The 269,077-nt window shown below is 46.5% G+C and overlaps 16 protein-coding genes and 2 non-coding genes across 21 annotated transcripts; 11 read left to right on the top strand and 7 right to left on the bottom strand.

The window, feature by feature from the left end:
* Nucleotides 1–43,882: 43,882 nt before the first annotated feature.
* On the top strand, nt 43,883–174,202 carry LOC6602179 (MOXD1 homolog 2). The gene is made up of 11 exons (XM_002027183.2): nt 43,883–44,726; nt 107,521–108,405; nt 134,581–134,736; nt 150,622–150,906; nt 151,253–151,438; nt 152,645–152,840; nt 158,473–158,642; nt 158,752–158,914; nt 160,792–160,927; nt 169,543–169,711; nt 173,318–174,202. The coding sequence occupies exons 2-11, from the start codon at nt 107,851–107,853 to the stop codon at nt 173,633–173,635; spliced, it is 2,334 nt and encodes a 777-aa protein (XP_002027219.2). The 5' UTR covers nt 43,883–44,726; nt 107,521–107,850; the 3' UTR covers nt 173,636–174,202.
* A 16,173-nt stretch (nt 174,203–190,375) lies between these two features.
* Nucleotides 190,376–195,104, bottom strand: LOC6602210 (guanine nucleotide exchange factor subunit Rich). Its single transcript, XM_026992199.1, has 2 exons — nt 195,028–195,104; nt 190,376–194,935 (listed from the first exon to the last, which is right to left on the bottom strand). The coding sequence occupies exon 2, from the start codon at nt 194,915–194,917 to the stop codon at nt 190,664–190,666; it is 4,254 nt and encodes a 1,417-aa protein (XP_026848000.1). The 5' UTR covers nt 194,918–194,935; nt 195,028–195,104; the 3' UTR covers nt 190,376–190,663.
* Nucleotides 195,105–195,506: 402 nt separating this feature from the next.
* Nucleotides 195,507–198,162, top strand: LOC6602209 (ATP-dependent RNA helicase Ddx1). Its single transcript, XM_002027181.2, has 4 exons — nt 195,507–195,553; nt 195,608–195,659; nt 195,715–197,387; nt 197,447–198,162. Exons 1-4 carry the CDS (start codon nt 195,538–195,540, stop codon nt 197,890–197,892), a joined length of 2,187 nt encoding a protein of 728 aa, XP_002027217.1. The 5' UTR covers nt 195,507–195,537; the 3' UTR covers nt 197,893–198,162.
* LOC6602208 (GSK3-beta interaction protein) lies at nt 197,845–198,765 on the bottom strand. The gene has a single exon (XM_002027180.2). The coding sequence runs from the start codon at nt 198,679–198,681 to the stop codon at nt 198,208–198,210; it is 474 nt and encodes a 157-aa protein (XP_002027216.1). The 5' UTR covers nt 198,682–198,765; the 3' UTR covers nt 197,845–198,207.
* A 453-nt stretch (nt 198,766–199,218) lies between these two features.
* LOC6602207 (jmjC domain-containing protein 7) lies at nt 199,219–200,223 on the top strand. Its single transcript, XM_002027179.2, has one exon. It carries the CDS (start codon nt 199,238–199,240, stop codon nt 200,201–200,203), a length of 966 nt encoding a protein of 321 aa, XP_002027215.1. The 5' UTR covers nt 199,219–199,237; the 3' UTR covers nt 200,204–200,223.
* A 69-nt stretch (nt 200,224–200,292) lies between these two features.
* Nucleotides 200,293–206,766, bottom strand: LOC6602206. Of its 2 annotated transcripts, none has more exons than XM_002027178.2 (8): nt 206,483–206,766; nt 205,908–206,064; nt 205,283–205,743; nt 203,683–205,207; nt 203,364–203,632; nt 202,710–203,302; nt 201,210–202,395; nt 200,293–201,148 (listed from the first exon to the last, which is right to left on the bottom strand). In XM_002027178.2, exons 1-8 carry the CDS (start codon nt 206,732–206,734, stop codon nt 200,510–200,512), a joined length of 5,082 nt encoding a protein of 1,693 aa, XP_002027214.1. In that variant the 5' UTR covers nt 206,735–206,766; the 3' UTR covers nt 200,293–200,509. The 2 variants fall into 2 exon arrangements, with proteins under 2 accessions (XP_002027214.1, XP_026848043.1); XM_026992242.1 differs by lacking the exon at nt 206,483–206,766 and adding an exon at nt 206,196–206,210.
* Nucleotides 206,767–207,232: 466 nt separating this feature from the next.
* LOC6602205 lies at nt 207,233–208,752 on the bottom strand. 2 transcript variants are annotated; one of them, XM_002027177.2, is made up of 3 exons: nt 208,671–208,752; nt 208,358–208,418; nt 207,233–208,299 (listed from the first exon to the last, which is right to left on the bottom strand). In XM_002027177.2, the coding sequence occupies exons 2-3, from the start codon at nt 208,409–208,411 to the stop codon at nt 207,610–207,612; spliced, it is 744 nt and encodes a 247-aa protein (XP_002027213.1). In that variant the 5' UTR covers nt 208,412–208,418; nt 208,671–208,752; the 3' UTR covers nt 207,233–207,609. The 2 variants fall into 2 exon arrangements, with proteins under 2 accessions (XP_002027213.1, XP_026847998.1); XM_026992197.1 differs by having other exon boundaries at nt 208,657–208,675.
* Nucleotides 208,753–209,078: 326 nt separating this feature from the next.
* Nucleotides 209,079–210,277, top strand: LOC6602204. The gene is made up of 4 exons (XM_002027176.2): nt 209,079–209,186; nt 209,244–209,450; nt 209,516–209,952; nt 210,015–210,277. The coding sequence occupies exons 1-4, from the start codon at nt 209,177–209,179 to the stop codon at nt 210,237–210,239; spliced, it is 879 nt and encodes a 292-aa protein (XP_002027212.1). The 5' UTR covers nt 209,079–209,176; the 3' UTR covers nt 210,240–210,277.
* Nucleotides 210,278–210,752: 475 nt separating this feature from the next.
* Nucleotides 210,753–211,715, bottom strand: LOC6602203 (protein obstructor-E). Its single transcript, XM_002027175.2, has 3 exons — nt 211,526–211,715; nt 211,038–211,474; nt 210,753–210,977 (listed from the first exon to the last, which is right to left on the bottom strand). The coding sequence occupies exons 1-3, from the start codon at nt 211,713–211,715 to the stop codon at nt 210,753–210,755; spliced, it is 852 nt and encodes a 283-aa protein (XP_002027211.2).
* Nucleotides 211,716–212,639: 924 nt separating this feature from the next.
* LOC6602202 (peritrophin-44) lies at nt 212,640–213,685 on the top strand. The gene is made up of 3 exons (XM_002027174.1): nt 212,640–212,865; nt 212,943–213,391; nt 213,461–213,685. The coding sequence occupies exons 1-3, from the start codon at nt 212,640–212,642 to the stop codon at nt 213,683–213,685; spliced, it is 900 nt and encodes a 299-aa protein (XP_002027210.1).
* A 487-nt stretch (nt 213,686–214,172) lies between these two features.
* Nucleotides 214,173–221,190, top strand: LOC6602199 (myb-like protein AA). 2 transcript variants are annotated; one of them, XM_002027173.2, is made up of 4 exons: nt 214,173–214,300; nt 218,498–218,944; nt 219,455–219,706; nt 219,769–221,190. In XM_002027173.2, exons 2-4 carry the CDS (start codon nt 218,565–218,567, stop codon nt 220,532–220,534), a joined length of 1,398 nt encoding a protein of 465 aa, XP_002027209.1. In that variant the 5' UTR covers nt 214,173–214,300; nt 218,498–218,564; the 3' UTR covers nt 220,535–221,190. The 2 variants fall into 2 exon arrangements, with proteins under 2 accessions (XP_002027209.1, XP_026848002.1); XM_026992201.1 differs by having other exon boundaries at nt 214,173–214,607.
* On the top strand, nt 215,544–215,616 carry Trnav-aac. Its single transcript has one exon. It is a non-coding gene; the product is annotated as a tRNA-Val (tRNA).
* Nucleotides 216,145–216,217, bottom strand: Trnav-aac. Its single transcript has one exon. It is a non-coding gene; the product is annotated as a tRNA-Val (tRNA).
* A 377-nt stretch (nt 221,191–221,567) lies between the features above and the next one.
* Nucleotides 221,568–222,158, top strand: LOC6602198. Its single transcript, XM_002027172.1, has one exon. It carries the CDS (start codon nt 221,568–221,570, stop codon nt 222,156–222,158), a length of 591 nt encoding a protein of 196 aa, XP_002027208.1.
* Nucleotides 222,159–225,919: 3,761 nt separating this feature from the next.
* Nucleotides 225,920–229,434, top strand: LOC6602197 (B-cell CLL/lymphoma 6 member B protein). The gene is made up of 4 exons (XM_002027171.2): nt 225,920–226,137; nt 226,962–227,285; nt 227,352–228,391; nt 228,889–229,434. The coding sequence occupies exons 1-4, from the start codon at nt 225,976–225,978 to the stop codon at nt 229,328–229,330; spliced, it is 1,968 nt and encodes a 655-aa protein (XP_002027207.1). The 5' UTR covers nt 225,920–225,975; the 3' UTR covers nt 229,331–229,434.
* Nucleotides 229,435–230,139: 705 nt separating this feature from the next.
* Nucleotides 230,140–233,473, bottom strand: LOC6602196 (actin-interacting protein 1). The gene is made up of 7 exons (XM_026992189.1): nt 233,393–233,473; nt 232,894–233,015; nt 232,366–232,456; nt 231,820–232,083; nt 230,704–231,758; nt 230,489–230,639; nt 230,140–230,429 (listed from the first exon to the last, which is right to left on the bottom strand). Exons 1-7 carry the CDS (start codon nt 233,424–233,426, stop codon nt 230,320–230,322), a joined length of 1,827 nt encoding a protein of 608 aa, XP_026847990.1. The 5' UTR covers nt 233,427–233,473; the 3' UTR covers nt 230,140–230,319.
* Nucleotides 233,474–234,456: 983 nt separating this feature from the next.
* LOC6602154 (GPN-loop GTPase 2) lies at nt 234,457–235,555 on the top strand. Its single transcript, XM_002027168.2, has one exon. The coding sequence runs from the start codon at nt 234,457–234,459 to the stop codon at nt 235,402–235,404; it is 948 nt and encodes a 315-aa protein (XP_002027204.2). The 3' UTR covers nt 235,405–235,555.
* Nucleotides 235,556–237,746: 2,191 nt separating this feature from the next.
* LOC6602157 (hemocytin) lies at nt 237,747–251,777 on the top strand. Its single transcript, XM_026992174.1, has 27 exons — nt 237,747–238,018; nt 238,267–238,362; nt 238,432–238,518; nt 238,577–238,618; nt 238,685–239,077; nt 239,130–239,257; nt 239,311–239,406; nt 239,476–239,673; nt 240,232–240,398; nt 240,452–240,609; nt 240,666–240,820; nt 240,876–241,478; nt 241,540–242,658; nt 242,719–243,612; nt 243,665–244,213; nt 244,276–245,607; nt 245,673–245,751; nt 245,809–246,058; nt 246,113–246,854; nt 246,918–247,412; nt 247,469–247,975; nt 248,041–248,524; nt 248,596–250,379; nt 250,454–250,669; nt 250,732–251,187; nt 251,252–251,508; nt 251,577–251,777. Exons 1-27 carry the CDS (start codon nt 237,912–237,914, stop codon nt 251,703–251,705), a joined length of 11,523 nt encoding a protein of 3,840 aa, XP_026847975.1. The 5' UTR covers nt 237,747–237,911; the 3' UTR covers nt 251,706–251,777.
* Nucleotides 251,778–269,077: the final 17,300 nt, after the last annotated feature.

Raw genomic sequence — 269,077 nt, 5'->3', positions numbered from 1 at the left:
GCGGCAGCGGCAGCGGAAGAGGCAACGGGGTAGCAGTATCAGTGAGGAGGGGGGGTAAGGAGGGTAAGTGGGTTTGATGGGGAAACAATGCAAAGTTTTAATGAATTTTGGTTTAAGTTTTCAGCGAACGGATTCGGGTGGGCCATGTCGACGAGCCCTTTGAGATTTCCTGTGAAATGTATTTGAAACGAGTAACGGAAATTGCATTATTTCAATTACAAATCCAATGAGAGGGAGAGGGACAGGGACAGGGACCCAGCACAACCCTAGGAGCCAGCCAGCCAGCCAGCCAGCCAGCCAGCCAGAGAGTTAAATCTGAGCAGACAGCAAACGCCGCAGGCAATTAGTCGTGTCAAAGCTTTCATTATTGTTTTGTCATATTTGCTTAGACCCTCTGCCCTGCCATGCCCTGCCCTGACCCCCGCCCCGTGCCCCGTGCCGCCCCTTTCTTTGCTGTCTTGCATGTGTCATCTGCACTGTAAAGTCTTAATTAATGTATAAATATATATGTATGATGGAGCGGAAGAATAGAATAGATTTTATTTAATTAGTGGCAAGGCGGACGACAGGGTGGGAGCGGGAGCGGGAGCGGGACGAGGAGAGTGTGCAAAACTTTTCGTTGACGCAAAATCGTCACCAATTGTTGTGGCAGCAACAAAGGCAAACAAATGAAGTCCCCGCCCACCCACTGAGAGATGGCCCCCGGGCCAGGAGTGGCCCATCAGGGGAGAATTTCTCCTCAGATGCTCGAAAAACTTCGCACAGTTGAAAGGAGAGAACCTGAAATGTCCTCGGGGCTTCAAGCGCAACAAAAAGGAAGAAAATAACAGCTGGCGCTTAGTGAGACGTTTCTATACCCTTAAAATCGGTCATTGCCTAACAAGTTTCATGAATATATCTTAAATAATGTCACAGGCAGTCAGAAATATCTTTTCAACTTTGCAGAAAAAAATGCACTAAAGTAGGCAATATGTACTTTTCGTCCTAGGACTGATAATATCATTGGCCTGATATGGTAATCTAATCTTGGTGGCATTCCGTCCCCCACGCATAGTTTTTGATACATGTGTACTTACCGGACACTTTATACAACCATCTTTTATTACTACTGATCATTTTGTTCCTCTGCCAACTTTTGCAATAACGAATATGACCCTCTGAAAGAGTATCACAAGTGTTGAAATGCAATCGGTTCTGTGCTTTTTTGTGTCAGGGGAATTATGTTGCCATAAGGCTCTTCTGGACATCTCTCAAAATGGAAATGCAATGAATTGATTTCCCAGATTTCTCATTCTTCTTTGGCATTGTTAGGGAAACTTTTGGCGATAAGTTTAAATGGAGTTAATGCCCCTCAGGGCTAAATTAGTCCAAGTTGAGAGTGCTAGGGAAATAGGAAATAATGACAGAATGTTGAGAGTGTCAAAGGGTGGAAGTGGAAGGAACACTTGCATCTCGCCAGGAGGCAGAGATGGAGTATGATTAGTACTGATAATGGATTGACTATTGAACTCTGCGCGGGGCCCTGATCTTTAATCAATCACAATATTGGCCCGGCTTTTAACCAATTTGCATTGTTATGATAGCAAAGTGCCTCCCCACCATTGTAGGCATGCATTTATAAATACAATTTCATCCGTGTACCAGTGTGTGTGTGTGTGTGTGTGTGTGTGCATTTTTGTTTGACATTTTTTATGTGCGGACATTCGGTTGGTCGTCGCTGGAAAAAACTCTGCCCAACATTATCATTGTTCAATTAAACTTTTCAACTGAAAATCGGCTTTTGTTTTATCGTTCCCGTCGCCATTGCCATCGCATGTCGAATGCCAAAAAAAGGGAAATTTCAAAAATGAAATCCCATCGAATGCGTGGCGCTGTCTGCCATTGTTGTACGCATAAACACACACACACACACACACACACACACACACACACACACACCCATACTCGTTTGTAGAATGGTGAGAAGAGAGAGGGGGTTTTTTTTATTGGGCAGTACGATTTTTAATCGCCATATCAACAGATTCACGCTTGCACGATCTACTACGCGCATTAAGTACACACAGGAAGGGGAACGGAACGGAACGGCACGGCACGGTACGGTACGGGGACAGGATAGGGGCCTACAATAACAATTACGGGAGGGGGGCCCAATCTCTGGATGCTGCTGCTGCTGTACGCACAATTGTGCAAATGTGACATCATCATTTTCATGTTTATGTCGAACAAGTCAAGTGCCACTTACACACACACATAAGCAGCTCATATATAATGCAGTACAGTGGGGAACCTAAATGAGAGACAAAGACGGATATACGACACCATCTGAGCATTAAGGCACAGCATTTCCCTCTCTATCTATCTGTATCTCTCTCTCCCTGCATATGTTGAAGATCTACTAACGAATTTCAGCAAAGAATTAGCTTAGAGATGATCATTTTAAGGAAGGTAAGCCGATCAAGAGAAATACCCTATGATATCTGGTTACGTACGCCCAGAAGAATACATTAACCAATCGCGCCGATATGACGACGACGATTTGTTGCGATTTTCACTCTCAGTGCAAATATATCGGTATACAGTGATGCCCACTGTAGTCATGTGTGGAGCATATAATGAATGTTCTCGAATCTGCTGTGGCTGTGGGGTCTTTTCTGTTGCCTGGGCTCTGCTCTGCTCTGCTCTGTTCTGTTCTGTTCTGTTGCTGACTGGCCTGAAAATGCAGCTTAATGAAGCAAGCGGAACGGCACAGGGCACAGGCCTATAAAATCCACTAACTGCACTGACTTGCTTACACGATTTGTCTGCCCCCCTCCACTCCAGTTGGAGTCACCACTAATTAGTGTTAAGTGGAAATTATTCCTTCAACTACATACGAATTTTGTGTATGGAAACTGTGGGAAAGTTCTACGGCTGTTGTTCCGTTTTGTTTCGTGTCGTTTCGTTTGATTCCATTTCGTTTCCCTGATTGCTGTAATTAGGCGCCCATAAACAGCAAACGATTGATGCAATAGGGTGGGTGGGATGCAGTGGGATGCGGTGGGGTGCGGTGGGGTGCTGTGGGCGCATACATATATTCGTTCATTAATGAATTTTGACAGGGCTGAAGAAATGCTATCGCTTAATTATCGTCGCAAAATTTATGGAAATTCATTAAGCTGATGATGCCGATGATTGCCTAATGGAATCGATGAATGGATGTGCTCAATCAGGCGAGTCCATGTGGGTGCATTAGCAGCAGGGATGGATGGATGCTGTGCGTCGGTGATACTCAGGCGGTACGGATTCATGCTGGCCCTCCAGGTAGGACTGTCATAAAAGCGAAAGAATAAGAATGCCGAAACCATTAAACAATTTATGCCTCGGGCCTGCCGTGTAAACCCCACCATTTCTGCAATTGTTCCACAAAAACTCACGCGCCATAACAAAGAGCCATAGTGTTGCTAGAGAGAGACAGAGAGAGAGAGAGATAGAGAGAGGGAGAGAGAAAGGAGAGACACGTTTACAGTTATTGTTTTTACGAGCTCATCTCTGGCCCAGCAGCTCACGAAAGCTCTCCGTTTGGCTAATTGAAAAATACTTTGTTGTCCAATTTTATTGCTCCTCAAACACACACACACACACACACCCATCCAGCGGCAGAGGGCGGCGAAGGGAGGCAGCCAGTTGGCACAGTTTTTTCGAATGGCTGGATGGTGGAAGGGGGAAGGGGGGGAGGGGTGGACAGACCGTGGGTAACCAAGTTTCAAATTCACTTTCCATACAAATTGCCCAGCCGAGCCAGCCACGCTGGCAGTGCTAATGAAAATTAACATAAAATGCTGCTGACAGCAGCCAATCGAGCGAGGGAGCGTCCCCCGCACTACCCCACCACCCCACCACCCCACTACTGCCCGATCCCCCCTCACTCTCTGCAGGAGAGTGGCATGCCGGTGTTGTCCTTGCCCCGAAAATTGCAGTCAGTGAAGATGCAGCAAACTGATTTTAATGCGATTCAACAGCTCTGCACGCGAGCCCAAAACGTTTTCCTAGTTTTCCCAACTCCAAAACCCCTCACAGCGCACAGTGGGACCCAGGCGATGGGAAAGTCGTGCATATTCAGTAAAGAGTGTGCCCCTTCGCCAGCTGCTCCTTGCCACACAGTGCCATATTGTCGACCGTTTTGCTGGTTAGCCTCTGGGCTCAGGCACTGGCTGAGGCAACCGACAACCGGCACGGCCAGGCGCTGCATTTTGATGATGTGGATGCGGATGGAGCCCGGTCCGGGCCCGGGCCCGGGCCCGGGCACGGGCTCGAGCTCGAGCTCGGGCTCGGTTCCTGACTGTGGATAGGGGTGGATCCTGGTGTCTGCCATGGCATGGAGCCATTGTTAAGTTTAACCAAGGTAATCTCTGTGCTTCCATCGCCTATCGTGACAAACTGACATAAATGCCCGACGGCAGCAGGCGGCCAGGCAGTCAGGCAGGCGCTGTGAGAGGGCTCCGAGAGAAAGTCCAATCAACGCCCAGCTACTTGCAGTCATGTCCTTCTCGTTCTCCTTCTCCTGGCTGTGTGTCTGCCCTGCGGTTGCCCTACTAACTATTATTATAGCAGAGAGTGCAGCACAATTTTCGGTTGTCAGCCTCGTTGGAAGCACTTGGCAAAGCGCCGGGCCGCCATTTCTGCAACCATTGCGTCCGATTTGCACTACTCCAACGAACCGCACTCCTTCCACTCCTTCCACTCCGCCACCCCCTCCGCCACTGCACTGTCTCTGTGCCTCCACGTCCCATCCTCTGTGCCGGCAATTGACGGAAGTTCATTGGTTAGAAAATGGCAGTTTTTGTACGCTCATTAGCATTATTTGTCAGTTCTGTGGCTTTTCGGCCCACTCTCCACTAAACTGAGTTAAGTGAGCCAGGCCAGGCCTGGCCCGACCAGCCGATGGGATCACTCTGATATATGTCAGGTCTGTCTGTGGGTGTGTTGCGTTTGCCAAAGGCAAAACTGATATGAAAACGGGTAGGGGGAAGGCAACCCGGAAGAATCAAGGCTAATGCTGGAGTGCACTTTTGGGGAAGGTGATTTGATTGGAGCTGACAGAACTGCTTAGAGGGTTTTTAGCATGTAGGTTAACAGCCAACTGCATCAATTATAGAGATTAGAGGCGGGTTCGGTTCCAAGCGATCTATTGACGAATTGAGCGGAGGGTAGGAGAACAGGGAGAGATGATAGCACACAGTATAACAGTTTTCCGTATAACAGAAACCATTGAAACTTTTTGCGGCTGTAGCTTTGTTACACTCGCCTACGAGCCAAATATTGAATATTCCGCTCATCTGAAAGTGCTGATTGGTGTTGATTACAAATGACATCAGGCGGGGCAATTGAAGTGCTGGACTTAGCAGGTATACTTATTTTTAAGTGTTTTATTCTAATAAATTTAACAATTTTGTAATTAAAATGGTTATGTTTTTTTTACTATGCAATTAATTGTAATGTAATTATTGTTGAGTCTCCTGCGTACCCGCTTCCAGCATACAAATACGCATTATAATAATCTCCTCACCAAATTTTCCAGCATAACATTTTCTGATCAAATCCACACTACTCCACTTAAAGTTTTCCATTTCCACATTGCTGCATTCATTCATTGTTCTTGTTGTTTAATCAGCTACCAAACTCATTAAGAAACTTTCATTGATGGAATCATCCCCAGTGAACCCGGTAAACTTTCCTTAATACCCATTACTCCAGATTCCCAAATGCCACCCAGCCCGAGTTCCAGCCCCATTTCCAGCTACAGTTCCAGCTCCTGGCCTAGTCCCAGTCCAAACCCCACTTTTAATACTGTTCCATAACTCTTTCAGCACTGACGCAAATTACAAAAGTGTACAGTGTACACCTTAAGCCCCATATCGTGAGCGTCATCATGATGGTTATCCTGGTTGATGATCGTTGCCTTCACCGTTATTGGTTATGACAACTTTTGTGTTACTTTGCCTGACGACGTTTGGCAAATGAGTTATTGATTTTTAATTTACGAGGTAGAGTATACCACAAACACACACACACACACACACACACACACATACACACGACATTCTCATTTCTCGAGATTCTCTGAAACTTTTCATTACTCTCTCTGCCTCTCTCTCTCTCTCGGTCTCGGTCTCGGTCTTACAAATTTTTCAAATTTTCAGCAAGAAATGCATGACTCCTCCTTGTGGTAAGCCTCCCTGCCCCCCCCCCCCCCCCCCCCCCCCCCTGTCGTTGTCTATCCATCTATCCGACTGACAGTCGCTCATTTTCGCATTAAAAAGCAGGAGAAGGAAGAAGCCCCAGCCAGCCCCCAAAAGAGGAAGAATGAAGACACTTGCATCATTTTTCAATATGCCGCTGCAAAAGTTGCAACTTTTGCTGGGGACATAACTTCACAGAACACCGAATACAGAATACAGGACTCGAGCGAGTATAGGAGAGGAGATGGAGATGATGATGGAGCCTCCACTCAAACTCAAACTCAAACTCAAACTGAAACTCAAACTCAAACTCTCGGCGGCAGCGAGCAACTCATTAATAAAACACACACCAGCACATACAGGCACACACGCATTAACACACACACAGACACACGCACACAGATAACGGCAACGGTAACGGTAACATGTAATTGCATTTCTTTGGCGCAGGTTTCTTCACATCACATCACATCACATCACATGTCATCATTTGTACGACTCTGTATGTGTATGTATAGGTATCTGTATGGGTGTGTGTGTGTATGTATGTGTGTGTGTGTGGGGGGGTGGGGACGGGAAGGTAATGGTAACGAGCGTCAACGACTTTTGCTTACGCCCCAAAAACTATGCTATGCCATGCCGTACGAAAATGCAATGCATTGGCAGGACCCAGTGGGACCCCCAGCCCCAGCCCAGCCGAGCTCAGCCCGAAACTCTTCAGGACCACCAACCACCAAAGCTAACCAATATAGCGACACAAAAGCGTGTTCTACATAATAGAGACGAGATGAGTGCTGGGCGGTGCGGGGCGGTGCGGGGCGGGCGATGCAAGCCTGCAAAGGGGGATGCGGATGCCCAGGGGTGGGATTGGGTATAGTTCTGGCTCAGGCTCAGGCTCTGGGTCTCGGTGTAAAGTGATTTTCAAGGAAATTTCACTGTTTGTAGATGGCAATCAGGACAGATTGGTACTGCCTTTGGGCGGTGTGGGTAGGTTGGATTATAGTGATACAAAAAATATATACCTAGATACCTAGATTCAGAAGAAGTTTGAAAGATCGCTTAAGAAATATTTTAGCATCGCCATAAATGTGATCCCTTCACAGGGTTCCACCTCTAGTTGCATCAGTTGCAAATGCACCACTACAAGAGCCCTACACAACACTGCTGGCAGCGCTATGCAACACTCTTACACTGCTGTACACTGTCGGGCTCTTTACCAATTACGTGCGCTTCATTGCTCCTGGAGCCATTAGTGTGATTACGTTTCATTGTCTGCTCGGGTCCTGAGTTCCTGCCCGAGGGGAAGAGGAGGGCCAGGAGTGTGTGCTGTGTGCTGTGTGTGTGCGTGTGTCCTCAGCGCCTTTCAATTGTGTGTCAAAATGTAGTCATGACGAGACCTGACAGTCCTCAGACGAGAGACAAGGAGTGCCACAGGGATAGCGATAGAGATGGAGCTGGAGATGGAGATGGATACTGGGGACTCGAGAATGGAGAATGGAGAGTACCAGCCACGTACATAATTGTATCTTAGTTACTTACGATTGCACAAATTTGAATTCAATTATGTTTTACTTATGTATTGCTGTGCTCTCTTCTGGCAAAAGAAATTGCATGTATTTCGTCTGGAATTGAATTATGTGACCGAGCAACAGAAGGACTAACAGCCAAACAGACAGAGAGACGGACGGACAGACAGACAGCTGTAAGAAGAGCCAAGGAAAGAAAAAGAGGGAGAAAGCGTGTGGTGTGTTTCTTGTTCTTAGTGCAGACAGACAAAGAGCAAGAACTGATTGTTGGGTACTGTACAGCACTGTACAACTGTCTCTCTCTCAGTCCTCAGTCCTCAGTGCTGCAGTTTAATTTGCAATTTTGTAATTTAAAAGGAAATTTTTCAGTTCGATAGCTCAAATGATGCCAGGCCATGGCTGACTGGCCAGCCACTTGGCTGACTGGCTGGCTGGCTGGCTGGCTGGCTGGCGGTTTTTAGATTCGTGTTTGAAATATTCAAATGCAAATTGCCAATGCAATTTATCAAAGTATCGTGTTGGGGAAAAAAAAAGAAAGTGCCCCCCGAACCGACCGACGGATGCCCAGTGAAACGAATGAATCAATCTATTGCATGGTTCAGAGTGAATATGTGCTCTAGGAATTGTTTAGGAATCGCTACCTAGATTCTGGAAAGCTGGAATAATTTCACTACCTTTGAAGTAGATGCGGAAATATTTTGAATAGTGTTTTCAGGCTTTCCAATGCTGATTTCATATTCAAAGTGGATTCAATAATTGCATCCGCTAAACATATTTTAAACATAAAATGTCACTTACCCTAATACATACATATATCCTCTGGTATCCTTTATCCCTTAACCCATGCCCATGTCCATATCCATCCCATGTCCGTCCGCAACACAATCTGCGGCATTTTATTTTCAATTTAATTTTGCGCTCTCTGTAATTAAAGCACGGACCAGGATTATTTATTTATTTATTAGAATGCGCAACTGATTTTGCGTTGATTATTATATGGTCACGCCCTCCGGCCCCCAGTCCAACATTCATCCAGTTCCTGGTAGCCTCTCTGGCCACCCCTCGATTGCATTAAATATTTACCATAATTGAAGTGACAAGCACAAATGCCACTACATCGAAATGGTTTGGAGTTCCCCTGGAGTGCTCTGCCCCGTGTCCGTGTCCGTGTGTCCCTTTTTGATGGCAGCAGGAGCCGTGAGCTGAGAGCCGGGAGCCGGGCGCCGGGAGCAGAATCAGCAGCAGCTGCTAATTGTGTGCAAGCTCATTAACATAACCGCAGGCCAGGCCCAAAATCTACGCCCTCGAGCCTGGCCCTAGCCCCTGCCCTTTTGGCCCTGGCTCTGGCTCTGGCTCTGGCAATTGCAATATGGTCAGAAGAACCCGGGAACAGCCTCCAACAAACAGCTGTTGGCCTAAGCGTTGGAGCGAGCTTGAGCGTGGTGTGAACGGAGTGAGAGAGAGAGAGAGAGGAAAGCATGGAAGGGTGCCAAGGTTCGGTTATCCTAGATGAGCCAAGCAGTGAGCAACAGTTGAGCTCTAATTGAATTTCAGTAAAGGAAATCCATTTGACTATAAGCCAATTTCATGCTGAATACATTCCCAAGTATATTATCAACTGGTAGCCATTCGATATTGAATTTCAACTTATGTTCTGCCCCACACATGTAATTTATTTTTTTAAATATCACATTCCCCTCTCGGTCAATATATTATACCAATAATCTCTTTGATCTGTCTCTTCCCATCGCCTGTCGTCCCAGGCGACAGCCTGCCAAACCCCCTCTTCCCACACACACAAATCTTGAGCTGCATTATCCCCATTGTAGCGCCTATAAATGTCGAACTGCATATGCATATCTTAATGCTCTACTCTGAAAGAGGGAGAGCACATCGCAACGCATCGCATCGCCAAAACCGACAAAATGAATTATGGCCGCTAAATTGTAAAATATACGCCAAATTCCTATAAATCAAATTCTGGACTCAAACACTCACAGCCACAGACGCACTCTCACGCACGCACTCACGACTGCACACACACATACATGAAACCGAAACTCGAAATGAGTTTTTTTCTTGTTGTGGTTATTGTTGTTGTATTCTTGCTGTGGGGTGGTGTATAAAAATATATACATACATATATATAAACGCGGCATGCATATGCATTATGTTGATAACAGTGTAGAGGGGGGGGTAGCGGGGTAGTTGGTGGGTAGGGAATTTATGTATATTTATGTATAAATCATGTTGGCAAGTTTTTATGCCTTTCTATTAGCCAAGGCGTCTCCTATAAAAGGCATCGCGATGCCTTCTCTTCGTGTGGCTCTTCTTCTTGCCTTCCCTCGGCTTCTCCTCTTGCCTCTTGCCTCTCGCCTCTCCCACGCCTACTTCTTCTTCTTTGTGAGTGCATGAATATTTATGACGCAACATTTGGCATAAGTGGCACTCATTTTCAATAATCATCTTAAGCAGATTAAGTTAAATGTCAACCATTAGTCATAATGGCCAGTTCTCCAGCACATATACATACACATACACATACACGTATGTATGTATGTGTGTACATATACTCGTGTGTCGCTTACATTTGGCATTCGCATTTCACATTTTATTGCCAAGTTCTATATATGATGGGGCCCCCTTGCCCCCTCTTGCTGGAGGAGGAACGCATAAAAATCAGAGAGAGGCGAACAACTCCTGAACCGAGTCGTGGCCATTTATTACAGGGAATTGTTAGGGCTCTGTTGTAAACGCTCAGTACTTCAGCTGTGCCTCTTACTTACTCTCTTTCTTTTCTTTCTTATGATACCCTTACAGAGGGTAGTTATAGCTATTACTTAATTGATCAGATATTAGAGAAAAATTGCATAGCCATATCTGAATGAAATATGAGGTTTTTAAAGTAAAAAAAAAAGTATGAAATTCACTTGAAAAGAATTTTTTCATTTTAATTTTAAATTTTAAAGCATTTTAAAATGTATATAACACATTCAATTTTGTGTGAAATATATTTAATCTAACTATGCAAATATTTAATTTATTTATGAAATCAGCGATAGATCGTTGGATTAAAAGGAAAAAGCTGGAGAAATTCAAGACATTCTTTTAAAGAATCTCGTTTAATCGATGCATTTCAGTTGAATCTTTATTCCCTAGACATTTAATGCCAATCCAATGGGGTTTCTTAATTGGCAAGGGTATCAAAACGTTTGGCCCTCGAATCTTATACTGTTGTTTTCTTCTTTGTGTGTGTGTGTGTGTGTGGGCTGCGGATTAGCTGAAAGAACGGCGGTAAGAAAATGTAACATTTTCATTTTGAGTGGTGGAAATGCGTACGAAAAACACCGCCAGAGGGGTGGGGAATGGTGGCTCTGGGTTGGTCAGGTGAAAAGTGGCTGGCTATTAATTTGAGCGCTGTGTCAAATGACATTAGGCATGTTAAGCATTCTGTTGAATCACTTGAGCGCTAACGAGATGCCATTTGAAAAGCTGAGGCTTTAAGCTGACTAGAGTCCCGTCCCGCCTGCACGTCCTTCCCTCTCTCTCTCTCTCTCTCTGTTCATTAAAGTGTACGGACTTGGGTTATTTTTTGCCCGAAATTCGACTTCTATTAATCTTTTGCTGCTGCTCGTTCTTTGTGCTTGCATATCTACATGGCTGCGCTTGCCACAAGAAACTTGCAACTTGCCAAATGCCAACAAAAAGCAGAGTTAAAACAACTAAGAATACCATGGCGGATCATACGACTATAAGATACCCGCTACAGAAGGTGTTTCCACCAACAGAATGTAATACTTCTATTGCATATCCTTTCGGGGGCACAGTATATGCTTTTACTCTACTGGGTAGCGGGGTATAATAACCAATTTCAGGGCGGGGGCCGAAAGCCTTTTATCAGGCTCTGCTCAATATGCAGCTCTGGCTGTGACTTTTGCTCCTTCAGGCAACTTCTTTACCAACTCGGCTCCTGCTGCTCCTCTTGTCTTCCTCTTGCGGTTTTTGGTTATCACAACTCTTAACTCTCTCTGGCCTCAGAGACTCCTTGCATCTGCTTTCTCCTTTCACCCCTTTCTCCGCCCATGCCTGGCAGGTATGCATCAATTCGTTGCCTAATCTATTTGCTGCTGACTTCACCTGGCAACTCTCTTGACACCCACCGCTCTTTCCCATTCTCTCTCTCTCGCTGGGTTTCAGCTCGCTCTTCCCTTTCACTGTCTTTGTGTGTGTGTGTGTGGGTGTGTGTGTACTTGTAATTTAGAACCCTCAGGTTGCTGACAGGCAGAGACGCGTCTGTGCGTGCTGGCTTATCGGGGAGATTCCCGTTCCCGTTCCCATTCCCACTCCCATTCCCGTTCCCGTTCACAGTAGTCATTCGATATGGGAGCGTATTACAAATCAACTCTGGAAAAACTATCGTCCATCGCTAGTCGTCATCTTCCCATTTCCCTGAGCATCTTCAAGTGCAATTCGAATGCACTCCCTCTCTGGGAAAAAGCACTCGGACAGGTTACAAACCCATACATAGACATCAATCAGAAGTGAAGCCCGGTGTAAGGAGAGAGGAAGGAACTGAGGAGGAACTGAGGAAGGAGCCAGCCACAACGGAAACCTGTTTGGCTATGCAAACCACAACGCTGACCGCCTGACCCAACAAATTACTCAATTTCATTGTGCCTCTTGCACGAATATCCTTGAATATCCCAGAGTGCCCGGGATACCCCCAGATACAGATACTCCCAGAGGACGGTGGGGCTTCGGACGGCAGGCAGCTGGAGGCAGTCATCAACAATCAACTTGATGACGAGCACAATAAAAATGGAAACCGAAACCCTCGACGACAACGTCGCAGCGTCACTTCGAGCCATCCTGCCATACCGCTCTCTCTCTCTCTCTCTCTGTCGCCCCTCCGCTCTGCCATGCTCCATCTCGCTCTGTCAAGTTATTTGCTAACTTTTATTAATGCCGAAACGTACGGCAACGATTTACAACGACAATAAAATGCGCGTCCGCCCGCTATCATATCGCACAATGTCGCTCATAGTCATAGTCATGGCACTTGCCGCCGCTATCGCTATCTAACCAAGCCATGCCAAGGCAAGTCGGTAGAAACCCAAGGAAAGCCACCAACTGCGGTGGCTCCAGCTCCAGCACCAGCTCCGGCTCCGGCTTCGGCTCCAAAGGAACCCAACCCAGAGGCTAAAGAAAAGGCAGTGGCATCCTCTGGTATCCTCTGGTATCCTGACAATGGCAGAGAAGGTGCGGATTTCGATTTATGTGCACTGCACGCAGCACCAACAGCAGCACCAGCAGCAGCAAAGAGGTTAAGCTTAAAAATTGATCGACTCTTTATTACCTGGGACTCTCACTGAGAGAACCATGTTAAAACACTTTGACAGGGACCTTTTTGTTTTGATCCGCATAATCTGGCACTTTTAAATTAAATTAAAAACATTTCCCAAAAAGTGTGATTGCCGCAAGAGGCAATAGAATAGAGCTTAAGTCAAGCAGAGCTTTTTTCTGCTCTCCCTATCTTCAAAATCATCCACATCCAAGGTAAGTCGCACGAAAGCTTTGTTTCGAGCTTTGACATCTCCCTTTTTCCACTATCTTTCTTCTGTGAGCGCAAGCTGGCCCTCGCTTAATTTCTGGTACTCTCTCTTTCTCTCCGATCTGCTGGTGCTCTACGATAACGGAATTTGATTGAGTTTTTGTGCTATGAGCATACCCCTCATTATTTACACTCTAGAGGGTATAGCAAATAAAAAAATGACTTGGGCTCCGTCCGATTTCCGTCCCTGGCAGACACACAATGCATGGAATGTGAAAATCTTAAAGACTTTTGAATTGCCAGCCATAAATGCGCATTTATTTCTATGCTCAAGTTACAGGCACTGCCGGAGTGGCGGAGGAGACAGTGAGAGAGAGTGAGAGAGAGAGATAGGAGCCCGGCAGCCTGCGTCACTTTGTCTCATTTTTGTGCTTCGCTGACAAATGCAGCCGTGCATATGCTGCTGCTGCTGTCGCTGCTGCTGCTCGCCCACACACTCACACACACCCACACATGCCCTCCCTCTGCTCTTTGCATTGAGTTATACGCTCATCCCAACTGCTGTTCTCTCCCTCTCCCACCCACTCTCTGCTGGCAGTCAACGCATATTGGTAGCTAAGTTATCGCATTTGCGACAACAATGCGCCGTCCGCAGTAGAAAGAGAGAGAGAGAAAGAGATATAGAGAGAGAAAGAGTGGGACAGCGAGAGTGAGAGATCTGCGATGGAGCAGTTGGACTCGGATTTGGAATCGGAATTGAAAGCCCGAGTGGAAGGAAGCTCCTGCAGTCACAGTCACACTAGAGCATCGGATCCCACTGTCCCAGATGACGGCTACACTAAGAGAAACTCAGTCACGTGAGATTTTACATTTTACAGATAATAAGCTTTAAGCAGTCTTTTCATGTCATTGCATACCAGTTCAATCTTTGCGATTATAGGGAGAAGGCTGAACGTTTAAGTTTTTGCTTAATTTTCGAAGGACTACGGATTTCTTTGAGGATTTTCTCGCAGTGCATGGCATCTCTTACACTTGCTTGCATATTTTTGCCATTTGAATTTGTAAAATCAACATCCATTAATCTGCACTCACACTCGTAACCCCCCCGCATGCCTTCACACCGCTTTGTAGCTCGCCCAGCGACTGCATCTTCTTCGTTGCCTCGTTTTGCATGCTCGGTTTCATTTTTGGAGTCGCGCGGAGCTGCTGCAGCAGCCAGAAAATATGAAAAATCTTCTACTTCTACTAGAAATACTAAAAAGAAGAATCTATCGCAGGGACTGCCAGGGACAGAGGTAGTGGCAGTGGCAGAGGCAGTGGCAGAGGCGGAGACAGAGGAAGAGAAGCCCAAGTGAAAAAGAAAAGCTGTGGCAGTCACTGCCAGTTGCCATCGTCAGTTAGCATCGTTTGCGATAGTCTGGGCGCCGTCATCCTGCCCGTACCGCTCTATGGAGGCACTACCGTCTCCACCCTGCCTGCTCCACCACTTCATCCTGCAACCAACTGTCGTTCCCCTCTCCTCTCGGCTCCACAACGTTTGCTGGTTGCATTATTTGCATTTTACGAGTTGCCTTTCGCTGAAGGAAGGTTGGAAGGTTGCCACGCTCCTCTGCCACGTTAAGGGGCTTGTAGTATGTGTATGGCAGAGTGATGAAAGTGTGTTAGCGTTCCGATTTTGGTTGAGGCTGAAACGACCGCTCTAATGAGCTTCAACTTTGATCGTAAGCTGTCCATCCATTCCCGGGGGATTCCAGGAAATTCCAGCACTCCCAATGATTGGTGTATTAAATTTGAAGCAAAGCTGTGCTCCCAGATTGAAAGGAACTCGATAAACGACTTAAGGATCATGTGCGGAACAATTAATATATCTGGTATCTTCCTTACATTTTTCAGCTTAAATGAAGAGGAAGGAGCACAAATATCTCCCATTAAATGGTTCATTTTGGGTACATATTTTCATATCATTCAATATGAAAGCACTGCCTGGGGTCTGACTTTCCCTTACCGCTTAACATGCCTCAATTATCGCCTGGCCGTAGGTGCTCCATTCTGTCCTCTGCTGCCAACGCTATCGTCCACGTCTCCACCTTTCAGCCATCTCCGGCAGGGGCGACGAGGCCGGCTGCTGATGCCCGCTGGCATCGTTCTCTGGCTGCCTCCTCCACACGGTCTCCTTCCCCATAGTTGCCCCCGGTTTCCCCCGTTGCCGAAGCTGCGCCGTTGCCATTCCCTAGCTGCCCCGCCTGCCGTTGTCAACATCGACGGAAGTGCATGTGTTTTTCCGTTGGAATAACTCCATTGTGTGTTTCAGTGCAGTCGGGCGAGCATCGGCGGGGGTGGTCTTGGTCTACCACCCGGCCAGACGACGTTCCATACTCTCCCCTGATCCCATTGCTATGGCCAAAATGGGGACAACTGATACGTATGCGTAACGTAAGCCAAAAACCGTTGACATAACGTAGCTCTCTAGCTTTTAGAAGAGCAGCAGACCGAAGCTGGATGCTCTCTCAACCCTCAACCCCTTCTTGTGTCTTCGTCTATAATCCTGAGAGGAATTGCTCTTAAAGGTCTTTTGAGGATAATCCTTTGGTTTGACAGAGGGATTGCTTTCTACCTCTTGCAGGTGTGACATTTGGCACATTTTGAAGCATATAGAAACAAACTGTTATTTAACAGCAATTTTCGAGGGTTACGCTGCCGCTTTAAGCTGCACCCACGACTCGACTCACTGACAAACTGTTGCCACTTGTGTTCTTGTCATGAATTATTGTTGACGCCGGCTCTGGCAGCGCGAGAACGAGCCCCGAAAGAACAAAAATGAGGCCGGCAAAACAGTCAAAAATAAACTCAGCCAGAGAAAACGAGAAAGAGACTGGGACAAGGGCAGGGGCAGGGGAAGACAGAGAGAGAGAGGGGGGCCTAGAGACAGAGAGAAAATCCAATTCCAAAGGCATAAATCATGGCCAAAAGTTGCAAGGCTTTTTAAGCGACATAAATACAATAACTAACCAGAGGGAAAAATATAATTGCAAATGGCCCAAAAGGCCACACACAGACCTCCGACAGCCCGGCACTCCGACTCCGGCCCCAAGAAGGGCAACTAAGCAGGATCCTTTGCTGTATGTAGTTGTTGCTGTTGTCCTTATTATTATTGTGGGCCCAGTTTCTAGTGTCAAGCTGTGGCTAAGCGATGGAGAGGGGGTTCGGGGCCAACATTCACATACCAAACATAAATTGCTGAAAAGTGTGAAGAGAACATAATTGTAACATTCCTTGTTTTGGCCCAAAGCAATGCACCACCAAACACCCATCCCACAGCACCCAGTAACCAGCAACCACCAAAGGCAGCCAGCACCAACGACCAAGTGGAGTCCTGAACACAGTCAGACATGGGGCCGGGACAGGCCAGGATGTTAGAAGGCCTGAATGCCTGCCTGCCAGCCTGTTGTTCTTGTTGTCGGCCTGCCTTTTTCAAGCATTCAATTATGTATGTCTGCGATCCCTGAGCCTGCCACAAGCGCACTCCTGCCACAGACACACACACACACACACAGAGAGTGGGACATACAGACAGACCGAAACGAGGCAAAAGTTTTGTAATGCCCGCCAAAAAAAAATTACGAAGAAAGGAATGAGGCCTAGAGGAAGGGCACCAAAAGGTGTGAAGGGTGTGTGCCACACTGAACGGAGATGACTGCCAAGCCAAAGGCGACTATTTGTTGTTGCTGCTCTACAGGGATTGTGGGGTATATTAGCTGTGTAATGAGCTGTACATAAGGATAAATGATGCCCAGGATGAGAGTTTTGTCTTAGAGGAATAATCTGATATTGGTGTTTGTGTGTCTGGTGACCCCGATCAGTTCAGGTCCTTCTTTTTTTGGCTCTAAAAGCTGGCAGGCAAAAATTACTGTCTTAAAATCATGAATTGTGGTTTATCTCAAGATTTTACAAAGTGGACTCTTTTAGGGGTTCCATTATGTTGTAGGGTCCTTTGATATTGTATGAATCGTAAAAGAAAGAATGTATATGTTCATCTGTATACTTCCCTTAGGTTTTAGGGTCTACGAGTGTAGGCTGTGTCATTTCTTCCCTGGGAGATAGTGGATTACATCTTAGAAAGTGTATCTGCTATTCGTTTTTTCATGCGGATCTCTTCAATTATTCTTGTAGATTATGCCGTTTGTTTTTGTTATTGTCGCTGGAGCGCCATAATGTAAATGTAGCACAAACCTTTTTTATAACATAACGACAGACAGGCAGACAGACAGCAGAAACAGGACAACACACACACATGGAGAAAGAGAGGGAAATAGATAAAGAGAGAGATAGTAGGACGAGTTATGTGCGAGCTTTCGCTTTTTGTTGTCCTGTTGTTCAGGACTCTTCAGAGCCAGGCCGGGCGGTCGGCGTTGGCGTTGGCGTCGGCGTCGGCAAAGGCAAAGGCACATAAAAAATAACAAGAAAAACTGGACCAAAAGGGTGCAAGAGAGACAGGGGCTGTAAGGGAGGTAGAAGAGTCAGTGTCAGCTGTTTGTTGGCCAAAATATGTGTGCGGAAAAACTTTGTTCTCTCTTTTGACTTTGCCATTTAATTTCCAGCCAGCTTTCGAGCAGCACTTCAACTGTGAAATCAGCAAATGGCATCACAAGTGCGATTATATGTAAATGTATATACATATATATGTATGAATATTGCATATGTGGGTGGGGGGGACAGTTCAAAGTTTGTGTACAATTTCGATATAGAAATATGCCTATAGGAGAAAAATCATAGCCGAACCAAATCGAAGAAACTGAATAATTTGTGAAAGACCAAAACCCAAAACTTATTTTCGGGTGAGTGGCTGACATTTGCTTTAAGTGCTTGATTTATAGCCATTTGAATTGCCAGATACATAAATATTTCAGCTCTGACAAATGGAATTAGGACAGTACGAGTGAAAGAAGGCCCAGACAAGCGGGGGGGATTATTATAAGCCATACAAGGGGGAATTAGAAGATAAATTGTGGCCACAAATGTAAGCTTACCAACATGGCTATGGCTATGGCTATGGCTGTATATATCCAATGGGAATGGGTTTTCATCTTTGAGATCATCTTTGAGATTTTGTAGGGGCTTTGGCAAGAAGCGTAGCAGTAGGTTTTTGGTCAATGGGTCATCTGAAAACCGATTTCTATAGCTCTTGAAAAGCTTTTGCCATCGAAAATGGCCACAAAGCGAGTCCGAAATATGGTCCCAGAGGGGCAACAAAGGTCTGGCTGGCTCTAAAAGAAACGAGGACCGAAATTCATGTCCCGTTCAAAGAAAACTGCAGCGGAAACCGGAATTTCCAGCGCAAGATGTCAACCCTGTTAACCCTTCGCAAAAAACTCCAACGAAAATTGAAAGAAGCTCAACCCCAGAAGGGGAACCAGCAGAGGAACCCTCATCAGGCAGGAGAAAAAAAAGCTGAAGCCTGGCTGGCCAACTGTGACCCACCTCCACCCACCCCCTTACCCACACTCTCGGTGGTACTAGCGGGAAAAAGTGGAAGGCATTTTCTTCTAATAACTGCGCAGGATAAAAAAAAAGAAGAAAAACGAGACGATGAAAATGAAAACGCAGAAAAACGAGACAGCGGCAATTTCGCTTACAGAATTGCCAAACCAAAAAGGACTTTGAATTCCAATTGCAAAGAGGGGTCGAGGCGGGACGGGGCGCGGAACAGACGAGGTTTTAGGGAGGATTCTGCTCGTCAGCCTTAAAAACGCAACCGCAGAACATGCACAGACGTGCCACGCCCCCACACACAACGGACCAACATAAATCATAGACAACAACAACAACAGCAACAACAACAACAAAAATGGTAGAGAAAAGTGCGCACCGACAACAAAAAACTTTCAATATCAGCAATGCAAATTTCGGTCGGCCAGAGGGGTGGATATAGAGGGGTAAGGGAACTGATGACGCAACGCCACCCAAAGGCAAATGTTGGACTATTGAAATCTATGCAGCAGAAGCCGTAGCTGCAGCAGCAGCAGCAGCAGCCGCCGGACGAGCCATCAACGATGAGTCAATAGGGTCAGAGTCCTGTCCCGTCTCGTCCCGTCCAGGACCCCTCGGGTCACAGTGGACAAAAGTTCATTGCGAAAAAGCAGCGAGGACGGAATTGCATTCTGCGAAAATCCGTGATGTAAAGAATTTTTTGGTTAAGGGAAATGAGTGAAAGTTTGTGTGTGGAAAAGTTGGTAAAGAGGAGCAAATGAAGTTCCAATACAGAATATGGGTAAGTTCTTCAAAAGGAAATTGGTAGAGAGCTGCGTAGCCTCTGGGAAAGCCGGGATCTCCACGCAAATTTCCCCCCAATTCGCATTTCAGTTGAAACCACTGTGCCGTGCCGATCGGCGGTTTTGGCCAAGGGGTAACTAGTAAGTTCCTGGCCGTCGAGGTCCTCCCTCTGGGCGCTCTCAATTTGAAGAGCTTTATGCAAACGTCTTTTGCATTGATGAGAATGCAAAAAGAGCGAACTGGCGGCGAGAGGGGGGAGGGGGGGAGCGTTGGCGAGCGAGAGAGGTCGAGCTTTTGTCGAAAGTAATTAAAAATGCTGCAGTTGATGCTTAACTAGTTTTTAATAAGTTTTTAATTAAAAATAAATATGCATTTGTGTGTAAAAAATGATGTACGGCAGATGCCCAAACGAAGGACCGACCCGGTGCCCGCCCCACCAGCACGTGACGTTGGATGGTCGGATGGTCGGGGGCAGATCCAGTCCCAGACTCCTGCCACGTGGCCATGCCGGTCCGCTCCGCTCCGCTCTGCTCCGCTCCAGGGTGGGAATTGTGAACACATCATCATCGCCATCATTATCTTTTTCCTCTACACTGTTTGTGCTTCTCATTACATTGCGTGTAGACAGGGCAAACAAAATTGAATTAGCATAGCAGCGAGTGAAGAAAAAATCACGCATACGCCACCACCACGTCTAGGGAGGGTTCGTCCTGGGGGATTCTCCTCGGGGATATGAGTTCCCCAGCTCCCTGCTCTTGCTTCTGGTGCTGGTCCTGGTCCTGGCCCTATCCAGCCTCGCCTGATGTCCTACAATTGCCCTCAACAATGGTAAGTGTTTGAAATGGCTAAAGATCTATGGCCAGGACATAGGTGGCTTATCGTATGCCTTATTCTATCGGTTTCTTATTTAGTGTAGAGAGAAGGATGCTTCCATTTGGTCCATTCCATTCAGAATTTTATTTTAAGCGAGTTTGTCGTTCTCTTGAGATCATTCGCTTTATGATCAATAGGGAAATCCCCCTCAATAGACTAGCCCTCCATTAGGCGTGTCTCTAACTAATCTCCGCATTATACTAGGAGGTGGCATATCCTTGTCACCTTTCTCTGGCCATACTTCAGTATGACAAACTGCCCGACTTAGCTGTAATTCCTTGGCCAAGTAAACAAAATATTGTAAATGCAGGCACCTTGGATTAGAGTGGTTCAAGTGAGTGGGTCTCCGTCTCCGTCTCCGTCTCCACACCCATCCCTAGGCCTTGGGCCATGATTCTAGCGGATGGCGGGGGGTGTGAGGTGAGGGTTGCCTTGGTATTTGCTTTCACTAACGAATGCAGGCGGTTCTCTGGAGGTCTCTCTGGAGGCATCTGGGTCGCTCCTCCTCACCTCAGGCCCTTCTCTAAGCGTGGCACGGCTCAGAGATGAATTCAAGCGCAAAATTATGTAGCCACACATAGATACACACGCACACAGGCATACAGCCATGGCTGTGCGAGTGCGTCTGTGTGTGTGTGTGTGTGTGTGTGTGTTTGTGGGACAATCAAGCAATGAAATTTCATGCGTTTGCACATGCGTTTGCCCTTGGACGTCGACGTCGACCCCCCGCATAGCTTAAGTTGGATTTGGGGTATGCCCCTCACACCTCCCCCCTCCCCCCCCCCCCCCGTCCAACCGCCATCCATTCATCCCCGCACCAGAAATACCATCCAGCCACCCACCCACCCACCTAACCTCTCGCTTCATAAACAAGCAACACATTTTCACTTCCTTTGAACCTGTTAGGAATTTTAAAATAATTTTTTATTTTATTTTTTTTTGTTTGGTAGATTATCCGCTTTTAGCCTGGGCCACGCCTACGTCCTGCACGCCTCAATGCCACACAATGCACAAAGAGCACGTAGCAAATAAACAGGAGGCGGGGTGCTGCGGGGTGCTGCGGGGAGTGGGGCTCTGGCCTGGCTAGTGATCCCATCGTCCGTTGTGTGCAAAAATATTACTTGACTGACATTTAAATTAACACAATCACAGTTATTGGGCGCTCAACTTCAGTGGTTCGGGGTCGGATTCGGATTCGGGCATGGACATGGGCATGGGAATGGGCTGGGATCTGTTGTTCTGAATTGGAATTCGTGTTCCATCTACAAAAGTCACTCCACCAAAAAGCAGAGAATGAAATCTCCACCAACAAAAAAATAAGAACAAAAAATTAGGTTACACAAAAACTTGATGAATCTTTTGTTTGGGCCTTGACTTCTATGCAGTAGGAGGCTTATCCTTGTACAAAACGGAGTACGTGGCAACTCCATGTATCTGCAATTGATATTCCTCTAATTGAATGGAAGGTAATCTACAAAAGGGAGCAGATAAAGAGAGCTGTTAGAGAAGGTCGTTCTGAGTATTTCTTTTTCAGTTATTATGTTCGTTCTTTGCTCAAGGCTGTTCTCACCAAAAGAAAGGTTTTGTATGGTATGAGGCTAGGAAAATACATTTCAAGAAGATATATTTCTGGGGCGTTTCTGTCTTATAAACTTTCATTCTTTGTATTTTTTTCAAAAATTAGTTTCCCTCAATTTGTTTACCCTCATCGGAATATTTCTTATTCTATAGTCCTTGCACATCTTCACCTAAGATAAGGTTGATAGAACTCATTTTCTTTCTCACTTCATTGCTACATTTCTCGATTGATTCATCTGCGGATGTTTGTCCTTGCATCTCGGGTCACAAGACAGTGTCACGATGTTGGATCGACATCCCACCGCCTTGCCCTACCGTACCATGTTAGGGATATATGTCTTCCCAATTGACTTGATAAATGTTCAATTAAAACTTCAAACTGCCGCCCAATTCCAACTTAACATTTTCTTTTTGTCTTTGACTGCACTATTGTGACATTTTTTTGGGTGGACCAAACATTTGACCCGGAGTCGGACCCGGACGGCCGTGCGGGTGTTCGCATTTGGTGATGGGCGGGGAGTACGGGAGTGTGTCGCTCTATCTATCCATCTCTATCCCCGTTCTCTGTCTCTATCCCCTTCACTGGTCGACTTATGCGCGTGGGCGTTTTTTAATCAAAATGTAACAAGCCAAAAGCAAACAAGGATGGTCCTGCCTGGTCTATACTGTCCTTTCCTGGCCAGTCCCCTCTCTCTACCCCCACCTCTTGCCCACTCACTGTGCGGGCCAGGACCGAGCTCATGGCCAGGATTAGTGGTGCAACAAAAAAGGAAAGGCCCGAAAACAGATAACGAGAGTTGGAAGCCATAGAAAAGATAGTTCTTGTTGCTTTTTCTTGCTGCACACTTTTTATTGGACTTTATGCGCTTTTGCCTCAGTCCTCCTCGGACCCTTCGGTGTTTGCTTTGTTCAAAGGGAAAAAGGACGGAGTGCGGCAGTTCTCCCAGAGAGGGAGAGCGGAAAGGTAGCAGCAGCATCATATAAAAACCCATGGCCCCGGGACAGGGCAACTCAATAAGCGGGGACCCCAAGAAATACACCGAAACGAAATCAAATGAAGGGGAAGTCTTACTAATTTCGCAGGCCTCCTTTGCCCCCAGGTTGATTAAATATGAAGCAAACCGATTGAGGATCTGTGTGGGTTCCCCGGGTTCGGTTCCGGGTTTGGGCTTGGGTTCGGTTACGACTCAATTGTTTACCTTATACGGCCAATTTGTGACTAAATCGAAGTCGGAGATGAGCAGCCAAAGGCGGGGCTAAGCTGCATGTAAGCTCTTGAAAGCGCCACTTCATCAGTCTCCGGTAATCGGAGGAGGGGGGAGCAGCGGGAGCGACAGCACTGCCCTGCAGAGTCCTAGCTTGAGTCCTTTGTTGGTCAGTTCAGAAATTAATTAACCAGGAACACACAGGGCATAGTTTCAATAGCTGCTTCATCTGCTGCTGCTGCTGCTGCTGCTGCTGCTGCAGGAGTAGAAGTCCACAGTCCAGCTCATCCTCGCCATACAATAAAACAATAACAGCCTCAGAGTTCTAGCTGCCAATGCTTCTGGCCACACACCACAGCATGCCCCGAACAGCCTAACAGCCCAACAGCCCAACAGCCCAACACCCCCACCACCATCCACTCCCCCTCATCAACACATTACAAGCCACTCAATAAGCTGCCATCGACGGCGCCTAAAGTGCCAAGAACACACACAAATGGAGGAGGACAACGATGCTGAGGATGCTGATGATGATGATGATGATGATGATGATGATGATGATGATGATGATGATGATGGGGCCGATGTTCGGGATGATGTAGCCCCAGTAGCTGTAATTTCCAGCGTTCAGTTTGGTTCAAAGGCGTCAGGCGCCCGTTCTAAGAGCTTCTGGGGATAGGTATGGGACAGGAAGGGAGAAACCTTTTGTTCTCTGACCTCATTGACTAACCAGGCTCTCCTAACAATGTGAAGGCTTCAAATGCCTTTTCTATGGAAGCATTCGTCCATGTGGCTAAGATTTTTGTGCTGGTCATCATCATCATCGTCGTCATCATCGTCAACACGATGACGAGACTGGACATTGGTCAGCACTGGGTTAAGGTAAGACAGAGGGTTGATTGAAGAGTTATCGTTGAGTTATCGTTATCGGTATAAGGATTACGACACCCGGAGAAAAAAGCACTGAAGTTTTTATTTATTTTATTTTATTTATTTATTTTCACTTAGACTAAACATTTTTCAGTAGGATATTCAAGAATAATTTTAGCTTTAAAGTTTCCATCCGTAGATGGAAGAAGAACCAACTATCATTTCATCGGGGGCAGAGAATATGTATATATATATAAGTCCACACTATCCAATCACTTTAAATGATCAACCAATCAACTAATTAGTTGTCCAGGAAGTAATCGTGTGGACAACTTTTCGTACCACTCACATTTCAAACTCACCACATCATTTCAAACGATATTGGCTCTGGCATTCGTTCCGAATGCAATCAACTTCCTTTATGCCTAACGATGTGTCTGCCCCTCCGTGTGACGTCTTTGTACCACTCCCGACTTGGTCAGAGGGTCCTCCTGGATAAAGTGTGTATTGGCAGTGGCATACTTTGTTCTGTTCGCTCCATGCGTGTGGTATTAAAAACAAAAGACCCATAAAGATTATGTCAAAAACAAACTATTCAATTAAGTAACTAAACTAACTGACATTGGCAACAAAAGGCACACTGGATGAAGACGATTTGGACGGCTTCTGGTGCTGCCTTCCACACATGCCACACATGCTTTCCATACGAGCAGCACTCCCACTCATCCACATGCCAACTGTTGGAGCAAACTTTTGGTCTTTGTCAAGTCAAACACACAACAGAAATTACAGAAACGTCTTGGCCTGGACCCTGCTTTCTGTTTTGCTTTATTTGCATAGCAGGGAAAGAGATGGTGATAGTTAAATAGAAAGGGACAGAGAGAGCAAGAGGGAGGTAGAGTAGGGTTCAACTTGAGTTGAGATGAGAAATGGCTGATTTCGTATCTTCTTTTCTCTTCAGTTGCATTGGGAATTTGTCTTAAGAAAATATAGCTAATATCTTTATCAGAGGGTACGAGTGGGGTGTATACATTTGTTGGAAGCTTCACCATTGCTCACGGATCTGCAGGATAACAGAAGGTTATTCCATGATCAGATCGCACTATGGAGAATATTATGAAGGAAATACTAAAAGAAAGCCAACAACTGGGGCTTTTAAGAGCATTGGAGCCCACTTGGAGTTTGTCTTTCCGGGGCATCCACTGAGTCGACTCCCGATTGGGCAGCAGTTTTACTGGGTTCTGGTCTTATAGCACAAAGGACTCATGTAGTCTGTCCAATCTCTGTCTGTGGAGTAGTCCAACGAGTGGACGGAGCCAGTTATTGGCATTATTAGCAAAAGGCTTAGGGCAGGACGCGTGTCAGGGCCTGTTGGCATGAGCCTGGCCAGAACGAAGGCTGAAGCCGAGCCGGAGTCACTGCCACGTGTCATAAAATAAACAATAATCCGAGGCAGCGCCTGCCATTCCACATTGCTGCACAATAAATTGTATCTAATAATGCGCGCCGTGCAATAGAACAAACAATCAATCAATAGACAATATTTTCTCCTCTTCAGGATTTTCGTTTTCGATTCCGATTGCCTTAAAACAAAAGGGCCAGAACAATGAACAGAACAGAGCACACACACAAAAAAAAAAAAAAGATAGAAAAAACGATAGAACTTGTGTAAGGAGTAGGAAAAAGATAAATATTTATACCCGGAGCGCAGTGCAGGCGACGCTCGACTTGTTTTTTCAGCTTCGTTGAGCGTATAGAACTAGATAGGAACATCGGTGGGGGGTCGGGGTCGAGGTCGGGGGTGGGGGTGGGCCGTCCGTCCAAAGGGGTTGGGTGGGGTCTAAGGTGGGTAAGAGCATTTGTAGATAATAAAAAACAAGTAGGTAAATACAATATAAATGCTGGTAGCTTCGCTTCAGCCTTCAGCCCTCAGCCCTTAGCCCGCTCTCAGCCTCAGTCGCTGTATCTTCTGCCTTTGCTCTGTGTATCTTACAGATACAATTCGGTTGCACCAGTGGCACTGGCGCTTCAGCCAGCACTTTTATTACATGCGACTTTTCTACAATTTGTGGAGCCATTGTCTTCTCCGACTCCGAGTTCAGCTCCAGCTCCGGCTCCAGCTTCAGCTCGGGCTGCTGCTCCTGCTCCTGCTCATGATGGCCGAGGGGCCAAAGTGTTTGAATTCACTGGCAAAGCGGAAAAGCAAAGAGAACGAAATGAACTACGACCCATCCAGTGCCCGGACGGGGTTCAGAGAAGGTTGCCCCTCCCACCTACTCAACCACCCAGAAAGGTTCACAGTTTTCCGTTTTCTGCTGCGATGGCATTCTTATTTATAAACCCCAAGGCAAAGCTGCGGAAAGGAAACTACCTTGGGATGGCGTTTCTCCTTATCCTGGCGGGCATAATAACAAGATGCTGATGGCCGACATGGCGACGTTCGATCAAATCGGTAAACAAATGTGAATGAAAGTTCGATTAAGATATGGGGAGATGCTCATTGGATGTGAAATGTGAAATCTCTAGGAATATGGAATCTGGCAAATGTTCTGTCAAATTTGAGTCCTTCTTTTCTTGAAAACCGATCCCAGCTTAGTATTAGTTCTGCGCATCGCCAAAGAATGTGTATATTGTTGTTGGATCCTGGGATCGACTCAGCTGGCTCAGAACCAAAATTGAAAATTGATTCAACTATATATCCTTTTAGTTGTTCTTCCCTTTCTCTGTATACATACTCGTGTGCATCTCCTGCTATGTTTCCTAATCAGTTCACCCAAGAGTATCTTCAAGTCCTTAAACAGCACCGTCTTTCTTCAGGGAATGCCCCATTTGCTCTGACTTAAGCCCTAGAAAGAGATAGCTTCAGTGCAGAGAAGGAGAAAGGAAGAGGAGGAGGTGGAGAGAGTGCCAGGGCTGGCCATTTCAGGACTGCTAAGTAGTGGGCAATTATTTTTACGACAACTAGTTAAGGGGTGCCCCAATGTGTGTATGGGAGGGGTGGCGGAGTTGCCACTTAAATTTGCTACTCACTTCTAATTGCGGGTTTTTCCTATCCCCAAAAGAGAGAGCAGCAGAAGCAGCAACAATGGTAAAAGGAAAACAATGTAAGAAGCAGTGGTAGTGCCACTGGCAGCAAAACGAAGAGCTGGGGCAAAATGTATGTGTTGATGGCTCAGATATGAAGTTGAAGTTTGCTTCACTTTTGTGGAGGGGCAAGCGAGTTTATTCGAAATAAATACATGAGGGCTTCCGCAACAAAGCAAAGTTAACTTGCTTAAAAACTTGCCAAAGATAATGAGTTCTTAAGATAGATGTATCCTAGTATACCACCACCACCACCCCTAGCCCTAGCCCTACCCCCACCATGACCCTGTGGCCGTGTGCAACATTCGTATAAAACATAACTCAAACTGTTTGTTTTTATGGCCAGGACTTTGGCTCCCAACTGTGATAATGATAACGAGAGAGCACAAAGAAGCATTCATCCAAGCTGCACCCAAGGGTCCTTTGAGGATGGCTGGATGGCTGGCTGGATGGATGGATGGATGCTAGGGATGGGGATGGGAATGGGGATCTGTCGGGTCAAGTATCAGATTTCTGTTTGAGACATTGTTGATGGCTCGAGGAGTCGTCGTCTGTGTCTCAAAAACTCTCAACGAGTGTATCCCAGAGATAAGCTGCCTCTCATTCTCCCTCTCCTTTTCTCTCTCTCTCTCTGTCTCTTCTCTTTGTCTCTGAATTTTCTGCCATAAGCTGAAGCAATCAAAGTTGAACATTCTGTCTATATTTTGGCAAGTCTTCCCCTGTAGAAAGTCCGCCAATCTTTCCTTTTTCGGTTCGAGTTCAAACAGAGACAGGAATTAATAATAGAAAATACTTAGAATTCGCTAACATTTGAATGAATACTACTAGCAGTCTTTAGCAGGCTGCCTATCATGTGATTGATCGCTGATCAGCGATAGGCAGACCTCTTTGCGGATATCCTGAAAGTGTAGGGATGTTTTGAGAGCTCTGCTTTTTAGGGATTTTAAAAGTTCAATATGTATATTTTAAATACTTTCCATTGAAATCAATTACCTTTCTAATTAGGTAGCAAAAAAAAAACTTAGAAATTTTAACCAGTTTCCAAATCTACAATCCAATTTGTTTCACTCGAAATCCACCGGAAATTGCCTTTGCCAAATAAAGAAGATTACAAAAAGGATTAATCTCCATTTAAATATTTATATGAAATTATTAAATTTCATTTATTCTGCACATTCTACACAGCCATACATAGTACATACTATACGATTATACATATATACATTATATGTATGTATGTAAATATAGTTGACCCATGCGGGTGTTACTGTTACTAATTGAAATGCTTTGATGACGTGGCCGTTGACATTTTTTAGATTTTTAATTAAATTGCTGTCAAGCATTTTTTTTTTACCAGATATTTTTCATTCACAGTTGGCTGGATTTCATGAGGGATTTTCAGCACCCGCCGCAACGGTGTCCCGTTTCCCTGCCCCATGCCCCTTTTCCCTTAAGAGCAAGTGTCAAATTATTACATGCTAACTAATTTTGTTTATGTTTGTTTGTTTTTATTTTTTAGTTTTTGGTGCGGTTTTGTTTTTGTGTCTAAAGCTTATTTTCGTTTTTGTGTTTGCTTTTTCTGAGAGTGTTCTTTTCAACCACAAAATTGAAATGTTTTAATTGAAACTAAATGTTGCCCCTGTGTATTGCTGGCAAATAAAACAAGGGCCAGAACAAGAGAAAGCACACAAAAGTTGGTCGAAAGCAATAACAGGGGCACACACACGAATAATAATTACATCGAATGCAGTTCCAGTCAGCCAGCCGGCCAGCCAGCCAGCCAGCCAGCCAGCCATCCATTCTCGACCATTTCTATGGGCGGGACTCCATCACAATACAGTATACGAGTATATTCCGGAAATCCGCTTAGCAACTCCTCCACTACCGCATTTATGGGGGCTGGTGCAGCCGCCGTCCCCTGCTTATCCCATTTGTTCCATTTTCCCTCCCATGCAGAACTGTATCGAATTGCAATCGAATGGCGATTAACAGCGAGTCCAAGGATATACCAAGACCCGGCCAGCCTGGGGGGTGGTGGCCCAACCGGCCATCTCCCACCTCCCACCACCCCGAAGGGAATGAAAAGCCTCGCCAAATTTAATTGCATATCTTCACGGCTCTTTTTGTGGCGTTATAATTTTGGTGTGGTCTTTTTTAGGAATTTCCCCATTGCAAAGCGTTTAAAAAAGGCCAAAAGCTTAAGCCCCCCGTGCGGTCAACAAAAAGCTGGCCGCAATGGGAAAAATAAATACGGGCTCAGGCTGTTGGATGAAACAGGACCACGACGGACAGACGGACGGGCCCGAATGCTGTCCTTTGGGTCCCTTTCAGACACACACACACACAAACAGAGCACATAAAAATGCATTAAATAAAATTTGTCATATAAATCTTGCAATTTATATGTTTGTGTTGGGCGGGTCGAGGGGCTGTGTGGTGGGGCTGATGGGAGAGCTGGCCTGCAGTTGCCCGAAAAATGTAATTTACAGAGCAAAAGCTTGAGGAAAGTAGAGGGTAGCAAGGATATGCTAGACTTGTGAAAATGCAAAATGTTTACAAAACAAATATTTTTTAAGATTTTTGGAATCTTAAGCCAATCATTTTCTTAGTATTTGTGTTAATAGAAAATTAAATTTTCCTGACCTTTTGATAAGTATATTACCTCTTTGTAGAACTGCCAATGATCTGTAATTCTAGGCACTCAAAAAATGGAATAGAGCAGCTTTTAATAGAGCTATTCGTTAGCTGTTATGCTGTTCACACGGATAATTTTGTGTTCAACTTTAAAAGTTTATTAAGTATAAAATTAAACAATTTAAGTGTAATTTTTACAATGCAGTCCCATCGTTTAAAGAGTATAAATTTGTGACGAAACCTAGTTGTATTCAATGGGTAACCAAAGGTGCCATCAGTGGCTTGTATTCACTCTTTTTTTGCTTTCGCATGTCATCTAGAGGCGAGTTGCCGTATAACTCATTAAGAGCGCTTGTCGCAGGTGCTAATTCGTTAAAATGGAAATCAGAATTTTCCAATTAAACTGCGGATAATAAATTGGCTCGAACCAAACCAAACCATATATACACACTCCAAGAGGGGGGATAGGAAAGGAAACTTTTTGGGGGTTGGCCAGCAGGAGCAGCAGGAGCAGCAGCAGCAGCTGCTGGGCGCTCGGCCCTCGGCTCTGTGTGGGCTCTGGGCAGAAAGGAAATAAATTATAAATACGCCGGAAGTTCCAAGTCAGCATGAAAGGGCGCAAATACACAGGGCAGGACGACGACACGACCCTCATGGCCCTCTCACCCACAGGTTTGTATTTCCCGTAAGCTAGCTAATTTGTAAAAAGCTGTTGACCAAAAGCAACAGCAACAGCAACAGCAACAGCAAAACTCGCTCGCAGCTGAGACTCTAACAAGAAGATAAACTATGCGTCGTCCATATAAGGAGATACTTTATCTAATGCCGGACGACGTGTGGAAATTTAGATGTACGAGCACGAGAACGAGTGTGGAGGAGGAAGAAGGCAGAGTGGAGGCTGCTGCCCGAACCGAACCGAACCGAAGCCAACCAAACCGAAAGTGAGGTTAGAAGTGCCGGAGAGAGCAATTAGATAAAACAAACGCAACGCTGAGCTGACAAAGGCAATGCAATTTTGCTTGGCAGCAGCATTGCCAACCGCAGCAAAAGTTGAGAATATCTCAAATATGGTGGAGCGGCTAGAAGAAGACGTGGAGGCAAGACAATGAAATAGCAGTTTGCTCTAGAGATGCACAAGTCGTGGACTATCGGGAATCTTCAAGCTATCGATGCCGTTGATGGAATGGTTGCGCATCGGCAAGTACCAGCTCTAGCTTTTGCCTCTATTCTTCGATCACTATCGCTTGAAGTGGCAGTGGCCCATCCCTAAGTGGGGAAGGACGGAGTGGATGTGGATGTGGATGCTGCCTTGCCCCAACTTCAAGTATGCAACCGCCGGGTCCAAAGCGAGTGGTGGGTGGGGCGGGGGGCGGCGGCTTTTGTGTGGCAGCAGCTGCAAGAGCAGCTCAACAATTCAATTTAAGATTCGTGCGCAATTTGTGCAATGCAAGTCGCTGTGGGGGCGTGGTACAGTGAGTGTATGCTTGTGCATGTGGCTGTGTTCGTTTGACTGTGTGTTAATTCATATAACAGACAGCTTGCCCCACTTCTACTTCTCCCCTCCCCCACGCCATAGACATCCACCATAGCATTTCATTTGCTGTTAAGCATTACGCAACCAGCAGGACCCATCCACACTCCATTCTTTCGGCGGAGTGTGTGTGAGTGTGAGTGTGAGTGTGTGTGTATTTTGGCACATCTTGCACAGCGTCGAGTGTGGTAAAATTGTCGCAACATTTTGTTAAGCTTTATTGTATAATATTAGTATACTATATTATACCCAATTTCACTCGCAGCCGACAGCATCTCTCAATTGCCTCTACCTCTAGGTGTGACGGTCTCGCTTGGTTAGCTGTTGGCTTTTAGTTTTCTTTTCATGTTCCTCACCACACATATGAAGCTTTTTGTACAGAACAAACCGCTGCAGCAGTCTCTGTGCTTCAGGCACATGCCCCTTTCAAAGGCGCATGAGTGACTGTCAGCGAACAGGAACAACAGCAAGAAGATCAGCATCGTAGTCCAACCGCACAACATGATGGCTGGATAGAAACAAGAATGAATAGGCGCCAAAAGCGTTACGTTACTGATATGGGGCATTGGTCATGCCATGCCCTTTTCACGCTCAATTTCTTTGTGCTAAGGTCATGTGCACTTGACTCTTACTCTTATGCGCATTCTTCAATGAGACAAAAAATGGCGAGAATTCGTTTTAATACGGTCCATGTAATGTAATTGTAAAACGCTTTAAAATACAAATAAATGTATACAATTTGTGGAAAACAAAAACAAAACAAACAAATATAATTCCAAAACTATCCTCAAATTCCTAGAAACCGCAAATTTCCTTCACAAAATATAACCGAGCTTATACTTATCCCAACATCTTTGTATATATGTATAAAAGCTGACCCAATTACCCTAGAGCTTAAGGCCTCAGTAGCTATAGCTCAAGCTTTTGTTAATATTTAGTTTTAACTAGCTATTAGCATTATTCTAAATATAAAATATTTTCAATTCAATTAAAGGTATAATAAAAGTACAAATAATGGGCTTCTTTCGCTGGTGTCAACTTAATTTTTGATTGTATTTATTTTCTAAAATACATAATCAATATACTTGAGTGATAATTGAGTCATGCCATAAGGGCTTACCAGCACTACCAATCGATCACCCAAAATTTGCCACATAGCCGCCTTGACTAAGAGTAGAGAACGCTGGTTATTTCCTGGTTTTTGAGGGTTGTTCTTGCTAAAGTTCTATGATCTAACGACTCCAGTCTTTTAGCTTGATTTCTGTTCTTAGCCCTGGCTACTGCCACATTCCTTGGCCAGTGTGTTGTTTCATTCCAGCCTAACCGTTTTGCTCGACTGCTCTCGCTACATGCTGCCACTCCACAGCAAACTAGAGTTATTTGGCTTTCCAATGGTTTAATTAAAACATTGTTACTTCATTGTGAAAATGCGCAAAGTGTAATTATATAAAATTTTCACAACCACACTTCCCCCGCACACACAGACACACGCATACACGCACTTAGTTGAACACCCAGTTAGAGCACTCGTAGTGCTCTAACAAACAAATAGAACAAACGAGACCGGGACCAGGACGAGGACGAGGACCAGGACCAGGACCAGCCAGAGACAGGGACGCGGACGCGGACAGGGACAGGGACGACAGTACCCAGTGTGTAGTACATGTGTCGACCAGGGGGCGGCGAAAGCGAGAAGGTGTTTTGTGAACATGAGAGCGGGAGAGCGGGAAGCCAAGAGAGACAGAGAGACAGAGAGAGAGCTGGTAAGTGAAGCCGCTTTGAGCTTTAACGCTTTGTACAGATTTCGACGTGCATGTGCGTGTCGTGTCGTGTCGTGTGTGGGCGCAAATCGCTTGGCTTCGAGAGTTGACACGCACACATATGCACAGTTATAATAGGTAGAAAATGAAATTAGACCCAAGCGCCGCACTGCGCCGCACTGCGCCGCGCCGCACTGCGCCGCGCCGCGCCGCGCCGCGTCGTCCCCTAAAAGTAAGCTACAATATTTGCACGCCAGGCCGCAGACACAAGCATGGAATAGAGAGAGACAGAAAGGAAAGGGAGAACGAGAGAAGGACAGAGGGACAGAAGGACAGAGGGAGAGCAACTATTAAAGGAATGCGCTAGGTTTGGCGATTGTTTCGGCTACGTGAAACGTGCTAGGGAGGTATCGGATGGGATGCCCTGCACTGATCGCTAAAGATCAGAGTTTCCTGAGAGAGGAGCAAGCCCTGCCCGATCACAATCAGCTGGCGATCAGCGATACTTTTGCCTGCCTCTTGCCTGCCCTGTATTATCCCGTTTACTTGCCCATCTCCATTAGCTGCATCAACCCTTTAATATCTTAATTGAGGCTGACGGCTTTAAGATGTTGGTTGGCTTAAGGATAAACATCAAATACTCGTACAAAGGAGAAGAAGATGGCTTCAGACACAAAAACACGCATGAACACAGCACTCGGAGCGAGAAGCCAAAATGCCAAAAGGTCTGGAAATAAATTAACTTTTTTGGTGATTTTATGTAAATCATAAAATGAAAAGCGCTCGCCCCCGGACAGGCGGCCAGATCCCGAGACCCACTTATATTTATTTAATGATGTGACCCAAATTTATTTCTCTATGTGGAGTGTTTAATTAGACAGGTTCCCCTTCCCCTTCCCCTTCCAGTTGTACGTTGTACGTTCTACGTTCCATATTCTCCTTCTGTTGTGTTCTCTGGCGACAGTCTGTGGTCTTTACGACTCGGCGAGTACGAAGGTCCCGTTTGGGTTGGTTTTTCGTCAAGGTCAAATGATATGCGCATATAAATTACCCCTCCAGGATAGGTTTTGGGCCCGCTCTGGGGCCGGGCTTATCTTTGAGGCGGGCCGTGCCAAAAATTTACGTACTGTTAAGTAAAGGATTTGTGGTTAATGACGGTCGTCGTCGTTGGTTTTTGGCCACCGCCAGATTATTTTTACTCCCTCTTCAGTCTACACACATACACACATAGGTTACACACGTACATATGTTGCGTAGGCTACGAAGTTTTGGGGCTTATGCGGTTCTGGGTTGTGCTGTTCAGGATGTGGACAATAAATTTGAGTTCTAATCAAATTTAAATTAAAGACAGTAGATGGAATGGTGAGGATGGGTATGACGGCAAGTTAACTTCTTCGATAAGCTATCTAGATGGCGGCACGTTTCGATTCCACTTCCGACTACATATCGATAACTTTTCAACTTTTTCTTTCCTGGCTTAGGAACTGCCTACAACCAGAGTCCCCACCCCCCCCACCGGGGGAAATAAATCAACAAAAATGCAAATTGTCACATAAGTGGACAGACAGCATCTCATGCTCGCAAATCCTTCGACCAAAAGCAGATATGAGAGTCTGACAAATCTTGGCAGGGACCTCAGACCTCAGCTGTCATGAATGCCAAACCTTATCCCCTCCTGAAGGTCCTGAAAACGCCCCAGCTAAGCCCTGGCTTAGATGTGTTAGATATGTTCAACAGCTGCGCTATTTCCATTTTTCTGTTCCGTTCTGGGGGGTTATTTTCTTTTTCTTTTTTTTTTCTGTTGCCGTTGCATAACAGCCATGACAACTTTCAATTTCCATGCCCGCCCCCCTCATTCGCAATTTCAATTTTCCATAGAACCACGCGCCGCGGCCCGGACACGCCCCCCAGCTTAGGGAGAGCACACAGCACAGGACATCAGGAAAACAGAAATATTCTAATCCAATCGAAGCATTTATCAGCGTAACCGATCGACAAAAGTCGAGAGTTATGCATCAAAGTCACGAGGCGATGAGCCAACCGAGATAGTCCTCCTCCTGCACCCTTCAGCAATTACCCCCCTCTTGACGGCAGAAGCGAAATTGATGAAATTTTGTTTTTTATGTAAATGCTGCACTAAATCAAAACACTCGCTTACTCACACAAACTCGCACACACGGACAGACAGACACAAGCCAACAATTTGATGCTGCATTGAGCAAAGTTGACAAAAGCCAAACGAATCACGAATAACGAATCCCGTATCCCGAATCCCGAGACCCGAGTCCCCAGCCCCGAACTCCGAACGGGTCGTCCTTCCATCTCCGTATCATAAAAATATCTCTAACAATTTTTGCAGTAATGGCCAAGCATAAAAAATACGCAACAAAAACAAGTGCAGATTCCGGGAGAGTTTAGGACGATGCCGATGATGATCGACTATGTGGTTACCCCTTGAGCAGATAGCTACAGAGATGTATTTTCCGGAAGGGTTTTACATAAGAAATCCGCCCATGGATGCGAATATACCCCGCTGCCACCCTTCCGACCATATCACGGGTATAATAATAATTTTTCACTTGCGTAACCAATCGATTCGCATGTCCTACCCCTAGCTAGAAATCGGTGCGGTGCAGAGCGGTACAGAGCGTTGCAGAGTGAAGCGGAGCGGAGTGTCAAAGATGAGGCCACACTGATAAAATCCAATCACTATGAAATTTACGCTCCTTTACAGGAAATGAAGCGGAAGAAATGTGCAAAATGTATTGACGACGCCCGCCCCCAGAGATATTTCTCTCTATCTATACATATATCTATTTGTGTGTGTTGTGTGTGCTGTGTGTGTGTGTGTGTGTGTGTGTGTGTGTGTGTCTCTCTCTGTGGATGTCTCTGGGTGGGTGTTAGTGGGTTGGTGGGTGGAATGAGAACTCCAAGTTATTGCCAGTGCAATTCATAAAACAAATTGATATTGCCCTGCTATTACTGGGAGACACAAACAGACACACGTCAAATGCCAAATGCCAAATGCCGAACGGTGAACGACGAACGATGAACGCCCCCGTGTGGAACCGCAGCGACCCCAAAAGGGGGCTGGAACCTGGCTAAATTAAATTAAATATTTACTCGCATTTGCGTGCGATTTCATTTCCATTTCTTTCCCTTCAGCGCCTCAGTGCTCGGTGCTCGGTGCTCAGTGCTCAGTGCTCAGCAATTTGCCAGGGACATGTTGTGTGCTTTGATTAGCTTTCGCCGATTGGGGTAATTTGTGTCACAGGCAACGTCAACGCCCCTCCCCCCCAAGGACGGTGGTGCAGAAAAATCTCAGTTCAGGCACAGAGCACCCATGGGTCGCTGTCCCTGTCCCTGTCCCTCCCTCCTAGTGGCCCTAATTATATGCAACAGGCTAAAGGCTGGGCACTGGGCACTGGGCACTGGGGACCCAAGCAAGCCCGGACCCAGGCGGTAGTTATACAAAAAATTGCATTCGAAATTAATAAATTGATGGCTGGCCACTGGAAGGGACATAAAAGCTCGCTTCTGTGGGCATGCAGTAGTCGAACTGGAGACATGTCCTTCAAGTGTGAGCCAAAGAGGCCTGCCTGTTGGTGTGCTGCCCAAGGCAGAGGCGTAGATTGATCGTAGGTTAACGGATAAGATGGGATTGGAAGAGCTATATGTATGCACATAGTATAAGTGCCATGGGATAACTTAATTATCCCCATAATCTGTTTCATTCGCACAACTAATTTGACCGAAATTTTCCCACATTTTACAGACACCAGAGAAGAGTTCTGGTGGATCATCAACAGAAAGCACCAAAAAAGTGGTTGGTTTTCGGAATTTTTTTTGGCGGGCGGGGGGTGTTTCTGCTGACGGGTGGTTCTTCAACTTGGGTCTAATCGTGAATCGAATTAATTAGTAGGGCAATTGTAACGGTTAAGTGAGTGAGTCACGATTGCCCGGGCAATCCAAATGCAATTCATTGACAATCGATTAGTCAAACACTTTCCGCCCCTGGATTCTATCATTAATTATCGTGCGCACCCTGCCACAAGGAAGCAAAAGTCAGCCGAGCAGCCAGCAAGTAGCAACCCCCAGAATGATCCCCGATCTGCGCCACTGCCAAAAAATGTACTTTAACACTTTGCACACTCCCTCCCCTCTTGTCTGGGTGCCCTTTAAAATGTTGCTGCCACAATGTTGTCGCAATGTCGCAGTCCGTTCCCATTGCACATCACACATGCCTGGGCCTGGGCCTGGGCCTGGGCCCCGGACGGGCCCTTCATCGAGGCTGCGGCGGAAGGACTCACACTCGGGCGAGACTTTGGCTTTTGGAGAGTCTCTAATAACAGGCATTGCCAACCCCTAATTTCCCCTAATTTCTTAACCAATTTCGACCATTACCAGGGCCAGAGACCAGAGAGGGAGAGAGAGAGTGGAAGAGGAGGGCCAAGGCAGGGACTGGTGTGCAATAAAAATTAAAATCCATGCCCAGGCCAAAGACATAACTCGTTCGACTCTCGGGCTCGGGCTCTGTGCTCTGGGCCAGGCTATACCTCTTCTTTCTCGCTCCCTCTCCCTCTTTCTTTCTCTAAAGCTGAGTGTCGTGTCTGCCATAATAAAACGCTGTCGCCTCCCTGGAGTGGAGTGCAGGAAGACGAGGATGATGGCCCGAGAGAAGAAGGCAGCGGGCACCGAAGTGCAGTGTCCGAGTCGGAGTGCGAGTGCGAGTGCGAGGGCAGGGGCAGAGTGGCAGAAGGAAGGGGGGGGAGGGTGTTTTAGAGAGGTAGCAGCAGCTGTGTGGATGGTTCGTCGTGTTTGTGGCGGATGATTGGCCACACAAACACGCAACTACTGTCAATTATTTGACTGTCATTGACGCACCGACCGACGGACAGGACAGAGACAGAGACAGACACAGAGACGGAGACAGGGTGAGAGCAGCAGTATCGTATCAGAAGGGGACCTATAGCTATTGCAGGACCCCGGCACAAAAGGGTTGAGCTATCTGCGTAGGTTGTCTTGTGGCCAACTCTCTTGACATTCGCATGTGTTGGCCCACAACACACGTCTGTCTATCGGGCAGGTCCTACTGTCTCCCCTCCCCTCCCTTCCCCTACCCCGTCTTCCTTTCCGTTCCGTTCCGTTCCGTTTCTGTCCTGCCAGTTTGCTTAACTTGCCTGACTGCCCATCAAGTCGCTGCTAACCGTCGACGTCGATGCCCTCGTTCTCGTTCTCGTTCTGGCCCAGGTCCTCGGACCCCCAGAGCTCTCGGACCCCTGAAACCCCTCTGCTGTGCAGGTATTCCATATTGACGCAATTGCGACAAATTTAAATGCGGTTTCTTCGTGGTTGCAGAGCGGCAAGGAATTATGAGGGGGAACGAAGAAGGGGAACTCAACGAAATTTGTACTCGTCAACGTTCTATGGTTGGATATCCTGCACGAAAGGCAGGGTATATTGAACAGAACGAAGACTTTGTTAAATGATGTTTGACGATGGAATTGGACCGAATTCAAAACTCCACAGAAATTAAAATAATAACAAGCGGATGCTAGAATAATACTGGAAGTAATCCTTCTGCCATCGTGAAACTAGCTGACATAGACTAGACATACCAAAAAAATACCAGACTGATACTGGAATAATACCAATAGTGGAATATCACTAGCAATCCTCTTCCCAAAATAAGAAAATAATTATATACATACCAAAATAATACTAGAAAAATACTCAAATATCGTGAATCCAAAAGTACAAGATAAAAACACTAGAAAAACTACTGGATATACTGAAATAAGTATACTAAAATACTAAAGAAAAATGTAGGAAAGCACCAGCCTAATACTTAACATCGTAGAATAGTACAGAAAGGGTACCCACAGTGCGACTCCCCTGCCAAAGAGGAGGGGGGCCATTCAAATTTTTCCTTTCCGTCTCTTTTGTTATTTGCTGTTGGTTTGCTGCACGCCGCTGCAATCATCATTAAAACTTATTCAATGGCACACTCCTTCGTCCTGTCCTGTCCTGTGGGGGGGTTGGGGGGGTGTAGGCCGCCTATGCTATGTTCTGCCAGGGATCCTGGGATCCCTGGCCGGGCCGTGTTGTCCCGGTCGGACGTTGCATGTGTAATTTCTGTTGGTTGCTTTGCTTTTGTGCACATAATGATTTTAATAAATTAAATTAAATTTGTACACGTCAAACATGTGTCGCCAACAATGCGACTTCAAATTGAGCGCCACGCCAGAGAAAAGGCAACAGAAAGGGAGAGAGAGAGATAGAGAGGGAGCGAGAAGGAGTCCGGGACTCATGGAGTGTCCTGTCAAGTCAATAAAAAATTGAGCCAGCCCTCCTCTGCCTTCTGCTTTCTGCCCTCCCCGAAGCTGGCGAACAAAAGTGACCCAAATATTTTGCAAGGACAATGCACTTGCCACACAATGCAAACAGTGGGCGGAGTGAAGAGAGATATGGAGCATGACCAGAACAGGACACACAACAGACCGCATCGGAGTGGTGCAGAGGGCGGGCTGGAGCGCTGTTCGGCTCGGCTCCGATCTGCTGGATGGGAGGGTGGCCCTCTGGTCAAGTAAATAAACAAAAGTAATTGCATAAATTTATATGAATTAATGGAAAGGCATCATGGAAATTGGACAATCGCCAAATGGAATGAAATTTAAGTGCAAAAGTTTCTCAGCTTTATATCCGCTATGGGAATGAATGGCTTTCGTTCTCGTTTCTCCACATCTCCCTGCCATCCACCAATGGTATCTGAGCAACTTGTTCCCCAAGCCCTGCATGAGTCAGCATTCACCGGAGAGCGGCTTGCTGATTGGTGGGCTCTATGCTGCCTGCAACAGGTACGTAGATCGTGCCACACATTTCGGCAGGCAGGGAGGCAGGGTAGTGCTAGACCGGCCCTCATCTGATGGATGACCCTCATGATTCCGAGAGTGAGATAGAGCTACAGAGAAGAGGATTGGAGAGGAGAGGAGGTGACTGACCCTAGCTAAAAGACGACACTTATGAGTGGTGATCTGTCAATATAGCTGTGAAGATGATACCAGTGGAAATTCAAGACAACTTTTGGTAAATAAAAGATACAAATCTATGTGGATTGTGATTTAGGGAACATACGGGAGGTTTCTTGACTAAAAGTTGATTCCATAAAGGGAATATTTTGTGATTAAGTACCTAATAGTTACATATAAGGAATATTTAATTTATTCGGCTGTTGCGTAAAAGTATACATATCACGAGTACCTCTATCGAATACAGGAAAGGATATTTTCGATTTTTAGAGATTTTCACAATACCCGAAAAGAGTAAAAATTATGTGAGATTCATAATTTTTTTTCGATGATTTAAATTTATTACGAATTCTTCCAAAAACATTAATCTGATGATTAGTGATTAATAAAAAATATTTAAATAATTTCAGACAAGCCCTTAAGGCCTTGGATTCTGTAAATTTATTTGTTATTTAATTTTAAATAATAAAATATACATGTACTACATGGAGGTAAGATACCCTCAAAATGGAACCCCAGATGCAAAATTTTTTCAGCCAATTACTTTGCATCTTTATCCATGCGTTAGTTCATTTCTTTCCAATGCAACACTCATCGATTACCCGGCATTAAGCCCCCATCGATGCATCGATGGACCATGGGGGGGACTGGACAAAAAACTGCGCTTTAAATCTATAGCAGGGATAGCTGGGAGCCCTGCGGCAATCGACTGATTGATTGACAAGCCATTTGCATTAACTTCGACCAGCGGATGATGGAACCAATTAAAGCCCGCCATAAACTGTCAACGTTTTTCTACGAGTGTGTCAAAGGTCAGCGGGAAAACAACAGCCACAGCCACAGCCATAGCCACAACGGCAACAAAAACAATCAAAACCGGCACCAGACCCAGAACCAGAGCAGCGGCCAAAGAAACAACGATTCTGTCAGCTAATTAAAAATGCACATAAAATGTAAAACAAACAGAAAGAGAGAGAGAGAGAAAACTAATGAGTGCAAAATCAATACGGGGAGAAATACAACAGAAAGTTGATAGTTTTGGGAAACAGAATCGGATATACCCTTACAGATCGCCACAGATGGTAGCTATACTATATAAGAAATATTTTGATCTATGTGGGGGTACCATGACCTTTAAAGTGGTATGATATATGGTACACACATATCTCAAACAAGGACAAAGTATTATTGGAAAATTATATCACTATTCGTTGTACCCTGATTATACCTCAAAAGATCTACTGGATTATATTTGACTTGAAGCAGATTGTTGGAATATTTTGTTAATGGTGGTTTTGTTTTTGTTTTAATTAATTTTAGAAAAAGCCTAATGCGTAGGGTCTTATAATGCTTTTAAAGAGATCTAATAAATATTGTTAACGGATACTACTTGAAGTCCCTTTTTTTCCTACCATCATTCCTACCCTACTATGGATCGGTTCTATGCACCGATTTCGCTCTGCCTGCACGTTCATCTTAAGAACTGATGGGATCTATTGGGTTGGAAGTTTGGGGAGGAAGAAATAGCGAACAATTAAGAACAATGAATGCAATATACTCACTCTTCCCTGTTATTACAGGGCATGTGTTGTATATACCAAAAAAGAAAACAAAACCGAAATAAACACAAATAAATAACTGAAAATATGTAATTAATAATTTAAATGCTCACCCAAGAAACATCACAAAAAAACAAAGAGGAGCAGAAAAAGTCGCATAAATAAATTAAGGCGAAATGAATACAAAATAAAGCGGGCAAATAAATAATAAATAATTTTAAATATACACAATTTAGTTAATATAAAACCCAATTAACGGGAAACGGGACACGAAAGATGGCCAGAAAAGAGAAAAAGCCATTTAGAAGACTCTCATTGAGAATGAGTGAGCGAGAGGAGAGGAGAGGAGAGGAGAGCAGCAGCCACCAACGATCCCATGAATGAATGAATGAATGAATGTCATGAAGTCAACTAGGACAAAGCGAATAACACTCATTTATTAATGTACCGTTTCGGCAACAACATAAGCCATGCTTCGCTCCTACCACCCACCACGTGCTGAAAGAGAGTCCACAGCGAGAGAGAGAGAAGCGAGCTGTGGAATGGCAGCGGCATGTAAAACGTTTTGAACTCTGTAATAAATTCTTTTGGATGCCAAATGCATTTTACATTCCATGCTCTGCTCTCTCGCTCTCTCTTTCTGCTCAGAGTGCGCTCTTTTCAATCTCTCTCTCTCTTCTTCTCAGTAATAATGACATTGAAATTACGTCTGTCAACAGAATTGGGGCCAAATGCCCGACGGCTGGCTGTTAAGAGTTCTTCGTTGAGCGAATGTTAAGCGAATCGGATGCTGTAAAACTGGCAGAGCGAGACAGCTATGTTAGCAGAAGAGCGGCAAAGCGCCAGAGCGCCAGAGAGAAACCGGTTTGAGAGAGCGACTCTCTCTCGCGCCCTGTTAACTAGCCGGCTTAGGAAAAAACTTGTTTTTATTAACAGAATCAAAAGGTCTGCGGTTTTCGATGGAATGCACAAGGTGGGGTGCATTTCTGGGGCTTCTCTTAAGCTGTTGCTGGTTGGCTAGAGTTACCTGGAAAGGTTGACAGTTGTAAAATAGTTTTCTATAAAGGATAAAAAGGGTTGCAGTTGTTACTTCGAGCGCAAGCAACCCATAAGCAAACATTTAACAGTACTGTCTCCCAGTTTAACAGATGCTTTGTTTACATGTTAACCTATCACAACATTCAGCGTGCTCTGTTAAATTTCCATCCCGAGAGAGAGTGAGATAAAAAGAGCGCGAGAGAGCGCGCCCATCAATCTAAATGTTATGGCATGTAAAAGCAGCTGCTGCTGCTGTTAATGGCCCGTTTGGCGCTCAGCGCCATGAATTTGAAATGTTAATGAGCCGTTGGATGCCACGTTAACAGACTGCTAAAAGCCACGGCGTGCAGTTTATGGGGCTCATGTGTGTGGCAGGGCCGTGCATGTCTGTGCATGTCCATGTTTCCGGGCTAACATACTCATTGGGTGATTCGGCCCTCCAAATGGGGCTGTTAACCGAACTTGAGTGTTATGGATGGTTAAGGTTGAGTAACGCTTGATGTCTCCATTATGTATTCAAATATTCCTCGCAGCCCATGCCTCATTTCCTGAATGACCTTTCATATCTTGAATGTTAAATGAGCACCGAAAAACTATCATTAATAAAAGCTCAAGCGCGGGCACTCCCCCTTTAATAAAGAAGCGCTGGGCTTCCTGTGTCCCATGTTAATTTGCATTATTTGCGGCACAAAAATTCTGTTAACATTGTCATAATTAGCCTACGTGCATGGCATTTGAACCTTTTAAATGGGCTCCACTCCCCCCATTCGGTCTGGCATTTCAATTGACGACCACTAACAGGGCCCTGCACCTGCTGTGCTGCTGGGGAAAGCCCTGTGGCTGCCGTTGCCACTGCTAACCATTCTCTCTCCCTTCCTCTCGCCGTCTGTCCGCTCTCACTCGCTCTCTGGCTATTTTGATGGCCTCTGTAATTGCTTAAGTACAGCCAAATTGAATTATGTTAACAGAAGCGCACGCGGCTCTTTGAGCATGAGCAACAGCGATCATTCTCTCTCCCTCTCTCTGCCTCGCTCTGTTAACCGTGGTAAACAAATGTTTCCCTCTCTTTCGCTGGCTCTGTTTGTGACCGAGGCGACCTCGCCAGGTGGCGACGAAAGCGAATCCAGTTATTTTCGAAATTTCCCAGCGAGTGGTTGTGCGCAGCGGATGAAAAAACTCAGCGATTTGCTTCTCAGAGCAAGAGCCAAACATTACGGAAAAATATGCGAATATAAAGCGAGTTTTAGCATCGAAAGTGCTTTGAAAACAGTCACGTGAAATACAGTACAGTACATTGAAACATCAGATTACAACAGTGAAACAGTACAGCAGTTCAGCATTAAATGTGTGCACAAAAAAACAAAAAATAAAAAACAGTTCAGTACAGTGAAACAGCGGAACCATCCGAAATATGTAAATGAAACATTATAATCATAAAACGCGGTTTCACAGCAAAGGGCATTCATATGCAAATCCGGTCGCACAGCCACAGCGCGGTCCCTAAAACAGCTCCGAATAACAGTTAAGACCCAGCAAATGCCGGAAAATAATTTACGTATTAAATCAAAACACACGTAGAATTCCAGGCGCTGCTCTTTCTCTCTCCGTTGGAGACGAGCCGGCTTTTGCAACCGGAAAACAACAATTTTTTTTGAGTGGACCCTGCGAGACGCCTGCCGTATTACGGTTACGCTTTACAGCTTACGTTGCGGAGAGAGTCTCAGTGTCTCAGTGCCTCAGTGTTTGTGTGTGCGGTTGTGCGGTTGTGCGGTTGTGTGTGTGTAAGGACACGTAATGTGTGCCGCAATTTAAATTTCAGTCCTATGCAAATACTCGTACAATTGGACGAACATCGTGTGTAGGAGTGTGGATAAACGTAAGCCCTAACAAAGGGACTTCACGTGCGATTTTTAGATCAGACGATAGTCGCCGCCGAGCGTTACCGATATAGCTCCAGATTCAGCTACAACTCCATCTCCCGAAAGCAGCTCCATTATCCAGGTAAGTTCTGTAAATGATGTATTACCTGTACTTTGGTGAGGAGAAGGAGGTTAGTGTGTCTGCATGTGTGTGTGCAGGGATCCTGTGGCGGCACTTGCGGTTGCTGTGTGTGGCATGTTAAGTGCAATCCATTATACAGATATGTGCCCTTCCCTGCACATGCAGGTTGCATGGCGCCCCTCCCCCCCGCTCCGACCATCGCTTTCTTGATGGTCTCTCCCCATCTTTGTCTTGTGTGTGTGTGTGTGTGTGTGTAGTGTGTGTTTTTGGTTACCACAAAGCTTGGTTCTCTCGCTCTCTCCCTCTCCCTTGAAGATACTATCGGCAGCTAGAAGGTGGGGAGGCAGCGGAGGAGATGCAACCTCTCTCTCTCTCTCTCTCTCTCTCTTAATGCATCCATCAACTTCAATGGAATGCCATTCAATCAGAATTTCCTTCCTTCCTTCGTCTATCTTTTTGCGCCGTTTTGCATTTTCGTGCAGTTTTGCCACAAAGGAAAATGAGAAAAATTCCTGCCACTAAAAGCGGGAAAAATTGCTGCAGGTGCCACAGAAAAGTTGCACACTCTTCCGTGCACCCGAAATTTCAACTTACGGAATATGGAAATTGTTAAGATAAAGTTTTTGTTGCAGGAACCGCACCGAATTGAACATATTTGTTAACCCAGTTCTGAGTTGTGGGGGCAGAGTGTCTGTGCTGAGCTCTGCTGTGCCTCAAGTTTTGATTCGGGGCAAGTTTTCCGAGACAAGAATATGATAGCTTAATTGGAATAGCCGGAGAGCCAGAGACCCAGCGCCAGAGCAACAGTAATTAAAAGTTTTGTTGGGGGATATTGTGGCGAAAAGTTGAAGAAAGGAACCCGCCCCGATAGAGCCCCTCACAGAAATGCACAATAGATTCGGGAGGGGTAAGAAGGGTTGCATGTGTCACCCCTATATGATCTTTTGCTAGCTAATAATATTTGTGTGCCCATTCCCTCCTTTCTTGATGCACCCCTATATGATCTTTCCCTATCCCTCGCCATTCGCTTTCCTTATGCATATGTTTTCTACCCCTATTTCGCCTGCCTATGATCTAATTTCGATCTCCTTTCCTGGCCGGCAATTGAATGCCGCAATTGATTGATTCGAATCGATTCGATTACATTCGATTCCATTCGAAGGCTAATGAACCGCAATAAAATTCATTTGGACTACTTACAATTTCGTCTTTTCCTCTGGGTTTCTCCTCTGCTTTTCCAACGCTTCCCCCACCCACCGCCTCCTTTCAATTGAATTTTTTGTTTAATTACAACAAAAACATTCAAGAAATTTCCATTTTCCTCTACCACTATTATATTGAAATATTTTACTCTCCCTCGCGCCTGTCATAAATATTTTAACAGGAGAGCAACGCAAATATTTTAACCATAAAAATTGGCAAGCAAACGGAGGCTGTGGGGCGGGGACGGGGGCGGAATCGACCAAAAAACGAAGAAATCCTTTTTTATTGCAAGCTATAGATAGATGTGGCAGCGGGGCAGCGGGGCAGCGGTGTGTATAAAAGATACAAAAGAAAACGCATTTTCCAAAATATTTACACAGAAAAAATGAACAACAGAACAAACGAGAAAGAAAATAAAACTAGAAAAAAACGGCGGGAAAAGCACAAATAAAGAACAAATAAAATATGAAAAAAAGGAGGCGTCAGGCGGCAGCACGAGGCACGAACAGGAGCTGGAGCTGGAGCAGGAGCAGGACCAGTAGCAGGAGATATATTTTATTTTTCGGCTACAATTTTTGTCGCCCTGCGATGTCCTGTGTGTATGTGTGTGTGTGCTTTTGTATCTGTGTGAGCTGCAGTAAATAAATATACGCGTATCTCTGATGGGGATTTATGGCAATGAGAGACAGTCCCCCACTGGCCCCCACTGGCCCCCCCTGGCCCCCTTGATGCTGGCCTAGGACTTAAATAAATGATAGATTGAAATTTATATAGCCTATGGCACCCCCCAGTCCCAGTCCTAGTCCCACTAGCCCCCCTCTATACTGCTCCGCTCCCCACTCGTCGCTCGCCTCTCGCCTCTCGCCGCTCACCGCTGGCCACTCATATTGCACATTTTTAAGGACCATTTCGATGGGTTCTGAGAGCGTTAGAAATAGGTAACAAAATCGTGCTAAAAATCCCATGATGTATCTATGATATGCATATTCCCATTCCAATTTAGTTGCTGTAAATGCCAGAGAATGCCAGAGGAAAAGTGAAATTTTCAAAAACATTATATCAGGGGTGAGTGGGTGAGTGGGGGATGGGGGATGGGGCTTTTGCGGCCCAGAGATACGAGTATGTATGATAATTCTTATTGAAATATTTCAACATTTCAACATATGAAATGTTTGTAAATTATTTGCATTGATTGAAAAATCACTTTCAAATGCCATTCCACCGCTCTACCGCTCCACCGCTCCAGTGCTCCACTGCTCCTCCACCACTTGCAGTTTAGATTGCATTTCCATTGATACATACATACAGATATTTACACAATTCTCCAACAACAATGTTTCATAATTAATTTTTGTGCTTTGCTTTCCTAAACCAAAGCCAGAGGCGGTGCAGGGGCGGCAGGCGCCTCCCCCTTTTACCGCAAATTCAAAATGCAATAACAAAAGTCCAGCAGTCCCACAGCAGCCAGCAGCCAGCAGGCAGGCAGCAGGCGGTCAGTCAGGCAGCATGGAATTATTCGTACTGGGCTTGTTGTTTTCCTCCAATAATAAAAGCAAAAATCCAATGCAATTTATATGAGCCAATTGGCCAGAGAGTGCGAATGAAAGAGAAAGAGAGAGAGAGAGAGAGAGAGAGAGAGAGCGCCTCTACAATGGGAATTTTTCGGCTGTGGAAATGCAATATCCCAGGTAAAATTATTATTAATTTTAATGAAAACGAAAAGCAGATTTCCAATACCAAACCAAACACAAAAGGATTGTTAATATGTAATTCTGGTAATGCTACACGCAACGATAGAGAATCGGGAATCGAGAATCGCAAAGGGCCAAAAAGTACCGAAACGGAACATAATTTGCAAAAATGTTGCAGCCCCACAATTTGGATCTGTTAAAACGATGCCGGGGATGGATGTGCTTTTCCTTGCAATACATTTTAAATATCCAGATTGTTGAAAATGTGCCAGTTGGGAGAGGGATCTGTGAAAAGTACCCAAAAGCTGCAGATACAATAGTTATCCTTAAAGTGACGGCATTTGGGAGGCTAGAAGAGATATTTTTCTTTGAATAAGCATCTGAAATGATTACGGAAGAGGTAGCCACAATGCATGGCCCCATAGATAAATTTCCCATCAAATTGTTTCTCTGGTTATTTGCACCACACACAAAAGCAGCCATGTGGCAGGAGGATGCTCTGTCTCTGTCTCTGTCTCTGTGGCTGCTGACTGTAAAATTAATTTCATATGGCAAATGGCTAAGAAAAATGTTTTGCCACACAATCTATGAGGATTATTTTCCATCAGACAGAGAGGCACACACACACACACACTGGAGAGGGGAAGAGATACAGATAGAATTCCAAAAATGCTAAATAAGATGCCTCCACACATATCCAACAAAAACCCCCAAGAACAGAGACGAACCAGAAGCTTCAATAAATAAATACTCCGGTACTCCTGGACTCCTGTGTGTGGCATGGGGGCATGGTGGGGGGGACCCCCAACGATCCTTTCGGATACTCTCGGAGTCGTCTCGTTTAATTTTCGGAAAGCGCACTCAAATGTTAATTTCATTTCCCGTTCGCCTTTTGTCTGCAATTCTCTTCACCTTCTCCGCCTCTGACGGTCTCTTTCTCTGCCTCTGCCTCTGCCTCTGATATGTATAAAAAAAAAGATGATATTCGTATTTAATTTCAATTTCAAAGGATTTTCCATGTATTTATTCAAGGACTTTATCTTAAGCATAAATTACGGGCCAACGAACGAGCGAGCGAGCGAGCGAGCGAGCGAACGGGTGCGGGCTCCATTTGGCTTTTCCGTGCCCGCCTCTGGCTTTCACCTACTTTCTCTCTAGGTAGCAGCGCCTCTTCTCCGGGTATCCCCAGTCCAGGCCAAACATTGTCTGAGTCTCTGTCTCCGGCGCCGTCGCCGTCGCTGAGTCCGACTCTGACTCTGGCATGGCTCTGTTTCTGCTGCTGCTGCACGGGGGGGCACGGTCTCGGGCTGGTGCTCCTGCTCCGGCTCCTGCTCCTGGTCCCGCCTGTGTTTGCCAAACTGTGGCTTCCAGGTTATCCTTCTGTGTCTCTCGCTGCTTCTCCTTCCCTCTGGCAGAGTCCTTGTCTCGTGCTGAACGTCGTGTGCATTTGGTTTTCATTTACATATGAAGCTCCTTAATAATCCTTTTGTGCACAGGGGACACAGTCGGGACACAGACACAGACAGAGCCACGGACACACACAGAGCGGAGTGCCGTGCCCGTGCCGCACACGTGCGTACAAGGAAATGTTTAAATATATGCAAATCTAGTTAAGTGTAATCATTTAGCACAAGCAAGAATAAAGAAAAAAGTGGCCCGGGTCCTTCAGCATCCTGCAAAAAGTTGCCACGCAAATTAGAATTTGAATGCATTTAACAGACGGGCACACACGCACACAAAAAGGACCTTATACCACAATGGCCAGGCGATAATAAAGTTATAAATGGTTCATTTCATGTCCTCTGTTCAGATCCACCTCCCCCTCCCCCCCCCTCAATACAAAAAAAGTGTCGTCTAGTAGGCGACAGATGAAGAGACATTCCGATCGGAGAGGGATCTTAGAGAGACTCTGTCAAATGTGAGTTCTACAATGGTTTGTTCTCCTATGAACATTAAATATCTCTACAAATCTTGAATTCATTCTTGAATTGCTCATTAATACCCTTAATGCCTTGAGTGCCCCTACTCGGGCGCAGCTCTGGCTCTGGCTCTGGCTCTGGCACTGCCTCTGGGTCTGCCTCTGGCTTCAGCAAACACAACACTCCAGACAGAACCACTCGTACGCATCCCATTACCAAGTGTAAATAATATAAAAAAATTGCTAAAGAATCCATTAACGCTTTGTGGCATTGCATTTAAGCCGTTGCATCGCCTCCTGCATATCCTGGAGCTGCCGCTGCCGCTGCTGCTGCTGCTCCTCCGACTAACGAGCGGCGGCGTTAGTTTAATTTCTAGAGCAACCCAACAACTGAAGGAATGGAAAAAATTCCATCCATAATGAATGCAAATGCTTTTGCGCTCATAATTTCATCATCATCATCACCCAAGCGGCATCCTCCTCATCATCATGATGATGATCATCAGCAGGGCGCTCCTCTCCTCTCCTCTCTCTCTGTCTCCCTCTCTGATTTCGCTGTGTGTGTGTTTGTGCGTTCCCTCTGTGGTTTGGCAGCCAGGACACAGTTTCGTGTGTCTGCAACGGATATGAGGCAAAGGCATCAGAAACAGAGGCCGACACCGAAGCGCACAGCATAGAGCGCATCAGAGCGGGAAAGAGGCTGGGCTGGCGGCTGGGAAAAGCGGAGTAGAGCAACGAAGTTGGTTGCCTATTTTCAAAAACACGGCATAAGGATAACAACCTCTTAACCCAGTTTTGTGCAATCCAACTGCAGGCAGAGGCAGAGGCAGTGGCAGTGGCAGACAGAGACAAAGAGAGAGAGGAGGTGAGAGGTGAGAGGCGGCAGTCTGCCACAGATACAGATACTCTCTGCTGCTGAGAGGCTCTAGCTCTAGCTCTAGCTTGGGCTCTGGCTCTGGCTGTGGCTCTGATTCTGATTCTGAGGGTCGGGTCCGACGGCGTAGAGGGGCGTATCCTTGTGCATTTGCTGGGTCCTGGGCTACCCATTTTAAATTGAACTGTGCGCATTTAAGCGTAAACTGACAGCTTGGAAAATCGAAAGCAAAAATAAATTGTCTAGTGAACTTGGTGGTCCATGGCCCAGGCGAAGGCACAGGCACTGGCACAGGCACAGGCACAGGACCAGGCCATGGCACGACACAGCTGAGCTGATTGTAGCCTTTGGGCTTAGTGTCAGCCGGCAGCAAGCGGCAAGCGGCAGGCAGCAGGCAACAGGAAGCAGCCGGGGTGCAAAGGACAGTGGCAGGAAATGGCTGGGCTGGCTCTCTCTCTCTCTCTCTCTCTTTCCCGGCCGCTGCTCAGAGTGGTGTCTGTCTGTCTTTGGCTATTAATTGAAATTCGTTGTGCTTACAGCCTCCCGCCGCCTCCCGCCGCTGCCCGCTCTGGCCAGAAAGTTTTAAAAGCTCAGAGACCCTGCTCCTCGGTGCGTAGTAGGCCTTGAAGGACATTACCAGCAGCAGGCAACAAAACTTGTCGCCTCAGACTCGGCCCACAGTCCCTATTCCGACCAGGAGCGACCCTCTCAAATAGCATTTGCATATATATCATCTCGTATATCCTTTTTGTCCGAGCCCTGGCACACGGTGTGTTAAAACTTTGTCCCTTTCTCTGCTCACGAGATTTGCATAGAGCGAGGGTTATGTGGTGTGTGTATGCGTGCGCGTGTGTGTGTGAGGGACCATATATCAGTCGTCCTTCAAGGGAAAAACTAACTCTCTCTCTCGGATAACCGGTTTTTGGGCCTGGGCCTGGGCCGCGTCACGCTTTGGGGTTACCCTCTGGACAGCCTCCTGGCTGCTTGTTAGAGAGAGGTAAACACAATCTGAAAGTAATCCTAACCAGCCAACTGGCAATTGTAAACGAATTCGGTTTGTTTGGCTTTGGATTGGAGCGCACCATATCCAGATTCGGATCCAGATACAGATGCAGATCCAGGGGCAAGGACTCGTTTTTAATTAAGAAATTTCGGGTGAAGAGTTAATGAAGCATGAATGAAGCCCGTTCCACGAAGGGTGAGAACTTGTTCTTGATCCTAAAAACAAACATTAATTGTATCTAACATTCACCCAATTTTGATCTGTGATTACGGATCAGTTTGGAGGACTTTGGAGGACTGATCCTAAGGGATCTTTTATATATTTCTATATTTGTGTTCTCCTAAAAAAAAGTGCGGTTTTCTGGGATTTTTTAAGATTCATCTTGCTTATTCATTAAAAATACCACACAAAAATACAAAAAATACCGGAAAACAACAATTAAATTATGTATAGAGTACAAATCAAAACAAAGTAAGTGAAAATGTTTGTTTTTTATTGCATTTCAAATAATTTATCTTCAAGTCTAACCTCAATTTCCGCCCACATAACCTCACTTTCCATACGTATTTAACCTCAAAGGCTTTCTGTCTGTCTTCGTCTTCGTTTTTGTGTTTGTTTTTATTCTTGTTTTGAGGCACGCACTGGCACTGGCACTGCTGCAAGTGCAATCGCTGATTCCTCCATAATACACGCTCAGCTCAGCCCAGAGACGGGCACTTGCCATGTCAGCAATGAAATCGAAAAGTTGCCAATGCGCTCACCTGCTGCTCCTTCTGCTGCTCCACCACCTGGTGCACCAGGACTTGTACAGGGGTTTTCACGGATAGTTTTTGGCCAAAGTTCTGTGTGCCCAGCAGGGGTGCCAGTGGGCGGCAGAAAAAAACTTTTTCACAATGCCTTTTTACATATTGGGACTCCCCACCCACTGCCACCCCACGCCCACTTCTGGCTCATTTCTTTTGCTACTTTTGCTACTTAAAGTTTGCTTTTTGTCTTTGGAGTTGAGAGATACGTACATATATATACCCACCCGCCTCCATCTGTGCTCCTTCCCTGCTCACTTCTCTTCTTTCTGCGGAGGAGTCTCAAAGGGAAAGCTCTGCTCCGGCTCCGGCTCCGGCTCCGGCTCTTGGGCTTGGGCTTGGGCTCTTTTGCTATCCAAATTGCGAGCAAATTAATTGAACGCAAAGAAATGCAGAAGGCAAACACAGAGACAGAGCAAAGCCAGGAGGAAAGGAAGGACTGAGATGACGTTGAAACTTCTTCTTCTTCTACTATATACCTGTCTGCAGGACCCTGTCCTCATCCTCGTCCTCGTCCTGGTCCTGGTCCTGGTCCTCTTCTTCTGGTTGATATCCCGACCAACTTGCTTGTTAAATTTAAAACGCTTACCAGTCTGGTCTGTGCTTTCCACCTGGGGGAAAACCCTAAGCGTAGCAAATAGAAAGAGCTGAATGGAGCGCTGGGAGCAAAGGTTACGACTAGGGGATGCTCTAGCCAAAGGTTGGGGACTTTTCGGATCTACAGAAAAAGAATGAGAGAAGGAAGACGGCAGACACGCTCGATAGCTCGTTAGCAACGTTTCGGTTAGATTTCTGCCTTTGGGCTAGAAGTGAAACATCCTTTCCTTGCCAACACCAATCGATTACGAGTGGTAAATGTTGTTCTAGTGTTACCTCAGCTCTGCAGCTAAACGCTCAGCCAATCGACTCTGTGTATTTGCTACCCTGCGGTTTAAACTACAGAAAAAATGCTCAAAGTTTTTGCCACTCATTTTTTAACACGCAGTCCTTGGGCTTCTGGTGCGAAGCTCCCACTTTTTTGGTCTCGTCTCTGGCTCTCCTTCCGTTTCCATCACTCTGGCTCAGGCCCAGGCCCAGGCCCAGGCCCCACTGCTAATCCAGGACAATAAGTGTTTGTCGTTGGGATTTAGACAATTATTCACGTTAAGTTGACGTCTGAGACGGGGAGCCCAGGCAACTGACAGTTGCGATTCGCCTGCCTCTCTCTCTGCCACGGGCACTGCCACTGGCACTGCCACTGCCTCTGACTCAGAGTCCTACCTCTGCCCCATTTCTGGATGGAGTCTCTGGCTCTACAGTTTTGTAATTTCTTCAACGTTTCAATTTGTCCCGGTCTGGATTTTGCTTCTCTCTTATTTTTGGTCTCGTTTATTTTTTGTATTTCCAGGTTATTTCTGAGGATTTCTGGCACTGGGGGCCGGCTGCGGTGGGGGTGGTGGTGGGCGTGGGCACACGCAACATTTTGTATTATAAGCGCATTTGGGTTTTAAGGTGTCAGCAGCCGAGGGACCCGGGACCCGGGACTCGGGACTCGACTCCGCGCGTTGATATGTCATCTGGAAATAATTTTTATTTATTCGTTCGTTCGTTCGTTGGCCCCGCGCCTCGAGCGCTAAGCCGTCTGGCAATTTTACGATGACATTCGAGGGATTTTCGTTTGCTAAATTTGCAATATACATTTTTCATACTGAAAGAAACGAAACGCCAGAAACGCAAGAAAGAAAGCTCTGCGCTTCCGCACCCACTCGAAGCGCTTTATATGATTTCGTCGCCTCAATAAAACAAAAAACCGAAAAAAACCGAAAAAAAAACCCCAAAGAGAACTCCATACTGAACTCTCTCGCTCTCTCTGTCTCCTTCTATCGCATGACCCCCACACGGGATGTGTGTGTCCGGGCACCCCCCTCGGTACTGGTCCTGGTCACGTACGGAACATAAAAGTATTTACAAATAATATTTCCATATGGTAAGACGTGACAAAGACTCAAATTAGCGATGGAACGTTTATCTTCCAATGAAGGGGGGTGGGGGGCACCCCCTACTCCGCCCCTCCCCACCCACCGCCACCTACCAGCAGCTGGCCATATATGTCGAAGTCTGGCCATAAACAAACATCGGGGAAATATCCTCGTAAACATCCAATATCGAAGTGGCCCATAGAAAATATATTTCCCTTATTTTTTCCCATAATTTTAATGCCACGGATTGAACCTTTTTTTTGTGTTTTTTTCTTTTTCTTTTTTTGTGTGTGTTTGTGCGAAACTTTCGGTCCGAGCCGAGATGGAGTGTTTAGGCCATTAATTTAATTTTATGTTTGATTTTGTGTACGTTTTTTTACCTTCCTTCCATTTTTTATATACATTTTTTTTTGGTTTTTTTGCTTGTTCGAAATTATTTTGTTTGGCACTTTTAATGGCCTGCATTTGGCGGCGGCGGCGGCAAAGTTATTTTTTTCGGGAACTTAGGAACTTTAATGACGACCCAAATTGGTGTCCGGGATTTTGTTCGGGCGGGTATATACTTATTGGAAGGACTGTGAGATTGAGGTTTGATTGAGGGAAAGTGAAGTTGCAAGGAAATACGTACATAATTTGAATGGAGTTCGGTTTATGGTCCTGGGATCCCGCTTTAGTTATCTTTTAACAAGAGATCTTCGGCTGAACAAAACTGAGGCCATTCGAGCGATCCTCGCCAAGAAGTAGTCAAAGTTGTGGCATCATTAAGCCGCATTTATGATCCTCACATCGTTAAGCCAACGCCAGGGAACACAACCTGCCTCTGGGCAACCACCGACCCCGCCCCTGCCACCACTCCACACAATTTTTTATGCGCCTATCAATGTCTACGACTAGCAGCAGTTTCTTTTCAGGCTCGGAGCTGCTCCTCCTGTGGGGCAACCTTTGGAAACACTTTTAATTGCTTGAACTTATTAAACAGCTGCCACTGCAGCACCAGCACCAGCCCCTGTCCCTGCCCCTACGCCTGTCCCAGCCCCTGGCCGCCAGCAAGAACTTTTAGTATTTGCTTCATATCCTTCAAGACAAAAAATACAACAACAACAAGAACAACAACAAAAAAATAGCAACAGCAACAGAAACAGAAGAAGGAAAACTCTTCTCCGGGCTGCATAGACAAAGACAAAGACCCAACGACTTGGCTTAAGGTCAGCAACTTTTATTTCTTGGCCAACACTTGCCGATCCCAAGGAGCCCCAGCCTCAGTCCCGTCTGAAGTGGCTAAAAGCAGCGCTCGCTGTCCCATCCTCTAAGCCCCATCCTCACTCCATCCATCGCTCGTCTCCGTCTCCGTCTCCGTCTGCTTATCTTTTCCTTTCCTCCCCCTCGCCCTGGCCCTCCTCCACGGTGCTTTTCCCCGTCTTTCGCGCTGTTGTTGCGCTCATTTTATTGTTCTTGGCCTGGCCAACACCAGAGTCCTCTCTACGGCTGCATTTTGGCATTTTGCAGCATTGGTTTTTTTTTTTTTAGTTTTTTGGTTTTTATGTTTTTTTTTTAGTTTGAAGTTTAATGCCAGAGTCGTGCCTCATATTTCGACGATGGAATACAATAGACGATGAAACAACAGCAACAACAGCGACAACAACAACGTTCAACTAAGGCGTGCCAGAGGGGCGGAGGTGTGTGTGTGTGTCTTTTTTTTTTGTTTTTCTATACCCTATTTAGTGGGTATTACGATCTTTCAGAGAAGAGATCGGATTTTTCCATCATTTAATTTGGAATAATACAATATTCGGGCAGGGAACCGTAAAGTTTTCAAGTTAGAAGCTTGATTGTATTATTTATTATGCCTTTTTTTATTATTTAATTAAATATTTATGGCATTTTATTAAATATTTAATTTAACAGCTGTTGGCATGCTGATTCAGGTTCCTTCCCACATTCAGACTCACTAAAAAATTTATTTAATTTTCATAAATATGTAAATATTATTATTCGGCTTTAGAGAATTTTTCTTTTAATTTTATTTTTATTTTTATTTAATATCCTCTTACTTTTCAAATTATTTTTGTTTTGTTGATATTTATTTTCATTTATTTATGGTCATTAATTATTTTTCGGTTATTTTAAATTTTTAAATTAAAAAATATATGTATTACTATTTTTTGTTTTAAATTTGTTTACCTTTGGTTATATTCTAGGTATTTTATGTGTCTTATGGGTCTCGTTTTAATAAATTTTCTTTTATATTAGATCCCCCTATATCATCGCTGGAAACCATTATCCTTGAACAAGCTCTCACGCCGAAAACTAAATCCTAAAACTAAATGTTGTCACATGTGCGATCCATTCTCAGAAGAGTCTTTTGTCCTCGAACAGATCGTTCTGTAAGGGCATCTAAGCCAGCGCCTTCGCCTAGCTGGCATTCCTTTCCTTTTTGTTTTTTTTTTTTTTTTTTTTGTTTTTTTTTTGGGTGCTGCACAAGTAGTCGACGAACGCTTTTGGTGGTGGCTACACGGCTACAGCTTCAGATACAGCTTCAGCTTCGGAGCTACAGCTCGGTCTTCGGTCTTGGGTTTTTGCTTTTGCTTTTGCTGGGTTGGTAATCCGCCTCACTTTAGCACTTGAGCGGCATCTCCTCACTCTCAGTTCCTGCCCGTGCCCGTGCCCCTGCCCCTGCCCCAGCCGCTGCCACAGCCGCTGCCGCTGCGTGCCTCCCCCATTGTCCGCTGCAGATTGAGCAAAAGTTGTTGCCGTTTCGTTCGTTCGTTGTTTGGCTGCCAGTTTGCCAGCCTCTGGGAAGTGTGAACATTTTGGGCAACACTCCACAGCGGCTGCCCCTGCCCCAGCCGCTGCCGGTGCCACGTACCCCTTGGTCCGAACCGTTTCCCATGATCTCCTGCCTGCTCTCAGCTCTCAGCTCTCGCGGCTCAAAAGGTGTTGGTAATGATGATTTTGAATTATTCATGATTCACGACGATTGAAATTATTTGCGCGCGTTCGTTCGTTCCTTCGTTCCTTCGTTCGCTCGTTCGTTCGTTGGTTGTTAAAGTTTTGCTGGCCGCCGCGTGTTGCAAGGAGTCGCACTTATAAGGCCGAAGAAGCAACAATAGCCGCGGCAGCGGCAGCGCCAGATTTGCGAGGGGTGTGTGTGTGTTCCTGTGTCTTGGTGCTCAGTTTTACCTTTTCGCTTTATGTTAAATCATTCAAATTGAACAAAAAGAGAGAAAAAAACACACACAGCACAACACAATAACAGAGCAACAAAGCAACAGGAACAGCTGAGGACCTGGTAGGACATGCACTGAGGGGACCACAGGGGTTAGAATGTTCTCAGGGGATGGGATGCGATGCGATGGGATGGGATGGGATAGATGGTTAGCTGCTAAGCTGGGTGCGATGAGTAGATGCTTCTTTGGATGTGCTCGGGAATGGGATTTGCCACATTCGGGCCGCACTGCTTTGCCGTTTTTCAGTGCGGAGCGCGTATAATGTGTGGCATTGACATGGGGCAAGGCAAGGCCTGACAAGGCCTATCAAAAGTAGTGCTCTCGGTTTTTGGTTTTGTTTTGTTTTGTTTTTTTTCGCAGCTGATTCCCTGAACAAACGAAATGTCATAAATGTTGATCTCTGTTCATTTGAACGTTTCAATTTGGCTTTGGATAATGCAGTTTTGGATTATCGGCAGAGAGAGAGGGAGAGAGTGGTAGAGAAGAGGGAGATAGGGTGCAGGGAGGGTTAATGTTAATCCGGGCTAGGAGTTAATTGGGAAATTCATGTAGATACTATATAGGGGGTATAGGATGAAAGAGATCTGGCTTGAAGGAGTAGATCTGTAGATCTATTGGGAAAGACCCCGCCAAACCCCCAAATACTCGACTCTCTCGCTTTATAGATGATTCATACAGAAGGCTGATTCGTAGCCCAAAAACTATTCCTATCCCCATGGAGTTTTTCCACCTTTCCGCCTTTTTCCTTGTTCCATTTTCTGCTCATTCAGCATTATCCCAGCCCCCCCCCCTTCTGCTGCCCTGATGGGTTGGTTGCCAATTGGCACTGGGGATTGGGGATTGGGGATTTGGTCAAAGTCATTTTGCGCATTTTCAATTTGGCCAAAAACTTTCGTTTCGTTTCGTTTCCATCTCTGGAGAGAGAGATAGAAAGAGAGGGAGGGAGAGGGAGAGAGAGAGCTTCTCGCTTTGGCTCTGGTGCAGGTTCTAGGGCTGCTTTTGTAGTCTTAGCGCATTCAGGCTGCTAATTAGGCGGCATTAAGATTGCTAGCCCCCCCACTACCCCACTACCCCTCTCCAGGCCGCTGTGGACCCCTCGTGGCTCCACTCCTGTAAGCGCATTAGATGCTTCAGTTGTGACGTTTTTCGTTTGGGGCACAAAGTCAAAACGAGAAAATAAATGCCAATAATTTGGGTTTCTCTCGCTCAAAACCAATCACCACACACAGACACAGACACACACAGTGACTGCCAGCAGTCTTTTGCCCTTTTTCGAATGGCCAAAAGCAGGGGGGGGTGGGGGGTTGGATGAGTGGGAGGTAGTTTTTCCTCTATTTTGGAAAGGCTAACGAACTATTTTCACAGAGCGACGAAGACGAAGTCGCACTCGAAGCCGAATGCTGTTTAAGGGGGCCAACAGGAAAAAAAAAGTGCAAGCCAGGCCAAAAAGAAATAGAAAATCAAAGGAGGAAAAAGGTTTACCCCCCTATCAGCCCCCTCCCCCCCCCTCTGTTGTTGTTGTTGTTGTTGTTGTTGTTGTTGTTGTTGGTGTGTTTGCTACGTGCACACAAACTTAATTTGAAGTTAAAATGTAGCGCCAAGTGGCAGAAGGATGAACCAGTGAGCAAGGGGGCAGGGGGCCGGGGGGCAGGGACGCCAAGTGCCTTCACAGAGAGGGCTCAAAACGGGTCTCATCTTGGCTTTTATGATCGAGTTAATTTGAATTTTCAACAAGCCATCAGCTGAGACAAAAAGATTTGCTTCCTGGCATTCAACAGGAGAGTCCCGCCCCCAGTCCTCTCAACCCTTTTTCCCCAGCCGCCCCACCGCCCTGCGTACTCGACTCTCTGTTGATTCCACTTTGAAAAGTATTTTCCAGCCGCATGTGTCTGGTATAACTTTTGGTTGCTCCTGTGGTTTCCGCCCCCTTCCCAGCCCCCCCCCCCCCCCCCCCACACCTTTTTGAGGTCTTTCGTTTTTTTTTTTCGGTGGATCCTGGAGAACGGTTTTCGTACGTGTCCCGTGTGTGTGTGCATAGGATTTTCAATGCCTCCCCCCACCCCTCCCCCCTCTCTGGCTATTGATTTTTTTTATACAATACATAAATTTCTGTGTGCTTCCTTCATTTTTTTCTTCTTTTTTTTCTGCTGCCTTTCGTGTCCATCTGATTGGTTGCTCCTGCGCCTGCATCCCAGGTCTTTGTCATCATCGACTCTATACATATATATAGTCGCACATATACGTAGCATCAGATTCGATTATGCGATTTAATCTGATTTCGCACAAACGAATGATTCAAATGCAAATAACACAAACACACATCCACATCCCCCCCACTCCCTGCAGGGGGAGGGATATAGAATTTTGAGTTTTCCTTGGTACTCCCGTTTTTTTTTTACCCCCTTTTTCTTTTTGTTCGTTTCGGTTAATAGCTTTCGATATATAACAGGCAGATGAAAGCAAAAAGATTTGCATTACAAAACAAGCGACAGGTAGGGCCAAAAAAGGGGTTAAGGATTCCTCTGCAAGGGGGGGGAGTGGCAGGTGGGCAGGGTGGGGGGGGAGGAAGGGTTGGCCTGAAATCGGTTTAGGGGTAAGCCTCGGGTAAAGTCAGGCCAGGACCAGGACCGAACCAGGACCGAACCAGGACATACAATTAGTGTGATGGGGTTGGGTTGGCAGATGCAAAGTTGATTGGGTTGCGGTTTGTCTGTCTGTTTGCCAAGGCAACTTGGGGGGAGGATGGGCAAAGGGGGGGGGCTCTAACAAAGCCGGGTTAAGCTCAATTATAATGGCTTACATATGGGGACTTTTAGTTAAACGCATTTCGGTGGAATTTCAATTTGAATTCAAAGCGAAACGTTCAATTTGGCAAAGGATAAAGGATAGCAGACGTGCGAGGAATACTGGAATACCGTTTGATTGAATATGAAAAAAGATCTGGCAATCTGAGGAGACTCCAATTAATGCCGCATTACACCACCATGCCCCATGCATCCACAGTACTACTAGATGTTGCAATCTTTTCATTATACCATAATCATAATTAAGTTGGTTATCAACACCTATGTACCTCGTCGTCGTCTGCTGGCAGCCGCTCCATTATATTCCATCTCGGAGCGCTCTGCTTGGGAACTCTTCCCACAATTGCTCTCCGGTCCGATTGCAATTGGAGTTCGGATTCTTTGGATTGTGCTTGTACTTCCCACAGATTATCACAAATTAGATGCAGTTCGAAGTCGGAGATGGAGATGGAGATGGAGACGGAGACGGAGCTGGAGTCTGTTGTGTGGCACACACATGGATCAATCCACATGCCTCGGCTCAAATTAAGTTTCGAACTTCAACACCATTCCGCCTTGCCCCGGCCTCCATCCATCCTCCCACCGTGGCAGCAGCTGCAGCATACCCCCCTCCCTCTTTTGATGGCACATAATTTTCGCACACTGTGGCATGACGATGTATCTTATGGATGCACAATGCCTTTTTCCTCATAACCAACACGTACGAACAATTCACGAGGCGGCGGCAGCGGCAGCGGCCTCCACCAGAGGTGCTAATGCTGATCAACAGTAACTGATACCAGCAGACACAGAGAGTACGAGTACGAGTACGAGTCCAGGCCAGGGCAGGCCAGGTCCATGTCCATGTCCATGTCCGTCCAGGAATAATGCAAAGAAGCCAGCAGCAGCAGCAGCAACAACAAACACAATGCAAAAGCAAGAAAACAACAAAATTAAGTCCAACTTTGGCTGGCGAACAATGCTGGATGGCTGGATGGCCGGGATGGCCGGGATGCTGGATCTATCTCTGGGATGCCGAATGCAACGATGGACCGACCGGTCGCAACGCCCGCTGGACGTGTATCTGATGCAGCGGCCCAGTCCTCCAGTCCCCCAGTCCCCCAGTCCCCCAGAGTCCCCCAGTCTCCAGTCCACGAGTCGGAGTTCAGTTTGGGTCCAGTGCCAGAAGAGAGCCAAAACACAAATCATCTTCCAGCGCTCACGAAATTGTTGCGCAAACTTTAAAAAGAAACCGAAAACAAAAGCAAAACCCAAACAAAGCAAAAAGCAACAGCCACAAGAAGAAAACTACTCTCTGTGCGGGAAACCGAAGAAGGAGTACCCTTAACAGATGAAAGCTATTGATTAGGGGTAGCCTTAGATTACGAGTGTGAAAAGGGTAGAATTTCTGGTTGATTTTCACCTAGATTTGGCCATTAATCTTATAATATATATCTCATATATGTATTTAATATTTAATAATAATTCTACATTAAATACGGACTTTGAGATACATTTATGCTTGCATAAATTGCTGTATTGCAAATCCTGCTGAAGAATCCTGCTCTGGTGCCGTCACAGCTTTCGGCTCTACTCGGTGATACCCTATCTAGAAAGGGTATTCAAATCAGAGTAAAAAGGCAGAGCGTGAGGAGGGGCTGGCTGGCTGGTCTCTCGAAAACAAAAGGAGGCGTTGGTGTTGGTGTTGGTGTTAGCTGATTGTTGTTGTTGCTGCTGTTACCTGCCTGCCTGCCTGCCTGCCGCCGCCTGTGGATCTGCGGATCTCTGCGAGGGAGTGCTGCGGCGTGCTTGGGGGGAGGGGGGAGTGCAGCGGGGGATGGGGGGGGACTGCGGAGTATGTGTGAACTCGCAAAACGTGACACATTTATATCACTTCGTTTGAATCGCAAAATAATAATAAATATAATAGCAACCAGCTCTCGCTCGGCTCGCTCTGTTCGTTGCTGGGGGTGACCGCCCCCCCACCCTCCCCTTCCACGCTGGCAGTCTGGAATCTCCTCCTTTTGGTCGGTCCGATGGCCGTGCCCAGGTCTGACCTGCCGACGCCTGGCTCTGGGAAGTTTTCATATTTATTTCACTCGCTTCTTTTCGCTTTTTTTTTTCTTTCTCAGTTTTTTTTTTCGTTGGTTCGACATTTTTGCGCTGCTGCTGGCGGCAATTGTTAAAAAAATTTAAACACAACCGAGAGATAAAGAGAATGTTATGCCTTGGGGGGGTCAGGGTTTGGTCTGGGCCATGCCAAGCCACGAATACCCTGTACGGAGAGGTGCGAATGGTGCCTGAAGAATGGGTGAAGCGAAGTTCTTTCCACCGTTCCAGCCTCCTTTCCGGAAATGTCGTGTACAGGGTACAGGGTACCGGGTACCGGGTACAGGGTGTACCCGCAAAAGATGAAATGTCACCGAAGATGACCGGCAGCGCTTCCAGGTAGTCAGAGGTCCGTCTCTTAGATCTCAGTTCGATTGCCTCCCCCCCCCCAACGGCTGCTTCCCAAAAGCAAAACCCAACTTTTTCCACCGAAAACTTTTGATAAAATTCCTTTGGTCCACCGCAGAGGAGCAAGAGTTTGCTTATTTTTTCGGGAGTCTGTTTTTTTTTTTGGTTGTTGTCGCTGCTGCTGCCTTGCCCCATTTGACAATATACGAAATATTGCACCCCTGGGCATGGACCCAGACCCAGACCCAGACTCAGACCCAGGCCGTCCGCTGGCAGGCAGCGGCAGCAAACGTCGGATGTATTTGTGGCGTATAATGTTACATCTGCTTAGCGGAAAGATAAATCAACGGAGAGAGCGAGGAGCAGGACCGTCGCTTGCATCAGCTACCACCAGTTCCTATTCGAGCATCCATCCCAGGTTCCACAGCTTCCACAGTTTTCCCATCCAGAGCTTCCATCCGGGCATCAGGCAGCAGCAGCAGCAGCAGCAGCAGCGCCAAACGTCGCACTCAAGTTGACAATGATAAATAGTGAAAAAGCGCCAGGCAAGCAGCCAGAGAGATGGAAAGATGGAGAGGGAGGGTGAGGGTGAGGGGTGGGTAGGGGAGGGAGAGGGGAGAGGGAGATCCATGAGGTGACAGACACTCCAGTCAGTCCCCAGGTTTGTGGCAAGTGGTGAAAGTTTTGCCCCCGTCATCATCACGGCAATGGCTCTCTCTCTCTCTCTCTCGCTCTGTGTCTCTCTCTGTCTCTATGTGTGTGTGCGAGAGTGTTGATTGAAGTAAAACATTTCGATTAAAGTTTATGAAATGGCAACCTCAACCTCAGAGAATCTTCACCCCAAGACCGCCCCCTGCTGGAGCACCCCTTGGTCAGAAATTAGTATCTACGGGATACAGGATGAATCTCGGTCTCTCTCTTTCCTTTTCTCTGTCTCTCTGTAGTTGATTAAAAGTTTTGTCCAACTTGGAACACTGAAGGGGGGGCTGGGGAGCGGGGAGCAGAAAGGATAGCCCCCTTCCGAATATCGAACAGGAAGTCTAGCCGAGGCTCGGGGCTGCGTGCGGTTTGGGGCACCTCTCGCGGTATCAGGTGCTGCCGTTGGCAATCTCCTTGGTTGGCAAGCAGCAGGTCCTGCCTCCCCCGGCAGGACAATATTTCTTGGGGCGAAAAAAGGGAGAGCCCGGGGGAAAATATGTTAAGCTCGAGGCGAAACTAAACACTCTTTGAGGTACAAATTTAAATATAAATAAAGTGCCAAACAAAGTCCCTTCCAAGGAAGAAGAAAGGCTGCGCCATGCGCCATGGCGGCTGGTCCTGGCCCTGGTCCTGGGACACAGGAGTCGTTGACGTTGCACCAACGTTGCAGCTGCAACAGCCGGGAGAGAGGGACCGGTGAGAGACAAGGGCAGAGGTAAACCCTAAAGGAGGCAACACTACGAGTATAATAAATAAATAAAAAATGCAACAAAATGACATTAAAGGTAAATTCAGCAGCTCCTTGGTAGATTTTTAGGTGCCACGAGTATGTCAAGGGACGAGGCGGTGCGGGGCGGGGGGAATTGGATGCTGGGCCGAGCAGTAAGCAAACTTGATGGGACACGACGGTGACTGGAGCAGTCCTTCCCCAGGCGGCACCCAGGTACCAGAGACAACTCACTGAAGCAGCCGGGTGGGAAGGGCGGGTTGCGGGACTCTAAGGTTTGCATACAAATAACGATGGGGGATGGGTTGCCAGAGGAAAGGACTCCCAGCCAGGGTCCTGCGAAGGTGTTGGCAGGGGCAGGGGCAGGGGCAGGGCCAGCCAAGTGAAAATAACCAACGAACTGAACAGAATTATGCTAGCGGAAAGTTTCAGTTGTAATTGGTTGGGTTTTTCGGGAGGATGGCTCTAGATGGAAATGGAACTCCATCGCTGGAGCGGATCTCTCATCGGGGCCAGATCTGACCCTGAGAGATCAGAGCATCCTGGCTTGCCACTGAACTCTCTTCTCTGTCTGGAGAGCGGTTGCCCTCAAGAGGAAGGTCAACAAAAATCGAAACCAGACGAAGTCCGGACTCTGGACTCTGGAGTTGGGTTTTCCCTGCACTCGCAGCAGGATAGTTTCGCTCTCAAGTGTGGTGCGGAGTGGAGTGGAGTGGAGTGGAGGAGTGGGGTGTGCTGTGGAGTACTAGAACTTGCAGCAGACGCTGTGTACATTGGGGGGCCATAAAGCAAAGTATAGTTCCGTTCTACTGGCAGCCAGCTCCTGGCAATATAAAATACCAAACATAACCCCACCCCCAACCCCCTCCCGCACATAAACAAAACAGAGAGAGGCATACATGAGCGTATGACCCGCATGAAGGGTCGTCCCTCCCACCAGGCCACCCCGCCACCCCCCTGTAAATGTTTTTATTTACACGATTCTGTACGCCCAGCTCTCTCGCTCTCTTCCTATATGTCTTTGGTTGACATGATATGGGGAGCGGAGCGGAGCGGATCGGAGAGGCAGAGGCAGAGCCGTTGACGAGTGGAGCAACAGCAACAGCAGCAGAAGCATCAGCATCAGCAGAAGGAGCTGAAAATTTTTGTGAACTAGTTTAAGTGCCCCATCATGAAGTCCCAAGTTTCTCGTTTTCACCAGGATTGTTTTACTTTATAAAATACACACATATCCTTGTGGAAGGAGTGCTCGCTTTCTCCTGCTGCCGCTTCTGCTGCTGCTATCGCTGCTGCATGGTTATGCAAAGTAATTTGGTTGTGTTTGCTGTGGGGAGGGTGAGAGCGGGCTGGGGATTCAGTCGGGGGCAAGGACAATACATAAAGCATTGGGGATGCTGCCTGCTGCCTCCTGCTTCACAGTTTACTTTTGTCTGGGGTCTTGTGGATGTGGAAGTGGATGTGGATGGTATAGGGACTGCGGGTTAGGTGCCTTGCTGGACTGTGCAAACAGCACTGAGAAGAGGAGCCGTAGTCCTAGCCCCATCGAGGAGCAGCAGCAGCAGCAGCAGCAGCAGCAGCCTTGTTTTTGCTCTCCTTTCATATTTTTAAATTTTTTTTATATAGCCCCACACACACAAATTGGCAGTGTGCGTGAGATGCCCCCAAAAGAGTAAACGCGGAGTGAAGGAGCACTGAAGGGGGAGTGGAATGGACGGCACATGACCCCCTTTTCCAACAGATGCACAGCAAACTGCAGCAGTCTCTGGCCCCACCTTGGACCCCCAAGTGCAGATAATTTCATTTGAAGTATGGCAAAATACATTTTTTTTTCCTCTTGGCTCTGCTTGGCTCAAGTTTTTCGCTCTACGTCGAGTAATTTCCAGTTGATGCTTCAAACGCTGTGGGGAGTCCTTGCTCTGGCCCCCTTTTTTCCGGGCGGGGGCTAGAAGGGTGTGTTGCATGGAGCAGGGTGGTGCAACAGCAACAGCAACAGCAGCAGCAGCTCATTTCCTTTCTGGCTAATGATGTGGGTCAATTATGGCAGCCAAAAGCGAGCTGAACTCCTTTCCGACTCCCTGGCACACTCTCCCTCTCTCTCTCCCTGCCTCTGCCCCTCTCTATTCAGATTTTGTCTACTGGAATTAATGGCATTAGTTTTGTGCATTTAGTTTTTGATTAAGGGAGGAATAGAGCGGGGCGGCAGGCAGGGCAGGGCCATTTCGTATGCCTTTTTTGCATTTGACTTTGCATTTGACTGAACTCTGGCCCCAAAAAACAGCTCTCTCTCTCTCTCTCTTTCTCAGTGAAATCAATGAATGGTTTTTGCCATTGATGGGAGCTCCTTTCGTTTTTTTCCTGGATGAAAAGTTCTGTCAGGGAATATCCGTTTATGGTTTAAGGAACTTTTGAAATGGCTCTCTCTGGAGTAGCAGGATATCAGTAATGGATTTCCCTCGTTCCCCGTCTTAACTGTTCAATAACTCGATACCTATTAATCTTCCTTTTGTGGCAAGTGCTTCCAAGCCCAGATTTGCATCATTTCTGGGCAAATATCTGTGCAATACCCCCGCCGTCCCGCCAACCGCAGGCACGTTCCACTCAACTAACCACCTGTTCCCGCCCCTCGAAGGGGCGCCCCATCATCAACCGTTGGCCTCTGCTTCTTCTTTTGCATATCCCTGCTCTACGCGTGCATAAAAATCAAATCTCCCTCTGTGTTTGTTATTTGCAACACACTCGTTGTTCACTTTTTCCGTACTCGAACCGATTTTTGTAATATTTTTTACCAAATGTCAACGGAAATCTGTGTGGCTGTGTGCCCTCTTGCTGCAACATGCAGACCCCCGACCCCCGACCCCCGACCCCGACCCAGGCACCGACTCCCCCCCTCCCCCCTTTTCATATTAATGCTGCTTCAATTGTACGCTGATTGGCAATCGAGAATGTGACTTGCATGCCAGAGAAGGAGGAGGAGGAGGCGGCGGCATGCCCCTCCATGAGGCAGGGGCGCCGGTAGGGACCGAAACAAAACCACGGTTGTGGGTAGGGGGTACGGGGAGTACGGAGTACGGGTATTTGAATATCGTGGGTGGATGCGGCACTTATTAAATTAAAAACACACAGACACGTACACGTACATGTGCAGGGAGTATTGCTTATACAATATATATATATATATATATATATATATACATTTATATATGTATATATATTTATGTATCTCCTCTTTTTTTTGTGCTATTTAACGTGTGCATGCTTCGGCAATTTGATTGTGGCCGAGCAGGCGTATGAAAATCAATTTCACGCTGAAACGCACCAAAAACTTTAATAATATTTGCGTCGCGGCACTTAACAGACAGCCCCGGACACGGACACGGACACAGACAGATCCAGAGCCAGAGCCAGAGCCAGGGACAACAGCGAAGAGGACACAGGACACGCAGGACACTGGCTGTGGCAGGAGGCAGGCACACACTCACACGCACACATGGAGGCTGGTGGGTGGTGGGTTGGTCCAGAGGGGCTGGCCGGAATGAGTGCACTGCTTGCAGTCCAAAAAAGTTTCTTTAACAACAAAAAAAAAAAAAAACGGAAATGCATTTCCAAACTGAAAATGAAAGCTCAAAAATTGAAGTATAGTTCAGAAATGCTTGGAACGACACTTGAGATGGAGTCAAAGCCTGGGAAAAGATATGCCGAAAGGTTAGACGAGGTTAGGGGGGCCCCCTAGAGATCTTGGTTCTTCTAGCTATCAGGATCGAAGAAGCATCCAGATTTTAGATACGATTCGGTCTGGGTCTCAGGGTCTATCTGCCTTCCAAAGTGAAGTCCCTGCTGGAGCTGTCTTCTCACCGAAAGTCCCCGAAGTGGCAGGCAGAGACAGTGGCAGACCTCCCCCCGAGACAGCCATTTCCTGGGTTAGCAGCTCGCAGAAGGAATTTATCACCTGGCCGAGAGCCTTGGAATCCGGCCGCCAGCTCAACGCTGACAGAGGCAGGCCGAGAGCCAGAGCCGGAGTCAGAGTCAGAGCCACAGCCAGACCAAGACCGAGACCGAGACCGAGACCCCTCGCTCTCTCTTTTGCTCTCTCTCTCTAGCCAGCGTCAGACACTTGGCATAGTTTTGTGGCCAGCAGAATGGGTAGGAAAAACAGTGCATAGAGTGGTCGGGGTGGTCGGAGTGGACGGGTTGGACGGGTTGGAGGAATGGAGGGGGGGTGGAGGATCCTACACGTAGCCCTAACTTTTGCTTCGAACATAAAGTGCGCGCTAAGAATTTACCGCATAAATTTTGAACAAGTAGCAAAAAGAGAGCCAAAGGTAAAAGCCAGCCAGAAGTTGCAGGTGCCAGTAGGCCAGACGAGGAGTACGTTCTAGGAAGGAGGAGGGGGCTGTGGTGGGCCAGGAGCGCTGGAGTGGAGTGGTGGGTGGGGAGGGGTGAAACTTACAAACCGCACTTTGGCACAAAACTCACAAGACACTCATAACTTTTTATGTTGGTTCGCTGCACACAGCACCACCCCAAACGAACCGAAAGAACCAAAGACCAAGACCAAGACCAAGACCAAGAAACTGAACCAGAACCAGAGCCCAGCAGTGCCAAGGACCAGGTCGGTGGAACGTGGACTACTGCTGCTGCAGCTTGACCAAAAAAGGGAGGGAGGGTTGAGGTGAGGTGAGGGTGAGGTGAGGTTGTGGGACGGCAGACCACCCCCCAAGATGCAGTCGAAGGGCCAGCACTTGGCCAATTCCCTTGGCCCTCAAGTTTTTTCTTCGGGGTTTCGTGTCTTTTTATACCCGATACTCAAAATGAGTATTGGGGTATATTAGATTTGTGGTAAAAGTGGATGTGTGTAACGTCCAGAAGGAATCGTTTCCGACCCCATAAAGTATATATATTCTTGATCAGCATCAATAGCCGAGTCGATTGAGCCCTGTCTGTCTGTCCGTCCGTCCGTCCGTCCGTCTGTCCGTCTGTCCGTCTGTCCGTCTGTCCGTCCCCTTCAGCGCCTAATGCTCAAAGACTATAAGAGCTAGAGCAACGATGTTTTGGATCCAGACTTCTGTGATATGTCACTGCTACAAAAATATTTCAAAACTTTGCCCCGCCCACTTCCGCCCCCACAAAGGGCGAAAATCTGTGGCGTCCACAATTTTAAAGATACGAGAAAACAAAAAACGCAGAATCGTAGAGAATGACCATATCTTTTAGACTGCAGAATCTGAATTGGATCGTATTACTATTATAGCCACCATCAAGAAAACAATTTCATTTTTTCTCGCCCTGTCTCTCTCTAACACACAGGTAGCATAGGCGGCTTTGCTTAGAGTAAAACATTAGCGCCTAGATCTCAGAGACTATAAAAGCTAGAGCAACCAAATTTGGTATCCACACTCCTAATATATCGGACCGAGACGAGTTTGTTTCAAAATTTCGCCACACCCCCTTCCGCCCCCGCAAAGGATGCAAATCTGGGGATATTCACAAATCTCAGAGACTATTAAAGCTAGAGTAACCAAATTTGGTATCCGCACTTCTGTTAGATCTCACTATAAAACCTTTATCTCAAAATTTCGCCCCACCCCCTTCCGCCCCCACAAAGGACGAAAATCTGTTGCATTCACAATATTGCAGATTTGAGAAAACTAAAAACGCAGAATCATAGATACCGACCATATCTATCAGATTGCTGAATCTGGATCAGATTAGATCATTTTTATAGCCAAAGGACACAAATCAATTTGCAGTGGCTACGCAGCGCGTGACGTCACGCTCAGACTGATTTTCTGTCTCTCTCGCACGCACTCTTTGTCGTGTCGTTTAATATTAGCGGCCTCTGCCGGAGGAGAGCCATACTGACTTAGTATCGGGTATAACTCTAGAGTTGCGGTGTCCGCAGCAACTCACAACGTTCCCCCTCGTTTTTTATGTGTTTTGCTTCCTGAATCCCTCTCTCTGGCTGCTCTGGCTGCTCTGGCCGCTCTGGCTGCTCTGCTGCTCATGTGTTTACAAAGTAATTACGTAGCTGAAATTAAATTCATAAGAAGAAGCCGAGTAGGAGGCGACTCAGAAGGCGGCAAGCATTTAAAAAACATTTCTGTTGTTTCTTCTCCTTTTTTTTTTGTTTTTTTTTGTTTTGCATTTGTGTGGCCTGGCATAGTTTTCTGTTTCGTTTCGGGTCTCCTCTCCAGTTAATGCACGCTAAAAGGTTTTTTCCCGCCACTCAAAAGTGGGCGGAGTGTGGCGGGGCTGGGGGTCCGGCTATGCAGATTAGTCAGGGGAGGGGTGGATATTACGGCAAGGTATTTAAACGCGGCTTAGTCCAAAGACGAAGCTGCAGCGCAGCTGCAGACCCACTTTGGGTGGGCAAAAAGTTGTGAACAAGCGGGACTTAGCAGCGGACGCTGCAGCAGTGCAAAGTTGAATTGAAACGAGGAGGCGGATGGGGATGGGGATGGGTATGGGGGCAAGTGGTTGGACAAGCGGTATTAAGTGGCATCAATACACTCAAGTTTTATGGAAATTTAAGAAGGGTTTAGTCGGTGCGCTCAAGCCAGACAAAAAGAGCCTCGTGGACGGCGGAACGGGAATCCGAAGTAATTTGAGCGGATTTCTCAATCTCAGTAGCTTTCGAAAACTAATCTCTCCAAAGAAATCCAATCAATTGGAAATTGTTGTGAAATAATAATAAAATTGAAACTTGCATCCAGGCTAGTGAGCGGGAGAGAGACAGAGCGATCCTTGAAGGAAATCAAAAAAGTTCAAGGGTAGATTTGGTTACAGTAGGTTTTTATTTTTATATTATATTTATTTAATTAATTAAATATTAATATAACGTAGGAAAAAACAGACAATTTTAAAAATTGAAGGAATTGTAGGGGACATTTCAGGGCATACCCAATTTTAGCGGCTTACCTGTTTCTCCTTGATTGAATCATTAAATGTATATCCAAGAGGTCAAAATTTTGTATGTCTTTAAAATTTAATTCAACTTTAAGAAACCTCTCCTGGCGGATTTCTGAATCATTTGGAATGCAGCAGGCGCTAGGTTCCAGCTCCTTGGGGGTTTCTTAGAAAACTAGAAACAATAAAATGAAGCACAATGGATCCAGCAGGAGACTCCCCAGCAAAAGAATGGCCCCTGCCCCTGCCTCTGCCTCTGCTTCTGCCCCGCACCCGCTCCCTCTTCGCCTGCTTCGTCCCTTGCATACATCAAAATTCCTTTTGCTCGCTCCGTTGCGCTTTCTGCCATTTCTGGCACGGCTCTGTTCTGTTTTTTATGGATGGCAAGGAGCCTTAAAGTCCTTTTTCGTATATTTTAAAGTAGATGCGGCACAGATTTTGCCCTGAAAGGCGGCAGGCCAAGCCATTTTACAGTTAGAAAGCCGCAGTGGGAGTCCCCGAATAGCACGTGCTCCCCTTAACGGTACAAATGTGTGTGTGTGTGTGTGTCTAGGATTTGAAGAAGGGAACGTATTAATTTTGAATATGTGGAAAATCTCGCACGCCAATGTCGAGAGAGAGAGAGAGAGACCCGAATCAGGAAATGCCAGCAATAATGGCTGCCAAAAGGGCGTGGGGGGGGGGGTTAAGAACTCCCTAGGCATGCGGCACGGGGATGTGGGGATAGAGGGTAGGGGGTAGCCCCAACAATGAAGATGCCAAGGCGATACGACAAGTACGTCAAGACGAGAGTGTCTGTCTCTGTGGCTGTGGCTGTTGCTGTCTCCATCTGTGGCTGTCTCTCTCTGACTCTCTGATGGCTCTGCTGCCTGCCTGCCTGCTGCCTGCTGGCTGCTGGTAGGCCTTTTATTGCTATTGTCAAACTATTGTGTCTGTGTGTATGTGTGTGCTGTCTCCATCTCTATCTCTGTCGTTCCACCGCTCCCTCCCCCTCTGTTCATCGTGTGCTTGAGTTGCTTTTTATGAAACATCAAAATGTCAGTCAATGTCATTAAATGACTTTTATATTACACCTAATACGATGACAAGGCCTCCAGTCTGTCTGCTGATGCTGCTGCCATGCCATGCCATGCCTTGCCCTCCCTTCCTTTTGGGTGGATATCTTTTTGAGTGTATCTTAAAGATTCTAAAATTAGACAATTGTGTGTGTGCGCTGCACAGCCTCTGCTCTGCTCTCCTCTTTCTCTCTCTCTCTCTCTCTCTCTCTCCTACTGGGACCCTGTGCGAACACATGTGATTGCTTTTTGTCTGCGGTGACAAATCGCGGACTGACTGGAAACTGGTTCGGAGGCACCGCCGCGGCAACTTCATGTCTCGTTGACAAAGTCAAACAATTTGTTGAAATAAGTTGGAAATTGAATGAAATTGTCAAAAGCATTTCGCACATTTTATTCGGCTTTTTTTCGGTTTTTTTTTTATATGATTTTTCCTAGCCAAGCAAAGTTTTTATTATTTTTTTTTCTTATATATTAGAGGGTATCAGAGATGGGTAGGGATTTGTGAAGCCTTGTTTTGTGTGGAGATCTCTTGGGTAGGAAATCTATGATTAAAGAACTACATACACTCAAAGAAAAAGGCAAGAGAAAAAGAAAACACATCCATATGGAATTAGGTATAAATTAAAATAGAACATAATTCATATTTAATCTATATAATTCAATTATTAAATCCAAATGCAAATGGGTGGAAAATTATATTATTTTCTTCTTTTGTGGGAAATACTTTTCTTACATAAAATATTAGGTATATTTCAAACAAATATTTTTATATTAATCGGAAAATTTAAGTGCAAAAAATTGAATTTCTTACGTATTCCAGCCTTGGGGCATTCACATTTCTAAATCTAAGTATAACTATTCGTTATTCAGGGCACAGGGCATCCCTGTGTTCTATATCTTTCCTGTCAAGCCAGATTACATCTCCTACAACTTCCTTTGCCCCCTATGCTCGGCCCCAGTTGTTTATTCGAGACTTTTGCATCCCAATTCTCGTGTTGTCTGCGGGAATATTTTTGCTGACTTAACTCTGGGCAAAAGTGAAATTTTTCTTCTGGACCCAGCCACAGCCACAGCCCCAGCCCCAGCCCCAGCCCAACCCCCCATTTTCGCTTTCTTATTTATGCATCATGTGTTCCATTGCGGGTGGGTGGGGGTAGTGGTGGGGGGAGGGCTTTAATAAAGCAAACGCAGAAATTGGTGTCGATGTGTAATGAAAACCATAAAATATTTAATAAAAATATTTACTATGTGTTCCCCGAACATCGCCTGGCGTCATAAATTAGTTGTTTTTAGTGTTTTGGCCAAAAGTTGGCCGGCGTTTGGAGACGGAGATGGAGATGGAGATGGAGTTGGTCTCCGTTTGAGCTTGAGTGAAGTCTGCAGAGAGCTCTGGCAGAACTCTTTGCGGTCTCCCCCACCTCTCTCTTTCTCTCTTTCTCCCTCTCTCTCTCTCTTGGAGTATTCGGGGGCGTGAGCTTGATTTATGTTCGAAACTTGATATCACGTTCGTTCAAGCGGATTTTTTTCCTCATCTCCCCATTGTGGTGCTCTCTTTCTTCATCTCCCGTCTCCCATCTCCCATCTCCCATCTTTCTTTCTCCGAGTCGAGTCTCTATGTGTGGTTTATTTTTATGTAAAGCGCATAAAGAAAAGTTTTTTAGAGTCCGCACATAAACTGATTTTTATTTATGGCATTAGCAAGGGGCCATGGAAATGGAAATGGAAATGCGACTGGGAATGGGGGAATGGGGAAATCGAGACGTCATCATATGATGAAATGAGAGCATTTCTCCAGCTCTCCTCCTTCCCCCATGGGGTGCCATGGTAGCGATGAGCAGGCCCCCATCACGCCTTTTAATTATGCCAGCTCTTTAGTTAATAGTTTTAGTAACGCAGCTGGAGCAGGAGATGGGCGATGGGCGATGGGCGATGGGAGATGGGAGATGGGGTGGATGGTAATATGAGGGCCCTCAGACGCGGGAGTGGAGCATTATGATATATGGTCTCGACTCGGATCTAGTTGTTGCCGGTCGGACGGTCGGTCGGTCGGTCGGTCGGTCGGTCGGATCGGTAGTGGAAATCAGCATTTGAATGGGAGTCCATAAGGCATTGAAATTTGACTTTTATGTTGATCTATTAATAAAGGCAGAGGGGATCGGGGCATACTAAGCGACTAAGCCAGTGGGAAACCATAACAAAGATGTCTCAAGTTTATGGAAGAGTTCTGTGGCGAAGTCAAAACATCGGTAGGAGCCCCCTGTTCGGTTCTTTTGTAGGAAATATATGAATACGACTCTATATCATTGTGGCTATGATTTCTTTCCGAAATGCCCAAGATCTTCTCTTAGTTCTTTAGTTGGAAGTTTCCTTACTTATATTTGTACTTAAATCCTTAAAGATGTCAGAAAGCTGTAGTCCGAGGACTAATCCCCGAGATCTTTGTTTGTTGCAACTTGCCCGGGCAGAAGGCGCAGTTGCTTTTCCAGCTTTTTTTCCGCAGCTTCTTCTTCTATTTCTCGGTAGAGTTCCTTTCATTTTTTTCACTTCTGGAGGAAGGCTCCTCCTTTCTGGCCACAGCCATTTTTTATGGCACTCTTTTTTTTTTGTGAAGCTCCTCTTTCGGAGCGTTTGTTTTTTTCCCAGCCAGCTCCTCTAGATTTCTTTTAATGAAAAATTTGTTTCAACGTTTTATATAACAAACAAAATGCAGGAGAGGCAATAACAACAACAACTTTGTTGCCACTCCGTCTGCCTGCCTGCCCGCCCGCCTGCCCGCCTGCCTCCCTCCTTCTGACTGGGGCTCCTCTTCATTACTGACTTTCATTTGCTTTTTGGCTTGGGCGGGGGCTGATTATTTTTAACTGGAAAACAGCTAATTAAGTATGGAGTAGCATTGTGCCTCGCTTCGCCTCCCCCCTCCCCCCACCATCTCTGCGTCCTCGTCGTCTGCTTCTTGCGTCGGACGCCTTTTGTTGCATACCAGAAGAAGGTGCAACTAAGTGCGTTTCAGTGCGGGAAGGCAGGGGCGGCAAAGACGGCAAAGGCAATGGCAAACAAAGTTGCAATAAATGACGTAAAATGTACAAAAGGTGGCCACCGACAGAGGGGGAGCAGTGGGGCGGGGTCTCTCCTTCTGCACTGAGCGAAACTGATTGGCAGATCTTTGGGGTTGTATTCTTGAAATTAATTCAGGAATTAATTCGGGAAATAATTACAAATCATATGATCCCCATTATCTTCCACCCAAGTGCCACCCATGTGGTGTATATTTGTTGCCATCTTCTCTGTTACTTTCCCCAAACATTTCGCTCTGTGTAATTTGTTGGCTGCTCCTGGTTCCTAGTCCTGCTGCCGCTACTCCTGCTCCTGCTGCTGCTCCTGCTGGCTGGTTAACTCAGTTTGACGTAGTTATGTCGTTTATAATAAAAACGTTCGCTGCAACTCAACGCGACTTTAATGGCTCCCCCGCTTGGCCACCCCTGCCCTCCCCTCCCACTGCCGGTGCTGCTGCTGCTGTTGCATCCTTTGCCTGCATCTTTTCAAATCAAAAGAGTGTGTGTGTGTGTGTATGTGTGTGCAGGAGGCAAAGGGAACAACAAAACAGAACAAAACGCACAAAAAAGTCTGCTGCTGCCTGCTTCTCATTGAAGTTTTCTCTTTTGCTTTCTCTCTCTACCGCTCTCCCGTTCTCCTGCTCTCCCGCTCTCTTCTATTCTGCGGTTGCAGCTGGGACTGTCGCTGGCTGCCTGCATGTAAGTGGCCTTCAGGATTCTCTTTCTGCTGTTGCTCCTTTTTCTCTCTTTCTGCTGCTGCTGCTGCTGCTGCTGGCGGCACCCTCTCGTTACTGAATTTGTTGCTGTGTATATGGCATATAACTACATTTAGCATTATATCGACATCTGTTCGGCAGAAAGTCATCAAAAGTACTAAAAAGCAAAACAAAGTTGCCCTCGCCCTGGCGCTGGCACTGGAATCAACCGAAGGAGCACCACCAGGAGGAGCACCCCGGAGCAGAAGCACAAGTAAAAGAAATAAAAACTTTCAGCCAACTTCAACTTGAAAGCTGCTCTGTGCTGCTCTCAAGTGCAAGTGGAAGCAGGAGAGCACCTCTGCCTCTGCCTCTGCCTCTGTCCGTCCCACTCTTACACACTCGTACATTGCATTCGGGAACAATCCACGGGGCCCCCATTCTATTTGGTATATTTATTATTTTTCCGCTTCTCAGTGGAAAGTGGAGTACAAAAGTCAAGAGATTTACTAAATAATGATGTAGAATTTATTTGCGATTGCAGAAATATGAATAAGCAGCAAATATGAACTTATGCAGGGCCCTATAGGATTTATACATTTCACAACGATTTTTCAATGACAATATTTTTAAAGTATTTCCTGATTAGAGACTCACCAAGTATGAATCATTTGCTGCTCTTCGCTGCTCTGCGGCTTTGTTAAACCTGGATGAGTAATTTTTTGTTGTCTTGCGTTGTGTTTTTTTTTTTTTTTGGCGGAATCATTCTTTGAAGTAAACAAAAAAACAAAAAAAGAATCAATGAATCACATAAATCGTAGATTTTGTTTCGATTTCGGGCTCTGTTCCGTGTTCCCGTTACCTGCTGAGAGCTCTGGCAGCCGCTTGATACCTCGTACTCTGCATTGTAAAAAGGGGAGTGATTTGTATGAGGGCCACAACAGACAGACACTCTTTTGGAGATAAGAATTAACGGAGGATCCGACGATCGAGACATAGCAAAAGAGTAGACTCGGATTCTAAAGTGCCGATCATCAACAGTAATCACTTATAAATCAATGAGGGGTACACGTGGAGTCGCAATCTCCACCTGCCTCTCTCTCTCGGCTGTACTGTTTAGTTTTGTTTCGTTTCCCACGTGTTTCTTCACCTGCTCGAAGCTGATCCCTTCTCCGTCTCCTTCTCCCCCTTTCCGAGCAAAGGAAAGGTTGTTTGCATGTAAGAGGAGAATTCATTCAGTTGGATATTTCAATGGGCATAAAGGCTCGTACGTACTCGTACATATGTACATATGTACATACGTATATTTTGGTTCGTTTTCCATCTGTTCCCTTACCTGCTGCCTGTCCCCCTCCGCTCGCTCGTCGCTCAGTCGTTCGCTGTAATGCAACGGGAAATTGTGTGGAATGAAGTTAAGTAAAAACAACACAAACTACACTTTCTGCTCTGCTCTGCTCTGCTCTGCGCTGCAGTCTCTCTATTTTGTTTGACATTTCTTATGGCCGCAGTCTCTCATCATATCCCTCGCTCTCTGTCGCTCTCTGTCGCTCTGTTCTGCCCTTTCCCCCTTGCGTGTTGGTTGAGTGAAATCTCCGCTCAAGTAATGAGACAGAGACAAACTAACTAAATGCAATTTGTCGCTCCTTCTCTTTCTATGCACTGCCTTCTCTGTCTCTCGCTCTCTCGCTCTCTCTGGGGGCGAATTGAAACATATATTTATGCAACAAACAATGACAAAGACAAATGCCTGATGGCGGTGACTGTAGAGGATGATTATGACAATATTTGCAGAGCTGCTGCTTGTGCATACATATTTTTACAGCCGGAAGTTGACTTTATGCATTTCGCAAATGTTTACACACTATTCAAAAATTATTGCGCAACATTCAACCCCCCCCAGCCCACCCCCCTCTCGGGAGAGCCACCAGCCGGCACACACCATCTCCCATGCAGATAAACAGATATCGTTCCATATCGTTTCTGCTTTTTTGTTTGATCAAGTTGTGGGCCCTGCCTTTGACAAGTCTCATTCACATTTATAGAGCGAAATCTCTTTTCAAATGATTGTGTAATGTGGGCGAACGTAAACACAAACAAACAAACCAACAAACGAATAAATATTAATATTAATATTAATCCACAAAGATACAACAATTTTTTGCTAATACTCCTACAAATGTATTATTTTCATTGCAGGTTCGTAAACCATTCATACAGATGTGATTTCTGTTTAAATGAGTAAGTGATAGTGAATAAACCACACAGCTTTCCCATCTACATCTGTATATGTATATGTAATGCATTTCCATTTGCTTTAAATTATGACAGTTTTATCTGGGCGACCTATCGCGGTCTTTAGGGCATTTACTAATTCCATTTGCTACCAATTTGACCTGTTCGGGCGAAGCCCGAGTGTAAATTTTATACCATTGTTTTATTGCCTATCAATTCACTTTCTTTTCTATTTTGGTCATTATACTAAACTAACGTAACGTAAGCGTAGCTTTATCCATGCTCGCTCAGCAACATGCTCTCATTTAATCATCTATTCTTATCTATGCTCGCTCTTGTTATCTTTTCTTTCCTATGCCGTCGCTAAGCCGTCAGCAGCTGCGCCTGCTCTAGCAGTTACCGCTTGATATAGTTGGAGAACAGACCCCTTTTGTCCCCAATCTATTACTTTGGCTCGAGATCGGCTCGCTTGCCTCATCCAAGTGTTTCACTCTAATACTATTGTAAAAGGCTCTGGCATCTTTGGCCACCCTCAACACACAAATACCTATAATAAAATTTATAACGTTTTCGGAAATTAATAATTTGTGAAATTATTGAACAATCATAGTCAGCGAAAAAGCTCGTTGTCTCAACATTTGGTGACCCCGACGTGATCGTCAGTAACAATTTGGAAATAAACAATTATAAACAGTGAAAATTATCCGCTAAACATAACTGTTCGAACGCGAAGCGGTTAGTTCCCATTTCGTCGCGCGCTTGCTTACAAGCACTAATACAGCTACGTGCATTAGCGGCTTCGGGTTCGCTGCACTTGCGCTTGCATACCAAAAAAATCAAACGGTTGGTTCTTCGATTCTTCTTTGTGCTTTGCTCGCTGCTGCCTGTCGAAAATGGATGAGTCTAATGACGTGCCGGAAAACAGGGTGTCTTTTTACAAACTAAAGGCACTCTCAATATACAACAAAGCCGTTTCACTTCGAGAGACGATATTGAATGATGAAAACAACCCAATCAGTGAAGATGCGCTAAGTGTTCATTTAAAATTCTTGGAAAAAATATCCGACTCATTTAATGTTACTCATTCTAATTTAGAAGAGCTTGATGTAAGCGAAATTGGCAGCGACTTAAGCAACAACTTTGACGATTTGGCGATGGAAATCGAAGTTCGTATTCGCTCAGCACTCCGCAGGACTACCCAGAACATGCCGCATCACTCAACGATACGACCCGAGCTCAACGTTACTGCCTCCGGAAATGTACGGTCACGATATCATATTCCTGACATTAAACTTCCCACTTTCCGTGGAGGTTATACTGAGTGGGCAGACTTTTACTCGATGTTTAGCACAGTAATAGATCAGGAGCCCTTTCTATCAAAGATTGAGAAGTTCCAGCACCTGCGCTCATGTTTGGATGGACCTGCCCTGGAGGCTGTTCGCTCTTTGGAAGTATCGGAGAGCAATTATGATATTGCATTGGACATTTTAAACAATCGTTTCAATAATAAACGTTTAATCTTTCAGGCACACGTCGCTGAGATTCTGAGGCATGAGAAGGTTGAAGATGGGTCAACTACAAAGCTACGTACTTTATCGGACAAGCTTCATTCTCACATGAGAGCGCTTAGATCGATGGGTACCATGGAGGAAATAGCTGGATGCATCATCGTTAACTCCACATACAAGTATCTCGACTCTGATACCAGGACCAAATGGGAGGAGCTGTCGCCCCCTAACGTCATACCAACATGGGACCATTTTTCGGCTTTTTTGGAGAGGAGATGTCAAGCCATGGAGACCATGGATCAAGCTATGTCGATTCAAATCCATAGCAGTCAGGTTGGAAAACATAAACGAATCACTCATTCAAAACACAGTCTTGTTGCTACAAATACAATCGTATTGGAATGCGTGTTCTGTGATAATAAAGGGCATAACATTTACAGCTGCACTCGCTTTGGAAACCTTTCGCCATCTTTGCGTCTTAGAGAGGCAAGGAAGCTTAGAGTTTGCTTCAACTGTTTGAAGAAGGGACATCGGAATACCTCCTGCAGTTCAGGCTCTTGTCGCACATGCGGTGAAAAGCATCATACCCTTTTACATATCAACAATCCGCTGCCTACGTCAGTTAACACGGAACCTGCAAACGCTACTACGTCTCCTATTCAGACAGACTTATGCCCAGGCCCCAATCTTTCAAGTTCTCTTGTTGCCGCTTCATCACCATGCTCGCCTCCTGCTCAGAATCTTAGCTCAGACGTAGTGCTTCTAGCCACGACAGTCATTATGATAAAGAGTCGAGTTGGTGATCTTCTTCCTTGCCGGGCTCTTCTGGATTCAGGCTCTCAGATTAATTTAATAACCTCTCGCTTTGCTCAGAGGCTTCAGCTGAAACGAGCCAAAGGGTCGGTATCAGTATCGGGTATCGGCGCTGATTCTGCATTTCACACGGAAGGTTCAGTTAATTTGGTCATTCAATCCAGGACTTCCGATTACTTCACGAGTCTCACAGCTCTCGTTGCTCCACGTATTACAGGAAACCAGCCTGCTTCTTCATTTGATGTATCCAAATGGGAAATGCCATCCAATATCAGCCTTGCTGACCCACACTTTAACAAATCTCAGCGCATCGATGTACTTATTGGAGCCAGCTTATTTTACGACATTTTATGCGTTGGACAGATCAAATTGGAGAGGGGACTTCCTATAATACAAAAAACCCGTCTCGGCTGGGTTGTCACAGGTGGAGGTCAGTACTCCCGCAGCTCAGTGCTCCTAGCTGCCTCTAGTTCGACGGAATTGAGTCAAACGCCTACCGTTGGTTTGGATGAGCTAGTGCGAAGGTTCTGGGAAGTGGAAAACTGCCACGGTCCCGCTACAGAAGCAACAAAGGAGGAAATTGCTTGCGAGGAACATTTCAAAAAACATTGCAGTCGGCTTCCAAGTGGCGAATATTGCGTTCAATTGCCTTTAAAGCTGAGTGACAGTCTTCTTGGAGATTCTTATCAACAAGCCTATCGCAGATTTCTCAATCTAGAGCGCAAGTTGGTTCGCAAACCGCTTCTCAAGGCCCAATACGCCGCATTTATAAAGGAATACGTCGATTTGAATCACATGTCCCCTGTCAAAAGTGACGCACTTAAACAATGCAAATTTTTTCTTCCTCATCACTGCGTCTTAAGAGAAGACAAAACCACCACAAAACTCCGAGTAGTTTTCGACGGATCCGCTTGTACATCTACAGGATATTCCCTCAACGATATATTGATGTCAGGCCCAACAATTCAGCCAAAGTTAGTTACGACTCTTCTTCGATTTCGTACCTTTCGTATAGCATTGACTGGTGACATTTGTAAAATGTATAGATGCGTCCGTGTCTCGCCCCAAGATAGTTTTCTGCAGTGCATACTGTGGCGTGACTCACCCCTCGAGGAGCTAAGGACATTCAAGCTGGATACCGTGACCTATGGAACGAAACCAGCAGCATTTCTGGCCGTCCGTTCTATGCACCAACTAGCGGCAGACGAGAGTTCGTCATATCCAATTGGCTCTGAAGTTGTGCTGCGGGACTTTTACGTGGATGATTTGCTAACGGGGGGAGATACTACAAATGAGGTGCTGGAAATAATTCGCCAGGTGTCAGGACTATTAGCCAAAGGAAATTTCAAGATCAGAAAATGGTGTTCCAACGATACATATGTACTCGATCAAACACCCCATGAAGATAGGGAAACATTTGTTAAATTTACTGATGGCAGCGATGTAACCAAGACGCTAGGTTTAGCATGGAATCCCACTTCGGATGAGCTATTATTTTCATTCTGTCCCAATCAAGTCCCTTCGAAACCAACTAAGCGAGTTGTATTGTCAACTATTGCACGATTTTATGATCCACTCGGACTTATAGGGCCAGTTATTACTAAAGCAAAAATATTTCTACAGCAGCTGTGGAAAGAAAAGCTTCATTGGGATGAAAGTCTGCCAGTCTCCTTACGCACAACTTGGATCAATTTTATTCAGCAGTTTGACTCTATGCAACAAATTTCTTTCCCGCGCCTATCTTTCCTTCGAAGCAGCAACCTTGAAATGCATGGATTTTGTGATGCCAGCATGAGTGCTTATGGAGCTTGCATCTACGCTGTTTCGCAAGGCGACAATGGAGTCAAGGCAAATCTTCTATCTTCCAGATCTCGTGTAGCGCCACTGAAGACTATCACAATACCCAAGTTGGAATTATGTGGTGCAGCGCTACTCGCTCAGCTTATGCATGAAGTGTCTTTGATGAACTTCAAGTGCTCTTATTATTGCTGGTGTGACTCCACAGTCGTTTTGGCTTGGATCAAGAATCAACCATCCAACTTCAATGTATTTGTCGCTAATAGACTTTCTGTTATTCAGGAACTCACATCTGGAATGTCTTGGCTGCACGTGCCAACTGATCTAAACCCTGCCGATATGCTTTCTCGAGGATCATTACCAGCTGAGCTCATCAATTCTCATCTTTGGAAGTATGGACCTACATACTTGACAGCCAGTAAGGATCAATGGCCAAGTACACCTGCTCTTCCAGAGCCGGTTTTGGAGGCACGAAAAACCATACTAATTACAAACTGCGCGTCAAGATATTTGGTGGAAGAATCAAAGTTTGTAAATTCCTTCCCCAAAATGCAACGAATTTTTGCGTATGTATGCAAATTCATTCATCGACGAAAGTCTGGAATAACTGTGGAGGACTTGCGTTTGGGAACCGAACTGCTTATTCGTCTTACTCAACAATCTCGTCTATCCACTGAAATAAGAGCCCTGGAAACGCGAAAGGACATCAAGGCTTCAAGCTCGATCGCCTCTCTTTCGCCATTTTTAGATGATTGCGGTTTGCTTCGAGTTGGAGGGCGTCTTAAAAACTCTACCTTGGACTTTGAAGCACGGCATCCCATAATATTGCCCAAGAATCATTCCATCACTTCTGCTCTGATACGGCACTTACACGAAAAGCACCTTCACGCTGGACCCCAGTCGCTATTAGCCATCATTCGTCAAACGTACTGGCCAATCGGTGGCCGAAAGACCGTAGCACACGTAATCCAAAAGTGTGTCAGATGCTTTAGAGTGAAGCCTCGAACTCTCGAGCAAATAATGGCAGATCTTCCGGTGGACAGAGTCAGCGAATCTCGTGCATTTTTAGTTACCGGCGTGGACTATTGCGGTCCGTTCCTGTATAAATCAGAAGTTCGAAACCGGCCCCCACTAAAGTGCTACATGAGCATTTTTATATGCTTCTCCACCAAGGCGGTTCACATCGAGCTTGTGAAGGATCTTACAACATCTGCGTTCCTCTCTGCTCTTCGCCGTTTCATTTGCACCCGTGGAAGACCGATTCGTATTTGGTCAGATAATGCCACAAATTTTGTTGGAGCGCGGAACGAACTGGCGGAACTTAAGTCGCTATTCCTAAGCGACAGTCATCAAGAAGCCGTGCATCAAGCTTGTCTCAACGATTGCATCGATTGGCGTTTCATTCCTCCTAGATCGCCACATTTTGGAGGATTGTGGGAGGCGTCAGTCAAGCTTGCTAAGCATCATCTTCGACGTGCCCTCGGATCCTCGCTTCTTGGATTTGATGAGCTGCGCACGCTCGCGTGCAATATCTGTGCAATCATTAATTCAAGGCCATTGTTTCCTCTTTCAGAGAACCCTGCAGATCTCGATGTACTCACGCCCAGCCATTTTCTAGTTGGCGCCCCTATCACAACCTTCTTGGAGCCTGACTTGGTTCATTTAAACGTCGATCGCTTGGACCGTTGGCAGAAGGTCACACAGCTTCAGCAAATCTTTTGGTCTCGCTGGCGCCAATCGTATTTAACCAGTCTTCAAGAAAGAACGAAGTGGCGCACCCGGAATCCTGAGCTTCACGTCAATGATGTCGTTCTTGTTAAGGACGAGAACTTCCCTCCTCTGAAGTGGCCTCTAGCGAGAATCCTCGAGCTCATCCCAGGAGCTGATGGCGTATCTCGAGTCGCCTTGATCAGGATGGCTACAGGTGTTAGCCGAAGAGCACTTGCAAAACTATGTCTATTGCCTCTACGAGATGAGGTGAAAGGCATGGATCCTTCCACGGGGGGAGTATGTTCGGGCGAAGCCCGAGTGTAAATTTTATACCATTGTTTTATTGCCTATCAATTCACTTTCTTTTCTATTTTGGTCATTATACTAAACTAACGTAACGTAAGCGTAGCTTTATCCATGCTCGCTCAGCAACATGCTCTCATTTAATCATCTATTCTTATCTATGCTCGCTCTTGTTATCTTTTCTTTCCTATGCCGTCGCTAAGCCGTCAGCAGCTGCGCCTGCTCTAGCAGTTACCGCTTGATATAGTTGGAGAACAGACCCCTTTTGTCCCCAATCTATTACTTTGGCTCGAGATCGGCTCGCTTGCCTCATCCAAGTGTTTCACTCTAATACTATTGTAAAAGGCTCTGGCATCTTTGGCCACCCTCAACACACAAATACCTATAATAAAATTTATAACGTTTTCGGAAATTAATAATTTGTGAAATTATTGAACAATCATAGTCAGCGAAAAAGCTCGTTGTCTCAACATGACCCTTAAAGTGGTCTTTCATTAATATTCCATCAACGGCAACGTCGGCGGTTGCTGTTGCGGTTGCGGCGACTAGATATCGGGAGTTCTTATCGGGTCTACCACGGAGATGCCGAGATGACTCAGCTACAGCTGGGAGACCGCCTCGCACTCACCTTGATCCAGTGGAAGGGCAGGGGAGACATAGCCAAAGTTAACTTGGCTAATGGCTGGTCTTTAACCATTTTATTGTAGCACTTTTCCTTATCACATTTTTCCCCACAGAAGTTCCCCTTACCGTCGCTCCCTTCGCTCCCTGTGCGCTCTGTGTGTGTGTGGCACGGCTCGGCTCGGCTCACAGTTAACCCTTGAGCTACAACCTGCATCCATGTAATGCCCCATTAAAATCGCTCCACGGTTAACCTTGTTGTTCGGGAATCAAAGTGGTTCTCATTCTCGTTCCATCCATCCCAAATTGTGCGCCAATTTTTATGCAGCAGGAGAGGGAGGTGGAGGGAGTTGGGGGGGGTGGAGACATTGTCAAATAAAACTACGCGTAGAGGCCTCTAAAATAGCTTTTAAAGTCATAAAATTCCACGACTTTCGAGTCGTATCCATAAAAATTAACGATGGGTGCGTGGGGTCTCTACGAAATAACTACGCAAACTAGAAGCAGGATAGCAGGAGGGGGAAAGAGAGAGAGAGAGAGAGAGGCGAAGGGGAGAGAGAGAGGGGAACTAGCAAATGTTTATTTTGTTTTCCATTGTTTTGTTTGCTCTTCTCCGGGTTGTGCCCTTTTTTAATAGAATTTTCGCTTAATTTGAGTCGCCGGGAATACTACGAGTATAAAAACTTTTTCTCCTCTCGTTCTCCTTTTTTCCAAACTCTTTTAATTAAATGGTTATTGGCAGGAGAGGGTTGCCTTGCCATTGGCAGGAGGGGGAGGGGGGCAATGTCAATAGCGAGGGACAGGGACAGGGACAGGGACAGGGCGACTGACAGTAGCCGCCGAAAGCGTAAAGCGTATTAATGATGAATATTTATGTGCGGCCAGAGCGGAAGCGGTCGCGTGTGAAGGGGTGTGGAGGGGGGTAAGGCATAAATTAGGCGAAAGTATGGTCAGGGGCTGATGGGTTCTCGAGTGGTTCGCTCTCGATAGCGATAGCCTACAAATATATAGGAATAAAGGGCACTTCCAGGTCTAGTTCCGGTATAATTATGCACGAGCGCGTAAGGGTTAGCCAATAGCCACGGGGAGGAAGGTGAGAAAAGCCGTGAAAAGTGAATTCCGATCGGATAGATAGTGCTCTAAGGGGTCCGGGAAAGGGTTGCTCCTGGAACAGCCGTCGATTCTAGGAGGAAAAGTACTCCTGATAGTTCGGAAAGGTATGGGGGGTTGTTCTCTCATCGATTCCGATAGATATTGCGCTGCTTCTGTTTCTGATTTGATGACTGCGAAATTCCATGACACTTTTTCCTCCACTAACGATGTAACCACTAGACAAACACACACAGACACACACACAAATCCCTTTGGATCTGTGGAGCGGTGGAGGAGGAGGAAACGTGCGTTAGTTCCGCTCGCCACACGTTGCACGTCAAACAAATTGTCTCTGTTGTCCCGCTGCCTCCATCGCTCCCCTATGATTTACTTTCGTTCCTGTTCCCGGTGCCCCTGCCCGTGACCGTGCCTGTGCCACACACTCAGCCATGCCGCACAATAATCCTGCAACTCAGTCGAAATGTCGCTGGCAATCTAAGAAAGAAGAAAAATGCCAGCAACATTGGTAGTGAAGGAGGAGGAGCATCTTCTGGAGCAGCATCTGCTGCTGTCGCTCCAACGTCGCCCTCTACACCCCCCCACCCACCCCTCTGGCACTCCCTCAAGGCTTTGTCACATTCAAGATGCTGCTGCTGCTGCTCCTCCAGCAGAAGCACCAGCTACCAGGCTCCAATCTTCTTCTGCTGGGGATGCGTGTCTCCAAGAAGAAATATTCAAGTAAATTGATTTTTTTCTATGCTCTCTCTCTCTCTCTCTTTCTCTCTCTCTTTCTTTTGGCTTTGACTGCCGCCGTCCCTGCCGTGGCTGTCACTTTCAAAATGCTTCGTCGTCGTTCCATCGCCCGCACAGTCCCCCATCCGACGAAGGATTGGGGCCTTGAGCACCCTTCTTTTTCTCCTTCAACGGCCATACATTTTCTGCCCTTGCAATTTTTGCTTTTGGCGCGTAATCGACTTCATGCTTTTGCTTTTAATGGTATTTTTCCTGTGGTTCAAACTAATATCCATAATGCATAAATATTGAAACCGTACGACCTCTGACCCACCCACACACCCACACAGCCATCAAGCCCTTCTCTGGCGGCTGCTGCTGCTCCAATCATTGGAGCTGCCTTGGCATTTTTTCTTGATAAATATTTCTTTCCTTTCTTATGTGTGTGTGTGTGTGTGTGTGTGTGTGTGGGGGTCCTCGTCTTGGCCTCTCATTTATACATATATACTTAGTATATTTCTTATATTATATATTTATATATATTCGGTATATACATCATTCCGTTTTTATCATCATCATCATCAGTCGGTAGTCGGTAGTCGGTGAGTTTTCTTATTTTCCTTTTCCTTTTCGTTTTTTTTTTGTTTTTTGTGTAAAATTTATGCGCAAAAATCCCTACTACGTCTGCAATTTATTGCATTTTCGTAAGTCGAGCGATTTGAAAAATGCCACGGGGCATATCAAAAGCAACAGCAACAGCAGGAACAACAACAACAACAACAACGGGGAGAAACAAATAACAATTTTTGCTGATTTTAATGTTTTGTCAAAGTCCTTGCATTCCTGGCTCCGTCTTCGTCCTGGTTGTCCTGCCATAACCTTGTCTTTCATACCCGCCCGAGGGCCCCGTTTTTGCTGTTATTGCTGTTGATTTGTTAATAAACAATTTTATGCCCTGCCGGCCATCGGCATATAAAAAACTCACACACGAACGAAAACAATTTTTATGTCCGTGGGGTAGGCTTATTGAATGTATTAGGAAGGATACCCTGTAGGGGACAACACAGCGCCTCTCGGGGTGGTCTCGGTTGCTCAGTGGTGGAGGGAGCTACATGGTTTTTCGGGGCCACGCCACCCTTCCAATACATAGTAAGTCCCGGCACACGATTTTCTTGGCCTTGGCTTAGGAGTTAGCATAAGCGTTGCCTCAGATCAGACCTCTTGGATACCCCTTTGCTATGCTAAGGTTGCACTCACTGTCCTTTTTTCTCCGCTCGTCTTTAGGTCATTTCCATAGTCGAAGTCTATCTACCTCTGTTTTTTCGTATAGCTTATTATCTGACAACTTTTGCCCCGAACTTGGGCTGACTATGAGGCCAACAGATGTTGCAGTTGCTATGGCTGTTGTTGCTGAAACATGTGGTACCTTTGAGAAAGAGGAATTGAGGTTGAGGCTGAGCCCAAAGCTTGCTTCTTCTTCTTAACTGACAGTCATATATCTTGCCACGCTTAGTCACCGCTCTCCGGTCTCCGGTCTCGGGTCTCCGCTCTCCGGTTCTTGGACCATTTCTTATAGCAGTCACAGTTCTATAATTTCTCGATTTATTTTCAGCAGTAGAAACAGCGACAGGACAGCCTGTTTTGTCCCTGCTTTGCACTCTCTCTCTCTCTCACTCACACTCTCTCAGCTGCTGCCAGAGACAATCCAAACATTATTCAAAGTCAAACTTCATTCGCACTCGCACTCACACTCGCACTCACAATCGGCTCCTATCGCATGAGGGGCAAAATATTTTAACCACATTATTTATTTACTGTTTTTCCTCTGTCTAGGCATCCCTTCCCTCTCTTTCGCACCCCGATTACCCCTCTCCATCTACACGAATATGTATATATGTAAACAGGCTGCTGCTGCACACTTCTCGCTGTTGTCTATGGATGTGTGTGTGTTTTTCCCCTTGTATTTTATTTTATTTCATTTTATTTTGCATTTGTATCAGCCACAATTTATCAGCGGCCATAACAAAAGGCGCCAAGTCGGCTGCCAAAAACCGAAACCCAAAAACCAAAAACTGCACTCCCCTCCTCCGCCTGCTCCTGATTTCCCCCTCAACAAGCTTGCTCCTTCTCCTTCTTTTTTTTTGTTTTTTGATTATAACGCGACACATTTTCTAACTCGGCAAATAATAATTTTTCCAGGGCACACACACACACACACAACAAATATTGTATGCAAATTTCATGCTCTGAATATTGTAAAAATGAAAAATCATAAAAAATTGCCTAGCATCAAGAAAGAGATAGAGAGAGAAACAATGACAACAACAAATGATTTGCCATAAAAAAGGGAACTGAGAAATGAGTCCATGAATACTTCGTAGGTCATGGATTCAGTCGGCATGAGTCGTCGAACGGATGATCTATCTATCCAAATATCTGGCAGATCAGTTGGGGGACTCGACAGGGAGAAGATAGAAGATACGTACCTATACTATAAGTATTCGGTTCTCATTTATACTGAGCAATCGATGATCAGCCAAAGCATTGATTATTTCTGGTTTATTGAAAGTATAGTTCCATATCGTATTCCAGTATTTGGATCCTTTGCATCCTTGCACGGGGTACTGGTACTTGAATTCTCTTTTGAGATTTCCTCTGCCTCTTCCTGGGCATTGGGCAGCTGAGTCGGTCCCAGAATCCAACAACAACCATAGGCACTGTCTGGAAAGAGCTGTAGTTTTAGATGTTTTACTGTTGAACTCTGCTTGTACATATATTAGATCTGTGTATTTTGGATAATTATCTGCCTCTGATAGTCAGTATACGGTATGTCCTTTCGCAGCAACAAGAACAACAAAAATCTGGCTTATTGGCTCGCTTGCTGCATGCTAGCAATCCTGTTATATCCTGCCCTCTGATCCCTCCTTTTCAATTGTTGTTTTGGCATATTTTATGCGTGTTTATCATTTATACGCTTTTTTGAGTTGGTTTTTCCTCGTACGCACACACACAGATACACAGCCACTGCTGAAACAATAAAAACAAAAGGGAGAAGAAGAGTCTATAAATTAAATAAATTGTAAAATATGTATGCACAGAGGGAGCGGATAGGAGGTGGGAACGGAGAGCAATGGGCAGAGGGGAGCTGTAAATAGGAGGAGCTTGGGCTTTTATTAAATTAAATATTTCACTGCAATAAAGATTATCAGTTGGCAAAAGGCAGAGAGATAGACAAATAGAACAGAGGATGGCTGACTCTTCACTGACTCTTCAAACATGACCAGGAAGTGGAATGGTGGGGTGGGGGACGGGGGACGGGGGGCTGGATAATGTTTGAGGGGGTGGACAGGACTAACGATAAGGATGAGGACGAGGACGAGGATGAGGTACTGCACATCACATGCCCTCATATTCGAGTACTCGTACACGAGCGTTAACATTGTAAGCAGACCATATAAATGTAAATGAACTTTGTCCTGCTGCCGTTTCCGTTTTCTCATCGTCTGCATAGCATTTCCTGCCACACACACACACACACACACACACACACACACGCACAGGCAGGCACACAGTTAGGCAGCCATTTTTTGGGTGATGCATGCCTCTCCATCCTCTCAGCATCCACCCACCCCCACCCACACTTTGCATGTGACTCTTATTCAGTTCCGTTTTTATTTGCTCAAACAATATTCGACATAGTAATTTTATGCTTCGACTGCGGAACACATAAAATTATCTTTTGAATAAATAAAGATAAGAGGGAGACTCACACACACGCACACAGAGAGAGAGAGAGACAGACACAGACATTGACATAGACAGAGAGTAAATGTTCACATTTTAATGTTTTATTCAAAAGGAAACATTCAGACGAAGATGCAAATTAAAATATCATTCAATGTTGGCAATTTAATATATTATTTTTGATAAATGAATACGGCCACAGAGCCACAGACAGGACCGGAGACAGAGACACAGTCAGAACAGGACCCAGGACCCAGGACCCAGGACCCAGAACCAGAGACCGAGATACAGATACAGATAGAGAAATGTCTTCCCCATTAACATATGTGTGTGTGTGTGGGTGTGTGGAGTAGATACAGAACCGGGCTAAATACTCATTGCCGTAGCCCTGGCCTACGAAAAAAAAAAAAAATAAATCTTCTGCTTTATGCTTGGCCAAATGCTCCGGTCGGTCTGTCCTTTTGTTAAAATTTTATATTTAGATTTTGGATTGCTATTATTTGTTGGCCAAATATTTTTGCACTTTTCCAGCTCCGCTTGCGGATTAAGTCCTGCAATGAATGAAAATGTTTTACTGTTTTACTGTTTTACTGTTTTACTGTGTGTGTTTTCCCCCCTCCCTTTGCAACGTATTTATGGTGCGATTTCGGACAATGCCAAACGGCTTAATGATTGAGAGCTATGTATGTTCAAGGGTCCTTTCCGACACAATCGATAAGAATATCTGTGAAGGGTTCTCCAGCCGAGAGGGAGAGACAGCAGAGCATGTTTTATTTATTCTCCCCATTTCAAGTAGTTAAAGTTTTACAGTTTTCTAAACACAAATAAAGTTCGAAAGTTTTGTCCGGCCCGGAGCCATCGGCCATTCGTCAAACTTTAAACCCGAGCCCAAGGCCTGGGGGATAGCCTATAGTGGTGGGGAGGGGTGGGGGTGGGGTTGGTGAGGTGAAGTGGCCTAACATTTTGTAGTTACATTAATTAAAATTGTATGCAACACACACGACACGTGGCTGCCGGGCTTTGGTGGTGGTGCCACTCCGTTTCTGCTACCAGAAAATGTCGGATGTCATGTGAATCACCGTTTGATCCTGCATTTATCTATACATGTATATGTCCAAACATATATATTGAATCTGTATATATCGATGACCATTTTTGTATCGCGTCGTGGTCGGTCGGTCAATTCGATTATTTTTCATTTTTCACCTTTTGTCCGCGCTTAAACTTTTCACATGTCGCATGTTATAGTCCTGCTCCCTGTGCCCTGTGCCGTGCTCCTTGTGCCTTGTTGTTGTTGTTGTTGCTGTAAATTCCATGTAAATTAATTAAACTGCCTGGCCATGCAACAAAAACAACAAAAACAACAACAACAACAACAGCGAGTGGAAAATATACAACAAATTGCCAGTAGCATCTGGGATGAGCTTCAGTTCGCTTCGGTTTGGGGTTTTTGGGGTTTGAGTCGAGAGAGCTGGCCTCCTCCATGGCATAAAAATTATATATTGCATGTCAAAGGGCAGACAATGTGACCAGAGGGGCAAGCGACCAAGCGGACAGGGTGGGGCAAGGGGGCAGGGCCTGTGGCATGAAGGTGCCACTTAATATTTTTTCATATGCCACAAATCGACCGCACGACGATCAGAGGAGGTCCCCAGGCCACCCAGAACACCCAGGACACCCAGGACACAGGTGCGCAACAACAATTAACGCAAATTTATTCAATTTACGCATTGTCTCTGCCTCTCTCTCGCTCTCGCTCTCTCTCTCTCGCTCTGTTTCTCCAGAGAAACTTTATAGATTTATAAGGAATTTTTAAATAATAAATTCAATTTTTAAGCTCTCTTTCTCTCCCTCTCTCGTTGGCTGTGTCTCGCTTTTAATATAAATAAATTAAATGTCGAGGCTTGCAAATTGCTTCGAAAGCCCAAAACCGAGTTTCTCATTTCGATTTAAATTTTAATTAACAATTAGCCCATGAATATGCACAATAATCGATGATATGTACACCATTCCAAGCATCATTTTCCACCACATTTCGCCACGTTTTTTTTTTTTTTTTATTTTTGTTATGAATTTGGTAACAATATATTGTTGGTATTTTTTCACATAAATTATGAATCGAGACCCAGACAGACAGATGGGCAGATACGCAGAATTGAATTGAAGGTGTGGGGGTCACATTCTGTGGATAATCTGCGGTGCATTCTGAGGTGGCATTCCACACAAAAACATTTTCCCTGCCCCTTTCCGCAGCGAAAAAGTTGGGGCATTTCCAATCGATTTGCTACCGCGGAATGAGGCCCCAAAATAATCATTTAGTCATAACTTATTGAAAATTATGATAATTGTTCAATTGCTTAATTGAATATGCTGTACCAATCGGAAGTATCGGTGTGGCACGGAACGCGGACGGGGCCGGGGATGGGACGGGGTCTTGGCAAAGGATTGACCTCGTTCGCGTCCGCTCCTTCCGCCTGCTCTATGCTATGGGCCGATGGTCGTAACTGATTGCAGCCCGAGTCGGAGCCCGAGTCCGAGACCAGGCCTAGACACGCCAAATGCCCATTCTACTGCTTCTACACCTACTCTCTCTGGCTACTCGAACTCTCCTTTTATTATTGATTAAAAATGTGCAAACAGTTCCGCCGGCAATTTCGTTTTTAAAACCACTTTTCGTTTCAAAATGGGTGAAATCCTGAAATCGTGAATCCACCAGCGCGGGGGGAGTTTAAGTTTGTTTTTTGCATGGACATCACGTATTCAATCAATTGCAACGACAACTATCGTACGAGGACGAGAACGACAGCCACATGGCCTGGCCCTGGCCATGGGGGGGGGAGGACAGGAGTGGAGCTGGAGCTGGAGCGCTTATTTCGGTTGACCCATTTCGCCAATTGGCCAAAAATGTCTGCAACGTTTGGAAGCCACTCTCGAATGCATCTTTTGGGGCCGTTTCCCCGCATCGTCAAAGGCAGCAGCGCACTGCCCAAAAATTAAGATACGACCAGGACCTGGACCCGGCCAAAGCTGCAGCTGATTGCAGATTGGTTTAGACAGCACCACACACACACACACACACGACACACGGAGGGAAATCTCTCTCTTCCTGGAATTCCTGCACGCCCTCCCTCCTGCAATGTGCTGCTGCTGCTGCCTCTTCGGGTGTTGACATTTATGTCCAATGCAGATTTTTCCACAGACAGCCAGGCCCAGGCCCAGGCCCAGGCCCCGTCACCGTCACCGTCACCGTCCCCCTTCCCCGTTCCCAATCCCCTACCCAGCAGGAGCAACAATAAAATTTGCCACTGTGACGGGACACAAACAGGACGCAGGATGGTCAGATTGGTCAGGCTGTGTGTGGTCTTGGGAAGGACGTGTTGAGATGAGGGGGACTGCTCCCGCGAGTTTGTTTGTGTGTGTGTGTGTGTGTGTGTCTGTGTTTGGCTCTGTGTTAAACAGCCCCAAAGTCCTAGTCTCTCGCTCGGCCCGTGGTCAAACAATGTAAACGTTTCATGTTGTTACAAAACTTGTTTAAATTTCATGCCCCCTTGGAGTACAGGGTAGCGATTGGGGGAGCTTCCGTTTAGGGAAACGGAAAAGCTCCTCACAGATGAAGGATTTGGCGAGGGCTTAAGAAATGCGATAGCTACCGATGTACCTCCTTTGGAGAACCTTTCACTCTTGAGTTTCTAGGAAAATGTCTGGCCAGGTAATCGCCCATTCGAATCCTGTTCCCATTCTAAACACCCATCGCCTGGTAGTAAGCAACTTGTTTAGGCCACCAGCTCCCGTCTCTTTCTCTGTCTCTCTCTCTATCTCTATCTGTGTCTCCTCTCAACATCCTGTATATCCTGCTCTTCGCTGAAAATCATAGCATACTGCGGGGCGCCGCTTTCTGAGCGCTGTGCTCTGCTGTGCTGTGCAGCAAAATTTATTGAGCAAAGTTGCTGAACTGATGTATTGCCGGCTAGGCAGAGGCAGGGACCCGTCGAGATGGTGGGCGTGCCATGAAGGGGGGCAGGCTGACAGTTGGCATACTTTATCATCGGTGGAGCCACGACAGAGACGACGGAGACGACGCTGAGGGATGACCGAAAGAGGATGCAGGATCAAACCACAAAATCCAAACTGATGCACACAAATAAAAGCGAGAAAGAGAGCAAAAAGAATAAAAGGGGAAAGCGTATCCGAGAGGCAAGCAAACAGCGAGCGAGTGCACACAGCCACTGACACTGCCACTGCCACTGCCACATGTGTGCTGCTGCTGCTGCTGCTGTTGCTGCTGCAGAGAACAGTGTATCTGTGTGTGGCGAGGAATTTAAGCGGAACTTGCCGCTTGCCCTTGTGTTTGCTTGTCTCCCTCTATCGCCCCCTCTATCGCTCTCTCTCGCTCTCCTGCTCTCTCTCTGCCTCTTTCTGTGTTTAAAAAGTTTTATGCTCGTCACGAGAGAAATTTATTGCACTCCGGTGTTCAAAGCTTTTATCCTTTCCATACAACACACGGCTAGGCCACACATATGACTAGAGGGTACGCGCAGGGCATGCCAGCACTCCTGAGAGAGCCGGGCCCTAGGAATACAAGCACTCGGAATAGGATCTTTGAAGAAGAATGCCCCAAGGGATAGCCCAGGGATACGATGCGAGTGCGAATCTGTTGAGCCCTTCTTCCAGCTGTAGAGAGTATCCTCTAGTCATATCCTGCCTTTGCCTACTCCCGAATATTCGCCGCCCGCCACCCCTCCACTTGTTATCATTTTTATTTTTTGGCTGAATTGGCCACCCCACCCGCCCTGCCCCTGGCCATCACACATTTCGGACGACTTGGTGTGTCTGAAAAACGGATGTGATTTATTTGGTAATGCTAATGATGTTTTTGCTGCAGTCCCGCCGTCACCGCCTCCCCCCTGTCGCTCAGTGAAATCGCTGCCGTGCCCTGCCCTGCCCTGCCCTGCCCTGCCCTGCCCTGGACACCCCCCACCCCGCCTTCCTGGTTCTCCTGGCTCTCCTGGTGCTGTCCTTTCCATCAGTTTTCCCCAGTTTATTTGAGCAATTTTTATCGCATGTGTAGCAACAACAAAAAACGAGAGTAAAAGAACCAAAAACCTGCCGAAAGTTTTTCGACCAAAAAAAAAAAAAAACAAGAAGAAAAACCTTAACGGAAAATGCTTACATTTCGTTTTCCGCAAAAGAGGAGTGGCAGGGGGGGGAGGGGGGAGGGAGGTAAAAGCAGTGGTCGCGGGGAAACTGTAAACATTTTCCCATTTATCTTGCGTGGCCAATAAATCGCTTTTGTGTCTGCCACCAGGCAAAGGTACGGAAGGGGGCAGTGGGACGCGGTAGTGCTTGCAAGTTAATTTTTTAAATGAGCCAAAGATTTCCGCTCTATATAGACAGAGAGAGAGGACTATCCTGATTCACTCTCTCTTTATCTCTGTCCGTGTGTCTGTGTGCCTGTGTGTCTGTGTCTGTGTGTGTTCAATATCTCGTCACTGGCTTTGACAGCCCCCATTCGAAAGCGATCCACAGGGCTTTGGGCTTTAATTGTCTAGCTTAAGGTTTTTGGTTTATTACAAGGACTTAACCGACATTGAGCTTTATTAATTGTTTGCCAAGCACTTTTTCAGCCCCCTCCCATGTCTCATGTCAGCAGCAGTCGAGAAGGTGACCCACACACAGAGAGGGCGAGGGCGGCAAGGTCAAGAGGAACAAGAGCTCTTCTGAAGTCTTGCAAAATGTCTTCGAGGATGCCAGAGCCAGAGCCCGAGCCAGAGAGAGGTTCAAGCATATGATGACAAGAGATCAGGCCATTTATGAATGGTATGGCATGCTGTATGAAGGCAAAGGGGGGGGCAAAGGTGCTTGAAAAATGGCTCAAGTCGAGGGAGAATCTATGGGGAGCATCTGCAGGCGGCTAAGTGAAGAGTAAATGTTTGAATAGACATCTTGAGGGGCGTCTCCTCATGGATTTAGTAGAGTTTTATCGGGACTTTAAAATTATCTTTTAATTCTGCCACAAACATAGCCTTCTCCTCAATCGATGGGGAGTGGCAAAGGCAAAGGCAAAGGCAAAGGCAAAGGCAAAGGCAATTATGCCTGCCCCTGCACTCTCTCGCCGGTCTTCTCGCTCATTTAATCCCTGTTAGCAATTGTTTCATTATTTTGCAACCCTTTCAACAAGTGACTTGCTTTTCCATCATCAGGCAAAGCGTACCCTTGGGAGGACGAGGACCCTACTCCTGCCACCCGCTACCCGCTACCCGCCCTCTCCGCACTGCTCTCTCCCAGATGTTGTCATATTGGCTAAGCCAAGTTTAGCTCCACGCCGACAAAGGCCACAGTTTTCAAGCTACATTTCCCCCATTCAGACGTGGTTCGCTCCCTTCAGTCCCCCAGTCCCCGTCTCCTGTGGCAGAGCATGACATTGAGGAAAATGCCTTGCAGTAGGGGTGGGTGGGTGGTTGTGCGATGGGATGGATAGATGGATGGATGAGTGGGCGGAATTGCTTGGGTGGTTGCTCCTCGACAGCCTTGTGGCATGGACAATTAAAACGGTAACCGAAGTTGTAATCATACAAAATGTTTACACTCAAATGAGTGCTTTGTGCACATTCCCTACCCGGCCAAAACCACCCCCCCACCCACACTCCCTCTTTCCCTCCCTCCCTCACAGACGTTAATATTCTGCATTGTCATGGAGAGAGACTGTGGCATGTGCAACGCTGGGCTCTGTGCTCTTTCGGAAAATTAATAATTTATTTGTTTTGTCATTCAACATTGTAAATAATGCGAGAGAGATTTTCCAATAATCTTCTTTGTTAATATTGAAATTAATTTGTTTACTGTTATGCTACTTAATTAAACAAAACGAAAGCACGTCGCACGCATACCCCAGTCCGCCGTCCCCCTCTTCCGTTTTGAGGCTTGCCACAGGCCCATAAATATCGGAATATCGGAAGCGAAGCCCAGGTGAAGGATCTTCCATATCCCAGGCGGCTGTAAAGCAAACCAGACACCGGGGCGGACCTTCCACAGGGTTTTCGTCCTGCTCAATTATGCAATAAATTTCTCACCACCCGCATGTCTGCCTCCCCTCCCCTGCGGTGTGGCTCCTTTGATTCGAGATGAAATACCTACGATTTTGTGTTTATGCCACACTTGCCACATTCCTTAGCGATTAATTAATTCCCCAACAAACACACACACACACACACTCACACACTCACACACATACACCGCACATCACATTTAAATAATCATAAAAATATTTAAAAGTCCAACAAAGAAGAACATTTGTAATGGCAGGAAATTTGTTTGTTAGTTCTCTCTCGCCCATTCCCAGGCGACAATAACAAATTAAGTGAGAAACATAAAATTTTGTTCCACTTCTGCCCACACGACTGCCCGTCCCCCAGCCGCCCCAACAGCCCCAACAGCCCCCACTCCGTGGCGATCGCCCATCGAATGCTTCTCTGAAACGCCATTTCCAAGTATGTCCCAAAACATATTTATCTATTCATCTAACATATAAGCATGTAACCATCACCCCCCCTCCCGCTCTATTAAAGAGATCTCGTGGGGAACGAGCGAACAAAAAATTAGAACAACTTAGGAGCATGGGGAGAGGAGAGCGATAAAGCCGCCGTGCCGGGCCGTGCCGTGCCGTGCCGCCTGTCATCATTTATTTTGTCAGTCTAAAAACAATTTGAGAACTTATGGCTGCAAACAAGATACTACTCCGTACTCCGGATGAGATGTAGATACAAATGAGATGGAATCAGAAAGATATTCGCCCCTCCTCCCCCAACCCCTGAACCGATCAAAGACAACGAAGCTCCGATACTCTCCCTCTCTCTCTCTCTCGCTCTCTGTCTTTCTGTGTGGCGGAGAAATCCGAGAACTAAGCTCTAGGATTTCAATTTCTGATGGGGATTGGTTGCTGATTGCTGTTGCTGGCAATAAATCAGACGAAGGATCAGTTGGAATACCACAGAGGGAGATGGAGTTGGCTATAATTCCATAAATTCTTATATGTGGAATATGGGAATTAATTTTTGGACAATTCTCAAAGACCTACACCCACAACACCAGCTATAATGGTAATCCCCCATTTTGGAAATTGATTATCTTCATACAAACTCGCATCCGTTGTAGATTTCACTTAATTTTCTTTCCTTTTTGAAGAAACAATTTTTGGAAGACACGATAAAAGAGCAGTCAGCAGTCCCATCAGATCTGTGACTATATTCTTGCTCGCATTTAATCCATTTCCTTTCTCCATAATTCCATTTTTCATGATGATAACCGAAACGTGCAACAAAAGACCTGCTCTGGCAAGGCAGGGCAAGGTGTGTTCCCATAGACAGGCATCTTTTGTGCGGATCCTTTGGGCCTTTTGTGCCATTCTTAGGGCCAACTCTCTATTCAGGCGAAGGGCTAACAAAGTCATCAGGCGGCATGCCCCGAACCTTTTGTAGAGTATCAAAGAGGGGCAGCGGCAGAGGCAGCAGCATCCAGCAGAAGTAACGAAAGCCCTGGGTACCGCCTCCCTGCTGTCTCTTAATGATGTGTGGCTGCTGCAGAGAGTGGTCTTCGTCGTCGTTTTCTTCGTTTTTCCTTTAGTCATCTCTGACGCGCACCTACACACACACACACAGGCGCACACACAGGCGCACACACACGCACACACAAGTCATTAAGTGTTAATTTAATGGCCAAGAGATCTTTGTCACAGATAACAACAAAATGCATGCCATGCCAGGAGAGTTTTGCTTTTGCTTTTGCTTTGGTTTTGGTTTTGGAATACGAGAGTCTGGGCCTATCAGCCAGTTGGCATCTCTTACAAGTTTTGTGGAAACACAAAAAAAAACATACATATCTGTGCGCAGCAGGTGATATATGTGTGTGTCTGTCTGCTTATGGAACAACCAAAGGGAGAGACGAGAAGGGACCAGAAGGGACTCCTCACTCCCTCCCTCCCTCCCTCCCTCCCTCCCTCCCTCCCTCCTTCTCTCTCTCTCTCTCTGGTCATATGATATTTGTGTTGTCGGTTTGTTAACGCTGACAGACAATTAAGTGTTTGCTTTATGTTTATTGGAATGGACTTTTGGTGGGGACTGCCCCCTGCCCTGCCCCAGCCGCTGCTCTGTGCTCCTCTCTGGCTCTTTAGCAAATTGATTGATGGCCCAGCGAGTGGGCGGAGGTGGGGCGGAGGCAGAAGAGTTGTTGTCTTCGGTTTCACCTGGGTAACAAATATTCTTCGTTTTGGCTGCTACTTAAACCAATAAAATGGTAAAAAGTAACCAAGTAGCGGCCTAGAAGACGCCTCCGTACGGGGGGGTGGCGGGGTGGGGCGATCTGCGGATGCAGCGCCTGATGACGTAACGCAACGGAAAAGTTTTTAATTAAAATTCGAAAAATTAATTAAATATTTTCGGTGACAAGGACTACAGGAGGTACAGGACAACGACGACGACGAGGACGAGGACGACGACGACGACGACGACGATAGCGGCGTTGACGATGACGACTTTGAGATTAAATTTCCTACCTTCAAAAAATGATGCAAAAGGCAGCAACACGCAGACACTGAACGGTGCAGAAGAGCGGGGTTGGGTGGGTGTGGGCGCCAAACGGGGGGGTGTAGAGTACTGTGGAAATAAGTTAAAAAACAAGGCAACAGCTAAAGGCAGAGGCAAAGGCATTTCCCAGGCAGAGGCAGAGGCAGAGCCTGCAAAAAGCGGCAACAATATCAAGTGCAAAATGAGAAAATTCACTTGCTGTTGGTCCAAACGAAAAAAAAGAGAAAAAAACACACACAAACAAACAACTACAAATAGTGAGCAGTGCGAAAGAGAGAGGGAGATAGAGACAGAGATAGCTCTGTAAAGGGGTCCCGACTTTTAGACAGAAACAAAAGAAAGTTTTCGGCTGGGAATAGAGCAACAGCAGCAGCAGGAGGAGAAGAAGATGATGCTCCAACAGCAACAGGGGGGAGAGTGAGAGGGAGAGGGAGTGGGGGGCAAGAGAGCTGGCGGAAAAAGTGAATGGAGTTTTCCAATTGCAGAAATGAGGAAAAGCTAGAAGAGCCACCAAAGAGAGGGGAGCAGGGCAAAGAGAGACGGAGATGAGCGAGCAAGAGGCAAATTTTATGATGCGCAGCTGATAAGCCAAAAAGATGACACACAACCGGCAGAGAAGGGGAATGGGGAATGGGGAGTGGGCAAGGGGGAGCAGCAGCTTGAAGCTTTCTCCAGATATTTGTGCATCCCATTTGGCCAGGCTAACAAAAGCAAACAAGGCCAAAAGTAAACCAAGCTTAAAGAGCCAGTCCCAGAGACCAAGGAGATATTGCACCCAATTTCAAACGAAGATAGGATGGCTCCCATGCTAAAGAATATCCAGAGCCAAGAGAGAGAGGGAGAGAGGATACACACGGACACCCCAAGGAGTTGCCAAATTAACCCCTCGTTGACCTGCAGAGAGCCTTTTCCCTCCCATCAATCATCCATTGACTAAGGGCGATAGGTTCAGGGCTTATGATAGATATATTAACGTCTGATGGGAGAGCTAAGATCGATATCTTTTAAAGATTTCCCAGCTAAATGATGTCTGAAACTTTTGTGTGAATTGTATCTGCATCTCTAATGATCTGGTGATATATCTTTCCCGTTAAGCGGCAAAAGTTGTACTCTTTGTTTGCCTTTCGTTAGGCAAAAGAGCTGCTCAAACTTTTGCGTCTTCCATCTACCATCTGCATGTATCTTTATGGAGAGAGAGTGTATCTATCTATCTCCGGGTGTGTTTATATATCCATTCATTTAATCCAATTGCACCCAAAGTAGAACTTTTCTATAACTATGCCGACAAGCCAATTATGCTAGAGTAAATAGCAATCCGCCCCCCATTGCTTCAGCTCCCCAACCCCACTCCTCTGCTGCTGCTGCTGCTGCTGCTGCTGCTGCCTTTCTGCCCAGTCGAAAATGTTAAAAACTTAAACAAGGCTGACATATTTCCCCAGATGCCTTCAAACTTTCATGCCAAAGCGGTTGAGAGGTTCAGGAGAAGGAGGAGGAGGAGTTTGGGCGTGGGTAGGGGGCAGTGGGCAGGGGGGTTGAGCAACTATACAAAAATGTTATGTCAACGCAACTCTGAGGCCGACAGTACCCCTTGCCACACCCCCATGTCGCCCCGCATGCCACCTCCAGCAGAAGAAAACCTTTTTCATTTCGTGTTTAATGAAAAATGTCAAATAAAAGTGCCCAAAACAGAGGAACGTCAGCAAAGTGCTGAAAGAGTGCTTTGTGCAATAGTTTTTCCAGGTGGGAGGAGGGAAATTCAAGAGGAGGACGGGTGGACGGGTGGACGGGTGGAGGTGTGGCTACTGGCTACTGGCCACTTGCTACTGGCATCCCAAAGAGAACAAACTCTTTTTGGCACACTAATTACTATTTATTTGAAACGAAAATTGCTAACGAGCAAAAGATATTACCCAGGCTATAATAATCAACAGGCAGCAATGGCAGCGATGGCAGCAAAGGGAGATGGGATGCATCCAATAGAACGAATTATTATTTTTTATGATTATTTAAATTGCGCGCAAAGGACAGGACACCGAACAGGAGAGCCGACAGTAGAGGACAAGAACTGCCTGGAATGTCGGTGCAATTTACAAAAAGGCAGCCACTTTGCAGCTCTTGGATGCCTTCAGCCTCCGCCTCTGCCTCTCTGCCTCTCTGCCACTCTGCCCCTTCCACAGCAGCCTTCTCTAATAGTTTTCATCAGCCAAAGAGAGCCCGATAGCGGCACAGTGGTATGGATCGGGGCTAAAAGTGGCTAAGAATAAAGAGTTTTATTCCATCACAGAAATACTACTACTATATGATAGAGGATGCCTTTCGTGCACTTATTTCTGAAGATATGTATGTATCTTTTCAACACCTGCCATCCCAGCCCACTGTGCGGCGTCTGGGCCTGGTGCTGGGGCACAGGCACAGCCACTCCTCCTTGCAGTAGCCTGCAGCTTTTAGTGCAATTGGCTGCCAGCTTGTTTAATGATCATTAAATACGAAGACGACACACGATGGACGACGGACGACGGACGACGACGGCAAGGAGGAACCTTGGGATGGGTATGGGGATGTGGATGGGGTTGAGTCGCGAGTCGGGCGCAGTTTTGATTCAAACCGCTCTTGACCAGGCCTTAATAAATGAGAACAGGTAGTCCCAGGCTGAAGCCAAAGCCAAAGCCAAAGCCAAAGCCCAGTCCCAGACTTGTTTTATATATAATTTTTTTCCCCCCGTGTTCAGGGGCCATGCGCTTGCGGCAAGTAGCCGGGCCAAGTGCTTTGGACTCACTCTAATTAGTCAATTTTTTTACTCAATTAAATCTGCAAGGCGGCAGAAGAAGATGGGGACTGGAGACAGGAGACTGGAGACAGGGGTCGGCAGCAGCAGCAGCAGCAGCAGCAGAAGAGGCACTCGAGTAAGCAAATGATGTGCAGTAATTAGTGGGGACCCAGGGATATATATACATACGTACATATATATGTATGTATACTTGTATATATATATCCCTGAATTCCCCAGTTGGAAGTCGGAGCTGAAAGACCTTGCTGCCGTTGCCGTTGCCGTTGCCGCTGCCGAAGATAAATAATAATTTTGTGCCCCTCTGGCTCTGGCAATTTTTGCCACAGAGAGCGAGAGGATGACAGGTGCAGTGACAACCACACACATGCAACGTGGGGCACACGGATGCACGGGTATCCAGCAACTTACATGTCATACAAGTCGCCTGGTACTACGAGTACATTTATAATCAAGCGGCAGTAAACCGCAGAGCAGGCTGAGTGCTGCTGCTGTTGCTGTTGTTGGCTCTCTGCGTTGCTGCTGCCACATGATGAAGCATCTTCGATGAGCACGATGATGATGGTGACGATGATGATGCTGCTGATGACGGTAGCATCTCGCCGTGTGTGTACTTGCAGCTTGTATCTGCTAAATGAAAACATACATTGCGGTCGCCGGGAGTCCCCCAGTCTCTCTCTCTCTCTCTCGATATAAATTGCCCGCACTCTGAACACTGCGATTCGGATGGGATTAGAAAGTATGTATCTCTGGGAATTGAATGGAAATGTGCCAAAATTCACTAATTACACATCGCCCAGGCAGTGTCGGATGGGGTGGAGGGGGGCATGGGCATCGATTCATTGAATTCCATTTTGGTGAGAGATATTAAAATGTGAAAGCCATCGATTACCCCCAAGAGAGAGAGAGCGAGCAATGGAAGGTGAAAGGAATACAAATATTTCGCACAGATCAGAATGGATCCGTTAGAAAGAGAGAGAGAGAGAGAGAGAGTGTGAATGAATTGGCTAAATATTGCAATTAGAACGGAAATCAGAAAAAGAAGCTGGAATGAATTGCGTATGAGATACAGATACAGCTTTAAATGGTTCTTCTCCCTTTCAATAGATGGGGATCTTCTTCTATTCCCATCCCAACCCCAAGCAGCAACTGCTGTTCCAGTGCTTGTGCCACTGTGCCACCAGCAAAAAACATCCTCATCAATGTCGTTGTCCGTCGTCGGCTGGGGGATACAGAAGCAGCAGCAGCACCAGCAGCAGCCACAGTCCCTGTCCCCGTCCCCGTCCCCGTACCTGCCCCATCCATGCCACACTCTCTTTGCGCCTCATCTACAAATCGTGCAATGATGGAAAACCATTGGACAAAGTCTTTGACTTGTATTCATTTTTTTCTTTTCTCTGCTTTTCTCTGTGCCTTTCTGTTCGCTTCATTCTTTCTTTCCGCTTCTTTTGCCTCTTGTTGTGTGTGTGCCGCGGCGCTTGGGAAGGCCTTTTATATGCCCCATTCAGTTGCATCTTTTTTGCGCTCAACCATCGGCGCGGTGGGGGGAACTGGGGAACCATCCTCTGTCCGTGTTCTGTCTGGTCTGGCTGTTTCTGTGTAAAAGCGACTAATGTGTCTACGGAAGCCATTTCGTGCCTTTTAGCGGCCCCGAACCCAAACCCAAACCCAAACCCAGGCCCAGGCTCAGGCCCAGGTCTCGAGCCAGTTGCAAGCGGCAGAGCAATCTTCAAGTTTTGTGTTTGTTTTCCTTTCGTTGTAGTTAATTCGCCAAGTAATAATATTATACGAGCCGGGGCCCAAGAGCACTTGTACTTATGAATGTCCTCCGTCTCCGTGGTGCTCGCTCTCCCTCTCGCAAGAACGGAAAAAGGTTCCGTAGAGATGGCAACGTGACATATCGATAGGCGGAAGGAAGAATGCTCCACCGAAATTCTTCAGGTGCGACTCACGCGAACAGCGAAGATCCCTCCGAAAGAAGACCGAAACGTTCTAGGGATAAAAGACAGGGATGTCTGTACTGGGAGATAGACGCTGAAGTTTAGCTTTGCTGAAGGCATGCCATTCCTCCGAGGCTCCTCTCCTCACGCTCTCGTCTTCAGTGTTGAAGGAGCCACTGAGAAGCACTTGTACTTATGAATGTCGTCTTGGGCAACATGCTGTGCAGTCCAGTCCAGTCCAGGCTACAAAAATAACAAAAATGAGCAAGGCAGCAACAAAAAAAAAAAAGGAGAACCTGCCGGACCTGCCCCTCAGGCTAAATTGGCTTGAATTTTACGGCTGCTGCTGCTGCTGCTGTTACTGACGACGACAACAGGCAACAACAATCATGATGATGAGGACGATTGGCCTCGCCTTTGCTCGGGCTCGGGCTTGGACTTGGGCTTGGGCTATGGCCTCGGTCTGTATTTAAGAGACATCATTCATCTGACCGCCCCATCAACGGCAGCTCTTCGGCTGCACATCGAAGGCTACGACGATGATGACGACAGCAATAATAATAACCAACAACAGCAGCAGCAGCAGCAGCAGCAGCAAAAACAGTATCTACCAGATACAGAGGGCAGTCGAAGCTCCGTAGCCCCGTGGCCCTCTCTGTGTAGCACAAAGTACAAGTCCGCATAATTATAATCAACGTCATTTAACGTTGCCGGCCGTCACTCAGCGCCATCCACAACATCCACAGCAACAACAGTAAGAGCAACATCCGCAGAAGCAGCAGCAGCAGCAACAAACAACAAACAACAAACAACAACAGCATGTAAAGCTCCCTTCGCTCCAACGGCGACGGGGGGTTCTTATTATTATTGTGTATCTTTCGGATACATTTTTGATAACAGCAAACGCAAGAGAGCAAGAGAGAGAGAGAGAGAGATGGAAAGGAAGGAAGGAAGTGGAGCATAAAAGTCACCTATAAATAAACCATTGGAATCTACTAGATATTTTGACTGCTATCTTCCAGATACATTTGTTGCGGCAATACTCGTGCCATTCAGATATTTAAGGACTTCCTAAGGTTTATTTTTATTGGTCAACATTAGGCACAGATTGTTGTATCTTTTATCGCATTGCCAAAAGATACTCTATCTTTCAGAGGGTGTGACGTGTTCGATGTGCCGCCCAGCTGTTTTTCCAACAAATTCATTTTCCGTTTTCCGCTTTCCGTGGGCCTTTCAATTTCTCTGTTTGCTCTGGCGTTTGTTGACCTTTGTCAACTTTGAACACGCGACTAAGCGCTCGGAATTAGCGCAAATACATTTCCAGTATCCATGAAGTACACAACGCACACACACACACACACACACAGATACAGATACACAGATTCAGATACAAAATGTAGCTAGCGGAAGTTGGCTATTTATAACAAATTACCAAGCATTTGACATTTACCAAAACGCCGACGTCAAATTAAAGATTTCTGTGGGTGTGGGTGTGGGTGTGTGTGGGTGGGGGGGCTGGAGGGCTGGAGGAGATCTGGAAGGAGGAGGTGTGGCCCAGGAGGCGTGCGGGTGGCGAGAGGGGGGCGAGCACTTTTGGCATGTAATCAAATGTAACCGCACACCAAATATGCGCAGACAGCTGCGGCAAAGGCGAGAGCGAGGGCGAAGGCAAAGGCGGAGAGCTAGCCGGAGACAGAGACGGACACGGACACGGACACGGATACGGACACAAGCTACAGAGGGACGGCGCTTGTGGTCCCCCGCACCCGCACCCGCACCCGTCGCCGGCCCCACTTGGCTAAGCCACGACCGATTTAATACAATAAATCCCATGGCCCCGACCTGAGAGGCCGAGACCGATACCAAGACCGAGTCCCAGTCCGAGTCCAAGTCCAAGTCCTCGGCTCGCCTCGCCTCGCCCTTCACTTGACTGGGAACCACAGACTTGACTCGGGTTCACTTCTGAGCGACCTTCTTCATTAAAATTATGACAAGCTGTAATTATCTTCGATTTGCTTTGACCAAGAAGCCACGCACTAATTGCGTGTGAGAGATACAAGAGACGGTGGTGGTGCTGGTGGTGGTGGTGGTGTTGGGGGTGGGGCACACAGCGAAATTAGTCATTCAAATACTGTAAATGGGCGAAAGGGAAGGAATCTCTGAGAGAATCTCTACCCGTCTCTCGTCTACTCTGTCCCCGCGTAATGGTCGACTGGAGACATGGGAACTCGAGGGAGCGGTTTGCTGGTGCCAGATTTCAAGCTAAGGAATCCTTCAGTTGATTTTTTTTGGCAAAGAGTTTTTTATTAAAACTCCCTCGATACTTGGTGGAAATGGTGATGGGCTCTTGTGGATATTTCCCCAAATGTAAGTGTCTTCCTCGACTTGAATGTCGCTGCTCACTGGAGGCACAGCAATTTGGTCTTCCGACCAAACATACACACAGTTATCTATACCCATGTACATTCTGTGGAAAACTGCGTGACCAGGCTAATTAACGCTTCGAGGAAAATGTTGACGAACTCGCCGACGAAGAGCCAGAGCCACAGCAGTAAAAAGCAAGAAAATTGAACCTCAAGATAGACATGAGAGACGTCAACTATAATGTCCATCTGTCCATCTGCCCGTCTGTCCGTCTGCCTGTTGTGGTGTGGTGTTGTCTGCTGTTTGAGGGGATGTGTATCTCATAGATACCGGTTCATAATTTATGTAATTATATGCGTTTAAACATTGCAACACGAAAGAAGGCAGGCAGAAGGCAGTGGCAGAAGGCAGTGCCAGTGGCAAAAGGAGACGGGAAGCCATCGAGTTCTTTCAACTATTATATAGCCGACAACAAATTATAGCAATTATATAACATTTTTTTCTCTTCTCTTCCCTTTTTCAGATTGCATCCGACAGAAGAGGAGCTTTGCTTGGGCTTTGTTTGTGTGACAAGCGAAACTAATGAGCGGCCAGCAGCAGCAGCAGCAGCAGATCGGAAACAGGAAGCAGACGAACGAAAGTAAAATTGCTTAAATAAATAATCGTAACTGTGATAACACCAAAGAAAGCGGACAGCACAGGCAGACGGCAGCAGCACAAAACCAGGCTAAGAAAGCGCTCACAAAAGGCCAAAAGCAGTTGCGTAATTACCGACCGAACGGAGCGGACCGGAGCGGACTGGACCGGACCGGACCGGAGAGGAGCGTCCAGCGAGTGATTTTGAGAGCAATAAATGTCAACGTGGAACAAGAAAAGTAATCACAACTATTTGCTAGAGTTCAAGCAGCACAAAATGGCACAAAGCAGAAAAGCACAAGCAGCAGCAGCAGCAGCGGCATCGGCAGTGGCACTCAGCTACAGCATCTCTGGAGAAACATCATCACACAGAAGACCCATCGCCTCCTCTCCAGCAACACATTCAAGTTCAAGGCGGTCATCGTTAATCACATGTTTTATATCCTGCCACACGTCCAGCCTCTTGTTGCTGCTCCTTCTGCTGCTCCTCGATGGAGCCCAGGCAGGCAGTCGCAGCAGCAGCGGCAGCGGCAGCAACAAAACAGCAGCAGCATCTGGACCCAACAGCGGTGGGGCAACACCCATTTGGGATCATGCCATCGATTTGAATGAGGATTTTCGCATACTCTGGCAAATCATTAATCAGGATATAACATTCGAAATACAAGCACGTACACTCGGCTATGTCGGCTTCGGGTTCTCGCCCGATGGGAATCTGGCTGGTGCCGATATGGCCATCGGTTGGGTGGACAAGGGTCAAACCTATTTTCAGGTAAGTGAAGCGCAAAAAAACACACACACAAAAAAAAAGAAAGGAAACAAAAAGGAAAAGAAAAGAAAAGAAAAGAGCAGTAGCGGTGCGAGGGCCCAACGATTTTTCATTCCATGGCCTAACATTTTCATTTTCCCAATGCGTGTGGCCGGAAATTAAGGCCAGCCTGGAGTCCGGACTCCCGACTCCCGATAGCCGACTCCCCCGACTGGTCATCCCCATCTTCTGCCCAACTAAATGAAAAGTTGTCGCCCTAATATCATCCAATTTATTCCCGCAAAAGTCTTCTTCCCAGGGCTCTCGCTGGTTGATAAATATGTTGTATGAAAAATACACAAGAAAAACATTTTGCCACTCAACTTGGATTGTAATTAATTTGTAGCAAAAACAAAAGTCACACAAAAAGGTGCGCGAAATATATATATGTGAATACACAGGCTGGACAGTCAGCCAGGGACCAGGGACCAGAGCCAGGGCCAGGGACAGACAGGAGTGGACAGGGTAGAGCGACGCAACGGCGGTGGCGGCGGTTGAATAATGACAAACTCATTTGTGGTCCGGGCGCTGGAACAGCAAACTTTTTATTTGAACTTCTAGCGAGAGAGTTTTTTGTTTTAGTTAGCTAATGGAATAGTTGGGTCCGCTTTGAGGGGAGTAACTACTCGTATCTGCCACTCGATTATGGCACTTTATCTGTCCGTCTGTCGGTCTGTCTCTCGGTCTGACTGTCTGTCTCCATGGGATATATTCATTGCTGAATTGGCCAACAAATTATGTCGATTGGCATGCCTCAGTCCCCACCTAATCCAGTTGCTGTGTTAAGCATAATCGGGGTCACCAATTGCTTTAACCTTTCGTATTATTGCTTAACAACGTATAATTAGGGAATAAGTAATAGCACGCCGCTCAAGGACTCTCGAGTGTAGCTACTTTCAACCTTTTCTTACTTTTCTACGAGCACGAGCACGAGCAGCAGTGCTGTCTGTCGGGGTCACCTTGCTCTTGCTCCTGCTCTTGAATAATGGGTGGCGTATTCCCCATTTCAATGCCATTCACCAGTAGTTATCCTTTTTATACAAATTTACCTAACCGCCTGCCGATGCCATCTTGTTTATCAAAACACATTTCAATTGTTTTAGTTTTTTTGGGTCACGTCACCCTTTGACCCTGCCATCCAAATGTAACGCTAATTTTTCGTTTTTCTTTGGGAAAACGCCTTTGGGGGACCTCAAAAAACGACGTCATTTGGCCAAAGTTGTGGCCCAGAGGCGGCTCCCTCCATTCCCACCCAGTCGCAGGAAGAGTAATAGGAGTCGTCACTGCAAAGTGTCTAATGAAATGCGAGTATTGCGTGCTGTGGTTGCGTAGCTCTTCGCTTTTCTTCCTTGCTCTCTGTTCTCTTTGCCCCCACAGGATATGCGTGGGGCAGGCTCTCGGCTGGGGGGGTGTTGGCCAATTGTGCGGCTGACACAAACAGAAAGAAACGGAGAGGGGAGACAGCTTTTTTTCCTCCTTGGTTGTTGTTGTGTGATTTAATGATTTTCGAGGCAGGCAACGAAAATGTCACCCACACACATAGTGATTGTTATTGTTGTTGAATGTTAAATACCATCCAGATACATTAATATGTCTGTCTGACTGTCTCGACGACCCCTCTTTCTGGTTTGCTGTCTTTGTGTCGGTTTGTCTGACTGTTTATCTGTCTGCCACACTGCCTGCCTGCCTGCCTGCCTGTCTGTCTGTCTGTCTGTCAGTCTGGTTGTGTGACGGTGTTAATTTCACATCTTGACGTGTCGTTGGTAATTGCGAGTTGCCTCAAATTGTACATACAATATCGTATAATGGGACTCGTGACTGTCACCTTGCCACCCACTCGCACTCGCACTCGCACCCGCACTCTGCCTGCCTCCCCGCCTTGACTTTTTGTGTAGGCGCTGATTTGTGAAGAGGTTCAAAGGTTAATTGGAACTGTAACGGATATGCCGATTTAATATATTAATTAAGTGCTACAAGTGTAAAAGGACCCACACAAAGGACTCACTCACAATTGTTTACTCTCGCCTCAGGTTGAGATATCCCTTTAGTATACCCTCCTTATGTGTAGGGTGAAAGGGGTCTTAGATCCTCTGCCTGTGTATGTAACAGACGAAAGAAGGCCCTTTACAATTTTAGATGGAATATATATGATAAACAGATTATAGATGGACAGATTCATCGTCGATTCAATAGCCAAGGCACAGTACACTCAGTATATTCAGGTCTTTTTTTTTTGGGTGTTAGGCAGAACATATTTCCCCAGATATGTAGTTCTCAATTAGAGAGTGTCTTTTGGTCGAATTATCAGCTAAATTCGTACTCTTTGGCTCTTGTGCTTGGGTGTTGTTTGTTTGAACCTATCGTTAATTATTTTTTAATTATCTAATGCTCTCACACCCACAGCCACGGCCACGGACATAGCCACTCTCCCTCTTTCCCCTCGCTTTCTCCCGCTCTGCAATAAATTATTTTTTTGTGATATTCGAAATATTTATGACAATCGAAGCCCGCCCATGTTCGCTCTTTTGCTAATTGGCTAATTTTTGGAATGCTATTAAAATTGTCAAACAACAGACAACGATTGTGGGCGGGGACAGGGGAGGTACAAGAAATATTGTCTGGCATTTATGGAATTTTCATTTAAAATTCATCTCACACACAATGCAAAAAAACACTGACCATAGAATACGAATAGAATTCTGTTCAAGCGACTTTAAGAACTCTCTAGAAATTCGGCGCAAAGGCAAAACCCAGCCATAGAGCTTATATGTATGTATATCTGTCGAGAGTTTTTATCTCAAGTGTCAGCCCAAGGGCGAAGCTTAAGTATTTCCCCCCCCTCCCTATTCGGTAGGGTGGCCGTGGGGCTGGGGGGCAGGGAGGCAGAGATGGGACAACGATGGAGCGATGAAACGATGAAGAAGCAGACATTGACATAGTTCTCATTAGATTGAACAATGTGTGGGAATTTTCGCATTCAATGGGTTTCGGGCTTGTTTCGGGCTGCTTTTTTGGCAAGTTCCCCATGTGCCCTGGCTGGCATACTTGGCATAGTTTTCTGCATTTAGCCAAGAATATTATGACTGCCGTTTATCATTTGGGGGGAGTTTTTGAGGCAGAGCTTGGCGAAAGCCACTGAAAGAGTGAAAGATGGCCATCATTGGGAAAGTTTAAGGCTGGAAAAACTGGGCATTAACCAGCTGTCCATCGTAATGGCACAATTGTTTCTGATGGATACTTAAGCTTTGAGGGCGTCCCAGCACCTTTGGAAAGCTCCCAACGAAATCTATCTGCATCTGTATCTATGCACTGTATCCCATGTTTGCAGAGTGTCCAAAGAAACATACATCAGATATTACGAACCTCCCACGCGACCAGCCATCACTCAAGTGGGACAACCAGTTGATAAGTTTCCTGGGGTTTTCCTTCACTCAGCGCTCTTCTCGGCTCAGATTTCCAGAGCAGAACTATCATTTTTTATTGGCCGGGTTGGCCGGGCTGACCAGCCAGTCAGCCAGACAGCATTCCCCCCAGCCCAGACTCAGTCTCGGTCTCAGGGCGACAACAAGTGTAACCCTATAAGTCCGTTCTGAAGACTCCCCACGAACACAAAGGCTTTGCACACTTTCACTCCCACAGAGCCCGCAGAGAAGCCAGGGAGCCAGCGATCCAGGGGTGAGGGGTGAGGAGTCAGCGGAGGAGACGACAAGCTACTAAATGGCCTCGGCGAATCCGCTTTAAAGGCTGACATAATCAGAGAAGAGACACGGAAGAGGGGAGAGGCTCTGGGGATGGGGTTTTGGCCTATTAGTCGCCCATTATTTTGTAGATACTTTTGTGATAAGCCCTTTGCCGTTGCCGCTGCCGCCAGCCTATGATGATGATGATGCCACACCTAAAGAGAAATACAAATTTTGTGTAATTTATTTTCAACTTTTATTACGAGTGGCTTGGGGCGCAGGAGGATTGGGGGTTGGAGGCGCCTGGATGGCTTATCAAAATTTTAATTAATACGCATCTGAGAAAAGTTTTTGTGAAAATGGTTTCAACGAGATGGCGAGCTGCGCTGCGCTGCGTTGCGCTGCTCTGCTCGGCCAAGGCCGAAAGGCCCCAAAGCCAAAAAGCTTCTTCTTCTTGTTTTCCTCTGACGTTAATTAGTGGCATCCAAAGTGGCTGGGCGACGACGACGACGACGACTTTGTTGCACTCACTCGCTGCTGGAGGGTGGGTGGGGGTAGGGCCTTGTGGCAGGGGGGGGTGGGGATTGAGAGAACTACAACAAACAAGCCACAACAAGCCATTAGCTACAACGAAAAACCAAGAAGCGATTAGTATCTTAAAAGTACTTAAAAGGTCGTTACACTGGCCCCATACTCGTAGAGCGAATGAAAAGCGAACTTGGCCAGCGACTAATTATTTAATTTCAAGTTTTAAGTATGCTTCCACGTCTGTCAGTCACTCGGAGGCAAAAAGCTCCCTCCCTTGGCCCTCGGGCGCGCCCCAAACAGCCTCAAACAGAAACAGAAACAGACACAGACACAGAAACAGAAAGAAACCTCTAACCCATTAAGCGCAGAGATAACAGATCCATTATAGAAGAATTACGAGAGTACGCAACGCAACATCTCCACGGAGAGCGCGCCATCAACATTAACATTAACATTGTAGTCGTCGTCGTCATCTTTCGCTAATGACCATCCATCGATGTGCTCCGATGTCGAGATGTCGATGTCGATGTCGATGTCCATCGTAGTACATCACTCAAACTGAAGGTTGCTTATGGGGCAGGCGGCAGGCGGCAGGCGGCAGACACGGAGCTCTTAGGTGGGTTGGGGGCTATCGTCGTATCTGTTTAGTGTCCATCTGTCTGACTCACTTTCAAGTGGTTACGATGCACAAAAAACCAAGGGAAAAACTTCATTACAAACTCATTTAAGTTTTTTTTTTGTTTTTTGGGTAGGAAGGAAAATGAAACAACAGTTTTGGCAACCTTTTGAACTTGCACCCTGCGCGAAGGGGAGCAGCGCTGGGCAACATGCGTACGCACTTTTTGTATCCAGCAGATACATTAGGCATTGGCATTAGCACGTTGTTCTACGCTGTGCTGTTAATTATCGGCCGATGATTAATTATGGCAGTTCGGTTTTGGTTCAGACGCAAGATCTGCGGCTTGTTTGGGGTTCGGTTTCGGGTCCGGTTCTGTCCGACCCCCCCCTGCCCCCCTGGCCCCTTCTCCTCTTCGAGTCCGAGTCCGAGTCCCTCTTTTGATTGGCATATGAGTAATGAGCTTTTTGTTTCGTTTTCCGCCATGACATGCGAACATCTTGCGAGCATTTTCGAGTAATTCTTCTCTTTGTACAATTTGTGTGTTGTGTGAAATTGTTTTTTTATTTTTTAACAACAATCTCTATCTGGCGGTGGTGGTGGTGGTGGGGTGCCGCTGCTGCTGCCCACACACACTCCACACACAGTCCATTCCACACACTCGCCGTGAGACCCAGAGACCCTAGATCCAACCATCCATCCATCCCGCAGCCTTGCATGTCATCACTTCAGACGCGAGAGTTCTTGGTTACTTTTTCTTATTCGTTAGTTCTCGTTCTCTCCTTCTCCATCTCCATCTCGTTCTCGGGGGTACTTTCATTACTTTCTCACAGCTGTGGCGCTGTGGCATGGTGTGTTGTGGCTGGCGTGCTCAGCGCTTAGAATTCAATTAGTTTTTATAGACATTATCCAATTTGTTCTTCTTCTTTGTCGCTGTAGATAGTCGTATAGTCGTACAGTCCTAGGGTGCGTGAGTGAGTGAGTGAATGAGTGTTCGAGTGTGCGGGGTATCGTATCCATTGCTCAAGCGATTCGCGTGCTGAGCATTCTCTAGTCTCCACTCGAATGGCCATTCATCCATTCTGCTTCTCATTCTCTAAAGAGTATTGTTCCTAAAAGCACTATTTTTTTTTTTTTGCTTTGTAGTTGCGGACACGCATATCACACGAGGGGGGTTGGGGGGGCACGCCTACGCACTCCCAAACACTCACACACTCACTTCATAAATCATATATATATACATATATATGCTGGCAAATTATATAGATGAGAGTTCTCCTCCCTCCCACTTCTCTCCAGCAAATTCTCTGCTCGTGCTTCGAGAGCACAAAAGCAAATAAATAATAGTTAAATATTTTTCCTAGACGCATAAATATTTTGTTATTCAATTTTGTGATATTTAGGCGGCTTGTGGAGAGTGTGCGAGGGGCCGCAGCCCCAGTCCCAGTCCCAGCCAGACTGCTTCAATTGTTCGCTAGAGTCGAGGGGTTTTGCCTGGGATCTACAAGAGAGTGGATATATGCGGGAAAGTGTTGAAGGGAGCTGCAGGGACATCTTCGGGATCGCTTTAAGCGGAGCCACAGACAACAGTGCATCGAAATTTGCTGACATCAACTACAGTAAAGAACCCTTTAGATGCACTTGTCTCTCGGGAGCATTCCCCATTTACCCCATCAAAAGTACCAACCATAAGCATCAATTTACATATTTCGAAGCACTATCTAACCAAGCGAAATTCCATAACTCATTTATCATTACCCCATCCATAATTACACGAACTTTCGTCGTCAGCCTTCGCTTCCCTTCCGTGCCCCATGGACTCGACACATTTCCAATGCCATCAACTATTCATGAGAGAAACTTTCTCAGGATGTGCCTGGGCCTGTGCCTGTGCCTGTGCCTCTGCTTGTGTCTGTTCCTGTGCCTGTTCGTCCTCCCCAAAAGTACTTATCCAATCGCATCCAATCGAATCAGAATGTATAGATTTATGTTAACTTTTGGCCAATATCAAAGTCATTACTCATCAGTTTTCGGCTTAAACACATAGAGAGAGTAGGAGACATAGACACAGAGAGGAGGCGCAGAGGCGCAGAGTCGCAGACACTGGCAAATCAATTAACTGCCAAATCAATTTACAATTTATGCATAAACTTTATAATCAATAGACTTGGGCGCACGAAGACTTGAGCCCCACGACTTGCTGTAACCTTCTGTGCCTCCCCCCATGTCCCCCCTCCCTGGCATGTCGGTCTGTCTGTCAGTTTTAAAGCCATAGCCGTAGCAATTATGGACGAGGAGGAGGGGCCCAAGGACCGAGTGAGCCAAGGAAGAGTCTTCTCTGGACAAATCCGTTAGGCCATAAAAGCCATAAATGCTCAATTACAGGAAGTAAATATGCACACTTGATTGCAGAATGTTGCGTAGATTACAGATGGCCCAAGAAGAGGCTTTTCCATCTCCGTCTCCGTCGCCGTCTCGGTCTCGGTCTCCGTCTTGGGCAACTTGGTTGACTTTTAAAATTATCGCACATATCAAAACTGCAGGCTGGCCAAGAGCTGGCCTCCTCTTGGCCAGGCAACAGAACCAAGCTCTACGAGTATGTGTATGTGTGTGTGTGTGTGTGCGAGAGAGAAATTTAATTTCATTACATTCATGTGACATAAGCCGTTGCTGGATATTCCTTTAGCCCGGTCTGAGGCCTACTTTGGCCCCTATACCGCTTACCGTTCACCCCCCCTCTTCCCTGCTCTGCTCTCTGGTCTCTGTTTTGTTCGTGTCTTCTGCTGGGGTCCTCTCCTAAGCATTTTGGATAATCTATTACACATAACGCAAACCTCAAAAACCGCAAAACAGCCGCCAGTGGTTGGGATGGCCCCAAGACCAAGACTGTCGAAGCACACCACTTGACGGGGCACCCTCCCCCCCCCCCCCCCCCCCCCCCCCCCCCCCTCTGTCTCTTTCTCCTCTGTTGCTGTATCTTTCTCTCGGGGGGGCTATTAGTGCGTTGTGTGGCTTTCTGCGGTTCGGCGGGACAATGCCAAGTGCGCCGCATATTTGCTTTAGCGCAGCACCGCATCTTCCACAACAGCCAGCGACGACGACGACGACGACGTCGACGATGGAGACAACGATGTTGGCCAAGACAACGGATAATTGCAGAAAGTACCGTTGCCCATATGCGAAAGAGATTCTTTTTTTTTTTTTTCTTGGCCAGAACACTCTGCACTTCCCTGCACCGCCCCGCACCTCACCTCATAATTTTCTTCGGCATGCCATGGCCATGGCCAGGCACAATTTTCATTGCGTTTGCAAAATATTTGCTGGTGTGTCTTCTCCTCGAAATTTATGAGCGTTGAAAAGGCTTAGAAAGAAGGGGTTTTGGGCCAGACCAGACCAGGCCAGGCCGGGCCGGGCCGGGCCAGAAGGGGAGTTGCCTGTTGATTATGTTGATAATGTCAGCGCAGGCGAATGTACAGCGATGAGAGAGAAATGGAGAGGGGGAAGGGGTGTAAGAGGCAGACGGAGACGGAGTCTGTGTGGAGAACCAGTTCCGACCGGTTCTCCCAGAGGCACCAGCAGCAGCAGCAGCAGCAGCAGCATCTTCCAGTCATATTAGCGTGTCCCGTTTGCCCCGTTGTTGCCGTTGTTGCTGCTTTGTACGTACTACCTGTTCGTGTTGCCTGTTATTGTTGTTGCTTTTGCTGTTGCTGTTGCTGTGCGTAAGAAGAGCTGGCTGCACCCCGAATATGGTCAACGCTCTTTTGGCCATGTTTACACGTTAAGTGTGTTTGTATGTTAAGCATTGCCTTTTGCGATCTCTCGGGGGCTTCGGTTCGGTTCACTTCGCGACTCTACTGCTTCCCAGGCCTTGCACCATGACATTCCCAATTGTTGTCGTTGTCGCTTGTTGCTGTTGCCTGTTGCCTGTTCCTGATGTTGTTGAGTGCCTTGCTAATCACTTTTTGATTGTACGAGGCACAAGAAATCGCACCCAGCCAGCCCCACAGGTGATGACTTGGTCAATGCAAAAGAGCCAGATGGAGATGCTGCCAGAGAAGATGCCGATTGCGGGACATTCTAGTTCTTCCACTTTTCAGAAAAAAACAACAAGAGTATCTGAGAGATGAGCACTGATAAACAATACTGGATAGAGATAGTGGAGGCCAGCATCTGATATGTTTTGATGGCCTTAAAACCCTTCTCATTCTGTTACGCAAACTGCCTGACATGTGATTTGACCACTTTAAAGTCACAGATAAAGATGCCAGAAGAAAATATGTACCTACATCTCTAGAGAGAGAGAGGGAGAGGGAGACGCTTAAAGGAAACGAATCCGTTTGGGAAAATGGAAATGGAAGATGTAAGGCCAGATATATCTAGCACTTTTAGAACTCTCCACTGAATCCACAAACTTTGTAACCTTTTGCCGCATTTGCATCCGCATCTTGAGCTGTGTGTTTGCAGTCGCTGCATCTGATATCTGCACACACACACTTTGGGGCTCTGTCTATGGCTTTGACTCTAACGGAACCGGCTACCCCCCCCATACACCATTCCCCATACCCCTTACCGATACCCCACCCCTTCTCTGCGGGGCAACAAAGCCAAAAGGAGTTGCGTGAAAGCATATTTATGTAAAGATTTTTTGAAAGGCCTCCAACTCCCCGTCCAGCTCCTCCTCCTGCTGGTCCTCTCCTCTGGCCTCGAGGATCCGCAGTAGAAATGACATCGAAATTGGCGGCGAATGGCAAATGAAACTCTATCTCTACCTCTCTCTATATTTCTCATTCCTTCTCTCTTTTCCCCTCTTTGTATCTCTATCTTTGTTTTTCTTTTCTATATGTGGCGGCAATTTTTATATTCATCATTAATTAAGCGCTAAAGAGACGCCCGCTGTGGCATGTCGTGTATCTGAGGGATATCTGTTGGGTCGGTGTGGGGAGGGGCAAGGAGGGAACGAGCGAGCACTCACAGCATGACATCATATTCAACAAAAATGGAAGGGAAAGGGAAGGCCTGCCAGTGCGTGTGTATGTGTGTGTGTGTGTGTGTCTTTGGGATATACAACATATATTAAAAACTGCATGGAATTGATTTCAAAATAGAAGCAACGACATAGCATCATAACGATGATGATGATGATGATGGAGAGAACGATTATGAGGCGGCTTGTGAGGATGAGAATGAGAATGAGGATGCGGATCCCCTGGCCCCCTTCTCCTGAGCTGCGTGTTAATTAAAAGCCACTGGACGCTGGTCCCGTAGAGTGGTGCCCGTGCCAGTGGCCGGGGGGAGGGCGGAGGGGAGTTGGGCGATGCGATTTTCCTAAGCGAGGCGGGGCGAGGAGAGGAGTGCAACAACCTTGGCATTTCCTGGGTACTTAGTCAACGCTTCGGCCTCTTGATTATGCCATGGGGTAGTGCACACACACACACACACACACTAGAGACATGCCACGCACACACATCTATGCAGATATATATGTATGTATATATAAATATTTCTATATATAAATACGCTCGGATGTAAATGCGTAGGTTGCCGCTGCGGCTGCTGCATGCTTCAATATGAGCCCCATACCATGCCATACCATACCGTGGCTCTACCCCCCTTCATAAATCCCTCTCCTCTCCACCGCTCTCTCTCTCTCTCTCTATCTTGTACCCAGTAGCCAGAGAACTGGAACTGGGCATTAACGTCCGCTGACTAATGATGAAATGCGTGGCATTTGCTGAGCTCTGAGTTGGGTTGGGCCGCCGACTCCGAGACTCCGAGACTGGGAGACTGGGAGTGGGACTGGGATACGGGCCTCATTTATGTAGAAAAGGATTAAGGCCATAAACCAAATGGCTGACGTTGGAGCTTAGCATGAAAAATGATTGTCCAGCATGGGGGCTGGGACACAGGGGGCTGCTGGGCTGCTCGGGCTGGGGCCAGTCATCAGTCGGTAGTTTTTATGCCTTCCTGCTTAGGTAGGTGTTAAAGTGCGGCCAAGACAAGTGCAGGCCCGGCCCGAGCCCCGAGACCTAAGCTGGGATTGGAGATGGAATCGGAGTCGGAGTCGGAGTCTGAGTCCCAGTCTGGCATCCGAGCCCGACCCTCTTAAAGCTCCTGAGTTATTTGCATAAGTATTTCTGGTGTACGCCGGATAATGGGACTCGATTAAATGAAAAGAATTTCAGTTATTCGATATGGGAAATTAATTAGAAATCTGTACTGAAGGGCGGGCGGACCATGAGGCCTTTTTAATAATTCCAGGCACTTGAACCCATTTGGGGACCACCAAACATCTTGGGCTAATACATTTGTCCATTTGTCCATTTGTTCCGAACAAATGTCCGGAGAAACTTTTTTATATTTTTTTATTTTTCAACTTCAACTTTTCTGTCAAAGTTGGTGCCGCCTCCGAAGGCACTTCAAGTCAAACAAAGCTTGACCGCATCTCCCATAAGAGTGCGAGAGAGAGAGAGAGAGAGAGAGAGGGAGAGAAGAGGACCGGCTGGCATCAGGCAGCAGGATGGAAGACAATGGCACCCAAAGGCGCACTTAAGGCGGTCAAAATGCACACAAATCAAACTTGGACTGGCTTTTGGTCTTTTATTAAAAAACCGTAACTAATGATGCCTAAATTCGCAATAAAAATGAAAAACCAAACGCACAATATGCTCCATTAGAGTGTTTTCGTTGTTGTTGTTGTTGTGGCTATTAGAGGTCCGTCCCCCGCAATTTTGAAACAATTTTAATAATACAAAAACAGAAAAATCTCTAGAAAGCAAAAAATAAGACCAAGACGAAAAGCCAAAAAGGCACAAATCGTGGCTAGAAAATGGAGGCACCGCCGCCGCCGCCGCCGCCGCCTCCGCCTCAGCACCGGCTTATTGTGACAAATTTTAAGTAATTTCATTCTTATTTCACCAACAGCTACAACTTTTTATACTGTTCTTGAGGAGGGGCAGTGGGAGTGGGTGGAAGAGAGTGGAAAGCAAAGCACACGAAATCAGCTGAAAAGAAAAATCCGCAAAAATAGGGACAGCAAGAAGCCGAGGCCGAAGTCTTCAAAGCAGCTTTTCTTTATATATAAATGTACGAATAGTAGGTATATATGTATGTACATATGTATGTATTTTCCACTTTTTTTGGAGATGGCAAAGCAAAGCAGCTTCCGTCTCATTAAAGTCTCGCCAAAGGAGAAGAAAAACAAAAAGTTTTCTTTGGGCTTCTGCTGCTGTTGTTGTGTTTTCGGCCTGAGAGGAATTCCCAGGATATTTATTTACACCTTCACTGAAGGATGAAAGTTCTCCAGAAGAGGGGATTGTTTTGCATGTGTCTAAAAGGTAGACAAAGCCAAATCCTTAAGCCACATGGCCCAGGGCGGGCAGGCGCCGGCGAGATCCGGCAAAACGGAAAATACTTCAATCAATGTAAAAATTGGGCGAAAAAGGTAGAACATATAAAGGTGGTAGACGGGATGGGGGGCGGGGCGGTGTGGGGTTGCAGCAGGAAGTGGAAAAATAATCAGAGAAGTTAAATCTGTGGGCGCCATATGCCCACCGACACGGGCACAGACAGAGTCAGAGAACGAGAAAGAGAAAGAGAATAGAGAGAATGAGAGAAGGGCACAGTAGAGAGAGACACACCCAGCACATAAACAATGAAATGGCTGCTAAAATATATCTCCCTTTTATATATCTCTCGATGTACCCTGCACTAGCAAGGGGTGCTGAAGATGGTCCATCCACTAGGGCATAAACGATGTGCCAGAAATCTACCTCTCACTCGCACTCAGCCTTCGCTTCTACGATCCTCTCTGAACGAGTCTCTCTCTCAACACAACCCAAGACGAGGTCTCTCCCAAGACAAGAGCAGGCGAAGCAGCAAAGTAACGGAGACCCGAGGCACCCAAGATCATACACTGAGCTGCTCTTTTATTTCCTATGCCGTTCCATTAGCTGGTAGAGTAACTCCCCAGCCGACTCTCGGCTTAAAATTTCCAGCCCCAAATTCGATTCGATTCCGGCCTGTGTAAGCGGCGTAGAGGGGCTCCGCTCCGGTGGTCGGTCGGTCTGCTGTTGCCCTCGTAGCAATTGTACTGAGCTTTGAGAGGGCTCCTTGAAAACCTATTGAAGCTATAAATCCTTTGTGTTTTCAATTTTTATTTTATTGCTCTCCGCAGGCAAGTGAGTGGGTGAGTGCGTGTCTCTCGCTCTGTGATTGTGATTGCGCGTGTGTGTGTGTGTGTGTGTGTGTGTGTCTGTGGCATGTGGCAAGGTGAACACCGAAAACATTCAACCATTTTTTGGGTGGCAAATGAACAGAAAACAACAGAGGGCTATTCGGGTGGCGTGTGGCGAGTCATCCTCAAAAGCACAAATGCACAAAAGTAAAATTTAAAAAGATACAACTCCCCTTTCTGCATGGTGGGGATGATGGGGGGATGTTCGCTACACTTCCGCCTTCAAGGCAATTGAGTTAATCTAGCATTGAGAGCGGGTCCTGTGCCCTGGCTGTGGCTGTGGCTGTGGCTGGGGCTGGGGCAGGTAAAGTAATTGGTGGAGAGTGTGTGAAATTGTCGGTGGGGCATCGGCACACGCGTGTCTCTGGAGTGTGTTTCCCAGCAGATAGCAGATGTGCCTAAATAATTGCTGATAAATAACAATAATTCCGGGGTGGGGTGTGGCGCAGGGACGACAACAGCAACAGCAACAACAACAGAAACACCAACAAAAAAGAAGGAATGTAATTGGAAGCCGGATATTGAAAGTGTAGTCAAGCAGAGTCAAAACGTTAAAGGAAGAGTACCCCTCACGTGATTCTTTGGAGTTACTCTGGTTGAACCGTCTTCTTGAATCGTTGAATGGAGTTCTCCAAGTTGTTTTCGCCATATCATCCATGGGTTTATCTATCGAAACTCCTTCCTTGTGGAAATCCTTCTGCATCGCAGCTCCAATTCGATTCCCCAAACAGTTCTCCTGCTGTTGCTTTTATTGTTGCCCTTGTTGCCCATTCCGTTCGAGAGGTCCTTTGAGCTGTTGCTCTTGCCATTTAAACGTACAAATAAATGACTTCTTGGATTTGGCTTTGGCTTTGGCTTTGGCTGGAAAGTTTATTTTAACCTCAGAGCCAGAGATAGAGCCACCGCCACAGCCAGAGCCAGAGCCAAGAAAGTGCACGGAGCAATAATCGAATTTGAGTGAATTAAGATTGGGGAATTGCTCTGGAACAATGCTCGTTCGTCGAAGTGGAGGCAGAAGGTTCGTTGTGTGCCACATGTGTGCTCTGGGATGGGTGGAAAATTATCCCAAAAGCAAACACAGAGAGGAAGCCCATGAGTCGGGACCGTTCCCTTCTATCGAATGTATTTCTTTTTTATTTGTGTACCGATAACACTTGGCCCTAAAAGGGCACCTCATGAGGACGATGGCAGCTGTCATGGTTTCGCTGTGGTCCTGTGGTCCTGTGGTGCTGTGGTGCTGTGGTGTGGCCCTGCCCCGGCCTGGCGTGGCCTGGCCTGGCCTTATAGAGTAATCAGAACGCTCGACAAATAGCAACAAGCCATCTTCCATCCTCAATCTCTGCCCCACCATCCTCTTTGGCTGTGTGTCTGCGTCTGTGTGTGTGTGTGTGTTTGTGTTTGTATTTTCATCAAATAAAATTGACACACACAAGTGTTAGCCGCTTAGGTTGACAGCTTTCCTTCCTTTTCCACTTCTGGCTCTACGGCTGTATGGCTCTACGGGCTACGGGCTGGGCGTCTTCACTCCTTGGGGGCTCCTGTGGCTCCTACGACCAAGGAGACCGACCTCCATTCACATTCCCATCCCCATCCCCATACCTCTATCCCTTCATGCCGCCTATTCCCTCGACGACTGACTTTAAGCGCTTGGTTAATTCTCTCTCTGCCACCACTTTCCCTTCCCCCCCTCTCTTCCTATCTCTTTCTACCTCTGTATATCTTTCACTTTTTGTGTGTGTTTGTGTTTAGCTTGAGCTTTTGATTTGACAGTTTAGTTAAATTAAATTGGGGGTTAGGCAACAACAACAACACCAATAAAAAGACATCATCAAGGGGTAGTAGTCGACTGGGAATGTACCCTTATTCGTAATCAAACGAAGCAACAGCCTACAAGGACAACCGAAGAAATGCCAGTGAAAAATGACAATTTTTGTATTACGTTTTTTTGGGTATTCCCTAATTCTAAGTCCCAGCGTACTCTTTGCTACCTCTTGGATACAGAGTAATCTCCGTCTAGATTGCCATTTACCTTCATCAAAAAACGAAAAACTCGCTTTTGCAAATGGAATCTAGTTATATCCTAATCGTCCACTCAGACACACCCACATAAACACCCTCACACACACACACAGGCACACACACACAGGCACAAGCTCACACACATAACCCCTGTTTAAAGTTCAAAAGCGTTTGAGGCAACGTAACGGTTTAGGGGGGTGGTTGAGGGCAGTGTTTGGGGCGTCGGGCGATGTGCTTGCCTCAATTGAAGTTTTAACATACAAATGTAATTAAAACGTTTTACGTAGCCGCCGCCAGGCACAACAACACCAACAACACAAAGTAGATGGGTGGGAAAACACTTCATCCCCCCGAGTGTGGGATGGGGAATGGGGGGGGAAGTGCTTTGCAACACACAAACACACACACACCGACCCACAGAGGGAAAGAAGGCCGAGACTCTTGAAATTGTTGCCGGCGGATGCAATAAGTTGGTGATAAGGTGTTCATTCCCCCAGGGGGTGGGGAGGGGGTTGCGAGTTTCGAAACGATGGGTCTCTATGGGGGGAAAACCTTTTGCAAACTTGTCAAAAATCAGAGAGAGAAACAGAGCAAGTCCTGGAGGGGTGGGGGGGGCGGCAGGCAACAGGGAAACGTGTTTTCCCCTGTCTCTGACAGTGAAAACAATGCCAATGTCGTTGTTAACCTTTTTTTTCCATCCTTCGCCTTTTGGCTGCCGCTGCCGCTGCCGCTGCCGGTGCCACCAACCGCCCATCAGCCTCCCCGCCACTTACCCCCAACTCCAGAAACACTTCCCTGGACTATGACGCAAACAATGATATTTACATTTTTTATCTTCTCCGAGCCCCGAGCCCCGAACCCCATGCCCCCCATCCATGGTGTTGGTAAATTTTCCCTCTGAAATTGGAAACAGGCCGAAGGGCTCTTTCGGCATCTGCACGTTTTGGGGCAGAAATAAAAATGGGACAGAGGCAGAGGCAGAGGAGAGGGAGAAGGAGGGGCAGTGGTGGTGGAGGAGGAATAAGGAGATGAGCAGCCCTCCTCATATCAAAGCGATCATGGATTTATGGCCTTAATAATAGACAAAAAACGGAAGGAAGCCGGCAAAGGGATACTCAACGAACGAACGAACGAACGAAGGAAGGAAGGAAGGGAGCTGCTGGCTAAATTGGACAGAAAAAGGAGCACAAAAGTGGACAAGTAATTAGGGAAAGGATTTTGTCGGCGTGCCTGTGCCTCTCAGGGAAATGAGCAATTTTTTCACTCCACAAAGAGCGGGGAAGAGAGAGAGATTGAGTGCTAAAGAAACGTGAGCAGAACAGGCGACAAGATTGTCTGAAACGATTGGGGATGTACATTACAGCAATACAGCAATAGACTTGTGGAATGCTTTTCTATACAGAATTTATCCTTCTTACACCTTCATATGTATGGCAATACTTTTCACCTTTCACACACATTTTATAACATTCTTGTGGGGTGCCAAATCCCACTTTTGCCCTTGGAAATTGACCCGAAAATATCCCCAGGCTTGACAGTTTATCAAACTCCCAAATAAAGTCAGAGAGAACACCAACAAAAAAGGAGCCAGCTGCCACAAAAGGGGGTGCCGCAAAAATGCGGGTGAATTTTCCAACATTTGCTCATTAAAATAAAATTTTTGCACAAATATTAAATACCCCGAATATTTTGTCGAAGGGGAGGGTAATCCGAAATGTCGCCTGCAATCCTCAAATCTGCCACTGACATTGAGTGGTTAAGTGGGTAAGGAGCAGGGGCAGAGGCAGGAGCAGGAGCAGGAGCTGTAGATGCCTCATTGAGGGATGCTATGCGATGCGATGCGATGCCATGGAATCAGAGTGGAAGTACATTTGCTCTAGAGATAGCTCTCGGGTGGCACAAAGTGTCAAAAACGCTTAATAAACGTCAATGTCAGGCGATTTGAAGTCAGCGGCAAAATGCAAAAATTTTCCACGAACAAAACAGACTGCTCTCTATCAAAACCGAACGAGTCCCAGTCCCGGGCACTGTCACGAAGGACATAGAGAGACAGAGAGCCGGATCTGGAGCTGACTTAGAGCTGGTGCTGGTGCTGGTGCTGGTGCTGGTGCTGGAGCTGGAGCTGGATCTAGAGCTAGAGCTGGAGTGGTGGAAGAGTGTGGAGGTGTGGAGGAAAACCGAAACCAAAACGCAATTGAATTCGCAGTGTCAGGAAAACGTACACCCAGGACACACGGCCAGGACACCCAGAATACACATCTCGATGCCAATCCCTCAATTCCTGCTCTCGGTTTCACGCACTTTCATTTCATTCGATTTCGTTTCCGTTTCCATTCCGTTTCGTTTCGTTTCATTCACCCGTCGCTCATCTCGCTTGACAAATGGAGTGTCATAAATGCAGCCCTTAAGGGCAGCCCAGACCGTCCTTTACCCCGTATCCCAGCCCCCCTCTCAGGCCCACACCTCCTTCCCTTTTATGCTAAACGACACGTAGACTGTCAGTCCCATCCGCAACCCATGCCAACCCATACCATCCGATTCCATCGTATCGTATACGTAACCCACCCATCCACCCAAAACAGGCTCTGAAGAGCTAAAAATGCACAAGGGGATTGGAAATTTATTTGAATTTGCTTTTAGTTTTTCGGGTCTGCGACTGTGCGGGTGTGTGTGTGTGTTGGTGTGTGTCTGGGAGACACATTCAACAGATTTCGATGGCAGCCGTTACGGATCGCATTTAAAAAGTGGTTTCAATGTACAAACAGTATGGGAGCGGGAATGAGAATGGGAATGGTGGGTCCCAACGAAAGAGTTGATGGATAGGCCATAAAGGTACCCAGTAACGGGTGAAGCATACGCCTCAAATGAAGAGCAAAGCAGCAGCAGGGATGCTGAGAAATCTGAGGGATCAGAGAATGATCATGGAAACGGTAATAATCAGAATTAAACGAGAACTAAACAGTAATGACCTTTGTACTCTTGAGATACTCTCCTCTTAGCTGCTACCTCTCTTGACAATGATCAGAATATTCTACAAATCGGTTGGGAAAGGCAGGAGCTCCAGCCAGTCGTTGAGATCCTTAGCTTCTTAGCCTCCTCCACGGTATCAACAGCTCTCCAGCACCCACCCACTGTATCAAAAAAGGGGCGTCAGCGTCAGCCCGCACCCAAAGCAAAGGCAACAGTAAAAACAAAAACTGACAGACGTCAGCTTAACAATATGACAAATACAATTTTTCGTCTCTCTCCCTTTTTTTTATTATAATTTCATTTTACTATAAAAACGCATTATTATATAATGCGTTGGGCATCCCCCGACAACGCCCCCACACCACCCAGATTCAGATTCAGTTTCAGATTCAGATCCAGAAACAGAGTGCCATCGTCATCATCCTCGCATCCGAGTCCGCATCCGAGGGGGCGTGGCCAGAGCGAGAGCCAACAGCGTTTGGGCGGCACGGCACACTCGTCGTCGGACAATTGAAAATGATATATAAAAAAATAGTCGCTTCCTCATTCCCTCTCTTTTACGCCCTGCATCTCTCGCGCTCTCTCACTCTCTCACTCTCTCCCTCTCTGACTCTTTGTTTCTTTTCATAATTTGTTTTTTATATATATATATTTTTTTTATGGTATACGAGTGTTTTTTTTTTGTGGTATTTGTCATCACTGAAGGGTTGAAGAAGATAAAGGGTCGGTCCATAAGGGAGAAGTGTCTGGCTGAACGCCCTAGAGTTAATTTTGAGTGACGTGCAAAGTTTGTTAATTGAATTTGCCTTTTTGATATGTATGTCACATTGATGATGACGCCGCAGCAGCACAGCATCCAGCATCACAGTGGGGACTAGCTAAGTGGGCTGTGTACATGACATTAATTGAGCGAACTAGTTAAAAGGGTTGCTCCCCCACTTCAGCTCTTCCTTGGGGGTTCTTCGCCTTGCTGTCGAGCAGTCGACCTCGGAGTTACCAGAAATTGTTTAATGCAAATGGGGAAAATCAAGTCCCTCCCTCGGGGTTGCCCCCGAGATTGGCAGAGATTGCGCAAGGAAGGGGGTGTACGGTGCAGGGTGCAGGGTCTCAGAATTCGAAACATTAAATACGAGTTGACTTTGAAATGAAAGTATCTCTTTGATGAGTGGTGCTGGTGCTGGTGCTGGTGCTGTCCAATTAGGGGGAGGAAAAAACAATGCAATTATCTCTCGTTGCCAGAACCCTAAAATGCAATCTAAACTCTCTTTGTTTTTGAAAATTATTTCAGTAATTTAATCCAAACTTCTAGCCAATCTCGTTAATTATATCTGAACTCGCTTAATTGGATCATTATTTAACTTTAACTCTGCTCTGCTCTGCTCTGCTCCGTGTGCAAACTGGAAAGATTTTTCATATGACCTTAACCATTTGGGCATTTAGTGATGTCAAGCTTTAATTTTACTCCACTTGAAGTCCTAAAATGTTTGGTTTTTTAATTGAAACTCAATCGAATTTCTTTTATGATGCGATAAATTCAATATAACCTAAATGAACCTTGATTTTAACCTCACTTATTCATAGATAACCTCACATTTTGCACATGTCGTTACTTACTTGGCCTTCCTGTGCGTGTCTCCACTGTAGGCTGCCATTAATCCGGATGTCAGTTTTTGTGTGCTGTGTGTGGTGTGGATCTACTTTGATTTTGATTGTTTGCAACTGCATTCCATTCCCCCCCATAACCATGGCCATACCCATACCCATAGCCATTCCCATACCCATTTCAATTCTGTTTTTAATCATTTTAATATGCCGCTTTTTGTGTGGCTGTCGTCCAGTGCTGCTGCTTAATGCATCAATGCATTTACCCGTTATAAAGAGAATGGCGAGCAGGCAGTGCTGGAAGGAGAGAGCCGGGGCAAAGAGACTGACAAATGGCAGGGACTAATTTATAGACATTTAATGCCGTCATACGCAGCCTCAGTTGGGCAATAATCATTGAAAATGATAATGTAATATGACCATTGAAGAGCATTTAAATCGTTTCAATTGCTGTCATTCACTTTTCCCCTCCCCCATCACTCTATCACTCTATCACACTCACCGCACTGCCTGGAACAAGACAAAGTGATTGATATTTAATCTAAAATAAAAGCCGAAACTCCGTTGGGCAATTTCAATTTTAATAAAATGCCTTTTATCGGCATGAACGAATAGTGAGAGGCTGAATGGATTGGTTTTGGTTTTTGTTTTGACATGGGGCAGTGGGAGATATGTACACACAATTCCTATTCGTACACGAAGGATTCTCTCACCCAAAAGCTACAGCTACAGACATATGCCAATGAGTGGGCCAAGAGTCCCGTGTTGCATGGCACTGCACAATTTGTGGCTGTTTGATTTCATAAAATATTAACTGGCAATTTGCAGTGTCTGCATAGCGTACTACTCGTATATACGAGTACACATAGATACAAGATGAAGGAAGATGGGCAAAGTCTAGGGTTAGGCAAACACACGGACCAGTTTAAGATGAGTTGAAGTTGAACTGAATGATGGACAGAGGGACAGACAGGCAGACAGACAGACAGGCAGAAAGACAGTTGGACAGGCGGACAGGCCAGACAGCCAGTTAGCCAAACGGGACGGAACGGAACGGGATGGCTCAAAAGGAACTTCAGGCGATTTAATTTCCCTGCGATTGCCGGGGAGATTTTGATCTCCAGAGCGCTGGCAATCATCGCCCACACACTCCCTCTCTCTCCCTCTGCCATCGAACTTGTAACTATATTAATTGATATACTTGCTCGCAGCGGTAATTTAAGCTAACTGAAGTCCCCTACCAATGGCATATCATCCGCCCTAATAGATAGAGGGCCAGACCTGGCCAGGCCATGCCAGTGCTCTGGTTTTTGGTTTTTGGATTGGCATCGAGCATTAAGTGGGGTCTGAGTCTGAGTATGAGTCTGGAGTCTGGAGTCCTGGTTCTTGATGACTTTGCCCCGGGGTGCGCTCTCTTTTGGCGCTGACATGCCCTCATACAGACACACAGAGAGAAAGAGAGAGATGCTTATAGAGGATGCTTCTTGTGCACTCCTGCAGGCAAATAGGCAGGCAACACAGCGTATACGTAATCAAATGTACATAAGGCATCAAACGGCACCAGCGACGACGGCGGCGACGCCATCAATTCGTAAGCCAAAACAGGGCTCCAAAGAAGCCAGAACAAGCGTGGGTGTTTTTGGGGGGGGATGCTGCTTCGAAGAAGCTCCTGTAGCATACATCAAGTGCAGGCTGTCAGCCAGGCTGTAAAGGCAGCGGCAGCGGCAGGGGAAGGGGAAATGGGCTGGGAAATGGAGCAGGAAAGGAAGGACAAGCAGTGCACAGGAAAACAATTTACAATGCCACCAACTTAACAGGAAGGGGGTGGAGTGGGGGGCAGGACAGGGAAGGAGCTGCTGATGGTGCTGCTGCATACAATTTTGGCACTGGCAAATGGCAATAGATGACTAAGACACTTGGCATTGGCCAGGAGACGTGGGACGTGGGACGTGTGCCCACGAGGGTGGTTTCCACAGTCTTTGCTGCCGAGTGAAAACTGAATTTGAATTGGAGAAAACAGAAAGGAGACACCTTTTTTCAACAGAGTTTTCCATCATTTAGTTGCGACATTTTCTTCAAAAAGTTCTTTCCTTTTCTGCTGTGGTCCCCAGGGCTCGTTCCATCTGAATCATGGACACAGAACTTTGTAGTCGACTCTCCAGAAAGTCGTACTCGCTCGAAGAATAGAGAGATAGGAGAGCCAACATTTTGATATTTGTTTGATATGTGAGAGAGAGAGCAATGCGAGGAGGCGGGGCACCAACCCTTTTGCTGTACGGTAAATCTGTACACGATGCTAGGCATTAGTGTGGCCAGAACAGGGCCCGGCCAGGGCAGGCGAGGGCAGGCCAGGAGGAGGATTTGGGTCTGATGGCTGGGGGTTGGTAATAAGTTTAATGTGAGCTCCGAGCATATTTTAAGGCTTTTCACTTGAGCCAGCCCTCTTGCTAGCCAGCTGTCAGTTCAGTTCAGTTCAGATGACTTGAGCAGAAAGAGACTGGCAGTAGAGTTGAGTTTGTTGATGATGGTTCGTTGACTACCTACCTCTCTAAGACCACTGCCAGTGGCAGTGCCAGTGCCAGTGCCACTCACACATCATCCGATGTACTTCACTGAACTGTCCCAGCTGACGTTGAATTATCATAAATTGCCAAAGTTTGTTTTTGGCATAACAAAACGTGGGCTGGAACGCGGAATGGGTGTGTGAAAAGTTGCCATCAAGAACGAAAATCAGAACAATTAGGCTCATGCATGGTAGAAGGGTTCGCTCGCTCGTTGGCTCGTTGGTTCGTTCGCTCGTTCTCGGATCGTTCTCCCATTTGGTCTTAAGTGCAGTGACAGTGGGAAAAACAGGGGGGCGGGGCAGAGTAGCGTGGAGTAGAGCTTTGCATAAGTTTCTGCGTTCTGCCTCCAGGCATCGTCAGTGCGCTGCATAATCCTATTAAATTCACGTTGCGGGCAAAGTAAACCAACTGCAAAAGGAGAGAAAAACAGCTCCAAAGGTGCTTAATTTGTGCGCAGCTTTTATTGATTTCCCCCCCTCCGGCTTTCCGCCACACACACACCCACACCCACATATTAGAAGAGGAGCTCAGGCTAAAAGGCATTAAAGTCTTGACAAGGCTATTAAATGCTTAAGAGCCAGCGACGTTAATGACAACATCGCAAAAGGGCAAACCAGGGCCAAGGAGCCGTACGTCCTGGAAGTCCCGGCAGTCCTGGCAGTCCTGCCAGTCCTGGTGCTGCTCAGGCAGAAGTAGAGTTCAGTCGAGACGCGAGCCGCGCAAGGATTACAATTTACGAGTCCTGCGAACCATGAAGGTGTGATAAAATTTCAGCAATTAAAAAAACGTGTGCGTTGACAACGACAAGGGCAAAACGGGGGGCACCGGCAAGTGCAGGACGACTACACGAGCACCCAGTCAACGTGGCATGCAACTTAAAAAGAAGACGAAGAAGCCCTGAATTTGGAAAAGGTCCCCCAGGGGAATACTCTATTGAAAGGAGCTAAAGATGGATGGGAAAATAAATACGAATATCTTTTATGAAGTATATTTTGAAGATTTTAATTCAGGCATTCAGGGATCGTTATGAATATATTCCTATCCCCTGAAGAATTATCAAGAATAATATAATATATAGCATACTTTTTAGGGCCCAACAAAGTTGATGAGAAAACTGTTATACCTTTGCGTGGGAATCCAGTTGCTTCAAGGCGACGTTTCTTCACTTCTTCTTTTGCGCTTTTGTGCAGAGAGCTGAGAGAGAAAGAGACAGGGACGGAGAGAGAGAGAGAGTGAGAGGGAGTTGCGAGGGAGATGGCACCACTCATACACCTATAAAAAAAAGTTGTGAGCAGTTTAAACGTCGCGTCGTTGGCATTTGAGAGCAGAACAGCTCCTAAGAATATTGCAAATTTATGCGCCTTCCCTTTTTGCATAATTACCCCCAACGACCCTTGGTAACCTGAACCTGTGTGGAGAGGGGCGTCACTTCCCCTTGCCCCTTGCCACAGGAACACGCCCACGCACACGCAGATTTTGATAACGTCGTGTCGCTTCATGTTGGGCTCTCTCTCTCTTTCTCTTGCAACATTGCAGCGCGTATTTTTAATTTCCGTCAGTTTCTGTCTCCCCACCTACCCCCCAACACTCTCTTCCTCTCTCTGCCTTTTTTCTAGATAAGCGGGAAACATGTCAAGGTATGACTGTACATATGTGTGTGTGTGTGTGTGTGTGAGGTAGATAATGTAAAATTAAAAGGGAAACTGTGTGCAAAACAGGCCCAAACGGGAAGAGGAACTGGAACTGTGCGCCTGTGATCTTGAATTATGCGTTTCTAGATTACCACCAAAAAAAGAGAGAGAGAGAGAGACACAGAGCAGGGACAAACATATACAACATATCATATGATATGCAGAGAGAGAGAGAGAGCGCACGTGAGAAGGAAACAGTGAGAACTGTCTGTTGTAAATTATCTGTAGAATAGATGGGACAAATTTTCACAAAATGTGTGTTAAATGTTTCGCTATGGGAAAAGCCACAGAACACAGCAGCAGTAAAAAGATGGCAATGGAAAAAAAGTTTTAATTAGCTAACTAAAATGGCAAATGGCGCAGCCGGTGAGATATGATTAATGAAATGCCTGGCGTGTAACAACACGCAACAGGGGCAGGCGGCGTGTGGCACGAAGCAGGAGCATGAGAGATGATATAAATTGGGGCAAATTAATTGCAACAGACTCAGGTGTGTGCGAGTGTGTATGTGCCTGAGTAGAAAATTTTCGTTGTAATTAGATGATGGAAAACGCTCATTTTGCTATCCACAAAGTGCGGAATAGGGGACGAGACGGAGGAAAGCATTTTTCTATGCGCTATAATCTGTCAGATGGGATAAAACAGCTTGGGAAAGTGAACATCCTCCTCTGTCCGTCTGTCTGTCAGCCCGCTTGTTAAGTGTGATAAAAGATAGAACATTAACGGAAATAAATCAAATGCTCTCAGGTGGGGGATGATGATCTACGTGTAAGTGGCGGAGGCCAGGGGCACGAACAGGAAAATAAAAACTGACCATCAGCTGCGCGTTTTCCTTTTGGGAATGATGGAGGATGCAATTTACCAAATGAATAGAGCAAAATTATAAGAGAAAAGTAAATGGAATCCAACGAAATCTTTCACAAAAATCCATTACCTTTCCCAAAACCAAAACCAATAGCAAAACAGCCATGAAAGAAAAGTGCTATCGGAATACCCCTTTTTGGTTCGTTTGATATAGAAAGCACATAATTAAATCGATAAAATGTAGCAATCTCTCTATACTGGAGACAGTTCTTCTCTCTTTGAAAATTCCATCAGCTTCAATTACGGCAGGAGTGTGGGGCATGCCCCACAAGCAAGCATAGGTTATGTTCTCTGCTTCTCCTTCGAAAATTTGACTTTGGCAACATCATCAAAATTTTTAGCCAAACAACAAAAAGATGAAGAGAAAGCGAGAAGTGGAGACGTAGAGAACGGTAGAAAGGGAGTGAGAGACAGGAGAACGCCCATTTGCAGTCAACTGCCAATATGAAAAGCTGAAATCCTTTTAGCAGGCACCTCTATGCTGCCATCCTTGTACATCCCCAGCGCCATCGTGCACGGATGGAAGACTGCCACTGCCGCTGCCACTGTCAGGCCGGGCGGCTGGGAGGCTGGGTGGCCGGGGGGGCTGGGAGGCGACTCTACCCGATACTGAGGGCAGGCAGACAGAGGTCATGTTGTTCTACTCGAATGTATATGAATTTACATACGCCCGACCCACACTCAACACCTCCCGTCGCCCTGACACCCGCTCCGACACCCACTCTGATATCTGGCTTCTGTGTTCAACTTCGAGGCTGGCCAACATGTGCAAAAGAATTCGATAAGATGGAAAAGGAGAAGGCGGGTGCGATGGCGAAGGCGGTGGAGGAGCAGAATTTTGTGTATTTTTAAACCGAAAAAGGGTCTTCCCATCTGCTTCTTGGTGGGCGAAAACTACTTATTCAACTTTAGCCTGGCAACTCTGTCAAAACAGAAGAAAAGACCAAAAAGAGCAGAAGAGGGTGAGCAAGAGGAGCAAGAGGGAGAAAGAGCTGGGGGAAAGGGAAAGCCAATTCCTCTTCTGCCTTCAGTTTTCACCAAAATTTAAATTATTTTACGAAAAAACAAACATGAATGAAAAAATATACTCGTATGTTTGGGGGAAAACTTGAGCTCACATGCTGCGAAAGTTGAGTAGAGTTGAGTGCAGTTCCAGGGAGTGCCTGTGGTCTCAGGGACAGTGGTGACTGGGGTTCCAGAAGAACAACAAGTCGAACAGTTCCCTTCCGAAACCCATGGCGGCTGGAACAGTCTCTGAAAGTAGCGTTACACGAAAAGTATTCCGTATTCCGTAAATTAAGTATTTTTCTCGCATTTTCCATTCATTAATCCCATTTCGCTGGCACTGGGCTGTGCCTGCATTTAATTACAGGATCGACACGTCACACGGAATGGTGACCCCGAGCCGGTGGTGGATCCCTCGCAGGATTATATGCTGATGCTGGGCTACGAGAATGCCACGCACACGGTCCTGCGCTTCCGCCGCAAGCTGGACACATGCGACGGCACACATGACATGGCCATAACGGTGAGTCCACACGGTCCTCAGACCTCAGACCTCAGACTTCAGTCCTTGGCCCCGTCCTTAATAGATATACGAGTACTGGCCAAAGTTTTGCCACTTCCAAAATGGAATTTATGCACTCCACTTCCACTGTTAAAGCGAATGCGTCTCTCTTGTCTGTTTCTCGGACTCGTAATTTATGTTAATAAAAAGTTTCAGAGAGTGCGATGCGAGTCGCCTGCCCCCAAAACTCTGATGATATAAGCTTTCTGCCATCAAAGTACTAAAGTGATTTCGCTGCTGCCTCCGTCCTTCCTTCCATCCTTCCATCCTTCCTCCCCTACATGTAGTTGGGAGTTGTTCAAGTTGTGGCAATAACCTTAAACAAATATAAACATTGAAATTTGTGACATGCTAAGCATACGGAATCAAGCCAGAGCCAGCGGCAGTGTCTCCTCCATTCCACAAATTGGAAATGGAATGGTAAAGAGAGATAGAGAGTGCTCAAGGATTAAGGATTCCGGATTAAGGGTTGCATTCGATAACGATACGAGCTGCTGCTGTGACTGCTGCTGCTGCAGTGTAGATAAATACTGATTGCGCAATTAGTTTGCGGAAATCTCTTCATCTCGCAGCTACCTCCGCTAAGCGCTAAGCACTCTATCAAAACCGCAAAAATACTCCATACTCGTCCCATATTGGCCAGGGGAGAGGATAGGGCGAGGACGAACGAACAAGTCATAGTGATAAAAGTTTTATCACGTATAACTTAAGCGTAAATCTTAAAGAAAACTTTCTGGTTAACTTGAGTAAACAAAGCGCGTGGCGCAAACACAAATACTCCTCCAGGGTGGTGGGTGAGGGAGACACCGAGTGAGACATATGCCAGACATGGCGACAAAGACTGAAAAGGAAACCCAAACCACACACACACTTGTACACTCGTACACACGCATATTGAGATATACTAGTGTGGTGGTATCCCCCTAGCCCCCTAACCCCCCAACTTTGCCTAACCCCCAAAAGAGGATTGTGAGAGGGGGGGATAGAAAAATGTTATGCAGAGTCGCGTGTGTTTGCTCCTAGACACATTTGGTTATTGCTTTATCTAAACGGTCCCTCAGACCCCTCGAGATTTCTTTGGTAGTGGAGTGGTGGGTGTGGGCCAAGTATTTTATTTGTCTAGCGTATTAATTGGATTTTGTCGCGTCATCAACGACACTGTCAGAATGGGGCTGAGGCTGAGTTGGCAAGGAACTACAAGGAACACCGCGCACACATAGACGAAACGCAATCTTTTGGCCAAATCGCCCTAGACAAATTAGTTTGCAATAAGCTGGCTGGTTAATGTGGCTGGAGCTGCTGTTTTTGTCGCTGTTGATGTTGTTGTGGGCAATTTCGGGGCACAATGCAAAGTTTTAATGAATTTCTGTTTTCTCGCTGACCCCGCTTTACGCAGTTGGTTTAAGTTTTCCGCTTCAATTTACTCTCAAGCTGCCAGCCAGCGTGCTCCCGAGCCAGAGCGGGGCACAAGAGTTGGCTGCCGCACAAATTTGTTACTATTTGTATACTCTGCTTACCCTGGGGAATGCACTTAATGGGGCATAAAGGGCATAGCATAAAACAGATGTTAACCAGATTTTAAATAGTTCATTCTATGGCCAAGTTCTATGACATTTGTGGGAGTTCGAAGTACAAGTACAATACACATAGTTTTATAACAGTTACACATAAAGTTGTTAGACTTTTTCGTGTGCCTAATATGTAATATTTTCATAAGATGCTTATAGAAGAATCTTTATCAAAATTTCTTAATAACAATATGCCAAAATAGAAGAATAAAGCTTATGATTAGCTGTACGATAGTCCAATAGCAGCAAAATGAGTTTATTTCTTGTTTAGTTGTTTGTATAACAGTTGTATAAAACTTTTATAACAGATAGATAATAGTTGTGGAGCTTTATATACCCGGTGTATAGCAGTTATATAACAGACGTATAACAGTTTTGTAATATTCAGATAAAATGACTGAGAATCAGATACGTCGAGGCATTTCCCTACTCCCCTAATCCCCACTTCCCCTTGTCACTCATTGCACAAGAAGTTTTCCCTATTGTCGGCTTTGCTTTTCTGCTTTCACTTAACTTCTTTGCCGAGTTTCGTATTTTGTGCAATTTTCTGGACAAGGTATTTTGCATCTTTTGCCCACTCGCGGGTTGAATATGCTCTCTCTCTCTCTCCCTCTCTTTAGTATATTCCACCCTTATGCTCCCCCGCATTACTCCATGAATAAAAAAGTAAACTACAACTTGCAGTTTTTTGCATTAAGAGCAATGGAGTGAAGGGATGGTTGGGAGGAGAACAGAAGCAACCATTTGGCAAATTAAGCGCTGTTTGTTGTGCATCGAGGGGGTGGGTGGTGGAAGGTGGGCGGTGGGATGGGGGCTCCACCGGGGCGGGGGGGTTGGCGAGAATTAATAATGTATTGTGTGCAGAGCCATTTGCAAGGTCTGAGTTTGGTTTGTCCGGAGAACTTTGAGGTCAGCGCAAGGCATGATTTGCCATGCACTTAAAAATTTATTAATTGTTTGCATTTCTCCAGCTACTATTACCCCCTCCCATCCACCCAACCGCCGTAACTATCCACCGAACCCAAAAGGCACTCCAGTCACTGTCTTTCCGCGTTTAGCGAGCGGCCATTGTGCAAATTACAGCAGAAACTTGCTAGGGGAATGAATCCTTCTAAGGGATACTCTACAGCGAAGGGAAACTCCATGGATAGCACGTGTATCATTGGACCGATTTTTTCGAAAATTTCCAAATTTAATCTGCTCATCGCATAATGTTTTCACTCCTTGGATTTTGTGCCACTTCAAAGCGCACTGAAGCCAGCCATATGGATTTATCAGTCTAAGCCGCTCAAGTGGCATAATCATCACGAGCCACCCCTCGGGATCTCTGGATCTCTGGCCCATTCGCCCCGCAAGGTTATCCAGAAGGATACTCCGAGCGGGAAAACGGAGACTGGGCCTGCATTTTTAATATACCAAAATGAAATTTCCAGCTGTTTAAGCGCATAATAAAAAAACCCTATTTTAAATAACTTGCAACGATTTCAAGAATTTTTGTTGGGTCCCTAGTCAACCCTGCTCATTCCACAGGACACAATTTTCCGGCGAAGGTCATAAAAAAAAAAACGGAATAAAAAATGGCATAAAGGGAAAGTTAGAGGCCAGCCAGGAGGCGGAGTCAATCAGCTGCTCAACCTTTCAAGCGCTGCCAATGTTCAATTAAGCGTGTACAATAAATTCCCTTCCGAGCCACAGCCGAAGTCGAGGCAGGAGCCACCCCTATCGATGGGACGTACGTACCAGATACAGATACGAGTGCGGGCACGAGCATATGTGCGGGGAGGCATTATCTGGGCAAAAGTTCAAAGTTTGTGTCTCGACAAATTCTCCTATAAATATAAATAAAAATACAAATGTTTATTTATATAATTAATTGTATCAGTCGGGGCGCAACCCTTTGCTCTGTCCCCTTTTTGTGTTCATAAATAAATAAAACTGCAAGCGGTAGGGGGGGCGGGGGCGGGGGCGGGTCCACAAATGCACGCACCGTATTTTTATTGCCCGAAAGAGCCGGAGGAGGCGTGGGGGGTATAAACCGCAAAAACGTCAACCACAATACAAAAATTACAGCCACTAAAAACCGCCATCGACGATGGCGACGATGCCGCCGTCGACCAAGTTGAAAAATATCAATCGATGTGGGTTCATTTATGTGTAATGAACATTAATGAAGCGCAAAGAGCGTGACTAATAACGAAATTACCAATTGGCCAAAAAGAGTCAAGTCCAGAGCGGACGGGCAGGACAGGACAGATGACGTCAGGAAGAGACTGTCAGCCTCCACTCCCCCTGTGGCAGAGGGAAAATGTTCGGAAGAAAATCTAACAAAAACGATGGCGCATTAAATGAAGGGCAAAAAAACCAAAAAGAAAAACGAGTGGGTAAACGAGGGAAAAAGATACAGAAAGAACTTCAGAGAGAGAGAGAGAGAGGTGGAATAATAAAAGTCTGGGCATAAACCATAAAATGCCATTAAGTGCGTCATTTCAATTTGATTTCAGATTCGAGATTTTGGATATTTCCTTCCTTTCCCCCATGAAAACTTTTGATAATGTAAAAGGGGGAGTGTGCATCGCATCTTTCACATTCAAAAGTTTTCTTTCCATTTTCCATCTCCCATTTAACTGCCGGTCAATTTAAATATTTTTAATGATTTCCTCTTGCTATACCACAAAAGTTCTGCAATGAAATATGACCAGCGAATAATCAGCAGCGATTACGAAAAGGATTCTCACTGGCAGGAAGAGATTGAAATACATTTATCACTCAATATTCAGCAGCCCCCTCTGCAGCAGCTACTCTCTACGTCTCAGCTGTCTTCTCGATGATTCGGGACTCGATGATAATGAATGGATATTCATTTATTTGATATCCACCATACAATTGAAGCGGAGCGCGACTTTAATTGAATTTAACCGAACTCTCTCTTAATTGCTGGAACGCCCACTTCCAATCATTAAAATGTTTATGGGTGCCAGTCTCCTGTCCCTACCCCTCTTTCTTATAATAAAAGAGCCCTCCGTCTACACAAAATTGTCATTAAGTATCGCCCATCCACTCGAATCCATTTGAAACTTTTCACGAGAATTGAATGACTGAAACTTTGATTTAGATTTATGCAACGTAATTGAGTAATTACAATTTTTAATTTCTCATTGACTTTCATGTTGATTACTGGCTATTATTATTCTCATTATTTGCTTAGGCAGAAATAAACAGCAACAACAACAAAAAAAAAAAAAGAGCAGAAAAACAAAAGAAAAACTCATTTAAAATGCAAATTTCCTCTCTAAGCCTCGCAAAATTATAATTCAACGGAGTGAATGAGAACGAGAACCAAAACCAGAACGAGACCAACAACATTCCACACCGAAAGTGACAATTAACACTAATTGTCATTATAATAATTTCATATTGTTATTGTTGTTGTGCGCACTGCTCTCTCTCTATCTCTTTCTCTCTCTGTTGTTTTTGTTATTGTTGTTGGGGTAATTGTTTAAGCTACCACGGCATTTCCCTGTTCCGACAATTTAAAATGCAAAAAAAAAAACAAAAAAGCAAAAGAGCAAAAAAAATGCAAAGAGAGTGGAAAAATTGTGGAGTGTAGAAGAAAACTTTGCCCGTGTGAAGTTCTGTTCGAAGCCTGTTGAAAATATTGTTTTTAATATAATTTATGTTCGTGGCACGGGCACGGGTCTACAAGTAGTTCTGTAATGGAATTACGGCCCTGTATCGTGGGGCCCGGCCATTTCCCACCCGGCCAGCCACATGGCGCTACAATTTTTGCTATGTGTTTATTATTTTAACACGAAACTTGCACTCGAGCCAGGCCAAAGGTTGAGAATGGGAATGAGAGGTTCCGAGGAGTTTGCCCCCACTTGTAAACAGTAATTTTTGCCCATTAATGGTGGGGCCCTAGTCCGGCACCCGACACACATTCACATACATATACATATGTATTTGTATTTATATTTGTATATGTATTGTTATGGCTGTTTTCCCATTGGAAAGTCAAATGGGGAGAAACAAAAAGGCAACAAGTCAAGTCGACAGTAATTTTCAACACTTACAAGCTGCGCTAAGGACCCCAGGACCCCAGGACCCGAAGGACCCCAGACACCCCACCAATGGCCATTGCAATTTCCACATCCACATCAAAAGGGGAGAATTCCTCAAAACGAATTCAACGTGACAGAAGGAAATTCTTACACAAAACATATCAATGGGGCAAAGAGCCATTTCTAATGGAAATGCTGGCGTTTCGTATGAGAAAACGTTCGGGGGAACAGACAGAGTGCCCCTTCTTGGCGCTGACGCTGACTTTAGTGCAAAACCGTGCCATAAACATGAACACCCCAAACACAGAGCCATAGCCAGAGCGAGACCCAGACCCAGACATCTCTCTTACGGGTCACATATGTGTGCACTTTGTCACGACATAAGCTCCAAACTGCTATACTTGACGGGAAATGGCAGGAAAGGGAAGGGAAAGGGATGGCAGAGGGAAACCGGGGGGCACAGCACAGAACGCAAAAACCGAAAACCAAAGCACCGACTTTTATAATGAATTATTAGTGGAGTGGTCAGGGGATCGTAAGGGGCGCTGCCTGGTTGCTTCTCGTGTGGTGTTTGCGGGACTTGCGGTTGCAGCGCTTGGCACTTAAAAATTTAATAGGTCCTGCAACAACAGCAACAACAACAACAACATCAAAAACGCCAGCAACAAGCCAGTGCCCCAAAAAAGTATGCAACGAAATTTTAAATTGATTTAATTTTTGACATATTTTTAGTTTCTGCTGCTGCTGCTGCTCCTGTGGGTGGGCGGCGGGGTCAGCCAACTGGAAATCCTTTGGCACTTTGTTAATGCCGAAAGTCACAAGAGCGTGAACCAAACCGAAAATGGTTAGCCTTCAAACCAACTAAAAGCCAAGCTAAGTGCACAAGGTGGTCCGAAAAGAGCATGTGAGGACGCACCTTTCCTCTTACAGAAATCCATTAATGCAGTAGCACAATCTCAGAGAACCAAAAAATTATAAGCAAATCTTCAAATAAGAAAAACTATCCCTCAATTTTGATTCCTCTCCCATTTTTAATGGAACTTCCCGCTCATTACTTTCGGACGTGTTTGTTCCTGTTCCTGTTCGGTTTTTTTTTTTTCTAGGAAAACCGTTTTATGTTGATTGCTTTGAAGCGCACAATGGAGTTCTCCTTCTCCTGGTCCTGATCCTGCTCCGGCTCCTGCAACCCCCGCCTAAGAGCCTCTTTTCAAACACAAACACACTCATCCTAGACCTAGACCACTTTGCACTCGCACGGGCACTGGCACTGGCACTGGCAATGGTCGAGCTGCCAAACAAAAATTGCGCATAATTCCTCAGTAAAAGTTTCGAGTTTATGCCAGCCACTCCACTCCACCAAACCGAAACTCCCTTTAGGAAGTTCTAAACGATTTCAGAACAGGACCAGGACCAGGCCCAGGCCCAGACCAGGGAGAGCTCAACATCGTCATCGTCATCGTCATCGCATCGTCGTATATTTGTCAAGCAAATGGAATAACCGTTGCAATTGCAACAACGTCAAAGCCAAACAAAAATGTTATTTGCCGCTTTGCCCAAAAATCAAGTACACAACCAACCAGCAGCCAGCAAGAGGCAGAGTCAGAGGCAGAGGCAGATGCAGAGAGCCATGTGGATTTTCATGTTGCCTTGTGCCCGAAAAGTGGTTGGGCACCGGCTCCCCCCATGAGCGAAACGAGAAGTACTACATATATGGTGTGGGGAGCGGACCGAGTGGCGGACTCCTGGAGTGGTCGCATGGGTAGCGCGCATAGTCGCTTTATTAAAGTTAAAACCCAGCATTGTCCCTTTTACACATGAGTTTGCCAGTTGACGAGCTACGAACGGTCCGGGTACGGGTCCGGGTAAGGGTACCGTATATGGCAGCCTCCACTTGTATAAACTGCAAAGAGATTCGCGTATTTCCAGATTAATTGCAGCAGCAGTACACTCTCCAGAAAACAATCCAACAGGGTAGACAGTGGGCTGCCAAATGATTTGGCAGAGAAAGACGCACTGATCTCCACAAGGATCCAGAAACCAAAGATTACCAAAGAATTCCATAAGGTACTCAATAGTTGATCTCTAAGGGATACTTTGAAGTATTTTTTGTTCCAGTTTTTCCCAGATATCAGTGATCCTTTGCGATCTGTTCACATTCAAGGATATTCGTTTCGTAGAGTATTTTTGCAATATGCTCGCCTTTGCTAGTGGCCCCAAAAAACATTTCCCTCTTGTTGCGCTTTATTTTCGGACTGTGATTTTCACGTTTCGCGCTCACAAGTTTGCTTTCCCCGTGCTTTCTGTTTTCACCCACTACCCAGTGGGTGTGCGTGTGTGCGCTTTTGTTGTTCTGGGAGAGGGCTCCCCGCTCCCATTCCCGGTCCCGTTCCCGAGTCGTGGAGTGGTCCCTGTTGATGGTGTTGTGGCACCACTAGAAGTGCATGCGAAACGTGCACGCTGCACGGCCAAAAAACCCAAGCACAGGCCCAAATCCAAATCCAAGCCCAGACCCAGACCAAAACCTAAAGCAACAGCAGAACAGCGGAACAGCAAAAGCAAAAGGCAAACCGAGGCAACGCAATGGGAAACGTTTGTTTTAATGCCCTAAAGCGACAAATATTGAAAGAGAGAGAGATAGATAGAGCGAGATAGATGTGACAGCACCAGGGCAGAAAGAGACGGCGCGATGCTGGGACTGCTGCCATACTAAACACCAGTACGGGATTTTACAGCCAAAGTAATGCAATGACAAACAAAGCAGCAGCCCTACAGAGACAGAGTGGAGAAGAGAGAGAGAGTGTGTGTACGAGAGAGGAAGAAAAACTGCGCCGGGATCGCCCATTTTTGACCGTTTTTCCATCCGACAACCGTTTTTTGAGGTGAGTGGCAGTCCAGGGCAAGGGTAAGGGCCATAAATAACGAGCCGAGAGTTGAGTTGCTTTTCAACGCAGCAGGCTATGGTCGGGCATCGGTCGGGCAGAGCGGGAGGAAAATGAACCAGGAACGCCCTGTCAAATGCAACAGGGCCAGGAAAAATGCCCAAAAAACAACCAACAAACAACCATCAAAAACAAAAACCAAAAAGCAAAAACCAAAAAGAAGAAGAGGTGGAAAATCTGCGCATCCTTGGAGCCAAAGTAATTAAAGTGGCAAACGTTGACAGGCCGAGGGCCACAGCAAAAAAACAAAAAAAAAACACCAAACAAAACTCTAAAATATTTAAAAAATAAAAACAAAAAAACAAACAACAACAAAACTCTATATAGAAACCACAAACTCTGTATATGGAAAAATCAACTATGGCATGACCCTCCTGCCATTTCCCTGGCTTACCGAAAGTAGAGCTGTTGTTTATAAAAATATTAGACCACATATTGAGGGGAGGAGTGGGAGTAGGAGTGGAAGGGAGTGGGAATGGGAGTGGGGTGCTCCCAGTGGGCACCCCAGCAGGACGCCATAAAGTATGCAATAGTTTTCGCTGTGACCTGTGTGTAGTTATTTTATTATATTATTTATGGTCAAATGGCGAAGTAAACTTGCATTTTTTGCCCGCTCTTTTCGCTCCGAACAAACTCGGTTAGTGAATTCATTTTAAGCCAAGTGAGGATACGCCATGCGCCAGCCCACCCCCTAGGGTTATGGGTTAGGGGTTATGGGTAAGTGGTAAGGGGTTAGAGGGGCTTACGCTCACATTCTGATGTAAGCCAAATACCGCGCTAGTGACCAAAGCAACCGCAAAGTCCGAGAAACTAAGACACACATTCACAGGCACACACACACACACACACACACGAACAGATACGGATACGGACACGGACACGAACACGGATACAGATGCAGATATAGGAACACACAAAAGAACCGCAAAAAAGTGGTCAGTTGGCCAAAAACTAAACGAAATGTAATAAAGCAACGGATATGCCAGTTTGGCTTGAACTCTACTCCATCTCCATCTCCAGCCATGTCCATAGCCATGTCCATGTCCTTCCAGTGCCAGGGATCTGGAGGATAACTACTGCAGCAAACACAATAAATGAATATGAATTAGGCAACAAGGAGAGTCGAGGTACGAGCAGAGACAGAGACAGAGAAAGAGAGTCGAGTCCCAACCGAAAGCGGAACAGATACAAATGTGTTGGTAATGGTATCGTATGAAGGGTTTCAGCCCCAAACCAACCTTTTAGCCACAAATACGAAAATGTGTTGAATAACTTGAGTGAATGGAAATGTGAATGTTCTTTGGCATTTAGCTTGAGGGAATCTGAATGTTTTCGCTCCTTGAAAGGATTTCATAATATTGAGGACTGGGCCACTGGAAAATGCAGATAGAAGGTGCATAGATTCTTTGAGATACTAGTTAGAGTACTCTATTTTCTCCACTCAATCGTGATTGATTCTCTAGCAGCACACTTTACTAACTCCTCTTTGGGAGCCTTCTTTACTTAGCTTTCACTTATAATTTATTTTAGCCATAATTGCAGGTTTATTTGCTTGGCCAGGCACTTTCCTTTTGGCCCACTTGAAGGCAGGAAGCTCCTTGTTTAAACTTTTCGCTTAGCTGCTCATGCTTATGAACCATGGACCATCCCCCAACTGTTTCCGTATATGCACATACATATGCAACGTACTCGCATATACGTACGTTGCAAATTTAGATATATTTGCTGCAATAATTTAGACGGCATCCCCCATCATTCCCTCTCACGAACACATTTGGTTGGCTTTGGCTTTGGCTGCTGCTTCTGCAGCTTCTGCAGCTTATGCTGTTGCTGCTGCTGCTGCTGCTGCTTTTGTCCACTGATGAACATTAATTTTCCACACAGTTTAAACAACATTTTCATTTACACAAATATTGTACGTGAGTGAATGGGGAGGATGAATGGGTTGTTGAGTGAGTGGGTGAGTGGCCGAGCGAGGATGCTGGACTCTAGTGCGAGCAGAAACCTCATTAGATTTGTTAATTTACCAGCAAATCCTGGAAGCACTTGCACCTTGAGGAGCTAAAATGGCCAATGGCCTTTGCCATCTGCAATAAATAAATCAAATTAATGTCAATTGCCACAACAAATGAATCCACACAGGCATCCGTTTCGAGACTATGCAGATGCCTCAATTTAATGAAACAAAAATCATTAAGCCACTTAGATAGCCAGATAGCCAGAGATAGAGCCAAAAACGATTACAGAGTTAGGCATATTTTGTCCGGATTTGTTCTTCTTCTATTTCCTCACCTGAGCCTGGACCTTCAGCTGTGTCCAATGTCCAGCCAGGAGTCTGCCAGGCCCAGGCCCAGACCCATGCGACTGTCAACAATGTGAAAGGATAGGCGCCTGCCGCCCACTCTGGTCAAGGCAATCAGAAGGCCTGACATGGCAATAAGATTACAACAAAAATTGGGTAAAAGGGGAAAGCAGGTGGGTAGTGGCTGGTGGCCTGGTGACCACTTTTCCCTATTAGTTATTGAAATCAGCTGTCAGAAAGAGTTCCAAAATTGCACAAGTGCCACTGCCTGCCTATTGATGACTGAATTGGCATACATGCCAGCTTAGAGAAAGCCTCAAGAATGCACTGGCAGAAATGGAAGGAAAAGATGCCATGCCACAAAGAATGTCAAGATTCGTAGGGAAATTTCCGATGCAATTTCCCAGCCATCCGAACTGCATATCAAATTGATATTCAATGTGCTTTTGTGGCGAGTGTTTGGGAGAACAGCAAGCACCAAGCAGCAAAGAGAGCAGAGCAGATCCCCCGACAGGCACTCAAAAAAATGTCCGACGTGACCATGGTAACCTGTTCCACACAAACACACACACACACAAGCATGGAAACAGAGAAGGACATTGTACACACGTATGCAAAGTACATGGGTTTCTGGGGAACGGTTGATTTGATTGCTGTCCGAACGAGAGCTGCAGCTGAAGGACCTCTAGAGCGTTGCCAGTTGCGAGTTTGAAGCTCAGCTGCTGCTGCTGCTGCTGCTGCTGCTGTTGCTGCTGCTGCTTGGAAAAGTTTCAACAATGCAACTCTTGCCTCTGCCTCTGCCCCTGCCACACACTCAAGTGCGAATGTGTGTGTGTGTGAGAGTCTTGTGCTGCTGTTGCATTTGTTTGTTCTGTTTATAATTCAATTGTAAATGCATTTCAATTACGTGCACATTAAACTGGAGCCCAGCCACAGGACCCACAGAACCCACAGACAAAGTTTTTTGGTGCCGGAGCAAGGACTAAGACTTGACCACTTGGCCAGAGCCAGGGCCAGGGCCAGGGCCATTACCATGGATGGCCAGAGCAGAGCATAGTCCCATTTGCCAGGAAGAGCGATCCCAGAGTCTGGAGCCAACTTAGAGAGCGGAACACGCTTCCCATTTAAGGACAATTGGCCCATTATGAGAACGCGTTGAAACGGCAAAATGAAAGTGGGCAAAAAGCAAAAAAAGACAATGATAGAAGGAGAGGAGAGGAATGGATGGAAATGGAGATGGAGAGGGAGATGGAGTCAGCGAATGGCTAACAATGCCATTAACAACTACTACAAATGGCCCTTGAAGGTGCAATGTGTGAAAGACTAACCAGGAAAGAGTTTACGGCTCAAGCAAAGGAGAAGCGGAGGATCAGGGCGTAAGTCCCCGCACTTAGTGTTGTATAGCGTTCTAAGCCGTCAAGATAGTGTGTTAGGCAATACTTTGAAAGCTCTTCAACAGCTCAACGAGAGCTTACAAAATGAATTATCTGCTAAAAGGGTGTTCGGTAGCAATTTAAACAATCAATTAGTGTTGAAGAGAGTTTAAAATAGCTCAGCTTTAGTGTTAGGCAGCACTTAAATGCGAGTAAATTCAGTATTTTACCCTTTTCCAAATACCAAATAACGAAACCCAAATCCAAATCAAATCGAATTCAGCTACATCTGCTACATTGTTAACAGGGTTTAATGGAATGTGAACTGGGCCAAAAAGTCGTTTAGGGCCAAACCCAAACCATCCCCGAAACAGTACAGCCAGGGTACAGTCACGGACAGCGAAACCTGCCCAGTCAGAGGTTAAATGACCTTTGGAGTGCACTTAACCAGGCAACAACATTCATCCAACCGTTCGAGTCTGTCGTCCCTGCTGAGCCCCGAGCCCCGAGCCCTCAGCCATGAGCCAAGAGCCATGACCCATGGGTCCTGAGCCCCGAGCCTGCCTCCCTGCCTCACAGTGTGTGTTTGCTGCAACCCTCGCAAGTTTTTTGGGCCGTAACCAAAGCCACTCTAATGAGTCCAAGTCCGAATTCGAGTCCCGCCGCATTCACAATTAGCCTTAAAGTCCTTCAGCTCCCCGCCCCACTCAAAAGTGTAACCTGTAGTGTAGTCTTGACCACACTGCAAGTACCGCACCGCACCCTTCCACTATCCCATCTTCCACCGTTTACCATCCACCTTCCATCGTCCTCGTCATCGTCATCGTCTTTGGCAATTAAGCCTTGGCCGACCGTTGACCACGGCAAATGACCGCAGCCAGTTTGCTTTCATTAATTTTTGGTTGTAATCCTTGCCGAAGCTTTTCATTTCATTCCTCACAGCTGCCGATGCTCCTGCTCCTGCTCATGCTCCTGCTCCTCTTCTGCTCCGCCTCATTGTAGTCATCGTAGTCGTCGTAGTCATCGCCGGGAGTCGAAGTCGTCGTAGTAGTCCTCGTAGTCATGTGTGGGTCGTGCGTGTGCCATAGTTCGGTGCACACTTTTTCACACTTTGTTCATGGCATAGTGGAGATAGTGGGGGATGCCCTGTACTGTAGTTGTACTGAAAGGGTTAGCCGTGTTTGAGCAAAGAGAAAGGAAAACTTCAAAGCAATTTTCAATCATCCGAAGAGTTACAATTCATTAGGGGAGACTGCTTCTGCTCCAATAATGAGAGCATTTCTAGTTTTGAAACTTTTGCGGAATTGTTATCCCCATCGCATCCTCATCGGAACACCCCCTGGAGCACACCATGGCACCCACTTTTGCTTTGACTACTCAACCGTAGGTGGCCCTGCTTTGATCAACTCATCCATTGTCAATCCTCTCTCAGCACTCAATGCAAAATTAAACTATTTACAGGTCATTCCCATAGTCCTGAGTCGGATAGGCCATTGCTGGGGTAGCGCTGTAACGGCCTCTTTTTTTCTTTGTTCCCTGACTGACTGACCGTTGGGTTTTTTGCCACAGTGGTCATGTTTTTACATCTGGGCCATGTCCAGGCCCCCCCAGTCAGCTTCGTTCGGTAGCCTCCAACGTTAATGACTTTTGTGCTGCGCCTGTCTCTATGGCTGTCCCTGTCCTGTCTCTGTGGCTGTCCCCCTGTCCCCCTGTCCCTCTGTCTGTCCGTCTGTCTCCTGGCCAAATGTTTTAAAACTGGCCAACAGAGTTTTTGTTGCTCTCTGCCCCCGCTGTGCGTTCCGTTGTTGCTCTTGGTGTTGATGTTGTTGTTGCTGTTATTGTGGGTTGTTGTTACTGGCGATTGCCGGGCGGTTAGTGCGCGCGTTTGCCACCGCCCGCAGTGTTTGCCAGGACAACCAGGACAACCGACTCATTTGTACAGGTTTTTTACACACTCTCTCTTGCCCTCTCTTTCGAGAGAGAGAGAGAGAGAAAGAGAGAGTGATGGTGATGGTGGGGAGGGAGAGTCATGCTGTGGAGAAAGGGAATTGTTAATTAAAGTATTGTCTCCTCGTTGCTGGCAAAATGAACAAGTAGAAACAAGGACTCGTGGCCCTACTGGAACTACCAGTACTCGTACTACTACTACTACGGCACGGCTCTTCCTGGTGCCGCTCCTGGGCCGTCAATTGTCGAACATGGTACTCTACAGTTCCACTTAACAGCTACAATGGGCACTTTGCCACAATGAATTCAAATGGATGCCCCCGACGTGAGTTTTTTTCTCCAGTTTTTGCTCCTGCAGCACACACACCCCCGACACTCCCGACACCCCATCAGGGGGCTACATACATGTGTTGTTATTGCTGCTGCTGCCACTGCTGCTGCACACACACGTGGACATGACATGAACACAATGACAGCTGACTGTTGGCTTCCAAAAGTCCCCGGAGGCGTACAGTCTACAAAGACAGAGAATGAGAGTCAGAGGTGAGGCGGAGTCGGCAGCGGAGTCATAGTCAGACCCGAATATGGTGAGGAGACGGATACGGGCCCGTGATTCTTGAATAAAAGCTTTAATTTCGGGGTTTACCAATTAAAACTACGTGGCCAAATGAAAAATACATACGAAGCCAAGCCCCACGTCCCTGAATGCATAATACAAAGGCGGAAGGGGGGGTGGGTGGTTTCGGGTCCCTTAGGGAAATGAATGAGAATCTGGGGAAGGGAAATTCCCTTCGTACGGTGAGCGGGGGCCGGGGCAGGGGCAGGACCCCAGCACTTGAAGTGTAAATTGGCTGGCCAAAGATGCAATTGCGACGGCCACGAGTGAGTGCAAATTACACAAAAGCAGAAGAGCTCGTGAATGTGATTCGGGGCAAAAGTACAGTCTACGGTCTGCCAATGAAGTTTGGCAACGTGGCAACGGGACTTCAGCAGCTTCGGCCAGAGCTACAGCTACAAAATTAATTTGTTAAATGGGAATTAAATAAATGAAATGCGGTCAGTTAGAGTCGACTTTTGGCCAGCGTAAGAGGATCACTCGAATAGTAATGAATGGACGAAAGACTCTGGACCCCCTCCTCCTCCTCCTCGTGTGTGAAGTGCGGCAACGTAGCACCATTAACACACCATCGACAGTGGCCCCCAAAAAATGGTCAGCAGCTGACCAAACAGCCACCTGGCCGCGGTCCCAGCTGCTACCTCTCCTCATTCATCCTTCATACTTCATCCTGCATCCTGCATCCTGGATGGCCTGCCCACAGGCAAACATCCTCGCTTCCTTCCTGCTTGCAAGCCCGAGCTTCGCTTCTCTCCTTTCGTTTTTTCTGTGTACTTCATTTAGCAGGGAATCCTGTTCCGTCCCTGTTCAGTCCCTGGCCAGACAGTGCATCCGTGTATACGTCAGCAGCGACATTATTGCTGTTGTTGCTGTCCTGTCGGTTGTTGCAACGCCATTATAACGCCATTTTGACCCCACCAAACAACCACCCTCCGACCGGACCCACCTTGGACCACCTTTACCAACTAATTTTTTACACATTTCTCATTTTTCAACCCGCCATTATCCGTGCTTCCTTTTGTTGTTTCGCCCCCTCTTTCCAGAACGACACGATGCGCCTGCTGTACATGTACCACGCACAGGATCCGCCGCACGGCTCGGTGCGACCGGGCACCCTGCCGGACCCGGGGCGTGCCTTCCGCCCCTACCGCCCCATGGTGCTGATGCAGCGCGCCCAGCTGCCGATGCCCTCGCCAACGCACGATGAGCGCGTGCGAGTCCTGGAACTGCGCAACGAGGATGTGGAGCTGCCTGGCGGGGACACGCCGCTCTTCTGGTGCAAGATGTTCAAGCTGGAGGACATCAATCGCAAGCACCACCTGATCCGGGTAAGGCACACGCTTCTGTGGCCCCTTTTTCCCTCCTTCCCTTTTACCGCCGCTGCAGGACTAAGCGTTATTAAATACAATGCATAATTAAGGCCAAGTGCAGTGGCATCCTGCCAGTGGCTGTAGCAGTAGCTGTCACTGCTGCTCCAGCTCCAGCTCCCGCTGATGCTGCTGCTGCTGTTGCTACTGTCTCTTGGCCTCGGCATAACCAAATTGAAATATTAAAAATTTATCCCCACTCTCCCTTTCTCTCTCTCTGTTACCAACAATGCACTAACCTTTGTCTCTCTCCATCTCTCTGCCGACCCGCTCTCGGGTCGGTTCATTTTCTTTTCATGGCTGGCAGTACGAGCCGATTTATGATTCATCGTCCAGCGTGCATTACTTGCAGCACATAACGCTGCACGAGTGCCAGGGCGCTCACTCGGAGCTGGAGGAGATGGCACGCGAGCAGGGACGCCAGTGCATGGGCGCCCGATCCATACCGCTGGCATGCAATGCCATTGTTGCCTCCTGGTCGCGGGGCAGCGAGGTAAGCATTCGAACGGAACGGAAGAAGAAACCCCTTACCCCCATACCCCCAAACCCAGTTCCTCCCTGACCTCACTCCATCAGCCAGCCAACCCCCTTGCATTGGCTGGCACTATGCTACCCATCTCGTCATAACCATAACCATGCAATATTAATTTAACCTTCGCAAATGCTTCCTTTCAACACGAAGAAATACGTAAAGGAAGAGTGCGGGTCGGGAGGATATCCGACCAGAGTATATGCCCTTAAACTGGGGAGCTCGAACTTTCGTTTACACAACATGATCTAAAACTGGAAGCTTGAACTAAAACTAAGTTCGAATCTAGATCCCCCCTCGATAGAAATTATAACTGAAGCTTGAAGTGGATGTAAAAGTCAAAAAGTAAGTCCTCTCCGCGAAGCCAAGCTGGCAGGAAATTTAAATGGAATTTGTTCCCGATCTTGTTATTTGTTAGAACTGATACCTTCAATTGAAGCTAAAAATCATTCAAAAGTATTACAAGCTTTCCATAAGGTACAATTTAAACAGTTCCAAAACCCACAATCCAAATACGTTCAACACTCCAGGGGTCTTTCCCTCGTATTGCAATACAGAACATCTTCGATCTCTTAGTCCGGACAACCATTTTGAAAAGAGTATTCCGAAAGAAATAAATACCATTGGGCCCTGGCCCCCTGACCTCCAGCCTCATGGCTCTTGTTTTTGGGAGAAGCTCCGCTCAGGGCACGAAATAAAAAAACAAGGACAGAGACAGGGTTTTCATAATTTCATCGGAAGAGCGCCATAATGCAGTGGCATGTTACGGCTGCTGCTGTCCGCCAGGGGGCGCTCTGCAATGCAATTGAATGGCAATGAATAAGATGGGATTGCAACTGGGACTGAGGCTAGGGCTGAGGCTGAGGCTGGTATGGTGTGGAGTGGAGCCTCCTCCACTGGCTGGCTGGATTTAAATTGCACATGGCCGTGGCATCAACTTCCGTCCGAGCCAGGGCCCCAACCTATATGCATATACACATGCCCATACATCCCAAAAAAAATAACCATATCCATACATACATATACTCGGAGGAGTATAAAAACAAACACACCCCATAACACACTCCTACCGTACCCTACCCCCAGCTCCTTTTCCATTCCCCTTTCTCCTCATTTTTTTCACTGATTTTTATAATTTTTTGGTCTCTCTCCTTTGTGTGTCTTTCGCAGGGCTTTACGTATCCACACGAGGCTGGCTACCCGATCGAGTCGCGACAGGCCAAATATTACTTAATGGAGACCCATTACAACAATTTAAAGCCCGACTTTGCCCAATTGCACGCCCGACAAATGGCGGATAATTCGGGTTTGAAAATCTACTTTACGCACGTCCTGCGACCAAACGATGCTGGCATATTGTCAATCGGTAAGTTACCCCCAAAAACTCAAAGGGGGTTATCTCTACAATATACACATACATACATATGTATGTATATGTACATATGTATATATATCGGGGCGGTCGTGTGTCTGGCGTGTGTTATAGGAGGAGTGCAGCTGCTGCCCTTTTGTATATTTTATGCGACAGAGAGATGAGGAAGCGCTTTCTATATGCAGCTCATGTCATGCAATTTATGAGATTGCCAGAGTGGACGAGAGACGGGCGAGGGGAGAGGATAGAGGGTATAGGGTAGAGGGGAGACTGGTGGGGGCGACTGCACTGTGGAACTGTGGAGTGGCATGCCATGCAGTGTGGAAGGTCTAACCACATTGGTGGGGCTAGTAAAACAAAAGCTTATGACTTTGCCCAGCTTGTCCAAATGCGGTTTAGCCATGTATCTATGTATCTATCTATCTGTGTATCCATATGTGTGTGTGTGTGTATGTGTATATCTGCAGATACAATACCAACAAACAAAAGGATACATCCAGGGAAAAGGAGCAGTAGCAGCAGCAGCAGCAGCACCCGCTTCCAGACAGCAATTTAACTACCTTTTATACCCCCCACATAAAAGTTTATATCGTCACAATTTTTAATATGTCTGACAGACAATGAAAATGGTTTTCCATTCTTTTTTTTCTCTGCCGCTCCAAATTGCTTACAAATAGATTTTAATTTTAAATTTTTGGCGTACCATGGACACGGGGCCCTACACCTGCACGCATCTAAATCAAATACTCGGAAATTCTCGGTGCCTGGCATGTGTCTGAATGAAAGTTTTCCCTGCCAAGCAACTAAATAATTCAAACATTCGAAGGCTGCGACTAGTCGTATGATTGCGGGTAGGTTGTGCACTCACTGCTGCAGCGAGGGTGGCCGCAAGAGTTGGCGAATATTGTCGAAAAATTTGGGAAGTAATTGACTACCATGTGATTCCAGCCATAAACCTTTTTATATACCCTGAAATCAGATGCTATCAAATAGTATGTGTAGATTATATTCTATAGCTTCTTGATTACAGCGGTCGATAGAATTCCTTCAATACTAATTCAAATATATTCTTCGCTATGTATTCCATCTTATCGCTAAAAAAAAACTTAAACAAAGACCATATATTACATCTTTTGGAACGTCAAAAACCACATCAGCTGTACTCCTTCGAGAGCAAACTTCAACTTCCTTTCCCATTAAATCTTTAAGAACGAATATCTTAATCTACTCCTGGAAAAAGCCATAGCTTCTGGAGCTTCCTCCTCTGTCCCGCCTCAATAAACATATTTTCGGAATTATCCACCAGGTGAAAATTTCTCTGACTCACCAATCGTCTCTCGATTGGAATAACCCGCAAAATAGCAATTTACAAGCGCCAGTCTGCCCTTCCCCCCTTCCCCTCATCCACCTACCACCATCCACCACAGCCTAAGCGCTTTTTGAGTACTTCTCAGCCACACACCGCTGCACCGCCCACTCATAAGGTTCGAGGGTGGGAACACCTGAAAATTCTTGGGGGGTGCTCAATTTTTTGTTTCGATATTCATTGTGTGGTTCGTGCGAAGGCAGCGGATAGGCAGAGGATAACTAAAATACTAATTTCACTTTAGAAATTATTTTCTATTTTTTTCGTGGCTGTTTCTTGTGTTTGTTTTTGGCATTTTGGTGAGTTGGGGGGTTGGGAGTCGAGCAGGACCACCCACAAGGATATAGATCCTTGTGGTTGTTGCAGTTGTTCTTATTTCACTTTTGCTAAGAGTCACGCAAACCAATATAACTTTTTCCCCGACCGCACAAAGAGAACGTGGGAGGGAGACATGGCAAAGCGCTAAATAAGGGGCAAGAATAAAAGGAACAAGGACTGTGCCAGGTTCTGGGGCAGACATACATACATACACACACATATATAGGTATTTTTTTTGAGTAGGTGTTGCCAAAACTTCCGGAGTAGAACGCTGAGGCACAAAGAGAATGAAACAGAGAGAAGAACGAGAAGTGGATTAATACATCTTGATAGGAAAATACCATTTGAAAAAGTCGAAAGAAGCAGGAGCGAAATTGTCGGTAGATTTCATGGGCAGGAAAAGCCGATTGGCTGTGGGTGGGCTTAAGGGGCGGCAGTCGGCATTTGCTATTGAAATATTTAATTGGACACACACACACACACAGGCAAGCACAGGCACTCACATACAGATACAGATACAGATACAGACACACGCAAGTCAATAAATAAAAAATGAGTAAAATCATGAAGCAAAAAAATAAAATGTTTCTTCTGGTTTGCTATAAATTGAATTACGAGTGATGCGAATGGATACGCGGAGGAGGCGGGGTCCCGATCGGGGGCTAAAGCTCTCTCGGGTCCCACACTCGCATAAGTAGCTGCGAAATTGCTACGTTTCCGGATTCCATTCCCTCCCGCCGCTCGGGCACGCTCTGGCTGTGTGGCAAAATTTAATTTCAATTTAATTGGTTATTGATATAGCGCCCTGGTGTATGCAACGGAGCTGTGATTAATGTTGTGGCTTGGCGAATTTTTATGGCACCTTGGAGATGAGTGAGGCAGAGAAACGAGCAAACAGGCAGCCGGAGAAAGAGAGAAACGAAACAAATGAGGTTGGGACATGTTAAGCCCCTGCCTGGGGCATTGTAATCCCCCACTTGAAGCCCATCGAATAATGCTTTTGAGGTAGATTTGAGGGGGGATCATTATCATACCTTTCCAAGATAGCCCTATACCTTGTACTTCCCAGCTTATTGTAGATATTTTTGTATTAAACGAATGAAGATCGGTCTTCTAAAAAAAGTTTTAAGTGAGTTAATTTTTCCTATACATTTGTATGAAGAAAGCTATTCAAACACCTTTCCTATGCGCCTATTCCTTGCATATCTGGCATGCAATTTTCAATTCCATCAAAACTCTTGTCAGGAATTTCAGTTTACAGTTTCAGCCGCAAAATGATCGCCCAAAACCAATAGCTTTTAGGCAACTGTTTGTGGGTCTACACGATATGAGTATATCTGATATGATCTGTGCCTTTCATAGACCCTCTAATCAAATTGTTTCGTATGCCAGGCGCGAGTCTCGCTGTCTGAACTGACGCTTTTGACACAAATTGCCATTTAAAATAATTAGAAAAGTTGCAATCGGACTGCATTTGTGCATTCTGCCATTCGCTGGCTGTCAGCATGCAACTGCCAAAAAAAGGAAAAAGAAATAAAAGCAGTACCCAGCACCCGCGATGGCAGCGTTAAATATCGATTTGGAAAATATGTGTAGTTATGAATTGCGAGTCCTGTCCCCCTGTCGCATTCTGGGCCAAATCAAATAGAAATAGAGCCGTTCTCCCTCCGAATTTCCCGCTCCTGGCCATGCCAGCAAATTTCGTCATGCTTCGCATGGCCAATATTGAATTTTGATTTAATGAATGGAAATTGGCAGCAAACGCAAGGAGAGAAATAGAGACAGAGCAGAGCCAGAACCAGAACCAGAACCCGAACCAGAAATGGAAATGAAATGAATCCCAACGAGCTCTCCAATCTGTGACAGACAACCATTTCACCGTGAGATAGATAAAGTGAGAAAGAGGGAGAGAGAGAGAGATAGAGAGGGGGAGGGGTACAGGGTACGGGGTACGGGGAGAGCTTTCTATGGCACACGTTCTGATAATATTCAAATGGACCTGATCGAATTGAAAGTTAATGGAAATCAATTAAGGGACAGCCGCAAACTTTCCGCAACTCTTGTCTAACTTTTCCGATCGAATTTCCAGAGCCCGAGCCAGAGTCCCTCCAAGAAGCGATAAAAACTTGGCCGAGGCTTACATAGAACTCGCATGAATTGTAACTTTCAATTAAATTGATGATGGAGAGTTTTTCTATCATAACTTTCCCGTTGCCCCATAGCAATGCCCTGCTGAGACCAGACCAGCAGATTGATTGATTTTCCTCGCGTGACATTTTATAAAATGACCAAAATGCGAAAACCAGGAGGGAAAACTTTTTAAGCCAACACGGCATCGTTTTTGCCATTTTTGGGTAATTGAAAATTGATTCCCGGCCACATGACAAAGCCAAACCCGATTCAGGGGCGACTATGAAAATTAATAGAAATAATCTCCACTGCACACAACCAGAGGTAAAATTTACATATATCTACATATACATACATATGTACAAAGATATACATATGTATATATATACTAGTTTACACCACCGATTCAGCGGCTGTCCCAGGAGCGGCAGTGTGTGAAAAATGCAATTGATTACGTAAAATTTTGTTAAATTTTGAGCTGGCGAAAAAAAGTCCACAGCTCAAAATGGATATTTTATGCAAACTGTTTTAAAGTTAATATTTTTACGTTGGTTCAATGGGATTATAGGGGATAAACCGGATCGAAAAGAGGCGGACAAGAGTATAGGTCAAAGGGGGCATGGCATGGTAATTGGAAAAAAAAAAAAAAGGATTTAAAGAATATTTAAGCACAGATTTATGAGATCCACGGAAAAAAAGAGCAACACCGAACAAAAATGAATTCAATTGGCAGCTGAATCCAGAAATGCGCTGCTCCTCCGGCAATGCCAAGTATTTCCCGCGAGTATTTTGATTGGCATACTATGGCATACCCCTCCCCACCCCTCCCGTGCCATGCCCTACCCATCGAGCAGAGCCTTTCGTGGCATACTGCGAGCCTCAGAGCCACTCCCCACGCACAACAATTGAAATGCCATACAGTGGAGAGGAGCAGCAGCAACAGAACAGCAGAGGAGGATGGTGAGGCGGAGGAGGCGGAGGAGGAGGAGGAGAAAGAGAAACAAATTTATATGTAGCACATGAATTTCAAATATTTTTTCAACATGGCAGGCGACACGCGGCCCTAATTGAGTGTGGGCGGAAGCGGGGCGGGGGAAAGGGAAGTATATTGCCCGAGGCCAGGGCAAAATGGAGAACATGGGGGTCCTGCCCCGGCCTGCTCTCTTTGCGTATGAACAATATTCCACAACATTTAACTAATTGAGCCAGCGAGCAGCAAACATACAGAAAAAAATGTGGGTCCTGTCCCCCCAACAACCACCCAAAAATCCAAAAATTCAAAATTTGATTTGTGAACAATTTCTGGAAGAACAGAGCAGGGAAATGTCCCTAATTGATAAATGGCGGATGAGAATGAGGAGCATGACAGCAGGGGACCATAGGAGCATGGGAGCATGGCAGCTCTTGCGACTGCATTGACAAAGTTGTTAAAACATCAAAAGCAGCAATTAAAATGTAATTACACGTTCTGCGACAAATCGAATTAAAAAATCAACGTTCAAAGTTAAATAGAGTGTCAGTGGATAGAGCCAGAAGGGCGAGCCAGGAGCCAGGAGCCGGGAGCCGGGGACCACTGATGAGCGATGATAACGAGGTTTGGGGTTTTGCACATTCCACGTGTCGTGGCAGGGTCTATCAGAGTGTATCTGGGGGTGTGGCAGAGGAGTGTGCCGGGCCAGACGCGTGGGCGTACTACCATTAACCACGGGAGCTTTTAGTCAGAGCTCTTAGCTGCCCCTCCCCCGACGAACCGTTAATTAAAAGCGCTGAAACGTTTCTGAGCCCCGAATTCAAAATTTTTGCCTTTCGCAGGAATGGACCCCAACTGGCGACACATTATTCCGCCGGGCCAGAAGCGCGTCTTATCGGAGGGCCAGTGCATTGAGGACTGCACCGGGTATGCCTTCCCCCAGCAGGGCATCAACATATTTGCGGTGATGATGCGCACCCACCAGATCGGCAAGGAGGTTAAGTTGCGCCAGGTGAGTAATGCCCCTTCCAGCCCCCAGTCACCACTTCTCTACTTGCTGTGCAAGACATATAAAATGTATATGCTAATGAGCAAACTTCTGGTTTCTAACCCCATGACAGATACGACAAACCGAGGAGCTGCCGCCAATTGCACACGACAGCAATATAGATGTTGCCTATCAGGATTTTCGACGTTTGCCACAATCGGTGCACTCCCTGCCCGGGGATAGACTCATCGCCGAATGCATTTATGACAGTTCGTCACGAAAGGCAATTACCTTGGGTAAGTGCTCGGGGGAGTATATAAAAGCCACCCACACACACACACACACACCAACACACTAACACACCAACACACCAACACACCAACACACCATCACACCCAACCAAGCAACAATAAAGATTGCAAAAAATTTGTAGCAAGTGAAGAAAAAGTCCAAACATTGTCGTGAGCGAAAAATATTCTATGAAATTGCCGATGTGGCATGGCTGGATGGCTGGAAGGTTGGATGGTTGGATGGTTGGGTTGGTGGTTGTGTAAACAGGCAATGGCAACGGTGAGCAATCGTCGTTATGACACATTTAAATCAGCCAAACGATATGCGACAGGAGCCCCAGACAGAAGACTGTAGGATTGAAGGACTGGGCGGAGTCCGGACTCCGGACTCCGAACTGAGACCAGAACGAATCGCTGCACACGATAGCTCAAGACAAAGGCGAAAGCAATAAAGGAGCAGGGGCGGGAGTGGAGCCAGTGAAGACAGAGGAGCAACGTCATTGTAAAATACATAAACCAAGAGACTGAAACATTTCACTTAGCACACGGGACACGGGCGGGACACGGGTTGGCAGGCTGGCAGGTGTTAAAGCGGGCTCTGGCCGATGTGGGTGTTGCCTTGTCCTGGTCTTGTTGTGACAGCTGCTCAGGACTCCAGTGAAATGGGCAATGCGGAGTACAGCAGAGGCACCCAAAGAGAGGGCCAGAGCCAGAGGTTGCTGTAAATGAGATTGGAATAGCGAAAGATGGCAAAATGAAGCTGCCACAACAGATAATCATAATGGAAAGAACTGATTTTAATAAAAGTGCAAATGAAAATGGGATGATTAGCGCATAGAAAGTCACAAGGCTACCGTGAGAATCGACTATAACGAACTGAAAGCACAGGAGAAAGTGTAGATGGAAAGATGCAAACGATTGATGAACTGGTTCCCACTGGTTCCAGAATTTATCACCGAGCCTGAGTGTTCCCCAGAGATCTACGAAGCTTTCCTTTCAGTGCTCCATAAATGCTCAACACTCCACTACACAATCAGTGCCCTGCACTGCACTGCCCACCTCTTAACGTTTTCCAGTTCCCAGTTGAGTCGAAAGACAACACCTAACGTAAATTTGACTTTCTTGCTTGCTTGCACAAATTCAAACACAATCTACACAATTCAGCAGAAGTCTAGAAGGTAGATGGGAGATGGAAGATGGCAGGAGAGGAGAGGCAGACGACAGGGCAGAGTGACAACGGGTCTCAATAGAGACACAGCGAGTCGTAATAGACAAACGTAACGATGTTGCACTAAAAAGAATGGGAACGAGAACGACAACGAGAACGAGATAGATCCGTAGACAGTGAACAGTGAGGCAGTCAGGCGTGTGCTCGGGAAATATAAAGCTTTTCCCAACTCAAATAAAGCAAGAGGCAGGCACCATACTGTACCATTCCGTTCCGTTCTGTTCTGGCTGTTCTGTTCTGTTCTGTTCCAAGCCATCAACATCAACGTTGTCTCCGTTTTTTGCAATATTTTTATGATGGCGCCTTGGCTGCTTTACGGCGCTGCCAACTGCATCGGCCGCTTAATTTTGTTCTTTGTTGCAAGCCAGCCATGCCAACTCAAGCCGAAGGTGCAACTGCCAGTACAATGGGGGATGGGATGGGATGGGATGGTCTGGGCGCCGATGGAGGTTAAGGGACTAGCCAGGAAATTGTCCTCAACTCTCGTTGAAAATTTGTTGCATTTTCTTGTGTGTGCGCTCTTGTCTTGGAGGATGGGTTGATGATGGGTGGGTGATGGCTGGGTAATGGGTGGGGATTCATTTTGCTTTTGTTTTTCACAGCTGCATTTCTTATGCATTTCGTTTTCTTCTTCTCCGTTTCTCCGCCCGCACAGGTGGCCTCACCATGAAGGAAGAAAGCTGCACAGTGCTGACACTCTACTATCCACGCCAGAAGAAGCTGACAACGTGTCACTCACTACCGAGTCTGCCCACAGTGTTGCATTCGCTTGGCATCGAACAACTGGCAACGTAAGTTCCTTTTCTTTCCATTTCTTTCTTCTCATTTTCTTCTTTATAAATGCTGTATGGTTATGCCTGAGTTTACCAACAGTTCCCAGTTTCCAGTTCCGGATCCGTAGCCGTATCCGGAGGCTAATGAAAATTGACATGTACCGGAATTAAGAATATGTATCAAGGCAAGCCGGGAAACTTCAAAGGGAAATGAGCTGCACTGTACAGTGGGGTTTATCGAATAAATGATCACTTGAATTCCAAGCGACAGAGAGCACGATTCAACAGAGCGTGAACAGAAAGTGCGTTCATCGTTTATCGATATACTGCTGCAGGTGCAGTTGCAACACTAAGAACTACATAGAACTATTCTCTCGCCGAATCAATTCACTCACCATTCACATTCAATTTGGCTCCATTGTAGCTCCGCTCCTCTTCTTTCCGGCTCTCAACCTCCTGCCGACCCACTCGACATTGCCGGGACCTTGCCTCTGTTCGTTTGGCTTGTGTATAAGGAAATTTGGTTTATTCCTCTGTTGACTAAAGTAATTGGTGATTTAATGATGTTGTTGCATAACCAAATCACCTAACGAACTCACAGTGGCACTGCCACAGACCCAAAGAGGCAGAGAGAGGGAGAGAGCGAGTGAGATTCAAAGTCAGAGTCAGAGGAGCAAGCCAGCAGCCTGAAGAGGCCAAGAGGTCGGGTCCTCGGGTATTCTCAATTCTGAAGTATTTGCCTAACAAACAATCGGAAAATGAACTGTGCACTGCAAACTGCTTTTCTCCTTTCCCATGCCCTCCTCTCGGGCTCTGCTCTAATTGAGAATTGTGAATGTGGAAAAATAAATTACGAGACAAGCAAAGGCAAACGCTGTAACGCCGGAGTAGTGAGAGGAGGGACCTCGAAGGAGAGACCTCGAAGGAGAGACCTCACTTTTTTTTTTTATTTAGAAAATATTGATTTCTATTAACGTCAAGTGCTAAATAAACAGGCAAGTACGGAGTCTGGGAGCCAGTCAGCCATCAGCCATCAGCCATCACTCAGCCGTCAGTCGAGGTCCATTCAGTGCCCCCCCAGCACTTGACTGCTGAATGGCTCTGGCCACCAATTGGGAATGCAGCGCCATGGTCTAGGATAAATCAGCTCGGGGCCACATAAATATTGTATTAAAGCGTGCGCTAAAAATTAGTCGAAATTAAACCTGAATGGTATTTGGGGGTGAGCAGGATGGATGGCGGCCAAGGACTTTGGTACGCTCTATTAATCACTTCCTATTGACACAGGGCCAGGTCCGAATCGAATCAAGCCAAATCAAAGATAATTTTCTATGGTTTTCCGTCTCCTCCACACCTCTCCTCTCCTCTACACCGCAGAAAATCAAAGTAAACGGCATAAATAGATTACGGTTAGGGGAAGAGGAGGAAAGGTAAAGAACGGAAAACATGGCCACGTAAATGAGTTAAGAATGAAGGGCCAATGGGCAGAGGAGAGGAGAGGTGAGGAGGGGAGTGGTGGGGGTCTGTGCTGAGGTTAAATGTAAAGGATTGCCAGAGTTAAAAGTGTTAGTTAGGTAAATGCGGTTAGATTGGATTTTTGGGTCGATTGGGGAATGAGAGAAGAGCGTTTCTTAACGATAGAGAGGTTTCGCTCAATCTTTGATTATCTTTAGCCATTTCTATATATATACCTCAACGACGTAGATCTATATGGTTAGGGTTACGAAAACATTCAATGGGAACTATCAGAACGTAATAGAGTCCAACATTCAATATGCCATACCACTTCTAGATCATATCATATCCTGTCAAATAATGTCCCATTTCATGGTACAATCGCTTCTATGTAGAAAGGCAGAACACAAACCCATCATCGACTGGCATTGTCCAGTGCCCAATGTAAGTGATTGTGAAGTGAAGTGAGGGCCCATGACCTCCCTCCCATACATGGGCTTTTTGTCCAGACAATGTCCACTTCATGGACTCCATATATACACATGGTGGCGGGAGACGGGAGAGGTGAGGAGGAGGAGGAGGAAGGAAGGTCCTGGTGCTGGTGCTGGCCTGCGTGTACCGAAAATCGACATGAATTGATAAAGTCATTTGCAATTGTCTGTCGTTATGGGGAAACACCAGGGCTCAGGGCCCAAGGCCAACAGCCCAGAACCCAGAACCCAATACACAGAACCCGAGTTTCGGGCCTCCTCGATTCGTTTCGTCTCCGTTGTCGTTGTTGTTTCACGCGCTTGTTGTTGTTTGTTTAATACAATGGGCTCCCCCCCAGCCCCATCCACATTCACATCGCCATCCCCATCCCCATTGCCATGCCCGCCGCCCCCACGTATTCCTGCTGTTGCTATTGTTGTTGTTGGCCAGTTATTATGGCCACTGCAATTTTGTAGCGCTTAATGTCCGGCTACGGGTCTGAGCCCCGGCTACGGTTACGTCTGGGTCTGCATTGGAGTCGAGGGGCAGGGCATGGCGGGGCGGGGCGGGAGGTCCTGCAACCGAAAGTGCGAATGCGATATGAGGATTAAAATTCATAATGAAAACCCCCGAAACGACAACAAACGGATCGAATCAGGGGAGAGGTGGCCAAGAGGATGACGCTGAGCGTAGAGCCACAATAACAACTCTCTCGGACCCATCACCTCTCGAACAATGAGGGGGGCCCTAGCCGTGTCCTTCTATTTGTTCCATGTATAAGAGTGTCTATTGATGCAGCCCGCAGATGAAGCCGCATGTTGTGCGCTTCAGGTTTAATTAAACAATGATAGAAAACGAATAGCCATAACCGCATTTCACAGGTTGGACAGGTTCAGAGATTCAAAACTATTGAAAATATCTGAATCACTTCCAACGATTCGACAGCTTAGGTATGCTCTCCACCTAAGTATACCTATTCCATAAGCACTCCCCCATTGAGAGCACCGCAGCTCAAGAATTATAAAGAACCAAATGAATCTGTTTCAGTTAATAGCCAGTCCAGTCCAATTCAATCCACAGCCACCGTTTAAGCCGGTGCTCCATTCAGTCTGTTAAGCTTGGCAAATTTAAGTAATTTCCAGTCGAAAATTGATTGTTTTTATCTTTGGTTCACACAACACTGCTCATATATTATTCGTCCTGTGTCGACTCTGTTCTGATTCGGCCTGCCACGTTGAATGATAAGCTAATGATGCACACACACACTCGCACCCACATAGACACAGAAGCAGCAGTAGGAGCATCCAAATTGAGGCTCAATTGGTCTGCAACTAATGTAATTATAAGCCACTTGCAAATGCCCCCGACCAGCATTCACATCCACATCCAAATCCACCCTCTCACCTGCCTCCTCTCCGCCGCTTTCTAGTAGACTACGCATCTGACCTGTGATGCTTATTGTGGTTGAAATTCAATTTAATTTGATACGCACAGATTTTCGGTCAGTGTATGTCCGTACTCCCCGGTGAAGGGGCTTCCAAAATTGTTTGCAGTTCAACTGCGGCTCAATTGACCAACACAGAGCAATATCCATACCCATAGCCAGAACCAGAGACAGAGACCGAATTCGAATTGCACTCAGAGAGAGAGAGAGAGAGAGAGAGAGAGATGGACACATGCGACACAATAACTGGTAATGGCGAGGGGTGATGGGGTTGCCCAAGGGGGTGGTGGATGCTGAGCCAGAGAGGAGGAGGCCGAGAATTATGGGGCGCCCATCAGCATCGGCTGGACAACGTTGTCGTCATCGTCATCGCCATCATGCAAAACTCATTGAAGTCGTTAGCGTGCGTCGGAGCCCAAGGACATAAAGCACACAATACACCAGAAGTGTGGTGGCGGAAGGGGAGGACGAGCGGGAGGAAGTGCAGTGGCAGGCATCAGGATATGGCTTGACTCAGGAATTGCATGTGCAACACTGGCAGAAAACTCCTCCCAGATTCTGGCAGCTTCCTTGAGATCTGTCTACGTCTCCATTTGATGATACTCGTATATGTCATGTTAGATGCTTTCTTACAGTGTATCTGGGATCCGGAAAACCTCCCAAAGTTTTGACAGCTCGTATCTCCGCTGAAAGGATGAAGATCTCCGAATGGTTCGTACTGCCTAGATTCGTTGACCCTTTTGTTGGAGAAAAGAAAACCCCCGAGCCTTCCGGCTAGATTTTCCTCAGTGCAGCCCGGTACATTGCTGAGCTTCATTGATCATGCGCCCAGGCCAACCCAAAAAAAAGCACAGCCCGTGCCCGAGCCCGAGTCCGAGCCCGAACCCGAGTCCTGCGCCACAACCTGAAGCACTCCACTGCCACTCCCTGCCACATGCTCGCACACGGTTCCGTTCCCTTTCGTCCAGTGCCGCCTGATTCCTGAATCGTTCTGATGCCTGGGCCCGATTGCCCCGTTATTGGCTTAATTTACGTTTTACGTTTTGGGGTTTTTGCTGCTGCCTGATTTTTCTGCCTGTGTGTGTGTGTTGTATGTATGGAAGTGTGTATGTGCTCGATGACCATTTGGGCCACGGCTCTCGCTGCAGAAAAAAGAATGCGATAGTGGTTTTTACAATTTACGCACTTGCCATGGCCACTGAAATTAATTTTAATTGTACGTGCGTTTGTTCTGCGTATCTCTATCTCTCTCTCTCTCTCTCTCTGTGTGTGTGTGTGTGTGTCTCCCTCTCTCTCTCTCCTTTTGGTCGCCTGTGGCCTGCTTCCTGGGTCTGGTTCTGGTTCTGTTCTGTTCCCGGCATTAAAATCAAAGTAATTATTCAAGTTGTGTGCATTTCGTTCACTTTCTCCCGCTCTGACTGTTCTGCTTTTCCCAGTCTTCTTCGGTCCCTTTGTTTATTGGCGTTTTCTGTTTGCTGAGCTACGCAAATTGGCTTCATTTTATAGTTGTTGCCGTTGGGTCGCAGCTTTTGTTAATTGTTTAAGGCTGAATGATATAGATATCCACTTTGTGCCCCATCCCATCCCCTTGATGGCGTCCAAAAGGGGCCTCATTAAGGCTCATGATATCCTTTATTACTTTATGACTTCTTCTTCTCCAGCTCCTCCAGCTCTTCTAGCTCCCTGGCTCCTGCTCCAGTGCCGCCTCTTTGCCTCATCTCTGCATATCGGATTGCTCGAATGCACACATGGAATTTCCCAGTCCCTGGCTCTTTCTCTGGCTCTGGCACTGGCACTGGCTGCTTCCCTTCCCTTCTCCTATCTTCTTTGTTATCGATACTTTTTGCGTGGCTGGTCGCAATTATCCCAAAGATATTTCTTTCGCTGTGGAACTCTAAGGCTTCCCCGTCCTCAATCTTGCATGATTTTTGCTTTTATTTGCCAGGTTTCAAGTTAATTAAAGCCAAAGCTAAGGAGGGTGAGTCTCGTTCAGAGATGAATCTTAAAAACGTATCCTTTGTGGCTATTTTTTTGGTTATTTCCAACTTCAGTTTAAGTTCGTAATTGATTTGGGTTTCCTTCTCCTAAAAGATTTTGGAACATTTAATGGATGGCTTTTCCAGATATTCAATGTTCTACCCCTCTCCGGCCCCTTTCCGGGCAACGGCCCACCAACAGCCAACAGCCAGCTACCAGCAACCAGTTGACTGTTTGTGCTATTTTAGTTTTCATTTGTCATCGGGAGATGGCCATTTGGCCGTTATGCCAGCCAATTGCAATTGCATTCGAGTTCAAAATTGAATTTTGCTCCAATGCGAAACAGGAGGTCATAAATGCAGAGAGCAGAGCAGAGGAGAGCTCCCTCCATATCCTAATCCCCCTCGCATAGCCAGTGGAATGGCATTTCCTACTACTCTTCCTACTCTCGTACTCCGTCCTTTGTCGAAATGCGCCGTCGTCATAACGCTACATAAATAAACCCATTGCAAAGCGCATTGCAGTTGCAGTTCCAGTTGCAGTTGCAGTTGCATGTGCCTGTCGAAGTGGGTGGGGGGGGGCTGGCCTTTGCTGTAGTTGGAGTCTATGGCCTAGAGCTGGTTCAGCTCGAAATATATATTTGGGGGGCTAGGAGGGAGAGGGGGAGAAGGGGGCTGGCATTGTGATGTGCTATTGGATTTTATAATCAACAATGCCAAACCATGGACTCTGGCTTTGTACCCCTGCTGCCTGCCTGCCTGCCTGCTGATGTTGCTTCTGGTTCGAGTTTGGGTTGGGCTTTTGTGGGGATTTGGATTTGGATTCCTGTTGCTATTGCTGTTGCTGTTGGGCCATCATTTTAATTATACTGAGTGCCAATGAAGTCAATGGCTATAAGGCTAAAACGCCGGCGATTGATGACCCGCACAGCGGGTGGGAGGGGAGGGGATGGTATGGGATGGGGCGGACTGGGGCCATGGCCATAGCCATCCCAGGATGTTATCCCGTTTTTACATTACCAACATCTGTGTGAGTTTCCGCTGCATTTATATTTATTATACTATATGTGGGAGGTTACGGCGGCTACGGTTACGGTCATGGTCATGCTTCCCGGATATATTAGCAGGAGAGAACCTCCTCTTCCTCTTCCTCTTTCCCCTCCTCTTTCTCCGCCACCAATGAACCGCAAAACACCAAATGTAAAGGAAGGGAGGAAGCGAGACCAGAGTGACAGAGGGAGAGTGCAGTACACGGGGAGAAACGGGTATGGACTCGATAAATGGACTCTGGAATGCAATGCCATACGGATTAACCTCTCGTGGGTTCTCCACAGTGCAGAACAGATGGACGGAGATGGGCAAATGCAATATATTATTTTATATTATTATTATTATGGGACGCAGGACACGGACATGGACACGGACACGGATATGGACATGGGCATGGACCGCACCGGACCGCACCGCACAGACATGCGAGGACTCGCACAAGTGGCCAGCGCCATTAGATGAGGACTCAATGAGGCAGGGGACACGACAGACGAAGGGGAGGTTTTGCAATCAATCCGCAGACATTAATATTTTTCGTGTTTGCAACCGCAAATTGTTGCGGCTGTTGCAGCAGCAGCAGCACTCCACTCCACACCGCCTCCACCCACCCCCAGCAGCACTCTCCACAGATTCTCTTCGGTTCACTCGCCACAGGAGTCAACCCAAACCCCCTGCCGCAGCACCTTTCTCGGCTGGCGCTGAAGGACTACGAGTATCAGCAGACACAACCCTCGATGCGGATTGAGTGGAATCATAAATTAATTAAAAGAGATTTGTTTGCGGCTTCCAAAGGATTCAGGCATCCCCGTCCCTGCCCCCGTCCCAGTCCCAGTCCCATGGACAGGGCAAAAACAGCTCGCAAGAGAGCTCGCACAAAGAATTGTGCGTTCGTGGTAGTGCCGAGCGGCTCCCTCTCCTTCCTTCCTCTCTTCCTGTCTCTGTGTGTGGGTGTTCTATGAAATTAAAGCAACATTTTTCGTAATGCCGGGCAAAGAACAAAATTAATTAGCCTAATTGTAAGGGCGGACAGCGGGTGCCGGGGCCATGTCGAGGGGCAGCAGACACTGAGCCACGAACGGGCATGAGCATGAGAATGAGAACGAAATAAAACGAAACGAAACGAGGCGAAATGAATGAATGGAGCGAATGAATGAGACGCGATGAGATGAATATACATACATATAGAAGGAATTTATATTGCACAAGATCCCCCGCCCGTCAGTGGCGGCGGTCAGTGGTGTAGCCCTACGAAAGGGGTTCGCAGAGTAGGAGGAAAAGATGGAAAGAAATGCTTACAATATATAAGAAATAAGAACTGAAAAAGTGCACCTCGGGTGTACTTAAGTGTTACATATTCTAAACGTATAGCCTTCTATGATCGTTTCTCAGCGAGTATCTCTCTCAAGTAAGATTCGCTGAGACCTGAGACCTGAGACCACCTCTCGATGGTCATGATAAATGACATATCCTGAGTAAAAAGAGAAATCAAATTAAGCAACCAAATTATACATATTTGTTATCGGCATCAGGAGCCTGGGGGGACACAGGGTTGACATTGAATTGAATAATCAGTAAACAAACAAAGTCCCAAAAAGCGACTTCTGTAAGCCATTCCATTAGTCATCTCTCCTCCCTCTCTCGCTGTGTGAGGGATTTCCATCCCTCCACCAGACTACGCCACTGATTACTGTACACTCTGACTGAGGTTTTACACTTTTAGCCCATTTATTAAGTTTTTCTGCCTTCTGTTCTGTCCTGTTCTGCTCCGTTTTCTGTTCCGTTTTCTTCGTCCTGTCGCTCCGTGTGCGGTTTTTATTTCGTTTGGCAGACCAGAGAATTGTAACAACGTATTTGACGCGTCACAAATGAAAATCTAAAAGATTAATTAGCTCAAGTTTTTGTCGAGCGCGACGCGCCTCCGCGTGCCTCACCACGAAAATCCGAGCGCAAATCTGCGACGACTTACCGAAAAAAGGGACCCAAGCCAAGGCAAGCCAAGGATCAGAGTCAGAGTCAGAGCAACCCTCTTTTCAACCTTCTTATTTCTCGAAAATCTGCTGGCAAAGCGCCTTTCGAGGGTGGAGTTTGGCCTGTCTGCCTGCCAGCCTGTATGTGTAATAAATTTTAAGTCCTAATCAAACTTGACAATAATAATAAAGTTAATAATGTTATTTAAGGTCTGTGCCTGTCCCTTCCCCCCGCTCTAACTCTCCATCTCTCTGTGTCTTATCTTGCAGCGACTCGAATCCCGTGCTTATATCATCGCCACCCGAATTGGCTGGAATGACACTGGAGGCACGTCTGATATCCTACGATTGGGAAAATCAATTTGGCGAATTCCAGGAGGCCACACGCAAAGGCAGCTTCAAGCCCATCTGTTGGGGGGCCAAGAATCATGTGGTGCCGGTAAGTAGAGCGCAGAGATTTCTCCATTTCCCCGATTTATGCTTCAAGATAACGACTGAAACTTTTCAATGGGAAAAGTCTCTCACTTCTCTCGCTTCTCGGGCTTCTCTGGCGGCGACAAGCGGAAGATGGAGTACTCGTACACTCTCCCCCAGTGGCAGCCTCTCATTCAAAGAGCAGTACGGCCCGGTCCGGCCCCGTCCGGCCCGGTCCGAGTGTCTGTCACAGTTGAAATCGCATTAACCCTTTTTATCCATCTGGGCATCTCAATCTCGTTTTTCTTCTTTCGCTCTTTCTCCACTTCTCTGGTTTTCTCTCCGCTAATCGCTGAGAACATTTCGAGCTGGCTTCCCTTGTCCGGCTCCTGCTGCTGCTGCTGCTCCTGCTTTACATCCATCAGCTTAATCAGCTAAATTGCTAGACAATATCTGGGATAATTTTTCTTGCTGCCATTTGATGGTCCCCACCACCGCCCACACACAGATAGACACCCGCTCGGATACAAATACAGAGCCACGGAGCCACAGAGCCAGACAAGTGCTCATTTATTCATTGGATGGGGGGATGGAGTAGAGTTAAAGCAGAAAAGACATTAGGACCCCTTTCTCCATCTCCATTCCGCCATCCCGCCATACCACCATCCCTCCATCCATGCTTTGGTTAGGGCAAAATGCGGGTAATGTCTACCGGAAACCGCACGTTATAAAGTGCAATCAATTGCATTGCGGCCAGGGCCGGCTCCTCCGTTCGCTTCGCTCGTTCCGAGTTCGAGTTTGTTAGGCGCCACTTTACAGCAGTCGCTCGCAGGGTGGAGGTGGAGGTGGAGGTGGAGGCGGGAGTGGCTCGAGGGGGACGCACATCTATCAGGCCAACACACGTACGACTTCGACAACGATCATTCTAATGGGTCACACACTAAACCAGGACTAGGACCAGCTCGAGGACCAGAGCTAGAACCAAGACCACGACCACGACTAGGACGACGATTCCCAACAAGCTGCCTCTAATTCACGTCCAAAATGGTTTAGACCAACTGAGTGAATGCTCCCATATGAGCATGATTCCTCTCCCTCTCTCACACAGTCTTTCGCCTTTTCCACTGTGTGGAAATTGTGGGGAAATTGCTTAAGTTGGAAATTGTTGCCATTTTTATGCCACTGACTTGGCTCTCTGTCTTTTCCTCTGCCTCTGCCTCAGCCTTTGGCTCTTTGGCTCTCCGGCTTTCTTGTTTTCTCCTTTTTTTTCTGTAGCGCTCGAGACCAAAATTATCAACGCTTGAATTGTCATCGATTTTCCGTGCTATTGCGTTAAATGCTGCCCATTCGGGCTCCCTTCTAGTTCGGATTCAACCATTTGTATTTTTTTTAGTCAATAATTCATTGGAGGACTCTCTGCCCCGGTGACGGACAGGCCCATTGAATTTAGATGGAAAAAAAAGAGAACCCGTTGAGGCGCCTAAATTAGCAGGGAATCAGGGCAAAAAGTTATCCCATAGTTCCTGCGTGGTAGAGAAAGGTGAACGACAGTTAAATGTAGCGTGAAATATAAAGCGGCAAAAAGGTGACAAAGAACCGAAAGAAGTCCCTGATTAGTTTTCGCCCAGCGCCTCTCCAGGGTTCGCTGGGTCGGAAGGCCTAGTTCCTGCCAGCTCTTGGACGCACACAAAGAAGACCTCAAGCAGATGGGACTCACTGAGCAATGGGGCTGAAGAGATTCCGGATAAAAAATAGAGGGGGCTAAACCAGCCGAGAAATCGCCTGGATTGATACAAAGTTGGGCTTTGGAATTTGAGTACCGTACCCGCACCCCAAGGCTCCATCTATACGGCTTTCCAAAGCCCCGCTTTGTCTTTTGTCCTTTTTTTTTGGGTCAACTTAATTAGCATAATATAAAATATTGTAGCCCCAATTTTGATGGTTGCTATCAAAGCTGGCAAAGCGAGAAACCCCACAAAAAAAAAAAAAGAAAAAAAAAAACAAAAAAAAAGGCCAAAGCCGACCACCTAATTAGCATGTCAATCTCTGCACACCGACACAAACAAAAATCTATGGCCTAGCTAGCTCTGCGGGGAAGGCAACAAATTGTGGCACACCGAGTGCCAGTAGAGAGCAATTAAAGCCTTAAATTTATGCACAACACAAAATTGCACATTTTATAATGTTCAACCTCGATGGACATAGAAGAAGCAGCCGCAGCAGACACAACCGCCGCCATCAGGAGAGGCACAAACAAAGCACACACAACACACATTCCTTTTCAATTAAAATGTCTGTCAGTGGCAACAAGGGGCTGGCTCTGGCACTGGCGCTAGCTCCTTCTGGCCACGGCCAAACACCTGGATATGTCTGTCAAGCTCCTCGTGGATTTCCCGGGCAGGGGATTCCGGGGCTGACCCATAGATTTTCGTTTCTCGTTTTTCCGTTTGGTGTTCGCCCCAAAACGATTCACAAAATGCCTTTTCAAAAATTCAACAAAAAACAACGAGCAGGGTCTGACCGTTATGCTGCTGCCATCGTCGTCGTTGTCGTTGCGATTTGCATAATATTATTAGTAAACACTCGTTATGAAGTCAGCCACGCCCCCAACTCTACCTCTGCCTCTGCTTCTGCTTCAGCCTCTGCCCCACACTCACACACAAATGCAGACATTCGCTAGATTTAGATTTTCGACTGGGCATAAAATATTTGACCGCAGCGCAAGTCCCGGGGATCCCCCATTCCCATTCTCATCCCCACTCCTCCACCTATTTATAAACACAAATTTATTCAGCGTAATTAAAACACAAAATTCAGAGCCAACGAATTCACTGGGGACTCCAGGAGCAAACAAGGAAGGTGTGGCGGGAGTACGAGAGGTGGATCCTGGTCTGGTTTGTTCGGCTCTGAGGCTTCATTGTTTTGCTATTGTACCAGGAATTTATTCTGGCGTGGGTTCTGTTTACTCTCTCCGGCTCTCCGCTCTCTCTCTCTCTCTCTCTCTCTGGTTCTCAGCGGGTGGGAGGGTATAACTGTTTCGTTGGGCCGCTTGTTCCGCGTGAATCACCTGCCATGTTCGTGGGTTCTTCAATGGAATTCGGGAATGGAATCCACCAAAATGATGTGGCATACTTTTGGGGTAACACCCAAAGGTTAACATTCTACCGTTTTTGACGATTCTGTTGGTTATCTATTCTGGAATGCCATTGTATATTGCAATGATGGTCCCCATCGATTGGGCTTGTAATATTTTTGGAAATACTTCGCATATTTTGAAACGTGTTGTAGAAATTAGCAGTCTATGGATAGACCCATAAATAGTGGAGTATGTAGTAGTGGAGTAGAGTATCCCAGTATCCCAGTAGAGTTCTTAAATCCCTATTGCATAACTTCTCTTCACTTCACTTCTCTTTCTCTTTTGTTGCAATGTCAACGGCATAAATAAGCTTTTCAATTTCCTCCGACTCGCTGCTTCTCTTTCTGTCTTGGCAGAAGAACAACAACCGAAAAAGCGAGGCTCGCGAGGAAAAAGATAAATTTAATTAATGTTGTAATTTATTACATACAGATCCAGAGAGAGAGAAAGGGAGACAGAATACCACAGCACTAATGTTTCTCATTTCCTTTGCAGGGCTCCGAGTTCCTCGAAGGCTACAGCATTAATGTTACCAAGACCTACAAGAAGCACAAGCGGTGCAAGCCCAAGCGCCTTTTTGTCCCGATTACCGAGAGGACTGCTCCACCGCCAGCCTCCGATCTGAGTGAGCTTCCCGTCCTCCACGAGCTGGACAACAACAACATCATCGAGGGAGCGGCGCGGAGTAGCCGCAGCTCGGCGACCGATGTCCACGGACTAAGTCTGAGCCGCGGCAACTGCCGGGAGTTCGTCAGCTGCCTGCTCTGGCTGGGAGCCTCCTCCTGGTGGCTCCTGCTCATGCTAAGGACGTGAGGAGATACAGCAACACCAGCCGCAGCAGCAGCAGCAGGAGGACTTGGAACAGCAGGAATCACAGGCACCACCGTCTTACTAAACTAAACTAAACATGCAGCAACAGCAACAGCAACACAACAGAAAAAAAATGATGAAAAATCTGTGGAAAACGGAAAAAAGCAAAAAAAAAACTTAAATCAACTCAACTACAACTCTCTAACTATAAATGACATCTCTTAATCCTACTACAGATACAAATAGAAGCAGTTGGAAAATGTGAAAAGTGGGAGAGAAGAACATGAAATATTCATAATAAGCTAGCGTATAACAGCTTTCCCTTCCCCCTCCCCTATTCCTACTACAACTCCAGCACCTGCTGTTCCCTATACCTCCCAACCATCCCCCCCACCCCCAATCTATATCCGCAACACCCGTCTATTTATTGTCCTCCCTAAAACCACAATTTTTTTTTTTGTTGATTTTGTTATAGATTTTTTTTAAATTATTAACGATTATTTTAGTGTAGTCTAAGCTGAAAATAAAACAAAAGCAAAAACAAAAAACAAAAAACCAAACTAAACTAAACAAGCAAAAGAATAATGTCGAAAAAAAACCGAAAAGCAATAATTAGTTGTTGTTGTCGTTATTAAATATACAAACCGCGAAATTGTAAAAGATATTATAGATATACACCTTGACTACATATATATAGAGCAGTCATTCCTTCTACCATACATATACATATATATACGATTCATATATGTATATTTAGATATATATACACACTTACATATATACATAGGGTCTGACTAGGGTAAAGCTTGAGCGTCTGATGGGTTTTGTTGGGCATTGCAAGAAACAATCGTAGAAGGGAACCGACAAGTCCGACAAGTGGCAAGTCCTCGGCGAAGGCATCATCAGAGTCCTCCCCCCAGTTAAGTTTAGTGCGAACAACCAAGTGGAACTAAGTTCGAATGGAAAAAATCATACACACACACACATACACAAACATGCATAATTCGTACACACAACACACAAGCAACATACATACATACATAAACTTTATACGTCCATATAGGAAGGGAAATCGAGAGAAGGCAAACCGATTTAGTTTAACATAATTTTTAGAAAAGACTTGGATATATGTCTCTATTTTTTTTTTTTGGGAAAAGACTAAGAAGAAAATGTTAAAGAGAAGAGCTAAAAAAGAGAGGAAAACCCTGTATTAGTGTAGGAAGAAGCAATAATCATGATATAATTTCTACCGAAATATTTAATTGAGTTAATCACTTTATGAAGCACTTGTCCTGAATGACTCCTCCTCCTGCATTCTATCTATATATAAATATATACATATGTTTAGGCAGAGAACAAGGGAGACGAGACTGAGGCAAATCGATCAGTTTCAGCCATATGTAATGGTGCGTGTAGTCGATTTAATATCGATATTTGGTCATTTCCTCTGAAGTGCTTCATATAATGCCATCGGTTTCAACCAACTTTCAAAACTTGTTTGCTGATCAATACCGCTTGCAGTCTATGCGTTTGTCGGATTTTGTTAACCTATTGTGGCTATACTATACTCGCTATTTAATCTTAAGTTCAATTCAGTTAACTATTGCAAATCTACCTGCGCTTTTTGGAACAGAATTAAATGAACGAAGAAGCGGAAATACTCTCAACACTCAAAGTGTTGCCTCCTCTCTTTTTCAGTCGCTGTCGTTCTACTAATCTCTCTCTAGTTTATACACACACACATAGGATATCACGTTTTTTGCTAGATATAAGTTGTAAATACTCTCCACTAGAAGGAAGGAACGTGGAAACGGGAAATGGGAAAGGGGGAAACTAAAAGCGGAATTGTTAGAAAAGTGGGGTAAATGAAGGAAATAGGAGGATACGGAAGCATTATACAGGGTGTGTGATTAGGTACGGCTCTCGATCAGCTCTAGCAGCTCTAGGCATAGGATTGTACGAGTACTATATACAGATACAGATACAAAAACAGATACAGAAACGGATACAGATAGACGGTTAGAGGACACGTAGCATTGTATGACGGGGCCGCCAAGTTCTGTTCGAAGTAGTAAAAATATACCATATACATACACACACACACACACACACATACGACATTAACATAAATATATACATACATACGATAACTATAACTATAAAGTCTATATACATATACATATATATATACACATATATATACAATACCCTAAATATATAAGTAGTTACGTGGTTCGTAGTTGTAAATGTGAATGTGAGTATTTTATACAAAAACAAAAAATAAATAAAAATAAAAAAGCAAATAAAGCAAAGCATGAAGCGATAAAAACAAAACAAAACCAGAACAAGAAAAAACATTTTTTTTACCAAAAGAAGATCGAGATACCGATCCCCCATGATCGAACGCTATATATATACAATAAAAATCATATATATACATAGATATATATTTTAGGATAACTACTATAACTATGATTAGTGACAAGTTGGCGTAAGCAAAATGCAAATGCAAAGTTGAAACAATCAAAATAACATTTAAACAGAAAAGAGAAAACAGAAAACAGTACAGTTTTTTTGCGAAAAAACTATTAAAAGTTTTCCTCCAAACACACACAGACACACACACACAAGCCCGGATACTCATCCCCAAACGCACACACAGTGAAAACTTTACCCCGTTTTTGGTGGGGCCAGCAAGTGAAACTTTTGTTGCAGCCCGAGGCGTGCCCTTTAAATATGGGCCATTCTCCTTTTGAGGTTTTCCCACTTGACGTGCAACTTTTTAATGCCATTCCTTCTACCCCCTTCACCCGGCACCCTGCACCCTGTTCCCTGCCCACTCTCAATCCCTTTCAGCTGATTGCCAGCGCTGCAGCGCTTTGATCCGAGTTGGCAGGCCCAACTAGGTCTAATTAGGAGCGATGAGCAGCCAACATCGTTCTCATAGTTTTGGATTTCGATTCGCTTGCTTTGTCCTTTGTCATAGCAACCTGGAAATTTTTTGCCCCTTCTTACCAGAGTTTTTTCTACCTTTCTACCTTTGTTTGGCACATTAATTAAACTTCTTGCCCCAGTGAGGCGAGGAGACAGAGAGCGGGAGCGGGAGCGGAAGCGGGAGAGGGTAGCCCGAGCAAAAACACGGCGCACAATTACAAAGCCAAAAGCGGAAGGAAACCAGAATGCAAACATTTCTTCTTTTGGCTCGCCAATTGGAAATTAGTTTTGGGTTCTGTTCTGGCACTCAGATATGCTCACTAACACTAACACATCCACACACAGATACAGCAACACGGAGAATGAGGAAAATGTATTCATATAATTTAATTAAATGCAAACAACAAAAACGGTTTTGGAAAATGTACTTGCGATAGTAACGATAACACAAAAAAAAAGTCAGTAAATAGTTTCAAAAACTACATATACAAACAAAAAGCAAACGAAGCCAGAAAAATGGAAGAAAACTAAACTAAAATAATCTAACTAAACCTAAACCTAAAAAAACAACAAAAATCCAAACGGAAACTACATTAAAAATGCAACAGAAAACAGAAGCACACGAGAGAGGACAGCAGGAGCCGTGGGGCAGAGATGTCGTGGAATGGCATCTAGGGGATTTGAGGCAGCCAAAGAGCTGCTGCAGTAGGGAACCAATGGAACATCCTGCTTATGGAGCAACTCCTGAGTGGAACATTTCAATTGCATTGCCAGGTCTGTCTTTCTGCCTCTCTTGGCTGGCCCTTTCTACCTGGCCTGGCTTAATGCCTTTGTTGGCCAGCTCTCTGCTGTTATTCCTACAAGGCTTTCGCTTTTTTTTCGCTCTGACTTTGGTCCTTAGGTTCCATTGAGGAACCTAATAAGTTTTTAAAACTGTCCCAATTAGCTCGCTTAACTTGTTTCCTTACCATGGTTCAGTCTTTTCTTCCACAAAGACACCTTTTGTTCATCCACTCAAAGGAATCTCGAGAACCAGAAGATGGGAAGGGAATGGACATGAAGTTCTTGCCCCGGCTCCAGCTCCAATCTGTCAAAGTAGCGAAGTAGCAAACACACAGAAACAGTACATAGAAAGATAGAGATAGATAGATAGAGACAGGTAGAAAGAGAGAGCGAGGAGAACAATGTAGGATGTTAGTAGTATCAAGATATGTGTATATGTCCTTAGGCCCTCTATTGAAAGTCTTTATTTCGAGAATGTCGAGAAGCGGGACGGAGGAGCAGATGAAGCAGATGAACCAGATGAAGCTGGATGAGAGAAAAGAAGCGAAGAAACCAAAACAAAACACAACCTACCTAAAGCAAGAAAACAAAACCTAACTATTTTTAGTGTGTACCTTGATTTTTTCCAAGCGAAAGAAACCTTGAGCGGATTCCCATTCCCCCAGGAGAACTACATATATATACATTACGAGTAAAGAAGCAACCATAAAGAGAAATCAAGTAAAAGGAAAAGCAATAAAGCAATAAAGAGCAAACGCATAGCTATCAATATGAGGAGCGAAATGGAGCGGACTGGACCGGACCGGACCAAAAACGGAACCGGATCGGAGGATTAGGCTAAACAAATACCATAACTCTAGGCAAAGATATAAGTAACAGATTAGAACGAGTGGAAGGTATAGCATTTTTTTTGGGTCAGCCTTTTTGGCAGGAACGGAACGGAGCGGAACGAAACGGAAAAGGGAACAGGGATATGGGAGCGTTGTGTGGCGACAGAAGATGAAGGAAATCGAATTGCATATGATTAAAATCAACCAAAACAAAACAAAAAACTATTTTAAAGTAGAGCAGTTTGCGAAATATTTAAATGTGTCGTTAGTAGGCAAGTAAAAACCCACAAAAAAAATTGTAGTTGCATTGTCGTTAGCCATAGTAGCAAAGTTGCATGAGGAAAAAACATATACATACCATACCATACATCATACCGAATCGAAGAGAACTAACATAGCCAGCATCATAGGAAGAGCATCATCAGTGTTTGTGTGTCTCCTGCATGAAATGGAATACGTACACACACAGCCCACATAGATACATATACATATGCATACATATATACATATATATACATAGTAACGCATACAGATAGTATATATATATATATATACATATATATATGGAGATAAAACCAACCCTCACCTAGACCCAAAGAATGCGCGTAGAAATCAAGCCACATACCAAGTAACTAAAGGATTACCAGATAACGCCACTCGATCGTAGGCCATAAGCTATAGACAGAAACAGGGACAGAGACAGAGACAGAGACAGCGACAGAAACTAAACTAAACCCAGAACTCTGCGTGAACTGAGGCAACTGTACTTGAACCCACATTCTAAATGCCAGAAAATCTCCTATTAAGCTTCCATTAAGCTCACTCAGTTTCCACCTGGCCTAGCCCCACTTTTAGTTTCCAAACTAACCTCAAACTGAGCTCAACCCAACCTAAATCTCTCCAAAGAAAAATGCAAGCGGTTGCCTCTATTCGCACAGCCAAAAATCCACATCCAGAGACCGACAGAAACAGGGCTTTTTTGATACTGAACTAATTGATAACCAGATAGAAACGGAAGCCGAATGGAAAGGAGAATCATCATCATTTATCTTTCTATTGTGAATTGCATTGTTTGATTGTGAGCTAAGTTCCGACTAAAACTACAACAACAACAACAGCAACAGCAAAAACTACTCTCTATGAATGTGTTTAAGTTACTCACTAAAATCATTTTGTAAAATACTAAACCGCAAGCTAAGCAACTTTTACTATAACAAAAAACAAACAAAACTGAATGAAAATCTGAAAAAAGATAAAACAAAAGCAAAAGCAAAAACAAAAACAAACAATAAAATAAAATATATATTAAATATATATATACATATATATAGAAATCGACATGTGTTTTTATTCTTTATTTTTATCTGGATCACATCTTGGCCAAAGCACCATTGTAATCCTCCCATAGGATGCTTTTGTTTGGCGCTTTACTCTTTTTAGGTGTTATACCCGATACTCAAATGTGGTATAGGGTATGGGGGTATATTCGATTTTTGGGGAAAGTGGATGTGTGTAACGCCCAGAAGGAAACCTGTGGCATCCAAAACTTTGACGATACGAGAAAATAAAAAACGCACAGTCATAGAGAATGACCATTTCTACCAGATTGTCGAATCTGGAACAAATCAATTTGCAGTGGCTACCCAGCGCCCTACACACTCTGACTGATTTTCTGTCTCTCTCTCACACACTGATTGTCGTTAAACGCGGAGGGAAGCCATACTGACTGAGTATCGGGTATAAAAGTAGAGTCGCAGCCGTAGCAGCGACTCACTACGTTCCCCCTCGTTTCTTTTTCATTTGAAGTGGGGATAGATGTGTATGTGCTTCTACATACAGATAATATACATATCTATATTAGTGTATGGGTAGATTATACCCACTTTAACTCTGGCGTATTTATTTATGCAAATTTAGTTAAATGCAAATTAATTACATAACTGCCTATAAAAGCTGAAAACGCTGTTTACAAAACTCAGCCCCCAACAACAAAAGCATCATCAGAATTGGGGACTTCACACACAGACACACTCACACACAGACTCTTGGCAAAAGAGAACTTCATAGTCGAGTGGCCCGACAATGAGATACCCTCTACTCAGTGGCTGCCATCACATCTGGAATATTCAGGCGCTAAAGGTCTCTTTCGATTGACAAAGAAGGTCTGACAATAAAGGTAAAAAAATCGTTTAGACTAGCATTTATAAGAGCCTACTTTTTGGCGAGAGAGATATCATTAAACTATTTTTAATTGTAACCATTGATATTGTGTTCGCCGTGGTTTACGGTACGAAATACGAATACAATATATGTACCCTTATACTGTATGGGTACAGGGTGTAAATATAAACAAGCAAACACATACACACATGAGAAAAGCGGTGCAAAAGCGAGGTAAGCCTCGAAGCAAAAATTATTTTTGCATCATTAATTTACATTTATATTCAATTAAAGCGCAAACACATGGCCAGGGGTTGGCCAACAGGAAGAGCGAGTACTGGGGTGGAACTGTGCCAACTGGAAGGCGCGTGCCGCCGGCAAGGCGTGGCAAACGACCAAAAAAAAGTAGCAGCAACACAAATTTATTTAAACTTCTCGGGCAAACAATTAAAAACAAGAATGGAGGATCAGCTTCTGGGAAATAGCTTTAGATGGACTTGCAGATGCATACATATGTACATATCTACAATGTATGGTAGCTGTATAGCCATATACTTATGTACATATGCAGTGTCATCCAACGTTAATCTCATGGTATGTAGAATCGCTATGAAAAAAAATTAAAATACGAATTGTTGATATTTCTCGCCTCGTTCTGTAGAAAATTTAATGGGCAGATGGTCGGAATAGATCAATGGATGAATGCCTCTGATATCCAACTGCATGCATCTGTAGCTTCTCTATGCATCATCTGATAGATAGGCATAAAAACGGCATATTTCACGATAATCCTACAATTTTAAGTATCATTTATGGTTTGGAGAATGCAGTCTGAAATAAGTATCAATGGATAGATATGATGGATACTTGATGAAAATGTGGATAGATCCGCCCTAGGAAATATGTTGATGATAGTATCCATCAGATTCATATCATAAATGAATTGTAAATGAAACCACTGAAGTTTCGAAAAAGGAAGAGTACATGCTGAGCTGAGATCAGCATTTCTCTCAAAATGATACGATTTTATTCACGAAATCCGTTTAACTTGTCCGTTTGCAAATTAAATGTATTTTTTTACTATTCCACAGATAGTAGTAGTATTAGTATTAGTATTAGTAGATTTTATTGCTATTAGAAGTTATTACTTTTCCCAAAAGCAATAGACATTTTATAGATACATATCTCTAAGATATATGATCCATATCATGCTGCCCATCTCAGCTAATTGCACTCCATCAAATTCAGCCGCAAGCTTGCAGGCCAGACCGAGCAATCTCGCTTTTCTGACCCATCAAGAATTTCTATTAATTAACCATTTAAAATACGCATTTGTACATTTTCCACGACCACTTAAACTATGTCAACAAACAAAGAGAGCGAAAGAGACACAGCTACAGAGGCAGAATGAGAGGCAGCTAGGCAAAGCGAAAGAGTAAGCGACAGTGAGAGCTTGTCAACTTTTTGACCAAGCCCGGAGAGTGTTTAAACAATTATCGCAAAAGTGCATAACTAGTCTATATGTACGAACATATGTACATACGGTATAAAATACATATAAACAGCTCGAATTTTGAGTACTCAACGGGTTTGTTGATTTATTATGCTCTTCCAGAGGGTTTTGTTAGTTTGATCAGATAAAACGCAAATTTATCATCTTTGGAAATTAATCTCTCAGCTTTGAAGCTGTGAAGACGGTTCTAACATCACTAAGGCAATACCATGAATACTTCTCATTACTCTTCCAAATTTTCGCAAATTAAAATTGATCGAAAGGGCATCGAATCTTCGTCCTTTCCTTCATTGTTTATTTATTGCTTTATTTATTCATTGCGTCCTTTTCCCTCCCTATATGGCTGAGCATGCTCCATCGATTGCCCAGTCGGTTTCGGCCATGTTTAAAAACAGTTTATGTTCTTTTTTGCTGGTTGTGCTTTCATTGAACCGATGGTGATGGTGATGCTGATGCAGTTGCAGTTATTAAAATTACTTTGCAAAGTGATTCGCATTTATAATAATTTGCATATTAAATTATTTTCAATGAGAGGACAATGATTTCCAGCGGCAGCAGCAACAACAAAACAAAACTCAAAGATACAAACAAAAACCTGAGCGAAATAAAAATCATGAAAAAATCGAATTAATATTAAAAAGCGTTTAATTTTCCAGAATTTTAAGTGTGGATAATTTTGGGGAATGCTTTGGTCAGTCATATAGCCTGACATATAATCTGCAATCGTTTGCTTTTTTTCCCCACATTTTGTGATCATTAAGCAGCTTTTTGTTTCTTTTTTTTGAAAACAATTCAATTGCATGAAAATGATTGTCAATGGAGTTGCGTGGACAAAGCACGAAAATTCCCTATGAGACAGACACAGAATTACGTGTATGCTTGATGGGATCTGCTCCGGGTTTCCATAGAAAAGTTGCATGGCTTTTGATATCATACGTACTCGTACTATGTCTGCTCCAGAACTAAGTATCACATCCCATTTGCCAAAGAGTTCGGTATCCCAATCGCATCCCTGACCCTGTTCCTTTTCCAGAAAAGTAGGTCCAGGACATACGCGGCTATTGCCATGTGCGTGCAAGGATATTCCATTTCCACACTCGAAACGAAACGATACGAAACTCACTCAAATACTTGGCATAATGCGAGCCTAAAAGCGTGCCACATTTGTAAGCCGATACTTAAGTGAGAATGAAAAGTTTGTGGGCACAGCAGGGCAGGGAGGAGCAGAGCAGATGGAAATTATGCAGCAGCAATAGAAATAAAAAGTAAAATGCTGTCGCACCCGATTCAAGTGGCAATATCAACTGGCCCCAGTCAAACACAACACCTAAAAGAATTTCAATAATTTCCCCACCTGCTGACAAGTTTCGCATTTCTTTGGCTATTAACCAACCCTTTTTATGGTAACACCCTCAACCTCATCCTCACCCTCCCCTTCCACAGCTCCCGAGAAATACCTGAGCCCTGGCAAGACCAAATTTTAGCATATTTCCACAGTTTATATGCGAAATAATGCTGAGCTGTGCATTTCTAATAGACGAAAGCCAATTTCAGCACTCTCATCAGTAGCAGCAGAACCAGAAGCATCAGAGGCATCAGCGGCATCAGAAGACTCCTCGGCCCACTGCCGAGTCATAAAAATCTAAATTTCAAAGCAGCCTGCCAAACATCATTGCCAGAGAGACTAGAAGAGCTATCCAGAGATATCTAGAGAACGGGGGACGAAACACATTCCGAATGACAGCATTTTCGACACAAGTCATGTGTATGGGCCTGGCCCGGAAGCGGGGTTACGGACAGGACATGTAAGTGCAGCCAGGACCTGTACGGCTGCAGCAGGGACACACCTCTATGACAGACAGGCGGCCATGGGCATGCAAAAATCTAAGCCTGCATCGAGATGATGAGTCCCCTTCTGCTCATCCTGTCTGTCTATCTGTCCGTCTGTGGTTTTTGATTCCGACATTCCTTGGCAATCACCTGTAAGCGGGGGGCGTGGCAGCGGGACAGCAGCAGCTGGTCGTAAAGTGCAATAATGCCTGAATTTATGCAAGTCGAGTGTAATAAAAATATGCATAATTCTGCAATAAATGATCTTAAGGCAATGCACACACACCCTCTTTTTCACTGTCTCACTTTGTCTCATGCAAACCCGACAACCGACAAAGAATTTCCAAAGTGGAGACCAAATATTCTTGGGAAACGCTTCAGAAAGATCCTAGATTTCTCACAGGAAATGGGCTTTCTAATTATCTATTACAATTAAAGACCATCATTTAATAATATTCCTCAGATATATTTCTAGCAAAAACAAAACCGAATTTATTTTCCTTACTCCAAAATTTGTATAGAGCTCTTGACCCTTGGGTTGTGTCCCCACTTCTTGTACCCTATAGAAATACTAATAAAATTCTAATTGGAACTCAAATATGAATACTTTCCATCATCTGCTAGCTGCATGCCTGGGTCGTAGTCCAAGTTCCGTACTTTGGTTTACTTTGTCGGCTGGACTTTTATATCTGCATGGATTGGCTTGGCTTGGCTCTCGGCTCTTTTCTATGTTGCTTAAGTGTTATGCACTTACTGCACACAGTCTGATACACCCATAAAGGGTGAAATCTTTTAGATTACAGCGTGGGAGGGGGCAACAGGGCAGGACAGGAGGAAGGTTATGGCCATGGCCATAACTGGTAGCTGGTAGCTTTTGGGTAAAACTTAAGCAGTTCGCAGGTGTTGCAACGAAATTGCAGTTTATCTAGCCAGCGATAGTTTTTCCCTCTTCTTACGGCTCCTTTTCCTACAGCTCCTGGGCCCCTCATCCACCTCCTATTTCTGTTCCCTGGGTACGGCGAAAACTTAATGATCTGCGGCATATGTTGCGGGTCATCTAGGAGGGTGGACTTGGACTGGGAGTAGCCTGGGGCTGGGGCAGGAAATTAAGTTTTTGTGCTGTTGTATTGCGTAAATGGCTTTTTAGTTCCCAAGGAAGTGAATTGCATAAATTTCACTCTATTTCTCCTTTCTCCTCTCTGGTCGTTTATGGGGCAAATGCGCGTGTAAAAGCCATGAAATCGAAATCGAAACTACTAGCAAACAGAAATGATTGACGAAAACTGGCTTGGGACGGGGGTAGATTTTGGAAATGGTAACTGGAACAGAGCATAAATCTTCATTGGAGTTTTCGCATTTGGGCCAAAGTGAGAGGAGGAGAAGTCGTCGAGTCATGGCGGGTCCCACCTCCTTTTTTGGGTGCGAATCGAAACGTTCGCATTCCCCATCCATTTCCTTGCAAGCGCCACCGCTGAGGCGTAGAACAAAGGGCCATTATGTACAGGTGCTGCTCGTCCAAAAGTGCCAAAACAAAGCAGACAGACGCACTCACTCACACGCATACCGATACTCACGCACACCCCCGCACAAAGAAACATACACAAACAGATACACACCCATACAGAGACAAGTATGGGGCGCAGACACATTGATTAATGAATTAATGAGGTAAACTTTGCACCTCAGTGACAGAAAAGGCAACGGCAACGGCAAAGCCAAAGGCAAAGCGGGTGGAGCTCCTGCTCCGGCTCCGGCTCCTGCTCCACCTCCTGTTCAATGGCTGCTTCTAATGCCCCCTCACGTTACGTGTAACGTTACGTTACGTTATTTTGGCCCCGTCTCTGATTTTGGTTTGCTAATGTATAGGTTCAAGAGGTCAGTGTGCGACAGCAGGCAGCACTAGCAGCAGGAGAAGGCAGCAACAGCAGCTTGTCAGACCAGAGAAAACTTTGGCCGGGAGCACAAAAGTAGGCAATATAATCTGGCTGCAACGTGAAAGATTTGGCTGCGCATAGAGATGGAATAAGGAGCCAAGCGATCATCCGCTGCGTTTATCGATCGATATTTCGAAATAGAATGCGATGAATTGTACTTTGAATTGTATATTGATTATTTATTTGCTTTATTTTCCATTGATAACTCCATAATACTCCTCACATTTGCCAGTTATGATGACAGATAGATTAATATTTCATCCTATGCAATGCGTATGGAGCTCCCACCAAAGGAGCTGTGAAAACCCGTTTGTCATCAAGCTGTGGGCACAAATCGTGGCATTCCCAGCTCTGATTTACATGAGCTGGCCCATTCCTCACGTGTCCATCTCCAGACAAGGAGGGGAAGCCAGCGTGTGTGTAGCAAGTCGACGTCAATGCTGTTGCTGACACGTGATAAAACGCTGCCCCAGCACCCATCACTGCTGCTGCTGCTGCTGGGGGCAGTGTGGTACGTTGTAGGTGAGCAAGAGCACAAGGCATTAACATTTACATGGCACACGCACACGCACACTCCAGGTGCCTGGCGAGTGGGGGAAAACAACAACCAAAACTTTGGCAATTCTTTTGTTGAAGAGTACGGGGCATTCATACCGTACATTCATTTATCCATCTATCCACAAGGTGGTAATGTGTGGTCCAGCGACGGGAAGAGACGGAGAGCCGCCTCAAGGCAGCAACGGAAACTCTGTTACGGACGCCCTCAAATCCCCGCCCGGGGTCGGAGTCGGACGTTGCCATTAACGTTTCTATTGTGAGCTTTTAGCCTTAGCGAAATAAATAAAGTTCGACAGTTGCGATGGACATCTTTAGACACCTAGCCACCCCTCCTCCGCACTGCTCTGAATAGGGAACACTGCGAGAAAAGATAGAGTCCTCCGATGGAGGATGGACGCTTAGGATCAAAATAGATTTTTGAGCATGAATATAAAGAATATTTTAAACGTCTTTTGATCTGTGCAGATACCTGAAGATAGGCAATAGAAATGGAGCTCTGCAGAAGGAGCTCAGCATTTCTCGCAGTGTGGCAGACAGTTTTGCGGTTTTCAAATTTCGCCCAGACAGGCTGAGGACTAAGGCAAAGCCAGAAACGAAGGGAGGCTGCTGCTGCAGGGAATGCTACCAACACCTACCAGTTGGTGCTACTGCTCAGCGTATTTATCTATTCATGCTCGCAAAAAGCAATTCGAACGCCGGACCCAGGCAGGACCTGCCCTGGCCTGGCCTGGCTTGGCCTGGGGGCTGAGAGGAGCAAACTTCAATGCAGCTAACGATGTAGGGACAACAACAGGAACAGAACTGCAGATGGAGATGGAGCTGCGTTGCTGGCAATGGACTGCAGTGCAAGTTGATTCCGTGATTTTTGGGAGGAAAAGTTTTTCGGGGACTCGTCTCCGTTCACGTCCTCGCCCTCGCCCTCGTCCTTGTTCTGGCTGCATTTTGAGCTTTTATTATGTTTTTGGTGAACGGATGAGGTGGATGCGAGGGGCTGGGTCTGGGTCTGGGGCCGGGCCTCTCCGCCTCGTGTTAGTTCAAAGTTGAAGTTGCAGCAAAAGTTTGGGGCGAGAAAAAGACGAAAAACGAAGAAAAGTGTAGACTTTTTAGTGTTTTACACAAAAGCGCCGGCATAGACATGAAAGGAAAGGTCGGGTGCCGGGGGTGGGGGATCGAGCATTGGGGGTGGGGGGTGGGTTCGGGCCCCGTCTCTATAGTACTATGTGTGTTCTAGTGTCTTTGTCTGTGTCGGGGATCGGGTTCCTGGACGAATGGTTAGACGGTTGACTGGCTACAAACAAACAGATAGATGGAGAAACAGACAGACACACAGATGGGGAATGGAATGAATCGAGTTGGGGAAGCGTTTGCAACATGCATTAGATTGGCAGTTGGGGATTTACTTGTAAAATGCAAATGCAATGAATGTACAATTTAGAAATTTTTACACCAAAAAATACTAGACTCCATGGAACCAGTGGTGGGACAGCAGTAGGAGGAACAGAGGCCATCAGGGGAAGCAATTTGGGAAGAGTTTGCAGTGGCAGTGGCAGTGGCAGTGGCAATGGCAGTGGCAGCCACTGTTTGAGGTTATGTTCAGCTCACTTCCATTGAGCTGCACAGCAGATTGAGGCACATCCTTCTGTGTGGCACTGTCTGCTTCTGGTGGGGGTTCATTTGAAATGCAAGCCGTTGTTTTGTCTGAATGACTCGTAATCTATGCTAATGAAATTGTTTTTGGTTTCGGGTTTTTAAAACGAAAATTTCACCCCAACAACAAGCTCACAAAAACTTTTCGCATAACAGCAACAGCAACACAAAAACACCAAGGGAGGGAGAAGGGGAAGGGGTAGGGTTGGTAAAAAGGGTGCCAAGACAAATAAACAAATTGTGTTTGGGCCAAATTGAAAAGCAAGTGTTATGTACTTGAAGATAATACGAGTGCCCATGCCACGTGCTTTCCCGAGGACCTTGATGGGGAATCCTCGAATGAATCTTCTTATCGATATCGTCAATCCACATGTGTTTCCTGCGATCGATATAGTCTACAGTTTTCCTCGAGACACCATAATCATGTCAGAGCTCCTTAATGGTAAACTGTACCGAGTTCCTTTATTAACTCAAAGTATCGATGGGTGCATCACTTGTTAAGGACTCACATCCTGCACTCGATATTGCCCAAGAACAGCTACCAGATGAGCGGATAAGTTCTAGCTTTTGGGCCTTAAGTCTGGGCAGTATTCCTTGAAATAAATGCCCGAACATATTTTAATGTTGTTATGGTCGACGTGAGACTTTTATTGCAACCGCAGACAGGCAGCCAGCTTACATGCCATTCGATTGCATAGGGAACCAGAGACAGATAGAGGCAGAGAGAGAGTAAGTAAGAGTAAGAGACGAGCCGCAGCTGTAACTCAGACTGCAGTTCCAGCTATAAAATGTACAGTCACACACACAGGCTTCCATGCATATTTGGGTGTAATACTCGCTCGTATATTAAGGAATTCATCAAAATCGCCAAGGCAACTCGCATTTTCATCAGATATTTGGAGAAAACTTGTTACAACAACACCTAGTACATCGGCATCCCCAGCCCTTGAGTGGTCTACCAGCCACTTTCCGACCCAATACTGTGCCTTCAAGTCCGCCCTAACTTTACCCTCCAGCCCTAGGACTTGCCGGGACAACCCCAGCCAGCCAGGAGGACGAGCGTCGCATGTGGCGTTGTTGATTACATTGTAGTGGCTGTGGCAGAGACGTTGCTCCTGTTGTTGCTACTGCTTCTGCTGCTGTTGGATGTTGGATGTTGTGTTGTCTGCGGCATTATTACAGTTGTTATTGTCGTTGCTCTCTCTGCTTCAACGCCAGCGGCTCTGGCTCCAGCTCCAGCTCCAGCTTCGGCTTCGGCTTCGGCTTCGGCTGCTCCTCCTGGCCACAATATAAAGAATTTGTAAAAGTTTTTAAAAAATTTCTGCGCACTTGACGATGACGGCGACGACTTCCGCTGCAATGTGTCTGGTGTTGATGCTCTTATTTATATGCTGCCGTTGCGCCCTTTGCTTCTATAACTTTTTCCCGCTCTCCGGTGCAGCGTCAATAGTTATTCTTCCGACCAGCCAGCAGTCAGCAGCCAGCAGCCGCAGGCCGGATGTGAGGTACACGAATTCCTGCCTTTCAACTTAGATATTACGCCCCGGGGGCCCCCGACGTTTGAGAGGGAGAGATGAGATGGCAGGGTAAGTTCTAGGACTCTTGGCCTGTCGCATCGTAACATTACAGTGATTACACTCTGTAAAAGTTACGGTTTTATTGTAAGCTCCCCATGCCCTTGCCCGTGCCCGTGCCCGTCCCTGTCCCTGTCCCCAGCTGATGCTGTGTGTTGGTTGCCTTCGAACTTTGAGAATTTCCACGGCAAAACTTGCTGGAAAACTTCCAATTCACAGCCAACAAAACACGGACACGGACACGGACTAACCATCCACCTGCATTAGCAAATCAAGCACTGCACGTAATGAATCAGTCACAGCGATTAACTTTAACAACCGTATAGCGGATAGGCACAAAAGGCACTGGAAATGGCAAATGGGTGGAAAAAATATCTCAAAACAGAGCCCCAAAACGTTTTGCCAAAGTGATTTGCTCTCGGAAAAAATATATAAAAGAGCACAACCGATCTATCGCTGATTCGAACAATTTTATCTTCGCTAGTGATCTGACGAAATCGAAAACATAAAGCCGCGTTGGGCAGCTTTTTTAAATAAATAGGCGGCATCATTTACACGCAATGTATGTGGTTTTTCCAATGCTCAAGCAATCTCTTTAGCAGCATTCGCTTGTGCATCTCGAGTCGAGCATCAATGTGTCGCGACATCACAATGGGAGAAAGGAACAAATTTGAAATAAAACAAAACGCCATAAGGGACTTTGGACAGGAAACCGATATCTTTGTAGAGCATACTTGTAGGATAGGCAAAAGAAGTGATAAGCGAAAAACAAAGTGCTAACAAGGAAAACAAACAATGGGTCATTGCTTGGGCTATCTTTTGAGCAAAAAGAGAATCGAATGTGGGTTTTTCGTCCCACTTTGCCTGGTGTGTCCGTAAAAAATATTGTAATATCGATAAATCGATAGAATAGTCTTTAGGCAGCCTCTGTTAAATATGTTTTTGATTTTTATTAGTAAAAATATAGTTATATTTTGTATATTTAAGTATATGGTTTGTATAATTTTAATTAACAAATATTGCAGCAAATTTCATCTACTAAATTATGAATTATGTTACGTATGCATCATACAGTACAATACAGTTATACAATTGTTTGTTTCGTTGTCCATGCGTGTGTTTATGTGTTGTGTGTGTGGCTTACAATTAACGAACAATTCAACAAATTACGAATTACGAGCAACAAAACAACTTTTCACCGCAAAAGTTACAAAACATACATTAATGTACATATGTACGGGTTTACGTCTTTGCATCGAGTATGTGATTTACATTAGGCGGCAGCCTTCCCGATCCCGACTGTTCTGCCGGAGCAGCCGCTGCTGCGTGGGCGTGGACTGAGCAGAGCCGCCGGATGTTGGACCTGCATTGCCGTTGGACTCGAGGCTGGCATGCCGCGTCAGGCGCTGGTGTGCCGGCATCAAGTCCGTCTTCCACTGATTTCCATTCGCCTGCTGCAATTTTGGCACAAAGTCGCTTTCGTCGTTATCCAGCACGGCCGCGGAGTCAGCCGTCAAATCATTTCCGGCGCTGGCGTCATGGCTGGAAGAGGAGGAAGCGTCCCCCAGCGACTGGATGTACTGTTCGAGCAGATAGATGTGTGGCTGCAGCGTCATCACGAAGCCTCGATAGAGCGAGCCATTGTGCTCGAAGGTCCATTGGCTGAGCTGCTTCAGAGCCGCCTCCGTTCGCTTGCAGGAGTTTACCGACTCGCTGCGTATGATTACATTCACTATCCGGGAGATTGAGGCGGCATCCTGCAGCAGTATGGACAGCACCAGGGCGTAGTCCGTGCAGTTGGCCTCGATGAATAGCTGGAGCAGGTAACGCAGTTTGATAGACAGCTTTTCGGGCAGCGGATCGGCCAGTAGGTCGTCCTCGGAAGCCGGCAGAGAGTACAGTCTGCGGTAGCGGAAGTTGTCGAAGGACAACTGCGAGCTGGACCGAACTTTCAAGATGGGCAGCGAGCTGTGCTGCAGCTCCTCCTCCTCCTTAATGCTGGGCTGCAGCTGGGGCGACTGCGTTGCTGCTCCATTGGGCGTGGCCAGGCTAAAGTAGCCCGACTCGGAGGTCTGCGATGAACCCCCGCCCGCCTGCCGGTGGGTTCCCCTTAGCTGGGCAAATTCATCCTTGCCCGAAGGTGGAAACGGACTGGGCAGCTGTAGTTCTTCGTGGAGAGCCTGCAGAGCGCAAGCGAAATCGTCCAGCTTGGCTGTCCGCTCTGCCTCTTGCGATAGCCAGGTGACCAAATGGAAATCCAGATATGCGCACATATAGCCCAGATCCATGAGCTTGTAGTTCTGGAGCAACTGTCTGGCATGTCGCTGCAGGATCAGGTCAATGCAGAACGTTTCCCGTTGCTTCGTGGATCGCCGACGCACGACCGAAGGCGCCCCCGAGCTGCTCGTTTCGCCGATGGGTGTTACCGCCATTCCGCCTCCAGAGCCTGCCGCCTGCTTGTCCTTGGGCAGGTTACTGGTCACTGTGGTGGAGAAACTCCGCTCCCTGGCAATCGGGCCCAGTACCATGTTAAAGGCATCTGCATTCTGATTGACTTGCTGCTGGGTGTTTACCTGCGGCGGTGGTGCAATCTTCACGTTGACAACCATCGAGGAACGCGGCGAATCGATCTCGTTCGGATCGATGGCCTTAAGGAAGCGAATCAGATCCTTGGCCAGCTCCCACTTTCTCTGCTGCAGGGCAATGTCCAGCAGCATTGTGGCGTACTGCTTGCTGACCACCGACGGCTCCAGGTTCTGCAGGATGATCAGGTAGCTGGCCGCAGTGTCCAGCTGTTCCGACTGCAGACAGAGCTGGAAGAGTTCCTTAGGCTTGCCCGCCATTGAGAAGAGATAGGGCCACAGGGCAATCTCCGTCTTCCTGGCACACTGCACAATGGTCTCCAGATAGACGGGGAACTCGCGGATAAAGTCGAGAATGCTTGGTAACTGAGCGTCTGGTATGGGCTGCTTGCTGGTTGCCTCCTCCTCGAGAACTTCGTGCAGCAGCAGCTCCAGGGCGTGTGGGAAATAAGGCAAAGCGCGGCACGATTGAGCGATCTCCCACGCAGAGTATCCCAGATTCCGTTTGATCAGCTGTCGTAACACCTTGTGCAGGTAGATCTGTGACTTGCGCTCCATCAGGGCGAACGGCACTGAGAAATGGGACGCCGACTCGTTGGTGTACAGAGTGCTCTCGTTCTCCACACCCAGCACAATCACATTGTCGAACAGGATCACCAGCGGATACACTTTGAGGGGGAAACTCAGCATGATCCTCTTCGACATGAAGCTGTGCAGTCGCTGGGCGCCACCCTGCTCTCTTCTCTCCCGACCAGGCGGCAGAATGGGAAGCCACACGCGCATTCCGTGCGCTCCCGAGTACAGCCAGAGGCAATCCCTCATCGCACACCGCTCCAGGGTATGGGAGAGCCAGAAGCACTCGACGCAGCTGGCCAGGCAGGTGGCCAGGAGCGTGTTGGGCACATTTTCGTTGGCATCGCGTTGTATCATCAGGATGCGGCCGCAGACATTCACGATTATCGTCTCGGCCTGGTCCTGCTGCTGTCCCTGGGGCTTCAGTTCGTTCTTGAGGTTGGTCACCGTCAGGCTCACAATGCAGGCGGGGTGGATGCAGATGCTCTTCACATCTAGCTCATACGCACACTCGATGTCTATGGCGTAGGCCGACTTCTTGGACATGTGGAAGAGGCTTACGATGCCGTCTGCTGTGAGCACGATCAGCTGGTTGCGGAAGACATTAAGACTGATGACAGGCGCCCGCACCTGCAGCTTGTGGCCAAACTGATTGTCCAGCTTGCATTCAGCAGGATAGCAGCGCAGCTCGTCGGTTCTGTCCAGCAGGGAGTAGCAGCCCATCACAATGAAGCCGTGCCACCACAGGAGCCCGCCAGACACCACAAAGTCCTTTTCCTGCGACTCGTTGCCAAACAGTTTCCACTTCCTGGTCATGAGGGAATAGTGGGCCAGCCCCGTGCGCCCAGCCACGGCCAAGTGAAGACCGTCCTTGTCTATCGCAGCATACCGGATGGGCCAATTGGTGGATGCATAGTTCAGGGGCAGCTGCAGCAGGGTCCAGTACTTGCTCTCGGTCAGGATGCTTCCTGTGTTCAAGCTATGCTTGAGCTCCAGGCAATCGTCCTCCGGCTGATCGGCTCCTCCGCTCGAGGGAAATGTAAACTTGTTGCCGCCATAGGTTTCCTCCAGATTGTTGCCCTGATTGATGTACAGGCAGTCATCGCCCTGCAGAAGGATGTGCGGATTGGCCGTCATGCAGGGATTCATGCTGAGCGCACTCTTCACAAACTGCAGCTGCAGAACGTTGTTGGCCTGGTTCTCCGCCTCTTTCATGAGCATGAACAACTGATAGCCTTCCGTGGACCATTCCAGGCGCCGTAGCTTGAGGGGATTCTGTTTCAGTAGATCGACATTGAGGCCAAAGTCCCAGCTCAGCGTGGACATCAGCAGGGCGCCGAAGGTGCTCCAGAGCGACAATCCACCATTGGCCCAGCTCACAGCCAAAACACAACCATCGGGACTCCACTTGAGTTCATTTACAGCGCCCAAGCTTCCAGGGAGCACGTTTTCTGTGAGGGTCAGCCGGTGAGAAAACTCTAACCCTCCGGTGGCATCGTCAATCGCATAGACATTGACCGCCGAGCTTTCCTGGCCGTAGGCCAGCAGTCGGAACTTGTGATTCACGCTGCAGACACTCGCATCCTCGACGTCCTGCACCCAAAAGCCGTGCATGTGATCCGTCTCGAACTTTAGGTGATTGGCTATCAGAAAGGCGGCACGTCGGTCGCTGAAAACGGCCGCACAGCCTCCAATGAACGGTGAGTATTCCAAGGAGGCCACAAACGAGTCATTGCCCAGAGGAGGGAAGTTCTTGGCCGGCGCTTGCTGTTGCTGAACGTAGAAAGGAATGTCGCGCAGCTTGATGGAGGCCAGGGCAGGCAGCTCCTGTTCGTTCTCAGCCAACTCCAGTTGGGTCCACTGCAGACGCAGAAGCTCACACGATTGGGTGGCCAGCAGCAACTCGCTTAGGCTGATACAGCAGACGGTTGTGATGACAGATCCCAGGGTGACGCTGCACAGTTCCCTCAGGCTCAGCCGGGGTATGTTCTCCTTTATGAACAGCTCCGCAGAGTCCCTCTTGAGGCTGGCCGCTGGGGGATCCACCTGCATCAGTATGCCACTGCCATTGGCATCGAAGTCCAGCTGATAGAGCAGCAAAGCTCCCTCGCTGGTGAGCAGAGCCAGCTGCCTAGAGTCTGGTTTCCAGACAATCAAGAGGTTCCTCCCAAACTGTTTCAGGGACTCCTCCGTCCTGCGAAAGTAGGCAATGGGTATCAGGGGATTCGCATACCAGATTCCAAGAAAATCATCGCCCACGGCGGCAACGAGTATTTTGACGGCATCACAGCAGATGTGACGTATATTGGCACTCTCTCCGGGCAGTGCCAGACTAACCCGCTTGGGCCAGCCTACTGGAAAGTACATCCTCCGAGTAAAAAGTTACTACATGCAGAACAGAACAGGACAGGGCGTTAGCAATCTTGAATACATGGTTAAACTGATTTGTACTTGCGGCAAGTCGTGTCTGCATTTACATTTTATCTTGTACGGCCAATTTTACATGTCTTATCTCGACTAATTAGCACTTTTACAAAGCATTCCTACAATACAACAAAAAAATCTCTGCGATTTACGCGTATACAAATATGAGTGCTGGCAAACATCTCCAAATCACAGCTGTTTGTCAAGCCTCTGTTGTGCAGCACTGATTCAGAACCAGCATAAGCTAGTTCATGAGTGAACCTCGGTTCATGGTGCTTCCTTTCGAACGTAATCTTGGCTTAAAGAAATGTTATGATTGCATTTTATGATCAAGGAGCACTCGAAGGACGAAGAAAGGCAGGATATAAAAACAAGAATAACAAAACCGGATGTCGACTCTAATACTGATATTTTCAAAATAAAGGTGAATATGTTGCCGCCGAACTCGTATCATTTATAGCAAACAAATACCGATAGATAAATATATCGCTATAGTTATATATCGCTAAAAATAAAATTAATCAGCCGGCTTTTTTACACAAAAAAAATAAATAAAGTACAATATGACCGCTTTTGAGGGTGAGTACCTGGTAATTTGTGCATTCTTTTCGTTAAACAAATATTCACTTTTAGAGTTTGGCGTTCTCCCGGAGCTGGGAAAGGCCACCGACGAAGCCGACTGGACGTAAGGAACATGCATATGAAGCTAAAACATTTCACAATAATTGGTATAATTCCAGACTGCCTACAGATGTGCAGGCGGAGGCCATACCGCTCATCTTGGGAGGCGGCGATGTCTTGATGGCCGCCGAAACCGGATCTGGCAAAACGGGAGCCTTCTGCCTGCCCATCTTGCAAATTGTGTGGGAGACTCTGCGCGATCTCGAGGAGGGAAAAGGTGGCAAAGGCGGCGGAGGCACCGCAGCAGCTGTGACCCCATGGACTATGTCCTTTTTTGATCGCGGAAATGCGCTAGCTGTTACTCCCGACGGACTGCGCTGCCAGTCGAGGGAGTTTAAGGAGTGGCACGGATGCCGTGCTACCACCGGAGTTCGCGGCAAGGGAAAGTTCTACTTTGAGACGACAGTAACGGATGAGGGACTGTGCCGCGTCGGCTGGTCCACACAGCAGGCTAATCTGGACTTGGGAACCTGCCGTCATGGGTTCGGATTCGGTGGAACGGGCAAAAAGTCGAACAATCGGCAGTTCGACGACTACGGCGAAGCCTTTGGCAAGGCAGACGTTATTGGATGCCTCCTGGACTTGCAGCGCCTGGAGGTGAGCTTCACCAAGAATGGTCAGAGTCTGGGCGTGGCCTTTCGGGTCCCAGAGAATCTAAGCAAGGAAACATTTTACCCGGCTGTGGTTCTAAAAAACGCCGAAATGTTGTTCAACTTTGGCAAAACAGACTTCAAGTACAGCCCAGGCAATGGATTCGTAGGTGTCTGCCAGGCCGGACCGGAGCATAGCAAAACCAATCCCTTAGCCAGTCCCACCACCAATGCTGCAGCCGCCAAACCAGCCCCCAATGCTCCTCAAGCAATCATTATTGAGCCCAGTCGGGAGCTGGCCGAACAGACCTACAATCAGATCGAGAAATTCAAGTACCACTTGAGTAATCCGGAAGTGCGCTCACTGCTGCTCATAGGCGGGGTCAGATTGGATGAGCAGAAGGCGCAGCTCCAGCAGGGCATCCACATTGTGGTTGGCACCCCCGGTCGCCTGGAAGAGTTGATTAACAGTGGCTACGTGCTGCTCACCCATTGTCGCTTCTTTGTGCTGGACGAGGCAGATGCCCTTCTCAAGCAGGGCTACACGGATCTCATCGACCGTTTGCACAAGCAGATACCAAAAATCACGGCAGATGGGCGCCGCCTCCAGATGATTGTCTGCTCGGCCACGCTGCACGCCTTCGAGGTTAAGAAGATGGCCGAGCGCCTCATGCACTTCCCTACCTGGGTGGATCTGAAGGGAGAAGATGCCGTGCCGGAAACCGTACACCATGTGGTCTGCTTGGTGGATCCCCAGGCTGATCGAAGCTGGCAGTCCCTCCGCCAGGCCATCCGCACCGACGGAGTGCATGACCGCGACAATGTGCACGCCAGCAATCCGTCGCAGGAAACCCATTCGCAGGCTGTCAAACTCTTAAAGGGCGAGTACTGCTTCCATGCCATTGAGAAGCATCAGATGGATCGCGCCATCATCTTTTGTCGCACCAAGCAGGACTGCGACAATCTGGAGCAGTACCTCAAGCAACGCGGGGGCCAGCGATTCTCTTGTGTCTGCCTGCATGGCGACCGTAAGCCGCAGGAGCGCAAGCAGAACCTGGAAATGTTCAAGCAGCAGAAGGTCAAGTTCTTGATATGCACAGATGTGGCTGCTCGAGGTCTGGATATCACAGGATTGCCATTCAGTGAGTTTCTCCCACTTAAAATTTTAGCCCTTTACTAATCCGGTCCATTCGATTTTCAGTGATCAATGTTACGCTGCCCGATGACAAAGCCAACTACGTGCACCGAATCGGTCGCGTTGGTCGAGCCGAACGCATGGGCCTAGCAATCAGTCTGGTGTCCACGGTGCCGGAAAAGGTCTGGTACCATGGCGAATGGTGCAAGTCGCGTGGCCGCAACTGCAGCAACACCAATCTGACCGATGTACGCGGCTGCTGCATCTGGTACAACGAGCCGAACCTCCTGGCCGAGGTCGAGGACCATCTGAACATAACCATACAGCAGGTGGATAAGGCCATGGAAGTGCCCGTCAACGATTTCGACGGCAAGGTGGTCTACGGGCAGAAGAATCTGAATACCGGCACTGGCTACAAGGATCATGTGGAGCAGCTGGTGCCGACGGTGCGGAAACTAACAGACTTGGAACTGCAATCACAATCTTTATTCTTGAAACGCCTTAAAGTCTAATTTGGGATTTGGATTGAGTGTTTGGTTTTTGCTAAGCAAGGACAATGTTACATCGATATTACATGCGAAACGGGAGGAGTTGGCCCTATAATTAGATATTCTATGGTAAAATGAAGCGATTCTATGACCAACTCTCGCGGGAATACTTTATGGTACACACACATAAACATATTAAGACTTCGGAGATGGGCCTCGACCTCGACCCACTCCAGAAAACGCACGAGATACCATTACGAGTAAACATTAAATAAAACTAACATTAAAATCTTCTGTCTAAAGAGTATACAGCCTCGGGTCGGAGTTTCCTTCCAGTCACTAGTCATCCTCTTCCTCCTCCTCCTCCTCTTCTTCCTCCTCGAGGAACTCTGTCCGCATCTGCTGCAGCTGCCTGAGTTGCTGGCACAGTTGGTTGCCGAAGGATTCCACATAGCGAGGACTTATCTTGTCCAGCAACGCATAGGGCGTTTCAAAGATCTCCTCGTCTTCCTCTGCAGCAGCTTCCTCCACCTCATCGATGTGTAGCTTGGCAGCCATCCTCTTGTCGGCATCTACGGTGTCATACTGGGAGGAGACAATCTTGAAGCCACGACTGGTGACCTGCACGCAGCAGGTGGCACTCTCTATGGTCCGTATGTTCAGGTATATCTGCGTGGCATCGCTGGCCAGCTTGGAGGAGATGCATATTTCAGCTACGTGCGCCTTTACATCGTTGATGATCGCATTTGCCTCGTCAATGCAGTTGAATGCTTGCTCCTCGACGTCCCCATCGCTGGTTTTTGAGTCGGCCATGCTATCGGCGTCGGCTCCTGGTGGTCTAATATTCGGTTTAATTGAATTTTGTTTAAATTTATTCAATTTTTACTGGCGCAACATGTTTTTCCCCATATGTCGGAGCAGCTGTCTGTTAAATATATTGGTATGTCCATATATCGATACTTATCGTTGTTTCTTCTGGTCGTATTCCACTGCACTTCAATAATAAACTATCGGCTATCCAAAGTAAAGCATATATGTCTCTCGCTCTCACTGCATGCTCTTCCCGTAAAGCTATCTCTGTCTTTTTGATTAGAAACAACTAGTTTATCGTTGTCTTTATAATTATAACATTTGATTTTTGATGTGTGGATTTATGAATTAAATTTATAATAAGTAAATAAATTAAATAAATAAATAAAAAAATTAAATAAGCCGTAACATTAAGAACTTTTGTAAGCACACATACCATGCCACCGCGATAATAATACGAATAAACAATACTCTAAATAATATCTTACATTATAAATGAATATTTTTTTCTAAACAGCACTTGTATCGTTTGGAACAGCTGGCTTATGCATACAATATCATGTCAAAAATTGAAACTGCCATTAATCTGCTACTCCAAGAGGCAGAAGATCTGCGAATTGGGAGCAGCATTTCGGAGCTAGACCACCTACCTACTGCCTTGGAGTTTTGCCGAGACTACTTTGCCAAAAACTCGCCAGTCATCATCCGCAATGCGCTATCCTGGCCGGCCATTGGCAAATGGACCCCGGACTACCTGATCAAGAAGCTGAACGACAAGATTGTGGATGTGGCCGTCACACCGAATGGCTATGCAGATGGTCTGGCCACTCAGAAGGGGCGAGAGTATTTTGTCCTGCCACTGGAGAAGCAAATGAAGCTGTCGGACCTCGTGCAGCGCCTCGATGATCCGATGGGTGCCATCCACTATGTTCAGAAGCAAAACTCAAATTTCAGCCAAGACTTCCCGGAGCTGGGCAGTGATTTGGTCATAAGTGACTTGGACTTTGCCCAACAGTCCTTTAATAAGCCACCAGACGCCGTTAACTTTTGGCTGGGGGACGAGCGCGCCATCACCTCCATGCACAAAGATCCCTATGAGAATATGTACAGTGTGATATCGGGATATAAGGACTTCATTCTCATACCCCCATATCAGCTAAGCTGTGTTCCACGCAGCACTTACCCCACAGGCATCTACAAGACATCGGATTCTGGCCAGTTTTATATAGATCCCCTGACAGACGAAGATGGTGTGGAACTACTAACGGAGTGGGTCAGCATAGATCCGCTGGCCCCCGACCTCGCCAAGTATCCCGAGTATGCTAGGGCCAAGCCTTTGAGAGTGCGCGTCCATGCTGGCGATGTCCTGTACCTGCCCAACTACTGGTTCCATCATGTTCGCCAGAGCCACAAATGCATCGCCGTCAACTTCTGGTACGACTTGGACTACGACAGTCGCTACTGCTACTATCGCATGCTGGAGGAGCTAACCAGCCAGAAAAGGAGCCAACCCAAAACTACGTAGAAGCAGGGCCCTGGCATCTTACGGCCCGCGGACTGCCTGGGAGCAATACATCCTCCTCAGGACACCATGTTGCATAAAGTCAGTGCTTATATAATTGTTATAATGTAATTTAAAGTAGTTATACAACTAACTAAAACGCGAAATGAAAACTAAACGGAAACACGAACAAAAATTTACCACTTTCTAGCGATGAAGATGGAGAGTGAGCGAGGATTCCCCTAGCGTGTATATGTAAGTGTCTTATGTTTTACGTGCGATTAGGAATGTGTATGTGTGGGTGTGTACGTAGGGTTGGGTATATCGTTGCTAGTTTAGACTGATATCCTGCTTTCCCCCATCCCCCGAATCACCGGCAGCGAGGCCATCCGCATGCGTATCAGCATCGGCCTCCTCGTCGGGATTCTCGTTGTTTTCGCACTCGAGCTCCCCGTTTCCGTTGGAGGAGGAGACATTCTTCTGGTCAGCCTCGGCAAGATCGGCATCATTGTTGGAGTCCTGTGATTGGGACTGAGACTGCTTGCGCACTCGCTTATTTGTCTGCTTTTTGGGGCTGCTGGTGGAGGACACTTTTGACTTGGCTTGGCAGTCTGCTTTCGGATGCTCCACAACAAAGAGTTGCTCCAAATACGAGCGATACCAGATAAGGAACTCATCCCGTTGCCGGGGTATATCCATTTTCTTAATCTTGGCGAAGATCCGCTTGGGCGAAATGAGGGGCGAGGAAGTGTTTTGAGCCCAATTGGCGGCAGAGTTTTGTGCGGCCGTCGCCGTCAGCTTGGAGACCTCGGCCAGCAGGGAGTCGTTAATAATAGTGTTGTTGTGCGTCTGGTTGCGAATGCGCTTGATGATGTACTCGATCAGCTCGTGATCCGGAGCCAGCTCCACGCTGGTCACTGCCCCCGCCCCCGCCGATGTGGCAGGCTCAAGGGCCGCCTCAATTATTTGCTGGCAAAATAGCGAAGGATGAGTTTTGCACAGATCTTGTTTAGATTACTCCCTCTCTTACCTCTTCGTTCTCTGTCCTAACAGCAGAAGCGGAACCGGAGCCTGCGTATGCCGCCTCGCTCAGCTCCAGGGCTTGGGCGTGCCCGTTCTGGGCTGGCTTCGAAGGGGATCCCTTCTCGTCCTCTGGCCTGTCATTGTCCAATTGCAGGCTCATCACCTCCAAAGGTGTTTCGCTGCGGCTTTCTGTGCCCTCCGCATTAGAAGCTTCGTTCTCTGCCTCGTTCTCTTGCTCCTGTGCCGCCTGTGCAGGCAGGGAAGTTCCCTGGTTGAGGGCCTTCCTCAGGCTATGCGTCTCCTGGCTCTGCTGCAGCTGTTGATGATGTTGCTGTTGCTGCTGCTGCTGCTCGAATAGCGTTTCCAACCGCCTGTAGACATCCTCCTTGATGGATTCGTAGAACTTGGTCGTGAACTTATCGTTTTTCAATGCATTAACAAGCAGATTCCGATTCAGTTCCTCGGAGGCGGTCTCCTCGCTCTGCTCCAAAGCATTGGATTCATCCGCTGGCACTCCTCCTGCCTCTTGATTGAAGGCGGAAGGATCGATGGGTGGTGCCGCTGGTGCAGCCGCCGCGGCCTGAGGCAAGTCGTAGTCGATATACTGCGCTGGCAGCTCGAAATCAAAGCGCAGATGACGCTGCTGTAGTGGTGTTAGTGAAACTGCCGAAGTTGAGGGCTTGGCCGGCACCTTATTGCGCTGATACAATGGACTGTTGCCGAAGTTGACGTTCATGTTGACCAAATTGGAAGAGCTCGACTGATCGGCATCATCATCAAGCAGTGGGGAGGCCGCCGGACGACGACGATTACGTCGCCTGCCACCGCCATAGATGGCATTGTCATTGTTCTCCTCCACCTCGTCCAAGTCCTCGTCCACGAGCTGTGGCTCGTCCCGCCAGTCCCGCTTTCTGCCCCCACTAGTGGTATTGTTTAGATTATTGCTGTTGATGATGCAGCTGCTGCCATGCAAAGAGCTTGTTAGTGGAGACGACTCGAAGAAGTGGTGCTGCCGTTGCTGCTGCTGCGGTTGTTGTTGGAAAGATAGGCTTGCGGCGGAGGTGCTGCGCGAGCATGGCACGGCACCATGCGACGGAAAATAGCTGAGACGCGACCTTTGACGGCGATACTGCTGATGGTCCACATTCAGCTCCTCATTGCTCTTGTTGGAGAGCAGATTCTGCCGTGAGTAGCTGCAAAGGCGCAGAAATATTAATGGGTTAATAGAAAGCAGGCAATAAACAAAGCAAACAAACTGTTAGATTCGTTAAGAATTAAGGATTAGGGATTAGGGCTGGTCAGTCATTAGTCACTTTCAACTCTGTTAATTGAACCATTTTTTGCACTTACCGCAGGACAGAATTGAAAATGAATTGATTAACACTCAAAGGTTCTAATAATTTTATTTCTTTGGCTTCTTTCTGCGTCCCCCTTTAGAACCAACTTAAAACCAAATACAAGCCCCAAGCTACTACTAATCGAGAGTGTAATTCAGGGTTCTCATTACCTTCGGAAGTTATCCCAGTAGTTGTTGGCACGATTGCCGGGCGGCACCTGGTTATTCAGCGTCGGCTGCAGTGGCGGTGGTGCGACAGCTGCTCCTACTCCAGCCACTGGCAGCGAATGCAAATTGTTGGCATGCTGATTCTGGGTGCGCAGATTCGCATTGTTCTGGTGGATGGTGTTGTTGTGGTGATTCATGAAGATGGGTCCCGGACTGGCGCGATATGAGGGTGGAGACAGCGGCGTCTCGTTGTTGAAGTGTGTCGGTGGCGGTGGTGGGGCCGCATTGTTGAGGAACGGCTGCTGCTGCTGCTGATGGGCATCGCTACTGGTGCTGTAAACACTTCCTGCCGTTCCCCCATTACGGTGACAGCTGCGCTGATAGTTGCTAAAGGCGCTCTGGTGGCCACTTTGATGGGCGCCGAAAGTGAACAACTGCTCAGACTGGGCCCGGTGGTTACTGCCGCCCAGGCACAAATTGTTGGGCATTTGGCCCAGAATGGGAGCCCCCACCGAGAGGTTCGGCGGCGGCACAGACTCTGAGCGCAAGCCGTAGCTATGATCCTGACATCCCGCAACGTTTAAGCGATCCTGGAGCTGCTCGAATATAGTAACATTAGCCCCAGGCCGATTTAGTATTCAGAGAGATTTCCCTTACCGCATGCACTTGATTGGTGAGATTATCGATCTCGCGCTGCTGGTGCCACAAGCTCTGATTGCACTGGCAGACCGAGTTGATAAGCATCTGCTGGGCCTGCATGAACTGCTGCAACATCACGGCATCGGCGGTGGTATTCGAGCCGGAGGCATTAGAGGATGTGGCCTGTGGTGCATTCGGAGCTGACTTGCACTCTACGTTGCTGGGCTGCGCTTGGGCATAGATGGGTTGCTGAGCAGCATTCCAGGCATTGCTGGCATTGTGCGATGCTGCAAGCGAGAGATAAATACCAGATTATATGAGGGGCGTTTGTACTTACCCCACATACCCTGTACTGGCGCCATGGGCGGTGGCATGTACTGCGATCTAGCGCTGCTCGAGAGCAGGCTATCGTTGCCAAGCGACAGCGTATCGATGGTCACATTGAGATCCTCCTCATTGTGGATAGGAGGAGGTGGTGGGTTGTTGGCTGGCTGCGCGCGTCGCTGCTCCACCACTGTGCTGGCCGAGGGAGCACGTTTCAGGGTGGCCGAGGATGCCGTGCGCACATTGGCAAAGTACTTGTCACTATCGGTGTCATCGTTGCCCTCGTCGTCTGCCTCCGAGGTGGTGTTGTTGCTATTCATGTAGCGTTGCTCGAGCTCGCGCTGCTTCTGCTCGTATTCCTTCCGCAGACGCTCGCACTGCAGTCGCAATTCGTCGTGCAGTTGCTCCCGAGGGGGAGTGGCCTGCAAGGAGGTCTCTACCTCGGAGGGCTCCTCTTCATGCGCTTCTTCACGCTGCCTCATGGGCGTGGGCGTCGGCGTCAGGCTGCTTCTCTTCAGCGCCTCCTCGCCCATCTGGACGGCGGCGGCCGCCTGCTGCTTGCGTCGCTCGATCTCCGCCTTCAAGGCCAAGATACGGTCGCGTTCCTTTTGCAGGCTGGCTGCCTCGGCCCTCAGCTCCGACGTGACATCGCTGAGGGTGTGCACACGATGGTTAAGATCGTCTGGGAGCAGCTGTCGTTCGATGCTCGCACTCTCCAGTTCCCGCTCCCGCTCTAAAAGGTCACCGACGCTCGGCGTTGAATCCTCAATCTGGCTGACCGTATTCAGCATGCCCTTGAGCCGGGCCATTTGTGCCTTGAGGGCATCAATGTCTGCCGTCTTTTGGTTAATCATGGTCTGGGCGTGGTGTGCACGCTGAGCGGCATTGGCCGCCTCCTGCCGCAGGATGGGTACATTCCGCTGATACTCCACGGGAACCACGCGATCCGTGGTGGACACTGGATCAGCGGCAGGAGTCGGAGCCGGCACCGGATTGGCCGGTGGTGGAGTATCGTTTTTGGCTTCTCTCACTGCCCGACAGGTCTCCTTAGCCGATTGATTGATGATGTTCAATTGATCGACGAGATTCCGCATATCCTCGCGCTGACTGCGCAACGATTCGAGCTTCTCCTGCAGAGCCTCCTGCTCGGCCAGGATCTCTGGACCGTCGTCACCCAGGACGCTGCTCAGCTCGTTTTGATTATGTATAAATGCGGTGAGACATTTCATGCGCCCCACCAGCGAGGCCATGTCGTCCTGGACCTGTTGCACCGACTCATAGTTGGGCCCCTCGCCGCCGTTGCTCGAGTGAGGCATGTGGCTGGCCTGCTGGCGCAGCTGCTCCATCTCGCTGAGATGCGTTTTGGCCATATTCTGAATGTGCACCAGCTTGGCCTGCTCATCCTGAAGATGCTGCATATTTCGATTGGAGGCATCCAGGCGCTGCTGCAGCTCATCGAAGCTAGGTGTTGCATCGGGTGTGGGCGTCTCCAGGACGCTATGCAGCGATTGTATCGACTGGGCGCGATTGTCGCTCATCTGAAAGGTGATAGGTGGAGAGAGCACTGCCTTTATGACATACATATTTTATTAAATTTAAAGTGAAAGGCCTACCTCACTCAATGCCACATCCTCCAGGCTGGTGGAATTGACAATGCCCTCTTCCTGCTCGACGCTGGGATTGATCTCGTGCACCATGTTCTTCAGCTGCTCCGCTAAGATTCCGTTCGTTTGCAGTCTGCTGTTATTCAAATTATCATCGAATTCCATCAGCGAGCGAAAAACCTCAAGCTGTGGGCGAGCTCCTTCGCCTCGGGGGCCCAAGGCGACGCCAAGCAATCGTTGGACAAGCGTCTGCAGTCCACCGGCGAACTGAATCAAGTGCTCTTCGTTGCCGTTGGTTGTGGTCGCGTTGGGTATGACCACACCTACTGTGGCATTCGGGGGCGTCGATTGACGCAAACGTAGCAGCGCCGACGACGCGGAAGGCGGGGCAGCAGTTGACGGCTGATGCTGGACTCGCTGCACGGGACGGACGGGAAAGCAATAGCGCTGCTGCTGCTCCTGCAATTGCTCTGCAAAATGGAGGAGAATATTGTGTGGGCATTAGTGTGGGCTGCTGCTGGCTGGCGTGGAGCGTAGAGACGGCATTTATTTTTGTGGCCCTCGTGTATTTATAGACCATGAACTGGCGCACCATTCAGTGTGTGGGCCAAGTAAAAACTTTTCCGAGACTTACCTGTTGGGTCGTAGCTGTTGTGCTCCGCAGCCAAATGACGCAGTGCCTCCCGCTGGTGTTGCTGTACTCCTGGCGATGTGGTTGTTGATATGGCAGACTGTTGGTCCTCCTGGGAGCGGATCTGCCCGTTGGTGATGCGAGTTCGCTGCAGCAGATCCTTCAAGCAGCAGCAGGTAAATATTACCAGGAATATTAGTATAAGAAACGTGGTAATTTTTGCAAGAAGTATCTTTATATAAATATATCTGTATAGATATATATATATGTATGTGTATGTATATTATATACGTGGTTCTTTGGCAAATCGAAATTCGTTGTCCGCTGTGATTGCGTTCGTTTCGTTTCTGTTACTGAAACAGTCGGCGGCCACGAATTTTTCTGGCGGGGGCCGAGATGAGTTTGAAATGTATTTATAAATCGAAAGAGAACAGCGGAGAGGCCTCTTTCACTATGTACGTTTAGAGGATGCGAGGCCGGATGAAGCCATGGCAACGCCGCAAGCGAAAATTGTGGGCGGCAATCAATTGCAATGCAATGCATGGGAGAATCTCTCCTCTCACTTTTTGTTAACTCACATTTAGTGTTTTTAGTGTTTCCCGTTGCAGAGGTTCCACAAAGTCCATGTCTGGCTCTCCCAGATGCTCCTGATGGCGTCTGGAACGTGCCGATCTGTTGGCAGGTGCGGCGGCTCCACCTGAATTTGTCTGTTGCTGTTTGGGCACTGCGCCGGTACCAGTGCCCACGGAATTGGTCGCGTGGTTGTTGCTTCCACTGCTGCGGCCCGTATTACTAGCTTGGTCCACAACACGTTTAATGGGCGGCGCCATCACAAAATATACATATACAAAAAAGACGCCTTAAACTAATAAATTTTTTTCCTTGTCGTTTGAGCAGCTGTTCAGTGACTTATCGGACTTGTCGATAAAATATACATCTACCGATGACAAAAATGGACTAGCCCACTTAAGCCCCCTCTATTTAAACAGTTCAACGACTTGAAGTAAATGTCGACAAATATTACTGATTGTAAATTCTTCTTGTAGATCTTTCCTCTGAACTTAAAAAAACCACGATATCTTTCACCTGAACTGCGCTAAAATTATTCAATTTTCATTATTTTCGGTGGAATATTAAAATACCCCCTTGGTCTACAATGAATTCATTTTCTCCGTCAAGGATTGGAAATCATAATCCTCGTTTTTTTTATATTAGGCTAAATATTACAAGCTAACTTGGACCCTCAGCTCTCAACTCATAGTTTTATCCGATTAATAATTGAATTTCCTACAAGACTAGTTAGTTTGATGTTATAATTTTTATTTGATTATTTATGAAATACAGATTAAACAGAAAAGGTTAAAAAAATTTAAATTGTGTACATGGTAACTACACGATAACTACACATTAGGATCCTGTCCACTGAATATTTGGTAGAGCCGCTTTTTAAGTTTAATATCGATTACCGTATTAAGGAAAAATAGTAACTTATAATAAATATATTACTGAATGGGATGTAGAAAAAGGTGTTTCCTACTTTCAACATATTTATTTACTCTGTTATTAGCTATGGGGTTCAACAGGGATGTATAATTATATTTTGCCTAATTTTCAAGAAGAATTCTAGTGTTGGTAAGGTGCTGCTGTTAGTCGTTAAGCTGCGATCTTGTTCAATTTTCGTTCTTAAATTCGTCAAGATTAGAGACTATTTTCCCTGTTTACGCTGAATAATCTCCTCTTTGAGCGTCCTAATGCGATCCCGTTCCGCCCGCAGACTCTCCGCCTGGCCGCGTAGGTCACTGGTGAAATCCGTAAACATGTTTAGCATTGAATTCAGCAGCTCCGCGTTATCTGGGGCAGCGGCGGTGCGAGCTAGCTGGGGCGCCTCTTCCGCCCCGGCTGGCACTCGAACTTCCCTGGTGGCATTCGATGAGCTTGTCGTTTGTCGGCTGCTCTGACTTGAGATAGTGGAGGTCTGCGAAGATTCCCTGGTGGACACGTGCTGCTCGATCAGGTTTGTAGTATCGACCATGTGCTGGACTCGTTTGAATTGGGCCTTCAGGTTGGCAATCTCATTCAACTTTTCCTGCAGATAACTAGCTGTTTCCTCTTTGTTCTCATCGCAGTGTTCCTCTTCCTCTTTTTGGACACCTTCTGCAGAAGCGGCGGCCACTGGTTCGGGATCGACTGGAGCTGCGATTGGCGTTTCTGATGGGCTGGGCGGCGCTGCCAGAGGCTGCTGCTCTTCTCCGTGGCCTGTCTGCCTTAGCTGCTGGCGCTGGGCATTCAGTCGGGTGAGCTCTGCAGCGCGTGTTCTCAAGGTTTCCATCTCCTCCAGCAGCTGACGATGTTCCTCCTGCATCTCCTGAAGCTGCCGATTGGAGGCGGCCAGGCGCTTCAAAAAATTGACAATATTATTTTTTGAAATCTCTTAAAATCCGATTACAGCTTACCTCACTGAGGGCGGCATTGTCCCCATTTGGTGGTCTGTTCAGCTCATTGACCATTATGCAGCTGAATGAAAAGTGTAAAAAATCGTAATCTTAATATTATATCGGGCAGATTGGTAATGATTTGAAAACAAACACATGCCCACCACCACGAAGCACTGTCTATAAATAAATTGTTCCTTGTCGGATTGACTTTTCGGTTAGGAATGTGTCAATCATTTTTACGCTTTGCTTTTCAAATGCGGCAATTGTAGGAGGACAATTCCCATCAATTCAGCACATCAGCAATTATGTAAACTTACATAGAGGAACTTACATATAATAATAATACACTCAACAAATGCAGAAATGTGTTTTTCAAAATATACAATATATGTATACTGTATTTATTTATTTTCCTTCCGTAGAGCGCCGAGCAGTGCACAGATTGATGCCAAAGATCCAACTGAATCGTGCCGAAAATGAAATTCTTTCAAACGATCTTGTCTATAAGTAAAAGTGCGGTCGGTGGCTGGCCCAGGCGGCGAACGTTTCCGTCTTGATGTGAGGCAGCTAGGAAATCAGAGGCGAATGCACAGAGTACAAGCAAAACGATATATGTACATACATACATATGTACATATCTTTTATGGGAAGACACCCAAGAAATCATATGGAAAATTGTACAGTCAAGAGTCATTGTTTTTGCAGCTAATAATTAGTTTGTCAGCTTCGCGGAGAAGACATTGATGGCGTAGTGATAAGACAATCAATTGATTGTACTTAACAGAAAAAGCCTTATAAAGGAAGACTTCAGCCAGCTGTTGGGGTTATAAGCTGACAATGACTGGAGGTAAGTAGCACCCAATGTGTAATTTGTGCCTTTGATGGTGATTCATTTGTTTCGTAGCAAAACGACTGTCAATTCTCGGACTGCTGCTGTGCAGCCATTTTCTGGTTAAAGCAGTAGATGCTGATGATTTGCAGGCTAGAGAAGATGACGGCGCACCCGCATCTAATGATCTGATCTTGGGCAACCTCAGCCTCTGCGAGAACGTGGCCGACAGTGTGTTTTTGCCGTATGTGGGTGACTGCAACAAGTACTACCTCTGTCGGTGTATGTGCGATCCTCAAGATAAATCGAATGTTCCATGTTGATGTTATTTTTATGTCATTTCTCAGATGGAGAGGCCATTGAACTGCAGTGCGAATGGCCTTACCTGTTCAGTGCCCCCACCCAGAGCTGCGTGAACTCCACTCAGGCACACTGCTTGCCCACCTGCTCCAATTTCCAGCTGACCACCTTCAGCTATGAGCGAACATGCACCAAGTATGTCCTCTGTTATTATGGGCATCCGGTTCTGAGAGAGTGCCTGGATGGCCTACAGTACAATGCACAAACGGATCGTTGCGATTTCCCCCAGAACGTGGACTGCGTGGAGTCCGAGTGCTCCATCTACTACAATGCCTACCAATTGCACTACGTGCCCAGCAAAGTCTCCTGCGAGAAGTATTTCCTCTGTGGCAATGGCGTGCCCAGGGAGCAGACTTGTACTCCCGGATTGTACTTTAGCACCAAATGCAACTGCTGCGTTTTACCATCCAATTCTGACTGTCAGGTGGGTTAATTTTGGATGAATTTTTGTTCAATGAACCAGAAGGTAATCCAATGTTCTTGAAGATCCCCTCCCGGAAGAAAATAGTCCAACCGTTCTCACGACTGTCACCACGGATTGCCGATATAATGTGTCCCTCTGCGGGTGTACATTTTTATTCGCACGAGTCGCGCAAGGATGCCTATTACTTCTGTGTGGATGGCCATGGCTTGACCCTGGACTGCTCTCCTGGCCTGTGGTACGATGGCAAGGAACAGGAGTGTCGAGAACCCAAAAATGTAGAGCTCTGAGAGAAAGCAATAAATAATACAAAATATAATGAAACTTACTCGACGAAGATGGTTATATTTTGGAAAAAATGTAATTGGAAAATTAATTGGCTCCTTAGCTGTATCTTTAGACTTAGATATGCAATGACTGCACCAGGCCGAAGGCCGTTGCGGGTGAATCCTCCTTCCGCCCAACCGAGGGACACTGCCGCATGACGCGTGACTTGTAATACCGAACCGGTCGCGTACAGGCAGGAAAGCTAGATTTTCTACTAGTATTCGAGGAAAATGATAGCTAAACGGACTAAAAGAGCTAATAATGGATTCAAAACATTAAAATACTAATACTAAATACGGAAAAGGTATGTTAGCATTAGTAAAACATTGCTTTCTTTTGCGTGTAATAAAATTTATCGATTTGATCATCGTAAAAAGGCGTGTGTCGCTATTCACACCTACATTGCTAGCCATCCATCAAAAGCCAAACATATTTTTGAGAGACAAGTGCAATTTATTTTCTGTGAGGGATTCTCCTTAAGCAGTCGCGAATTGAGGTTCACGGCATTCCTCGCGCTTGGCATCGTAGACGAGACCGGGTGTGCAATCCAAGGTGACACCACGTCCATTCAGGCAGTAGTAGTAGGAATCCTGGCGGTTCTTGTGTGCATAAAAGTGAGTACCCTCGGCAGGGCATACAATGCCGGCGCTTCGGGGAGGAGCCTTCGCATAGGGCAGGATATTGCGCTGCAGAGTCTCCACCTGAAAGAAATATCGCAAGATTTGATATGCTCCCAAGATGAAGACGAGGATTCCACTCACCGTGCAGTTGACCTTCGAAGCGAAGTCACAGCTTGTCGTCGCGGCATTGTATTGCAGGCCGCGGGTGCAGTTCCGGACTTGTGGCAGACCATCCACACAGACAAAGTACTTGTCGCACAACGACTTGCTGGCTATGTAGACAATGGCCGCAGGATTGTTCTGCCTGACACAGAGGTTGTCCACGCAATCCACATATTGTGGGTAGTCGCAGCGATCCGTCTGGGCATTGTACTGCAGGCCGTCGGAGCATTGTCGAAGTACGGGTGTGCCGTCGAAGCAGAGCACGTACTTGGTACAGGTGCGGTCGTAGCAGAAAGATGTGAGGCCTTTGGCGGGACAAGTGGGCAAGCACCTGACTTCCTCCACAACCACGCACTGCTGATCGGTAGCATCGAAATAGTAGCCTTGCGGGCACTCCCGAGGCACAGCCGTTTCACCTGGAAAAGAGAGTCATAAGCTGCAGGGGATAAGGAGTCACAGTCACTCACTCATGCACAAGTAGTACTGGCTGCAGTTGCTGATGTGCGGCAGGAACAGATTGCTGACGACACCCGAGCAGATGTTGATGTCGGCTCCCATGGCTCCATAGCTTCCAATAAGGGCTGTCAAGGCCAGCAGGGTCAGGCGGTACATCACTGTTGGAGAGTTGGATAATAATACTAGATCTGAGCCATGCATCCCGTACTCACTTGTTGGTCTAGTCTTCCTCTGTATACTGTTGTCTTGGTATAACAAGCTCCTCCATTTATAGCTAGCCCTTTTTGGCAATCAGCCGCTGGCGATGTGTTTGGCTCACTGCAAATTGCAAAACTTATCAGATGAGGATGCATGATTGCCTGTTGTTATTACTATCGCTCGAAACTCGTCTCATTCAAATTCGGTTGGGACAGATAAGGGCAACAACACCCAATTTCGAGTAAGTTTTAACGAGAAGTTAAAGTGCTGCCGTTCATTAGGGCAACACGTGTTACGAATATTAATATTAATGAAATTCGCATTTCACAACCTAAAGATCCTTTGTAATAGCTTCTCAGAGCAATTACATAGTTAGGAACTTTCGCCGGAATCGCTTCGAGACAGAAGCTTGAAATCTGCATGAGAAAATAGTTCAGAATACGTACATACATATGTATGTACCTATAGAAAATAGATACGAGTTGTATACAGCTTTGATGGCGCAAGATATGATATGTTAGATGAGGTATCGTGTGCTATGATCTCTTGCGATCAATCATGAGCTATACAGATTCCTGATTCCTGGAACCTTATCTTTGTTTAGAAATGTTTAGCGCAGACAAATTGAATGCTGAAATGTTTGGGGAAATTAAAATGTAGTTCTCCTGCGGGAGTCGTGTGCCGAAATGAGTGGATCGATAAGAGAGCTGTGGCAAGAACTCATTAGACGACACTACTTTCCGCTCGAGCGCAAAACATGGCGAATAAAAATCCAGCACTTTAAATTGATATAAATTGCATATTTATCGGGTGATTGAGAAACAGTTGACTTGCGGATCTCGTGCTATCCAGGAGTAAGTAGCTCGGAGTCAAAGTTTCTCCAATACCCGTTCATTCCGTATCTTTCTCTGCGCAGTGAACTGGCTGATGTACTTGGGCTTACTGGTGGTCCTTTTCCTAATCGAAAATGTTTGGGGCGACGATAACGAGGGTCTGGTGGTAGCTCCTTCGCCCAACGATGATCGCGAAGGGGAGGACGATATCTCCCAGTATGACATGTACAAAAACACTGATATAGATGTATGCGCCAACGTTGCTGATGGCGTCCACCTTCCCTATGTCGGCAGCTGTAGCATGTGGATCGAGTGCGAGAGTGAGTGGGAAAAGCAACAGCTGGCTGGGTGGGAAGGCAACGTGCCAGATTGGTTCACCTTTCTTTGTTTCTTCCAGATAATACCATTAAGGGAACTGGAGATTGCAAGGTGCACGGGATTAATATGTTATTCGATCCTGTCCATCAGCTGTGCTCCCCTCCGAATGACGTGCAGTGCCAGCCCACCTGCTCCGAACTCACGCTAAGCAGTTTCTGCTATGACAACACCTGCACCAAGTATATCCTCTGCTACTATGGGCGCCCGGTTCTGAGGAAATGCCACGACGGCCTCCAGTACAACAACATGACGGATCGCTGCGACTTCCCCCAGTACGTGGACTGTGTGGCCAACGAGTGCTCGGCAATAGAACAGCCAGAGAACATAACTTACCTGTCAAGCAAGGCCAGTTGCGACAAGTACTTCATCTGCTCCGATGGCCTAGCATGGGAGCAGCAGTGTTCTGCCGGTCTCTACTACAATCCCGAGTGCAAGTGCTGTGACTTCGCCAAAAACGTCAACTGTACCGTAAGCTATGATCGGGATATTGAGAATGGATATGCCTTTATCTGACACACGACTTGTATGAACATTTAGGTGGATGCAGTAGCCCGGAACATTCAGCCCTATTACCGGTCGCCCCTGCGCCGCGCCGACATCGATTGCCCGATGGTGGGAGTGAACTTCTATCCACATAAGTCCCGCCTGGATGCTTATTACTACTGTGTGGATGGACATGGCCTGACCCTGGACTGCACTCCTGGTCTTCACTTTGACCCGAAGGTTGGGGAGTGCCGCGAGCCGAAGTTTGTTGGCTCCTAAAAATAAACGATGCTAGTATTTCTCTTGAATGCTATGTTGATCGGTTCTGCCTTTCTCTCAAAGTCTCCCTCTTCTTCGGTCCTCCTTTCATGGGATGCACGGAGAGCCGCCTGACTTACCTTCTGTCTAATTTAACCTGGTTGAACATCCTGCTATCTATCCATCTCACTCTGAAAGCTTTCAAAGCTCAAAAAGCTTCAGTATGGCAGTGGCGGCTTGGTTTGAATTTGGTTACTTTTCAATGGCGTTCGCGCAAAAGGCGCATGTTCCGCACACTGGCGGGAGAGCAGAGATGGAGAGAGCTTGCTCCATTCATGCTCTACCGCCGGCCTGCCCTGCCGCACGCCACTGAATCTGTGGTGCTTTTGCAAACACAAAATGAAAGAACAAACACCAAGTCTCTCAGCAGCTCGTGAAAAGTGAAAACGAAATGCTTCTTGGCTGGCTGCTGCATTCAGAGGCACAGTCGGCTGCGAGTCCTACGGCAGCGCGCGCTTCTAATACGAACGACGGGTGGCGCGACCAGAACAGGCAAAATAGCCTTAAGAAATAAATTTATTCGTGGAGTGGAGTCAGGAGAAGAGCTTGCAATTGAATACAAAAGTCGCAAGTCGCGTGAGTGTCCCTATCTCTGGCTCTGTATCTGTCCGTCTGTCCTTCTGTCCGTCTGTGTGCGAGTGAAAAGCATTTTTAAGAGGATATCCATTGCGAGGGTGTGCGTGTGTGTATCGTGTCGGGTCAGTTGAGCGTTCAAGGACTTTTTCCAGTGCTGCGCCAACAACAAAAGCACCAACAATATGTGTGCAATAATACCAACAGCCACAACGAACGTGACAGAAACGTGCCCATAGGAAAAGGCATTGAAAAGCCCCAAGGAAAATATACATGTATATTTGAGAAATATTTTAAGAAAATATTGCAGGTAAAAAAGCGAGCAAGCAAATGGCTGACGGATTGACATGCACTTGAAAGCGACCCCCACACAGGCACACAAATCCCCAATATAGGTGCACACACAGACACCTACACCCATACCTATACCACTTTCTCCTCTATACAATTCCGTTGCATTGCTAGAATTGCTCATACGCAGTGTGTGCCATCAAGTGGGCAGGGATTTTGTTCGTTTTTGTGGCTCTTGTAGAGGAGACACAGAAACAGACAGCCAGACAGACAGACAGAAAGTCAGTCATCCAGCCCGTCAGCCAGTCCTCATATTATTCATCTACCTTTAGCCACTCCAACCCCGACCCGTCCTGTGGTACAGGTCCCATACCAACCAATTCCACCTCCCCGAGCAATTTTCCTTTGCAAAGTCACTCGAATGAGGCAAAATTCACTTCCCGCCAACGAAAAATCGCATAAAAGGGGCGAAAAGTAAAAGGCAGGAACAGCGCAGCACACAAAGGTTAATGGCAAAAAACCAACCGTCCGAGTGAGAGTAAAAGGGGGGTTGGTGTTTGTGTTGGTGTTGGCAGGAGGGATGTGCACGCTTTAATGTTTAAAAGTTCTGTTTGGTGTTGGGCATCTTGAGGTTAAACTCTCGGCATTTAGGGGCATACGATTAAAGCGTCAGACATTGGGTTCCGAATGTGTTTGGCGATGCTCTTACTCACCCAAGAATTTAAAATCGAATCGTTCACCCACCGCCAAGGAATTCCTTACAATAAACATTTGCAACGATTTTAATATATACATTCTCGTACTATGCCCATTCAAGATTATCTTTATCACTGGGTGGCGGTGGCTCGATTAATTTCAATTTCCGCTATGATTTGAGATGGTTTTCTGGCAGCTTGCCCAAACAGCAGACGCCCTCGAGCCAGAAGAGGTCTCTATGGCCGCACGACGTTCAGCTGTTTCCGTGGTGTAGCGGTTATCACATCTGCCTAACACGCAGAAGGCCCCCGGTTCGATCCCGGGCGGAAACAGATGAAACTAACTTTTTTTAATAACTTTCAGATCAGAGCTATTTCCGCATTTTTTTTTTGTACCAATTTGTGTTTTACTTTTAAAGCTATTTGGAAAGTTGTGACGTACTAAAAGTAATTAAATGATAGAATTTAAACCAAATAATATAATTCTGTTTTGTTTTAGACTTCTTGTCAGTTTCGTTTCTGGGAATTCTCATGATAAATTCTCATCAGATCTCTTGTCAGATCTTGCCATATACATATATTCCTAATATATGCATTGGCATGAAATTTAGTAGACAATTAGTCGACCTTTTCATTGAGCTAGCTTTCCTTGAAAAATTCGAAAAGACAGGAATATTCCCCTTCTTTTTCTAAAAGTAACAAAAAAACGTAAAGGTCAAGGAAATATTAGAGCTCGAGGTTTCTCCATAAACATAGACTTATGTATATTAAAATCCTTCGTTAACTTGGAATTCAGCTATTTAAATAAGTAGCTAAACAAAAAAAGTTTGGTAGAATTCGAGATAAATCAAATCCCAATCATGTTTCCGCCCGGGATCGAACCGGGGGCCTTCTGCGTGTTAGGCAGATGTGATAACCGCTACACCACGGAAACAGTTGAAATTGTCCCCGACCAAAGGTCAACTTCAGAGGCCCGGCTCAGCCCCCAGCTGGCGAGGGGCCAAGGAAACTGGTTCAGTGAATAAAATCAAAGTCTATTTAAATCATTCAATGATTGGGCAGTCTGCCATTGTTTAGTGTTTCGGATTTGTGAGGGCCAGGGGGGCAGTGGTGATAATATATATGTAGATATGTACATATGTATGTATATTAGTGTCTAGAGAGGTGTGGACTAGGTGCTGAGGTAGTGATTGATACGGCTATAGTGTGTATATTTATAGGAAAAATTTGTATCGTAGTTAGGTTTCACGGCGACAATGGTTCTTTGTCGGGCAACCGATTCTTTCATTCCTTTATGAAAGTCTATCTATAGTCATACTTGAGTTGGCCAAAAAAGTGGCTGCCATTGAGAGCGCACTCCTATAATATACACAATGTCAATGTCCGAGTTGAGTTTCTTCAAGTTCCGCACGAATCTTAACCAAATCGAGCTGAACTTTCGCTAGACAACAAAACTAAATTTGTAATCATACGCTAACGAATGGGAGGGGTGGGGAGGGGTATTTGGCTCTGGGGAGAACACAAATCAAGCGAACAAAAATCATTGAACCCGGGACCCGGAGAAGGACACGGACCCGAGTTCGAGCCCGAACCCGGACAAGGGGCCAAAAACCCAAATAGAAATGTCAGTGGCGCCAGGCAAGAAACGAAACCGAAATGAACCTATCAAAAGGTTGTCAAAATGTCTCTTTTAAATATGTTTATTTTATTGGCCCGACTCGTACTTGGGTATTTATTTATTTGCACTTTGCTCTGTCCTGCTCTGCCACTCTTCTCCTCCGGCACTGTATTGTATAATTTCTCTCGAGAACTCTCCCAGGACCTCCTCCTCCTGCTTCTGCCTTAAGACGTTGACAGGCATTGAACTTTGAACCTTGCCACCAAGTGAACAGGAAAGTTCCCACAGTAAAATCAGCTTTATGGTGCGGTGGCTTTTATGGTTCTCGGACCACAGTGCCTATAAAACATACATATGTACATATGTACATGTGTCTTTATGTGAGTACATCTGTACACATCCCTTGTCTGTTCGTACGGATGGGTCGGGCCATGTTGTATGTGGGATAATTTTAAAAATTCATTATCTTTCTGGCGCTGTTTAAGTGCGATTTCTGCTGTTGTCATCGTTGATTGACTAATACCACAGCGGCACTGCCACAGGAACCAGACACAGAGGAAAACCCGACAGACAGTTCAACGAACAGCTAAGCGGGCTAAGAATGGAGCTGAAAGTTGGTCCAAAGACAGTCAACGGGAACCAAGGAACAGTCGGAGGAATCATCATAATCCATCTTTGAATAGTTTGCGAACCTGAAGTTCTTATTTATTTCTTTCTCTGCGCTCAACTTTACTTTCCACTGTGCAGGTCCTTTTCTAACACCGCACTTTTGTGGTCCAAATATCCCAAATACTATCCCGATTCGAGCACCAATCCCCCATACTGTCTATGTGTTTTGGCGCGCTGGGGCTTTTGTGTCTGTTGTTGTTGGTGGTGGTGGTGGTGGTGCTGCTGCTGCTGCTGCCAATGACACGGGAAGTGAAAGCAGCCAATGAATGTTTTAGTCGTATTTTTCGGGAGGGTTCCTTGACCAGGCGGCAGAGAAGTCTGCAGAAAACGAGCAACCTTTGTTCCTTGTTGCACCTTTAAAAAGGGGAATCTTTGGCAGGACTTTAGCAAGAGTTCAAAACCGAGGCACAAAGAGGAAATGTCTGACGAAACAGAGGGAGACAGAGAGAGCGAGCGTGCGAGAGAGAGAGAGAGAGAGAGAGATAGAGAGTGTGTGGCAGAAGAGGTAGGTAGCCAGCCACACACAAAAGACAAGGGAGAGTGCAGCATCATAAAATACGATGTGCACGTTTCCTGTTTTAGCTTTTTGGGGCAGCCTGAGGAGGACTCTCTTCCGTCTGGCAGACACAAAGCTAAATGTACTCAGATTCGCTTTGTCTGGTGTCCGCATCGCAGCTTGAACTTCAAATAAGTTGGCAGCACAGCACTCTATGCCAACTGTCTGCTGTCCCTGTCGTCCCAACATGTATTCCTTTTATTATGCCTTTCAAAGAAACGAAATAAGAAATAAAAGATTCAACAGTAGTCTTTGGGTTTTCTGCTCGGCTGCACGAATACCCTACCGACTGCAGGAGCCACTCTGTACACCGAGAGAAACACAATAAGATAAATAATAATTCCTGTACATCCAACATTCTTTCTTTGCAGTCAAATCCTTCCGCCCCAGAAGCTCCAAGTAATCCTACTGCTCCATTTGCTCTTCCAGGACGTGCAAATGCATTTCTGGATAGACAAGCGGTCGCAGCAATGCGGCTTCGGACGCTCTCGTGTTGCTGCCTCCCTCTCTCATGCCGGGAGCGGACTCAGCTATGGCCATCCGCCCAGGCGCGCCAAGTCCTCCAGCTGCAGCACCATGCCACCCGTGCACAGATCCCTGCCACAGACGCCCTATGACTGCCATCAGCCGGGCACCAGTCGCCAGTCCCAGTCCCAGTCGCAGTCGCAGTCCCACTCCCAGTATGCCAACAACAATTCACTGCACGGCCAGCAGCACCAGCAGCAACATCAGATGATGCAGCAACATTCCACCAACAACAACAATGTGAACAGCAGCCACATGGCTGCCACAGGAACTCCAACTGCCAGCAACAACATGTAATGTACCATCCAGCCGTATATTTTTTTTCGCACTTTTCGGTAACCTTTCCCTGAGTATCCTTTTGGCAGTGAGTTATGTCGATTAGACGCAGAACCTGCAAGTTCGCCAAGGAAATCTACTGTCTAGCAACTGAATGGGGGGGAGCTTAGGTCACATAGTATTTAAGTGTCTCTTGCCTTAGGGACTTGTTCTATATGTTTTAGCTAAATGCATTTTAGTGCATACTTTTTTGAAGCATTCGCAGACAGAGCATGTTTTATGTTTTTGGACAGGCAATCAGCAATTGAAACGATCCGAGAATACCGCTAATGCAAAATCAATACCAAATCCTCAAAAATCGCTTTGATCAGCCGACTCTTGCCCCATGCTCTCTTTCGCTGTCTCTTTAACAGTGTGGCTTAGCAGTTAGGGAAATATATTTTCTTCCCCGCTAGTTCTCCATTTAAATACAATTTAAACAAATCATTCAAGTTTGTCTTCCTCTAATTTCCGTACCACTTGCGCAGAACAAACAACAACGCGAGTGGCACTGCTTCTGCGGCGGCGGTCCTCACCGGAAGTGGAACCATCGTGCCCCTAGTCGCGCGTGGCTCGCGTTATCACCCCAGGACGCAGCAGCAGACGCAACACCAGTACAGCTATCACCATCCACAATTCGGGAACATGGTGCCTGTCAGACACCACGATACACATCAGCAGCACCAGCAGCAACAGCAGCAGCAACAGCTGCAACAGCAGCAACATTCCGGCGTCTATGCGTGAGTGTCCAAGATAGTCCTAGACATATCCTTCCCAGACTATAACAATCTTTGTTTCCCAGCGATGATGCATACAGCGCCTATCACCATAATCCCCATCAGCAGCAGCAACAGCTGCAGCATCACCACCAGCAGCACATCAGCAGCAGTCACTCCCACAATCATCGACAATCGGCCGCCTATGCCACGCCGCGTCGCCACAACTCCAGCAGCAGCATGAGGCAGCAGCCAGCAGCCGCGGCAACATCCGTCATAGCAGTAGCACCAGTGGCCAGTGCTCCCGCAACATCCGCCCAGACGACGCACAGCAACCAGTTGCAACAGCAACATCATGCTCTCCTGCAACACGCAGACTCCCAACTGCTGCCCAGCCATCTCAAGTGCGGCATGTGTGCCTCCCTTGTGCTGGCGTCCGTGTTCGTGGCCGGCACCAAGTTTTACTTCGACCACCAGGGCACCGGTCTGGAGGTGCTGATCTTCTGCGCCTTCTCGGCCACCTTCTTTCTGGCCGCCTGCATGGTCAGCCTGTGCCGCATCCCAAAAGGGCTGTTGTCGGGCCGTGGTGGGGCCAGGGCTACGGTGTGCCACAGCCGCGGGGTGAACGCCGCCATTCCAGGATCCAGTGCATCTGCGGTCGCCAGCTGCCTGATGGAGTTGAGCGATGTGCGGTACCTGGAGGAGCGGCAGGTAACCACTGCGAGTGCGGCAACGGCCGGTCCGCCGCCCTACCATATAGCGATCCTGCTGCCGGAGCAGACGGCCGCAATGGGCAAGCAGATGCCGCTGGATGAGTCGCCGCCGCCGTCCTACGACAAGATTCTAGTGTAGGCCAGTGGTAGCGAGAGGGCTTTGAGGGATTTTGAGGAATTGAGCCTCAGTTTGATCGAATCACGAACCCCGAACCCTGCTCCCTGCTCCCAGTCGCCCAGTGCCAAGTACTTGTGCTCAGTATTTTTCTAAAACGATATCCCCTTTATATAAACATATACACGGCATAGATATATATATATATATCAGATATACATATACTTATTTATGGATATGTACTTTTAAGCTCCGACTAATATTTTTACACTTTGACACATTCTAAATCCCGAACTAGGACCCGACACTGACCACGACCGCGACCCCGACCCGAACAAACAAACACTCTTTCGACCCAAAGATGTCTTCTTCTACTGTCATTTTTGTTCTGTGATATGCTCAAGAGAAAGAGATCAAGCTATAGCGATCGAAGAGATCGAAGTACCATATACTATATTACCCTTTAGCCACGAAACCAGAAACAAGAAACACGAAACAAGCAACAAACCAAAGCAACGACAAGAGGAAATACTGTAGAAATACTCGGTAGCAGGTGCCGTAGATACTTACACATCAAGCAGCAGCAGCAGTATTAGTAGGATTTTAAGTAATTAATTAACCAATCAAATTTATCAAATATGGAAAGGGTGCGCAATATGCAGTACATTAATAAATAAAGGATAAAGATTATTGGAAGTTGAATTTGAATTTGTATGCTGTGGCGCCATCTGACATTCGTTTTTCGCCCATTTCTTGCAGCCCTGGCCACACCGACTGGGTGTGGTGTGTCGATTTTTTTTTTCATTTTTAATTTCTGTGGTGAACTTCAAGATTTGAAAGCATGTTTTGAATCTCTTTATCTTTGCTGATTTCCTTTGCAGAAAAAGTGATTGGGCGGCCTTGACACATATGTGTTCGGAGCAAAGAAGATACATCAATTGGTGAAATTCGTGAAAGATAAGGGGTACAAGAACAGCGATAAGACAGACCAAAATTTGCCATAAAAGGCCCAACCGATTGGCATTTTCCATCATCCACAAGTACAACATTTTTCACTATGGTTACCAAAGCCGCGACTCTGCTTTGCCTGCTGCTCCTGACTGGAGCTCTGACTTTCGGTCAGGGAGAGGAGTTCCCGCAGTGTGTGGATGTGGCGCTCGAAACGTTTGTGATGGCCGTCGAAGACTGCGCCTCGTACATCTACTGCAATGGGGAGGACTCCTTCAGAGACAGCTGTCCGGATCAGACCTACTTCGATGAGAAGGCCCAGGAGTGTGCCTTTGACGATGCGGGATTCTGTCTCAGGGGAGCTGCCACTCTAAACGCGACGGAGGCCGAAACAGAAGCAAGCGCTCCAGAGGAGGTGCTCCCAACTATTACGGCGCCCGCTGGTGCACCTGGGAGTAATCCTTCCCCAGCATCCAATCCACCGGCATCTAGCTCAGCACCTGTGAGTCGTCCCCATTGCGACGCCTCCAGCGATAGCTTCCATCCTCACCCGCAACGATGCGAGTACTACTACCAATGCCTAAGCGGTTACCTCACGATTGTCCGATGCCCCTACAATTACGGATGGGACCATCCCAAGCAGCAGTGCCTGCCCCTGTCGGAGGTTCAGTGCTATAGCTCACTGATCTATGGATTTTAAGGGGAATGGGGAATGGGGCAGGGCTATGGGTTAGGGATAGTTTATTTTGTGGTATTTTCAGCCTCCAATCTTAACCCAAATAGAGGCACACAGATGACAATAATAAATAAGTATTTGTGGCATTTTAATGAATTGAAAAAGTGCATAATGAAGGTGCTGGCTGGCTGGCTGGCTGGCTGGCTGGCTGGCTGCTCGGCTGGGTGTTGGGTGCTGGGTGCTGGGCGCTCTCTCCACACACCCTCCACGTCTCCATCTAGCGGTTCCATTTGTATTTGTCAGGCATAATTCAAATCCACTTCGCAGGTACGAAATGTATTTTCGTACCGTACCGCTGCGAGAGGCGGTGTCGTCTGCTGTCGCCGCTTCCACATTTTATTGCAAATTAATAATGCACATGCAGGCGGCCACCAATGTGCTGCAGTGCTTTTGTTGTTGTTGCTGTGCCTTTGGCTGGCTTGGGCATGTCAATTGTGTCTAGAGGAGAACTGGCCACAGCTCCTGCCTCGGATGGCTCGGATGCCTGAGATGCTTCAGATGCGGATTGGGGATGGGGATGGGGATGGGGCCCAGGGCTCACATGATGATGATTTCCAACCAACAAATGTTTTGATTAACTAACTGCTGGGGGCAGCCAATTAATTTGGCCAAGAGACTCGATCGCGAGTACAAAACTGCTGAGATTTCTCTTTTCTCTGGCGCTGCGCTGCTCTGTCTCCTCATTAATTAAAGAACATGGAATCGGGCGACAAACTGCGACAGCAACAGCGGCAGCGATGGCGATGGCGACGTCGACAGCGAGCCAGAGAGGAGAGCCAGTCAGATTCAAATTCAAATGGACTAAACAAATGGCACCACAAGCACAGAGGAACAGCAATAGAAACAGCATCAACAACAACAACAACAAGAGCAAAAGCAAAAGTCAGAGCATAGCCAGAGCCAGAGGAAAATTGTCAAGAGATGGACATTCGAAAAATAGAAAATCTCCAACTAAAACCGAAAGAATTGAAACATTTTCGGATTTTTTCATTTCAGATGCGAGCAGCAAACGGTTAACAAAGGTGCGCAGCACGACAGATCCGTCGCCGAATCGGAAAGGGAAAATTCGTAACGGGCGCGAAAAGTGTCGCCAGAGGAGGGGGGCATTAGTAAAATATATCTGAAAACAAAAACAAAAAAAAAACACAGAAAAAAAACAAGAATGTGAAGGATTTTTTTTTGTGAAACAGAACGAACAAATAACTGATTCAAATAAATTGTGCAACAAGCGAAACCTGGTAAAGGGGGGACCGGAAACCGATTGAAAAGAGTGTCGACAATCCATTGGGGAAAATGCGATGAGGATTTGGGAATTATAAAAAACCAACCACGAGCAATAAAAAACACTAAATAAAACGGTGATGAGTAACACTTCATTTGATAGCTGGCACGAGTATATCATAAAACTCAACCTGAGTAGAGGATCTGTCCCTCCGCATCCACAAGGGTCCCTCGGACCTAGGCCAGAGCAGAGCTCTCTATTATTAGCCATCCCCCAGGGACAGTGTTGGGCCGCTGGATTACGCGTGAATCACACACACAGACATGCTCGAATATATGTACGTGTGTGTATGTAGATCCGTGAATCCGTGAATCCGTGATCGTGCGAATTCTATAATGAAATTTAAATACCTAACAAAAAAGTGGACACAATTTATGTGCGCCCCATTTTATGGAACAAATGAAAGTTAAAAGACAACAAAAGCAGCAGCGAAATGAGCTTAAGAATGTTTTGCTCTTTAATGTTGTTCGTTTTTCGGGGGGAGGTGGCGGCGAAGGCGGAGGAGGAGCAGGAGGAGGAGGCGGCGGAGGCAGAGGAAAATGAGTGATTATGTGTAAAATATTACGCATCAACAGAACTGAACCGGAGATCTGAAGAGATCTACAGAAATCGAAGCAATTCCGAGGTGAGGTGGAATGAAATCGCTGGCGATGGCGATGGCAATGGCGATTGCGAGACAAAAGGCAGCCAAGGCACTTGGACAACAAATCAAAATAGACAGCCTGGCAAGAGCGTTTAGCACAGATCTTTATTTTTTTGGATGGCTATTTAAAAACTACAACAGCAGCAGAAGCAGCAGCGGCAACAGCAACAGCCGCAGCCGTAGAATCAGAATCAGAACTGCGCTGAAAAGGCAGAGCCAGCCGAAAAGGCTAGGAAAACTAATTTCGGAAAATCAAGTAAAAACTGAGCGAAATACCAAAGAGTTACGGAAAAGAAGGCTGCCTTGCTGCTGCCTTCTGCCTGACTGCCACGACACTTTCTTGTGTGAACGAGCGCCAAAAAGGCCGCACTGTCGCACCACAGCACCACACCACCCCCTTTGACAGCATCCAACCAGCACACCCAGCCATTGTGCCCCATCAGGCATCAGGCAACCTCCACACCATCCATCGTATCTCAATACTCGTAGAGCAGAGCAGTGCTAAGATGCGATTCGGTCTCATGTGCACACATAATGGAATGAAGAAAATTCCGTCCGTCTATAGCAACAGCAACACTAACACTAACACTAACACCAGCAACAATTGCATGCTGGGCTGCCAGAGATGTGGACACCAATACGGACACGGACACGGACACAGACATAGACTCGGACACGGACTTGTCACTTTGGGTTGTTTTTCGGGACGGAGGGCGTTTGGCGGGGGGCCTCCAATGGATTGCAGTGCAGCATAGACCGAGGCAAAGAGATCTTAAAAATAGCCCTCGGACAAAAGTCTGATGAGATCTGATTGTAGTGGCCACTACCCCATCCCCATCCCATCCCCATACCATCTAGCATACCCAGATCCGAACAATGGAAATTGCCAAATTTATAGTGCACCCAGAAACCCACAAAAGAGCAACAACCACCACCTCAACCAGAGACAGTCCCAGGCCAGGCCAGACCAGACCAGACCCGCCAAGAAAACTTATTTTATTTGAATAAATTTAATTTAATTGCCAGCAAGAAAACACGAAACAATCTCTGATGTGTGTGCGTGTGAGTTTTTATTGTAATTTAGATTCGTCAACCAGTATGCGACGCGACACTCTCTCCTCCGTTGGGATCCGTGATGCCTGGGCGATTGTTTTCTTGCCCAACGATGCGCTGACAGATACAAATTGCAGGGAATACATACATATATGTACATCCATCTTAGATAGAGATGGATCATATCAAGGAATGCATTCCACTGCGCGGACAGATGAACAGGACAGTTATTTGCGAAGGAAAATCCAAGAAGCATTTCATTAACTTTTCCACTGAAACATAATTCCGTGGAGAATATTCAGGATTGTCCGTTCCAGATAGAGATGGCCGATGTCATGCCTCGACCGAACGCCCCTTGGCATGCCGGGGCGTATGAGTAATAAGACAACTGCTACGACATAGTACGTATACGCCGCGTGGTGCGACAGTGGCACATTGCTCGGGTCTATTAAAAAGCAACGAAATAAAACGAAAAGCGGAATATATAGCGGAATGAAGCGACACGAAAAGTGTGTGACAAAATGTTCAATAAATAAACAAGCCAAAAGGCAAACAAACAAACAAATTATGAGAGGCGAAAACAAAACTGAGTGAAAACCGAGTGGGCAACGCGAGCAGCGGGGCAGATTACTCCTCCTCTGTCATGCCACATCATCATCATAATCATCATAATCATCATCATCATCAGCCGCATATGAATGAAAGAGTAATTGCTATACATTAGAGACTAATGAATGGATTTCCCCTTCTCCCTCTCCCCGTTGCAGCGGACCTACATATGTGATCCACACATTAGATGAATTATGGAACATGTAAATACCACAAATGCAAGACTGCACCACCAGCAACAGCAGCAACAGCAACAGCATCACCAGCACCTGCAACTGCAGCAACACCAGTTCGAGCAGCATCAGCAGCACAATGATAACCAGCAGCAGTTCTGCCTCAGGTGGCACAATCATCAGGTAAGCGCACAGTTGAAGCCGTGAATCTACATCCTCAACGGTAATTTAATTCGATTTGTGTCGATTTCTTTAAAGTTGTAAAGTCGTATAGTTTTAATATACCTTATACCGTATACCTTATGCCCCAGTCAGAACATTATCCAACGCCTCAAAGTAGTGGAAATTGAAAAATAAATGACTCTTTCTATGAGAAACACCATCGGTAGGCACATCATCATCGCTCTCTCGCTCTCTCTCTCTCCTTAGTATTATCTGGGGGCTTAGTGTCGCTCATAAAACTGGACTGGACATCGTTCTGTATGGTCTGGTCTAGCGAACGAAATGTCACCCCATCTATATATAGAGGAACCATCCATCCAAAGACACACCACACCCCGATCCACATACAGATTCACACATAGTTTTCCGCATTTTCATATAGTGACAATTTTGTGTTGTCGATGTTTACTACAGCAGCCCAAAGGCCATCCAAAATAGCAGCGCAAGGGAACAGAGATGGTGGGGGGCGAGGGGTGAGGGCTCGGGCTGGGGCTGTGGCTGGGGCTGGGGCTGGGGCGGGGAAAATGTCAAATAAATGAAAAGCTACGGTACAATTGCCAAAATCCAAAGAATTTGCAGCGAGCGTAAATCTACAAGTTAGACAGCAACTGCATCGAATACAGATGCAGATGCAGATGCAGATCCACGCCTCTCCCTAGAGAGTGCCTTCCAAAAAAAAGGAACAAAAAATATTCTCTCCCGAGACGCCCTGGGAAAGTGTATTTTTATGATCTTGTGACCCAGTTCTGCTCACAATCTCTCTCTGTATGGCTGATCTCTTCCAGACCAGTTTGCTGAGCACTCTGCCCGTGCTGCTGGACCAGTCACAGCTGACGGATGTGACCATATCGGCGGAGGGACGTCAACTGCGGGCCCACCGGGTGGTGCTAAGTGCCTGCAGCAGCTTCTTCATGGAGATATTCCGTGCCCTGGAGGCGAGCAATCATCCGGTGATCATCATACCCGGAGCCAGCTTCGGGGCCATTGTTTCGCTGCTCACGTTCATGTACTCCGGAGAGGTGAATGTGTATGAGGAGCAGATACCCATGCTCCTCAATCTGGCCGAGACGCTAGGCATCAAGGGATTGGCGGATGTCCAGAACAATAATGTGAGTGCGGTCCTTGCAAATAGATTCCCCAATCCTTGCTCTAACATTGACTTCACGCTCCGGCAGCTTCCCAAGACAGCGAAGAGCGGACCCCTATATATGGAGCCACCGAACGACAAGTCGTCGGAGTTCGAGCATCGTGGCACACCATCGCCGATGCCTACCCCCACACATACCCCCACACATACGCCCACACCCACCACCACTCCTAGTCTGCCGCTCCCGCTCCCACTGCATCCCAGCCCCGCTCTTAGCACCCCGCTTCTTGCAAACAAACTGGGATCGGTGGGGGCAACGGCAGCAGCCCCTATGATCGCCACCTCCCCGCTAGAGAACCTGTTCAAGTCGCTGCAGTTCTACCCAAGCCTGCTGCCGCAGCCACTTAACTTCTCGCAGACGGCTTTGAACAAGACCACGGAGCTTCTGGCGAAGTACCAGCAGCAGTGTCAGCTATACCAGAGCGGGATACAGGAGGAGGACGACTGCTTCGGGGCCAAGCGGCTGAAGGGCGACAGTCCGCCGAAAGATTTCAAGCGGCTGGACAAGATGGGGAAGAGCCTCAAGAACTCCGCGAACAACAGCAGCAAAAGCCCCACCGAGTGCTCGGTGCCCAATCCCATTGTGGCTACATCGCCCATTACCCTGCCGCCCCCGGCCATGGCGCACTTCTCGCCCCAGTTGCCGGTGGTCAAGTGCTCCTCAGCAGGCTATTCAAATCCTCTAACACCTAACCAGATGTACACCACCAAACCTCCGCTCTACAGTTGTGCTGTCACGCCCACCGCCGCCCAGCAGGCGGCCCAAATGCACCACACCCAGGCAGTCGCCTCTACGCCCTACATCTCGGCAGAGGATCACGCCAAGCTTCAGCTCCACATCGAGCAGTATCAGCGGGAGGCAGCGGCAGCCGGAGGCATGGCTCTGGTCAGCGCCAAATCGGAGCCAAATCTGCTCTCCCTAAGCGCCGACCGCGAGAAGCAGCTGGCCTCCACCCCCATCAAGCCGCCGTCCAACTCCAAGCTCTATGCCACATGCTTCATCTGCCACAAGCAGCTTAGCAACCAATACAATCTGCGCGTGCACCTCGAGACCCATCAGAATGTGCGGTAAGTATTGATGGGAAATGGGTGAAAGAACATGGGACCAATAAACTTAGTGTTTAGGGTGGATAGAATTGTAGATGAAGGAGGAATCCCACGATGAGTTCACGAATGAAAGGTCGGAGTGCGATACATACACATATGTATGTACATATACTCAAGTTATAATATCAAATTCAATTCCACGTCTATGGTTCCTACGCTCTCCTAGCACTCCCAGAGAGTCGTAACAGCGGGCCGTTACACCGATCGGTAACAGACTGTTAACATGTTTAAATGCGGAACCCTTCTGTTGCTTTGACAGAGCTGCCGCGTGACCCAACATTTTTCTGATCTCTAAACGGTAGACAGTAAGGAACATAATTTCGTCAAACCGGGGGGCACTTGTAGTTTCTATCGAAATTGGAGTTGGAAGAAAATCATTCAGGGATTGATCGAATACAGACCATCCTTCAGACTACCTCTAAACAAGTTCTCCCAACTCTTCATTAATCTCTCCACAGGTACGCCTGCAACGTGTGCTCTCACGTGTCCCGCAGCAAGGATGCCCTGCGCAAGCACGTCAGCTATCGCCATCCTGGGGCGCCCTCGCCCTGCGAGAACGAGGCGCGACGCAAGCGAGTCTCCAAACTGTCGACTGGCACAGCCACGCCCACAGCCATGCCCACGCCCAGCCACACGATGACCAGTGGCGACATGGTGGGGGCGACAGGACAGAGCTCAACGGGATGCCCGGGCGAGACGGTGCCCAGTCCGTACCTCTTTCTACCCAATCAGTTTCAGCTGGCGGCCGCTGCAGCTGCCGTGGCGGAGTCCTCCTCGAGTGTCGCGCCCGCCTTGGATTTGGCTCACGAGGCGCCGCCTGACATCAAAAGTGAGCGGGAGCCGGCGGTGGCGAGCAATGGAGAAGCGGGAGGCGGCGAAACGAGTGCGGCGGCCACTTAGTGGTGGATGGATGTTTTCTAATTTCAAATATTGGACGGCTGCAAAGCTGGAGCACAGATGCACACACACAAACACACAGACACTGGAAACACCCACACACATGCACATACATATGGAACTTTAAATCCCCCACCAACAAAAAAAAACCAACGTCTTAGACCCGGCTGTGATACTTAGCGCAATTCGTTTTTTTCGTCTTCTATACACACACACACATACACTTACACACACACACACAAACATACACTCATAATTTATTTATTATAATTTATTCTTTTAGGACAAATTTATATTTCGTTTCGTTTTGAGCTTTCAGCAGCAAACTGCCACCAACGAGGCTCTCAAACCACAAATTTCACTTTACCTTTCACTTTTGCTCTCTCTTACGCTCGCACAAACACTCTCACACCTACACATTCTAGTAAATTAAGTACAGTTTTTTATAAATATTGTAATTATACACCAAAACACACACACCACACACACTTGCACACAAAAAGACAAGGCAAAGGACCTACTAAACCAAAATGAATAAAATGAAAGAGTCAATTTATAAGAAGCCAGAAGAAGATGGATGTGTGTGTTTATAGACTTATAGGATAAAGCTGATCCCATCCCAGGATATAAAGAGGAGAGTACAACGGGCTATGCAAAAACTAGTATACTTCATTTCATAATACAATAATTTATGTACGCTGGCGTACTTTACATAATATATCCTTGTTTCTTTTAATTGTAATACAAGATTTATGAAAGGAAGTTGTTCGAACAAAAAAAAAAAACAATCTAAAGTCGCTGAACGCGTGGGATTGGCAAAAACAGATCTTTATCAATGATATGATGATTAGCAAACACTTTTGGACTTAAATATAAAGACGACACGACATATGGGGTGGGGTACTTGTAGGGGACATAAATAGTTGTTGCACTTAAATGAAATGAAGCCAAGGTGCACTCCCTCAGGATAAGTATAAAAATGATTGGGCGATCTAAATAGTTTCCACGTGCCACACTTTCGTGTTGCAGTCCTGACCAGTTGAGATCACAGTGTTGTTGTCCAGCCAGACCAAGCGAGTGATCTGCGACTGCGGATGGGCATCTGAAGACGAGGAGGAGTATACAATTGAGTATCCACATAATAGTATACTAAGTACTCACTCTTGATGATGGTGTGCTTGGCTGGGTTGGTCACAGACCAAATGATGATGGTGGTGTCCAAGGAGCCACTGGCCACCAGCAGCGAATTGGGCGACCAGGCCACCGTATTGACACGTGCACTATGGAAGCCCCATTCCTTGTTGTGAGCAGGCTGAAGACAATAATAACCAAAACGATCAGTACACGAAGAATCGCCTCAGTCCGCCACTCATTACCTTGTATTCCTCAACCGAGTAGAGTACCACCTTGCGATGGGCATCGCAGGCGACCAAATACTTCAGATCTGGCGAGTAGGACACATCTGTGACTGCGCCCAGGTGGTCCAGCTCAGCCTTCAACTCTAGGGCACCGTCCTTCAGGCTGTAGATGCGCAACTTCTGATCATCGCCTCCCACTGCCACATCGAAGGTTTCAGAGTTGACGGCAATGGAGCTGGCCTCGTACTTGATGGGCAGCGAGAAGATTTTCTTCTGGTCCTGCACAAGAGTCAGCTCGTTGATGCAAGCCAGGGCAATGATGTTCTCGCTGCGCAGTATGGCCAGTCCGCGTGGCTGGCAGTTAAGCTTGACCACGTAGTCCGTGTAGGAGTTTCCTTCTACACTGAACTGTCGGAGGCTGTCGTCTATGCCGCAAGTGTAGACAAAGTCTCCCCAGGCGGCAATGCCGTTGATCTGGTTGCCGTGTCCAGTGCCCGTGATGCGGTCGTTGACGCCGCTGCCTGAGTTCCAGTTGGTCACAACGCCGTCGTGGCTGCCCGTGTAAATGGTGCTGCGATCGTCGCTCAGACCCAAGACCGTGATGGGCTTGTTATGGCCCTTGACCACTCGCAGAGGCTTGCTGGGATCCTCCACGTTGAGGTAGGTGATTACACCCGACAGCGACACAGTTATCAGATTGTCCCCCTGCCACAGACAGCTTACCTGCTGATCGTCCACAGTCGCGCCCATCACAAACTCACTGATCAGTTCGCGGGACTCCACCTGCCAGAGGCGACACGTCTTGTCGCCAGAGCAGGTCAGAAGCTGCGTGCCGTCCGGCTTCCAGGCCAATGCATACACTCCGCCCTTGTGGGCGGGCGATCCGAATTCACCCACCAGTTCGGAGCTGGTGCCGTCATATATAAAGACTTTGCCGTCGAAGCCGGCCGAGGCAAAGAATTTGCCATCGGGCGAGTACCGAACGGCCTGGACAAACCGAGAGTGGTCCTGCTTTGTCATCTTGAATTTGAACGGTGGTCCCTCGAACACGGCCACCGTATTGTCTTCACTGCCTGTGAACCAGTGAGATTCGCATTAATAGGCAAGTTTTCTTTCTGCTATTGCTTTACCCACCAGTTACGATGCGGAAAGGCCTGGTCGGCCTGAAATCTGCCGAATTAATGGACTTGGACTGGCCACTGATCTCACCCACCGATGTGCCCGTCTCCGACATGAAGACATGACCAAAACGTTCACGTCCCTCGCCCACGGCCACAATGCGTTGGTTGTCTTGCGACCAGCTGATGTCCTTGATGGGTCCTGCTATCGGCTGGAACTCGTTCTTCAGCAAGTGCTCCTTGTTGACCGTGTCCCAAATGCGTATCTTGCCCGAGACATCTGGAGTGGGTAATAAGAGGGGGTTTTTGAGTATACCAAACCGAACCGAACCAAAAGAAAGAAAAAATAACAAAGATAAGATAAGCAAAGAAAGAAACCCAGCCGATGGGCTCTAAATATGGTTATGGAAATGATGGGGTAGAGGAGAAACGAGCGCTTATGGTGTGACGTGACTCATGGCTGGTCTTGATACGGCTTCTTCATGCTCCACTGCATGCAGCTTGTACAGTGGAGACGAGACTCCAAGCCAAGTGTGAAGTTGCATGATGATGGTACACTCACCGCCAGATGCAATGTAGAAGCCGCTGGGCGAGTACTTGGCCACGTTCACTGCACACGAGTGTTCCGTGTAGACGTCGGCGATGGCTGGGTTCTACATAAATCGAGAATACAGAGCACAGAGGAAAATCACTTTTACAATCATTTTGTTGGGACAGCAAATCTGAGTTCCCAATTAGTAAGCGACCCGAACATCATCATAATGATGATGCGTGGGCGGCACAAACAAGAACATTTCTCTGGTTGTCTCTCCGTCCGTGTGGATTGTGCGAGAGTGTGGATGATTTTTGCCGGCCTGTGGAATAGGCTGGTATGGTTATACGGCGTAGATTCTATAAAAATAAATATAGAACAGCTGCCAGCAGCAGACAAGCACAAACACAACCGCACACAAACACAGATGCAGGAGAGGAATAAGACCAGAAACTGCAGCTGTCCAAAAATAAAACATTCCGCATGGAAAATGCCATAGATTATGATGGCAGGCAGGCAGGCAGGAGTACGAATATGCTGCGTAAAATATCAACTTACCTCGATATTCCTGATGATCACCGAATTGCCATTGGTGTAGAGGAAATTCTTGCCCTTGGGATCGGCTCCCAAGACAATGGGCTGGCCGCGTTGGGTGCGCGGCAGCGTTGCATAGATATTTTCTGCAATTTCACGAACCATAAACTTTACCAAGGATCATAAAAGCGAGCACAAGGCACAGACACAAAATGTTTTATAGATGGAGGAAAAACAGGGTGCGGCCTCATGCCGGCCGGCGGCGGTGGAATTGTTGTTTGTTCTTTTGCAAGACATAGAGGGTGAGATAGAAGCCGCTGTCGTTTTCGTCCCCCTTCTCCTACTACTCATCAATCGCCGACAAGAACAGCTCCTGACCATTTATGGGCATAATCATGGCGCTTCCGGCGATTGCTTTCTGCTTTTACCGTTTTTGCTGGTTGACTCATTCCGCTGCGGTCGCAGTCGGTTGGTGAAATTTTTAAGCACCTAATGCGCTGATACTCTTGGCAGGCACACTCACTGTTTTCATAGGCTGGTGGTTGAGGTTGAGCCATTGCGGGTGTATAACTTTGTGCTTAAGTTTAATTGGTAGGCGTAGACTTTGTTTGAAAAAATGGAATCAGAAATGAAAACACGGATCTATCGATAAGATATACGGTCTAACACTCAGAAATATACCGAAATATATCGTCTCATTTTAAAAATATACCGTAAATATACTTACGAAAAATTTAGTTTTTCCTAATAAAAAAGAAACAACCCTTACATAAATGTACCTTTTGTTGATCTCTTAATAATGAACTAAATAACTAAATATAAAAATATATAAAATCATATAAAGCTATTCAAGTTATTCCGCTATTTATGAGGATGACCCAAAATTGTAACACTTTCGTTTTTTGCTTAGTCTTAATGATACAAAATAATATTGTTCTTTATAAAGTATAGTCTCAATAATATAAGACGGATCACCATTTGCACTAATCACTATATGTATTCGTCGTTATCACTGTTACTTTTCTGGTAATTTTGGAAACGCAAATCTTTTTAAATAGTTGTATTCTTAAATATATATCTCATATTGGTTTTGATAAAATTTACACCGGAAAAAATTTTCATATATGATGCCCTTGGAAGCTGGCAATGGAATTAGCCTGAGCGTTGTTTTAATAACATTATATTTTAGCGTGATATTTAACTATAGTGTAATATATCAAAATATACTAATTTATACTAGTAAAATAGTTAAATATACCATTTTATAGCGATAAGTCATGAAAATTGTCAAACTTAAATTTCAATGTCAAAATATACCGAAAAGTATATAATATATCGTAAACGGTCACCCTGGTGCTAGCGTTTCGTTCATGACGATTGAACGAACTTTACCCACTGAAGCCCCTTAAATTTAAACAGGTGAAGAACTTTAGTTAAACCACGGAATATAATACGGTATGTAAATTCTTCTTCTAGATCTTTTCTCTTTTCTAAAAAAAGACAGCGCTCAAATTATTTAAGTTTCATCATCTTCGTGGAGTGTTTTTTAATAACCACGGTCTTTAATGGGTTAATCGTTTTCTGTCCATGACATTTATGTTGACGACAAAAATGTTGCAACGTTTTCAAACGCAAGCAAAAGTGGAGAATCCTCGCTATGGGCAGCTGATAATAGGCCCCCCTGGCTCTGGCAAGACAACCTACTGTAATGAGGCATACAAGTTCTACCGCGAGCTGGGCCGGCAGGTTGGCGTCGTTAATTTGGATCCCGCCAATGACAACATGTCCTACGAGTCGGTCATCAATGTAATGGAGCTGATAACCGTTGAGGATTGTATGGAGCACCTGCAGTTGGGGCCCAATGGAGCTCTGATGCACTGCGCCGAGTATTTGGAGCAGCACATTGAGGATTGGTTGTTGCCGGCACTGCGAAAACTCAGCGCCACCCACAACTACTTCCTGTTCGACTGTCCCGGACAGATAGAGCTGTACACACATCACAATGCCATGGCGCGGGTGTTCGAGCGCCTGGAGCGGGAGCGTTACAGCCTGGTCACAGTGAATCTCATCGACTCGCACTACTGCTCGGAGCCAGCCAAGTTCATTGCCACCTTGCTGATGGCACTCAACACCATGATGAGGATGAGCTTACCGCATGTAAATGTCCTGTCCAAGGCGGACCTGCTGCGGAAGCACGAGTCGAAGCTACACTTCAATGTGGACTACTACACGGACGTGCTGGATTTGAAGTATCTGCTGGAGAAGCTGGACGACGACCCTACCATGCGCAAGTACCAGAAGCTCAATGAGGCCATCTGCTCCATGGTGGAGGACTATGCCCTGGTCTCTTTCCAACTGCTAGACGCCTTCAGCACGGACAGCATGCTGCGGCTACGCAATCACATCGATAAGGCCAACGGCTATGTTTATAAGGCTGGAGAGGAGCAGACGGTCAACTCTCTGCTGGCCTGCGCCGTCGGAGCCGAATCTGAGGCTGTGCGCCAGCAGAACGACGTTCAACCATATGTGGAGTAGCATTCGCACCTCGGAATCTTGCAATCTTCCCACTAAACCTAGACAACAATAGCATACATAAGCCACCACCTCCAATGGGCTGTGATAATCCTTGTCTAAAAAGCAAGACGGGCATTGTAAAATTTAAATAAACGACCATTTTACTTTAAAATGTTTTCGATTGGCTTGATTGAATTGGATTATGTACCTTTCGATCGTTATTAGATTTCAGATGCAATGGAAAATTAATTACATATATGGGAGTGTCATTCTTAGTAGCTGTTGATAAATTAGCCGCGTATCTTAGTCCTCTATTATTTCATATTCATTCATGTTCTCACTTTTCCTGTTCATGACTCATCAGTGTTTGCCCATGCACAAAATTAACTGTAACGCTCTCAATTTCGATGTGTCGCACTACTCAGAAAAAGTTCCGTAAAATACATTTTCGAAAATTTTAAATATTTCATATATGGGGTATGCAGCACCACTGGTGTCGCCTTGCAGCTCAACAAGCCACCCCGGCAGACCCTGCAGGTCCGCAGGCCACCAATAAACACTTATTATATATAAACACATTTATATTATATTTTATTATTGCGACGGGGGACGGTCAGTACAGCTGTCTAGGCGGTGGGGCTTTTAGGGGAAGGGGGACGCAGCATCGGCCAAATACCACGAGACGCTGTCCAGGCTGTACTTAGCTGTATAAAGCTTGTTGGTGAGAGTGGAGAGAGACGCGGTTTCGTGGCATCGCAGCTGCATACTGAGCGGCTATACTTTTGCTGTAAATGCGAAAACAGGGTGAAGGAAGCACGGCATAGGCGAAAAAAGTCACTGCCGTGGAACAGCGGTGGTTTTGAGCCGAGTGCCCTGTTTATGCGAATCTTGATTTTCTGTTTGAAGCCAGTGTAGGCACACGAACAATACCATTTGCTCCAACAGCCGCATAAACTAAATTGAATCGTTCGTATTCCTTGATTTTGATATTCCGTTAAATATTACTAGCTAGATAGAACCCTCAGCCCTGCCCACATTTTATTCGATTATTGAATATATTTTCTACTTGACTGGCTCATTTTAAATAATTCCTTTTATTGTATTGCGTCTAAAAAAGGCAAAAAAAATCGTAATTAATAATGAACTTATTAGATTGAATTGTTCTTGACCTGTTTATGCATTTGATTTATGCATTCCTGTATACATATCTTGATCCCGATACCTGTTCTTGGTCCTGTAACAAAACAATAAGCTGCACAATTTCTTTGAGATGGCTTCAAAACAGAGACTGACTAGTTTTTGCATTCATTGGAGCCTGCGATGACAAAGATTTCCTCAATTCTATACTATCCTCTTCCCAGGGTATGCTGAATGTTGCACATAGCGTCTTTTTATGGCAAGTGCATTTTATTCTCGTGATGGCACTTCTTCGATAGAAAACCGATAGTTATAGATTGTAAAACCGAATTCAAACTAAGCTCTCCTCGTTTAAACAAAAAAATGTGTGGAAAATGCATTAATTTATGCACGATATTGACGCCATACGTACGCTGACTAGCCATACGTATGACGTTAATGCTGTGGGATTTTCCCAGATCAGCACACTTACGACGCGGCCTGGATCATTCGCATCGAAGATAACTTCCAGGTGCTTGACGGCGTCGGACTCTGTCTTGTAAAGGATCCTGATTTATTATGAGGCTGTTCTATGGTTTATTATAAAGTATCAACTACGATATTGCTGGACTTGTAATTTATTCTTCGTTTGTTCCTTATTGAATGAATCGCACATGGAGTGTATCATATTTATTGCACCGCCGAGTTATGTAAACTTAACGGCCAAATAATGAGCCGTTAAGATATCAAGTAAAGAATGAAAATGCCGGCAAATGACGGGTTATAGTTTAATCTCTTCTCGTGCAACTATTCAAGTTCAAGCTCAGTTTTTGCGTAATAGTACGTATTCCATTCATAATTTTCGCTTGCCTGATAAATTGAATGGCGACGTAACAAGAGACTTACAGTCTCTGGACTGGTGGTATAGTTATGACATAGGCAACAGGAAGTGGCATTATCAGCCAGGCATTGGCCTCAGCCTCTGCCTCAACTTGGCATAGTTTTGATACATTCGCAATGCTATTTCTAACAGTCCCAGCATCGATAAGCTGAAGAAAAGTGAATTTTTTGCGCATTCCGGATAAAGTGGTGGGCTTGCCCCAGAAATCCGAAGCTCTTTGATAAGCCCTCCATCAAAATGGAGATTGGCGTGGTCATCGGGACTATAAAAGGCGCTCCCGAGCCACTGGCATCATTAGTCGCGATCGCGGAGTTGCCTGGAAGTCTTCAAGTTTCGTGGAAATCTGCAAAAGCGAATAGCTAGTGTCGACTGAATAAGTGTTCAACTGAGAAATAGTCCCAAAGGACTCAAAGGACATACGATTGAACAGTCCCATTGTCCTGGAAATAATGGATTACCAGTGTTAATAGTCGAAAGTTCCTCAACTACAAGCTGGAATAGTCCTGCCAGAATGGCAAAGAAAGTGATATTTTTGTCCGTGTGGCTGCTCCTTATTAGCCATGTGTGGGCCGAGGAAGGAGATCTAGTGATGAACGATGAGGATGACGAGGATATAAAGTGAGTGGATGGTCAGCTAAGATCCATTAGAGCTGTGAACCAATGAAGAAGAAATTTATGGAAAGCTTTCCAACTACGACTCGTTTGGATAGTGTTTTTTGACTGCAGCTTCAAATTTCCTTGAGTGCATGACCCATAAATCCATCTCAAAAAAAAAATTTTTTTTTTTATTACAATGCCAAAAATTTTAAAGTAGCATTAAAATTGCGCTAAGCTTTAATGGTTATCTTGAATATTCGCAAATTTAGCCCCCTCGTCCAGGCCGTACCGGATGCCGTCGATAACGAAGTCGGGCGCGACGAGCGCCACATAAGCTTCTCTCTTCGGAATGCACCCGCAGTGAGGTAACGATAAATCGGAAGGAAGCTAGATAAGTGCGCCCAAGTTCAGAGCTAATTATATAATAATTATAGCGCTCGGTACAGTTATGCCGGATCTGGTGGAGGAGGTGCAGAATACGGTGGTGGCATCAAGACCTCGGCCAGTGCTGGAGGTTACGGGTAAGTTGAAACACCAATTGGTTCTTTGAATATCCGTTGATATGCACTCTTGCTTCAGAGGGGCATTGGTAAACAAATTATTTGGAGTCTTTGGAAAGGGGTGAGTTCATAGGCGGATCACCTTCATCAATGATCCTTATCTCTTATCATCAAAACTTCTACCCAGAAACCAAGGAAATTTTTACGGCAACGGCGGACAGTCTCTGGCTGCTTACGGAAAGTGTTCCGCCCTGGAGCTGCCAATGAACGTGCACTCCGAGTGCCACAATGGTCGCTGTAAGGTCTCTTGTCCAGCTGGATATAGCTTCGGCCAGGACATCCAAGTCCTGGAGATGTTCTGCAGCAACGATGGCTGGATCATAGGCAACTCCATTTTCTCGGTAGTGCCTCCCTGCCAGGCTCAGTGCCAGCCACCCTGTCAAAACAATGGCATCTGTCTGTCAGCGGGCGTCTGTCAGTGTCCGGAAAACTATTACGGACCTGCGTGCCAGCAGAAGAAGTCCGTGTGTGCTTCGTTTCCCAAGGCTCCAAAGAACTCAAAGGTCGCCTGCATGAACAAGTGAGTATCGGTTTTACAAGAATGGATGGCTAGATTCTCGACCTGTTTTCAGTGTTTGTCATGCGGAGTGTATGCGGGGATTCCAGTTCCCCGATGGCAGTGCAATAACCAACATAGAATGCCGCAATGGCCAGTGGAAGCACGCAAAGACCGGACTGTCAAAGCCCCCCGACTGTGGCCGTAAGTAAATTTCATAGTCCTTATGATTATATGGCTAATTCTTCTCCATTTAGCCACTTGTGACCCTGCCTGCACGAATGGCGGTCAGTGCATCAGCTTCAATGTTTGCCAGTGCTCCAAGATGTTCCGCGGTGGCCATTGCCAATATAGTAAGTCTTAAAGTATTCCCATTCCAAAGAGTTCTTCCAATCTCCTTCCAATTCTTCGCTTCTCCTTAGACATCGCCAGCTGCAATGTGACCAACACCAACTTCAATGGCAACTACAAATGCGCCTATGACTTGGAGGAGGCTCGGTGCACCTTCAACTGCCCCCAGGTGCCCGGACTAAAAGTCCAAGGACGCTTGGACATTGAGTACAAGTGCAACTATCAGCAGGGACAGTATCTTCCCTCACCACTTCCAAAGTGCATATTTCGTGAGTATCCCTAAATGGATTTGTATACTCTTGAAGGCGATATTACTCATAAAGGCAGATCAAGCAAGATCACCCAATAAAGTGAAATGCTCCCCTATGATCAGCCTATGTAAAACGATCGGGAACATTGTCAGCCGGCAAGGGCGGTGGCTCTAATTTTATACCCGGTACTCAGACAGTATCTGTGTCAGCATATGATACATCTTATATATAATATTTTATTCGTAATAATACGTAATCTCCGGAATTGGCGTCGCAGCCGATTCATCGCGATGACTGCCGCAAGCCGTCTTATCACTGGGGATCTCTTAATATTTCTCGCATAGACAGACAAGGCTACGTCGACTCGGCTATTGATGCTGATCAATAATATATATACTTTATAGGGTCGGAGACGTTTATATACCTCTATGTTCTTTGAGTATCGGGTAATAAAAAACTGCGTCTTCGGCAAGACACAATGACGCAGTCCTAGTGTATATAGGCAATAAGGTCATACGGCGATTACTGGTTATCTGTTATTTAGATGTTTTCTGAACGGGCTTTTATTCTACACAGCTCCTGGGTACACCATCCGCTCCAGCACATCCACGCAGAAGGTGACGCAGCAGGCAGGACGCGTCTATCACGGCGGCTTTAGCGGTGAGATGGCGTACGAGATCCGGACCGAGCGTGAGAAGCTGCTAGCCCTGCTGGCCAAGTACAGGGACCTGGAGCGAAGAAGCGTATGTTAAACGTGTACTTGCGTTAATATTCGTTGATATTCTGATATCTGCAGGAATGGTGGTCATCGGAGGAGACTGTGGTGACCCCAGGCAGGTATTCCTTGTACCAGAGCAGCGAGTTGGATGTGGTTATTGACAAGACACCGAGACCTGCTCTCTGCACCACTTGGGGAGGCATTAATATGAAAACCTTTGATGGCTTGGTGTTCAAGTGAGTCTATTTTAATACGAAGATGTCTCTGGGTAATAAACATTGCTTCCCTGCAGGGCTCCCTTGTCTTGCTCGCACACGCTGATTACGGACAAAGTGTCGGGAACCTTTGATATCATACTGAAGGCATGTCCCTACGGTTCCGGCTATGGCTGTGCCCACTCCTTGAAGGTTCTCTGGCAGTCCGTGCTCTACACCTTCGAGAATTTGAGTAAGGATCCAGTCTGCGATGCATAAACCATTATCTACATATATATCTCCTTTAGATGGAACCATTCAGCTGTCTACGCCCATCAAGAAGCTGCCCATGTCCGTCCAAGTGATGGGCATGAAGGTGATGCCCGTTGCACAGCATGTGCAGATCGATCTCGAGTCGGTTGGCCTTAAACTCGACTGGGACCACCATCAGTATGTCTCCGTGCAGGCCGGACCTCAGATGTGGGGCAAAGTGGGTGGTTTGTGCGGGTCCCTCGATGGCGATTCCAACACCGACTTTGTGTCCCGGACGGGCAAGAAAGTGGAGACTGTCAAGGCATTCGCCGATGCCTGGCGCGTCCAGGATCGCAGTGAGATGTGCCTCGTGGAGAACAGCGCCGAGCTGGACTTTGGAATGGAATCCTGCGAACAGAGCAGGCTGCAGAAGGCGGTGTCTGTTTGTGAGCGTCTCCTGGCTAACGAAAAGCTGGGCGACTGCATCAAACCGTTCAACTACGAGGCCCTGATACGCACCTGCATGGCCGACTACTGCAACTGCGCCAATCGGGAGCATCCGGAAAGCTGCAACTGCGATGCGATTGCCATGCTGGCCAAAGAGTGTGCCTTCAAGGGCATCAAGCTGGAGCATGGCTGGCGCAATCTGGAGATTTGTCGTAAGTGTGGAAGATGGATGCGATTTAGAAAAGTCCCTTACATCTCCAACTAAATTTTCAGCCATTAGCTGCGGCTTTGGACGCGTCTATCAAGCTTGCGGTCCCAATGTGGAGCCCACCTGCGACTCGGATGTGGCCCTATCTCCCACCAGAGACACCTGCAACGAGGGCTGCTTCTGTCCCGAGGGCACGGTGCAATACAAGGACGCGTGCATCACCCGGGAGCTGTGTCCCTGCACGCTGCGCGGCAAGGAGTTCAAGCCAGAGTCGACTGTAAAGAAGAACTGCAACACCTGCACCTGTAAGAACGGCCAGTGGCGATGCACGGACGACAAATGCGGTGCGCGGTGTGGGGCCATCGGGGATCCACATTACCAGACCTTCGATGGGAAGCGCTACGACTTCATGGGCAAGTGCTCGTACCATTTGCTGAAGACCCCGAACATGTCAGTGGAGGCGGAGAACGTAGCCTGCTCGGGCGCCGTCTCGGAGGCCTTGAGCTTTGCCGCACCCGATGATCCGTCCTGCACCAAATCGGTGACTATTCGCTTCGTCCTACGGGATGGCACGCCCTCGGTTATTAAACTAGACCAGGGGCTAACCACCATTGTCAATGACAAGCCCATTGCCAAGCTGCCGAAGATGTTGGGCCTGGGAGAGGTATTGATCCGTCGGGCCAGCTCCACTTTTCTCACTGTGGAGTTCGCCGACGGCATTCGTGTCTGGTGGGACGGCGTGTCGCGCGTATACATCGATGCTCCGCCCAGCTGGCGTGGCCAGACACAGGGCCTGTGCGGCACCTTCAACTCCAATACGCAGGACGACTTCCTGACGCCCGAGGGCGATGTGGAGACCGCCGTGGAACCGTTTGCAGACAAGTGGCGCACCAAGGACACGTGCCAGTTCAAGGCAGAGACCCACCAGGGCCCGCATCCTTGCACGCTTAATCCGGAGCGGAAGGCTCAGGCGGAGAAGCACTGCGACTGGATACTCCAGGACATCTTCCAGGACTGCCACTTCATGGTAGAACCGGAACAGTTCTACGAGGACTGTCTATACGACACCTGCGCCTGCAAGGACGAGCTGTCCAAGTGTTTCTGCCCCATCCTGTCCGCCTACGGAACGGAGTGCATGCGGCAGGGTGTAAAGACGGGCTGGAGAATGACGGTTAAGGAGTGTGGTAAGTTCCGAATAAACATCCAAAACGAACTGCAGAATTGAGCCCCTCCTCTACCCCCAGCTGTGAAGTGTCCGATGGGTCAGATCTTCGACGAGTGCGGCGATGGCTGTGCCCTAACCTGCGACGATCTGCCTAGCAAGGGAAGCTGCAACCGGGAGTGCGTCGAGGGCTGCCGCTGTCCGCACGGGGAGTACATCAACGACCAGGGCGAGTGTGTGCCCAAGCAGAAGTGCCATTGCAGCTTCGATGGCATGACCTTCCGTCCGGGCTACAAAGAGGTGCGCCCCGGGGAGAAGTTCCTCGATCTGTGCACCTGCCAAGATGGTGTCTGGGATTGTCAGGATGCCGAGCCGGGCGACAAGGACAAGTATCCACCCTCGTCCGAGCTGCGATCCAAATGCACCAAGCAACCGTTCGCCGAGTTCACAAAGTGCGCCCCCAAGGAGCCGAAGACCTGCAAGAACATGGACAAGTATATGGCGGATTCCACAGAGTGTCTGCCCGGCTGTGTCTGCATGGAGGGGTATGTGTATGACACCTCCCGCCTAGCCTGTGTGCTGCCCACCAACTGCTCGTGCCACCACGCCGGCAAGAGCTACGACGACGGCGAGAAGATCAAGGAGGATTGCAACCTGTGCGTGTGCCAGGCTGGTAACTGGAAGTGCTCAGAGAACGGCTGCGAGTCCACCTGCAGCGTCTGGGGTGATTCGCACTTCTCCACCTTCGATGGCCACGACTTTGACTTTCAGGGAGCCTGCGACTATGTTCTCGCCAAGGGCGTCTTCGAACATGGCGATGGCTTCAGCATAACCATACAGAATGTCCTTTGTGGCACTATGGGTGTGACGTGCTCTAAGTCCTTGGAAATTTCCCTGTCTGGCCATGCTCAGGAGTCGTTGATTCTCAGCGCAGATTCCGCTTACAGCACTGATCCGAACAAGACACCCATTAAGAGTGAGTAAAGGATCCCTTTGGCAAGTCTATTAACTAATATCCTTCCTTGCAGAGCTTCGAGACAGCGTCAACTCCAAGGGACACAATGCGTTCCACATATACAAGGCGGGCGTATTCGTGGTCGTAGAGGTGATTCCCCTCAAGCTGCAGGTCAAGTGGGACGAGGGTACTCGGGTTTATGTGAAGTTGGGCAATGAGTGGCGCCACAAGGTCAGCGGATTGTGTGGCAACTACAATGGCAACGGTCTGGATGACATGCAGACCCCTTCCTTGGGTCTTGAGACCAGCCCCATGCTCTTCGGACATTCCTGGAAGCTACAGCCGCACTGCTCGGCCCCGGTGGCGCCCATCGATGCCTGCAAGTCACATCCGGAGCGCGAAACCTGGGCCCAGCTCAAGTGTGGTGCTCTAAAGTCGGAGCTGTTCGAGCAGTGCCACTCGGAGGTGCCTCTGGAGCGGTATTGGAAACGCTGCATCTTCGACACGTGCGCCTGCGATCAGGGCGGTGACTGCGAGTGTTTATGCACGGCAATAGCTGCCTACGCGGATGCCTGTGCCCAAAAGGGCATCAATATACGCTGGCGATCCCAGCATTTCTGTCGTGAGTAGATAATTTATATCCAAATTAAATGGTGGATAACCCTTCAAACGAAACTCTTTCAGCCATGCAATGCGATCCCCACTGCTCGGACTACAAGTCCTGCACTCCGGCCTGCGCTGTAGAGACCTGTGACAACTTCCTGGATCAGGGCATCGCGGAGCGCATGTGCAACAGGGAGAACTGTCTCGAGGGGTGCCACATCAAACCCTGCGACGATGGCTTCATTTACTTGAACGACACCTACCGCGAGTGTGTGCCCAAGGCCGAGTGCAAGCCCGTGTGCATGGTACGGAACGGAAAGACCTACTACGAGGGCGACATTACATACACGGATTCCTGTGCTACCTGTCGCTGCTCTAAGCGCAAGGAGATCTGCAGCGGCGTTAAGTGCAACCAGCCCACGCTTACCACGCCCGCCCATTCTGCTCCACTCGTGGAGGGGACCACCGAGGCAGTACCTCTGGCCACGCAGAATCAGACCAAGTGCGTCAAGGGCTGGACGAGATGGTGCGACAAGGACAAGGACACCTCGGACAAAAGTGTGCGGCTGAACGACGAGGAGAAGGTGCCGCGCTACGATCGGATGGAGAACGTATACGGCACCTGCTTGAAGGAGTACATGACAAAGGTCGAGTGTCGGGTCAAGGATACATACGAGGCGCCCGAACAGATGGATGAGAACGTGGTCTGTAACCTGGAGGAGGGTCTGCGGTGCACTGGGAAGTGCCACGACTACGAGCTGCGTGCCTTCTGCCAGTGCGACCAGGAGCCACTTCCGCCCATCCCCAAGCCCACAGAACGGCCTCAAATAGGGCTGACCTGCGACGCTGGCGTAGTGGAGTACAAGGACTTCCCCGGCGACTGCCACAAGTTCCTGCACTGCCAGCCCAAGGGAGTAGAGGGCGGCTGGATCTATGTGGAACAGACCTGTGGCGAGTACATGATGTTCAATCCCACCATGTTTATCTGCGACCACATCGCCACTGTCCAAGAACTGAAGCCCAGCTGTGGCAAGAAGCCCCAGCCGGAGCCGGAGTCGGAGCCCATCAAACAGTGTCCCGAGGGCAAGGCCTGGACGGATTGTGCCAATCAGTGCGAGCACACCTGCCACTATTACGGCAGCATCCTGCGGAAGCGCGGTCTCTGCCAGCCGGGTGAACACTGCAAGCCTGGATGCGTGGACAAACTACGGCCGGATTGTCGCATGCTCGGAAAGTACTGGCGGGATGAGGATACCTGTGTTCATGCCGACGAGTGCCCCTGCATGGACAAGGCCGAGCACTATGTCCAGCCCCACAAGCCCGTCTTCGGCGAGTTCGAAGTCTGCCAATGCATCGACAATGCCTTTAGCTGTGTGCCGAATAAGCCGGATCCTATACCGGAGCGACCTTTAGGTGAGTAATTTGCGATATTTCGGAGCCTTTCCATTATCTAATTGTGGATATTCTTGTACTTTCAGAAGAAGTACCAGAGCTTCAACTCCTTGAGCCCATTTTCCCCGTAACGCTTACCCCACCCCTGCACTGCGCTTCAGATCGGTATGGCCTAAATATCTATTCCATCCTTATTTGTTTTCAACATTCTTTCCGTTTTAGGCTCATCCCGAAAATCGAGAATGGCCCTCACTCTGTGGCCGATAGCATCTTCAATGCCAGCTCCCAACTGGCCCCCGAACACGGCCCAACCAAGGCTCGTCTCACCAAATATAACCCACGGGGCAGCTGGTCCCCCAACATCAACGATCAGATGCAGTATCTCGAGCTGAATTTTGGTCGGCCAGAGCCCTTCTATGGAGTGGTCATGGCGGGTAGTCCTGACTTTGACAGCTATGTGACGCTCTTTAAGGTGATAGCCCTTTTCTAATCTTCATTCTGAACAGTTTCTAACCTGTACTTACAGATCCTGCACAGCCATGACGGCGTAGCCTATCACTATCTGGTGGATGAGACAGAAAAGCCGCAGATGTTCAATGGCCCCCTTGATTCTCGAGCGCCTGTTCAGACCCTCTTTAAGGTCCCCATTGAAGCAAGCTCGTTGCGTATCTATCCCCTGAAATGGCATGGTTCCATTGCTATGCGTGTGGAGCTGCTGATTTGCGGTGATAAGGAGGAGCCTAGGACCACCATTTCCATTCCACCAACAAGCACGGAGCATCCAGCGCATTTGCAGGAAATGGAATGCACCGATCAGATGGGTGTGGATGATGGCAAAATGTATGCAGATCAGGTGCAATCGAGCAGTGTCTGGCAGCTGCCCAAGCCTGCCAAGAAGCCGGCACTGTTGGACCTACTGAAGCTATCGACGCCTCTGTCCTGGCGCCCCTTGTCCAATACCCCCAACGAATTCGTGGAGTTTGATTTCCTGGAGCCTCGAAACATTTCCGGTTTTGTGACCAAGGGCGGCACCGATGGCTGGGTAACTGGTTACAAGGTACTATTCTCCAAGAAAAAGCCTACTTGGAACACGGTGCTATCACCAAGTGGACAGCCGCGCATCTTTGAGGCCAACGTGGACGGGGAGACCGAGCGCAAACATCACTTTAAGAAGCCCATACTCACACAGTTCCTTAAGGTGGTGCCGGCCAAGTGGGAGAGGAACATTAACATGCGCATCGAGCCCTTGGGATGCTTTAAGCCCTATCGTAAGCCGCAACTCAAAGTTTACCTATATTTGTATCGTTCTAAGCCACTTTCTTAATTCCTAGCTGAGATCAAGCGTCAAGTGCCTGTCGACAATAGTCCACCCACTAAGTGCAACATCTGCGATGGCATTGCAAGTCCGCAGTCCAGCTCCAGCGACTGCCCCTGCCAGAGCCAGCTGGCTCTTTTCTGGGATGGAAACAGTTGCGTGCAGCACAATCTGTGCCCCTGCGTGGAGAACTACGTCAGCTACCCGATCGGCAACAAGTTCGAGAACTCCGCCTGCGAGGAGTGTGTCTGTGTCCTCGGCGGGCACAAGAACTGCAAGCCCAAGAAGTGTCCGCCCTGTCAGGATGCCAAACTGCGACCGGTGATCACTAGCGATTGCTTCTGCAAGTGCGAGCCCTGTCCCAAGCAGCAAAGATTGTGTCCTTCCAGTGGAGACTGTATACCAGAGGTGCTCTGGTGCAATGGTGTTCAGGATTGTGCGGATGATGAGGACTCCAGCTGCAGAGATTCGTTCACTGTTGAGCCCGACATCAAGCGGGAGAAGAATGAGAGTGAGTAGATACCGAGAATGCAAAAACTTCCAGAATATCTCCTGTTATCCTTTTAGCTGAGATCATCACCTGTCCAGCGCCCGTTTGTCCTCCGCAAATGAAGATCAAAATCATCGAGAAGAAGACGCGCAAGATGTCAAAGATGTTTAGTTTCTCCAAGCAGGTGTCGATTGTAGACGACGGCGTGACCATCACCAAGACGAAGTTCGTATCCTCCAAGGAGCAAGTCCTGTCGATGCCCACGCAAGAGCTGGACTTCCAGGTGGAGGAGCAGTGCGACGAGTTCACCTGTGTGCCCATACCCAGCAAGCTGGTGGACAAGAACGAGACAATCTCCTGCACGGAGCCCAAGTGCCCGGAAAAGTACGACGTGGAGCTGGACATGAGCACAGCGAAGGCTGGTGACTGCTTGAAGTATACTTGCGTCCTCAGGCCCAACAAGGACGATGTGTGCGAGATCAGCGGCAAGAGCTTCACCACCTTCGATGGAACCCTCTTCAAGTATGGACCATGCAGCCACATTCTGGCCAGAGACATACACAACGGAAGCTGGTCAATATCGGGTAGGATTTGATCAATAACCAATCTAAATAATTTATTTTTTACACATGTATCCACATTTGTACAGTTCATCAGCAGTGCACTGACGAGTCGCGAAAGATCTGCCACAAGGTGATCACCATCCAGGACATCCAAGCCGGTAATGAGCTGATCCTCTTGCCCCACTTGAAGCTCAAGTTTAATGGCTTCGAGTTCACGGTCCAGCAGCTCATCAACTCGCCCATCTGCAAAGCATCCTTTGTGGTGTCGCAGCCGGGCAAGACCCTCCTGGCTGTTTCGACCAAGTACGGCTTCTGGGTTCAACTCGACGACATTGGCATCGTCAAGGTGGGCATCTCCTCTAAGTTCATACGCACTGTCGACGGTCTGTGCGGCTTTTACAATGGGAATCCCCGGGACGACAAGCGTTCGCCTGAGGGACAGATCATCGCTAACACGGAGAATTTCGGCGACAGCTGGTACGACAAGCGAGTGCCCAAGGATCAGTGCGGGGATCTGAAGTGCTCCAGGGAGATGCAGGCCAAGGCACTGCAGCTGTGCAATATCATTCAGTGAGTACTATGGCTGATCCTGCTCTATATCGATACTGTACTATACCGTACTATCAATACGCTTTCCACAGCCATCCCACCTTTGCCCGCTGTCACAAGGCCGTGAACTACAAGCAGTTCTTGAACAACTATTGCCTTGAGGCTGCATGCGACTGCATGATGGCCAACAACGGGGATCCTGCCGCCTGCAAGTGCAACATTCTGGAGAGCTTCGTCAAGAAGTGCCTGAGTGTTAATCCGCTGGTCCAGCTGCGTACTTGGAGGGCGGTGGCTCAGTGCGAGATTACATGCCCGTCACCTCTTGTGCACACGGACTGCTACAAGCGACGCTGCGAACCGTCGTGTGATAACGTCCATGGCGATGACTGCCCCGTGCTGCCCGATACCTGCTTCCCGGGCTGCTACTGTCCGGAGGGCACCGTCAGGAAGGGACCCAACTGCGTGCCCATCTCTGACTGCAAGGACTGTGTGTGCAATGCCATGGGAGCCTCCAACTACATGACCTACGATCGAAAGAGCTTCAGCTTCAACGGCAATTGCACTTATCTGCTATCTCGCGATGTGGTCCTACCCGGTGTCCACACATTCCAGGTGTACGTAAGCATGGACGATTGCAAAAAACTGGGACAGAGCAGTCCCGTGGATGGAGGCAGCTGTGCTAAGTCGCTGCACATTCTCAATGGGGATCATGTCATCCATGTGCAGCGGGTGCCGCTGAAACCGAAATCCCTTCAGGTCTTGGTCGATGGTTTCGAGGTGAAGCAGATGCCTTACAAGGACAGCTGGATATCTCTGCGCCAGGTGGTGGGCAAGGACCTGGTGCTCTCCTTACCCGAGTCCCATGTGGAACTTACGGCCTCGTTCGCGGATTTGATCTTCTCTTTGGGCGTGCCCAGCATCAAGTACGGCAGCAAGATGGAGGGCCTCTGTGGGGACTGTAACGGAAACGCGGCCAACGATTTGCAGCCCAATCCGGCCAAGAAAAAGCCGGGAGTGGATGTCATCCAGAGCTGGCAGGCCGACGAGCCCAGGCTGGGACTCACCGACGCCCAAAAATGCCTCAGCGAGGATGTTCCCAAGGAGCAGTGCATCCCGCTGCCGCCGGAGAAGGACCCCTGCCTGCAGTTCTACAACGGAGAGCTGTTCGGCAAGTGCCCGCTGGTCGTAGATCCCATTTCATACGTCTCCGCGTGCCAGCAGGATATCTGCAAGCCGGGCAACACCCAACAAGGAGTCTGTGTGGCTCTGGCTGCATATGCCAAGGAGTGCAACCAGTACGGGATCTGCACCACGTGGCGAAGGCCCCAGCTATGTCCATATGAGTGTCCCAGCGACATGGTGTACGAGTCCTGCGGCTGTGCCAAGACCTGCGACACCGTCAAGGCCATGTCAGAGTACGATGCTGTGAGTCTGAAGAGTCAGACTGTCATCCAGACGGTGAAGAGCGATGAAATGTGCATCAATTCGGAGCGATTTGAGGGTTGCTTCTGTCCCTCTGGACAGGTGTTGGACGCCGGCAAGTGTGTTCCTGAGATGGCCTGCTCAAAATGCGATGATGGTGTGCACCTGCTGGGAGAAAAGTGGCCAAAGGACAAGTGCACCGACTGTCAGTGCGATGAGAACGGCAAAACCTCGTGTGTGCAGAAGAAGTGCCAGGTGGAGGAGAACATCTGTGCCGAGGACTACAAGCCGCAGATAATTATTACCAAGGAGGAATGCTGCCCTAGATATAGATGCGTCCCAGAGCCCAAGGATCCTACCAAACTTTGTCTGGCGCCTATGATGCCTGTCTGCGGTCCGGGACAGTTTAAAAAGCAGAAGAACGACGTCAATGGCTGTCCTCAATACATTTGCGGTGAGTTGGAATCGCATCAGTCGGATCAGTTATGCTTGCCCAGAGTTTCCATGAACCATATTTATCTTCCGTAGAATGCAAACCAAAGGAAGAGTGTGAAGTGCTGAAGCCGCCGAGGGAGCTGCTGCCTGGCGAAGAGCTAGTCAAGATTGAGGAAGGTTGCTGTCCCACACAGAAAATCGTCTGCAAGCCAGAGCTGTGTCCCAAGCCTCCCATTAGTTGTCCAGAGCGATTCTACGAAGTGAAGACCACAAAGGAGGTCGATGCCTGCTGTTCCACCCACTCCTGTTGTAAGTAAATAGCCGAAATGGTAAAGTTAAACATGCAACCATGGTTTATACTCTCTTTTTAGTGCCTCCGAAGAATCTGTGCATTGTCCAGTACGAGCTGGACGATTCCTCGAAGTTCACCAAGCAGGTGGGCGAGAAGTGGACTCATGCCAAGGATGTGTGCAAGCGCGAGACCTGTTCCTATGGCCCCGATGGCAATGCACAGGTGCTGAGCACTCTGGAGAAGTGCTCGACGGACTGTGCGCCTGGCTTCAGCTATCAGAGCCTGGATAAAAGCAAGTGTTGTGGCAAATGCATCCAATCCTCCTGTGTGTTCGAGCAGAAGTTGTACGGAGCCAATGATCTCTGGAAGTCCGCAGACAACTGCACGCTCTACAGCTGCCTGAAGAAGGATAACCAGTTGATGGTCACCTCCTCAAAGGAGATATGTCCGGATGTGGCCGGGTGTCTGTCCCATCTTCTGTACCAGGATGGCTGCTGTAAACGCTGCAAGTTGGAGCCGTTGGTGGAAGATAAATGTAAGTAGACAGACTCGCATTACGTACACAGGATTTTTATTAAACTAGTTCCCCTTATTTGTAGCCACTTGTTTGCCTGTGTCCCTGGCCGAGTCGCAGACCAAAGAAATCCTCAAGTTCTCCAAATCCGGCCATGGCGTCTGTGTCAATGCCGAACCAATTAAGGGCTTCACCGACTGCCAGGGCGCCTGCTCGTCCGGATCCAAGTACAACACACTCACCGGCATGCACGAGAAGTTCTGCACCTGCTGCAGCATAAAGTCCCACCACCCGATCTCAGTTAAAATGGTCTGCCAAGACGGTCACACGTACAGCCAAAGGGTTTGTTTCTCTCTCTCTATACATTGATTCTTCTGCTGGAAATCACTTTCATATTCTTTCCTTTCCAGCACGAGGTGCCGGCCAACTGTGGCTGCTCGCCCTGCTCCGAGCTCTCGGACCCACCGATCGATGTGCGAATGCTGCCGGACGTGCAGTATCCACTGCTGAAGCTGCTCGGAAATCATCAGGATAACTAAATGAACAAGTTGCATAAGTTTAAGTTAGTTAAGTGAATTGAGCACTTAAAATAAAAAAAATGGCATTCAAAAGCTATGTTTACTAAAATTCCAGGGTACCGAGAGTGGAAATATTAAAATGGAAGGTTTTTACTTCCACTGAGGTTGAGAGTCCATATTGCACTCCCAATGGGGCAATTCTCAGCAGAAAGTCGTGGATGCGCTGAGAATGGCCAACGCAGTCCGAAAGATAAATACAGCTGGTCAACAGCTAAAAATATTTTATCGGAAGTGAACAAATTTCACGGAACCACCAAGTTTCCTCAAGTGTATCCGAACGTCACCTATTATCCCATATTCAGTGTAAGGCATAACGATGAAAAAAAGTAATCTCAAGCAGGAAATGAGAAGCAAGCTGAGCAAGCAACACTGCGAGAGAGCACCCAATCGATATGCAATCTTCCTAAATACCATACGCAGAGGTAGCAGGGCTGCCGCCGGATGCCGCTTAAAAATCTAAAATGCAAAAATCGTTTATTTGCCCAAGAGCCGTTAAAATGTACTACCAAAACACGACGAACCATGAGAGTACGGAGCAGAACCGGAAGGGAACTGGACCCGGCCATGCTGCAAAAAGTCGAACATAGCCATTTCTTGCAGGTTTCAATTTCAATTTATTGCATACACAGAAAAAGACTGAGACGGAGGGAAAAGGGAGACTGACGAAGAAATTGTTGTAGATATTTGGACGTGCAGTCGAGCGCAAACAAGAACACAGACGGACGGAGTCTCCCCTTATATTTGGTGCTCAGACATATGTAGATCTCACATACAAAAATTATAAGGATATACGCTACGTGAAGTCAATAAATAAAACAGTTGTGTACTCCCGGCCCGGAATAAAAAGGAGGAAGTAGTAGCTCCAGAAGCAGCGGTGTGAAGACTTACACTGAAAGAAAAATCCAGCTCAAAATAACTGGAAATGGGTACTTGGTTCTTAAATGCCAGTTACGAATCAGTAAACTATTTCTCAAATATACATATAATACCAATCTAATTCTGTCTTTGATAATACAAGGGTTATTGTATTCCATACTCAAGATTCTCAACGGTTGAATAATTTTTTAAAGATAAGTCATAGACTGTGTGAGGATCGTGACGTTTTTGTAGCGACTGAGAGGTTCTTATGTAATATATTATGTTACCTTTCAATAATGCTATTTTGAGTATATTTTTCCAGTGTAGTTTCCCCAATTTCTTCTTGGCAGAGAAGACGGCTGGGAACGAACACGTTCAATTTAATACAAATGCGCTTAGGTGCGGGTGGCAGGATAGCCCGTTCCTGCGCCTGGGCCGGATTTATGCCAAGCGACGCTTTTAGTCTTCGTCGCCAGCAACAGCTGCTGCTGTAGCCACCCCACCACCTCCGAATGAGGCGCCTGCAACTGCAACAGCTGTGCTTACAAATGCTCTTGCATACAGTCATTTCTGCATCTGGTCTGCATGCCATTTTTGAAATACTTCTCTGCCGAATCATCATGGTTCCTTAATATGCTTGGCTAAAAATAAATATGGGCATGAAATGGACGGAATGCACTGGAATGCCTTTCATTGTATCTCTAATCAGAGGTGCTCGCTTTCATAGAGGCGGGTATATAAAATTGTGATTTATATGCATTGAACTAAATTCTCGAGTAAACTCTTTGCATACTTCAGGGCGCACCACAGAACATATTGCAGCTCAAGAAAGACACACACAATCACACTCGTTCAGATCTAGATAGGTTTGGCCTCAAATTCAAAATTATGTGGGAAATGCGTATGGTAAAAGCTGCAGCTGGATATGGATTGATAAATAAATAGTGCAAAGACACACTCGCACATACACACATCCAGACGGAGATGAGATACGCAAAGGCAGACGTGAAAATACATTTTTTTCACAAAAATAGACAGAAATTACAATTACTCAGGATAGTCCCGGGATCCCTGGATTAAGATGCGATAGAACTTATCGGTAGGTATTTGTAAAGGGAATATTTATAGCCTCTAACTAAAGATGTTTTCCCTCTGATAACGATAAAACCTGTGATTTCAGATTACCGTTGAATATTTCGTGGACTCGGGAACAAGTTTTTGTTTAGTGAAAATAACGAACCGTGAGCAGCGAAGAGTGATTTTCTCTCTCTCTCTCTCACACACTCTTGTACTACAATGTGTGCGCCCTCCGGCGGAGAGGAGCCATAATGACAGATTATCGGGTATACATATGTAAATATAGAGTCGCTCCCATTGCAGTGACTCACAACGTTTCCTCTCGTTTTCGATTCGGTTGGATTTCCTATCCAGACCTTTTCCTCGACAGAAAGTGCAACAGAATGTTTTTTTCCAGCTTCTTTTCAAATTGTTGTCTTTGTTTTAATAAATTCTAATACTGCAAATGTATGGAAACAATTGTGTTATTCTCTACCTATATTTTTATTGACTCATGAAAGTAGCGTCTTATTTCTTCCCAAGATAAAAAAAGCTGATCCAGCACACCATGTGACTTGCAGTTTTTAAGATGCCATGGCCAGGTCCTCGAAAATGGCGTTTTGTTGTTTTTGGTTTTGTGGGAAGTTTTTGATGCATTTAAGTGGTGGTCAAGAACACCAAGAATACCTTTGTGTCGCTGCGCTCAGATTTTTCCAGCTTTTTTCGGCGTTTCTGTTGTGCCAACTACCATAGTTTCGTTGCATAATATCCTTTGACAGGGTACACTTTCGCTGAGCTTCAAGAAAAAAGCTCCCTAACAAAATATCATGCCATTTTTTTTGGCTCTACTTGGGAGCACATGTGTAAAAAAACAATTTGTGCGGGATTGCGGTCGGAGAAAAACCCGACACCAGGTCCCGAGGCAGAAAGGATAACAGCTTTGGTGGCTGCTTCCAAATTGTTGCTGGAACTTGGAAGGTAGCCAAGGAATAAAGACTACCGCTGCTTTTCCTGTTCATGCTGTTCCTGCAGCTCCTGTTGCTGCATTGGCCACAATTGCAAGCCGCTTGCGGAAAGGACATGGCTAGGAAATCGCGTGCATGTTTATCATTTTAATGATGGGGCGCTGGGGAATAGAATCCTGCGTGCACAGAGTCCTTTTATCATTTAATGAGCTGTAATCGCTCTTAATTACCCCAAACAGTGAGTTCTCAGGGCATATATGTACATATGTACTTATACAAATATGAATGTATGGGCCGCTTCACTTCCTCTTTTGGTGTGCTACGTGAATCTATAATGGTTTTATCTGTGTGTCTGCTCTTCTTTTTGCTTTCGTCAAAGGATATTTATGCATGTGCATTCTACGTTTCGTGCTTGGCATAACAAAAACCAAAAATGTCCTCCTACTAAACTCTAAACGAATTTGCTTTCCTTACAATCAAGGTGTTAGCTTTCTGAAACGTTCTGGCCCCCTTTACGGTCCAGGCTCTCTGTAAAGCTTGCAATAGAATTATGCTAATCGATACTTCGACATTTGAAATTGGTTATCAAAAACACATGAAGTTAACAAATCCCCTGCGGGTAGCCTGGTGCACACTTTGGCCTCGTCATCTGTGAAATGGACTTTTCCCAATGTAATTATCGAATGTAAGCTTTCCTTCTGAGTTCACAGCACTCTAAATCGTTAAACGATTTTCCTACAGCAAAGTCTGTCTGAGAAAGTTTCGAAAAAAGTTTATGGTATTGTCCAAGGCCTGGGACCAGGGACTTCATATTAGGTTTTGCAAATTGAGGTACTGAAAGATATTATAGAAAAGCAAATGGAGTTGAATTTGTATGGTGCTCCCCCATTTCAATGGAGGCTTGAATAGCAACGTCCTAACCCGCCGATATGAGTAAAATATTGGACGACTCTGACGAGATGATTTTCACAATAATTATCCGGCATTAGGTGCAGAGGCTATCCGCTATCCCCACCAATTAAACGTTCCCTTTCTGGAGAGCCACCAGTCCCCTATATATAAGACATTTAGCTTTGGAATAACTTTTTTCATTGGAGGAGTGGTGATGGAAAAGTGGAAGCTTAAGTCGGGAGGATGGTGGCAGACACATCTCCATATTTGTGTGCATTCGCCAATCTAAGCTGCTGGTAAATAATTAATTAATTATCGCTTGTGATTGTAATCCGCTTTTAGCGACGGCTACGACTAGGGACTCTGTATGATGGCGAATCCTTTTGCTATTTGCACAATAGCTCGAAGTTTTAGTTAAACATAGCGGCAAATGGCATGGCCCCCGGCTACAAAATCCCCTAACTACCCCCTTCCCGAGACTAAGAACACACCTTTACGTGGCTCTCTCCCTGCCTGCCCTCGAGACTGGCTTCTGGGAAACTGAGTGCAAACATTTACAATTTCAAATTTCGACTATTGTTGACCTAAGCCAACTGTATATGACGGTATACCCTTAAAAATAACGAGCTAGGGAGTCGTGTGGCTCTTATGGATTATGATGGGCATAAGGTCTAAAAATAGGCAATGACAAGGCTGCTTAAGATAGTCCTCTAGCTTAGTAATATATTTATTCATATCTCCAATTAATTATCCCTATAATACTTCCTTTTACACCCCCAATTGTTCGTGAATGCCTTATTTTAAAGTTTTCAATTTGCCGTCATAATTGATATCCCCATAGGTATGGGGATATACGAAAAACACAAAACCACGCCCTCTAATGCCCCGTCCTACTTTTTCTTTAGTTTTTTCAATGTATTTGAAGCTTTGGTCCGTATTTTTTCTGTATTTTTGTGTGTTCTTCCTTCGGTTTAAGTTTTATCGCTTCTATGGGCGACAAATTTGCGGGCACGCCTTAGGATCTTGAAGAAGGTTTTTCAGCGAGCTACCAAACAAGTGTACCAGTACACAAGGCGATAATTGCATCTTAGAACTTTTCATGTTTATGTGGCGCTTTCTGCGCAGATTCGGAAACAGCATCTGGAATCCTGGTGCCGTAAGCAGTTCTCGGGGCCTCACGTTTCATAGGATGCCATCTGAATACCATTCAAATTGCTATAATTCCGGCAGCTCCAGACCAAACAAATTTTAAACTCTGTGATCCCTTCATTGTTTGCCCAAAAACATTTTTATACCAGTCACATGGAATAATTTCCGTAAGGATTTTTGCAATAGAATGTGACGGACAATGTATTGTTGCCGATATCAGTGCCACGCATCTTTCAAAGATCGATCAGTGAGCTAACGAGGGGGAACGTTGGGAGTCGCTGCCACGGCCGCGACTAATTTATACCCGATGCCACTAAGCAAACAACACATTATGTGTCACACACGGTCCACAAGGTCCTCTTTGTGGAACTCCATTAAAAGTTGGGGGCATTCCTATCGGTGACTGATATTGTGGCAGCATAATAATCGATGGCTGACTGGCTTCACTTCTTGATGATTACAATTCCGATTTTCGATTAAAAGTGTTGCACATCAACATATGTACTAGTTTTGTAATTTTCCTAGAGAAGCGAATACGAAGGTGAGACTATTACTAATCGGACCACAAATAATTTTTGGTGTTGTCGATTAGTCAAGTCCATCCATGGCTAAGGGATTTAATTCCAAAGCCGTTCAATTCTTTTAAAAGCCGTGTCGAGATAAAGCTATAACAAACTGACTCAAAAAATCATGTGCCTGGCGATTGACGATTGTTAAGCTGTACAACTCATAGATACCATACAATTGAATATAACATATCTAATATCCACTTAACAAGAAGGCGAAGTGGATCGGAAGTATATCGAACGTAAAGCGAACCCAACTTTTTTAGGTTTACCATACATAAAAGTGCATCCAATTTAGCCAGGCTATTGAATATTCTTTTTGTATCGTAAAACTACGAGATGTTATCTGAGATGAGTGACTGAGTAAAAATGAAACCAATTGAGCAACTTAGCAACTGATCTTATTCACTAGCACTTGATCCCATCACCAGCACACATTTGGCCGCACTGGGAGTTGATGGCATTGGCAAAGATGTCGGGGTCGACTTCGGGTTCTTTGGGTTCAGGGATGATATCACTGAGCAAGGTTTCCAGCTCTTTGAATTCCGGCCTTTGCAATGACGGATCAGCTTCCATTAAGGTATCGCGAATCCCCATAGAAAGAGATAACAGTTCTTTCTCTCCAATTTTGGGTAGATATCGAAGCCCTCGATCAGCATTGGTCCCCTCTTGTGGAAAATCGATACTTGGCTCACGCCAATCGCCTAGAATATCTGCCAGTCTACAAGTCAACAATACCAGCTTTGCAGGAACCGTGCTTAGAACCTTATTTTGGGCTGTATGCACGGCTACGGCACTTTCGAGGGCCTTCTGGTATTCCACTAACTTGCAACGACTATCGCAATTATCTATTCCAAAGATCTTTGACGGGGCAAGCAAAACTTTTGACGTAGTGATATTTAGTAGTAGTCATCCACTTGGTATCTGATGTCCAACTCACCGAGAAAGAGCACAGGTAACATCTGCTTCATATTGTAAAATGTGTAGATTTTTGATTTGCAGTCACTTAAATAGTATTGTCGATTAGTCAAGCCCTTTGTACTCATATAACATCCGTGGATAAATGATTCAGTTTCGATGGTGTTCCCGTATATAAAACGTTGTCAAGATGTCTAGATACGAACATTGGAAATGGTTATTAATCGGAAGTCCACTGTTCCACAACTTTATGTGGGGAACATTTCTGAACAGGGAAAAAGACTATCCAAGTCTCGAATCATGCAATGGGTACCACCGTTCACTCCAAGAGTAACTGTAGTCTGGGACTGTACATATGTACATATTATGTAATAGAAAATTAAATAAATAATTTTATTTATTTATTTATTTTTGAATTCAATTGAATCCCAAGTGGTCTATGGAATTAGTTGTAATTGATTCATGAAATAATGTATTTCATGGCTTTTTGTCGCCAACTCTATCCTCTGTCCCCGATCCACCTTATGCTGGAGGATACTACGTGCAAGTTTAGCAAATTGCACTTAATCGTGATTTCAGCAGAGGTATTTCAAAGTCTCTACTGCTCAGATTAATCAGAGTAGATTTAACACTTTAGCTCTGATTCAATTTGAGACAAGAGTATGTCTTCAGAGCTCTGGCTTGTAATCAATTTTTCATGGAAATCTGACACAATTTTCACCAGGTCCCCACAATTTCTTGTGGGTAGAAGTACAAGTGAAAGGAAAATCATTCCTCATCAGCATCTATTCTGTTTTATTCTGACATATTTACGAGTATTCCAATCCTCCTCCATTTGCCGTTGTTTCTAGTGCTGCTCCTGCTGGAAAACATTTCAGGAGCTGCACTCTAACGGCTCCTGCATGATGCACTCGGTACTCATCTTTGACCTGCACCTTCACCATATATACCCAGACCTGAGCACCGCCGATGATGTTAAAAGTTCGTTCTGAGCAAATAAGCATTAAAAGGAGGAGACAGAGCTCCATTTTCCGTTTTCACTCCTGTTGTAGTTCTTGCCTCATTGCTAATTCCACGAAATCGAAGAATCATCAAACCCTAATGCCTCCCAATCGGGGACAGCTGCAGTGTGGGTAGCTCTCTTGCATTTTGTTAGCATATTTTCAAGTTTTTCACGGCGCTCCAAAGCCACTTGGGTGTCACTTTGGTGGCACCATCATCACTACTAGTAGATGCAGAGCAGAGCAGAGCATGGGTTACGGCTGAGAAGCTGTTTGGGGCTCCAATTTATTTATAAGGCTGTTGTGTTCATGAATATTTCGGTGCCTGGCTGCTGATGTTGGCTGAATGCCTCTCCAGCACTCTACCTTACCTTCTACTTCCCCTTAATTTCCGTTCACTTTGTACGTTTTGTTTGATTTTGTTTTCGGTGTGATTCGTATAGCTGGGCGTATCTGAAACGAGTTTTATTACACAATTGTGCACTATGGATTGTTATCTCAGTAAATTAACGTGAGAGGCCCCTCCTGAAGTGGGTCCAATCTATTGTGCGAAATAAATGAAGAAATTGAAATGCCCATGCCCATGCCCCAGCAACAAGTTTACTTTATTTTGAAATTAACAGTATTATACTTGTATATCTCAGTTGTTTCATTTATAAGTAACTGAGCATTGTAAAAATGGAATATTGTGGGATCCGTGAAACGTGAAGAAGGCCTAGGTTTGCTTTGCAGAAAGTCTATACATGTTTCAGAAAAAAAGTTGAATCTTGCCACTAGGACAAAAGGTATCCAATACAATAATGGATCCGCTAACCCATGGCTCTGCTTGCGGAAATTTTAATACGAACGTCGCATGTCTCTCCAACATTTATAGTGTCCCTCTACAAAATCTTAAGTAAACGAGATTTCTTACAAATGTATATGTATATTTGAAGAGCTCAGATCTTTTTCATTAACCAATATTCGATGTTGGTTTATTTCAGTTACCCTGCAGTATTGTTTTTTATTAGCAGGCGGACCCCAAGGACCCCAAAAGGGGCTTAGTAAAATACAGTCACGTTTCTAGCAGACAGATAAGCACCGGAGCCTTCTTTCCGTTATTAATCTTCCTCCGGGACTCTCCATAAATAAACACGAGAGTGTAATTCACCAAATATTTACATTGTTATTTAGACATTCAGACGTTTTATGCGCATACATAGCCTGAAGCGCGAAGACTGAAAATAGCTCGAAAGTATTTAATTTTAATTTTAATATTGGGTCGTTTTTTTTGTTGGTTTTTTGTGCACTCTTCTCCAGTTAAGCAATTTGGGGCGCGTTTTACATAAATAGATAGTATGCCGCTGGAGAAAGGAGTCGCAGTCGTAATTTTGGCAGAACCAGAGAAGGAGCCAGAGCCGGGGCTGGTCAGGAAATGGACTCATATGCAGTGGAAGGCCACTTCGGTTGCCTGCCGAATTTTGAGCCCAGCATGAACGTGTTTTTCTTGGGCAATATTTGGGAAGTTTTAATGCAAGAGCGTCCACAAACCATAAATAATTTAAAACAGGAGAGACGTGCAAAAAGTGACCCAACAAAGTCCAGTACGCGCGATTGAGCTTATAAAAAGAGCAAGCCCGGAACTCAGGACTGGCAGTGGAGAAGTCGGAATATTCAGCAGCCAGAGAGCGCGAGTTGTTGTAGTGAAGCATGCAAAAGTCCCATTAAGACTAATAGGCCCGAAAGGACCGAAGGCAAGAGACAGCTTCGGGGCATAGTCAGTGTCAGCGGCAGTTCTCGGTAAGGGGGGTAGGCAGATAGGAGGAAGTCTGCAACATCACCCCGCCTTTGTACAGTCACGAGACGCGGGTGTTGGCCCAAAAAAGTATGCTGCAATTTTTGGGCTTTCACTCTAAGCATTTCCGGCCGTAATTTTTTTCCTATGGTTCATACCAAGGTGTGCCACAAGCAACTTGCAATTCTTAATTCGCTTATCCTAATTCTTGTTATACTGAGCTTGAGCCTGAAACTGATTCAAAGTCTAAGTGTCCTCAGCCTCTTACGCGAAACCTGCATTCAGCATGTACTTCAACTGATACGTCCAATTCTAAGTGAAGCCCTACATTATGTATTATTCCTATTTCTTCGGGATTTCCTTCAGAGGAATTTTATTTATGCGTTCTTGTTTTTCTCGTCGCATTCCTCGGAGTCTTCTTCGAGTTGGCAGACAAACATGTCATGGGCCGCCATACCTGGACAATGACACTACCGGCCACTGATAAAGAGACACTCGCTGTCATTTGACACATCATGATAAAACGAGTAGTCATAGTATTGTAGAAAAAATGCGGCCACAATGAACGGTATCCCCCCACCTTATATTGCTTTTTGAATAAATTTCTGTGATAATATTTGTATGCACTTTTCATTCTTGTCATTTCCAGCCGTCCTGGTTGCGGCTTGTTCTCGTAGTTTTTGCTGTTGATTTTGATCAGGTATACTAGTGTGACATATGGCAGCCTTACATTGCTATCAGATGGTGCGCAATCAGGCTGGGAACCCACAGTAATATTGTTTTTGTTTCTGGCTACTTTATGATGGCAGCAGAAATAAAAAATTCTATTACATACGGTATTTTCGTCACTAAAGGCCAATGAAACTGCAGACATTTCCGCACGACACATGTCCATTATGAAACATGTCTCGAGTATATACTCGTATCCAACACATCGTATGCTATACATAGCTCCAACGTTCGCTGATTATACCCGGTACTAGAGGAGTTTTGGGATATACTTATATATATTTAACACTCAGAAGAAAGCGTTGGCGAACCATAAAGTATAAATATTGCAGATCAGCATCAATCGCAGATTTGATATCGCCATGCCTGTTAGTCTGTCCTTCCGTCTTAGTGAGACGTCTATCCAGACTTTCAGACGTCTATATTGACTTCCAGACGTCTATCCAGACCTCTGCAATATCATATTATTGCAAAATTTCGCCTCACCCCCTTCTGCCGCCATCCGACCACCCAAAAGTCGAAAATCTGTGTCATCCACAGTTTTGAAGATGCAGAGAACCGAAAATCATAGAGAATGCTGGAGATTGATATGTATAGCTATCACTGTCTTGTATATAAGCTTAAGTATATACTGACCGAGTACCGGGCCGCTCGTCTTAATATATTTCAAGCGTTCAAAGAGTTCCTAAAGTTGCGACTATTTAACAAATATTAAAGCAATTCCCAGCCACACGCAAGAGAAAGCGTAATTTATCTAACAGCTAACGATCTCCTATTTCTATTTGTTATTTTTTGGCCACCTTTACACACTACCTTTCACTACTTTTTAGCGGCGTACATACGTATTTATTGTTCGTATATGTGTCTATTTGTATGCATGCCAAACCGGAAATAAGAAAGCTAACGGAAACTGTGTGCCTTGCTCTCTTCCTCGCCAAATTTTCGCTTTCATTTTGGTGCTGTGCTTTTGAGAGCAATAACTCTCACTCTCTACATCTCTCTCGCTTTCGCTCTGCCTCGTCGCACGCTACGTAAACGCAATGAAAAATTATTTACATTTTGAGGGAGAACGAGAATACGAGGAGATGGGTGGAGGGATTCGTAAGTTTAGACGCATTTTGTCTTTTGCAATCCTTTCCCAGCCACTTTTCATTTTTCCATGTGACGTTCGCTTTCCTCTGTTTTTCTTCTACATCTATCGGCTTCTACTTTTCGTTCCTTTTCTTCAGTGGCTTTGAGCCCTGTTATTTTTATGAAGAAAACGAGAAAGAGACATCGACAACAAGGAAAATAAAGTCATGAAAAGTGAAAGCAAAGAAAAAATAGGAAGGAAGCTGTAGCAGTAGCTGTGGATGGGGAGGGTACAAAGGTAATAAAAAAGTGCCCGACCTTTTTCGACTGACATTTTTCGGTTAACACCAACAGCAGCAGAGAGTAGCAGACCTTGTTCTTTATTAGCGAATTTTTCTGGAAACTCTCACTCTGCCTGACATTTTCTGTCATTTCGTGCATGTGTGTGTGAGTGTATGTGTGTGAGAGACGTTGTTTATAACTGAACAAACCATTTGAGGCATTCTCGTCACTTTCAACATGCTATCCTGTGCGACTATCACTAGAACGTCTTACTTTACTTACTCCTTGTCGTCTTCCCCGCTTCTGTTTGTCATTATGCTTGTTTGTGTCCGCTTACTTCGCCCGAAACAGGAGTACTACTAGAGGGAGGAGCATTCGAACCATGTGCCATTTGTTTTCCGATTCAAATGTCGAGGCATTGTCCTATCTCCGTTTTCCATTGGTGGAAGATCAGTAGAAATATGGAATGAACAGGAAGAATAGTTGCGGATGGAAAAGAGTAGAAGGAAGACAGGATAAAGAATAAGAATAAGAATAAGGGGAAGAAGAAGAATGGTGTCATATGGGATACATTTTGGAATAGAATTGAGTTTAACTTTGAGATGATAAAGTGAAAAGAAAAATATTCAAATCAGCTATGACTTTCTCCTCCTTCCCTTTCTGTTTCTGCCAAAGTGCTGGATAATATAGTTATTCGCCTTACGATGTTCAGGTTGGGCTTCAAGGACCCGCCTTACTCCCATTCTAACATATTTCCAGCCGCTCTCCAAATTTCCTGTGTTCCTGTGTCCTGTGTACATACATATATGAAAGATGTGTCATAAAAAGTTCCCCAAAATTCAATTAACATAATATATTAACATAATATATGATACTTAAAAAAAAACTGATAGGAACAAAGTGTTCATTGGGTTGGATTTTATGCGAAAAGTATTATAAAATATTACAGGCTATCTCTGTAAAATCCAGGTAGGAGTTTCAAAATCTACTGACTTCTGAGTTTATTTCTCAAAAGGTTCCGCAATTCCATTTCCTCCATTCGTAAAGTTCATATTTCACCCACACACAAATGATCACATATATTAAGGGCAGAGAAACTCTCGCTCTCAGACATGCCTAAAGACAGAGACAGAAAGAAAAAGCGCTTTTCGTTTTTAACCTCTTGTTTTTGATTTTTTTCATATTCCGTTTTGTTCGGTAAATTCTCGCTCGCTGCTGCCTCAGTGATTTCCACCCACAATGGCACCCTCTTTCCCACATCACTTCTACCCTCAAGCGACGTCTTCGTGTCTCGTGTTTTTGGCAATTGTTCCATAACGATTGTTTGCTGCACTTTTGCCTACCACTTTGATTCGCTTGGGCCTTTTTCCAAGCCAAGGCGAAGGAAACCGTTTAAACACACTTTTCGACTGCGGCGCAGGCGTCAAAAAGAACAGGACTAAAAGATGACTAGTTATAAAGTTTAGGGTTTCAATTCAAGTTCGTCTCAGATCCAGACCTAAACCTCCTTCAAACTCCCTCGAATTGCTCTGAAACTGGCTCCCAAAAGTAAGCCCAGAGTCTTCTGCGTGTATTTTGGGGCAGGTTAGTGTTCGCTTTAGCCAGCCATTAAAGTGGATAAATGGTTGGCATGCTGCATACCCTTACCCTTGCCACTCGGAAAGCCCCTTCCCTTGCATTCTTTGTATAGCTATCTCACTCTCGAACAGATGTTGTGTGACGATTCTGACTCTGGAACCGAAGTCGTGCTTTGGCCTGTTCCGAATCCCATTTTGTTCCGCAGCCGTCTATTTGAAACCGCTGCCACGGCATCCTGCCGCCTCAGTTGTGCTGCAGCAGTTGCTTTGTACACATTACTCGGGGCTCATCCTGCGCGTCGTTCTGTTCTCCGAATCCTGCGGATCATTGTTGTCGTTTACGCCGTTACGTTCACGTTCCGTTCAACCTGTGACCTTTGTTTTCCATCCAGAAAGAAGCAAGCAAGTGTCAATACTTTGAGAAGAGCTTTCGACACCTTATCAGTTCCCCAGTACATATCTATGATTTGAATGAAACACCTTCGAAAATAGACAAAAACATATTTTGAATATAAAAATCCCAGAAAATGTAATGAAAAAAATCATGTAAAATAAAATTTAATGATAATATGTAACTATATCTCCAGACTTTTTTTTGGATTTTAGTTTTGAAACTTCACCTAGAAGTGCATAAAGTTTTGGGCAAACAGAATAGTGGTTTCATTTTATTTAAAAAACCTCAAATAATTGTTTTGGATTTGTTTGAAGTTCAGACTTTCTTTGCCGCAAATTATTAAATTAAGTTCTCCATTAAATCTGTTACAAGTACTGGAAATTTACATAGAAAACCACTTAACTTACCATTTGCTTTGTATTGAAAATGGTTTATAATTGAAATTGATCAATTAAGACATGAACAAATCACGAAAACTATCCGAAAGCTCCGTCGCCTTCTATCTTACCCTTCACCTGTTACTCATACGCACTGTGGATCCTGACTGTTGTCGCGTGGATTAATGTGTAGAGTTCGAGGAATATACATATACAAAAAAAAAATATACATCACTAGGTAACAAGTTGATTTCATTTTAAGCATTGACTTCCCCCTCCGCCTCCTCTTTTGGTTCGGGTTGACCTTATTTCAGCGCATTTTTTTTAAGTTGGCCGCCAAAGGACTTGGCTTCCTCAGTCTCCCTGTAATTTCTTTTACTCTGTCTGTCCTCATTTTTCTTCTCCTTGGCCCTGTATCTGTGCGTGTGTGACCAGCTGTGGATTTGTTGTTGACACCCACAGAGCATTCACACAGAGATACTTCTTAGGGTTTGCTTGCAGCAACAGCAGCCGACTACTTGTTATGAATACTCTTTAACGGAATGGGTGTACAAAAGTTCAGACTACTAATTCTAGTACTTGGAAGGGAATTAAAGGTTGGAAAGCGGAGCATGGGAGAGAGAAACTCCACAAAAATAAATGGTTGAACGCTCTCTGACTGGAATATTCATCTAGCTAAGATTGGTAACATTCCGGGAGTTAAAATCAAATGTCGATTTTGTTTTCAGGAGTGTTTTAAAAAATCCGGTGCTGAGCTAATTTTTCATTGCACATACCTCGCGATACGCAATACAATCCCGACGACGGGATCCAATTTTGTAGATTTTAAATTTATTGCCAAGGGCAGTATTTGTTCTTCTCTGTTTTCTCTCTTGCATTCTTTTTATTTATGTGGCTTGCTCAGTTTTGTGTAGTTTGCTCTTGCATTTGCAACGAGGGCAACCGCACTCTATCATACTCTCTACCTCACATACATATGCAAATAATCTGACACAAATGTAGCCAGAAACAACAGCTGTAAGAAAAGAAGGAAGATAAGAAGTGACAAGTGCAGGCATAATCCGTAACGTACCTGCCATTTCATTCGATACCTTCCTACCGATGCACCCTCTAGCCCAGAAGAACGAAACCCCCAAATGTATACAGCATATCTGGGCACCTACAAGGAATCTATAACAGATGTTCAAATATTCTTAATATGAACCATTCTCTCTCTGTAGCGTTCTTGGAAGCATCTTCAGCTCCTGCTGCTGTCACATATATTTCCCTGGCTGTCGCCTAAGGCCTGGTTACCTTACAATCGACACCTCTAGCAGCCTACAAAGGACGGGATAACACTGTTTTGTGCTGTCTGCTCTGAGAATATAGGCTTTTTCCCACAACGCTTGGCAACGTTTCTGTTTGCCCCGTAAGGACTCATCATCTGCTCGACTTCCAGCTTTGTTTGCCTGTGGCTGCGCCTTACTTTTTGTCAGGGTCTCCTCTTTTTCTTTCTGTACAATCCCTACCCATTTCAGTGTCCTTTTTCACCAAAGGCCCTGCCCCTGGTCCGACTGGCGGCATTTCACTTTCAACACTCCTGGGATATGAGGGACTATAAGAGAAGAGGAAAAATGGAAAGAAATTGTTGAGCAATTTAGCACACGATAAAAAAGCCGTGTAGGAGATTTTTTAATGAAAATGTATTGCGCTGCTGCTGCTAATTGCAAAATTTGTGGTTTCTGCTCGGTTTATAATGTTTTTAATTCGTGCATTTCAACGACAGTTCAGATAACTCACTCATGTTTTTGCGAAAGCATAAATTATTCTTTCTCTTTATTCTTAGCATTTTTTTTTTCTCTAGAGAACAATTCGGACAGCATTCACACCCCACACACCCGCTTTCTCTGCACAAGTTTCCACAAACTACGTCAGAAAAATGACAGCCTTTTCCATGTCAGTGGCTCATTTAGCCCGCTGTCAGAACATAACTTTTGCTCTATTACCTCCGTAGCTCCGTAGCTGGAGTCGCAGCTCTCGACTCATTCCTACTTTGCCACAAGAAACTGGAAAGCCCCAACCACAGGAACCAAATGTCACATTCAAATTCAGTTTCAGTTTGCCTTGTGACGGAAAAGTAAACGAAAAGTGCAAAAATTGATGCTATGTGTGGATGGAAGATAGTGTGTGTGCGTCATTTTATTTCGTTTCCATTTGCAATTTTTTTGGATGTGCATTGTGAATTAATCCCTGTTGCCCTCCATTTATTCGCTTTCAGCTTTTCCATCGTATCTTTTTTTTCGTTCCCCGCTCCTCGTTCTCTCGCTTATTTTACTCTTGAAACGCAATTTCAAACGCAGGCTCTATATGGTTGAGTTGGCCAGGTTTTAGTTACACTTTACCAATACGCTCCTCCCGATGAAGAAAACTCTGAAAAGAGTCATTTTTTAGTAGTCTGATGTGTCCGAAGAGAACTAACTTTTTGCTGATGGGCGGGCATTTCACTTAAATTATTATTTAATCACTCTCCTAATTAGTTTTCCTCTGACATCCTTGAAGCCTAGTCTCTCGTAAAGAGTTACGCCGAAGTCAGTTGTTTCTCCCTCTACTGAGAATCAGACTCACTTCCCTGTGTTCTAGAGAGCCTTTGACATTGCCGGAACACTTACAAACCCTTGAGACTTGAGAGCTGCCTGTGCTGATAGACACAGCGGGACCACTGACCCTTGTCCCCTTGGTAGACGCTGTGGACACTCTCCTCTTCCTCCCACAGCATTAGGAAAAGGCGCACTTAATAAATTTCATAATATAATTGACTCATTAAAATTAGGAACATGCAAGGCCAACCATGCGCACAAACAACGAGCATAAACCAGAATCGCGCTAGCTCAGACGATCGCTGGCTTTGTGGTGCCTGATGCTTGCTTCTGTCCACAAATATTCATGCAAATATATAAACTTTTTGCTAATTGCATATTTTGTGGTTATTTGGTCTCTCATCATCAATGAGAGCTCTCTTTATAAGCAATAATGTTATTGCATTATTTTGTACAATTTTGTGGTAGGATAACCCATATCCGTCAGTACGACAGCCCAATTGTAACCTATGTACATATATCAGGCAATACGGCATCCCTAGTATACATAAACAATCTATAAATGAACGGCCTTACTAGAAAAGTACCGAATATACGGTCAGTGTGTAGTGTGTAGATCGACGCTCGATGATTCGAAATGGCAAATTTTGTAGCTGGCAAGTCTGATCTGACATCAGTTGCATTGGGCACCATTTGCAGGGAGGGATGTCTCTCCATCTCCATAAAGCCAACAGTTTGCAATAGGAACGGTGGTAACTGTGCCTCTGACTAAATCCTTTAACCCTAAAAACGCCACAAGGATCCCAGTTTGATTGAAATTGCTTGCAAGTGATGGCTGTTGATTTTTGTGATATTTTATTTTGCAATTTTTCATACTTTTAGCCGCTACACTGAGGCCATGACATCGCCTGACGAGTCCTTTTTGCATTCCTAGCCGCTGAGCTGGTTGATCAGCCTACGCTGCCTCTCGTACAGCTGGAGCATGCGACGCCTCCTGCGCTCTTCTCGCTGCCTCCTCAGCTGGCGACGACGACGAATGAAGGCGTCGCAGACGTACGCCTAGCCGCTGCCGAGCTTGAGCCTGACGATCCCGAGGAAGAGGACGACGCCGTGGTCGTGTCCGAGGACGATGAGGCAACGGTGGTGGTT

This window comes from Drosophila persimilis, unplaced genomic scaffold (assembly GCF_003286085.1).
Source record: "Drosophila persimilis strain 14011-0111.01,24,50 unplaced genomic scaffold, DperRS2 tig00000715-arrow-arrow-pilon, whole genome shotgun sequence".
In the NCBI taxonomy this organism is placed as follows: domain Eukaryota; kingdom Metazoa; phylum Arthropoda; class Insecta; order Diptera; family Drosophilidae; genus Drosophila; species Drosophila persimilis.
This window is presented reverse-complemented; position numbering and strand designations above follow the sequence as displayed.

Excerpts from the sequence above, each read along its gene's own strand:
- LOC6602205 (XM_002027177.2), bottom strand. The coding sequence starts at position 208,411 with ATGGTCAATGAGCTGAACAGACCACCAAATGGGGACAATGCCGCCCTC. Across the intron at positions 208,300-208,357 it reads ACAATGCCGCCCTCAGTGAG|CGCCTGGCCGCCTCCAATCG; the intron begins GTAAGCTGTAAT and ends AATTTTTTGAAG.
- LOC6602204 (XM_002027176.2), top strand. Across the intron at positions 209,451-209,515 it reads CAAGTACTACCTCTGTCGGT|ATGGAGAGGCCATTGAACTG; the intron begins GTATGTGCGATC and ends GTCATTTCTCAG. Across the intron at positions 209,953-210,014 it reads CATCCAATTCTGACTGTCAG|ATCCCCTCCCGGAAGAAAAT; the intron begins GTGGGTTAATTT and ends ATGTTCTTGAAG.
- LOC6602210 (XM_026992199.1), bottom strand. The coding sequence starts at position 194,917 with ATGTACTTTCCAGTAGGCTGGCCCAAGCGGGTTAGTCTGGCACTGCCC.
- LOC6602209 (XM_002027181.2), top strand. Across the intron at positions 195,660-195,714 it reads ACCGACGAAGCCGACTGGAC|ACTGCCTACAGATGTGCAGG; the intron begins GTAAGGAACATG and ends GTATAATTCCAG. Across the intron at positions 197,388-197,446 it reads TATCACAGGATTGCCATTCA|TGATCAATGTTACGCTGCCC; the intron begins GTGAGTTTCTCC and ends TTCGATTTTCAG.
- LOC6602157 (XM_026992174.1), top strand. The coding sequence starts at position 237,912 with ATGGCAAAGAAAGTGATATTTTTGTCCGTGTGGCTGCTCCTTATTAGC. Across the intron at positions 238,363-238,431 it reads CGGAATGCACCCGCAGTGAG|CGCTCGGTACAGTTATGCCG; the intron begins GTAACGATAAAT and ends TAATAATTATAG. Across the intron at positions 250,670-250,731 it reads CTGTTCCACCCACTCCTGTT|TGCCTCCGAAGAATCTGTGC; the intron begins GTAAGTAAATAG and ends CTCTCTTTTTAG.
- LOC6602206 (XM_002027178.2), bottom strand. The coding sequence starts at position 206,734 with ATGGCGCCGCCCATTAAACGTGTTGTGGACCAAGCTAGTAATACGGGC. Across the intron at positions 205,744-205,907 it reads CAACAGCTACGACCCAACAG|AGCAATTGCAGGAGCAGCAG; the intron begins GTAAGTCTCGGA and ends TCCATTTTGCAG. Across the intron at positions 203,303-203,363 it reads TCACCAATCAAGTGCATGCG|CTCCAGGATCGCTTAAACGT; the intron begins GTAAGGGAAATC and ends ATATTCGAGCAG.
- LOC6602154 (XM_002027168.2), top strand. The coding sequence starts at position 234,457 with ATGACATTTATGTTGACGACAAAAATGTTGCAACGTTTTCAAACGCAA.
- LOC6602196 (XM_026992189.1), bottom strand. The coding sequence starts at position 233,426 with ATGGCTCAACCTCAACCACCAGCCTATGAAAACA. Across the intron at positions 233,016-233,392 it reads ACCACCAGCCTATGAAAACA|AAAATATCTATGCAACGCTG; the intron begins GTGAGTGTGCCT and ends GTGAAATTGCAG. Across the intron at positions 232,457-232,893 it reads TGATCATCAGGAATATCGAG|AACCCAGCCATCGCCGACGT; the intron begins GTAAGTTGATAT and ends CGATTTATGTAG.
- LOC6602207 (XM_002027179.2), top strand. The coding sequence starts at position 199,238 with ATGTCAAAAATTGAAACTGCCATTAATCTGCTACTCCAAGAGGCAGAA.
- LOC6602208 (XM_002027180.2), bottom strand. The coding sequence starts at position 198,681 with ATGGCCGACTCAAAAACCAGCGATGGGGACGTCGAGGAGCAAGCATTC.
- LOC6602179 (XM_002027183.2), top strand. The coding sequence starts at position 107,851 with ATGTCAACGTGGAACAAGAAAAGTAATCACAACTATTTGCTAGAGTTC. Across the intron at positions 151,439-152,644 it reads CCTGGTCGCGGGGCAGCGAG|GGCTTTACGTATCCACACGA; the intron begins GTAAGCATTCGA and ends TGTCTTTCGCAG. Across the intron at positions 160,928-169,542 it reads GGCATCGAACAACTGGCAAC|CGACTCGAATCCCGTGCTTA; the intron begins GTAAGTTCCTTT and ends CTTATCTTGCAG.
- LOC6602197 (XM_002027171.2), top strand. The coding sequence starts at position 225,976 with ATGGAACATGTAAATACCACAAATGCAAGACTGCACCACCAGCAACAG. Across the intron at positions 226,138-226,961 it reads TCAGGTGGCACAATCATCAG|ACCAGTTTGCTGAGCACTCT; the intron begins GTAAGCGCACAG and ends GATCTCTTCCAG. Across the intron at positions 228,392-228,888 it reads GAGACCCATCAGAATGTGCG|GTACGCCTGCAACGTGTGCT; the intron begins GTAAGTATTGAT and ends ATCTCTCCACAG.
- LOC6602203 (XM_002027175.2), bottom strand. The coding sequence starts at position 211,715 with ATGCATGGCTCAGATCTAGTATTATTATCCAACTCTCCAACAGTGATG. Across the intron at positions 211,475-211,525 it reads CCAGTACTACTTGTGCATGA|GTGAAACGGCTGTGCCTCGG; the intron begins GTGAGTGACTGT and ends TCTCTTTTCCAG. Across the intron at positions 210,978-211,037 it reads CTTCGAAGGTCAACTGCACG|GTGGAGACTCTGCAGCGCAA; the intron begins GTGAGTGGAATC and ends TATTTCTTTCAG.
- LOC6602199 (XM_002027173.2), top strand. The coding sequence starts at position 218,565 with ATGCATTTCTGGATAGACAAGCGGTCGCAGCAATGCGGCTTCGGACGC. Across the intron at positions 218,945-219,454 it reads CCAACTGCCAGCAACAACAT|AACAAACAACAACGCGAGTG; the intron begins GTAATGTACCAT and ends CCACTTGCGCAG. Across the intron at positions 219,707-219,768 it reads CAACATTCCGGCGTCTATGC|CGATGATGCATACAGCGCCT; the intron begins GTGAGTGTCCAA and ends TTTGTTTCCCAG.
- LOC6602202 (XM_002027174.1), top strand. The coding sequence starts at position 212,640 with ATGTACTTGGGCTTACTGGTGGTCCTTTTCCTAATCGAAAATGTTTGG. Across the intron at positions 212,866-212,942 it reads CATGTGGATCGAGTGCGAGA|ATAATACCATTAAGGGAACT; the intron begins GTGAGTGGGAAA and ends TGTTTCTTCCAG. Across the intron at positions 213,392-213,460 it reads CCAAAAACGTCAACTGTACC|GTGGATGCAGTAGCCCGGAA; the intron begins GTAAGCTATGAT and ends ATGAACATTTAG.
- LOC6602198 (XM_002027172.1), top strand. The coding sequence starts at position 221,568 with ATGGTTACCAAAGCCGCGACTCTGCTTTGCCTGCTGCTCCTGACTGGA.